This window comes from Colias croceus, chromosome 15 (assembly GCF_905220415.1).
Source record: "Colias croceus chromosome 15, ilColCroc2.1".
Lineage (NCBI taxonomy): Eukaryota > Metazoa > Arthropoda > Insecta > Lepidoptera > Pieridae > Colias > Colias croceus.
The window spans coordinates 1,384,899-1,619,721 of NC_059551.1; the positions used below are offsets into that span (position 1 = coordinate 1,384,899).

The following is a 234,823-nucleotide window of genomic DNA, read 5'->3' on the forward strand; positions in this document are numbered from 1 at the left end:
GTCGAAATCGAAAGATCGAAATTTTCGATCGATAATAATTTACTATCAAAACCACAGCACCATATACCTATAATTAACTATAATAAAGTGCACAGCACGATCGTTCTGTGTCACAGAGCAAGTAATATAGTGCCTAATGGTGGTTCTGTGTGATCGACCGCTTTCTTAGTTTTCAAGAGTTCTAATAATTTACGAATGGAATCGATTCACAAATTCGATCTAATCGAGTCGAACTCGATTAAGCCCCGAACTGTTTTATTAGCATTATGATTTAATGGCAATTTATAACATATAGAATAACAGGCTTCTTCCTCCGTTTACGTATACTTACAAATTTGCTGACAAACTTTTACAATCAGCTCTTTTTTATCTTTTCTATAGGTATTGGCACAGGGTATCATTGGCATTTCCTGTAGGCATTTCCTTCAGTAAAAAAAATATCGTGAAATGTCACATCACAAATGTCAAATGTCAAAGTTTGTCAATATTTTGGGAAAATCTTCCTGCCTGTCGTCTATTACCAATGAATAAGGAATCACATGGAAGTGACATACCTACAAAAAAAGTGTGGCCGGCGCCATATTGCTTGTAACAAAACATGGCGGTGTTTAGTGCCGAGAATATATCGATAAACATTATTATGTTTATCGATATAAAAATAATATTAATATATTTTTTTTGAAGTTATACTTCTTTTGGCGTGTAACTTCTAACGCGTGTACATAAACACACACTCTTTTTTATTTATTTTAACTTTATTGTACAAAACATAGAAGTAAAATTACAAATGGAAAAAATGACAATGCCAATAATTAATAAAATTAAGTATGACTTCGATATAAGGATTACGGTAGACTTACAATTTGGTAATTTCAGTTTTGAGGAATGTAATATAATGAAACAACATAATATATACTAATATAGGTATATAATTGTATTTTATTACGATGAACAACACAATATACAGTAATTGTATTTATTTATTTATAAATAATAGACAAAAAAAACAATGATATATAATAATAGAGAAAATTATAGAGCTAAACTATTTTGTGCAGCCTGGAATGCACTCGGATACACTCTGTTCATTTTTGAGTTCGGGATTTGAGGCTCAACTGGTACCTGGAAATGAATTGTCACAGTTTACATTAACTAGCATTGTTCACTTTACATTTAAACTAAAATGCAATTACATTTTAATTAAAAGGGCAATGCTGATGGTTTGAAATTAATATCAACATTAGGGCTTACAATAGCGGAACTTGAATTTATATTTTTGGTTTTATGGCATTGAAATGCTTTATAAATATAAATTTATAAAGAATAGAAAAATAACTTAAAACACCCCATGTATTTAAAGTAAATTGCACTTTCCCTCAGTCAATAACATTTCAACAACCAAATATCACCCAAGTTTGTACTCAAAAATCATATAAAACCATTTCAGTTTGTTCACAGGCCTCCTTCAAAATAGGAGAAACGTTAGATTATAAATGACAGCCCTAAATCTAAATAAAAAGACCAAAAGTAAATTGGAAGACATCACGTGTCTACAGATAAAAACCTCACCCTGTGTGAATGCAGCGGCAGACATACTGGTGTAGCATCATCGTGCAGACTAATCACATCCATTGTTCTATTGAAAGCACTTTCTGGGAAATGTACTATGATATATCCTTTACATTTGGCTTGATATTTTCAGTTTCAATTGCTTCTAACCATTCTCCTTTTCTATTTTCACTTCTTGGTAACCTTCAAAAAATGAATATTTAGGTTATTATAATTTTAGTCCTGACCTGACTTATTTATAAATACATTTTTAATTAAAGTAGGTACTATAAAAGCGATTAATTATCTTACTTAAGTTAAAATTCATATTAGGTAAATTTAAGTGTTTTATTTTTCCTTCTGCTGCTCTTGGCAAAATTAATTTGTTATTTTGGAAGTGTATTCACCAAAGCAACTATTCTTAAGATTAATGACACAGCCTTGGGAGACGCACGTCATCATCGAACATTTTGCTGATGTCGATATTATAAGCCATCACTAGCACCCAAATTCATTATTTTACTAGAACGAAAATATACAAAATAAAGCTATATTTGGTAACAATTTTGCACTGAACATAGTCTGTGAATACTCCTTAATTCAATATACATGAAAATAACTAAATCAGCAAAGAAATAACTAATATTTCAGTCAAAACGTATACATACCGGTGCAAAGACAAACTTTTCTGGTTTTCATTCTTTCCGGAGCCACATCTCACAATACTGCGCTTTGGCATTATGCCACTATTTGTCCTTGACCACTCTATATGTTTTAGACACAAATGTTTGTCACAATCACAAAAATATTCAATATTTTTCAATGTTTACTACGGAGCAATGACAGAGCATGTACATCGTATTAACGAGAACATAAAATGGCGACCGGCCACAGTAGGTATTTGAGCTAACTTCAAATGTCAAGCGGTATAGAATTAGCACTGACTGACGTATAGTCATATTTTTTCACATAGCAGAATATTCATTAGTTAGAAAGAGACAGTATTAGTTTTATTATTTCGGTATCGAAATGCATGATATTTGTATAATCAGTTGTTTGTATAGAACAATATGCCCTGTCCATAGGATTCCTTAGTCATTGTCTATTACTCTATTTGTTTATTTTCTGTTCAAAAATATTTAAATAAATGAATTTTTAGGTTTTCTATTCTAACAATGCGTTGGAGTGAAAATGCTACCCTGGATTTCGTTAAAATATACCTTAAACACGAATTCTTATGGAATAACAACCACCCGGATTATAAAATGAGACACAGAAGGATTAACGCGTATCGAGATATTTCGTCAGAATTTAAATCATGCACAAATTTATCACTCACAGTTCCCGAGGTTAAGATGAAGATAAAGAATTTGAGATCGACATATATGCAAGAAGTGTACAAAGTATTAAAAAAGTCTAGTCCTGATTGTATGTACAAACCTTCACTAGTCTGGTTTGAAGATATGGATCGGTGTCTAAAAAACACTGCTGTGCGGCGATATACATCTAGTGTTAGTTCCTTTATGACTTTTATTTTAATTTGATTGCTAACAATTTTGTGTATTGCTTCTTTCATTGATTAATTAAAAAATTTATAAATGCAACAAGCAGTGAGATATCAGTAAATATTTCGATTCCGTGGATACTTAAATGCATTATTCATTTTTAATTATCTTAATTTTCAGTTACCAGAAGCTCAAGAAGTAGATTCATCATGCCAAATCTGGGTAAACCAAATTGAGACGAGTTTAAAGGAAGAAATAGATCCAGACCCTCTTATACCGCAGTCTGATGAAAACTGTGACTCTCCTAAACCAGCCAATTATAATGAAATCAAAGATGAGTCAGAATCATCAACACCTTGTAAAAAATTAAAAAAGAAAAAGTTTAAACACAGTAAATCATATAATTCAGAATCTCATGTTACAAAGGAGAAGGAAGACGAGTTTGATATATTTGGAAAATACATAGCTTCCCAACTTAGAAGTATGCACTTACAGAAAGCCCTAAGGTTACAGTTGGAGATACATGGGCTAGTCAATGAAGCAAGGGTGTCAGAAATAAATGACGATTGTTAATTTTTAATTGTGAGAGTAATTTTGAATAACAAAGTGGGAAGCTAACTTGAAATGAAACATAGTACATTTTATTTGTATTTTTCACGTCACTTGTAATAGCTGTCTGCTATGAACTTGTAATAGCCCTCTCTGAACTGGTTGCAGTTTCAATTTTATATGCTTTATCATGATTCATAATAATTGTTATACAAATCAGTACCAATAGTTCCTGAGACTATAACATTCAATGAAACAAACTGCAGCTTTTTATTATAGACTAGCGGTCCGCCCTGGCTTCACCCGTGGTACATATTTCGCAATTAAGGTAGCCTATGTTCTTTCTCAGGGCCTAAAGATTGTCAGTTCCAAATCTCATCAAAATCGGTCTAGTAGTTTATGCGTGAAAACCATTACATACATACATACCAACCTTTCCTCTTTATAATATTAGTGTAGAAGAATTGCCAAATTTATTTTATAAGTATTGTTATAATTATGAATGTAGAAATATTCTCTATAATTATTGTATGACATTAATTTATTGTGGCATTTGAAAATGCTAGAAATTAAGTTTTAATTTTGAAAAAGGTGAATATTAGTAAGATAAAATCTTCTAAAATGTGTGTATTTTATTTGCATTAACCTTACTAATTATAATTTTTAACCACCTCGGACCTCTGGTATATTAATTATGAGTAGAGAACTGAAGAATTACTCCATTTAGTTCCATATTGGCGCCAACATAAACAAAAATCGGTCCAACAGGCTGATCTATTTCTATCCAAAGAAAATCGATCAATGAAACACAGTGCCCATCAATGAAACACAGTGCCCCTCATCGCCACATCCCACAAGTGGACCCGGGAATTTTTATAATAATTATTTTCTCATTTAAAAATAAAAGTTGTAAAATCCATATTAAAGGGGGTACAAAGAAAAAACAAAATGCAAGTCTGATTTTTTATTGCTGTTACAGCATCCGTTTATAATACAAACAATCATTACCGCTTATGTTTCACTAGTGAAGATCCAAATCAATCACTTGTACGATTTTTAATCCCTTTTCGCGCTCAGGTCATTTTAATATTGTTCATGAAAAAATATATCCGTGTCTATGCTGCTGACGTCTATGATCCACGTTCGAAATCTTAAAAAAATAAACTTAAACCTATTTAAGTACTTAAACACAAACCAATCCGATGTTTTTCAAAAAAAAAAAAATATCAACAACGGAAGATCAACTTGGTATTTGGAGGGCAGTGCGCATTTGATGTTAAAAAATTCTAAACCTAGCGTATAAATAGGCCAATTCACACTTCTTCCGACGTACGATATTTGTGACCGACACGACATGTCGTGAGGTGTAAATTGGCAGTAGTCAAGACTAGATTGGAGAACAAAAAATGTCACAATCTCGTATGTAATACGTGTTATTTTAGATTTTCCGTCGAATGTGCGTTAAATCTACAGTTCAATAGTCATTACTTGTAAAATTAAACATCAAATCATCATTTTTGTATCAAAAACTTAAATTAAAAATATTTTAGAAGTTATCCTTGATCGGACATTACAATTATCATAGTCTACGAAACAATAGAGTTAAATTGTTTAAGTAATTAGTAAATGCGAAAAAAGAATGGAAGAAATTATGGAAGCGTAATCTCAAAGTAGGCGGTACTTATTAGCGAATCTCTAACATGAAAATATTTAGTCCATTAGAATAGTACAAGAACATAGAAGTAGCAAATAGAAAAGATTAAAGTTAGTTGTATTTTTGGAAAGAAGAAAAGGGAATTTAAATTTTATGTGAGATTCGCCCATGTGTACTACGCCTTAAAACAACCACGGCCACACTAACATGCAATATCTATTAAAAATTATCTTAAAAATTAATTTGCACATTTAGGATTTAGAATTAAAGCTCAATTCAGTACTTTGGAAAATAAACCTACGAACATGACCTCCCAACTCAGAGAAAAAAATCATTTCCCTATAAATTATTAATTAATGCCACAGGTATTGCATGTTAGTTTCAAACAGCCACATATTTTTCAAATGCACATCTTTTTTTAAAGAATTTTAGCGTTTGTGTGGAAAAAGTATTGCCAACATTCCAAAAATAAAATGTATCTATGCATTTAACTTTTCGAGGAACCATGTGCTGTATTCCAATGTATGTAAGTATGGATAAAAATGTGTACGAGTAATTATGTTCTCTCCTTCGACTGAGAGAAATTTTGCGTCAGATTGAGAGAAAAAAATAATATTTAAGCCTCGTCCACATTTTTTCATAAACAACCATATTTCGGTCTGGCAACGATGGCATAACTTTAACTGACAGGTGTCAAAACTAAAAACGTCACTGTCATGGTTTCCCCCGTTTTTTATCAACAATATTATCAGCGTAGCGTCCCAACAAAGCATCGTCGTAATAAAATTTAAAACAACGAATGTATAATTTCCTAAGTATACCCGCTAACACATTGAAACATTTCGCTCCAGTATGAAATTTTGTCTTACTTTTGATTTTCATGATGACGTCATATTACTTAACGAAACGCTTCAATGTATTACGAATCGCTTACACATTACAAAAGTAGTATCAAAAAGTTATATTCTCATTATTCAATGAAGCTCTTAAATTTGTAAGGACCTTTTTAATCACTAGTACTAACGTTACAACAACGAAACAATTGAGACGCCATTTCGGCTAGAGATAAAAAAGTATATCTCTAAAGAGTATTTACTTGTCATGGGACAAAACGATTTTGTACTTCATTGACTTATCTAGAACCAACGCTCGAGCGACGCTACGCCGTAACAAAAAAGAATCCAAGTAATTATTAGAACTAGAAAAAACACGAATCAGATCATTTTGTACAATTTATCACATGAATAAAATAAAAACTCAGCAGCGAGCGAATGGAAGGACTGAACGAACGGTAAAATTATTCGTTCAAATATCTCCAAAAAAATACTATGACTAGCGCAGTTTAATACGTATTTGTACCTAACTTATTCCGAGGGTATTTATGTATTATGCGTACAAAGGATATCGGACGAATAATCTTATCATCAATGAAAAAATAAACGCTCTTTAACACGGTATCGTTGTCTCACCGATGCCTGTATGGGGGTCCAAGTGAGAAACTATAGAGAAACAAATATTGAGATCAGTGAATCTCCCATACAGATGTCGGTGAGGCGTTTTCAGGCGGTCCAAGCTCGGTCTTTACTTTAGGGCTGATATTGGAGCGGTGACGGATTTGCTGGCCTTTGATATTTTAAGAAATAAAAAATGTTATTTTGCCATAATGCCAGTTTAGTTTCTTACGACACACAATTGCATGTTTCAAATATTTAAATGAAGAATTTAAATGCATGTTTGTCTATAATCTCATAAATAATACTGATAGTATAGGAAAATCGTCCTTAAATCCGACATATTGCATCTGCAAATTTTTAAGAAACCCAAAAAATACTGATGACATTTTAATCTAGTAGAAAAAATAAAAACCTGCCAGTCAAAAAGGTCTCCGCTCAAACATCCACTAATTCCGAGTCGTTAAAAAATACAACCGTCAACAGTGTGACGTCACATTGAAATATTTTCAAGAGCAATGCGACACTTGTACATTAGATATCTTGAACGGTCACTTCAACAGAACCAAAGGTTAACCTTGTAACAACACTGAACACCATTCACGATTCTATTATTTATCAACATTTCACTATTGCAATTCATTCACTTTCAAGACGGGTTATAACGTCCAATTTTCAACATTTTGCACTTTTTCCAGATGTTTCTTCATGGTAATGACTTGCAATGCCCCTCTGTAGATCTTAGAAGCACTATAGTCCATGTGTTGTTTAGGCATCCGAACATAGTTGTTTTGGTGTGTAAACGGACGCGTTGGGATCGAGCGGCGAACCATCGCTTAGCCGCAACTTTGACACTGTTCCGGAGACTGGCGTAACGAACTCCGTCGGCATGACTGCTAGCATTTGAGCTTTCAGTTCTTCTATTTCTTTTTCTTGTCTTGATATTAAACCTGGAATGAGGCGTGATGAATAATTCATGGTGACGCTTATTTGCTTTTATCGATTTTTAATACAATTTTAAATCGTTAATATACTATGAACAACCAGATGTACAAATGTCTGAACACTGTTGATTAAAACATCAATTATTGAAATTAACATCTTATTTTGTGGCACTAAGGTTCAAAGTATTTATTAAAACTCTCATTAAAACCTAAAACACAGATAGGCAGAGATTTGTTTTGGACAATTTTTAGCACGATTGTCAGTTTAGTTAGAAAATGACTTGTGTGCTGGATACAGAAAGATTATCACCTACTTGTTCATAGAGAAAATATCCCATACTCCCACACTAATGAATATTTTGATATACTTTTAATAACAGCAAATGGACTTTTTAAACAAACCTACAAACATAACCAATACAAAGGTACAATACATGAGGCGGTGATATATAAATATAAAAAATCATATATACATCAAATAGTATCATTATTAGCAGTATTTACCTTCCTGTATATGCATATGCCGCTTAGCGTCCCCTAGCGCAGACAACAGATCCAACTTGACCCTCGTCTCTGCAGATAACGAGCGCTCTAAATGCGCGGCTCGTTCCTGCAACGCGTTCCACGCGTGCGCCTGCGCAGCCGCCGCTGCTGCTGCTGCGCCTGCGCCTGCTGCGTCCGATTCTTCCTGCCGCGCTTCTAGCGTTCGCACCTGTATACATAAGAGAAATGAGTGTGTGGCTTTGTGTAGTGTATCTATGAAATAGATATATACATTGTCTCACGTACACCAGTGGTGGGGATAGCTTATAGCTCATCAAACCCTAGAAAATACTAGCTTATAGCTGTCATTAGTCAGTCGACGGCCAATACCGGACCGGAATGGACGTGTTCCCGCACTATTGAGTGTAGTAGTGAGCCAGTGCAATTCTACATCTATACGTACTGTAAGTACAGTACACTTTGTATGCACATTTACACGGGTAAGTAAACACTTGGCTTCCGCACGCGTACACGCACGTACGCACAAGTATGAACGTATACGCACGCAATATTATACGTTCATGTACGTACACTTTTGTAAGACTTGAAAAAATTAATTTTACATACACATAAAAATAAGATTTCTTTATGTGTATGTAGCTACTTTATTAGTAACAAGATCACTTTTCTCATTTTTTAAAGCTATTGCATAGCTTCTATCGCGGGCCTTGAGCGCGGGGACCGAATCGAGAAATTCCGTAACGAAAAAACCTCACGCTCCCCACTCCGACGAGCGGAGGTGTGGCTTGAAGGCATAGCATGCAATAGCTTTACCGCGGCAGTCCCCGAGTGCCACAGGTCGTTTTTTTTTTAATTATTTTTTTCTTCTGAATCTTCTCTTTTCCCTTCTCACCTGGTCGGCGGCATGCGAAAGGTCTCGCTGCAGGCGGTCAGCTCGTTCCCGCGCACGCTGCAGCTCGCGGCGCAGTGCCGCAGCTTCCGCTTCCTGCGCGCTCAGCCGCGACCTGCACCGTACGCTCTCGCACTCGCCACTATAGAAAAAAAAAAACCATTAATTAACAAAAACAAAAAAATGTGTGCGTGTACCAGTGTACACACGTAAGAAGTGAAACTACTTTATCCCATTGAGCCCCAAGCGGCCCGATCGGTCCACGTCAAAATAGATCTTCTATTGTGTCTGTGATTCCGGGGCCTGAGTTATTAATTACTAAAAACAAAAAAATTAGTGTGTGTACTAGTGTACACTGTACACACGTTAGAAGTGAAACTTCTTTATGACCTTATTTTTTAAAAAATAATTTACTATATGCAACTTTACAGAATCACGCGTGGTAGGGATAAGAAAAAGATGGCGCGTAACGGAAAAATGTCACGCGTAACGAAAAAATGTTACACTCAATTTTTTTCCAACCCCGATAAAGAAGTTTCACTTCAAAAAAATTACTAAAAACTACAAAAAAATAATGTCCGTGAACTTAGCAGAGCATTTTTAGCAGATCAAAAAAATAATGTGAGTTCTTATCGCGTGCAGTTGAGTTCTATAGTTCCTGATACTTTTTAGAAATAGTTCTGGCGTTTTTACCTGAAAAAACGACATTTGAAAAAATGATCTGCCAACTTCCCGTAGCAGAGCATTTTTAGCAGATCAAAAAAATAATGTGAGTTCTTATCGCGTGCAGTTGAGTTCTAGAGTTCCTGATACTTTTTAGAAATAGTTCTGGCGTTTTTACCTGAAAAAACGACATTTGAAAAAATATCTTAGCAGAGCATTTTTAGCAGATCAAAAAAATAATGTGAGTTCTTATCGCGTGCAGTTGAGTTCTAGAGTTCCTGATACTTTTTAGAAATAGTTCTGGCGTTTTTACCTGAAAAAACGACATTTGAAAAAATAACGTAGCAGAGCATTTTTAGCGGATCAAAAAAATAATGTGAGTTCTTATCGCGTGCAGTTGAGTTCTAGAGTTCCTGATACTTTTTAGAAATAGTTCTGGCGTTTTTACCTGAAAAAACGACATTTAAAAAAATGATCTGCCAACTTCCCGTACTAGATAATTTTTAGCGGATCAAAAAAATAATGTGAGTTCTTATCGCGTGCAGTTGAATTCTAGAGTTCCTGATACTTTTTAGAAATAGTTCTGGCGTTTTTACCTGAAAAAACGACATTTGAAAAAATAACTTAGCAGAGCATTTTTAGCGGATCAAAAAAATAATGTGAGTTCTTATCGCGTGCAGTTGAGTTCTAGAGTTCCTGATACTTTTTAGAAATAGTTCTGGCGTTTTTACCTGAAAAAACGACATTTGAAAAAATAACTTAGCAGAGCATTTTTAGCGGATCAAAAAAATAATGTGAGTTCTTATCGCGTGCAGTTGAGTTCTAGAGTTCCTGATACTTTTTAGAAATAGTTCTGGCGTTTTTACCTGAAAAAACGACATTTGAAAAAATGATCTGCCAACTTCCCGTAGCAGAGCATTTTTAGCGGATCAAAAAAATAATGTGAGTTCTTATCGCGTGCAGTTGAGTTCTAGAGTTCCTGATACTTTTTAGAAATAGTTCTGGCGTTTTTACCTGAAAAAACGACATTTAAAAAAATGATCTGCCAACTTCCCGTACTAGATAATTTTTAGCGGATCAAAAAAATAATGTGAGTTCTTATCGCGTGCAGTTGAGTTCTAGAGTTCCTGATACTTTTTAGAAATAGTTCTGGCGTTTTTACCTGAAAAAACGACATTTGAAAAAATAACTTAGCAGAGCATTTTTAGCGGATCAAAAAAATAATGTGAGTTCTTATCGCGTGCAGTTGAGTTCTAGAGTTCCTGATACTTTTTTAGAAATAGTTCTGGCGTTTTTACCTGAAAAAACGTCATTTGAAAAAATAACTTAGCAGAGCATTTTTAGCGGATCAAAAAAATAATGTGAGTTCTTATCGCGTGCAGTTGAGTTCTAGAGTTCCTGATACTTTTTAGAAATAGTTCTGGCATTTTTACCTGAAAAAACGACATTTGAAAAAATATCTTAGCAGAGCATTTTTAGCAGATCAAAAAAATAATGTGAGTTCTTATCGCGTGCAGTTGAGTTCTAGAGTTCCTGATACTTTTTAGAAATAGTTCTGGCATTTTTACCTGAAAAAACGACATTTGAAAAAATGATCTGCCAACTTCCCGTACTAGATAATTTTTAGCGGATCAAAAAAATAATGTGAGTTCTTATCGCGTGCAGTTGAGTTCTAGAGTTCCTGCTACTTTTTAGAAATAGTTCTGGTGTTTTTACCTGAAAAAACGACATTTGAAAAAATGATCTGCCAACTTCCCGTAGCAGATCATTTTTAGCAGATCAAAAAAATAATGTGAGTACTTATCGCGTGCAGTTGAGTTCTATAGTTCCTGATACTTTTTAGAAATAGTTCTGGCGTTTTTACCTGAAAAAACGACATTTGAAAAAATTATCTGCCAACTTCCCGTACTAGATAATTTTTAGCGGATCAAAAAAAATAATGTGAGTTATTATCGCGTGCAGTTGAGTTCTAGAGTTCCTGATACTTTTTAGAAATAGTTCTGGCGTTTTTACCTGAAAAAACGACATTTAAAAAAATGATCTGCCAACTTCCCGTACTACATAATTTTTAGCGGATCAAAAAAATAATGTGAGTTCTTATCGCGTGCAGTTGAATTCTAGAGTTCCTGATACTTTTTAGAAATAGTTCTGGCGTTTTTACCTGAAAAAACGACATTTGAAAAAATAACTTAGCAGAGCATTTTTAGCGGATCAAAAAAATAATGTGAGTTCTTATCGCGTGCAGTTGAGTTCTAGAGTTTCTGATACTTTTTAGAAATAGTTCTGGCGTTTTTACCTGAAAAAACGACATTTGAAAAAATATCTTAGCAGAGCATTTTTAGCAGATCAAAAAAATAATGTGAGTTCTTATCGCGTGCAGTTGAGTTCGAGAGTTCCTGATACTTTTTAGAAATAGTTCTGGCATTTTTACCTGAAAAAACGACATTTGAAAAAATGATCTGCCAACTTCCCGTACTAGATAATTTTTAGCGGATCAAAAAAATAATGTGAGTTCTTATCGCGTGCAGTTGAGTTCTAGAGTTCCGATACTTTTTAGAAATAGTTCTGGTGTTTTTACCTGAAAAAACGACATTTGAAAAAATGATCTGCCAACTTCCCGTAGCAGATCATTTTTAGCAGATCAAAAAAATAATGTGAGTACTTATCGCGTGCAGTTGAGTACTCACATTATTTTTTTGATCTGCTAAAAATGATCTGCTACGGGAAGTTGGCAGATCATTTTTTCAAATGTCGTTTTTTCACGTAAAAACACCAGAACTATTTCTAAAAAGTATCAGGAACTCTAGAACTCAACTGCACGCGATAAGAAATCACATTATTTATTTGATCCGCTAAAAATGCTCTGCTAAGTTATTTTTTCAAATGTCGTTTTTTCAGGTAAAAACGCCACAACTATTTCTAAAAAGTATCAGGAACTCTAGAACTCAACTGCACGCGATAAGAACTCACATTATTTTTTTGATCCGCTAAAAATGCTCTGCTAAGTTATTTTTTCAAATGTCGTTTTTTCAGATAAAAACGCCAGAACTATTTCTAAAAAGTATCAGGAACTCTAGAACTCAACTGCACGCGATAAGAACTCACATTATTTTTTTGATCCGCTAAAAATGCTCTTTTAAGTTATTTTTTCAAATGACGTTTTTTCAGGTAAAAACGCCAGAACTATTTCTAAAAAGTATCAGGAACTCTAGAACTCAACTGCACGCGATAAGAACTCACATTATTTTTTTGATCCGCTAAAAATGCTCTGCTACGTTATTTTTTCAAATGTCGTTTTTTCAGGTAAAAACGCCAGAACTATTTCTAAAAAGTATCAGGAACTCTAGAACTCAACTGCACGCGATAAGAACTCACATTATTTTTTTGATCTGCTAAAAATGCTCTGCTAAGATATTTTTTCAAATGTCGTTTTTTCAGGTAAAAACGCCAGAACTATTTCTAAAAAGTATCAGGAACTCTAGAACTCAACTGCACGCGATAAGAACTCACATTATTTTTTTGATCCGCTAAAAATGCTCTGCTAAGTTATTTTTTCAAATGTCGTTTTTTCAGGTAAAAACGCCAGAACTATTTCTAAAAAGTATCAGGAACTCTAGAACTCAACTGCACGCGATAAGAACTCACATTATTTTTTTGATCCGCTAAAAATTATCTAGTACGGGAAGTTGGCAGATCATTTTTTCAAATGTCGTTTTTTCAGGTAAAAACGCCAGAACTATTTCTAAAAAGTATCAGGAACTCTAGAACTCAACTGCACGCGATAAGAACTCACATTATTTTTTTGATCTGCTAAAAATGCTCTGCTACGAAGTTGGCAGATCATTTTTTCAAATGTCGTTTTTTGAGGTAAAAACGTCAGAACTATTTCTAAAAAGTATCAGGAACTCTAGAACTCAACTGCACGCGATAAGAACTCACATTATTTTTTTGATCCGCTAAAAATGCTCTGCTAAGTTATTTTTTCAAATGTCGTTTTTTCAGGTAAAAACGCCAGAACTATTTCTAAAAAGTATCAGGAACTCTAGAACTCAACTGCACGCGATAAGAACTCACATTATTTTTTTGATCTGCTAAAAATGCTCTGCTAAGATATTTTTTCAAATGTCGTTTTTTCAGGTAAAAACGCCAGAACTATTTCTAAAAAGTATCAGGAACTCTAGAACTCAACTGCACGCGATAAGAACTCACATTATTTTTTTGATCTGCTAAAAATGCTCTGCTACGGGAAGTTGGCAGATCATTTTTGCAAATGTCGTTTTTTCAGGTAAAAACGCCAGAACTATTTCTAAAAAGTATCAGGAACTCTAGAACTCAACTGCACGCGATAAGAACTCACATTATTTTTTTGATCTGCTAAAAATGCTCTGCTAAGTTCACGGACATAAAAATACCATTAACTACTAAAAACTACTACATAAAGCACACATAATAAATAATTTCAAAATTTAATAATCGTAATTTTCTTCAAAAATAAACTGAATTATTAATGCACGCAAGAGACTAGCAACCCGCTGCGATAAAAAACCGCCGGCACAAGCCGGGCTGTCGACGGCCTGTGTATAGGCTTATTTAACACATCTTGCACACGTTAACGTTAAGTAAGAATCGTACAAAAAAAGGTCTTTCAAATCGTATAAAAAGTTTATATTTTTGATGTGTAATTTTATTATGTTGTATCCCGCAAAAGAAAATTTGAAATTATTTAATTTTAAAAACTTAGCATATAAACTGTACTCACTTGGCGTGTTTACATTGCGCCTGCGCACGCCGCTCCTCACTGAGCCGCCGCTCCTGCGCCGCTCGCTCTGTACTCCGCCACGTTGACATTCTGCAATCAATGCTTGCGTTTTAATTTCTATTCAAATTATCTATACTAGATAATATTATAAAGAGGAAAGGTTTGTATGTATGTATGTATAGTTTTCACGCATAAACTACTGGACTGATTTTGATGAAATTTGGCACAGACAATCTTTGGACCCTGAGAAAGAACATAGGCTACATTTTATTGCGAAATATGTACCACGGGCGAAGCCGGGGCGGACCGCTAGTTATGAAATAAAATCGATTTTTATTAATTCAAATTTTATTAGCTTATATTATTTTTTAATCATTACATTACGGAGATTCACAATTTTTTTTTATATCAAAAGCATTTTAGGTGATTTAACTACATAAATAACATAAAAAAGGAAAAATTAAAGTCGCAATGTGATTTGCTAGCTAGCCTCGGTGGGAAAAAAATTCTTACTGATCGTACTTACTAACTACATACTTGTAAAGTTAAGTCTATACAAACCAGACAAGCTAGTAATAAAAGGGTATACTAACTTGTGCTGCAGCTGCGCGTGCGCATGTTTCAACTGCGCGTGCTCAGTGCGACGTTGCCGCTCCGCCGCAGCAGCCGCGGCGAGTGCCCGCCTCGCCTCGGCCTCGCTGCTTTTCGCCGCGGACAGTTCCGCGCGAACACGCTTGAGTTCCTCGCTGCATTCGCGCGCTAACTTCTGTGAGGATGTTAGTGTTTTATTCATTGACTGTTTTCGATATTTGTTGTGTGTATCTATACTAATATCATAAAGCTGAAGAGTTTGTTTGTTTGAACGCGCTAATCTCGGAAACTACTGGTCCGATTTGAAAAATTCTTTCGGTGTTAGATAGCCCATTTATCGAGGACGTTTATAGGCATCATCACGCTATGACCAACAGGGGTCTGTTAACATTAAACATTTATTACAAATGTAATAAATGTTTCGTTATTTAATTGCAATTAGTCATCGGTAACTTTGAAGAGAGAATACAGAAATAAAAAAAAAATTCAAATTTTATTTGATCTCATTGAGAGACAAATTATGAAGCGATGCAATGTTAATTTTGCACATACAGACACTTACAAAATTAAAGTTTTAACATATGACTTGAAGGAGGTTTTTTACTAATACAAAGTTAAAAATAATAAAAATCTCCCACGTTAACATACCTCTTCGCGATCCCGCCTTTCCTTTTCCTTCTCTCTTTCTTTGTTCTCCCTCTCCTTTTCTCTTTCTCTCTCCTTTTCACGTTCCTTCTCTCTTTCCCTTTCTCTGTTCTCTTTTTCTCTGTCTTTGTTTTCTTTCTCCTTCTCTTTATTACTACTACTATCTCTATTACTCTTTTGACATTCTTTTGTATTTATTTCTAATTCTTTATCTTTAAGTATATGTTCTTTTGCTGTAATAAAAAACAAGGATTATCTAATATATAAAAATCAATGCCACTTTTCGTTGTAATTCCATAACTCGAGAACGGCTGAACCGATTTCGATAATTCTTTTTTTATTATATTCCTTGAAGTACGAGGATGGTTCTTATGTAGAGAAAACGTTAATATGTACCACGGGCGAAGCCGGGGCGGACCGCTAGTATATTATAATATGCTGGCTTCGTGTGTTTTATCACATTTTAGAATGCTTTGAAACCATAAAACAAAAATATTTTTTTTCAATTATGTCACAAGAGGTCACTTAAAATTAGTTTTAATATAATAATAATCCATACTATTATTATAAATGCGAAAGTGACTCTGTGAATCTGTCGGTTACTCAATCACGCCTAAACTACTGAACCAATTTTCATGAAATTTGGTATGGAGATATTTTGATACCCGAGAAAGGCCATGGGCTACTTTTTATCCCGGGAAAAGGACGCAATCCCGGAAATCCCACGGGAACGGGACCTATGCGGGATTTTCTTCGACTGCACGGGCGAAGCCGCAGGCGGAAACCTAGTTGCCGATAAAGAATATTATACAAATTCTTCTTCTTTTTTTATTATGGACCAATCTCAATAAAGACGGATTCTACTAGTTATCAGTATTATACAAATCATTAATTATGGTCTAATTATTTTTATACATATTAGTGTAAAAAAAAATTATAAGCCAATACTTACACTGTTCTGTGCTCTTATGACTATCAACACTCTCCTTATCCTTATCTCTATTTCTATTTTTTCTCTTTTCTTCTCTTACTGTACTAGCCTCTTTCTTTTCACATTTTGTTTTTGTACTACCTGAAAATACAATTAAAAAATTACATTTTGTAACGATTTACCTTTTTTCTTTTCATTATTTCATAGCTAAATATTTTTGCCATAGCTTTAAAATATTTAGTCATAATGGAGATTCGATTCATGTTAATTTAGACCTTGATTTTTAAAACATTTATGCTTTATTGGCGTACGGCGAAAGACACAAGTTCGACTCCGTCTCCTTTACACTTATATATACTTCCTAGGTACTACACGATCCGCCTCGTGATCGATTTTTTCTATTCTTTAAAAATTTATCATATTGTTATAGACCCCTAAGAGAAGAAAATGATTACAGACACATGTATAAGCTACAATAAGTGTGCTTTTGCACCAATAATGTGCGAGAATATCTTTGTAAATAACCAATGCTATCACTTCAAACGGCAAACTAAACGAAGCGATAGTATTGATAACCAAACACATTCCTCGCTACACATCCTGGTGGTGAATTTACGCACATTACTGGTGGGAAAGCACCCTTAGACCGTACCTTTATCATGTCGTTCGTCATCCGGCGCGCCAGCACCCTTAGCGCATCCATTTGTATGCGCGTGCGCATGTTGCGGTGTGTTTGTTGTGTGTGAATGCGCAGTGCCATTTTGAGATGCCTTCTCGCGATCCCGGCTCGCGAGGTGCTTCTCTAGCTTCTCTAGCTGTAAGGGAGATAAGTGAATTATTTGTAATAAGCCTAGTAAATACGAACATTTGTACGGATGGAAGTATAGTCAGTTTATAAAGTAAAGAATCTTCGACGGAGTAATATGATTCAAAAGCATGGCAATTCTGAATGAGTATTGTTAGTTACTGTTTTATACGTCATCCCTTGTTTTATAGACGCTTTAGTTGTTTTACAAAATAACAGACCACCTCTGTCCAAACTATTTTTAAGCCAAACTTCTTTTAGACACGTTAAAACTAAAATTTCATCGCGTCATGGCACTACCGTCACGTCATGGAGTAAAGCGACGATTTTCGTATCTTGAATGTCACCAAAGAAGTTTCACTTCTGACACGTGTGCCTGACACGCCCTTTTTCAAAGTGCCAACCTTAACATGCAGCTGCGCGTGCTCATGCCAGCCATTATGCTCCTTACAGCGGCGTCGTACAGAGCCGTTGAGCCGCCCCTCGTTCGGGAACTCGCCCCCCGCCCCCCCACCTCCCCCCGCGACACCCACGTTTGTATTGCCGCCGTTCGGCACGCGCTCTTCTTTACTGCTTTGCTGATTCTGTGTAATTATCGTTTGTATAAGACGTTATTGCCAATATGGTTAAGGGCCGATTTTTCAATGCTTGGATAAAAACTTATCCGTCCAATAAAGTATTACACGATAATATTAAAATGTCACGTAAACTGTCAAATACGGGCAATTATGAATACGTATTTAAAATTGTAGTTTTATACATTATTCGACGAATAAGTTTTATCCAAGCATTGAAAAATCGGCCCTAAGACAAGTTAAAATAACAACAGTATAGACGTGTCTTTACTAATTTATTACTGTCTAGCGGTCCGCCCCGGCTTCGCCCGTGGTTCATATTTCGTAATAAAAGGTAGCCTATGTCCTTTCTCGGGTATCAAAATATATTCATACCAAATTTCATGCAAATTGGTTCAGTAGTTTAGGCGTGATTGAGTAACAGACAGACAGACAGAGTTACTTTCGCATTTATAATATTAGAAGGGATTTAGAAAAATCGTTTGCAACAATTAAACACAACACAAAACAAGTATTCTATACACTTAATTATTTGGATTTGATAATGTTAAAATTGGTGACTCTACAACCTAATTGTAATAACGCTCTTCTATTATATCTTGATGGTTCTATAAATTAACATGGCTAAAAGAGATATTGTCAAATAAATAAAAACATCAACGCAAAAGCGGAAAACAGCTCATTTAATTTTAGATACATTCTCACTTTGATTAATCGAACAAACAGAATTTGCCTATAAAATTGCAAATTCAAAATACAATGAAAAAAATAACTCACTTGTTCAAGAGCGCTTTCCGGCAGCGCATCCCTCAACAACTGAAAGTAGAATTCATTTTCTGCTCGCACTTGCCGCTGCCGCCTCTGCCGCAACCGCTGACTGACATACGACTGCAAAACGAATATGAACCTTAACGCTATAGCAATAAGACCCATTTTTCAATCCCGACGGGCAATACTTCAAAGGTGACGCTAACTGACATACGACTGCAAACAAATATCAACCTTAACGCTATAGCAATAAGATCCACTTTTGAATCCCGACGTGCAATACTTCAAAGGTGACGCTAACTGACATACGACTGCAAACAAATATCAACCTTAACGCTATAGCAATAAGATCCACTTTTGAATCCCGACGTGCAATACTTCAAAGGTGACGCTAACTGACATACGACTGCAAACAAATATCAACCTTAACGCTATAGCAATAAGATCCACTTTTGAATCCCGACGTGCAATACTACAAAGGTGACGCTGACTGCCATACGACTGCAAAACGAATATCAACCTTAACTCTATAGCAATAAGTTATAAGACCCATTTTTCAATCCCGTCGTGCAATAATTCAAAGGAATTTCAACTCTATTACCAGCAGCAATAGGATCTCATTTCGTGCGCCGTCACCTCTAGCGTAAAGTATGTTTGAGTACTAACCGACGGGTTGCGGATTTGATTCCCGCCCAAATGGACAAACCTAAACTTTGCCACAATGAGATTCTCGATAGGTGGGTTCGCTAGCATCGTCCAGCTTCTAAATACCTAAGTGCGGAAAAATATTTGAATATGATATACCTTCTTGCTTATAAAATTAAGCACAGGTTGAGTGCGATTTTGACTCCAAAATACAATACAATATACAATAAACATATTATTTAAAATTTCAATTACAATGCTGTGAATGATTTTCTTGACATTGTAAAGTTCTCTTTTAGCACACTGCCTCGAAGGACCACATTGCTTCAGTAATAAAATTGTCAAACCACACATTATAACTAAAAAGCTTTATCTGAAAAGTACTAATTGTACATTTTTTGTTCCTGTCATTTCCGCCGTCTTTAAATTTAAATAAAAAAATACTTATATTTTGAAACAGAAGAAGCAATCAAACATTTCATTTTTCTAATACTTAGTCTTATAGCAAGTGCTTAGTTAAGTGCTGTATAAATGCTTTGAAAATGAAATTTGGTTTAGAAGCAGGATTCGAATTCACGTCTTTTACTTTTCCGGGGCGACACCTAGCATCTCGGTCACTCATGATCCCGCCCGATTGCTTGGGCAAGGCAAATCGAAAATCGAATTTTTCCTAATCTTTAAATTTTTTACAAAATGTGTTCATTTTGAAGTAAAACTTCTTTAGGGCAACACCGGCACGTCATGGAATAAGGCAAATATTTTGGTATCTTTGAAAATTTCCAAAGAATTTTCACTTCTGACAGGTGATCTCGCCCCCCCCCCCCTTTTTTTTCGTTTTGTACAAAAAGTTTTCATTTTTATTTTTGTAAATTTATCACCAAAATAACCACACCTATACGTATACGTTACCTTGACCCCAAAGCCGAACGTCATGGCGGGGTAGCCGATGCAGTGCGCGGCGAGCGGGCGCCACACGTCGGGCGGCGAGCCGCGCCCGCGCAGCGCGCCCTCCGTGTATACGATCAGGCAGCACAGCGCTACCGTCGGCACGCACACACCGCGCTCGCCGACTGACACAAAGTTACTTTTGTAAACTACAGCCGTAAGATTGTATAAATGCAGTTAGACTGTAATATAACACTAAAGATTGCAAACTGTCGAAAAATTGCGAACTCAAACATTTCGAAACCCATCCAGCATCCTAAACTGGTTAGATAATGTATTCTGTGGAATTGTTAGCTAATTAGACCTATTACTAAGTGGACTGCCACTAGTAATAACTAACTAACGTAACTTATAAGAATTAGGTTTAGAACTAATAAGAGAATGATAAATCTGTAGGAATTCTCGACGAACCAGGTATAATAGATTCTTTAGGCCTGGAATATAATTGGACCATTTTATATAATTGGACACAATTGACACAGAAGATTTGTTCTGAGATGCAGTTACCAACGCAAATGTAAATTCTATTGTTTTAAATTGAACTTATAAACATTATCATAACCAATAATATTTAATTTATAAGCTGTTGATAAAATTTACAATTTTATTATCAGCCAGAATTGAACAACAGTCATATCTTGCAGATAGAGTGCTTTCTAAGAATATTGCAAGTGATAATTATCAATATATTACAATAAATCAATAATTTTATCAGACATGTAAATGCACTAAACTGCATTTATTACATTATTGCCATTTATAAAGGCATATTAAGTTAAGATCAATTTTACAATAAAATGAATTTTTCAACATCTTTTTTAAGTCTGACAAAGGAGATGTTACTCACTAATTATGGACTTAGTGATGATATATAACCTATAGGCTTCTTCGATAAACAGGCTATCAAGACAAGCTACTAAGAATTTTTCAAATCCAGTAGTTCCCGAGATTAGCCCATTCAAACAAACAAACTCTTCCGCTTTATAATATAAGTATAGACTATAGATTTATGATTTTTTGAATTAAAAAGATAATAATACTCACATATATTCCACACATATTGTACCCACACATAGGTACCGGCTAAAAAATATATATATTGCAACGGTATCACAAAAAAAAATATCATGTCTGACGTCAGTGCCATGCATAAAAATATTATTGTAAATGCCTGTAACAAATAATAATTATTATTTTACAGAATCTATGAATCAAGTGGTAATAGATATTAATTTAGAAAAAAATGTGCATCTTATGTTTCTAAAGTATTAGATTATTAATATAATTGAATTGTTATATTATTTATTGTAAGCAAACTATGAATAATACAAAATATGTGCATTTTTAACAGCTTTGGTTCATAACAAATTTATGACAATGTAACATGGATAGGTAGATATGTACTGGTAGATATCAAAGCGCTAACATTGTTTGTGGTTTAGTCTATTTTTTTAATGATAAATATTGGTAAACCAAACTAGTTTCCTTGTATTTTAATTAAATGAACAGCCTTTATTATCACGCAAAAAATGTTATTCATTAAATTTATAAAAACTATGGTTTTATATTGACTGACAGTTTTAAAAATAAAATTTTAAGATTAATAGTATTAATTCTATTATAGCATACTACGGAGTCTTTTTTACTTCAAAATCAAACATAATTTTTCCTCTACCTATAATATTAAAAATAATAAAAAATATACTTACAAGACCCTGAAATTTGAAAGAGTCATAAAGTGCTCTGAGCAATATCCAGAATGGGTAGAGAAACTCAAATCTGAACTCCAACATGTAATCAGCTACTACTATTATTGCCCAAGACATTATGAACTTTACATAGGTAATTGAACTGAAAATATTAAATAACATAAATTTTTATATTATAAACCTTGTGCAGATATAAAATTTAAGGATTTTATTCTAGGAATGTAAATTTTCGAATATTTTGAAGAAGTTGTAGCGAAAATATTCAAATTTTAAAGTAATGCATTGTTTTTTTTTAACAATGGTTTGTAGCATTTTATCAATATAATATTTATTTTTTAATAAAAGTTCCATAAATAATTGAAACTATAACAACCTCTAAAATCCATAAGTATTCGCTAATATATTTTGTTAATTTATTAAATACAAAAATGCTGCTATTTGAATAACAACTTAAGTTTGATGCAAAATATTTTATGTAAACATTAATGGTTCTAAGACGATTCATAAATATAGTTGAATACATAAACAGTTCGGTAGAAAGTGCATGTGAATCAGCAGCATATTTCATACGTATTGTTTCAAGCGTGTCTTTTTTTATTTTTTGTCATCACACAAGAATTATCGTGAGTTGCGAGCTCCAGATGGTTTCACCAACCCACACATTCTCATACCCCCTGCATTTTGCGATGCTTTTATCAAAGAACTCTTTAATTTATACACACAAGTCGTTACTTGTCGGATCCTGTATCATTTCATAAACCTGAAAAACCTTTAAACTCACTTTCCATACATTCCTTCGGGTATTTTTGTGCGCTTTATAGGGCGCCGCATTTTGCCAGATTCGGCATTTCGCCTCTTCATATTTTTTCCTCCACCGTGTAAATCACGAATACAGGCTCCTGTTTCACAGCACTTATCTAAAGAAAAACATTTAAATTAAAATGTTTTCAATGGCACTTTTTGTTGTCAATCAGCCTACGTCCTGAATTTACGAGGGAGATGAATAAAATTCGGCAAGCTCTTTTTGCGTTCACTCACAATAATAATGTTACCATGTAAATAAATAAATGTTTGTTAGGTTATAACAGACTATTAAATATAATATTGTAATACTGTGATTAAATCCTTTTATCAAAGGAAATTTTTACACATTAAGCGCTGAAAGGATAAAGTCTATGTTGAAAAAATATACGGGCACGATGTTAAATATAAATGCTCAAATAGTCTCAGATCTGAATGGCACAAGCTCAGTACCACACTCAGTACATATTATACAAGCAATGATAGACGTATTAAATTCAATAACGATAAAATTAAAGATAATTTATATCTTGACACGGGTTACTTTACAATGAAGCATTGTAATATAACAAGAAAGGTGTTAAGTTTTTACGAAAAAAAATAAAATGCCCATTGAGTGCCCATCTTGTGCCTAATCGTAGTCTTTCCCATGAATGATTGTCCAGCGACTAAAAAAAAGTTCCAAGGTGACAGTCACAATGACAATGTCAATTGATTATTTTGACATAATAGAAAGAAGAGGGAAAAGCAAATATTATGAAAATAGTAAAATTAATTATTTTCAAATTTAATTTTGTTCATTTTATAACACAATGCCCACATAAATATGTCTCTTCATGCTACACTTAACTCTGTTAGAGGTTTTTTAGCCTCAAATTATATGTTAGTGGATGATGAGTGGATCTCTGGGTAAGGTTTGTTTCAAGATAAACACCTACTGAATGGATGCTTTTAAATATAAGATTGTAAAATATACAGTAATTTTAATTACAGATGTGTTGAGTATTTGAGCGAAGACAATAACTACAGCGTAGATGAGATAAAAAACCTAGCAAAGGAACAGTGGCTTTTAAACAACCTCAAAGAAATATGTCCCGGTTCTCTTCCCAAAAACTTAAAAGATCAGAAAAAGACCGTGTTAAACGGACGTTTTGTTTTGCAAATAAACGCAGCCGTCGATATTGGTATATATTAAACAGTAACCTACTTATTTTCTTGTATTCCTTTTAAAAATAAAATTAAGAGGTAACTCGTTTTCAGGTGCGCCGGCGTATCAACAGTATTTGAAACTACAAAAAGTGAACACAGAAAATATAGAAGCAACAAGATCATTTGAAGATAAAGTAAAGAATAATAGGTTAGAATTATTTTTATCGATTAATATTGCCGCGGTTTAACCACATGCTTCTATTGGTCATAGTGTGATGATATATAGTTATTATAGCCTCTATACCTTCTCAATAAATTGGCTATCTAACACAGATAGAATTTTTCAAATTGTAATTTTAAAAATTAATCTTACTACATAAATTACAGGATGATAAAGCTATACATGACAGACGGTGTGCAGGATGTGTCTGGTATTGAGTACAAACCAATGAGGAATCTAACCTGTGACATCACACCTGGCTGTAAAGTTCTGATAAAAGGTAACATACTATAAACTAGATTTGTAGTTCTTTGTCATTGCCTAAATAGATTACAAAATATGTAAATTACTAAAGATATATATAATAATTAGTATTTGTTTCATGCAATAGAATTGTTATGTTTTGCCAGGGCTATTCATTTATGTCTGTCTATTCTAATCTAGTAGTTAAGATGGAGTTACTTCCTTATTCAAAATATTAGTATGAATTTACATGGCTCAGTAGTAACATTTTAATAAAAATCACATTTTGTTAATTTTTATCTAACTTCAAACTGTCTCAATCAACTAACAACTACTATAAAATACTTATCTCGTTAACATTCAGGGCCAATAGAATGCCGTCGAGGAGTCATGTTACTTACAGAGAGTTCAATAGAACTACTTGGTGGAGAGGTACAGGAATTAGTGGAGACTAATTCACTGGCTGGCTTATTGTCTTCCAAACTCGGCTTGCCTGCTATTCAAGGTAATTACACACATTTTTAAGCATTGTAGCTTCTTTGGATAGAATTCATTGCTTTATAATCTCTGTAAAATTCCTATGAATTCAATAATTTCGTTTACCGATGAAGGCACTACAGTGTTACAGACAAAAAGACAAAATTAATACATAATACATTATTACTTTAAATTACAGAATCAAATTTAAACACAACAATAAATCGACCAAGAAACACCGACATCCCCACTCCACACACGCAATTACCGCCTCCAATTAATGAACCACCATTTGAACATGTAGATCAAACGTCCCGACCAATAGCCAGGGTTACCAGCATACAAGTCCAGGGCTTTGTTGATGACGACATAGATATTGACCAATTAGCAGCTATCGAAGCAGAATTTAGTGGCAACCCTAGCAAACGACCAAGTTATGAAGACTACCCTCAACCAGAGAAAAAATTTAAAACCAACACAATTGATGATTACCCTCAAGACAATGATTTCTTTGAAGATGAAGACCATTTGCTGGAAATGGAAGCCAAATTTGATGAAACTGAAATTGATGTAAAGTTGCCTGTGAAAGTGTCATCCGAACCTTTTGTGTACATAAAACAGATTAACGACTTAAGTGACGGTGAGAAAGTGGGTAGAGTGTTTTTAATAAAGGGACAAATAATAAAATTGCTATCAAAGTTATCGGTAGGGAAAGACGGGTGGAGTTTAAAGTGTACTTTAGTGGACGGGACGGGGTCGATAGATGCGGAATTTACTAGTGATGTGCTCTCTAAGTTGGTGGGTTTCACGCCGCAAGAAATGAACGATATTAAAAAGCAGATTGCGAAAAGTCCAGAGTTGAAGGAAAAGGCTGTGTCTGTAAGTACTTTTAGTAAATAGATCTGTAATAAAAAATAACAATCTTATGGTTTTTTAATGTGTAGTTAGTTATGTTTATTCTAACCACATGCGTAGGTAATAATAATTATTTGTTATATTACTAAGGTCTCTCTTATGGATGAGACACCGGTAAGTTGAGTAGACAGCATTTTAGGCAACATATTTTTTTACCAAATTACATTGTCTTTTGTCTTGCACTTGCTGTATGAAATTAAAATGTTTAAACGTAAATTTTTAGCTAGCTGTAATTTGTTCTTTACTATAAGAGTCATTTATTGAGTTTTAATTCATCTTTTTATTAATTCCAGGCATTGCAAAAGGCCAAGGATACGCTACAAGTTTTATACTGCATTATCGAAATCACGGTGTTGGATGTGCCGAAAATAACGAAACTCATTCCATTTGAACAGCGACATGCGGATCTCTTGTCCAATAGGTTAAAGAGCAGTGCTTTGTAGTTTAGGAAATAATAAATATATTTTTATATTAAATTTGTCTTTCATTGCCTATAAAATGACCCTAACAAACTATATTTCCTGTTCTTAATAACTAATTATTTTTCTACGCCCCGCGGTTTCACTCCACTCCTGTTGGTCTTAGCGTGACGTAATATATATATATATATATATAAATACCAACTTGGGCACTAAGTTGATCCAGCCCGACTGCCGTGCATTGCCGACTCCACCTTTTCCCCCATATTACTCGACTCCGGTTGCATAGATCTTGCCCGGAGTGGCAACGGCGCAAATTTTTGGGCGACGTTGCCAAACGTATTCATGGAGAAATTGATATACTCAACATTTTTATTGCTAAGATCTTGAACTGAATCGACTCCGTAACGGCCGAAATTCAGAAACCCATAAACACTTGTTGGCTCCGTTTTATATACCAAATCCAAAGTCGTATGTTGATCATTATCATTTATATTATCAAAATTACAGCTTTATTTGATCCGACAAAACGAAACTGTATATTTAGTAACGTAGATTAATTTTTCGTAATCACTACAGTATTTGTTGGCTCCGTACACAAACATATTATAGTTAGGTAATGTTCAATACATTGCTAAATCCGCCTAGACTAGACGGACTCGACTCCGTAACGGTTCAAATTTTGAAATGCTCAAACCACATCTTGACTCCGTTTTATATACCAAATCATAAGTCGTATGTTGATCTGTTCCATTTATATGCACTTGCATGACATTGACATGGAGATATGAAATTAGGGCTAGCAAAAATCTCCTGAGTTTTATGGAAGTTGAAGAAGTCGATCGTAATTCAATTGAAACTTATGGAAAACGTTGTGAAACTAAAAATACGGAACCCTAAAAAGATAGATATTTGGACGAACCTTTCGTCATACAGTGACGGTGATAAATCTCAAGTAGTATGCATCCTACAAATAACAACCTACCTCTTGAATCATCAGTAAATATCAAGATAATTATCATAATATTTATTGACGTAGCTGATGCTCTGATTCTGATATCAATCTGATAAAATAATTAAAATGTTAGATTTAGGTCAAACAAATGACGACTCATATTCCTGCACAAATTATCCATTACGGAGTAAATATGAGTGTACGCAGATCGCCAGCACGTTTAACCAGCAGTGGTGCAGTGGGTACTGCCGGTGGATCGCATCCCGATCTATCGAAGCTAAGTTCGTTTTCTACGAATTCTACGCCAACTGATACTCAAATTACTTACAGAAAACGGAAACAACCGCTAGAACCAGATTGCAGATTTAGTGATGATATGAAGGATATTCGGTCGGAGTTGAGCCGTATTAGTACATTACTTGAAAAATATGTATGCTAAAATGAACAAAAAGTAAACAAAAATCATGAAAACATTTCTGAGGTAAAAACACAAATTACCGAAATTAGATCGTCCAATGAACAATCCTTGAATTTAATTCGCCAAAATACGAATCAAATCAATGAAATTAAGTCATCAGCATGTATGATAATTACTGAACAAAACATATTGAAGAGTACTATTTCTCAATTAGAATCCCAGATAAACTAGGGTGAGAGTAAAATAAAATCACTGGAATTAAATCTTTAATCAATAAATCAGTCAGCCAATCCATCGGGTTTTACGTCTAAAAATCAACTTCATATAATTTAAAACTTAATCAAGGAACTACGGGACAGAAAGAGCCGCGAAAAAAAATGTAATTTTTACTCGTTTCCCAGAATCGACATCTTATAACTCAAAGGAGAGGAAATCTAAAGACAACTACGAAATTTTAAAAAATTACCTCACTAATAAGTTCAGACCTACCGAAGCCAGTAAAAAAATATATAAATATAAATAGGTAACCTTAATTCAAACTGTAGTACAGGTCTTGATGGTATTACTACAAAAACAATTAAATGCATCAAAGATCAAGTAGATAACTGCGTTAAAAACAACCGACTTCAAACTTGCACTTGCAACATTACAAATACAGACAAAAATGCCCATAAAATAAAAACTACTGGGCCTATCCGAATAAAATTTTTATGGGACCAATTCGACACCATCCCGCATCGAACAAAAAAGAATCACGTAAATCGGTTCAGAAACCTCGGAGTAATCGGTGTACATACATAAAAAAAACATACCGGCCGAATTGATAACCTCCTCCTTTTTTTTGAAGTCGGTTAAAAATTAAATCATACCTTAAGCGACTGTTTTAACCAAGCCATAAGTCAAAGACGTTTTCCGGACTCGTTAAAAATAGCGAAGGTAACTCCTATCTATAAGAGTGGCTCAAAATTTAAACCTGGTAACTAGAGGCCAATTTCGGTTTTGCCAGTATTGTCAAAAATATTGGAGAAGATTTTACACACGAGATTAGAAAAATATTTAGACTCATTTAATTTAATTTCAGTGCGTCAATACGGATTTAAGCCAAAAAGTAACTCTGTCAGCGACTATGGACCTAACTATTAAAATAAAACAGAACATTGAAGCAAACAATATAGTTTTGGGAGTGTTTATTGACCTACAAAAGGCCTTTGATACCGTTTCTCACGAACTTTTAATAAAGAAATTAGCATCCATTAACATTAATGGTAAAGCACTAGATATGCTGAAATCATATTTAAAAAATCGATCATGAATAGTTAAAATAGATAACCATGATAGCATTCCCTTACCAATTACATGTGGCATACCACTAGGTTCGATTCTAGGCCCATTGCTTTTTTAATTTATATTAACAATTTCCAAGATTTAAAGCTAAATGGTCACCTAACACTTTGTGCGGATGACACCTGTCTGTTTTATTTTGGTCCCTCTATACATGACATGATAGCGCAAGCACAAAATGATTTAAATAAATTAAATAAATAAATGCAATCTACTAAAAATAAATATATCTAAATTCAAAGCTCATAACAAAATTATTCCACCACACGCTCCACTTAAAATTAACGGTGTTGTATTAGAACATAAAACCCCCGAGAAATACCTAGGTTTGCGAATCGACAGCTCTCTGAAATGGAATTATCACATCGACCACCTAAAAAATAAATTATCAGCACTTCCTAGATCTCTGCATAATATTACTTCTTGCATTCCTCATAAATTACGCCACACCATCTACAACACGTTAATAAAGCCGCACCTAATGTATTTAATAGAAGTATCGGGGAGTGCTTACAAAAATAAATTAGCGCCACCCCAAATTTTACAAAATAAAATCATTAAAACTATCTTTAACTATCCTTTTTTAACTTCTACAAATAAAATCTACGACGACACTAAAATAATGAATTTAAAACAATTATACTTTTATATTACGTGTATGTTCATCCGCAAAGCGCTACATAAAAACATAAATACAAAATACAAATATTATATTTTCAACATCAAATCGCCACTATCCTAATAGACGAGCTAGTTATCTTGCCCTCACGAAGACCCGAACAAATTATGGAAGGCGAACGGCAACATACGTTTCTATAACGGGAATAAGTGCCTTTAAACCTTCAAATGGCTAAGGCCGCAAGCGACCAATGGCTGAGCTCGGTGGGCTCTGATTGGCTCATTTGAATCGGATCAACAAGAGCTAAAACGCAAAAAAGGTGGATTTGTATAAAAAGCACGTAATTATTATTATTACTGATGGTTACACTTGTGGCTCCGTTCGGATCCACATACGGACGGTGGTGTGGCAATGGATCCACAAATACCAACCGGATCAACAAGTGAAAACGGATCAAATAATTACTAACTATATGGCACGTTTGATCAACATAGTGCCCATGGAGATATCTATATCTATATATAGGAGATATCTATATATAGAAACGTATGTTGCCGTTCGCCTTCCATAATTTGTTCGGGTCTTCGTGAGGGCAAGATAACTAGCTCGTCTATTAGGATAGTGGCGATTTGATGTTGAGATTATAATATTTGTATTTATGTTTTTATGTAGCGCTTTGCGGATGAACATACACGTATTATAAAAGTATAATTGTTTTAAATTCATTATTTTAGTGTCGTCGTAGATTTTATTTGTAGAAGTTAAAAAAGGATAGTTAACGATAGTTTTAATGATTTTATTTTGTAAAATTTGGAGTGGCGCTAATTTATTTTTGTAAGCACTCCGACATGCTTCTATTAAATACATTAGGTGCGGCTTTACTAACGTGTTGTAGATGGTGTGGCGTAATTTATGAGGAATGCAAGAAGTAATATTACGCAGAGATCTAAGAAGTGCTGATAATTTATTTCTTAGGTGGTCGATGTGATGATTCCATTTTAGAGAGCTGTCGATTCGCAAACCTAGTAGATCGGGAGATATTGACACAAAATTTCGAGTCATTTGTAACAGGATGGCGGTTCTACAGGGGTCTTAGTACGCAATGACAAAAATAAAAATGATGGTGTGAACGCTGGTACCGGCGGCTTAGTCGCGTGGGCGTTAGTCGAACTCGTCGGAAAAATTGCGAAAGTCAAACGATTTGTAACACAAACATTTTAGAATTTACCGATAGCCCATAAAAAAAGATGTAGACGGTAGTGTCATGCCATACTTTTCCGGTGTGACATAAATCCCGCCATACCGACGCGAATGCGTTGATTTTAAAAAACAATTCAACCATTGGTACCAGGCTATCTTTTGCACAGGCAACCATCGTCGTGCAGCCATTTACGAAAATCGCCATGCCATACTTTTCAGACGATTCTAAATGGTTGCCATACCGCCGAAATGATTTTGTTTAATTGAATGAAATGTTGAAATGAATGTTTAATTGAATGAATTTTGTTTACTATTTGTTCATTTGAGCATACATATTTTTCAAATAATGTACTAATACGGCACAACTCCGACCGAATATCCTTCATATCATCACTACATCTGCAATCTTGTTCTAGCGGTTGTTTCCGTTGTCTATAAGTAATTTGAGTATCAGTTGGCGTAGAACTCGTAGAAAACGAACTTAGCTTCAATAGATCGGGATGCGATCCACCGGCAGTACCCACTGCACCACTGCTGGTTAAACGTGTTGGCGATCTGCGTACACTCATATTTACTCCGCAATGGATAATTTGTGCAGGAATATGAGTCGTCATTTGTTTTTGACCTAAATCTAACATTTTAATTATTTTATCAGATTGATATCAGAATCAGGGCAAAGGCGAACGCTACACGTCAATAAATATTATGATAATTATCTTGATATTTACTGATGTATCTTGGGAGGGATCACAGCACACCCTACACCATAAATACATATCGCGTCAGTACTGAAACGTTCTTTGTACGAGCCAGAAGTGATGACGGCAAGATAAATATTGCGATGTAGGTCCTGGGATCAGATCCCAAGGAGTTCCAGAAATCCAGCGATATACAGGGTTAGTTTTCAATGACCGGCCAAATTTTCAGAAATGGTTCAGAATCGATAACATTTTAGATCTAATGAAAAAAATAACGTTTTTTTTTTTAAATTAGATTTCATTCCTGTCCACCACTAAAAAGCGAACGTGTGGACATTACAAAAGCACAATTCAGTTCAACAACCTAGATAGGTAGAAGTTAGCACACACATAAATTTGGCGATGCGCGCACGCACCCAAGTGCATTGATTCTGGCGGTGTTTACGATTTAGGCAATTTTTAAGACATTTTCAAATGAATGCTTTTATTGCACGCCTCATAAGCGAAGCGTTGAGGTGGGTACTACTGTCACTTCGCGCAAAACATCTGATTTTTCAAACTTAAAATGTCTTTATGTATCATACATTGCACTTGTAAGATAATACATACACACAAATATTAAGAAAAAACACTATTATTAACATTCATGATATTTTTGATGTCATTTTTGTTATTTAAACTAGTTAAAAAACAGTTTAAAAAAGTTCTGTCTTGGACGTCCGTGTGTCTGTATGTGCGGAGGATTTTCTTGTTAACACGATAGCGACCGAAATACTTTACTAATCGAGTCTTTTTTTTTTCTCTTACGCTTGAGTATGCTCAGGAATAGAACCCTTTCATTTTTCAGGGTCTGATTCGATGTGGTTTAATTGTTATTAAATAAACAAAAAAAAATATCGACTGTTCTCCATAATTTTAGTATATCTATACATATTCTTTATTTTTTTTTTTATATTTATAGTGTACTCAAAATTCACCATTATAAACTCGATTCTTTATACTATAAGCCAAGGTTTAAAAAAATAAGTTGGTAGTCAGTCCCTTAAACCTGCGCAGTTTCACATCTAGGTGGGGCCACAAGAAAAATAGCTCAATTATTACGGTACCTCTTTCTTTACTTTTCCAACTGTTTTATTTTATTTCTTTTTTATATTTATAGTGTATAAATAATCAATTTTATTGTAAAGGATGAGATTATGAGGCGTGCACTTTTGGATTTTCCAAACTATTTTTATTTTATTTTATTCGACAATAATGTTTCAAATGTACCTTTGGTTTAATATCTAGATCTTAATTTTAAATTTTGGCTGGTCATTGAAAACTAACCCTGTATTGTGATCCGTCAATACACTACCCTACACGTCAATAAATATCGTAATCCGATAGTAAATATTGACGGATCACAATATGGATCTTACGTGTAGAGTTCGCCAAAGAGTTGCCCTGATTCAAGAGGTAGGTTGTTATTTGTAGGCTGCATACTACTTGAGAATTATCACCGTCACTGTATGACGAAAGGTTCCGTATTTTTAGTTTCACAACGTTTTCTATAAGTTTCAATTGAATTACGGTCGACTTCTTCAACTTCCATAAAACTCAGGAGATTTTTTGCTAGCCCTAATTTCATATCCGCATGTCAATGTCATGTAAGTGCATATAAATGGAAATTGAATGGAACAGATCAACATACGACTTATGATTTGGTATATAAAACGGAGTCAAGAAGTATTTGAGCATTTCAAAATTTGAACCGTTACGAAGTCGAGTTCGTCTAGTCTAGGCGGATTTAGCAATGTATGGAACATTACCTATGTTTGTGTACGGAGCCAACAAATACTGCAGTGTTTACGAAAAATTAATCTACGTTACTTAATATACAGTTTCGTTTTGTCGGATCAAATAAAGCTTTAATTTTGATAGTGTATATGGATCTGATCAACATACGACTTTGGATTTGGTATATAAAACGGAGCCAACAAGTGTTTATGGGTTTCTGAATTTCGGCCGTTACGGAGTCGATTCAGTTCGAGATCTTAGCAATAAAAATGTTGAGTATATCAATTTCTCCATGAATACGTTTGGCAACGTCGCCCAAACATTTGCGCCGTTGCCACTCCGGGCAAGATCTATGCAACCGGAGTCGAGTAATATGGGGGAAAAGGTGGAGTCGGCAATGCACGGCAGTCGGGCTGGATCAACTTAGTGCCCAGGTTGGTATTTATATATATATATATAGCCTTGACTTCCTCGATAAATAAGCTATCTAACACCGAAATAAATTTTCTAATCCGACCAGTAGTTCCTGAGATTATCGCGCTCAAACAAACTCTTCAGCTCTATAATATTAGTGTAGATAAGTAGCATAAGTAAGAAGTAACTTTTACCTGTATAAATATTTACCACCTACAACTTTGCTACACGATTTCGTAGGAAAAAGCAGTTATAGCTTGTGATAACTATTCCGGTAGATTAGCTACATCACTTCCAAGTATCATCACAAACCGTTCAGTGGTTTTCGCATGAGAGTAACAAACATACAACCTGCCTGCAAAACTTACACGTTAATTTAAAAATAATTGGTTCAGTTTCTTTGTATCTATGGACGAGGTTTTTTTTTAATTCTTAACAGAGCAGGCATTTGACCGCGATCTCGCCTGGTGGTAAGTGTAGATGCGGTCGATCGCTTATCATGCCTGAAAGAGCCAATTCGCTCTCTAGTTAGGTATTAAACTAACGTAAGATAAACAATGAAAGCCATGATCAGTTTTTTTAATTATTTAATTCACCTGTTCAACACATAGTATGCTTCAATATACAAAGTTACCAATATGTATATCATAATCAAATCTAACGTCACAACGCACGATATTCCTGAACGCAAACTTAATAAACAACAAGCAACACTAAATATCAAGGTAAAAGTATACAGGGCATGTAAAATAAATTAACAAGCTTTTTAAATTTTGCTCTAACATTTGCAACGATCCTGTGAGATCCGATTGTATAATCGTCGAGAAGCTTTCCATTTAATATGAAAAGATATCAATTTTAGCAGATTGAGTTATCTTTGTGACGTATAAACCTATTTGGTCTTAAAAATTACGACGGTAGATCAAAGCCTTCATTTTGCTACTTAACAAAATCTACTGTGTTCGTATTAGCTAAAGTACGCTATTCTGGCTTGTAAAAATCGTTTAAGCTATTTAAAATACAATTAAAGATCATTGAGCATATTCATACAGCCGTAGATCGTATTAAATTAAAATTCCAATCGGGCAGTGGCTTGGGATAAATTATAAACAAAGATAAATTAATGTAATACTAATTTATTTCAAAGCGATGAAACAGAAGCCATGAAATACATACATAAAATCGAAAATAATACATGCAATAAACATTTCATTATGTATTATAAATAATGTATGATTATACGATACGAGATGCGATAAAATTCTACCTTGACACCCAATGGAAGACCATTCCGTTAAATCGAGTCCTAACAAACAAAAATACAGACAGCTCAAATGTTTCCCGTACAAATAATAACTTAATTTGGTACGTATCTGGAAACAATATAAATAAAATATCAAAATAACAAGGTTATCATTAATAAGTTCGTTTTTTATGTTGGCGTTTTATTAAAACTTACACCGCCTCATTCATTCATAATTAAAACAGCAGCAAATTAGAGGATTTTATCAGAAACTAAATTGGAACGAAAATAGTAGAGGCACCACTAAAATATTTAATATGAATAATATTATACGCATAAGCATAATATAATCGTATAAAACATGAATATATGATAACGTACTATTGTATGACACAACAATAAAATATGTACTTAGGCATGAAAACCTACAGGATGGAAAGAATAGAAAAATAATTACAGCAAATATTGAACTATGTTTTATATTCAGCAGTTAAACCAAAACTGCATTCATACTGTATAAATAATGAGTTACTTTACAAGAAGATCGGCTTTAAAATAACGCAATAAAACGGTACACACCGATGAGAAGCCATAAGAAGCTATATACAGAACGTCGTTAAAACTTAACACATCACGCATCCTACGCGTTCCGACTCTACAAGCGTCAGTCTTCCACTTAAATGCCATTCCTTACGATCCGAAACCGTTAGGCCTTCAGTATTTATAGGATCCTCTCGTAGAAGAGAAGATACGCCTGGGCCCGCAACACTTTCTCCTCAGTCACTTCAGACACCATGCTGTCGGACACGTAGAACCACCTGCCGGGAGGTGCTTCTGCGCACGGAGTCGGTCCTTCCCCTGATTCGTATCCGGATAGATCAGACTCTGAATCGCCATCGCCATCCCCACTGCCAGACGCCGGGATGTTAGCGCTCTTTGGCAGGAACCACCATTTAGGGTCTCCTCGCTTCACCGCTTGACGAACTTTAACGTATGCGACGTAATGTCCGCCGTGCATACCACCAGAATGTTCCACGACTCCGTATAACGAATAAAGCAGTTCGTTCTGTCCGCGAGTAACGTTGGGTAGCTTCTTTAGCTTATCCATAGCGCAGAATGGAGCCAAATCTAGTATAGTCGGGAAATCGACGTGCTTGGACATCTTCCTGAACATACAGCGCGGCCCGATCTGGAATCTCTTCAAGTGCAAGATGAGTATTGCGGGCGGGCTCGATACCAAGAAGCGTTTCGACGCATTCGTGTAAACTGTTTTACCATTTTTGCCATTGGCTCTCTCTGTGCACGTTTCACAGCCGACTTTGTTATTATCAGTGAGTAGCTCCAAAGCCGTAAATTGGCTGAGACAGGACTGAATGCTGCATTCGTCTTCATCACACACATATCTGGGAGATAGAGGACTCTGTCGCGGGAAGGACATGAAATCTCGTGTGATGCTTCTATCTGGTTCATTATAAACTTTTGGTCGAGGCACGGGCGGTGCGTCAATATTATTCTCCGTCGATACCGGGGAGGGGAAGGTCGGTTTCGGTTTAATTTCATCCATATCCAGTTTCAATTTATCCAGTTTATTACTGACTTCTTGGTTATTAATATCGTTTACCGTATCTTGCGGACTGAGCGAGTTGAACTCCCAATTGTGTTCCAAGAGATCTCTGCACGCTTGCGTGCTAATACCGCGCGAGACAACTTCATTCGAATATTCTGGCGCGAAAGATATTCTCGAAACCGGGCGTTCGTATTCATTCTTCACGGGCGACAACTTGTGTTGTGGAGTAGATAGGTCGAGGTTGATTTCGCTGGATAGTGAGCTATGGCTGCCCATTTCCTTGCCGTTTATTGGAGAATCCACATTATCAACTGTTTCAGTCGAGTTATGTTTAGTTGCATCCGGGCTGGCGACCCCTGAGTCTGGGTTGGAGAAATTTTCCAACGGCACGAGTGGTTTATAGTCCAACGGGATGGGCAGGGTAGATGTTGCGACTTCCGCGAATTCTTTATCTTTATCCGTTGATTCTGGAGTATTATCCGTTTTCTCTTTGTCCATATCGACGGGGCTGGTTCGGATGGAGTCTGAACTGATGACTTTTTCTGAATTATATCCAGATTCCATATGGTAGACTGCGAAGTTGGCAGCTGTGTGAGGGAGGGGGGGTGTGGCCGTGGAAGCGTGTGCGTTCGCTTTGGGCAAGTCCTCGAGATTGTCTTCAACGTCTGCGTCTGATTGATCGGAAGATGACTTACCGTCCTCTTTGCCGTTCGCGTCGGTGCCCTTGTCTTTAGTACCTGAAAGAAGAGATTAAATTTTAATTATATTTGGCGTTTGTTATTAGCAGTGTGGTAAAGATATCATTTTCACATGAAACGTACATATTATATGAATTAGCCATTCGTAATTTTTAAGGGACCTATTTAACTGTTGACGTAAACTTACATATTTTTTAATCCTTTGACATATGAGATAAATTTCACTATCAGCTTACAATGTAAAAGATGCGAAGCATTTTATAAAATTTATTATTAAATTAAAAGGCTAGAAAAAAAAGCAAAAGGCACATTTATTAAAAAATGTCATGCGAGAAGCATATGATGTACTAACCACCTTTCTTCCTAGCGGCCTTTCTTGCAGCCAATCTTTCCTTCTTGAGCTGATGTTTAGAGGGTTTGTTCTCCTCTAGGGTGTTATATAAATTGTCCTCTGAAAATGTTTAGAAAACACACATAGATGTTAAAAAGGGACGGGGAAAATGTATTGATAAATTTGTATTATGCACATGGACCCAATAAATATCTAGAGGACTTATCATAGCCATAGTAAACAGCGTAATTCGTTTCTCAGTTCCCAATTTAGTCGATAGATGTCACTCGCAGTATCATTTGGCATTTTTTTATAATTGAATGGTTCTTGTCTCAACTAGATGTCGCTTCTAAAAAAAATCAATGTGCCAAATAGTATCTTATGGCATGGACCCAATAAATATGCTTATGGTATCTTGACGTAAAATATAATACGCAAAAAACGTAAACTATAACGTAAAATATTATAAAGGCAAGAGGCGGCTCGTGACAAAATTGTACGGGTGTTCAATTATTGAACTAAAACAAAGAAAATACAGTAGCGTAGTAAATTCATAACAAAAAAAATGAGCACCACATTATAAATGTCTATTTAAACACTAAAAATTATAAAGTACAGGCTATTTCAAAACGAATTCAATGATTATCAATTAATAATTAGAAAATCCCCGAATTTGCTTTCGCGAGCGTATTTTTATTGTTTGTTTATAATATAGGAGTGGCAACTGGCAACGTCGCGCGCTTGTCGCGCGCAATTGCTGCTGTCATGCGATGCGGCAACATCGCGGTTTCGCGCAGGACCTCCGCAGGACTGTCGCAAAATTTCTCTTTCACTCCTATTGGATTCCGTATTTAGGCATTTGATATTCGTATTGGAGTTTAGGTATACGATAAATTTAATTTTAAATTAAAGATATATTAATTGTTAAATGAATGAGCACAACTTTATTATAATAATTATTTATGAGAGTTCACTGCCCCAGCGCTCCTTAGGATGAACCGCCTATTTTTTCACTTCGATCATCGCTGTTCGAGAGTGACTTCGTGACCACCATCATGGACCACGCTGCTCTGAACTGTTTTTATCTAAGAATTACTCGAACAATTAGACTGTAACTGTAGCTGTGTTGACTCAGTCTCGTACTTATAAACTGATGGACGCTGGTTCAAATCATCGCCGTACATCTAGATTTTTTTTTTCTTTTCCCGTATTTTTTGCTCATATAAATATGTAATACTGTTTACAAGGGAATAATTAAGAAGAAAAAAGATATAGACATTTTTTTTTAACAGAAAATAAAGAATATAATATATACACTACTCTGATCACTATGTCGAATGTTTGTAGTGGGTGTCGAAACCTTATTAAAGGTACTCACTTCCTTAGATGCTCCCTATGTTCTTTAGCGTATGACTTGCAGTGCGCTGGAACCAACGATAAGAGATTTTATGCCATGTTACCTGAAAAGAAGTCTTCTTGGAAATGTCCAGCATGTCTTAGCCAGCGACCCAAACTTGATAACACCAACACAGTCAATCGCTTACGTCAGTGTGAAGGGTACGTGTTTGATCAAACGGGTTACAAATTATTAATTAAATTCAAATCTAATTGAAATAGTATATCTTGTTGGAAGTTTTTATTAGTGGTGCTTAAGTTATCAAAAACAATCTGATTTGTGGACGAATACGCGTACATCACGATTTATTATTAAAATTAACATTGGAAACTTTTTGCGTAAAAGTGATAAAAGTGGTTGACGGTATATTAAAAACAAAAGTTACAAATTAACATTGTCATATTCTATCGTGACGATTTACCAGATACAATAAGAAACATAATTTCGTTGAAAATTACAAGACACTCGTAGCTCTGTACAAAGTGAACTGGACTAAGAACAGTTAGTAGGAAGATCGATCCTGACAGGGGTCATATTATCAGAAATTTATTACTATATTTTTTTTTTCTTAATTACTTAAATTTTCCAATCATTATGAAGTTTGCCTGTTGCAAAGCTACAACAGAAGGCAGCGCTGGGATTTTATCTTCCCCTCATTGTAAACGAAATTATCATATTGCATGTTTGTTCCCAACTGACAAAAAGAAACAATTGACAAGCGAATTTAAAAAAAAATGGTTTTGCCCTGAATGTTCCACTCATCAGTCAAGATCTCTGAATACTGAAAATACCCCAGTACGCTCATGCGCTCAATTGTTACAACGAAGTCCTGATAACATTACAACACGTAGAGATGGCACATCTTTTAAATCCCCTATCGCTGTGAATAATAATGCATTATCAGCTGACTCTATTCGAAAGATTATATCCGAAGAGATGGAAAAGCTGCGGCGCTCACTGGAATCATCAATATTATGAATAGGATTTCGTCAGATTTAAATTGTATAAAGCAAGAAATTATTAGTTTAAAAGACAGTATCACATTTTATAAACAGCAGATATGATGATTTCAGCAAAACTATTTCAACGCTTGAAAAAATTAATAATTCTAATTCGTAATTCTGCACTAAGCCCTGTGAGGAGCATGAACGCTCTTAGCTAAAAACTAAAATAATTCAAAAACACCGGAGTTTTTAAAACAACGCCCTCTAGATGTAATAATTGAAAATCGATAGTTAGCTGTTTCCATAGTTCTAAAATTGGTCACTAGTGGTGCTTTTAAAGCTGCAAATTAAATAATAAGCTCAAATCAGAGCGCCATCTAGTAATAGTCTGAAATTACGGGGTACGATCTCTAGTATGACCATTATCAGTCCTTTTAGATTATATTCGTCCATGATTATGCATTAACTATTAAAATAACATATTATATAGTTTTTTTAAGGATAATTTTTAGAGTTTATAAATACATAATTTCAAAATTCATCAATACTGGAAAAGTAATAAAGGAAAAAAACTAAAACACAGTATCAAAAATAAATTTAAATAGTATGTGATTTTCGACATTTTACTTCGACTAATTTAATAAAAACAGAGATAAAAAGTACACTATGCTTAGAGCATACATTACACAGGTTACAAGTGATCTTTTTTTCAATTGTACATAAAATTTAACATGTCTGTTGAGATTAAATTTGTCTCGTGTCGTGTCGCTCCAAGCTTTATCCAAATAGGAAAAAAAAAACTAATTTTCTACACACAACATTTAAATGTATCAAGCAGAAATTAAAATGGTTACAACATAAAAAATATTTGCATTCCTATACCTTAATCTAATCATAAAAAAATCATTTAAAGTTTAAAACAACAATTAAAGCGTTCTAACAGACAAACGGCAAGTTGCGAACGGCAGAGGCAACTTCAGCCGTCGCCACGTCATGTCGACGTCAGTCGTCGACGCGTCGGCGTCAGCAGTCCAAACGTCGACGTCAGCAGTCCAAACGTCGACGTCAGCAGTCCAAACGTCGACGGCTGCCGTTCACAATTTGCCGTTCGTGTGTTAGAACTCTTAGTGAAATTAAACAAAAATTTAAATATTCCGTGTCTGCACGGTGCACATTATACTTAAAACAGTCACAATCATAAATGTAATTTAAATTTCTCTAAAGTTATTTATTTTATGTACACAAAAACTGTGTCATAACCAAGTGACAATTTAATTTTGCGAAAAAATTATTGACTAACACGGACAATACATTTTTACATTTATGTGATTCATGTAACATACATTCCTTGAAATTTCGAAAAGATAAAACAATTAAATTATTAAATGTGCACAGTACAGCAACAACCACATCGAAAAACACATAGATCCAAGCAAACAAACACACACACGTCCACACTACATATAACACTATGACTAACCATTCGCTCGTCTCCTCGTGAGCGCTGGTGGTTGTGGGCGAGACGCAGCCACAGGTAGGGACAGGTCCAGGAAGTATTCCGCTCTGTCAGACTGCTGGTAGCACTCTTGACATTCTAACGTGGATACCAGGAAGCCACGGAACACCTGTAATTGAATTATTACCCATATTATGGAAAAATATCTTACTGAATATATTGAATAGGATACTCAAGGAAACAAGTAAGTAAATATTCATGGACATGATTTACTATGATATTTTATAAGTCTTAGTTTACAAGCTGACATGTAATACAATACTTAATTTAAAGCACTACCCAAAATTCGTTTTAAATCAATACTTACATAAGTTGTATTTACTTGTGTTTTGTTTAACGTTAGTATATACATTTAAAAATGATCTATTACAAATGCTGATTAAAAGACAGAATAAATCACGTTCAAATTCATTGGTCTATCTACACTAATATTATAAAGAGGAAAACTTTATTTGTTTGATTGTAATGAATAGGCTCATAAACAACTGAACCGATTTTAAAAATTCTTTCACCATTCGAAAGCTACATTATCCACGAGTAATATAGGATAGGTTTTATCCCGGAAATTCCACGGGAACGGGAACTATTCGAGGTTTTTTTTTAAACCGCGGGCGGAGCCGCCGGCGGAAAGCTAGTAATTTATAACTTACCTGTTCTGGTCTAAGCATAGTATCAGAAGCTTGCTGTCCATAAAACTTGACCTTCTGTCGCACCTCTCCATCTACCTTGGCCGGATCCACTTTTGAGTTCATGCCGAGGCTGCTGAGTATCACTGACTGGTAACGACGCAGGTCTTCAGATCTGAAAATTTAAAAATAATTACGTTATTGCATAGCTTCAATCGCGGGCCTTGAGCGCGGGGACCGAATCGAGAAATTCCGTAACGAAAAAACCTCACGCTCCCCACTCCGACGGGTGGAGGTGTGGCTTGAAGGCATAGCATGTAATTTTACCGCGGCAGTCCCCGAGTGCCACACGTCGTTTTTTTTCATTCAGTAATGTTTTTCACAAAACTTTATCCTACAATATTATAACTGAGCAAGCAAGCTCTCTTTTGGCAGCAGTATCGAAGAGGGGAGAAACCGCGCGCTAAAGCTAGTCTTACTTAATCTAACAATCAATACATATATAATTAATGTTGCTTATTGATATTTTAATGCCACATTCATACAACACTAATTCTAGACCTAGGGTGAGGAATACAAATAATCCAAAAATATCAAATAGGCTCTTCTTCTATAAAATCATATTATTATCGAAAAAAAAATTATAAATACACATAAGAGATATATTATGCTGTAAGTATATTGAGTTTTAAATTATGTATTAAAATATGTACACATAACAATTTTGTAATCATATTTAATTTATTATTATAATCTATACAGAATATTATACAATAACTGCAATGTTAGGTAATGCAAGATGCAAGATCTTAAATATACACTGAAGAAAATACATTATTTTAGAGAAGACCATAGCTATATAATTAAAAACGTAAGTCGTAGATAAAAATACCACACACCAATCAATGTAATCTTACATAATAATTGTGTATAATTCAGGGCCGTTGATAAGTACTATCTGTTACATATTGGTTATGACGAACTATAAGATAAAAATTACGATGTCAAGTTTAGTGGGTTTTTTATATTATTAGAAGAATAGTCGGTTGATTTAGATTTTAGATTTATTCATAATATAATACAAAGAATGAATGTGTGCATTATTTATGTTTTCATTGTGTGAAATATGAATTAAAAATAAATATATTTATGTGTGTATTATGCAAAAAGTTATCCTACCTTAGTAGTTAAAGGTTTATTTTTTTTTTTTCAAAAAATCCATTCTATATTAAAACATAATAGAACTAAAAGATATCCAGAAATACCACAAAAAGAAAAAAGTGTCAAAGAATAAAATATATTTATCTCATGAAACATATTTTCAAAAAATCATTTATTTATTGAAAATACATGAATACTATTTCCTATAATATTACCTGACAGCTTCAAGCAAATGCCGTAACAGTTCATGTGAGTCATGTTGGTCGCCTCCACCAAACTGCGGCAGTTTGTTGACTAGAGCTGATAGCAACTTGCGTGGGGTGTACACACCGCCTTCACCTGAAAATTGTAGTAATATATCATTATAAAATCAATAAGAACTAAATTATATGAATGTTTAGTTTCTGGCCATTGCTAAGTGTAATGTGTAAAGAGAGAAAATGAATACATTATAGTAAATGTGTGTATGTAATTTCTTTCAGTATTTTAAGTAGTCCAGGGGCTTAAAAAACAACAAAACAAATAGTTCAACAGACTTATAAATTATAATATTTGATTAATTCGTCTTTATGTCATTACCCTCTGCATAAAAGAAATAAGTAGAAAAAACACTCATTTGCTTTTCATTAAGTATTAACTGACCAAATCCTAATTCAATAAACTATTTTGTTTAGTTGTATTGTAGATGTAGTTATTGATAGCTATCAATAACTACATCACTACATAGTATAAAACAAAGTCGCTTTCTCTGTCCCTAATTCCTTTTGTATACTTAAATCTTTAAAACTACGCAACGGATTTTGATGCATTTTTTTTTAATAGATAGAGTGATTCAAGAGGAAGGTTTTAGTATATAATTTATTAGGTTTAAGACAAAGCGGGCGAAGCCGCGGGCGGTAAGCTAGTATTATTATAAAATTCACATAAATGATAAGTATATCAAATTTTCAAACATAACAGTCTATTTATATCCCCATAGCTGTGACTAACAAAATAATATTTTAACATCTCCATGCAATATCTAATATAGCACATGTTAAATAGGTTAGCTAAAAATAATACCCATTTAGATGACCTAAAAGTCACATTGCAACTTTTACTTTATTTGTAGACTAGCTTTCCGCGCGCGGCGTCGCCTGCTTTGTAGAAAACATAAATCTTAATATATATAAATCTCGTGTCACAATGTTTGTCCTCAATGGACTCCTAAACCACATAACCGATTATAATAAAATTCGCACACCATATTGTGCAGTTCGATCCAACTTGAGAGATAGGATAGTTTAAATCTCAAATCGTTTTAGAGAAAGCGGGCGAAGCCGCGGGCGGTAAGCTAGTTAAATACTAAAAACCTAACTCTCAAACTACTCTCATAAAAAAAAAACTGCATCAAAATCAATGGCGTAGTTTTAAAGATTTAAGCATACATAAGGACGGACAAACAGTGACAGTGACTTAGCTTAATACTATGTAGATGACTACTTTGAACCACACATAATTTCGTATAGATTAGAAAAAAATATTGTATGATGCCCTTTATCTATTTGAGTATTCTGTAACATGATCATCATCATCAGCCCATGTTGATGTATTCTGTATATCTTGCCAAAAATGTATACTTTGGATTCGTCTAAATTATTAACAAGTAATCTGACTGCATGTGCATACTAGCAGCATTTTTTCATTTTATAACTAAAATTGAAAATAAAAGATATGTGGTAGCTAATCCATACTAATATTATAAATGCGAAAGTAACTCTGTCTGTCTGTCTGTCTGTTACTCAATCAAGCTTAAACTACTGAACCAATTTTCATGAAATTTGGTATGGAGATATTTTGATACCCGAGAAAGGACATAGGCTACTTTTTATCCCGGGAAAATGACGCAATCCCGGAAATCCCACGGGAACGGGAACTATGCGGGTTTTACTTTGACTGCGCGGGCGAAGCCACGGGCGGAAACCTAGTAGTTAATATATAAGCACACCCCGGAAACTCCATACAAAATTATCATTTTGACAGTCACACTGTAGAGACTGCAAATGTGTGTGTTAACGCTTTATGGTTGGCACATTTGTGACTAGCGTAAAAAAAAAACAGCACAATATCTAACCATTTTCTACAAAAAACGATAATCACAAATCCAAAATAATAAAATTACTTTAAGTCAATTTGATTAATGTTGTCAATCTTCGTTGCGTATCGTCCTTGCAGAAAAATATGGACCATTTTTAGGCTGATCGTGCGGGGTGAGGTAAGTGTTTAATTTTGGCGGGAGGCGGAGAGTGTCCGTTCTGTAGCGTTTAGCTACTATTATGTATTCTGTGATATAAGTTTAAAGTTATAATACATTATTATTCAAAATTTAGTATTACTCTTGTAATATCAGTTTAATGAATAATTATTGTGGTCATATCTTGTTACAGAATATTTACTTATTTATTAGGTACATCTATGCCAGAATACAATAATTATAAAAAAAACAACATGTAATCCTGTAATATATTTAAAAACAGTTTACATGACAAAGGAAATCCAGTCTAGAGTTTAATAAATTGTTTTTAAGTAAACAATAGCATCTAAAAGCAATTATCTTACTTTATAGGTTTTACCCTTCACTTGGTAAAAACAAAATTAGAATAAATTATTTACACTTTGGTTAAGGTTAATGAGATGCCAATTTATGGCCTATTACCATAATTGGAGTTTCTATTATAGTCTAATTTTGCATCAATCAGAGCTAGCTGTAGTTACTTCATTGCATCAATTTCTCATTCTGTATTAGCCTTAAGGCCGGCATTATGGGGATTTTGTTTTTATACACATTTTAGTAGTACACTCTCTCTCTCTCTCTTCAGCCCTTCTCTGTCCACATAGTAGTACACATTATGTATTATTTAGAATAAAATATATCTTTGGTCTGTGATAAAACATGAACATAAAGATTATCTAACCAATCTAAGAGAGGATTAAAACATACAACAAATATAGAACTGAGATTTTTTTTGATAAAACTAAAGTAAATCCTTCATCATTCACTTAATTACTTTCATTTGCTGTTTGACAAACAAATCAATAGAATTATAATTAACATAACATTATCACTTATAAGAATTAATTTTAATTTGTATTTTGTAATAAGTGCAATGAACCTTAATTTTTACCTAATCAATAAAAAAACAACTTAAATTTCCAAGTCGGGAAATAGAAATAGTAAAACAAATCACCACAATTACCTGTCTGTAATTCCGCCAATGTTTCAGCCAATGTCCTCGTCAATGGGCCCCATTCTCCGAGCTGTCCTGTGATTGGTGGCAAGTCTACATCCTTGCTGTCATCCCCGCTATTATCGCCTTTCAGCTTTAACTTGCCTCCAGGTAGAGTGAACCTCTCACCCGGAACAGCCATTTCTTGCAAAACATCCAATAGATATGGTGTCTGCACAAGACACTGCATCACAGAGTTGAAAAAGCATGTGTTTCCCAAATTTGTCAACCCCCTCACCCTCGGCAAGTTCAAAGCCATTGCTTTATCTTTACCCTTATCAGTTTTAACTATAGTCTCTGTTACTGGTGCATCTGCATTTTTCTGTCCTGGACAGTCAAGGAACAGTTCTATGGGAGGCAACCTAGGATTACCGATAGCTTGTTTCTTAAGGTATTCAATGCACTCATGGAGTTTCTTAGAGCTAGCTGTAGTTACTTCGTTATTACAATTGTAACAATATACTTCCCAAGTGGTAGTGTTAGTAGTGAGAGCATGGCAGTCTGAGTGGGGTGTGTTGAAATGATTAAGGGCGTGCTTATTCCGAGCACGGCCACATAATTGGGACCCGCATCGTAAGCACATCCATAGCGTTAAATCTATTTCGAAGTTCGGATCGTCGACTTCCGTTTTCGGATTCTTTTTGCACTCCGAACATTCCTTCTCAAAACCACCAGTTTTCAGAGCTCTCTTCAACTTTGAAACGTCCACAGCTTTCGCAATGTGAGGGCATGTGGATTTTGCGGATTCATCGCAAGATTCCGTAGATTCATCACCGTTCTCGGTCGGATCACTCTGTCTCTTTTTCTTCACCATTCTCGGAATTTAATTTGGGTTACGCACCGCCTGCAACGTAATCAGATACAGACTTTAAGAATAACCACACGAACACAAAAAGAACAAATTGTCAAATCTGTGTCGATAGCCATCGAACGCATGACGACGCACATTCACTGCAAATTTATGAGAAAACCTAACATTTAAAGCAAAAACCATGGATGTCCCATAATTGAACTTACAATTACATACGAAACGAAAGCAGAGAATATTACAAAGGCACACTTTTCTGGATAAATTAATAAATTTTCTTTTGTCAGAAAGGTAAACCACAGATGTCGGACATCTTGACAGCAATCAGAATTACCACAGAGAATTACCAATAGCAAAAATAATCTATTAAAGGTAGTTGCACATTTGCGATTCAAGTAATCGAGTGATGTGTTAATGGTGGTTAATCGATTTGAAAAAAATTGATCAATTACCAGGTATCTACGTCTGTTTTTGACACTTACTACTCTAGCGGTGAATAGCGTAACTAAAATTCTGAAACGTCAACATGTCAGTGATGAGATTAAAATAAGTTGTAATTTTTGTGATTTTCTATTGATTTCTATGATATATTTGTGTAAATATTCTACAAAATATTATTCATAATTAGTTTTGTGTTGTGTTTATTATCCAAATATGTGACAAGTGCGACATACGTGGCAATTAAATGACTAAAATTGTTGATCAATTTTGGATAGAAGTTGCAACGATTTGAAAATTCATAAAAATGTCTCTACCTGGGAATGGAATTTTCGTCGTACAGGGCGAGATGGCCATGCTGGTCACCGCCATGCGACGGAGCACACGATGGGGCTCACATTCCTTTCCGAATGAAGAGTACGACATGCTCATGAAAACTTTCCAAGACCTTAAAATAATTCTGAATCAAGTGGACGATCTGAGGCTCCTTGATCCCGCTACGTATTTGAGTCCGTTCCTGGAAGTGATTCGAAGCAAGGAAACTACAGGGCCTGTCACTAGTCTTGCTCTTTCTTCAATACACAAGTTCTTATCATATGGACTGATAGGTAATTAAATTATTGTAAATTTAAGCTTCATTCTAATTGGAAACGGCATCCTTTTATTTTCATTGACATATATCACTCTTATATTAGATACAACTTTTAAAAATTAATTGTACAATAATATTCAATTTATTTCTTTGTTCATAAAATTCCAGACCCAACACACCCTAGTGTACCAGCAACTGTGGAAGACATAGCAGATGCAGTGACCCACGCCCGCTTTGTGGGCACCGATCATTCATCAGACGGAGTTGTTCTTATGAAAATTTTACAAGTATGTTGTTTAATATCTTTACATAGTTCTATTACACAACAACAAGAAGCTTATATCTAATATACACTGGAGATTTCAGTATGAACATTAACATGTAACAAGAAATATGACATTGAATGACGCCTGTATGTTTTTTTATCTCTTTCTGTGGGGGTGACCAAGTTAGGTGTGAAAGGGATAAAAAAACATGTAACAGGCGTCATTCAATGTCATATTTTCTTGTTACAAGTTAAATGTTCATACTGAAATCTCCAGTGTATTAGATATATAAGCTTCTTGCACAACAATTATCAATTCAAAATTACAGAACAGTCAGTTGTTAGAATGATTATTTTTAAATATTTATTCTTTGGTAATGTCATCCTCAATAGCTGAAAAAAATAATAACATTCAAAATCATGTTTTCAAACTTGTAAATAGAAGATAGATTAATGTATTTTATTTCATGGTACAATTTCAGGTCCTAAGAACACTGATGCTGAGCCCAGAAGGTGCCATGTTAACTGACGACAGTGTGTGCGAGATTATGCTCAGCTGCTTCCGTATCTGCTTTGAGACAAGACTCACAGGTTATAAATATGTATTTTTTAATTATGTAATTTATAAATAAATAAAGAAAGCTATTGTAAAAAGGACCACCGGAAGTACATTTATAGTACAAAGTATATTTTTGATCAAAAATTAATATGTTTTTACTATTTTCACAAACTATGGCAACTTTGTAAACCTGCAATTTTGTTTTAATATATCTCTATCATAATATTATCAAGAAAATATAAGTTAAAAACTAAAAAACAGGCTTTATTTCTTGCGATTATTTTATTGTCACTGATCCTTGATAGTTTTACAGGTAATGAATTGAATCTCTGTATTTAAATTGGGTTGAATTGAGTTTAAACTTTAAAGGTGTCTGTTACACACATAACAAAACATTGACTTCACTTGGGATCCACTGTCTTCAACATTTGTAAAATTATGTTACAACTTACTGGACAAAAGAAATTTATTTCATTTCATTTTAATCATCACTAGAACTATTACGCCGCAACGCCGAACAGTGCCTACGGGACATGACGCAGCTGATCTTCATGAGATTGCCGCAGTTTCCCATCGAGGACAACCCTCACAGCTTCGCCACACTCGGTTTGTCACTGAAGAGACGTGATAAGGTGAACAAGAGGAAATCGCTTACTAATGCTCACAGTAAGTTATAAATTAGTTACTTATAATAAATGTTATGTTTGAGGCGACAAATCAACAATGGATAGAAATAAAAAAAAACCATAATGCTGAAATTTTAATTATAATTTTTCATGATTATTGAAAATTGGGAAGCTTCCAAGTATTGTTTTAAATTTATTAATTTTGATTAAGTTATCAAAAATGATTAAAAAGATCGCCAAATAAAATGTTGACAAAACACGCATAAGTTTCTATAGATCGCAGAGTATATTTTGTGCAAACAATTCCTAAAAAGAAAATGCATGATTGAAAATCTCCATCATTTTGGTAATTTCAGTCAATTTAGTTTCATAGAATATGGAATTATTACTATAAAGTTGCAGTGAACTCAATTATTGCTGAAATTTCGAATCACAACGAATTATGTTATTAAAACATAAAAATTAGCTGCTAATTACGTTATTTACAATTTAAAGTCGTCATCATAATCGACTTGCGAAAACCGTCACTAGATGTCGTTAAGTTCGTTTTATGATATTTTAAATCGCGCTTATGAAATGTTTACGATAGTTTATAAGATGAGCCCATTAGAAAACTTCGATAAAAAGGGTGTTTACCGCTTTGATGGTACGCATGCCGGCAACGGTGTGCGGGGTATGGCTATCAAGACATACTCAACACGTAATTTTTGTTTTCGCGAGGCTGTTGACTACCCCTATGTATCGGCGCCTCCTTTAAATGATATCAATGAATTACCGATCATATTTAATTATTGTTATAATATCATCAGAATTCGTTTAGTAATTTTGGCGTGACAAAAATAGAATTTTCGGAAAATTCAATGCAAAAAGAACAATATTTCGTAAAACGATTTATGACATTACGAGAGTTAATTGTTTTCGATACTTTGCTATTTAAACAATATTTTTACTTCGTCGAAATTATAATCTAAAAATCGTTTCGACGTCATATTAAAAAAAATTTACGAGAAAACTCAATTATTTTATGGTTTGTCTTTTTCTCAATTTTATTTATAATAGCTAAATAATAATTATTAATACGTAACTATAATTTTTTCCCATTATAATCCCACGATAAATTAATTTTATGTTATCTCGTGCATATGTTAGCATTATTAAGCAGATTTATTGTAGTTTTATACCAATACCTACATAACATTAAATAAATAAATAAATAAACATACATTCTAATTCAGTTGGTTGATCTAAAATAATAGCCTCGCGTCCTATCTTCGCTCTGTTAACTTTAGATGAAAAAGTGTTGACAATATAAATAATATATTGCACAACCAAGTAGTGGGTAGAATGTATTAGCGCCTTAATATTGTAACAACACCTTTTTTGTAACTACATTTTTGAAAATAAATGAAATTTGAATTTGAATTTGAAATTTGAATAAAGACACAAGATCATATTATTTTATTTTCTCAGGTACAAATTCCTTAGATAGAAAATCGCCTGTAGCCGAGCCAGCTGTGGCTGAAAGTCCAACGGAAACAGAAGTTAATAAAACCCTTACTAATATTGGACAGAAGTAAGTAATTTTGAATAAAGAACAATAAATAATTAATGTTATGATATTATGGTCTTGATTAAAATAATATTATATATAAACTTCTGCTCATACAGTGTTAATGTTGCGACATTGAAAACACTTATTTTTTCTTCTTCTATACTAATATTATAAAGAGGAGAGGTTTGTAATTATGTTTGTATGTATGTATGGTTTTCACGCATAAATTACTGGACCGATTTCAATGAAATTTAGCACACATAAAGAGGGCAACTTGAATTAACACATAGGCAAGGTTTTATCCCGGAAATCCCACGGGAACGGGAGATACGCAGGTTTTTCTTTGAAAACGCGGGCGAATCCGTGGGCGGAAAGCTAGTATGATATAAAAAGGCTGCAACAATTACACTTGGTCTCACCTTGAGAGAGAATCTGCGTGTGAATAATTATCTTTCCTTTAAAAACATGTTGATGATAAAGTGAAAATCAGTAATTTTTCTTTTAATAATACTTACTAATATAATAGCTTTTCGCACGCGGCCTCGCCCTCGTACTAAATCACTCCTTTGCGACGTGAAACAAACACACATTCACATTTATAATATTACTAATGATATAATTTATTGACAACTAGAGGTCCGCCCCGGCTTTGTCCGTGGTACATTTTTACATTTTCTCTCCATAAGAACCACCCTCATACTTCAAGGAATATTTAAAAAAAATTAACAAAATCGCTTCAGCCGTTCTCGAGTTATGCGCTTACCAACACATTTTGCGATTCATTTTTATATTATAGATGTTATATTATCCTTCCAGCCAAGACAAGAACCTAATAAACGAAGCAGAGATAACCATAGAACCAGTAGATGGTATCAAAAGTCCAAAACGTCATGGCCGCCATTCTTCCATGGACCTGGCTAATGGAAATACACCTATAAGTCAACTGCTCGAGAAATGCGTTAGTGGATCGCAAGAAGAGAAAGAGAAAGAAGAAGAAGAGAAGAAAGAAGAGAGTGAGCAGATAGAGGCGGTGGAAGTCGGGGAAGTTGTGGAAGGTATGTTGAGTTTTATGAATATGTAAGCTTTTTAACAGACTTCGAAAATGGCACAACTTATTATTTAGACTTTAAATGACTTTATTATAATAATTAATAATTATTCAAATGCCTTATATATATGGGAAAATATTGATTACGAGGCGGGGATTCCTAGGCGAAAGATGCGGGTTCGAATACCGCCGTGATCGAATTTTTCTATTCTTTAAAAATTTTTCATAGATCAATTTATTTACCACAAAATTTTCCATACTACCAACAGCAACAGCAGAAGAGCCGCTTATCACAGAAGAGAACAAAGAAGAGCCAAAAGAAGAGACGCAGAACGAAGATAAGGAAAAAGTAGAAGAATACGTGAACCACAGAGGCATTCGGTTCACGGCACAAGATGACAGCTTGAATCTACAGCCCTATGGACTTACGTGTATTAGAGAGATTTTCAGGTTTGTTTTTGATGGTTTTTTTATAGGTCAAGGTAGGTAGGTAATGTTAGGTGACAATCATAATCAAATTCAAATTATATTTATTTGCAAGAATGTAGTTACAAACAAGTCATAACTGCGTTAAAAACAACCGACTTCAAACTTGTACTTGCAACATTTACAAATACATACAAAAATGCTCATAAAATAAAAACTACTGAGCCTATCCAAATAAAATTTGTATGGGACCAATTCGACACCATCCCGCATCGAACAAAGAAAGAATCACGTAAATCGGTTCAGAAACCTCGGAGTAATCGGTGTACATACATAAAAAAAAACATACCGGCTGTATTGATAACCTCCTCCTTTATTTGAAGTCGGTTAATTATAGATGTTTTAATTACAATATTATGTGGCTAATACATTTTACCCATCGATTCGGTATGCATATATCAATTTGTCGTATCGGAGTAAGAATTAAATAAGTAGAGGTTTTACGTATTATATTTTTCCGAACTTTAATAAAAAGTATCTGTGACTACTACATAATTATATTCATTAAATGTTACAATATCTTAGATGAAGATTAAATTAAATTTAAATGTTGCTATTACAATAAAAATTTAATGTTTCTATTAGAAAAGATATATTTAAAATAAAATTTATTCCTTAAAATTTCATTCCTCTTGCATAACAGAATTTAATCAAAATCATCATCAAATTAATTCTACATTCAAATAATTATACTTTGTTGACATTTTCTAATACCATTAAAAAAATAATTTCATATTTAATATTGAGTTTTCGTTTCTCGGTACGTGTAGGTTCCTCATATCCCTGTGCAATCCCCTCGATACCCAGAACACATCAGCAATGGTGCACCTGGGGCTGCAGCTGGTCCAGGTGGTGCTGGAGGTGGCTGCTGACCACCTGGCTTCGTACACCTCCCTCATGTACCTGATCAAGGATCCATTGTGCAGGAATCTGTTGAGTGTAAGTGGGGATTGCTAAAACAACATGGTTTCATTAAACTCAAACATTTATTTATTTAATTAGACTTCTTCTAGAAGCACGTTTGAAACGTCATTACATATTTTCAACATTTACCACCGATTCGGAAAGCAGTATCTACGGAGAAGAATCGGCAAGAAACTCCATAGTTGCTCTTTTAAATCATGTCAGTTTTACAACATTTTACAAAATAACTATTATAATCATATAAATATAAATTAATTTTGTAAACTGTCTTTGTATTAAAAACAGTAGGTATATTTTTGTCATTTTTGGTCAAAACATCTAATTTTAAATACCCGTCGATCATGTACCCTTTAAAAGTTTTTTTTTAGGCTAATAAACACAAATCTTTTCCCCTTTTTGCCTGTACTGATAAAAATCTGCCGTCAAGCGTCGCAATTAGTAACAATCTTATTTCTGTCAACAGCTGTTGGACACAGAGAGAATTTCAATATTCGCGCTCGACCTACAAATCTGGTTCCTCCTATTCGAAGCACTCCGCGTGCACTTAAAGTTCCAAATGGAGGCGTTCTTCAAGAAAATCATAGAAATACTATCCATAGACACGAGCAAAGCGATATACGAGTTAAAAGAAATACACCATATTTCTCTAGAAAACTTGGCCCAAATGTTCAGAATTCCTGGACTATGTACGGAACTCTATCTTAACTTCGACTGTGATGTGTACTGTATAAATGTGTTCGAAGAATTGACGAAGCTACTCTCCAAAAACGTAGTGTCTTCCACCGCTTATAATATACACAGTTTGTCACTAGAAGTGCTAATGACTATAATAGAAGCTATAGAAATTGGAACTAGTCAGAAGGAGAAAGAAGAAGTGACAGATGATAGGGAAGTAGAGAGGATAGGAGTGGAATATGGTCGTGGTGGTCATGTGTCCTTGGAATTAGGGGGAATGGATGATGCGTCTGTGGTCAGTGACCATGTGACACATGATATAAGTCAGTACTTTGGTGGAGGAAGGTCTGCGAGGCATAAGCCCTCGGTGGAAATACCAAGTGATGCGGAATTGGACAATATTAAGAATATGAAGAAGGTAGGTTTGGGAAGTAATGTATTTTTTTTTTGTCTTATTATGATGATTAAAATTTAAAACTTCATTGTTTATAGGAATGAATTTATTTTTTCTCCACATATTAACTCAAATCTGGGGCAGTCAAAATAATGGCCGTTCATAAAAAAATTTAAAATTTTGTGACATGTCAAAAAATTCTTCAAAATGCTATGTACATTTAAAGAAATATATATATATTTTTTTTTCAAGTGGGTAACCCAAGGTACAGAGCTGTTCAACCAAAAACCAGAGCGGGGTATAGAATTCCTTCAAGAGCACGGCGTTCTGGCCACGCCTTTAGATCCTGATGAAGTGGCCAACTTCCTTAGGGAAAATCCAGATTTGGATAAGAAAATGATTGGTAAGTAGAAGGAGGACGAGGCTATTAGAAACATAATAAATAGTGAATGTTTTTGATTGAGTTAATCTGATGAAAAACCGGGAAGGCCATATTTTTCAAGATAATTCCATACTTGATACAATGCACGTAATGAATGATATGTTTATAACAATTATAACTCATTACAACCCGACTCACAAGCAAATGTTGTCCGATAGAAAACTCTGCCTACGCATCTAGAGTTTTTCAATAAACGTATACACTAGAGTTTGAACATTAATCGTTCATGTTCGAAATTGTAATTTGTTATTGTTCGCAGCTGTTATCCGTGGCTTCACTCGTGTGGTAAAAAAGCAATAGTCAAATTTTGAATATTTCTTTTATTAAAATAAAAAATTATTTTCTAGCCGTCGTATTTAGACCTAATATCCTTCTCCCAGGCGAATACATATGCAAGCGCTCATCCCGCGGCGAGGACGACGGGCCGAGCGTGCTGACAGCATTCGCGAACAGCTTCGACTACTCGCGGCTTCGCATCGAGCAGGCGCTGCGGCTCTACCTGGAGACGTTCCGCCTGCCCGGCGAAGCGCCGCTCATCTTCCTCGTCATGGAGAAGTTCGCCGAGCGCTGGCACGTGAGTGGCAGCAGCGACAGTAGCAGCAGCAGCAGCAGTAGCAGCAGCAACAGCAGCAGTAGCAGCAGCAGCAGCAAAAACAACAGATGTATCGGCAGTTATAGCAGTAACAGCACTACTAGCTATAGCAGCTAATGCAGCAGCAGCGGTGAAAACAAAAGCTGCATTAGCAGCACCGACGGAAGCAACGACAGTAGCATTTGTAGCAACAGCAGTTACAGCAATAATTCAACAACAATAATTCAAACTCAAACTCAAACTCAAACATTCATTTATTCAATTAGACTACTATTTAGTAGCACTTTCGAATCGTCATTACATAGGTTAGTATTTTTAACATTTACCTCCGATTCGGAAAGCAGTATCTATGGAGAAGAATCGGCAAGAAACTCCATAGTTGCAGTAACAACACTAGTAACTACAGCAGCTGCTTTAGCAGCAGTGGTAAGAATAGCAGCTCCATTAGCAGCAGCGTGAGTAACAGTAGCAACAGCAGCAGATGTAGCAGCAGTAACAGCAGTAACAACAGGAGCAACAGCAAGAGCAGCAATAACCAAATCCTTACTTAATATGAATGATTATAAACGATAGTAATTACTTACCATCAAGCCAAGGTAAGCAACCATCTCGAAAATAATACAATCGTTTAATTAATTAATTTCCCATCCACAGACAACAAACGGCTGTCCATTCGCGAATACAGATGCAGCGTTCCGACTAGCATACGCCGTGATAATGCTGAACATGGACCAGCACAACCACAACGCTAAGAAACTCAACGTGCCCATGACAGTGGACGATTTTGTGCGCAACTTGCGTGGCTGTAACGGCTCTGGGGACTTCCCGACGGATATGCTGAAGGAGGTCTTCTATTCTATCAAGTAAGTAATAAATGTTTTTTACATAGAACATGGGAATCACAAATTATACACAATTATTTTGATTCTTAAAGTATAACATTGTAAAAATACAAATACAAACTGAGAAATATGTTGAAAATTGTGTTGTTACAGATGATATTTTAATAATGACTTCTATTTTTTCGTTCAATCATTGTTATTGCGGATAAAAATATTCAATATCACACAAAAACTTATATTTTAGTCTCACAGCCCATTAACATATATGAGAAATATCGTAGGCCCCAGAGTAGTTCCTTGTGGTACTCCAAAAAATACTTTGGCTTCATTATAACTAGATAGCCGTCGCGCACAGATTGTATTATATTTAAAATTATGTCACATCTCTTTAAATGACGCATGAAACAGCGTTTTGCTTCAACACTAACGGCTTTATGTTTAGCAAGAATAATTGAAAACGACAGTGTCAAACGCTCGGAGAAAATCTTAATGTTGAATTTGATATTTTTGGTTTTATGGCATATAAATGGTTTATAAATATTCGAGCCCGCAACCTTTTGTAGTGTATTTATATTATGCATTATCTGTGGATCATAATATTTGCTATGTGGGTATTTGTAAAATAAATGTCAGTCTTGATTCTATTCGGTGTGCGTTATTTATTCCCGTACTGATTCCCCCATTTATATTATAAACTAGCTTCCGCCCACGACTTTGTACGTGCATCCCCGTTTTTCCCCGTTCCCGCAAGAATTTCGGGAAATCCTTTCTTAGGGGACGCCTACTATTTGACATCTACCTGCATGCCAAATTTCAGCCCGATACGTCCAGTGGTTTGGGCTGTGCGTTGATAGATCACTATATCAGTCACCTTTGAGTTTTTTATATATATAGATATAACACCTTTAACCTCTTGTTAACGTTTGTCAGGAACGAGGAGATGGTAATGCCGGCAGAACGCGTGGGTCCCGTGCGCGACGCGTACCTGTGGCGCGTGCTGCAGCGGCGCGGGCGCACGGCGGCCGCCGCCTACCGCCTCGCGCCCAAAGCCTGCTCGCTGCACGCCCGCCTGCTGCCCGCTGCCTGCCCGCCCGCGGTGCGTACACACTAGATAATAAGGAAAAAAGAATGTGTAAGACGAGCACATGTATCAGAAGTGAAACTTCTTTACCAAGATTTAAAGGTACCAAAATCGTCGCCTTACACCATGACGCAACCTTTAAATTTTACTCTCGAAAGAAGTTTTACTTCAAAAGAATATGCATATAGAGCGGAAGGGGAAAGCCACTCAGCATGTGCCACTTCAGGCCTACGCTAGATGTGGTGCCAAATAACTAAATAGAAGACTAATTTATACCCTGTTTAAGCGCTATTATTAGCTTTACCTGTATTTTTGCATGTAACCAATTATGTATTGAACTTAATTTTAAACAACTTTAAATGGACAGATTTTTATTCAAACTTTTTACACTTATCAAACATCGGTTACAATGTTATAATTTCTTAACTTTTTTTTAAATTTCTCTAACCATATTCTTCGATGCAATGTCTAGTTTTTTCCCTTTTATTCTAACCGATTAATTTCTCACAGGTGACAGCCCTATCCGCAGCGTTCGAACGCTCGACCCCACCCACACCTGAAGAGATCGAGTCCAACTCCCGCGACTGCCTCGCGCTAGTCGCTCTGAGCGGACTCGAGCGGTGCGCTGCGCTGGTGGCTCGCTTGCGGCCCGCGCAGGACACGCTCACGCTCGACACGCTGCTGCTCACGCTCAGCAAGTTTACGGGGCTGTTGGCGCCCCACCACGCCTCGTATATTGCTGTTGGTGAGTGTTAGAAGGGGGGTAGAAGTGTTTGTAAATGGTAGAATAAAGTTATGATGGAATGAAGGTTAAAGTGTGAATATTTTTCGTTTTGCTATTTGTCTGTACGTATTAAGTGGGTAGTATGCTTTGTAATAATAAACGTAAAAATGCTGACAGCGACGTAGAAGTGTATTCAGCAACGTAGAAGTGCTGACAGCAACGTAGAAAGTGTATTCAGCAACATAGAACAGAGGTGACTTATAATGATAAATAATGAAAAAAATATCAGGAATTGTTTTTTTTACGATGTATAAGAAATTTGAGGGCATTTTGATGACTTATAAGGGTATATTCATGTAATTGTGATAAAATGTTATATAATTGATATGATTGTCGTACAGGAGTGTCGCTGGGACAGGCGAGCAAGGCGCAGGTGGCGCTGCGGCGCGCGTGCGCGGTGTGCGCGCGGCACGCGGACTGCGTGCGCGCGGGCTGGCGGCACCTGCTCGACATCACGTGCGAGCTGTACGCGGGCCGCCTGCTGCCCAAGGTGGGTAGCCCCTGTTGGTCAAACCAGTTTACATTGCCACAAACTTATCTGACCCGGTGGCAAAAACTGGAACTACGTGCCGCCATTTTGAAATGTCACATTTTCACATACTTTTCATACGGAATATTTTGTTTATATAAAAAGAAATCGACATCAGTGACACCGTCACCGGGTCAGATAAGTTTGTGGCACTATAATATATTAACGAATGTGTCTATGTCAAATACCTATCTGTCATCGTAATATTTTTTCTCTTCCGCCTTTACCCTTTGTGCTACGCATATAAGCTAATAAAAAATCTCAAGTTTATTTAACAATCTTTACTTTTTCCTGCCTAAAACCCATCACCCCCCCCCCTGACAATGACTGCCAACTGCTCGTGAGAAGTGGAAAAGAATTAGACGTAAAAGTCCGGTATACATTAGCACCCATCAAAAGCAGGCAAATGGAACGCATTCGCCTCGATTTTTAGCAATGCAGAAGTGTTTGCAGCGATGTAGGAGTGTTGTCAGCGACGTATGATTGTTGTCAGCCACGTATGAGTGTTGTGAGCAACGTAGAAGTGTATTCAGCAACGTTAAGTGCTCACAGCAACGTAGAAACGCTGACAGCGACGTAAAAGTGCTCACAGCAAGTTAGAAGTGCTGACAGCAACGTAGAAGTGTATTCAGCAACGTAGAAGTGTATTTAGCAACGTAGAAGTGCTCACAGCGACGTAGAAGTCTATTCAGCAACGTAGAAGTGTATTCAGCAACGTTAAAGTGCTGACAGCATCGTAGAAGTGTATTCAGCAACGTAGAAGTGTATTCAGCTTCGTAGAAGTGCTCACAGCAACGGAGAAGTGTATTCAGCAACGTATAAGTGTATTCAGCAACGTAGAAGTGCTGACAGCATCGTAGAAGTGTATTCAGCAAAGTAGAAGTGCTGACAGCAACGTAGAAATGTTTGCAGTAACACACCAATTTAGTAGTTAATAAAATCGCCAATTATTTTACCTTACTCTTGAGCGAAATTAGAGTATTTATAAAATATTAATTTTTTTTACGTGTTTGATTTACACTATGTTTTCTCTACAGTGTCTAGTAGAAGCAGAGGACTATCTATCGCCAACGGGCACAGTGTCGCTCATTCGTGAAGCGAGTCGCGGCACAGATAGTGGTCTACTGTCCAGCATATATTCGTATATTGCACTGGGAGAGACTGGTAAGTTTTAATATGGCTACTGTACTATTTTAACCATGCTTTGCTCGGATTTATTAAAGAAAAAAAAACGCCTACGTTTCTAGCAAAAGATGCCATTCAAATGGCAAATGTTTATTTGTTACGCAAACACATACAAATTTTACTTCTGAATGAATGAATGAATTCCATTAAAAATCTTTCATTGATCATTGATTGCTGTATAACTTGTATATACTACATTGCACTGATGAATCATATAAACAGGTCAAAAGGATTAGGTACATTCAGAAAACGTGACAGATAGTCAGATGTTTTTAAAATTTTAAGTTATAAAGTTGGTAACTCAAGTTTTAAGAAGAATTCTATTGTTCCTTGTACATATGAGTAACTACAACTCAAACTTATAAAATATTCCTCCTAAGGTATACGTGCGCCAACACCACACGAGAAAGCGCTCATAGACGCGGCCACGGAATGCGTAGCGGCTTGCAACTTGCCCGGCCTACTCGTGTCTGAGACTAAATTCCTGCCTGTTGAAAGTCTGCAAGTAAGTTGTAGTATAAAAGTCGATTATTCCATTGAAGTACTAAAAACGACTAGATTCGTAAATTAAAAGTTCGTCATGAATGTCCGAGTGACAGTTAAAACGTTAATTAAAAATTAATAACTTATATCGTAGACTATGTGAGACTTTGCCGAATGTACGCATAGGCAGAGTTTTGGTTCGGACAATTTTTGAGGCTTATTTTATTTATGTTATTTGTTAAAGCCAGTTAGATTAAGGGCCGATTTTTCAATCCTTGGATAAAACTTACTCGTCCAATAAAGTATTACACGATAATATTAAAATGTCACCCGTAAAATGTCAAATACGGGCAATACCTTTCCTATATGGTAGTTTAATACGTTATTCGACATATAAGTTTTAACCAAGGATTGAAAAATCAGCCCTAAGAGATAAAACGCTATTTAAAAGGATTGATTGTTTCAATTTGAATGGTTTTCTGTATTTGAATAACTATTTATCAAATTATAACATTTCCTACAGGAACTCATTCAAGCTATGCTAGCGGTAGGCACTCCGCCGGATTCAGACAGCCTACAGCTCAATCCACAATTAGAAGACATAACCATATTCTTCTTCGAACTTCTGGGACAAACGTTAATTCAAAATCGGTAAGTAAAGCTATTTCTTATAATATTCATGTAAACAAATTTGACACACACAGACAGGACATTTGATGCAAAGGGTGGCTTTATTGCTTCAAGCAATTTTTTCCAAGCAACCTGAGCAACCAATGTATTGAAAAAAAAAGAATATCTTATATTTTACTATTTCTTATTTAAATATTCCTTCCTTCATTGGTCCTTCGAGCCGGATTTAACTATTATTCTTTCTAGGAACCGCCTTCTAAACTGTATGTATCTGTATGCCTATATTTATTTTTTATTTGGTTGGTTGGACTGACCGGTTGCCTTCAAAGCCAGAGGTCGTGGGTTCGATTCCCACCCGGGGCAAATATTTGTGTGATGAACATAGATGTTTGCTCTGTGTCTGGGTGTTAATTATCTATATATAAGTATTTATTTAAAATTATATATGTATGTTTATCAGCCATCTGGTTTCCATAACACAAGCGAAAGCTTAGTATGGGATCAGATCGTGCCGTGTGTGAAAATTGTCCTGAAATATTTATTTATTTTTTTTTTTTTTTGCTCAGGGACCGCCTCCTAACCGTATGGGAGGATTGTGGGCCGCACATAGAGCGCATAGTGCTATGGGCAGCAAGTCGCGGTAACTACGCGCTAACTCGAGTGCTAACAGCACTGTTGAGGACTTCAGCCCGTCTCATGAGATGTGAATTGTGTGCTCCAACGGTATTATTGCACCTGCAACTGCTGTTCCGTTTGCCGTATAAGCTGTTCTACCAGCAGGCTGATGTGGTAAGTGTAAATTTTTGGAGTTTTGTAGAAATAATAAGGGTGGGAAACTAGGTAAAATGGGGATCTTGATACTAAAACTCCGCTGTCTGTTTGACAGTCTGTTACCGGACTCTATGATCATTAAACGTGAGCTTTTTTTACCAATTTTTGTAATATTCTTAGAAAAAGTACTTATTTATATTAACGCTTACAACAAATAAAAAAATGAATTTAAGCAACGGTTGGCAAGGTCATAAAATGGATGGGTGAACTTGATTTTGTAGATTAATTTTTTATTGAGCCTATTTGGTTGGCAAGGTCATAAAATGGATGGGTGAACTTGATTTCGTAGATGTTTTTTGAGCCTATTTGTCTTAATTTATTATCATGATTCTGACTCGCGCTTGACCGGTCTTCTTTTTGGCAGATATCGTGCGGCATCTACGAAATAGTGAAGACGTCAGCGCAGAATATTCATAGCGGTGCAGAGTGGGCTGCTTTGCTGGCACTGCTTGCGGCAGCTGGTGCTGGTGCATGGCCGAGGGATGCTGCTCCGCCAGGTAAATATGGAATAACCAAGTTTCTGAAAATTGTGTTTTGTTGCTTAAGAGAGCAGAACCACAGACTGATAATGCTCCGCCTGGAAAATGTACAATCAGGTCACCCTAAAAAAAAGACGGAATAAATATTAAGAGGAAATATTAACTACTATTATTATTGGTATTTTACGCTGTATAAGAAATAGAAATAAAATGCAAAAGAAACTTAAAATGGATCCTCATAACGAAATACTGAATATTACATATAAAAGATACCGCAACCATTGTAACAAACTTATAAAAAAACTGAAACGCAATTACGAAAGACAAAATTTAGAAAAATCAACTAAAAATACAAAAAATCTTTGGAAAAACATAAACAAAATTACAAATTTAAAACAGGGAAAGTCGGACAATACAACATTATTAAAAATTAAGAACACACCCCTAGAATCAGTAAATTATGTAAACGCTTACCTAGCTAATATCGGGAATAAACTTGCGGACGAGATAGGAATATCTAACATAGGTGTAAAGACGCTTGAGGAAGAAGATACAAATTTAACTTCACTTTGTTTACTGGATACAGATGTTGATGAGGTTCATAAAGTTATATCCAATCTGAAAGAGGACAGTGCTCCCGGATGGGATGGTATCCCATCGAAATTTCTAAAATTAGCTGTAGTAGAACTGGCTCCTATCATTTGTCATTTAGCAAACCTATGCTTTCAGCAAGGCGTTTTCCCTAATCCTCTAAAACGATCGATCATTACACCAATATATAAAAGCGGCAGCAAAAGTGATCTCAATAACTACAGACCGATTTCTGTCTTATCCTGTATTTCAAAGGTCCTAGAAAAACTATTAAACATCAGATTACTTAACTATCTTAATAAATTCAACATACTAGCAAACAACCAATACGGTTTCAGATCTGGAAGATGCACAGAGGATGCCATTACTGCCTTAAGCACACACATAGTTGACAAATTAGACGTAAAAGACAAATGCCTTACTGTCTTCCTTGATCTTAAGAAGGCATTTGACACAGTTTCGGTTCATTTACTTATAAATAAATTAGAAAAGATAGGTATTAGAGGAACTCCACTAAAATTATTTAAAGACTACCTACAAAATCGTTCACAAAAGACTAAAATTGGACAATACTACAGCGATGACACAGATATAACAACTGGAGTTCCCCAGGGAAGTGTTTTGGGCCCTACTCTCTTTTTAGTATACATAAACAGCCTAGTCTGTAAACTAAAATTAGATGATGCAAAAATTTACTCATACGCTGATGACACCGCAGTAGTATTTTCGGAGAAATCATGGGATGCCGTTCGACAGAAAGCTGAAGTAGGTCTATCAAAAATTGCTACGTGGTTACAATCTAATCTTCTCACATTAAACGCAACCAAATCAAACTACATTTGCTTTTCAATAACTAAAAAAACTCAACCTTCTAACAACTTTAGTATTCAAATCCACAACCAATGTAATCTTACTACATGCCATTGTCCTTACATAAATAGAGTCACCTCAGTGAAATATCTGGGAATACAAATTGACGAAAGATTGTCCTGGCATCCGCAAATAGATTTAATAACATCCAGAATTAGGAAGATAACATGGACTTTTAAAACACTTCGCCATGTTGCTGATAAGGATTTGCTAAACAAAATATATGTGACACTAGCGCAATCAATTTTAACCTATTGTATACCGGTCTGGGGCGGAGCCACAAAAACAAAACTTTTGGAAGTAGAACGTGCACAACGTGCTTTAATAAAGGTTATGCATTTTAAACCATACAAATATTCTACTGAACTCCTTTACTCCACAACGGGCCTACTATCTGTACGCAAATTATATATTCTTGCAACTATCCTAAAAAAACATAAGGCTACTACATATGACCCTAACATAACGAATCGTAGAAGAAGAGACATTATTCCACTATTTCATAAAACGAACACATCATTTAGTAAGCGTCAGTACAATAGACAGTCAGAAATTTTATACAAAAATGTAAATAAAATTTTAAATATATATGGAAATCGATATAACGAATGTAAAAAACATACCTTAAAATGGCTTAAAGAAATTAGTTATACAGAAGCAGAAGACATTTTAAAAACATGTAAATAGTAGGGAGTAAAATGAAGATGTTAAATAAAATAAAAAAAAAACACATTTCTTTAATTCTTACGTACATTACACAAACAATAACATGCGAACACACATACACCCACACACACTCACACACGCACTCACACACACACTCACACACACACACACACGCATCCATTCTACCAATTTTTAGAGTATTTTTATTTTTATGTATTAAGTACCTTATTTTTTAAGCTTTCTTTTAATTGTTAATGCCTAGTAATTGTTATGGAAGAGAAGCGCCTTCTAACACAAGTGAAATTTGTCACTTAAATGAAGGCACTTACCTCCAACCCGAGATGAAAACTTGTTTAAAAGAAATAAACAATTTTTTTTTTTTTTTTTTTTTTTTTTTTATTTATTAACTACTAGTATTTGATATTTTAGTTTAATAGCATTCAAATTCTTTACATATTATACACTAGGTTTCTGCCCGCGGCTTCGCCCGCGCAGTTAAAGGAAAACCCGCATTGTTCCCGTTCCCGTGGGATTTCCGGGATTGCGTCATTTTCCCGGTATAAAAAGTAACCTATGTCCTTTCTCGGGTATCAAAATATATCCATACCAAATTTCATGAAAGTTGGTTCAGTAGTTTAGGCGTGATTGAGTAACAGACAGACAGACAGAGTTACTTTCGCATTTATTATATTAGTATGGATTAAACATTAATAGAAGAAAGACTTTTTTTTTCTATTATTAAAAAAAATACGAGTTCATACTCGTATACACAGGGAATGGGAACGGCTCGTTACGTCGCCAGTAACTAGGGTGAACACACGTCCGCTCACGCCCGAGGCTGCTGCGTGACTGAGCTCCACACTACCCGCGAATCCGACACATCCGGGGATATAGTACTTATACTTTACACAAACACTACTGTTTCCAAGATAACGTTTAGGTATATAAACCACGCCCTGCTATCAAAAATATAGCACAAAGAACGGATCGGCGGCCGTTGATACACACTTTCCAAAATAACAATAGTTAAGTATTACCGAAATCAAACCCTAGGTACATACCTGATACTACGTTGTGTAGAACATAAGTACATATGTGGTGTGTCGGTCGGTCAAATAGTATAAAGACAATAGGGCACCCTTGGGGATGAAAACTATATTTACGGGAATAATATATTACAAAAGATTATAATATAAAAGGATACAATTTACGATGTAAGTAGGTCACCACTGTTGTACAGCCAGGCACACTACGTCGCCATTAAAACACTTATATTATAACAAATCGCGTTCCGCGCGTGATTACTACCAATATCTCGAGTCCACAACGACTGAGTACCGAAAAAGGAATATAATTAAAAATGCAACGCGATCCGCGCGTGAATTGACAGACATACAGATGTTTGCCGATGACACTGTTTTGTTATTTCGCGGTCACAATTGGGAAGAAGCCCACAGAAACACTGAGACAGGCTTGCAAAATGTCACAGCCTGGCTTGAAGATAATTTGCTTACACTTAATATCTCTAAAACGAAATACCTATGTTTCACAAAGACAAAGACCTACGGCCCATCCACAAGTTTATCTATAAAACTTCACACATTTCCATGTAATAGGAGGTATTTGAGCAAATGTAATTGTAAAATACTCACAAGAGCTTCATGTATACGATACTTGGGTGTTCTTCTGGATGATACATTGAGTTGGAAAGACCAGATCACCAATGTTTGCAATAGAGTTAGAAAGCTAATTTACATTTTCAAGCAACTGAGATCAGTAGCTAATAAGAAACTGCTTATTCAAACATACAAAGCACTGTGTGAGAGCTTAATAAATTACTGTGTGACGTCATGGGGCGGGGCCCCTAAAACAATAATGCTTGAACTTGAACGTGCACAGCGGGCAGTGTTAAAAGTTCTAATGCACCTACCATACAGGCACTCTACAGCGGATGTTTATACACAAACTGGTGTTCTCTCAGTTCGTAAGATTTATGTTCTGAAGGCTCTGCTAAGATATCACCGTCTAATAGCTCACAAACTGCCCCGAATGAGAAAACGAAAACTAAGGTGCCCTAGCTGTACCTCTAACTAAAACTAGTTTTGCAAGACGACAGCTAAATTGTATTGCTCCAAGAATATATAATAAAATCCCGACTAATAACATAAACGCAATAATAAATATGACTACTAATCGGTTTAAAAAATTCATTATCAACTGGCTCAAAAATCTGGATTATCTCCAAACTGAAAGTCTCTTCACTTTCATTAAATAGGTGTCAAAATCAAAATCACATATTCATAATATTCCACTCACTGACACTTACACACACACGCGCACACTCACACACACACACACACACACACACACACACACACACACACACACACACACACACACACACACATATACTCACGCTTGTCCACCTATCCAATTCATGTATCGTCATATATATTATATAAATTATAATTAACTAGTAATTTTTATTCTTTAATTGCTTTAATTGTTATTAATCTGTAACTATAATATTCTGTTTACGTATTTAATAATACTTGTATGAACTCTTAAGGGAAGGCACTGTTTTCTGAGACACAGGTAATAACCTAGTTCAGAAGGCAGAGCACAATTGTGAACTGAATATGTAAAATTTGCTAATAAATATTATTTTATTTTATTTATTTATTTTTTATTGATGCCACTCCGTCGGCCGATTTACCGAATGCAGAAAACAAATTAAATACGCGTTCCGCGCGTGGAACAAAAAATGCGACTGTAATGCGACTCCCGTCCGCGTTGGCCGATTCGATCGCGTCACTCGCTAGTCGCTACCCTCATCCAAAATTATTATTTTATTTCTACCTATTCCGAACAACTACACAAATATATAGGTATAAACCACTTACCATATGTGGAAACTCCAAGTTCTGCCAATGACCCTCCGTAAATCCTGGAATCAGAATATCCATTTTCTTCTGCTTGTTTAATCCGGGCCGCTAATGGAATCCCAACACTTTCATGATAATCATTATTTATTGTTTCCCTGGCAAATACAGTCACTATGAAATTCAAAACCTAAATCTTCATGTTTATGACACATGCTCTTAAATAAATCTATTCATTCAGTATGTTTTTTAACATTGACCCTTATTTGATATATTATCATATCTAATCCCACTTTGCTAATCTTCTTATGCGTTATCATGTGTTTAATTGGGATTATCGTTTGTTTAAATTTTAATCAGTCCTTAATAAATAGATAGAGCCAATACTTCTCTTAAATCTTCTCTTTCATAATGTTGATAAAACAATTTTAAATCCATACTAATATTATAAATGCGAAAGTAACTCTGTCTGTCTGTCTGTCTGTTACTCAATCACGCCTAAACTACTGAACCAATTTGCATGAAATTTGGTATGGAGATATTTTGATACCCGAGAAAGGACATAGGCTACTTTTTATTGCGAAATATGTACCACAGGCGAAGCCGGGGCGGACCGCTAGTACTTAATAATTCAATGCTTTCATGCCGTCTATATAGTTGCAATTTAAACGATAATTCTTAATCAGAATCAAGCACAATTCACCATAATAGCTATTTTGTAAATGTCATTTACAGGTACATAAATGTCAATGTCTAGCTCAGAATAGTAATTTTTACATCATGTACTGCCTTTTGTACTGCAGAGAGGAGATGTAAAATCCGAAAAAATAAAAGAGTATATTGATAGAAAACAATTTATTCGAACTTGAGTGCAATATGTCGGTAGTCGGTTTACATGCGTGCTTGGATCCAGCTTGCAAAAGATGTAACTCTTGCAAAACCAGCTGGGAAGCCACGTTGACAGCCGCGCGCTGATCCAAACGATGTAATACCAATCTGTTAGAAAAGAGAAAAATTTAAAGTGTATTGTAAATGTTATTAATCAACTTGTAGGAGTTACTGGTCTGGGTAGAACAGTTCAATTTTTAATAATAGATACTGAAGCTTTAACAGCTCAAGCAGTGAGGACCTGAGACATATTTTCGAAATATCATGATATTATGAAAACTAATGACATGTATCAAAGCTTTGTTACTCACGCCAATCTTAGACTTATAATTATTAATAATCCACAAATCTCATTATAGAAGTGAATTATTTCACCCCTTTCATGCAATAGAATTATAACAGAGGTCACTGAAATAAAATCCACAACTTGCAACTTAAACAGTTGTAGAAAAGAACCTTCTTATTTTGGAGGTCTTTTCAAAATGACATAATTACTAAGAAGTTACAAAGTTATTCTTACCAATTGCCGTGTGCCACCATTGTTAACAACCAATGGGCCTCCGGAATCACCACCGCACGTGCTGGTACCACTCGCGCCGCTCACGCACAGTGTAGAGGATATGATGATGCTACCGAACGATTGCGCGCACACTTGGTTGGTGATCACTTGGAGATTCACTTGGTTTTGCGTCTGGCTCACACCACCCCCTAAAGTGTACGGTTATAATGTAATAAATAAATTGTAAAATAATCGGAAAATAATGTTTTCTGAAGTTTATTTTTTTTGTTTCGCATCTCATAGACCAGTGTTAGATGTTGGATAGTATGTCTAATCTTTTTGTTATTGAAAAAGAAAGAAATAGTTGACAGAACTTACAATCACTAGTTTTTCCAAAGCCAGCAGCTGTCGCCCAAGCTCCAACGAAGTCGTTATTTCCGGTAGCTAAAGCTATCGGACTGATTACGTCTGAAACAAAATTTTATTATAAACTTTAAAACACTAGATGACTAGAGCGCTATCAGACACATGTTTCCCTATATTGTTAAATTTTTAACACTTTAGGGTTGTTATAGACAGCTAATTTATTCGTAGGATGTTAAAGAAAGTAATTGTCATCCATTGTTTTGATTTTTCATGCAGATTAAAAATTATAATATATCGAATACGTATAAGTTAAGTACTATAAAGTCTTATTCGTTCACAATGGAAGATGATCGAGAAAACAGAACATTCCTTATTCATTTCAACTTACTGGTATACTGGATGGGGTTGATAGCCACAACCGCGACATCATTGCTCAATGTCTGCGTGTTGTATGAAGCGTGTGTCTGCACATTATTAGTGTTGATTCTCAAACCGCCGGAGAACAACCTAACAGAGCCCAACACTACAGTGAAGTAGGAGGCCTGATTGCGGCCATCTGTCCAGCAGTGAGCTGCGGTAACCAGGCGAGAGTTGCTAATGAGAGAGGAGCCGCAGACTGATTGCTGGTTGCTCGTGAGTGTTATGACTAGACCACCCTGGAAAATTAAATAGGGCATTTGTAAAAGAGAAATTATGTGCAGTGTTAAACGCAATTGATACAGAATTAGAAATATGGAAGAGGACTGCCAATGGTTTAAATTTTTTAAAATTACGCATGCTATAACTAGTGACTTTGTTAAATTCGTTTGTAAAAAAAGACATGAATTGAAAACGAAAAAGGCAGTGTTACACATAATGTACACTAAAGTATCGATCGCGATTTAATTTCATCGATGAATGCAGATCAACATTTAAAACTTAGGTGGCCAATTGAAACTTAAATTAAAAAAATAGTATTTTCTAGTGTTTGATTTTACGCGAGTATTATACATTTATAAATTAAAGACTTTTTAACGGATTTTAAACGCGATTTATTCATTATATTGGTCACGGAGAAACAAAATAATATAATGAATAAATCGCGTTTTAAATCCGTTAAAAAGTCTTTCATTTCTAAAAAAAAAATATTTACCAAGTGTGGATGAGCACCTAGCGCTGCAGGCGTACCTCCCACTATTCTGGAGCCGTCGAAGTCTTGTCCAAGTTCCGCTTGTCTTATAAGACTTGCTTTAGGAATGCCAATGGCCTCATGATAGTTGATACCTATCGGTTCTTCAGGCCTCGCATAGCACACGGCAAAGCTGACGGCTACCAGTAGTAACTTCATGATGATGTAGTAATTGTTGTAATTAACGCAGATTTAACTAGTTTATATACTCAAATATCTTATCTGAAACTATGATTGACCTCTAATTTGGTGTATAGATTAGTAATTGGGTCAATTCCTTAAACGGCGGCATGCATTAGGTTTATCTGTCAGACATGGCTTAGGATATGTCTGGTCTGTTAAGGTTAACAACATTTGGAAGATATGTTTGATTTATTCTGTACAGCATTCACAGATGAAAGATAAGTTTTAAGAATATGTATATTATCAATTTATACCATTGAGGGAAATTTTTTTTTCAAACTGGAACCTTCCTGTGGTATTTGAAGCTTCTCAAATTATGCACGTATTAATTAAGGCTGAAAACTTTAATCAGATCTGTTATTGCTTCTCACAGAAATAGTCGCATTTCTTATGAGCAAGTATGTGTTATATTTGAATTACTGAAGATGGCAACCCTATTACAAAAATTCACGGTCAATTATAATCCATTGGCAATGAATATATCAATAATGACATGAATTTCGTAATCATAGAACTTTATCTACGATAATAATTAATTAGTTGCTTATCTTTTCGTCATATCGCTTCAGACTTGAAGAACCAGACAGGTTTGTTTTATAGTTCTAGGAATCAGAAATTGTTTACAGTAGCCCTTTAAGAATTGCAATAAATGTAATCTATTTAGGGGATTTATTATTAATTCAATGTAAGAGCTATCTCTAAATATATTTTGAGAATGTATTCTACAATGTACAAAGAAATATTCATTATTGTTTGTTGTTTCAGCATCTGCGAGTCGATCAGAAGGTTCGGAAGAAGAAAATGACAGAAGACCAACGAGCGTTTCATCCGAGAGTGAACTGTCGCATTCGCCGCAAACGCAGGGATGGATATTGGTAAGGGTTTTATATAATTCAAGAATTTAGTTACACACTATGAAAAATGCTCTATTCAATTGTAATGTACTGTAAAATCTTTGAATTATTATAATTTTTACAGAACTTCCACAGCGATACGTGGTGCTCTTAGGAATTCATTGTAATTGTCGTTCTTAAATTAAAGGTTATAACGAATTAAAGGATTGAAAACGCGATTTATTCATTGCATAAAGTGTGTGTTGCATACTTATGCTGTATACTGTGCATTCTGTATTATGAAATGAAACGCCAAAGAATATCTTACTCCCCTTCACAGGTGAAAAATGAGTCGGGCAAAACGACAGAAGCGGTGGAAGTGGAACTCGAACAGGTCACGCTGCGTGCCCACCGCAGTTCGGCTCTCAGCCGCTGCGTGGAAGCGTTAGCGCTGGTCATACGTGACGTAGCGCACGTGACGCCGCACAACTGCCGCGCCGCAGTGCGAGCGGTGCGCTTGTTGGCTAGAGCCACACTACACTCTGGTAAGTGCATTGAGATAGACATATGGAGACGACACCGCCTACATCACTTATGTTCCGCTCAACATACGCCATATGGCGTAACTGCAAAAAAATGCGTAAAGTGAAACGAATCAAATATGCCTTCGTGTGTGTTACGATATTGCACAAATAATACAACATATAGGAAAAATGCAAAGAAATTACTTTCATCGGTAAGTACCTAACTAGATAATAATTTTTAAAACTTAGAGCAAAAAAATGGCGCACAGATTTTGTTCGTGGTGTCTCCTCCATACGAAGTAATATTATCTCAATGGGTAAGTGATACTGCGTGACGCGTAACATTTCCAGATTCTCTCTCTCATGGCGTGACTCTCAAAGATTACATGCTGCACTTTGTTAACCGACTTCAATAAAAAGGAGGAGGTTATCAATTCGGCCGGTATGTTTTTTTTTATGTATGTACACCGATCACTCCGAGGTTTCTGAACCGATTTACGTGATTATTTTTTTGTTCGATGCGGGATGGTGTCGAATTGGTCCTATAAAAGTTTTGTTCGGATAGGCCCAGTAGTTTTTATTTTATGAACATTTTTGTCTGTATTTGTAAATGTTGCAAGTGCAAGTTTTAAGTCGGTTGTTTTTAACGCAGTTATCTGAAGAAGGTACCGCAAGTCTTGTCTACGGTGGAACCTAATACTAATACTATTGTGTACTCGTAGAGAGGGTCACTCGTGGTACTCGTGGAGTATTAGTATTGAAATTAAAGATCCAGTTCGAAGGACCATTTTTTCGTCCTTCAAGTCTGATCAAAAGTTTGCTATTTGATGATAAGATTGGTCGGTTTTATGACAGTTGAAAAGCAAATCGAATTAGTTTTATTTGTTTTACAATTTCCAGGTAAAACAAGTAAACTACGCGACAATCGCAAGTCTAAAGGTCGCGGACGCTCCGATTCGAGCGATGAAGAAGATTCACTGGACAGCTACCACAACGTCAGCATACAGGTGAGATATTTTTATTGATTGCTTTCTTTGTGTATCAAGTGACACTGTTAACAAAATTTAAGGGTATTAAAATTGGCAAAATAAGTCTTTCTGATAATCTTAATATACATATATAAATCTCGTGTCACAATGTTTGTCCTCAATGGACTCCTAAACCACTTAACCGATTATAATAAAATTCGCACACCATGTGCAGTTCGATCCAACTTGATAGATAGGATAGTTTAAATCTCAAATTGTTTTAGAGAAAGCGGGCGAAGCCGCGGGCGATAAGCTAGTATTAAATATTTTGACAAAAAATGTAAAGAAGTTAATAGAAATGACTACTGTTTTATTTATTATACTTATTTAATTAAAACAAATATGAAAAGAAAGTCTTTTATAATATGTTTTTTTCAGCTGTTAGACCTCATGCACACGTTGCACAGTCGAACTGCGCAAATATTCAAGTGGTGGAGAGACGAGGCCGATCAGGAACAAAGTGAGTTAATTCTAGATATCTATACTAATACAAAAGCTGAAGAGTTTTTTTGTTTGTTTGAACGCGCTAATCTCAGGAACTACTGGTCCGATTTGAAAAATTCTTTTGGTGATAGATAGCCCATTTATCGAGGAAGGCTATAGGCCGTATCGTTACGCTAAGACCAACAGGAGTGGAGCCACGCGGGTGAAACCGCGAAGCGCAGCTAGTTATTAATAAAACAAAAAGCTTACAAAATGTTCTTAAAAATTTAAAAATTTTGATGTGTCTAAATATGCCAATAATTATTTTGTTATATTTTAGAAGATGCAGAAGAATACGATCTATGGGAGGTGGCGTGGAAACCTCTCTTGCAAGGGATTGCTGAATTCTGTACGGACACAAGGAAACAGGTAAGTTGTACATAGTTAGTCTCAATGTGGAAAGACAATCAAGTGTAACACAATGGATAGGAAATATGGGGAGAAAGATTTTTTTTTCTTTATTGTTTTAGAAATACATTCTGGGCTTTACTTTACAAAAGTGCCATTCTTGACAATTTGTAAAGTAAACATATTTATGCTTAGATATTTTTTTTCACTATCCTTTGAAAAAAATTTTTTTTTTGACCTACAATTTTGTCATTGAATTTTTTTAGTTTTGTTGGAAATCGAGACAACCCGATGATTAAACCCGGGGAGGGCTTCTACTTAGGTTTAGAGACATTTATTTCAGAGAATTTTACAATTCACTTATTCTAACGTTTTATAATAATATTTAAGCTTACGTACACCTTGACAAAAAAAAATATTGCGGGTGCGTGTTAAAATTTAGTTGAGTTTTAACGAATGTTCCTATATTGTATTGTTCTATATAGTTCCTATAGTGTATTGTTTTTGTATATCAAACAGTATTTGGAAGACATTTTACAAATCCTGAAACTATTTTTTTTTCTGACTTTCTCAATATGCGGTTTCCAGGTCATATGACTATCCAATACTAGACTAAGATATTTTTCTTCATCAACCCATTGAGCCCTCAGCGGCCCGATCGGTCCCAGACACAATAGATTTTCTATTGTGTCTGTGGTTCCGGGCCCTGAGTTATTTTGTTTAATTTGTTGATTATTTATAAAAAGTGGGGCGGGTGTTGGAACTTTTTTAGATTTAGGTGAGAATATTATGTAATTCGTTTTTTCAACGGTAATTGTCAGTAGGTTATTTTGTAGCCAAGTGTTAAGGAGGGTCATGTCATGTTGAGCTTCCGATATCAAAGAGTGTATTGACTGTCCATAATGGAATATGGGTGTCGTCAGCATATAGACTTAAATCACCTTTGAAGGGAAGCTCATATACGTTGTTTATGTATACTATGAACAAGAGTGGGCCTAGAATAGAGCCTTGTGGTACTCCATAACATATCGGCATAGGATCACTTTGACATGATTCAATTTTAACAATTTGACAACGGTTTGCGAGGTAGGATTTAATTTATTCATGAGCTGTTCCCTTGATACCAATGCAATTAAGTTTTGTTAGCAACAAGCCATGGCTCACGGTATCAAACGCTTTTTTTAAGTCCACAAAAATGCTGACCGCAATATTTCTATTGTCTAATTACAAATAAGTTTTGTAGTAAGATCGGACGTGACTACTTGCCGACCTCAGAATCATCGTTAATTATTCTTCTTCTTATTTTTGTTACATTCTCTTCTTTTGCAATTTTTTTTTTGTTAATTTTTATCTGCACCAGGGTAATGTGGACGGACACTGGACGATATAAAGTGGAGTAAATTTACAACTTCTTTTTTTTTGTAAAATCAAAAAATTCCATGTGAGGTAGCGGCGTTTCTTTTTAACCGACTTCAAAAAAAAAAGGAGGAGGTTATCAATTCGGCCGGTATATATATATATATTTTTTTTTATGTATGTACACCGATTACTCCGAGGTTTGTTCGATGCGGGATGGTGTCGAATTGGTCCCATAAAAATTTTATTCGGATAGGCCCAGTAGTTTTTATTTTATGAGCATTTTTGTCTGTAGGTATTTGTAAATTTTGCAAGTGCAAGTTTTTTAACGCAGTTATTGTATTTAATTTATTTGTTATTCTCTTATGCCCGGTTCCTATATTTGAAAAACGATCCGTTTTAGTTACGAATAGTAGTATAATTAACCAAGCGTAAGCGAAAATCGTTCCTATAAAAAACGTCTCGTCAAGCAACTTACCGACGGCTTCCTACTGACGGATGGGAGGGTTACTATTAACGAACGGTAAGCATATTGTATGGAGAAGACAGTTTATCGCGTTCCTATAAATATTTTTAATGTCATTATGCTGTCAAAGTTACTATTCGTATAGCATTTTGTTTACCCGTCGATTTCGGGCGGTTAAATTCTTACTATTTCATTGTTTCCGCTTCAATATCGAAATGTGGAGTTCAGATAGTGATAGAGAAGTGTTTAATATTATATCGAATTTCGGAAGAAGATAGTGGGCGTGAAAGAGTATATATTATAGAGAAGGAGTGGATTTTTTTGCGACCCTGGATTCTCACGAATGTCAATTGAGATTTCGACTTGATAAAGAATCTGTTGAACAATTACTTCTTGAAATTTATCCAGACGTACGAATAAAAGGAGCCAGGTTAGTTTAATGGAGGCATTAATATTATACCAAACACGTCTAACCTTATTACATACCTAATTTATGTTGTCATTTCAGGAATCATGGGGTATCTCCATAACATCAATTACTGTTGACGCTGAGGTTCTATGCTTTAGGCACAATATCGATATCAGTGGCAGACCTATTTCCCTTGGTCACGGCATCACGCGTGAACGGGTGGACCGATTTCGATAATTATTTTTTTATAATGTTCCTTGAAGTACGAGGATGGTTATTATGGAAAGAAAACATAAACATGTACCAAGGGCGAAGCCGGGGTGGACCACTAGTATATATATGTGTCTATGTTTGCAATGTAGAAATCAATTTTTTAAACATTGTATTGTAAATAATAAAAAATAAATAAAAGTACATAATAAAATGGAATAAAAGTTTTATTTCTTTATAACTATGTTTAATTTTACATAGTAATATGTAACTACATAATATATGCCAAAGAACTGTCCTGTGATTCTTACGCGACAACCCTCCATCGATTATCATCTTCTATATTATATTCCTTAACGCTGTAATAGGCTCTCTGAACTAAATACATTTTTTACATAAGATTTACATTTAGCACTAACAAATTCTTTTTCTACCGTGTGTCTAGATATATTGCTTAATAATATACAAAAATTAATTAGTTATTGTGTGTTCAGTATTTCAAGGGCGAAGCCGGGGCGGACCACTAGTATATTTATATGTATGTCTATGTTTGCAATTTAGAAATCAATTTTTTAAACATTGTAGTTATTGTAAATAATAAAAAATAAATAAAAGTACATAATAAAATGGAATAAAAGTTTTATTTCTTTATTACAGTTTAATTTTACATAGTAATATGTAACTACATAATATATGCCAAAGAACTGTCCTGTGATTCTTACACGACAACCCTCCATCGATTATCATCTTCTATATTATATTCCTTAACGCTGTAATAGGCTCTCTGAACTAAATACATTTTTTACATAAGATTTACATTTTGCACTACCTAACAAATTCTTTTTCTACCGTATGTCTAGATATATTGCTTAATAATATACAAAAATTAATTAGTTATTGTGTGTTCAGTATTTCAATTATTTCTTCATAATATTTGTCCATCATCCTTATTATGTTTGAATTTTTTGGCTGAAAATAAAAAGTTTTCCTGGTAGGTATTTGACCAATTTTTGCATTAAATGTGTTGGTCAACGAAGTCCAACATTCATCCTTTAATTTATTCGTAGAAGCATTAGTCTCCTTACTGGTTATAATAATTGAGCAATCTCGTCTTTACTCATAGCCTTCTTCGATTTCTGTAACAGAAATATATGTTTGACTTTAAAAGTGTCCGAAGCAAAAAGTAAGCGGCAGACGATTTTAAAGAAGAAATATAAAGGCGTACTTACCGGCGTAATATCCATTTTTAATAAAATAATATATAAACAGTGGTCGTTGTATTGTTATTCTTTAATTATAAAACTTGACAATGAATCATCAATCAACAATGAATGACAATAATTTGACAACTGACAAGCAATGCACGCGTGCGCGAGAAAAACGTTCCGTTTTTGCTTTCTGTGTAACGCATTAGGTTGTTTAGAAGGAAAATTATCACGCAGATGTCTACAAATATATAGTTCTTTAGTATTAGTTCTTTATTAATAAGAAACTTTATTCTTAAAGTTTATAATTCGGCTGTATATTTAACTTATTTTGTCCTGAATTTTGTGTTATTTTAATTTCAATTTGGCTTATAACGAAACGCACATCTGTGAGTGAAGAGGGCTCGGTATTTTTATGACCAACGGATGTCCGTCGATAGCACGTCAAGAAATAAAATTGTGGAACGGTAATAACGACTCGTAGTTAGTTCTAGAAAAACGGATAGTAGCTTTGATACTATGACGATCCGTTGAATATAGGAACCGGGCATTATTGTGTAGGTGTCGAACAGCGCGATCGCGTACCTGCAGCGGGCGCTGCTGGCGCCGGCGCTGACGTCACTGCGCGGAGCCGGGTGGGAGGCCTGCTTCAGCTGCGTGCTGCTGCCGCTGCTGGCGCACCCGCCGCGCCGCCACGAGACTGCCGCGCGCGCCAACACGCTCATGTGCAAGGTGCGTGTGTGTGCGTGCAGCTGCGTGCTGCTGCGTGCTGCAGCTGCGTGCTGCTGCGTGCTGCAGCTGCGTGCTGCTGCGTGCTGCAGCTGCGTGTCGTCTAACAGATACTCTAGTGTGGACCTCAAGCACGCTTCGGCTAAATTACATCGACCACATCTGCACAGAAGATCGGCGTGAAATGTTCTCATATACATTTCTACACCCTTCCCTGTATTCCCATTTCTTTATTCTTTTTAAACAATTCTTTCCTCTTTCCTTACTCATAAAACCCGAGCTATTGCAACGGCTCCATACCTCTGCAATATTATGCAGAGGACCATTTATGAGCGGAAGTAAACCCACCAGCCCAGCTACCCCTTCTGATACACATATGTCTGTATGTGCAGGTGTTCCTACAGCACCATTTAACCAAGATATGCAGATCTACCAGTCCTGTTACCTCTTCTCACACATATATTCCCATGTTACAGGTGTTCCTACAGCACCTCTCGGCGCTGGTAGCCCGCGCGTCGTTCGCAGCGCTGTGGGCGCGCGTGGTGCGCGTGCAGCGAACACTACTAACGGCCAGTGCGGAGCCCCTGAGGGAGGGCGCGTTGGAGTCGCTGAAGAACATGCTGCTCGTTATGCACTCGGTTAAGGTAGGGCACGGTTATAAACCCCTGCCGTTGAAGGTGAACGGAGGCCACCGTTGGGTTTTAGTCGGTATGGCTTCTCGCGAGTCCCACATACCCCCTGACGTAGAAAAACTGCAGAGGGTGATGCGTAAATACATTTCCCAACGTTAAAAAAAGGACACGGTAACAAAAAAAAAATAACATGGCGGAAGACGCGCTTCCCGCCTCGTGTTCGAATTTTTTGTATCGTTTGAATGTCATAAAACCAAATTCAAGAAAAAAAGGTCGTGTTCCATCGTTACAGTATTGTAATTTGTAGTCATTGAAATAATGTTTCATATCGGTTGAAATAGTTGTTTATTATCCCAATAGATGGCGCGCGGTGTGTCTCTTAAACAAATAAAAGTGAAAGAATAGAATAAATTCGATTGCTTTGGAGGGATCTCGGGTGGCCGAAAATTTAAATATACATTTCAAATTGTAGTTCATTTTTTTAAATTCCTTTCAGATTTTCAGCAACGGTGACGGGTACAATGACCTGTGGTACCTAACGTGGGACATTATTGGCGAATTTCTGCCCAATTTGAAACAAGAACTCTTCCCAGACGGTAGGCTATTAATATTTTAATATAGTTATCATTATCGACTTGTGTTTACTGCGTTTGTGTTATTACATATTATAATTACTTAATTTTATTTTCAGTGAACGACAATACGAAGCCAGGTCAAAACCTGCCGAGCCACATGCAACCATCCATCCCCCACTCGCTTCCTACCCTAATTCCCGTCGCGCCAAACAGTATGCCCAACGTTCCTTCGTATAACACATCGCCAACAAACACCAACATTGGCCAACACCCACAAAACATGACCCAACTTCCACCAAACATGGCCCAATACCCGGCAAACATGGCCCAACCTTACCCATTACCCGCCAACACACTCCAGTCCAGTCCCACTCACATGCAACGACAAACATCGAACATTCTAGTAGGCTCTATGGCCAGTTCACCAGTAAACTTACCAATGACACCACCAGGCGGGCCAACGTTGGTCGCACCTGTACCATTACCTGGGACAATACAACAGATTCTACCGCCAACAAATGTGCAAAACACAACCCAAAATGTGTACACGTTACAACATAATGTACCAACACAACTACAAAATGTACCAATACAACAACCAAATGTACCACAGCAACAAATCGCCTCAAATGTACAAGACAGTGTGCAAACAACACAACAATATGCGCCAGCAGTACAACAGAATATACAGTCCTTACAACAAAATATGCCATCGGTACAACAGAATATGCCACCGGTACAACAGAATATACCGCCGTTACAACAGAATATACCATCGGTACAACAAAATATACCACCGGTACAACAAAGTGGTGTAACTAGAGTGATGTCACCAACACTAGGCCCGCCTGTTAGTGGTATGGTGGCGATTAGAAATCCGTTGTACGATCAATCGGGTTTAACATCATCAGTTTTGCTACAGCCGTTAAATGAGGTAGGTGATTTTTAACTTAAAAAATTGCATGTGGTTTTGATTGCACTTTAAAATATATACTTAACTAAACATTTTATATTTCACTAGTACACAGGTGTAATTCTGATGTATAAACTATATTCCTATAAAGTTTTATCTAAATCCGTCCAGTAGTTTTTACGTGAAAGAATAACAAACATTCTTACATCCATCATGCATCCATCAGCATGATTCCATTCTTCTAGATATGAGACGATTCATTTTTTTGTACTATATTAAAATAATATAACTATAAATAAAACATTTATTTATTTTTCCAGATGGTATCCACCCCGATCGGTATATCACTACAACCGACTCAACAAACGAACGAAAATACACCTGACGAACAGACAGAGAACGTGCAACAGAGCGAAATATTCGCTGAATATCTGACCAATCCCTACAACGATGTACCTAAAGATGAGAAGAAATCCTTCAGCGCGAATGTGACACCTATGCACAGTAACAATAAAGCTCAATTTGGCTCGACAGATAATGTCAATGCGTCTGGAATGTTCAATTTTTCGAGTTACTTCTCGACCGGAATGGGCTCTGGCGTTTTTGATACCCTAATGTCGACACAAGAGGGATAGCGGGATGTCGATGTTGGCACTTGGTTATAGTTTGTTGAATAGGCTCTGGTTCTGTCAATGTTGTCATTTTAAAACATTTATTTAAAAGAAAAAATAAACTGAAAAGTGAAATCTATTGTCTATTGTTGTTTATTCAAGTTTGTTTAGTGATATGTTTTCTAAGAGCTTTCAAAATCTATATTTTAGAGCTAGCGCGCAAGAGCAACTGTCTCCGCAACTATTTTGTCTCTCCCAACAACTCTATGGGCCAGTAAGAAAGTGCACGCACGTAGCGACACAACTTCCTATAGAGTTGATGGGAGAGACAAAATAGTTGCGGAGACAAAAGTTGCTCTTGCGCGCTAGCTCTTAGACGTCTTACACATCCATTTCTTTCAATATATGAGAGTATATGACAGAATCAGGGCTATTTTCGATTTTTATTGTTTACTGGTTAAATATATTCCATTAGCTGAACGTATCTTTATTTTATACTAAGGCCATATTTATGTAATAATAGATGACAAGATTTATATGTATAGATAAAATTCTTTGTTGAGATAAAATATAATATACTATTAGCAGACCTAGCGAAATTAGTTCTTCTTTTTTAAATTTTTCTTGACAAAAAATTATAACAGTACTATAAATATATTTTATGGCCTACCAATTTATTTGTAGAATTGATTAGAATACTTTATAATTATGATAATTATGATCCAGAAAAATTGAAAGAAATGAAATGAACCTAGCACAGTTATTTGGAATAAATAAATTGTAGATGTCTGTGAACTATTATAATGTACAGATTTGTTATACGAGATAAAATAAAATGTCAATCAAAATTATTATTTATTTATGTAAATGCGTATTCTAAAAGTACAACCACGACCCATTAATAAATTGACACGGCGCCAAAACTTCATTGTTACAACTTGAAGTAAAGAAACTATCAAACTACAGAAGAATAAACAGTTCTACGCAATTATGTTATCGTAACACTAAAATCTCAAACAGCACTAGATATAAACAAGAATTGCAATTAAGATGTAACTGACGGACGGTCATTGCTCCACGAATAGTTTTATAGCTACGCGGAATCGTAATTAACGCATTTCGCAGTACAGTAAAATAGAACGAACCATTATTATGGTCCAGTTATGGTCTAATTAATTTAAAAAGATAATTAAAAAGCGCGCGTGCTCTTACTTTTATGTCTTCGTCCACAGATAATGTTTGTGGAATGTCAAATAATGGTAACAATTTTGGTTAATTTAAAAATCGAACATGTTTCTTTTTTTTTGTTTTACGCGTCCTACTATAAAATACAGATTTAGTTACGCGGAAATAATGTGCGAAGGTTTAAAACTGGCCTAATTTATTTCCCTTCTGTGTTTTTAAAGTATAGGATAGGTGTATATTAAAATTAACTATGATTTTTATGTATTCACATTTTACCGCGTCAGTATGTAGATAAATAAATTGTCTCACTGTTTTAGAGCCTAGAGGACGTTAGTCTATAGGTCTATGATGAGTTGACAGTTTTTTTTTATTCAAGCTTAAAAATTGTATTTAATATGTGTACTTACTATTTCGATGCACACAGATTATAGATAGGTATTCATATTGTATATTTTCTGTTCTTTTTATATAATGCCATAATTATTACATTCCAATTAACTTTTTCAAAAAATCTGTGAGATCTTTATCTTTTCTACTAGTGTTGAATTGTTTATGTTTATTCTGTATTTATTAAAAGAGTTCAGGGTTAAAACGAGGAAATAATGTAAATTGTGTAATTATAATATCAATGCTTAGTTTTTGTATAGAGAGCTATATATACTTATCGATGTAATGTTTAGATGTTTATTAATAAAGTGTTTTACTAAATTTGTTTTTTATTTCAATTAATTCCTTTACCTTTTAAAGAGTCATTGAAGTCCTATGTAAGTTATGAGGCAGATGTATTTCACATCTGTTACTAATCGAGTTATTTTACGGACATGTAAGTTTATTAGCCGTCAGTGTCCGATCTAGGGGAACTTTTTGTTTTTATTAATTATATACATCGGGAATCGAACCCAGAATCTCTATGGTCAGCAATATTTGATAGGAGGAATTTCTGTTTCCTTTGTTACACTTTTTTTAACTTATGTAAATGTAACAAAGTACATATTAACTTTTGTATGAATGGATTTCTTATCGTAAAATTTCTTGGTATCAATGATGATAACTTAACATTTTTGGATTTAAGGCATTCAAATGCTTTATAAATATAAATTTTATAATGATTACTTGTTCTAGTTCAGTCAGGCTTTATCAATTTGAAGTTTATATACAGGAATCGAACCTGTTTTCTAGTTACGTCTACATATTCAGTTTGTCTTACGTTCCTATAGTGGGCTGGTATTAAAAGAAAAAGATATGTATAAAATCAACAGTATATTTTTTTATATAAAATTTACATTATTTACAAAATTTGTACAAATATCGAGAGCGCCTTCACAGAAGGCAAATAAAGGCACTTAATTACACTAACAGTTATGAGACATTACACCCTGGACACGTGGAGGGGTCGCTTATAATACGGGTGATGAGTTCTGAGTAAGGGGGGACCACAACATGGCGTCTTACGCGGTGGACACAACGCCTTTTTCCAAACCACGGCGGTTTTTCTGGACCACGCCCATGCGCCCGCCGCGATTCCGCACGATAACCACAAACAGACGGAAACTCCGCTCGCCCCCGCTGTATTCTCCACACTTCCTGCTTCTAAAGCAGCGAATAAAGCTAATTTAGTCTGTATCTCCCTATTTCGAGCTTCAATAACTTTTACTCCGGTTGCAAATCCGGCTAATAGCAAATAAAACAGTCCTCCCGCTGCTGCGCGCATTGCTAGCCTTCCTACGCGCTTTGCGCCTCTCGAATCTAACGCACGTCGCACTCTCATAATACCAGGACAGGCACCAATCGCTAACGCAATCGAAGTAACGAGCAATGCGCCTCGCGGCACGCCAATAAGCGCTGCAGCCGCTGCATCAGATATGCCGCACGTTCCAGTCAATTCTTCAGCGGTTACTCTGCGCAGCGCTAGAGCTGCTGCAGTCCATGCGCCAGCCCAGCCCCATGCTACTGCATGAAGATACGCCGCGGCACGTTCTAATGCTTCCGTAGACCATTCACTGGCCGCAGTCAAGTACCACGCGACGCAGGCGTTGGCAAACCATGCGTCAGCAGCCAACGTGAAATAATATGTTAATGAGAAGAAAGCCACACACGTAGGAGAGGCTAATCCATCGACGGCTAAGGTAGATCCGGAGCAGGACACTAACTTGGCACCTAGCCAGCCTCGTGTTACGTGGGCCAAAGCTACAAGAGCGTGGCAAGCCGCCATCCATACTACGGGCCGCTCTGGGTAGCGATATCTTGATGGTTCCGCGCAGAAAGTCAGCAGCGCGAACGATGTAGATAACAAAGAGAACCATGCTAAAATATTCATGGAGATCTCTGCCGATCGCTTGTCTGTTTGTGTGTATCTGGCATGTTGGCCACAAGCTGGCCAACACTCTCCCGTGGGTGCTCGTGTATGAGCTGGTGGGCAGCCGTGTTCTCTGAGCTCATGATCATGGAACGGCCAGCGAGGAGGCGGCGGAGGTTCTTGTTCCAACTCACTCGCATTTGGCGGTCGCATGCAGAGCCTTCTGTCGGGCCTCAAAGGAAACGCAGTGCAGTCAAACGCGATGTTAGCCGGTAGCAGTTTTATCTGGTCCTTGCAATCTTCAACCACTTTTTCGCATACGGATCTACAGGCGCTTATAGAAGCAGAGACGTCTTCAGAACACAGCGGGGCGAAGGCAGAGCAGAGCAGGAAGCGCGCGTGGACGGAACATTCGCTTGATAAGATGCCCTCAAATAACGCCATCTGTAACAATAGGAAAACAACATTAATGCCACTCGAATAGACGAATTCCTTTCAACTGGTATTTGTTTAGAATAATAGTAAACCTTTTAAGATTCCGTCACCGCTCAAATATCAAATGTTTATCCAAGCAAATAAATAATACAACTAAGTACCGGGAATCGGACGACTCAATGGATTACCCAAAGTAAACAAAAGCCGCGTCGCTCGGGACGTGTAATTCTAAACCTTAAGTTTATTGGAAACAGTCTATTTTCGTTTTAGCTCAATTTCTACGGTATCTGTATCAATAGAAACCCTTACAATGTGATCCAAAGTGATCTTAAACTAGAGCGTATGAGCAAATGTTTGCTTACAGAGATCAAACGGTTTAAGCGGGGAATGTAACGTAATGGCCCTAATAAGTTTATGGAAATATCTTAATTAAATACATCCACTGCCCAATTACTCATTAGAATGTTCCTTGGATATGCATTACTTTATTTTTGCTACACGCATAATAGTTAATATTCTATGCCATTTTATGTGATGTAGGTCGTAAACCACACCCGGATTTACAACATCACGACATGAGCGATCCATCAAATAATAATATAAAAGTAAATCAAACTTCCTCTTAAACATACGTGAAGTAGAGCCGACATCGTAAACCTTTTTCGTAAGCAAACAAGCGTGTTTGCTCACTATTGTGGACTTTAAAACGTTTTTCTAGAAAAAAATTGAGAACGCTTCAATTTGAGTGCAACCTACCGTTCCGTAATAGGATTGCTTGAGTTTGTTGCCGTAGTTAATCCGGAACGGTTTATAAAATGTTTTAAGAGTAAGAATAACGTTTTTTGCCTGGTAATTGTTATTTGTAATCCATACCTTAGCCGTACAATAGGCATTTTTTTTAGTTTTACTTCTTCAGTATTTTACAGGTAGCTTCACGTAAAGGAAACTTATTATAACAAGTGATAAAGAAACAAAAAAATATGTGGATAATTGAAGGGAGAATCTTTTACATTATTCATCAACCAATTCAGGAATTAACAACATGAACCTTTAAGAATCGAGGACCATCTGAAACTCAAAAAAGACATGATGACGACCTTGCCTTTGTTCGACTCTTCAAACATTCGTGTCTGGTTTTTGTACGGAACCACTTCGGTTTGGGACCAAGCACGTTGCCCTTAAGAATTCACCAAATAAAGATCGATAAATAATGGCCCGTATTGTTAAATGACATTGTTTAGTTCAAGTATTCAAATGTTTGTTCCGATTAAAGAAAACAGAATGCAATCTTTATAGCACCACATCGTATAACAAACAAAAAGATAAGTAATTGCGTTGCTGGATAAAAAGGAATGCCTCTCCTTTTCCTGACCAATCTCTACAACAAGGTTCTCCGACTTCAATAAATTCGTAACGTTATTAGTTTTTCTCTAATCATATTTAATATTAACATCAAAAGATGAGATCAATGATTTTAGACAAACAGGCTACAAGTCAAGTTTATTTTATTTTATGCGCTTTCAACTCATTGACGAGAGACGACGCAAAGACGAGCGACGAGGCCGGCACAACAAAAAATTAATTACCAACTCCGAAAATAGCCGAGTGTCGGCGATGTTAGTGCTTTGATGTTACGGGACAGTGCACAGGATGAAAATACTACATGTTTCTTTTCATATGGACCGTGTAGACGTTACATAATTATTGTGATACAGATAATAAAACAATATTTATTTTATGTATTCGCATCCTGTGTGTTGACCATGTGTTGACACATTGTCTTTGAATTTTAACGATTGATTAGGAAATTGTTAACTGTTCCAATTTTTTGATAGAGGAAATTAGAATAGTTATAAAATTGACGTGTTTAACTTAATTGAGTTATAATTTGCGACGCTCTACAATTCTATAAATGGAGACGATAAACACGTTTTTAAATAGGATAACATGCACAATTTAGTTTATCGGCTATGTTTTCACACGTCAATTAATGCCCTGGCCGGCCCTTTGATCGTCAGTCGGAACGCGCCTTTGAAGTCGACTTCAATTCACGCTTTATCTAATCTAGGTATATAACGTACTGAAAGGCCACCAACCCACTATCTATTAATATCTATTATCGGTTTAACATTTATTGATTCCTTACAATATTTATGTCAAAGATACGTCTTAATGTAATATTCGTGTTTGCTTAAAATTCGCAAACACTAGGTATCTTCACTTCTAAAAGGTACAACATTAGTTACTTTACAATATTGATATCAAATACATTATTAAATGGTTTATCGCTTTAAACTAAAATTAATAACAAATGAGATAATGTTTATATTTTATAGTAAGGCATGCGAATACGAAAGAAAAATTAATGCCGGCTTATCGGCTTGCATATCTTTTAGTGACGCATTTGTCTATCCATGACAAACAAAAAGTCTTTATTACTATTTATTTAACAAACGCGTGTGATTCTAAACCTCAGTATCCAATTTCTATACATTGAAAAATATAGTCATCAATAACGTTTGAAATTCGCACCTTCCGTTGCTATCGCTGCGCGCTGCTAAAAACAACAATCAAAGGCGCCCGAACTGATTTACGCTGTAAACGTGTCTATTAGCAGAACTGTATACAGGCACGGCACACTGGCCGCCACTTCAAATATCAATTCTCAAGGAAACGTACCGCTATTTTTGGTTTTTATACCTAATGGCGATTGTTTCGGCCTTTGATGTAGACTGCGTAATTTCACTTTGAAATTATGAATCAATTGTGAACCGCTTTTGAACTAAATATAGTACGGTTATGCGCAAATAAATGAGGCAAAGTGTTTCATTGATGTACTGTTTAAAGTTTCATAAACATTTTGTATTAAATTATTCCTATAGGCACTTAACCATATAAAGAGAACTTCATTTCTTTTGGAGGCTACATCGCAGCTAAAGAAATAAATAAAGACATAAACAAGGCGTACGTACTAGGTATGCATTAAATTACTGCTAGCAAGAAATCGAAATAAACAACTGTCGGATTAACTCGATCCCGAGAGGCAATGAGCTAACATCTTAAGATTACCGAAATCGTGATGGAATTATGTTAAATCTTACAGCTGCTCATTACGCGTTTGATTTATAACGAACACTTGTGCTATAAACGTTTCGATCGAATGAAGACAAGGCACAACGAACGCTGTTTAAAATGTTTGGAAAATTAAGGGTTAATACATTTACAATGTTCTATTGTTTAAACCAGGACCTTTTATTTAACTACGACAATTACCTATTCACCAAAAGTAGTAGTAGCTATAAAAGTGCCAATTAAGATATTTATTTTTAACTTATTTGGAACCATCATAAGTCATAACTCTGTATTTAAATTGAATAATACCGTGTGTAGAAATAATTTTGAATACATTTGAAGGAAAGAAACCATCAAATTTTATAGACACTTTTAACCGCATTCCATGTAAACCATGTTCTTGATAATTAATTTTATGAGCTCACCGGAGATGGATTTACGGCCTTCTGTTTTATAAGCCCTATCTCATCTAATGAACTTTAGATGCCTATATGATGTACATGTAACAAACTACATATATTTTGTTATCCGTTTCGTATACATTTTAAATCTTTAATCACACCAAATTTACCAAATCTATTTCTAATTTTCTAACTTGGTGCTATGCTATTGTTAAAATATTATAAAGACACCTTCACATCTATCTAATTTCAAAATAGATTAACAATCAACCAATGCAATCAATATTACCGAACGAATTTAAATACGGTTGATGTTAGACAGACTTTAATTCTCGGCATAGATATATTTAATTCTCGGAGCTATTATTACGAATTAATATGCATTACCATTATAATCTTCGGTTCATCGTATCCAATCGCTTCCTACAATGATGGCCAAGAAACCGTACAGTCGCACACGCAATACGTGTCCCAAGCGATAGCAATCGCATTGACGCTAAGAAGCTACATACGACTTTGGCTTTTATTACAAATGGATAACGGTGGGTTTAATATCAATGCATTTTATGATCAGATTGTTCATGAGTGAGTCTGTGATTATCAATTTGTTGCGGTCCGTCGAGGCTTTCTTTGTGACCGGCTGCCGAAGCGAATCTGCTGCTTGCTTATTTTACGTTACACTGTATTAGCGTTGATACTTCAGAAAATGAATAAAGTATACTTATATTCATTCCTACGTATTGTATAAAATAAAAACGTTTGTGGCAAGGATAATTTATTGCTCTGTGGTTAACTGTCAGAACTCAGACGACCAATCCAAAAAAGTAAAGGAATAGATCAAATCAGTAACTTCGGAAGTTACCTGTTATAAACATAGCTATTGTTTTGGCAATAAATATTTTAGCATATTTTAATTTACGTAGTAGATGAAATTAGATTATAAAAGACTGGATTTTTTAAACTTAGTAACCTCAATTTAAATTTGTATTACAATACGATAAAACTGATAAGAAAGCAGTCGGTCATATTTTAAAAACATTGTTGATATAGTTCACTCTATTTCAAGCAATTAAGATGTCTCGATAACATTTATAATAAATCTTAATGGCGTCTGGAAATAAAGTAGCTTGATATACAGTATTTTATGTTTTAAAATAGCTTATTTTTGAAACTATGTTTACGAAATACTTAACTTTAAAATACTTATAGAAATATGTCTCTTTTAAAATGTGTATCTAAGCTACAGTTACCATAAAATGTAATTCAGTAGTAAAGATAATGCATCTCTTACGGGATGACAACTACGCAGTCGTGTGTCCCTAAATATTATCAGCTGATAAGATGGCGCCGTTCCTGATTTAATTAAGCATGTTTACAAAGTTGTGTAGCTCTTCGTACATGATGATAGAGTACAACTACATTTTAATTTAAACAAGTTTACGTCAAAGTTGTAGCTTTTGTGGTTTATGATTGTTAAATACATTTAAATGTCTGGTATAGTGTTTATTCCAAGTCCTTTTACTACTGATAAAGTATAAATTGAACTTATCCGTAGCTACCATAGAGACCAGAGTTACCATAGAGGGAATACGGAAATGTAGACAAGGTTCGTGTACATATAGCTATCTATATTCTATTCAATGCTTTGTGTCCTCTTTTTTTGTACTTTTTGGTAGATGATTAGTATTTTCTGTGGACGTATTTACAAATTGACGCGCATCAATTTTAGGTATTGAGTCTTACTACTACACGTGCACGGCTCACACACACATCGAAATGCGCGAAGCGGCGAAATTATGAGTAAACTGACACGACTTGATAATTGAGCTTATTTTTATTGCTATGTTTTTTTTAACTTTACTTTGATTTGTAAAGTTTGTAACGTTGAATGGTCACAAAAGTAGATACCATTTATCTAATTTCATTGGACAGTGATTGTTTGGTAAACAAGTACTTGCCGAAGTGTACTTCGAAGACTGCTACTGGAACTAATAGACGAGTAGAGCTAGGTGTGCCGAGTTTGGGCTCGTTTTGTTAGTTATGTTGAGACCTTACCTCCGGACTTGATGGAGTGACCTGCAGGTGTACTTCGAAGACTGCTACTGGAACTAAAAGATGGTTAGAGCTAGGTGTGCCGAGTTTGGGCTCATTTTGTTAGTTATGTTGAGACCTTACCTCCGGACTTGATGGAGTGACCTGCAGGTGCATTTACAAAATATGTTTTATTAATTAATGTAATAATATAGTGTCGACTTATAAAAATACTACAGGTTTGCCGGCAGCTTCGCCTGCATCATTTTTAAATTTAACCCAAATTCGGCGCCATTTTGAAATTCTTTGTTAATTGACCGATTTCGTTCAAAATCGATATCTGAGGATCCTTAGGATCACAAAACAGGAAACTGTTACAAAAATTTGAAAAAGTCAACGCCATTTTGAAATTTTCTGTTATTGTACCGATTTCGTTCAAAATCGATATCTGAGGCTCCCTGGGATCGCAAAACAGGAAACTGGTACCAAAATTGAAAAAAAGTCAACGCCATTTTGAAATTTTCTGTTATTGTACCGATTTCGTTCAAAATCGATATCTGAGGCTCCCTGGGATCGCAAAACAGGAAACTGGTACCAAAATTTTAAAAAGTCAGCGCCATTTTGAAATTCTTTGTTATTGTACCGATTTCGTTCAAAATCGATATCTGAGGCTCCCTGGGATCGCAAAACAGGAAACTGGTACCAAAATTTTTAAAAGTCAGCGCCATTTTGAAATTCTTTGTTATTGTACCGATTTCGTTCAAAATCGATATCTGAGGCTCCCTGGGATCGCAAAACAGGAAACTGGTACCAAAATTTTTAAAAGTCAGCGCCATTTTGAAATTCTTTGTTATTGTACCGATTTCGTTCAAAATCGATATCTGAGGCTCCCTGGGATCGCAAAACAGGAAACTGGTACCAAAATTTTTAAAAGTCAGTGCCATTTTGAAATTCTTTGTTATTGTACCGATTTCGTTCAAAATCGATATCTGAGGATCCTTAGGATCACAAAACAGGAAACTGTTACCAAAATTGAAAAAAAGACAACGTCATTTTGAAATTTTCTGTTATTGTACCGATTTCGTTCAAAATCGATATCTGAGACTCCCTGGGATCACAAAATAGGAAAATGGTACCGAAATTTAAAAAATTCGGCGCCATTATGAAATTCTTTGTTAATTGACATATTTCGTTCAAAATCGATACCTGAGGATCCTTAGGATCAAACTCAGCTCTGCTGGTTACGCTGGCAGAAAGATTCGACAGTTAACTGACATAGAAACTGCAAGAATTGTATATTTTGCTTCTTTACCAGCTGAATTTATTAAATTTTGGTACCAGTTTCCTATTTTGCGATCGTAGATCCTCAGATATCGATTTTGAAGGAAATCGGTACAACAAAGAATTTCAAAATGGCGCTGATTTTTTAAAATTTTGGTACCAGTTTCCGGTTTTGTGATCCTAGAGATCTTTAGATATCGATTTTGAACGAAATCAGTACAATAACAAAAATTTCAAAATGGCGTTGACTTTTTTTATTTTAGTAACAGTTTCCTGTTTTGTGATCCTAAGGATCCTCAGATATCGATTTTGAACGAAATCGGTACAATAACAAAAAAATCAAAATGGCGTTGACTTTTTTAAATTTCGGTACCATTTTCCTGTTTTGTGATCCCAGGGAGCCTCAGATATCGATTTTGAACGAAATCGGTACAATAACAAAGAATTTCAAAATGGCGCTGACTTTTTAAAATTTTGGTACCAGTTTCCTGTTTTGCGATCCCAGGGAGCCTCAGATATCGATTTTGAACGAAACCGGTACAATAACAAAGAATTTCAAAATGGCGCTGACTTTTAAAAGTTTTGGTACTTACCAGTTTCCTGTTTTGCGATCCCAGGGAGCCTCAGATATCGATTTTGAACGAAATCGGTACAATAACAAAGAATTTCAAAATGGCGCTGACTTTTTAAAATTTTGGTACCAGTTTCCTGTTTTGCGATCCCAGGGAGCCTCAGATATCGATTTTGAACGAAATCGGTACAATAACAGAAAATTTCAAAATGGCGTTGACTTTTTTTCAATTTTGGTACCAGTTTCCTGTTTTGCGATCCCAGGGAGCCTCAGATATCGATTTTGAACGAAATCGGTACAATAACAAAGAATATCAAAATGGCGCTGACTTTTAAAAATTTTGGTACCAGTTTTCTGTTTTGCGATCCCAGGGAGCCTCAGATATCGATTTTGAACGAAATCGGTACAATAACAAAGAATTTCAAAATGGCGCTGACTTTTAAAATTTTGGTACCAGTTTCCTGTTTTGCGATCCCAGGGAGCCTCAGATATCGATTTTGAACGAAATCGGTACAATAACAGAAAATTTCAAAATGGCGTTGACTTTTTTTCAATTTTGGTAACAGTTTCCTGTTTTGTGATCCTAAGGATCCTCAGATATCGATTTTGAACGAAATCGGTCAATTAACAAAGAATTTCAAAATGGCGCCGAATTTGGGTTAAATTTAAAAATGATGCAGGCGAAGCTGCCGGCAAACCTGTGGTATTTTTATAAGTCGACACTATATTATTACATTAATTAATAAAACATATTTTGTAAATGAACCTGCAGGTCACTCCATCAAGTCCGGAGGTAAGGTCTCAACATAACTAACAAAATGAGCCCAAACTCGGCACACCTAGCTCTAACCATCTTTTAGTTCCAGTAGCAGTCTTCGAAGTACACCTGCAGGTCACTCCATCAAGTCCGGAGGTAAGGTCTCAACATAACTAACAAAACGAGCCCAAACTCGGCACACCTAGCTCTACTCGTCTATTAGTTCCAGTAGCAGTCTTCGAAGTACACATGCAGGTCACTCCATCAAGTCAGAAACTAAATATGAAATTTATAATCCCATAAGTATGAAAAACTATAAATAAAATCTTTCCTTGGTGTGCCTTGGTTGTCGGTGCAGAATGCGTCAATGATCAAGTTTATTAGGTCAAATATTTTGTATACGTACAGCGATCTTTTCGTAAACGATGAGCTGCCTACAAGGGTCACAGCGTCTACTCACAAAGGCGTCCGAGCGCCGACTAAATTACTAAAATATTTCATTACAAATTTTTGTACAATAAATCAAGATAGTGTCAAATAAAATAACCCTTATTTCCATGCAATAAGTATCACGCGTTACAGTTAAATATGTGAAAAAATAAGATTTGATTTTAATTTTTTTCTCAGCTTATTTGTAACATTTTGATAGTTTTAGTTCCTACCTTTTTGAGTTGGACATGTCTGCTTACTTAAAATATTTTTAAATAAGTAAATTTATTTTATTAAATAATAGAAAAATGCTTCTATATTCATCACGATATTGTCAATTTTGTGTGAAGAGGCAACGGAAATTATTTTTTACAATATTATAAACCAAAATTTTCGATTAAATAATTCCTACCATTTAAAGATTAAGGAGTAATCTATCTATGGTAATTATTAGTCAAATTTGGTTTTGTATTATTTTGCCGCAAAATGCATCGAAAAACTGCTTATTTTGTCAGATTCGTAAACGCGTCCTTAAATGTATAAATATATCGTAGCTGTGAAGATAAATTAATTTGATAAAAGTTGTAAAGCTTGGTAGAGCGAATTGAAAAATGTGAATTCGGATTATCTACTATTTATTTCTATGCAATAGGTACTTGTTTATATTCAGTTTAAATAGTACATGTTACAATTAACGAACTTACTGCTGTAATTTACCAATAAAAAGCTGTATTAGCGCGACTCTAGTTTCCATAATTTAACATTTAAAAGGACATATAGTAAACCACACCATACTCCATAGCAGGCATTTTAGATAGTCATTATTGCCTCAGCATTGTGTGTTTTCTGCGAAGCAAAAAGGTACTAAAAATTTTAATCGACACCTGACAAGAACGTAGCGCTCTTTGATGTTTTTTGCAGATATGCTTTTAACCGAACCGACCAATGAATATTGATATCCCATTAATAGGTAGTTTTTGTACAAAAAATTGCAGCCTTGTCATTAATTAAATTAAACAGAACTATTCGAATAGAATTTAAAGTAGTTTTTGCTTAAGATATTTTTTTCATCGCAATATCGGAGTTGTTCGTTTCGCAATGTGTTTTCCCTGCAAATATTTAATCCATAGATAAATAAACAATTAAATAAGATATGTCCGCAAGCCGCCATGTTTGCGCAATGGGCCGCTCATGCATGCATCGTTGGTCCGTTCGTCATGAGCGATCGACGCAGCCAAGCAGAAATTCTTAATGGTCACTGGCTTAGTATATTATGTTTAAAAAGCGATTATATAAATGATTAATTTGATACTTTAGTATCTATGTGCCGCTTGAACTAAGAGATGTTTTATCCTAGAATCCTATTTTTGGAACTCCCTCACGTACCTATACGGTATACCTATGTATATTTTACTTTAAATCAATATTACTTTCCATCGTTACTATTGTTTAACATAAACCATTAACTAAATTACCTACATAATATTTAAAACAAGTAATTTGTTATTACTGTTTAAAAAAATTATCGTTTGATCCAGGATTCTAGAACCCGTACCTAATAAAAATATTGACAATAAATAGATGGAATTTTGAAATCTTTTCTGATTCATTTACAATCTTTGATGTTCATTTACACCCGCCCAACTATTTCAAAATGTGTTAGTTCTCAACACTAAAGCGCGAAATTTTGCAAATATATTCATTTACTTATTCTTATATACTTAGCCTTTATTTTGTAATATGTAGACACTTCGTAAATATTGTGTAAAACCTAGGTAACAATCTTGCAAGTTACAATACAAATATTACTCATTACCAAGTAATTATACAAGTGCTAAATGTTTCGACAGCGTAATATAAAACATTGTGTGTAAAATGTACATAGGTATTTATTTTATATTAAGTATGTAAGTTTCGTTTTAATACGGTAGGTTGTTTTTCCATCGAGATAGGTACATGCAATTTCAATTTTCCTATGCTCATATTTTTGGGTTGAAATTTGAATGCACTCCACCTCCACCTATATTCGAGGCCAAATTTCATCAATAATCTATACATATAATAAATCTGTAGAAGGGTCAATTCTGTACATTGAAAATATTGAAAAAATAAATAGCAGGGGGTGTTACTGGATCGATACCAAGCCCAAATATGTGATTAAAAAAATTTTTGTCTGTCTGTCTGTCTGTCTGTCTGTCTGTATGTTCAGGCATCACGTGAAAACTAACGGTTCGATTTCGATGAAACTTGGTATAATTATACCTTATTATCCTGGGCATAAAATAGGATACTTTTTATCCCGGAAAAATACGTAGAAAAAAAATAAATCGTAATTTTTCTTAATTTTTCCGCGCGGACGGAGTCGCGGGCGGAAGCTAGTTAATTATAATGGGATAAGCTATAGTTGTTTTTATTTTTCCTTAGTACATGTAATATGTTACTATTATGTTTATAGATATATAATAAGTATATAATACTTACTTATATATACATAGTTACTTTCCTTTCGCATTCTTAGAAATATGATATTTTGACTTGCATTTACAATATAGATTATATCGGCTACAAACAATGAATTGGTACAGTTTTTTAATAGTTGGGATACTTACTTTCTCTTCGCAATTTAATATAGATTAGATCAAAAATGAAAGTTTCTTAGTTGAAACTCACTTTGATCTTAGTAGATAACATCAGTGCCGACATTGTTTTTATTCCAATCGTGATTCATTACTTTCATTCTTTATTAAGTCTAATTTAACTACATCCATACTATAATATTATAAATGCGAAAGTAACTCTGTCTGTCTGTCTGTTACTCAATCACGCCTAAACTACCCACTGAACCAATTTTCATGAAATTAGGTATGGAGATATTTTGATACCCGAGAAAGGACATCGGCTACTTTTTATCCCGGGAAAATGACGCAATCCCGGAAATCCCACGGGAACGGGAACTATGTGGGTTTTTCTTTGACTGCGCGGGCGAAGCCGCGGGCGGAAACCTAGTATGTATATATTTTATGCAATCTTAATACATTTTTAATTCCAAATTCAATTGCAAATGTGAAAGAACAATAGTATGCGATCACGCCGCTAACTTACAACGTATAATTTGGATGTTTTCTTTATAGATTTTGTTTAATTCAATTAAGAGTTTTTATCCGTATATTTGGTAATAAATTTTGGATAAAATTTAAAAGGAAGTCACAAAACACGGCGTTTAATTTAATGTCGTTAAGAAACCGTTGCTGGCTGAATGGCTGGCCTGTCAAATTGTAAGCCCCGGTAAGGATGAAATGCAATTTATTTAGCGGACAAACCAACGGGCCATTCATGCATCGACTGTGGCTGGGTAATGTAATTGACAAGTGTGGATGGCAGATAAGTCAGGATTTATAAGGGAGTTTATTTGCTAATTATTAACTGTAGGTATGTATAATTTACATGGAATGCCAGGATGGAGAGGGATTATTTTGGTAAACTGTATTCAAATCACAAGTACCTACCCTTAAATGTGCTGGGAATGGAAATTGTTCACAAAATCTATCTCTTGTGGTCAAAAATGGAAGTTACACGATGCTTTAGCATTTTGTTCTATCGATTCAATTACGGAATGCGTAATTTGAACATATTTTCTATACTGGTATGTATTTTACACTATGTACACCATAGACTATAGACATAGAGTATAGAGCAATGTTCTCAGGTATAAAGGCCAGTCTACAATAGATTCGGGACGCATCTCAATTCTCAATACATTGATTAAACTATGCGAGCGTGTCGGATCGGAGAATCGAGCTTCGTATCTATATAATTGGGCTGCATTCCTTCACCTCCCACCGACGACTGACATAAAGGTGAGGCCACACAGGAACATGGTGGTGTGTGAATTCTTGAAAACAGAATGACAGGACTATTCTTTGCAAAACTAGGAAAAAAAATGACTAATGTATTTTTTTTTTGTAAAGTGTGCAGAAATAGGTGATTAACTAATAATTATTGTTGTACTCTGTCTGCAAACAGATTGCACTATACTTAACTATGTAATGATTTATCAGGGAAAATCTAGGTACAATGTTCTATTTGTTAAAGTCCATTATTTATAATTTCTCATTGAAACTTCTATTAGGTTTTCACTGTTACCTACACCTACCTTATTTATTATATATGTACATATTACTTAGCAGACATACAAGGTGCCTAAAAATATAAGCACCGGGTATGTAAAGCATATCGCTATGTAAAAATTTACATTGCATTATGCTTTCAAATTATATAATGTATTTACATACAACACACACACAATGCTGCTAGAAAATGTCTTTTTTTCATGAATATATAACCTAAAGGATATTAAACTTAATGCGCAATAGTAATGCATACAAAACCCATTCCATGCTATTCTAAGAACATAATTGGTTCGGCCAATAAATGAAAAAACACACGATAGCGTTATGTTCTCTAATTACACGTAACCTGCCGCTAAGTTTAATATTTCTTTCATTATCGTCAGCGTTAATTGCAAAAAGTATATATTGCAAATTGTTATTATACGCTAATTGCTATTACGACAAAATAAGTTTTGATAAAAAACGCCAGGTGTGTCCTCAACTTCACGGACAGAGAATTTAACGACCATTTACGTAAAGCTGTTGAAGTGGGCAATGTTATAAACTTAATACGGGAACAAAACCTCCAATATATTATATTTTAGTTCTTTTGCGATACTCTTATATAATTCCTGATGTAGGTATGTAAAATACATTGAGAATGTGTAGGCGTTTAAAATTCATATTATGAATTAATCTATACCTTAACTTTTTATTAGTTAAAGGTTAGCAATTGTAAATATCCAGGTTATTTATTTTCTTTCTAACAAGACATGAGCATTTCGGAATATCAAGTTAAAACTGAAATATTGTAACTACCTAAGTATGTCTTTTAAACAATATATAAGCCAATTTTTGAAACTTGCAAAAAATATTAATAACTATGTATTTATTGTGTAGGTATTATCAGGTTTTTTCTTTGATTCAAAGACTATTTCTAAAAGTTTCCTTATTTATCAAAAGTCAAAACGGGTTGATTACTGTATAACAAATAACTCTCCCCAGATAAGGTTCCAGTTTGTAACTCACGATCGGACATTATTTTTAATCAGCGATATGAAGATCGATTTAATCCTCGAGATGCAAAAAAAAAACGTTCTTAGTGGTCGACGCACGCGCATTACCACAAGCTTTGATCGCGCCGAAGCATTTATAACCTATTGCCATATATCGTATTGTACAATTTACATCTTTATTTTGTCTGTGGTCATTTAGGGTATTTAGTTTTTTTGGCGAACGCGTTTGATTTTTGTTTTTCCTTGGGCGACGTAGTAATGCGAATAAATTTAAAATATGTATATTTTATACTCAAATCATTTGTTTTATAGTTCAGGGTTGAACTTCTGTTTAAAAAAAAAAAAAAAAATGCAGTTATCGATGAGGCAAATGAAGTCGATGTATATTTGATGAACAAAATGAAGTTTTGGCGATGAATAAAATAGGTATATCGCCAAAAACGTGACATTTTGTATGGGCAAAGTATTATATTTCCCTGAACTCGTGAAGCTATTAGATGCCATTAAACGTTGAATTACCTATATTCATTAATTACACAGAATGCGTATAATTATCTAACGTACCAACATGTTTCGAAGAAATTACGAACCATAAATGTGTTTATAGCAGTGAAATCGTTGGACTTAATTCATGGCAATACAGATGCGATTCTATATTTATGGTTTTAAACCAGTTTCTGAGTAACTTAACACTTTTTTTGAAAAACGTCGGCTTTGTGCGGCCGCCTACCTGCTGTAATTAGGAAGGGCAATTTGTTGTTCCCTGTTTCGTTTTTGTGGCGCCGCGAGCTTAGCCCGAGGTGAATGTAGAATTGGATTTTGATTGTAGATTATAATAGTTTCCGTTTGCATTTGAAGATTGTGCACAGATAACGTTTTACGCAACACACGTTTGTACGAAATTTCTGTGATTTCGTCCTGCTCATTGGATACAAAGTGATGGTCTCAATATGAATTAGATTTTTTAAAACTAAAGTACTACTTTTTTTTAACTGAAATATAAATAAAATAACTTTATTACACTTTTTGAACTTATTAAAAGAAATTTATAATAAGGCATTACTAGGAGAAGATACAATACAACTTTGTTTCTCTACACATAAAAAAGACCAAGATATAAGTAAGTATCACATGTAATAATATAACGCAATAAAATTCATAGACAAGACATGGGTGTTAAAAACTTTCTTTTGTGATGGTAACACCGGGCTTTGTAAAATTATCCTCGCATACCTGCGCTAATGATAGGGTGGATTTTCACCGAAATAACACCTCGGCTGGCCGACAAAAAACTTGGGTAATTTCGGCCAAAGACGCCGACTATGGAAATGGGTTATCAAATATGAGTTATCCGAATGCATTGTTTTATTACTGAATGGTTCTTGCGCAACCAAAGGGTTCGCTCCGTTGTTTTTAAATTCTACATTATCTATGATTCTATGACGGGGCTTTACTTATCTGTACTGTTTCTGCGTTAGATGGTATTTTGGGGATATTGTTGTCAATAATGGAAGACATGGCTCGAAATTTATTATTGGCTTAAGCTAGGCTCGATAAGAGTTTTCCTTATGATATGTGCGATATAATTTTATATTTTATTTTTATCTAATAAGAAGAAATATCAGAATGCATAAATCAACCGCGTTCAAATAACTTAAAAAGGGAATAGGTACTTCCTTTTAAAAAGGGTATATTATTTACAGTCCTTGCGATAAGTGGGTCAGTTAGTCGAATTAAAATTAGAACATACATATTATTTCCATTTAAGTAATGAGCAATTAGAAAATTAATTGGACGTAAAGCATTTGAAGGTAGTAAAAAATACTCTTTCACTTAATACAAATTTTGAAATAGGTGAATAACCTTAAATGTTTAAGGTTATGAGATGAAATTCGTGAATGGACCGTCCCACTGACAGATCTTAGATACGTGTTAGATATAAAACAACTCTATATTTTTTCAAGCCAATTTCAACCTAATACCATTACGTTTAAGCTTTGTTATAATGTAAAATGTGAGATCTATGCGGTACTTCTAGCAGCTTTGATAAAAATGGGGTTAAGAAAGAAAACGTGGTCTGACAGATCGGAGATATGCGTAAATTCGCAAAAAAATAAAAATTTCTTCAACATAGCGATGTTTGATATCAAAAATATGTATAAACGGTGCTTTCATGTGAAAAATGTTTTGAAAATATTTTGTGTAACATGTGGGCAACATCGCTTGTCAAAAGTACATTGACCTCGACGTTGACGTAAAACAATTTGGCGCTCTAATTAAAACAACTTTCTGTTTGATGGGCCGAAGTAAAAGCAATGTTATGCAAGCAATTACCTCGTATGGGCAATAATAAGAACATTATTACACTGTATATTATGTGCTATAAACTAGTATTCATAAATTTAATAGCACGTATATTTTACACTCATGTCTATCTTTTAATAACAGCTCGGTGCTATCTATTCTAACGCAAAGAATATAAAACACATATAGCGATCATAAAACACCTCAAATAAAATGTCCGCGAATTGAACCTAACGCGTGTACTTGTTTACAATGCGAGGCACTTTGAAGCCGCCGATTACGATACACATCGCCACTTACGGCAAGATAAGACGTATAAATAAAAATAAATTGCTGATCTTGGCGCAAAGAGGCCGCTATCGCGTTGATATGCCGTCCCTGATCGGCAGGCTAATATTTATTAAAACTATAACTAACTAAGTAATCGACTGTAACCAATCGACATAAAAATTAATAAATCATTAAAAATGTCAAGTGCCTTTTTTGAAATATATAGATTGTACCTTTGATTGTACACTCAGTTTATCACAACCAAAATACCTAATATAATATTACCGAAAACTGAACTTTTGGAATCTTATTAAAATTCCCTTTGGAAGAGGCAAAGGATTTTTCTCATTCAGCCTAATGTCAAAGTGACAGTAATTTCATTCAAATAGTAGGTAATTCTGTTATTTATGGGCCCGTAAAGTTCGACCACAGAGTACTTTTATATATATAGGAGTTCGACCTTTGAGCCATATTATCTACTTTCTATCTGGTATCGCCATGTAATTATAAATTAACCGTCGCGTCGCGTCGTAATGGCTAGTACTCAAAGCGCATAGCCATAAAGATTCGCTTGCTCTCTGAAACTAGTTTATTAATACTTGCAATCCCGCGATCACGAAGCGGCTGTATCTTTTTGATCTGCGCCGCGATTCCAAGATAAACGGCTTAGTTTTTTAATATCATTACGATAACGAAATATCCAACTGTTATAATATCTAAACGTTTAATTGCTTCGAGATTCGATCGGTCGAGCTAAAAGCTGGCTTTGATTTGATGTAATTAACTTTGTTGCGAGATGTTTGGGAAAATATAGCAATGATTCCGATAGAATTTTTTTAAAATATATCTACATTTTATTAAGGATAATTGTGTGTTTATTGCGCAAAGCTTTGTAGTACTAAAAGTAACATTAGGGTCTTCGTGAATCGTGGGAACGGTTTCACATGAATAAACGTCAAAATTAGCAAAGGGGATAACAAAATTCGGTAGCCAAAGTCAATATTCACCCTCAGCTTGTAATGTATCTGATATCAGTTTTACAAGCCTAAAAACCCATTCAAGTAACCCTAACCCTGCAACCCTAGTGTTGAGTGAACTTATTTTAGGGGAAAAACGTAAACCCAATATGACAGACTACAAATTTTTAATACACTGTACCAATTATTTAGACTAGTTTATTCAAAGTATACAGATACTCAAGTAAATGAATAAAGATAACTTTTGTAAAACAATCTTTATAAAAGCTTTCTGCTATCTTTGAAAGCTTATACCCAAAATAAAGAAACTTCACTTGCTCTGGAATAAATTCCACTAAGAAATAATAAAAAAATCACAAACAAGCTAGATTCTTACCGCTTCCTCTGCTTCCTTCTGGTCCCTGTGACCCATCAGGTTGGGCATTGCTGTCCAATTGTACCGTAAATCCTGGCATTGTGATAACTTGATCCTCTCACACTTGCCACCTTCAGAGTCTTCCTGGTCGGCAGCCACCAACCAGGAGAGCAGCAAAACACAGAAAATCCGAGCCATCATATTCCCACAGTATAAAAACAATAGATACAAATGTTATTTTGAGTCATATTCATTCAACTCAGTCACGAAAACACTTATCACAATATCGTAAAAAGTTTCGGCGCTTTAGATAAAATGAACGCACGTCGTCCCTCAAACGCTGTTCAAAGCGGACTGATTCAAATTTCGAACGCCGCGCGGCGTCAAAGGAAAAGGCCGAAACCAGTCAACCGACAAGCTAGCCGGTGCGTTAAGTTCCCAACATGCATATAGTTTCGATAAAAGGTTTCATGAACAGGGGCCGGGCATTATGGCTGAGAAAAAATGAAAGGTGCCTAATTCATACACGGCCCAGTGCAATCGGGAGATAATTTCATAGGACGTCACTTTCATCGCCGTGGGTGAGAAGAGATGAGAGACACGTATTAATTTAAATGTATGTCCGTGAAGATGCATTTACTTTACGAAATTGGTATGATTGAGTTTTCAATTAAAGTGACTTTGTAAAAATGTTTTTTATAATGTAAGAAGAGGCATAAAGAAAATTTTCAAATTCATACTGAATAATAAACTCACTAAACTAATATTCTAATAATACAAATTCATTTTTTTTATTACTATAAACCCCTAATCATGGCATGAATAATTGTCAACAACAATAATTGCATAAACCACCCCAAACCCACCCCTTTACCAAAGATGTGCAAGCGAGATACGCACTTATCATATTATTCTTTTATCTTTCAGCCATCCCAAGTAGAATACACAATTAGGCCCCTTCATTACATCACTTCAATAACACCTTTAAAATATAAATAAATGCAAACCAAACTGAACCTTATACCATTACAAAACAGTTCAAATTGTGAAAAGTTTGTTTATATCAGAGGCAGCTATCACGACCAGTTTACGTTGAGCTGTGTGAGGAAGGAATATTGTTTTATGTTGAAAGGGTCAGAAGGGTCTTATTGTAATGGGCCAAGGAATGAATAGTTGCATTGTTAGAGCGGGACGGCATTCAAAGGCGCCGCCTGCGCGTACGCAGCCCGGACGAGAGCGGAATGCCTAATTAAGGACGCATGCGTGGACTGTGGGGTATGGTACAAACTATTGTTTTTATACAAATTATTTGCGGTATAAAAACGCTTCCTTTTAATTTTTATTACAAAAAAAAAATCTTGACATATTAAGTAAGCTTTACCTAAGACTTATTTTTTGGCATCAATTAATTAGTAAAAAAGCTTGAAAATATTCAGTGATGTCTCTTTGCGCGGTAGAGTATACAGTAGTTAAAGCACTTATAGAAATAAAGTTTATTTTTATAATTTTTTTTTTTCTATTTTATAGTAAAGACTATGGATATAAAAATGTTATCGAGAGATAAGATACTCATTACATCAATGAAGATTGATATAATAATTCTACGTTATAACGATATTCTGGTATCTGATAATATGAAAAATACGGGAAGCGTTTATGGCATGTTCGTAAAAGCAGTAAAAGTACTAAAAATAGTACGTAGTTTCTAATCTAAAGAAACCTACTTTCAGAACCTTGGTGCTACAAAAATTTACTATTTTTGATTAAATTGATACATCAGATGGTCCGGCTGATCTTTTTCTTTAACTGTTATAAAACAGTAAGCCATAAGGACTGCCGATAGAAACACAGACAACTTAGCATTAAAATTTTAAATTTATTTTTTTAAGCACATCGGTGACACAAACTCATGACATTTTACACTATCAAAAAATGCTTAACGCTACTATGTAAGTCTTGATTCAAAAAAACTCAACTTGCCGTCACTTACGCCACACACCAAGTACACAGGGCAGAGAATCGTAATTAAAACGTCAGATATGGGTTGGTCGGCGCTCGATTGATGGACATGCAAATGTTGGCAGGAAGTGTCTACTGAATTACAATACGCCACGATAGCTGACTACATCGATCACTGCAAGTCATCAAAATACCGTTTAACTATTGTCATTGTGTTATAATGTGAATTCAAATATAATGTATACTATTGGAGTTATTTAAAGAGTCTATGTAGACAAGACAATATAAATGGTATCAAGATCTTGGTTTTGTCAAAAATATGATTATCTTTTCGAGTACATAATATTGTATGTCTGTAAACTGAGCTTGTGGGTCGCGTTGTAGGCTGTAACGTAGAGACTAGAGATATAGACCTTCACTTGAGAGAAGTCGTTAGATTCGTTTTAATCGTCCCACACAACAATGCTTACGTAATTGCGTAGGAAATATAATTTATTATAGATCTAGGTCTATGACAAATTGGTCTAGGTTTTAATCATAAATTTTTTTTGACCCCACTTCATGAGAAAGTCATTAATTAATATAGTAAACAATATTATTTATTAACTATTTAATTCATATAAAACGTTGGAAAATCAGGAATTTTGTCTAATACCTTAATTGTACGTATTGACTGCAACACATGTTTCCTACGTGTGTTAATCGCTCTGCTATAATGACCCCTGTTTACATTTAAGCTTTTAAAATCAATGGTTGAAAGTCATCACTACTTTGTCTATTATTATGTCCAAAGAACTTTAGCTGAAAGAGACAACATTGATAAAATTAACGTTCAACAATTATGAAAAAAAAAAATCTAATCGACGATCAGTAAAGATGACAACGACAAAGCAAAACATAACAGACTCGTCCCGCGAATCACGATAATATTGGTCACTTATCTTCAATAAAAGATTTGTCCCACGAATCGCGATAATATTGGTCACATATCTTAAGTAAAAACGCACCGACCTTGGAGGATGGCCATCATCATACTGCCGCTTATTAGCGGTTCTACGGTCACCAAAAAGTGGGCAGTTGGAAGGACGTAATAATTGTTACGGGCGAGCCGAGGGTCGTAGACACAATTAAACGAATTCGCCGTTGGATCACAAAAACGCACTTATTTGCGGGACTTCGGGTGGCCATTGTTACAGATTTTGTGGGATATTTCCCATATTTTTTTTATAGATTTTAGTAAAGAAGCTTAATTATAATGGCTTTTATTGTTGCTCTGTTTGGAATACTTTTAAAAGAATCTCAAAATATATTGAAATATTTTTTTAGAACCTGTATATAGCTTAGCTGTTTACAAATTGTATACATGTTTAATTAGTTTTTATTTTTAATTATACTCACACCTATTTAATCAAATCTGATTAGATAGTAGATATGATAAGCCACTGAATTACGCTCGCTATAAGGTGTGAGATCGATTCCAACAATTACTTACTCGTATGACGAAAATGATTGTTGTCTCACGTGTAGCGGTTATCATTTATTTTATTTATAATCCGTTTAAAAATATTGTTTTATTTATCTTTAATTATCTGTGAACATATTATTTATTTCATTAAATTCTTTATAACATGAAACACGTACGATATCACAGCGAATTGCGTCTTACGATTACAATTTACGACTTATTTTGCTTTTAAATAAAGAAAGAGATTTATTTTCATTTAAAATAAACGAAAACCAGACATAATAGGTAATAAAAAAGTATAATAAGGTATCGCTCATTCAAAATCTAAAGCTTTGAAGTTTTATGTTTCATAAATTATTAATTTACAAATAGCTCTACTATCTATGTACTTTTCTCTATAATTGTATGTATCAATCTTTTTATGAAACACTAGCTTTTCGACCGCGTTTTCAAAGGAAAACTCGTATAGTTCCCGTGGGATTTCCGGGATAAAACCTATCCTATGTGTTAATCCAAGTTACCCTCTATATGTGTGCTAAATTTCATTATAATCGGTTCAGTAGTTTATGCGTGAAAACCATACATACATACAAACCTTTCCTCTTTATAATATTAGTATAGATATCCTTCATTACCACATCCCGCGTGGTCACTTATCTTGAGTATAATTTAAGTGGAATGCAGTCGGCAACGAAACTTCGTCACGCAAAAACTATGAGGGCCGAGTCCAGTTGCTTTTTGTTTGCAAAATTCGGCGGAACTCTTATGGTTAGCTAACGCTAAGATCGGCTGGGATGCTTGGGAAATTGGTGCTATTAGACGTAATTCGTTCTATGCTGTGGATTCGTACGGTCTTTGAAGTTTTTGGTGCGCGGAAAAATTTGGTCTATATTTTTGTTAGCTTGGTTGAGATTTGTTTTGAAATAAAAAATGTGGTTTACTCTTAAACCTGGTCATTTATAAATCTATTTTAGTGATGCAACGAATACGAATACGAATATTCGTATTCGCCGAATAGTAGACATTTACCGAATATTCGTATTCGGCGAATATACCAATTTTTAAAAACGAATATTTTCTTACGCAACTATTTACTACAAATTTAAAAATCACGCGAAAAAATATGACGTGTGCAGAGACTGCTGATCCACTGGCCTTTTGGCGAGAAGATGTCCAATTTCCAAGTCAGAAAAAACTCGCCCAACAATATTTTTCACTGAAGCCATGTACAGTCGCTTCGGAAAGACTTTTTTCAACGCCTGGAAACATCCAGACTGAAAAAAAAATCGCCTAAAACCAGAAAAACTACGAATTTTATGTTTATTAAATAAAAATTTGCCTATTGTAAATTTTAATTATTAGAAGAGTAAACATTCATTAAATAAATAAGTCTTTTATTACCAAGGCTAGATATTCGTATTCGTATTCGCCGAATAGTAGGTTTGATATTCGTATTCGTATTCGTATTCGTAAAAGTAGTATTCGTTGCATCACTAATCTATTTGCATAATGCAAATAAAATCAATTTTAAGATCATGAAAATATTCATCAATATTAAATGACTTGCACTTTAATTATTATCAACATTTTAATGAAATCACTTTTTACTTCTGTAGTCTGTAATAGGTACCTACAACTGGTTGTGTTGTAGGTACCTACCTATATTGAAAAAAAATCGTGTTTACTGTTTACTATGTTTCCACATAGACAATGCTTAAAACCTTTTTTCTCTTATTATAATATAGTTCAGAAACATAAAATTAAATATTACAAAAAGATTACAAAGGTATCTTCTCAGTCTAAATACCTACTGCAGGTACAATTGTAAAATCAGATTCTCAATGTCTTAACATGACATTTTATATTACCAAACAGCGATAAATCCCAAACATAACTACTAAAATACTCGATGATGTGTAGAAATAAAAAAAACAACGTCATGCAGTGCGACGAGGTGTAAATGCAGTCCCCCGCAGCCTCCCGCAGCGTTGTGACGACCCCAAAACAACGCAGCAAACCACAAATAAATGAATAATTAAGAGACCATGGTCAAGAGGTTAAAATTGTTTTGTTTGTTGCGGTTTGGAATTAGCTAATCAGGTTTTAAACCTCTTATATTTTGCCGAGTAGCCTTAAAAAAAATAGAAAACATGGCCTTTTAACCTTTGTGTCTTGAAAAACTTTTATTTATATGAGCAGCTGTAATTGTCGTTTTACTGAATATACCAAGCACTTATTTTTAAAGCCAATCTAGTGTAGTATGTAAATTTGAACGTCATACATCTTATTTAATTCATCATTAGAACGCTGGGCGTACCATCTCTTTACCATAAGAATTTATATTGTCGTTGACAGCTTCCGAAGCATGAATTATTTAGAGGCTGTGGAGTACTGTGGTATCATTTATTCATTAATTCATATAATTATGTCATTATGGTGCAACAAAAAGTGTGAAAAGGAGAGTAAGGTGTGTAATGAATAATATAAGGCATTTATAGTGCACAATGAAAGTGTTATTAAATTGTAATGCAGGGTTTTTAGGTGCAAGTTTGGTACTTAGATGTATATTGTACTATAATGGATATCACAGAAAAATTTACATTTTATATTCATTTGTGTAATAATGTCCTTGAGAAGCTTGTACGAACACGCCACCATGTCAGTCCGAGTACAAGATCAGTGTACAAAGGCAATCCCATTGCAGCGCGGTGTAAGACAAGGCGATGTGATCTCGCCCAAACTTTTTACCGCTGCTTTGGAAGATGCCTTCAAACTGTTGGAATGGAAAGGACTTGGCATCAATATTAATGGCGAGTACATCTCTCATCTTCGATTTGCCGATGATATCGTAGTCATGGCAGAATCCATGGAAGACCTTAATGCAATGCTCGATGACCTCTACAGAATTTCACAACAAGTGGGCCTTAGCATGAACATGGACAAGACGAAAATCATGTCGAATGTCCATGTTGTGCCCACTCCAGTCTCTGTTGGAAACTCTACTCTCGAAGTTGTTGACGAATATGTCTATCTAGGACAAACCGTCCAATTAGGCAGGTCCAACTTCGGGAAGGAGGTCAATCGTCGAATCCGACTCGGATGGGCAGCGTTCGGGAAGTTAAAGAACATCTTTTCGTCCAAAATCCCTCAGTGCCTGAAGACTAAAGTCTTCGAGCAGTGTGTGTTACCAGTGATGACCTACGGAACACAGACGTGGCCTCTAACCCTGGGCCTTGTGCACAAGCTCAGCGTCGCCCAACGTGCTATGGAAAGGGCTATGCTCGGAGTTTCCCTACGAGATCGAATCAGAAATGAGGAAATCCGTAGGAGAACCGGAGTCACCGACATAGCTCGCCGGATTAGTACGTTGAAGTGGCAATGGGCGGGGCACATAGCCCGTAGAACCGATGGCCGTTGGGGCAGAAAGGTTCTGGAATGGAGGCCACGAACTGGACGACGAAGCGTGGGACGACCTCCCACAAGATGGACGGACGACCTGGTCCGAGTGGCAGGGAGCCGCTGGATGCAGGCCGCCGGTGACCGGTCGTACTGGAAATCCTTGAGGGAGGCCTTTGTCCAGCAGTGGACGTCCCACGGCTGAAACGAACGAACGAACGAACGAATAATGTCCTATAATATTTATTTATTTATTCACAACGTAAGTTTTTTTTTTGTGATAGGTCTATTACAGACATAATTAAGCCAATAAACACGCGGCGGCATGTTAAAAGCGAAGACATGTAAATAAGAAATTTTACAACCCTTTACAAAATTGTAAGTTTTATATTCATTAGCGGTGTTCACGAGTGTATAGGATTTCACACCGGCACGGAGGTGCTGTTTTTTACATGACAATAGTAAGAAAACACAAAAGAATGCCTTTTGTTACGCAACATTGCCATAAAGTTTTAGTGATAAAGGGTTCTCTGATTTTTAAAACAATAACGGTAAGTTCAGAAGTTTCAAGAAAGAGTTATAGTTAACTAAAAACTTTCTATTATGTTATTACGCAAAGATTTTAGCATCTGTTGACTGTAAATGTTTATTTTGTAGCCTGCGCTGAAAAAAAAATAACACACTAAATCAAATTTTCGTTTTTCACAATACTTCCCTAAATAATCCTTTTTGTTTCTTAGTAACAGGCAATATAAGTAGTTGAGATATTTTTTTCGTCTCTACGAACTATGAACCAAAACACGAAACAATAAAATTGCCTAAGTACCTACCTAAGTATAAGTACCTATATAAAAATTAAATTTTAAGATTTGAATAATATCAATAATACACAATTTTTGATAGCTAATAATATCCAGTAGGAATACAAGATTCAGTAGTGACACAGAACAATAATTAGTCCTACTCCTAGTAGTGATGGAAATTATAGAGCCAAGCGAGATTGATAGAAAATTGTCAGTATAATATTATAATCTGTGGTTCAATTCTTGATTAATAGCGATGGCAATTTGCCGAAAAATATTCAGTACAGATTTTCATACGAAAACATTTCTGAATAGGTACCTACTGCTTACCTACTGAAATTATTTTGTGAAAATAACTTAATTAGTATTTTATAAAGGCGTAAGTTCTATGCTGAACATGTTTTATGTAATTTTAGAAGCCCTCCTTGAAACACTAAAACAATTTTATGTAAAACAAATGTATTTTTAGTTTAATTGACACTAAAAGAGTCCATTCAGAACTACGAGGATCATTGCCTACAACGTCGCTACCGCACTTAAAAAATAGATCAAAGAAGTGACATTCGAGATTTAGTCGCCTTTCAATAATCCTTCCACGCATCCGCCATTAAAACTATAAAAAGACCTTTTTATTCTCTCGCTTTACATATTATATTTTATTGTTTGAAATAACCGACGAATATGCTCCTGCTTAGTTTTTATAGTTTACATCGTCTAGTTCAAATAAAATCTTAATATATATAAATCTCGTGTCACAATGTTTGTCCTCAATGGACTCCTAAACCACTTAACCGATTGTAATAAAATTCGCACACCATGTGCAGTTCGATCCAACTTGAGAGATAGGATAGTTTAAATCTCAAATCGTTTAAGAGAAAGCGGGCGAAGCCGCGGGCGATAAGCTAGTCTATTCAAAATATAGTTAAATCTATTCAGAATAAAGTTTAAAATGCAAAAACTAAATGCATGAACGGGGGGGTTGGCTCGAAGGACCCTTCATGCCTCTAACCACAGTATTACCATATTTCCTACAGTATGGCGACGAATGTACTTGTGCAGAGAAACGGAGGGGAAATGGCGGGGGGTCGAGCGACGCGGGCCGCTTAATGCAATCACGCTGAGTTTGCATTAACTATCGCGAAAGGACGACGCAGTCGTATTTTTTGTGTAATAATTTTATTTTATTATTATACATAGGTACTTACATATTCTATTATGGCGCGCAAAAACTGTTCCATTTTCGGATGTAAATCTACATTGAAATCCCAGAAGGAAACAATATTTCAGAAAGATTGTATTAATTGTATCTGTTGAATTAAAATCAAAGCTATGTATATGTTGACCTCATTATTTTCTAATCAGATTGTACATCCCAATGCGCATGCATTACTTAGTTAAATGGTATAATATACAAGTAAGAACATCCAAAAATAAAGTGTCCACGTAAATAATATTTAGCAGTGCAATATCTGTAATTATATATTTATGAACAAATAATTACATCAGATTTAATAATCGCAATTATTTTAAATGTACATATGAATAAATTATTTCATCATAATATTAATAATCACAATTGTTTTATTTCCCATTTGTTGCAACCCTAGCGTATTTTCGTGTGGCAGCGTAAGTACCTACGCTGGCGGCGGTATCGCGCGACATCAAAGGCGTTTCCTTACTGTAGGAAATAATATTGTAATACTGTGCTCTAACTCTGCCAATGTAAAATTATTGAAATTAGCAAAACATCCTTGTTATGCTGGATGCTAACATTATTTTTCTATTTGCTGACACAGGCCACTCAATGATCTTGTTTTGGCTATTTATACTTTTATGAAGATTTTGTTATTAATAAACTTATGTGACTGTGAGTGGCCTGCTGCCTTTGCGAGTAATTTTTGCTATATTTTCAAAACACTACCGACACAGACATTTGTAAAAATAGGTATAGTAATTCAGTCATAACTCAAAACCACTGTACCTTGATAGATATGTTAAATATTTTTTAATAACCAACTTGTTGTTTTATAGCGTGTAGGTACCAGCGGAAACTCTTTCATGCTTCGCTGACTGCACACGTAATGACGAATCAATTTGAAAATAAAGAGACAATTATCGTCCTAAAAATTAACAAATTACCTTTTAGAACTGTGTGTGTGTGATAAAGTTGAAAGATAGGGTTGTCGATTTTGAAAAGTGGTTTAATTTTTTATTTTCTGAACATTTTTAGATGAGGGTCTAAATAACTGTATATTTAGTATTAGTTAGGTTACATTTTGTGTTATTGTTGTATAAGTATTAACATAGATAATATAATACTATACGTGTACATATTAATTAACTTCCGACTTATTAGATTTGCATAACTTATAAATTTGTTTTATTAGGTATAGAATTAATATTACATTCGGCAACAGTGTCATAATTGAAATGAAAGTATAACATATTAAACTGATTGTACAATCAAATGTTGCATAGGTACATTTCTTGTTTCTACAATTAGAAAGGTTAAATTGTATAGACCAATTTAATTATTTAACAATTGATTTGTAAGAGCCTCCTTGAGTGTTGAGATATTATAATTAATTTTATTGTATAGATCTAATTTCGTTATCAACTGACTTCAAATCTTGAATTATATTTTTTTCAATGTCCTTATACTCTCCCTATAAATGTTTTAGATTGTAAAGCACTAACGGTCCGCCCCGGCTTTGCCCGTGGTACATATTTTGTAATAAAAAGTAGTTTCTTTCTCAGGGTCTAAAGGTTGTCTGTGCCAAATTTCATCAAAATCGGTCCAGTAGTTTATGAGCCTATTCATTACAATCAAACAAACAAAGTTTTTCTCTTTATAATATAGAGAAGCACAAAGGTGGCAACCCTAGCACACAACGGAATTAAAACATGTGTGAGATAATGGCGGCTTGCTCAAAGGGTGAGACCGCGGCGCCTTTGATCTCCGCCGGTTAATTTTACACTGGCCGTCTGCCCACACCCGACGAATGAGCCCTTTGACAAATATAGGTGAGAAGTTTCACAGTAATAAAGTCTTTTAAAAGAAAAATAAATTGTCATTAAAATGATACATAATATCAAAATGTTACTCTAGAATTTTTTGATACGCATAGTGTGAAAGGAGACATCTTCAGTGACACTTTCTTATGTAAAGCTAAGGCAGTAGTTAAATAAAATTTTGTGTAATAACTCGAATCTGCTCATCAAGCGAATCTAACAAAAACATTTCTAGGTGATGACTAAAATTTAGAAACTAAGATAATTAATTAATTACGATTTTGGCGAATAAATTAGGTATAAAAAAATATTTTTATGAATTAATTGTCGATTAGCAAAATAATGATTCCTTAAAAACATGATCACAAAACTATGAATCCATTAAGGTCAGTGAGGTTAGATATTATAGCTCGCACCAAAATTGAGCGCATGTTCATCGCTTGAGCGCTATCGTTTCCTGTCGCTCCAGCGCATCGCGACTCCATAAACACTTGACATGGCTTTATCATTTCATCATTCAACTGTTTTATGACCAGTTTTGTTCGTGTCTGTACAACAGTATGATAAGTATTGTTATTTTAAATAGAGTGAATATGACAAGATTTATATTAAGTTCGGTAAATGTACTATGTAGAGAAAATTCAACTCTTCAATTTTCTTTGTAACTAACTAACTACCTAAGTAATATTTTTAAAGTAGTATTTTTTTAATTAAGTAGATATATTGTAATAGTAAATATTAAATAATTAATTTTGTTATTTCCGTGCTGGTCATAGATTTACAATTTATCCAAATGTCAAATAGGTACACCCTATATGTATAATTAGGCGGTAGGCGAATATACCTATGCGTTCTCGTAAACATATCACATAAAAACTTTTATTTACTTATAAACACACAACCCAGAAAGATTGGAGTACCTAACCTTAGGGAGTAACACTCCCTAGGAGTAACGTAACACACACATAACACAAGACAGGTAGCTGGTAGATAAAGTTAAATGTGGAAAAATCGTAGAAGCAATTCGAGATTTTTTACCGTTATACATCAGGCGACATTGCGGACAAACTAGCACTTATTAAAACCATTATATCACAATTTTTCACACGCCTCATATTTATAGATATTTTATCAGCAGTTTTTAATCAATATGGACTTCCGTATTAAATTGAACGTGTGAATACACGTAACAGTCTTGTGTGAAAGTTGTGAAACAGCGCAAATCGATGTATTTTGTCGCAGTTAAATAAATAACTTTAAATTATTACCCATTTCATAATATGAAACTAAGACGAATATATCGTAAGTTTAATGCATGCGAAGATAGATGTGCACTGCTCTGCGGAAGATCTCACGGCATAAATTGTCTAAATTAGGTATGCCGTGCTATATCTATGATGATGATGTCTCCCTAGTCGATTTCGGACTGTTATTAGCGAGCATACTTGATTTTTTCGCACATTTGTGTTTACAATGTTCCTGTTTACTTTATTGTCACCCTTTTTTAACCTCATAATTTTACAAGAAGGGAATGGAAGTTCTTAAGCCACAGCTTTTTTATGTTCTTATCGGCAACAAGCGAAGCTAGGTCACATAGCTAGTAAGTGAACGGATACAGGTGCACACAATGCACATAAAATTAAATGGTTTTGACTAGAATATCTCAAATAGCACAGCGGCATATCAAAGAACCCATCTGCCTATCTAAAGATTCACTTAATTATCCCCCCTCCCGCCATCGCGTGCAGAGCCGTAGCAAATTGCAGCCTTCGAGAATACTCATAATGATAGCTTAATTGCGTTTAATAAACCGCTGTTACTAAACGACCAGCTAATGAGACCTCCCATGCAACCGAAACGTCCAAAAGATGAGCTCATCATATCTGGACGCCGCGAACGTAAGAGAATGCCGTTCAGTAGACGCGATGTTATTTCTTTTTTGTCTTTTTAATTATTTTTAAGTCCACCTAATGACGCTTTAATGGACGTCACACGAAAATGCGCCGGTTAGAGACATACCGACACAGGAGTAGGGCAATTATGAGCGTTTTTATCCCAAGGGTTGATATATTCGTGAATCGTTGGGTTCATAAAGAGTTATTTGCAAGATGGCCGACTCCTATTTTGGAGGTAATAACAATTTGCACAGACATTTTTATAGATACTTAGGTAATAAGCGAACGTTCGCACCTTGGTCAATTCTTAGATCTTACGCAAACTGTAGTGAATATAACTGTGTAGGTATTCATAATTATATTGACCCGTAAAACGGTTGCAAAAGAGACCGTGGGCTAGAATATGTCCATTGTCAGAGTTTGTTAGTATTTAAAGACAACAAAATGTTATGGTTCAAAAAGTGTCTGCGTAAAAGTTACATTTATTTTGATCAAAGTATTCATTTATCTTGATAAAAAGACCTAGCCTATTCACTATTTTCTTTTTATGAAGGGCAATAAAAATAACCTTAATTGTCTTTACTTACTTTTAAACATAACTGTTATTCTTCCTAAACCATTGCCTGTAATCAAAATGCAACAGTTGTTATTTGCTAACCAACGAAATTTTATGATGACATATTTCCTTCGTTTACAGTTTTTTAAAATATTAGATAAAAATTAACAATACCTTCGTCAAATCTATCACAAACAAATGAATTGATGAACTCCGTATTGAAGCTCGATCTAACATCGAGACCCGTTTTCGGAATCAACTGAATGGCAATTAAACCGCGTGGGAGGAACGCAGCCGCTAATGGTGGCTTCAGATAAAAGCTGTAATTAACTAATCAATTCGATTAAGACTGGTCGCTTTGTGTAGCCGGCTAGCCGCAGAGACGGCTGTTCTAAAGATTGTGAACGGGTATGGATTTCTGATTTATGTATTGATTTTTATGGCGCATCAGAAGGTTTTTTTGTACCTACGATATTATATTGTTACGTTAAGTTTTATTAAAAACTATGCTCATAATATGGTTTTTGTTAACTCTATCTAAAAGTCTCTAGACTCTATAGTAGATATGGATAAGTACTCTACAAAGTTGTATTGTTATAATAGGCACAGAATAATCAACGTCTTGTCAATAGTTTTCGCAGTCAAATCATTTTTGATTGCAATTTTTTTAAAGGGTATAAATAATTCGTCAAACACAGAATGATTGGTAAAAGGTTTTAATCGGTCGAATATTTCTTATTTCATGAATAACAATATCCTTAAAAACTTCATAAAGCTTAGGAAAACTATTTTGTTTTTGATTACAGATACAAGTAATTCAAGAAGCAGTTTTTCGTAAGAGGTTGTGGGTTAAAAACAATGAATTGAGGTCAATGTTTTACATTATGTATATTGGCTTCTACCTACCTACTGAATAAAGTGTTTTATGATTAGCGCTCGAGTAACAGCTGTTTATTATTTAGAAAAGTGGAAGTGTACTTCAATACAGATATATACCTATCTAGATTTTATTTGTTTTAATTTGATTATTGTTTCTACTTTTAAGTTACTTTTTTTAAGTATTTTGAAATACAATAACAGTATAAGGCTTGGTGACAAATAAGTATATGACACAATATTTTTATATATATATATGTAGATATTTAATAATGATGATATTTCTAGAACTTTTCGATTACTGTTTTTATTATTTTATCTGTGAGCACAACAGATTTATAACGTTATTAGCGTTGCATGTCATTAATTAAAAATACAAAGTAATTCACCGCTTATCTTGCGATGTTTCTAAAACTTAAAGCTTACTACTAAATTATTTAAATTGTTTATACTCATGAATAAAATTTTAATTTAGATAAATGTGTAATCAGCTCTCAGCCCGCGGTCGGACAAATCTAAGTTAATGGTCGACTAAATTTATTTGAGTCTCGCCTTATCGCAAGCTTATTGACATTTTCGTTTTTAAGCTTTATGTTTAATTTAATTTTGTTTTGCAATTTATCGTTGAATGGATGTAAATAATAGTAAATCGTAATGTGTGGGATAGATAATACCATCCTTCAAATATGAAAAACCCACGGATATAAAAATAATGTTCTTCATCAACAATTTTTAAGTGCATGTATGATTTAAGAGCCCACGCGCACTAACGATTTTAAGTTACCCGATAGTTTGATCGATCAGAGGATACCTAGTACCTATAGCACACCCCGGACACTCCATACAAAATTATAGTTTTGACAGTCACACTGTAGAGACTGCAAATGTGTGTGTAAACTCTTTATGGTTGGCACATTTGTGACTAGCGTAAAAAAATATTTTTCTGATGAAATACATCCGTAAACAGCACAATATCTAACCATTTTCTACGAAAAACGATAATCACAAATCCAAAATAATAAAATTGCTTTAAGTCAATTTGATTAATGTTGTCAATCTTCGTTGCGTTTCGTCTAAAGACGTCGTTGGTATCGTCCTTGCGGGGAAATGGGTACCATGAGATAACATGTCTGATCGTGCGGGGTGAGGTAAGTGTTTAATTTTGGCGGGAGGCGGAGAGTGTCCGTTCTGTAGCGTTTAGCTACTATTATGTATTCTGTGCCTATAGAGTGATATAGCGCAGTGTGCGTTTAGATCTATGTCTGTGAGTGTGCGCAATTTCAGATTCAGAGTTTAGAGCGTTTTCACATTGTCCGGTCCGATATCGGATATCGGACGCCGATAGCCGATATCCGATATCGGAGGCTAAGTAAAATGTATGATTTACGTACCTGTCTTTCACATTGTCCGGTCCGATATCGGATATCGGAGCCAACACCGATATTCCCGTGAACTATCGGACGATAATGTTCAGTGTTACCAGCTCAATTTTCGAAAAGGTAGTATACCAACAGCAAAAAAAGCACTAGTTTGTGTATTTTCAGTCATTTCTAGGCGCTAAATGTAAAAAAAAAATCCTTTCATTTACTTTAAACCTTTTTATTAAGAAAACATTCATCATTTAAGTATTTAAAGGCATTAAAAATACGATTTATACGGGAGCTATTTTAATATCGTCCTATAATATACGGCAATTGGCTGAACTGAAGTAAACAAAAATATATTGTGTTCTTAAATTCAACCGTATCTTCGAAATATTAGTATCTTTTATCTTTATTTACTCATTCTGCCTCGCTCCTCCTCCTACTCGGACTACTGTTGTGCTGTAAGCTGTTTATTGTATTGTTGTCATTGAGTCACAGATTTAGTGCTTTGTTTTAGCGCCGATATCAAACCTGTATAATAAATAGCACATCTAAATAATATTAAGTAATTAATAATATCAAATCTTTTTTATATTTTACTTTTCCAGCTGTTTTTGAAGTCGGTTTCTTTATTGTAGTTATTTTTACTGTATGTACAACTACGATCTATCAGTTGATTTTTTTTTAAATCAAACCCTTTTTATTGAAAAGAAAATTTACAATACGGCAATTTTGTTTAGTTTTCTCTAAAATTTCAGAATTAGAATGCGGCAACCCTTAGACTAAGGATTGGTCTCCGCGCGCGCGCTACGACTAGATACCGCTCCACCTAAAAACAATAGCTCCGTGAGTGCGGCAACTCAGTTCTGTAGTGTGTGTAAGGCAATTTGTAAGGACGCTAGTGTGTGTGAAGAATTGTACTGCCAGCTACATAAATTTTACCCCATAAATGGGAAATGGGCTATCTTGGAAAGAAGTTTGAAAAATATTTTCATTTCATTTTGGCCTTGCCGGGAATCGAACCCATGAACATGTGACTCAAATCCACTTGCGATGCCACTATACTATCACAAAGGTTTTTTAAAAGTAAAAAAGCAGTAATAAAAAAATAACATATGAGTCAGTTAAACAAGGTTAAACAGAAATAAATTATTGTTAGGGTAAACGCAGCTATCAACGACCCATCGAAAATCTGAAGGTATTACCGACCTATAAAAGTAATTCGAAATTTAAACGTTTCCAGAACTATTCTAGCTATAGGTAGGCAAAGTTATACACGAATGTATTACTTGAGCATCGTATACTTTAACGTTAGAGTGAGTAACTGAGCAAAAAAGAGTTAAAATGCGTAAGTTGCTGCGGGGTAGCGTGGAAGCAGGACGTGTCGTACTGTTCCGTTGTTCCTTCGGGTAAGTACTGTGAGTATCTTTTTAAGACATTTACAAACAAATGACATCTATACTTTAATTTATATTACTAAATGTCAATGCATTTAAGTGTCAACTTTTCATTTCTTACAACATTTTATTAATAAAAAGTAATTTGAAACGATAAAACTTAAAATTAAAATGGGACGGTGTTAGCTTCACCAGTTTAAGCCGCGGCAGGTATCAACGACCCGTAAGTCGGCAATGGCAGCAACGTAACTTTTTGTTTTATTTTCTTTTATGTTATTATATCACACTAACACAAGTGGTTTTATGGACCAGTTTAAATCTAAGCTATGAGTCTTCATAAAAATCTATTAGCGACTAAACTTTTTTGTCTAGTGTTGTGTCTTTTAGCGTTGTCAATTTATACAAAGTTATGATATTTTCGAGGATCCCTATCGAATAGTTACAGAAGTAAATCATTGTTTTTTTTTGTTTAAACAATATGCATTTGTTCATATTTTGTATGACATTAATCAATTATAATCTATTTTATAGTCTGATGATCAAATGAATTAAAATAACCATTTTTTTATGGGTCGGTAATACAATTTAGGTTTATACTTACATACTTTAATACCGACCCATGTGGGTCGGCAATAGCAACTATAGGAAGCTATTACCGATCGAATATAGATTGTTTAGTTTCTCATCTACAAATTCAAATTCAAATTGCTTTATTTGCAGAATGTAGAATAAAGATGTTTGTATATACAGATAATATTGATCCTTAAACATTCTGCTCGTAATTGAGCGTGCAAATATATTTTTATTACTTTTATGACATAATAGGTGCCTATTAAAAATTATATTTTTAGGTTAAATTTAAAAAATTTAAAAAAATTATATTTTTAGGTTTTTAACTTTTTAGGTTAAATTAACATAAAACATATAATTAGGTATATTTTTTCCAGAAATATGGAGCCTCGAAAGCGGCGAAAAGTATTCAGTAAAACACAACTCACCGAAGCAATCAATCAAATAGCATAACGAAATATCCTAGAGTTTGAAATCCTTAATTTAATATATGTACATATATTAATAGTATTATGTTGATTAATTTAAAAGTTTATAATTATTTAGTTCATTACTAAAAAGTACTCATTTGTTTTATTAAAAATAACTACAATTAAAAAATACGAATATATTTGCATTTTTATTTCATTTTATTAAGATCGGTAATCATCATCATCACTAGCTTCTATACATTCCATTGCTGGAAAAGGCTTCCTCTCACATACGATCGGGAATAGCTGCATAAAAATCGTTAATAGCTTCACAGCCGTTTTTATGGGTCGGTAATAGCAACAATCGACTAAGTCACATTGTAAATTATTTTTTACAAGATAATCCTTTATTAGAATGTATTTGCTTCAATAAATACATTTTTTATACATAACACTAGCATATAAAATGAAATTATAAATCTTTAGAAGAACCAGTATACTTAAAAAATATGGTTGATTTTGAAATTGCCTTAGAGGGGTCGTTAATACCTGCGTTTACCTTATTATCATTTTTTTTATAATATGCGTTAGTACCTAATACTCCTAATAGTATTGAAAAAAAAAACATTATGAATAAAATAAGTTCAAATTAAAAGTGTGTTTTTGGGATATGCAGTACGGCAACACTAAATGGCGTCGTATTTTCGTAAACAACATTTTCAAAGTACAGGTGAAATATCGAATAATACGATTATTCCTGATGTTACGTGATCCCAGTGTCTTTCTTATTATTTGTTGTATTTTTTTTAAACAGTTTTATGGCACAAACAGGCATTTTACTTCAGGTTTTGTCCAAAATCTTTAGAAACTATCGGTACACCCTCTCCACACAATGCTCGTGACACGACTGGCTCGGGTACGCCGATTTCGGCGTACTTTTAGTTGCCGCATTTTTCGAGTACGCCGGCGGTATCTAGTCGTAGCGTGCGCGGAGACCAATCCATAATCTAAGGCGGCGACCCTAAATTTTGTCAAGAACGCGCGGCGACTTTTGAGCTTGTTTACTATTTTGGTTGTCATGGCTATATTATTATTAGTCTGTGGTACTATGTACATTGCGGAATCTGTGACTGTGAATTAGTTTAGTTTAATTTATTTCTGTTTAAATATTTGCACCCCCAGATATTAGGTAGAATGTACATATTAGCACTATAAAATTGTAATAACAGCACCTACATTTGTAAATGTAATTTGAATTTGTATTTGCTAGTTTCGTCGCTTTAATACTGAGTTGAATTTTTTTTTTATTTTATTTGTATAAGAACATAACAGTCATACATGATTTAATATAAAAAAGTTCTAAAATTCACTACGACCACACAACATGTTCTAATAATAAAAAAAGAAAAACAGCATATAAAAAAACAAGCCTCACAATGAAGTTGAATATTGAAACTAGATTCTGACTCTGCAGAGGGTACAAATCCATACTCCGCAGTCAGCAGATTAAACCGGTTTGAAAAACATCAGTTTATTTATTACTATTTATTTCATTTAAAATAAAGTTTATTTTTTGTAACACAAATGCATCCACTGTTTATTTTAATTCCCAATATATCTACTTTTCCAGTTTCTGGCAACACTCATGTTATCGGGACGATATTATCGGATAATGTGAAAGGGCAAATTGTGTCCGATATCGGATATCGGCTATCGGCTTCCGATATCCGATATCGGATCGGATAATGTGAAAACGCTCTTAAAGTTGTACATAATCCGGCGGCAGCCCGATCCCTATTAGATCAAACTATAATCGACCAACTTAATTTGCTAGTGCGCGCTGGCCGTCACAACAATATTATAATAGTGTGATAATATTCTATATAGTTTGTGTAAGTTATTATACACGGTGTTTACTATTTCATCCACTTTTTATACAGGTACAAGCTACCTATGTTTTACGCGAAGCTACAAAAACATGCACCAGCTGTCATGATAGCATTTTCAATGTTATTTGTAAATAAGACCCAAACGGTATCTTTTATTGCAAAAAATATCTATTTACCCATAAAATATACTTTGACCTTTATAGCTATTAGTATTGTGTGATATGTCTGTAATTATTTACCATGCTATGTTTTTTCTACACCTTCCTTGCTTTCATCTTTATGAGACGTGTTCATAAACTCCTATATTATCCCGAAATGGAGGTTGGAACAAAAAGTATAAGAATAATGTACTACAGCAGAACTAAGTACAACATAGGTAGGTACATGATACAATTTAACTAAGTATATTTTCATGTGTCATGTGTGGAAAATACAGAAACGTTTAAGTGCGTCGTCAAGAACTCTATCATATTAACAGTATTACAATATTATTTCCAATTAGCTTTCCACCCGCGGCTTCGCCCGCGTTTTCAAAGAAAAACCCGCTCCCGTAGGATTTCCGGGATAAAATCTATCCTATGTCCTTTCTCGGGTATCAAAATATCTCTATACCAAATTTCATGCAAATTGGTTCTGTAGTTAAGGCGTGATTGTCGAGTAACAGACAGACAGACAGAGTTACTTTCGCATTTATAATATTAGTAGATATGGATTGTAATACTGTGATATAAGTATGAGTATTAGGTACAAATCCAGATCTTATTGGTACTAACTCTCCCGTTCGAAGACTACAATTCAATTCCTCCAAGTTAAAACTTAAAAAGTTTCAAAACTCAAAAGTATTTTAACCTAGAACTTATGCCTCCTCCACACTACTCGCGAAGTTCCTCGGCGAAGTACTCGGCCGAAGTTGACTGAAGTCCGCGGTGCTACACTACACACTCGTTCAACTTCGCGAGGAACGCATACGTTCATATTCAGAACGAACTTCAGGTAACTTCGTGCCCTTTGACTCGGGCGCAAAAACCGACAACAAACGGAAGTCGGCCGAGGCGAGGTAAAGTTGGACGAAGTAAGCCGAAGTGCCTCTCTACATTATTCTATTCGTCTAACCTCGTTCAACTTCGCGAGTAGTGTGGAGGAGGCATTAGACTTTAAATAACTTTTTCCTAATTATTATGTAGGTATTAATTTCGAACATAAACATTTGTCTCACACGAACTTCAAGCCGCACCCCGTCATCAGAGGCTGTACTCGGCCACGCCTTCTGGCGCCAACGATACCTCATACCTATTGTGTTTATTTCCTGTAGCTTTGCGACAAACCTATAATTTAATTTATCTGTACGTCTGGTAGGTTTATAGCTGGAAATTTTATTTGGGCACCCGAAGCACAGATACAATAAAATATCTAATAATTACCCAAAGTAAATCAATAATAGAAAATTGCATTTAGATTTTTATATGTGGGTTTATCTATGCACAAATTTTTATATTTTCTGCACTTGAAAATAAATAGTTCAAAATTCTAATAACCTTTTACTTTTTTAATTTAACCCTAAAAGTAGTACCTACTCGGTGGAGTTTTTATTGAATGACTGCCGTCAGCCTGTCTTTGCGGGAAAAGAAAATCATCAGATGCAAAATGCATCTGCTCTATGGGGCACCCTAAAAGGGGAGACGGGGCACTCACTTTATTTAGTACTAGCTATGCCTTTTTTTTTTATAGTGGGGAAATCTTCCAAAGATACCCACTGCCCCCGGGGAAGGAGCCGTGGGTTATGTCGGATTCCTACCGACTAAAACCCCACTGTGTTCCGTCGAGCCGCTTTAATGATGGGGCCGCGGGTATTGGTTGGAATTCTTCCGCGACCCACTAGCTATGCCCTGCGGTTTTACCCGCAGTGCTCCACTCCTGTTGGATAGCCTATAGCCTTCCTCGATAAATGGGCTACCTAACACCGAAAGAATTTTTCATTCAAACAAACAAACTCTTCAGCTTTATATTAGTATAGATTATTTTTACCTGCAGCTTCAGGCTAAAAGAAACTATCTACGTAATATTGCAAGAATTGAAGCGCAGTCGCGTTTTAAAACTAGTTCTTTATAAACAACAATTAAAAAAAAAACTCAAAATATATGTTTTGTATAAGAATAAAAATAAATGTTTATTTCTGTAATAAAATCAGGCATTAGTGAGAATTGAGATTCACCGCGAAGTTGAAAGAGAATCGATTTGTTACACCCACACAGTGACCAGATATTTGATGTTTTGTAGATATTTTTATATTGAAAAATATAAATAAAATTGCATTCCGACAGATTTGTTAGTTATTTGAATAAGTTATGAACTTAAACCTATTTTAATTTTAGTACATGCACCTAGGATCAGATTATTCTTCGTAAATAGGTAAAACTTTTATGTAATTATACAAGATTTTATTGTTCAATATAGAATAACTTCTCAAATATGTTCTCATTTTATCAAGCTAAAATGACACATAATTTAAGAAGTTAACATTACACTCTGTTAACTTATGTAGGTAGTTAAGTCTGTAGGTATTTATATATTTTAATTTTTAATGATCCAAAAATACTGGTCACCCCACAAACATGCTGTCCAGACCGAAAGCAAATTACCTTTCACGATGTCAATAAAAAACTTTAGAACACATTAAAACCGCTGAATCACATTCACATATAACATTATGGAGGTTTAATTCGAGCGATGCTATTATTTATTACTTTCGAATTAATAACTCTTCTACATTCACTTATATGTTACTTATTACTTACTGCCACGCCCCGACTTCGCTTAGATTGAAGAGTTTAATACTTTAATCCATTCACCACTCGTCAGCTCAATACTAAAAACTACAAAGATTAAACACATGAATAAATACGTAACGATTTTTTTATAAATATCTAGATTCTAGGTATACACTATACACATTCGTTATTCTTATATTAAGCTAATTATTACTGCCATAAAACATATGTATAAAAAACGCAGCACATTAAAAATCGCGTCTTTTAAATATTTAACATATCTAATATATAAAAATCAATGCCACTTTTCGTTGTAATTCCATAACTCGAGAACGGCTGAACCGATTTCGATAATTCTTTTTTTATTATATTCCTTGAAGTACGAGGATGGTTCTTATGTAGAGAAAACGTTAATATGTACCACGGGCGAAGCCGGGGCGGACCGCTAGTAAAGGATATATTATATCTGTCGAGGTCTGGCAACATTACGATAAGAGGACGAAATAAAGTCCAGTCAGGTAATGAAATATTCATTTAATTGGTGTTTAAGAGATTTAATGTGAATTTAAGATACCTTTTTTGTTTTGGACGCGATAAGACAAAACTTTAAGTATCGGTATCCTTTGATTCCCTAATATTATTGTTTATGGCTATTGCTGGTCGAATACCTTTATAGATGCGGTGTTTCCAAACGGTTACGACTTAGGGACCTTCAAGAAAAGAGCGTACTCCTACCTTAAAGGCCGGCAACGCACTAATAATGTCCCTGGCATTGCTGGTGCCTATGGGCGACGCAGTGCACTTAACATCAGGTGACACGTCTGCTCTGTTGCCTCCTCTTGTATAAAAAAAAAAAAAAAAAAATAGATAATAATTATTAATTAAAATTATACCGTGTAATGCTACAAATAAATAAAAAATTGCACTCGTTTCACTAGTTTCACTTTTTCATTAGTTCACGGCTTTATTATAAAACTCGCTGCGCCCCGCGGTTTCACCCGCGTGGCTCCGCAACGCCCGCTCCTCGTCTACCCTTTAAAGCTTTCCTTGATAAATAGGCACTAGGCAGTACATATCTACTAACACAATATCATAATTACAAATCGGATCAGGTAGTTCCTGAGATTAGCGCGTTCAAACAAACAAACAAACATCAGCTTTATATTATTAAGTATTAGTAACGATAGTTACTAGTTATTATTCTGTGGTAGGGTATAAGACATATTATTAAGTATAGATTAACATTAAAATTACGACGGGATTCGAAACACCTCAAAGTTGGTTCCACTTCAGGTGCTCGTGAAGAGACTAGAGAGTGCATTTCATTTTTTCTTGCTGTTCAATTAAAAAGTAGATAACAATACAAAGATTAATTTGATAATTATTTTATTAATAGCAAAACAATAACCAAATGCCAAAACTATGGAAGTAAAAGTGTCAAAAAAATGTGGAACGCTTCACGATTTTGCGTGTCATCCTTGCGCAGGGGCCATGCTAATCTTCTCTGTATCGTTCCAATTTTAGTATATGTACTGCCGAAGCGAGTACGATTGTCAAGGAATTCAATTTGTATTTGAATTAACTTTCAAAAAAATATCGTACTCGCGATTGAGATTTCCATACAAAATTCGAACATATGTATGCAATTGTTTTCAACGCCATCTAGCGCTGTAAAAGTGAACGATCCCGACAATAACTCCGCTCCGCTACGACACCGCGTCTGTTAAAGGCTTCTAGACAGACACTTTATATAGAAGCTTTTGCATTAAAAAATAAGACCGATTACCATAATATGGCAGTTATGAGTTATGATAGCATTTTATGAAATGTAGGTAATATATGTAGTAGGACATTGTGCAAGAAAAAAATTGATGATGGCACAAGTTAAATATTATTCAAGCAAATAATAGTTTCCTCGATAAAATATTGGTTCTTAAAAAGTTCTCGGTTCAACGAAGAACCTTTAACTAAGATAAAAATAATTAAAAGACTATGCCAATAAAAATAAAAAGAATCATTGGGTTTGAAAGAGACGCGTCCTCAATGCCGGCTAATGAATGTTCAACTTTTTTATTTGGCTTTATTTCATAAATTTACTAGAAGCGCTTGCTTTGATTTTCATTTGTACAAATCAATTGGTTGAGAGGACTTTTCAGATCGTAATTTATAGCTATAGCCTATATATGGCTATGCCATTTTTTGTAACAAGTATATTTTTAAATTTAACTTAGTTAGGTATTTGTTCACATGTAATTTTTATCTATAACTTTCTTCATGTTCACAAACGCGAAATTTTTCATAATTATCTGACATTGTATGGTTTTATTTATTCCTATTGGATTATAAATGTATGTTTTTTATATAATGTACAAGTGTCGCTTCCAGTAGGATAAAATCGAGAGGGTCCGAAATAATGACGTCAGCGCATTTTTTATCTGATCGATCCAAGCTCGCCCATATCTGTATCATCTATTAATTTGAGCTTATGAAATAACTCTCATAATGACAAGCTTAGTTCCTATATCTTAACTTTGAATTATCTATATAAGTTCATGTATGTACCTATCTACCTTTTTACTTCTTTCATCTGTACATGTGAAGTTATTTTTTCATTTCTTGCATGTTTAAAGCAACAAGTAGTTGCTGAAATGAATATACTTAAAGAACATTTCTTCAGAAGAAAGTATTTTACTTCTCACGTCGTATACCTAATTTAAGAAAATTGCGAAGTGCTGTGGTATATAAGTACTCGTATCGTATCTTGTCATAAATTATTAGAAAGTACCTACATACTTCAAACTATATGCCGTTCTTTTTCTCCTTATTTTCTTCTTTTTGCCATGAATATGTGGCGAAGATACAAACAATTTTTAAGAATCAACATTCGTAGAATTTTTTCAGTCAGTCCTTCGATCCTAAGTTATAACTTCTAGATTGGAATGTTTTTTCTTCACAGATAATGCGATAAAATGTACCTAGGAGTGTTTCTCGGGAAGACGGTAATCAACCGCACACCGTAATCAAATTGAAACCACAAAAAATATCAAAATCACGATGTGATGGCGCGCTCGTCGGCGGGAAATGACTCGGCCTCTCCATTTGTTTGATATTTCTTGTCTTTGGTTTTTTATGACTTTTGATTATTGCCAGTTTTTTTATGAGGATAATTAAGTTATTATTTCACACCTTTTTTATTTTCAATCAGTTGCGTTAAGTTAGATGAGAATTTAGATTGCCAATTTTATTTTGTAAGCATTGCCTACAATAAAAACTTTAAATTTTACAATCTTGAGTGTACCTACAGCAAAAATATTAAGAAATTAAAATTAAAAACATTTCTTCCAAATGGAGCACTGACCGAGGCTGGCAGTCGGCAGAGCGCATGCCAGTAAAAAAAGAAAAAACAAAACAAAATGGAGGTGCTTTGTGGCCGACCGCCATTACTCCGATCGTAATTACGAGTCATTAGAGAGGCTCCCGTGAGGAAATTAATGCTTTAAGACATATTGCCTTTTAATATCAAGAACTTTGGCATATGGACATTATTTGAATCTACTTTTTATGTGTAATGAACGCAATGTTATTTTTAGTGCTAAGTAGCTCTGTATGTACGGTGAACATACAATCGTAGGAAAAATGCTTTGAATTTGCAAATGGAAATGCCATGTGGCTTTTATCCACATAATAAATAAATAAATAAACCGTTCTTTCAAAAGAGTGTGTGCCGGGCACACGTATCAGAACTGAAACTTCTTTGGCAAGTTTCAAAGATAATTTGAATTTGAATTTGACGTGAGTCGTGACGGTATTGCGACCTTGAAATCAAATCTCAACGCGCCTAATTAAATTTCACTTCAAAAATTTTATGTAAACTTTTCGGTCCGAGTGATTGAATTCACAAAATATGACTACATTATGTGGGTACCTACCGACATATTTTGCGAAAAATGCGGAAACAATAAAACTTCTCACATGTAACCTGAAGAAAAAGGTATAAATATAAAGGCGGTATATTAATGAAGTCAGACAGGATCTCCGGTGCTGGATCAAAGGGTGAATGGCGAACCATCCAAGCGATGTCACGCACGGCCTGACGGGACAATGGACACTGCGCAGCTGTAGGGTTGAACATTATTTATTTATTTAACCTTTATTAAATGATTAATTTATTCCATGGTTTGATATTAAATTTATTACATTACTTTTTTATTGTTATGTCTTTGTTTACGTATGAAACGATAATTTATGAATGTAAAGAAAGTCATTACAAGTTTTTACTTTAGATCAATATCCAGGTAAAATGACCTGAGTGTTTTATAATTTATTTTATTATGCTGGTTACTAGGGAACGTATTTAACTACCTATTATTCAGTACCTAACTATATAAGAATACCTAAATTGATTTTAATTTGAAGTGAAAATAAACGATGCTGTAGTAAGTACATATTGATTATTGGTAAAAGTTAAATTAAATGAAAAGAGAATCAGAGAAACTCATAATTTACTTTTTATTTTACACTATGTACTTACTTCATTTTAATCCTAACTCCTAAGTTATGTAAATTTTAATGTTTGATAGAAATTGGCTATATAAGAAATAATTTCTTAACAAGTGGCAGCCCTAAATCTCCTTTATAAAGTAGCGGAGGCTGTTCATCACGTGGTACATTTGTGTTCAGCACCCTTGACGATTGTCACGGAAATAAAAATAGTCCCAAACCAAAACCATGAACCGATATAGCGCCGATCACAATTAAGTTCTATTCATACTTAAAATCAAGATTACAAAAAATACGAAGATTCATTTTTTATATTGTACCAGAACATGCGTATACGAAAATAACAAGTTTTTTTTAATATATAAAACCATGGATAATCTTTTTATGTAATCTTCAAGAATACTTGTATTCTTCTATTTTATTTTTAGTTCGTTTTAACTACCTATATAGGAAGGTATTCTTCAGAAAAAGTGGTCAATGTTTACAATGTTGCAAAAAATATTGTTTGTAGTCTTAGTACACGCAACAATATATGTATATAGTTGAATAGAAATGAAAAATACATTTCATCGCAATCTCATTCAATCGCGAGTGCATTTCTCTTGTTTTATTAACGGAGGAATTAATTTTATTTATTAGCATTGCAATAAAATAAATCACTTTAAAGTCATGTTCCCAACTTCAATTAAATACACAAATATAGCATTCAGTTAAACTGACAATAAATAATCAATTTTATACCGGGTCTAACGAAAGTCTGCAATAAAAAACATTATACATGAATACCGAGCTTGCATTTTATTAATTGTTCAATTAAAAATCTCTTTACGAATGCCGACATGATATGTGGGACAGTGGGAGTCATGTAAATTGTTTAACATACCTACGGTATTGAATGTTATACATAATCAAGTGGTATCAGGTAGTTAAATGTCATATTTTAAGCTACAGAGTTGAGGATGTAGGTACCTAGTATATGTATTATATTATGTACCTACTTACTTACATCTAAAAGTTAGTTCCATAATTTCCAATTTTCTTTAATAAAATGTTTATTAATTTAATCGTTTAGCAATTACACTAAGATAGATAAGAAATTCAGTGAAAGTAATAACTGTAAATAAAAAAAAACTTTGTAACTCGTGATGTGCCATCCTTTTTCATTGTGTATTGCTGTGGTATTGCCACTTGCCAGTACCAAATTTGAAACATTACAGTTGACGAACACCAAATTAAATCTACAATCGGATTATCGTTTTGAATCCTTTTTAAACAGGAAGTCTATAAAGACTATAATGATTATTGTAGGTAGGGGAGAGTTGGATAATACCGAGCCCCTAAGGACTTGGGCCTATAGTTAGGAAACTGATTGTTGTTAAAAAAAATAAAATTGCGTAATTAGTAGGACATTTATTCAGGTACGCATACCATATAACACAAACTTACAAAATTTAAACAAAAAGTAATTATTGCCATTTACCAAAAAAATATAAAGTCGCGATATTGTCAAACTGGTCTGATAATATCGTGCCCTGGGTTGACAAAATCGTGCCCACTTTAATCCCACACAAATAGGTGAGTAATAGAAGTAAAAAAGTCCAAAAAACCCAAATCTTTTTCTAGAAATTAAATTAACAAAAACTTAAATTCTTTGTGACAACTTAAACGTAAATATTTTTTTATAACAAGAAGTTTTTGTAAATCTTTAAATTATATATGGACTAGTCAGTCTCAAAAATACCTAATATCAATTAAATATCAGATATCAAGTTATATTAATCACAGCAAAAATCACACAAAAAATTATCAGCAGAATCTTTTCCGCTACATTCCTTGTGTATCCAATTCGAGCATCTACAGCAACGGAACCACAGCTCTCCATTACGACCAAACTCTTCACATACGGCGCAAATATCCCTATTCTCTATGTCAGTTAGGGGCACATCATCCATACTTACATACATACGTTTCTTAGACTTCCCTTTGATCCCATGACTTCTTCTTTTTCTTTGGCACAGATTGGTCCATCTAAAACAGATATCACACACAACTATTTATCTTAAATTACTCAAATTCAATCAAAATCGGTTTTATCGGTTAGGATATAAAATACCACAAACAGATTTACATACAGACATGTCATACATAACTCTTTTGTTGAGGTAAAAACAAGTTAATGTAAATAAAACATAATTTTCATAGTTTACAATTTCGCGCCCTCGACTGATAATACCGCGCCCTCGGCGCGGAATTATCAAACTTGATCATTTTATTTTTTAACCTCAAAATTATATGGAAGATATTGTAGTACGTAGAAACGTATTCTGATATGAATTCTACAGAATACAAGCATTAAAAATGTATAGTATCAAAGCATTACAATATAAATACAGTATTACTTACTTCTTTCCGAAGGTACACGAAAAATTACAAGCAGTAACGAAAAAAACAACTACGGCGCGTACTATCTCCGTCGTTGCGTGAACCGTAATGGCGGTGCGCGGGGAGGGGTGTAGGCATGTCCGGCTTCGATGTGTACCCACTGATTCGCAGATCTAGTGGATAGTTTTGGAATTACGCATACGCGCGGAATTATCAACCGCGCGGTATTATCCAACTCTCCCCTACCGTTTATGGGTCATGAATGCATAAAATACAGATGACTTTATTGAAGAGAGAGATTTGGTATTGGTAGTTTTTTTAACGATTTGATACGGATATTTAAAAAATTGAAAAGAACCATTTATAGTTACATACAAAATAGTAATAAAATAATATAATAAGCGTCTTCGTTTTTTAAAATAGGTATGTTATATGTATATCGAAAAGATCGAGAAAAAAATATAATCTAAATACTTACTTAATATAAAATATTCCATTGTCTTCAGACCGCTAATAACCACACAGATAACACCTCTCAATAAAAAAAAGATAAAATAATAAGATAAGATAAAATAATATGAGTTAGACAAAATCATCTAAAAATATACCCTTCTGCTATTTATTTTCCTTTTTTTACCATGAACTAAACTCCGTTCCCTGTAATTGTGACTTTAAAGTAAAGGTAAGTTTTTAAAAACACAGACAATGTGGCTGTAAAATTATTCGGAGCAGTTGGTGTATTTTATGCCCTGGCGAAGCTCCATGTTCGTGGAACAATAATAATAATCGACAGAAGTATGTTCAATGGGAAATAAATTATACCCGTCGTAGGGATGGGGTCTTGTCGATAGTTACGAAGTATCGACGTTTAGATATATTTTAATTCGAGTTATGTATTTTTGTTTTCGGTTATGGGAAGCATTTTGCTAATGAAAATTTTAAAATCTTCATCATTCATCACATCGATACAGGAAATGAAATTTATTTGTAATCATAAATTTCATACTAGGGTGTCTAAAGTCTTAACAACGTTTTATTTACAAAGTACTTAACCTTATAATTAAAATGTTGTTGTTATACCTAACCAATGTTGTAACTTTTTTCATTCATAAATGTGTATAGTACACATAAAATGAATTAAAAAGGTCAACTAAACACGCCTCATCAAGCCATCATTCCTATAGCTTATTTCTTTTTTTTTACCCTAATCGAAAACAATTACGCTATGCAATTGTTATCCAATTCTAATTTAGCATATTCAGCCTCTAGCGAACTAATTCTCACTATTAGCAATTCATGAGCAGCAATATGCAACTAAATAGTAATAGACATGCTCGTATTCACGGGCTCATCTATTAACCTTAAATTAAACGACACAAATAGCTAACGCAATAGTCTCAAGTGCGTAATAATGCTAATAGCATCGAACACCTTTCGTTAATTGCTACATAAAAGCTGCGAATTATCGATATGTACACATCCCTACCGCCCGCGGCGCGTACGCAGCGCATCGCAATTTTATCGTGCCGCTCGATTATTAAATCCTTCCGCCCCGCCCTAATGGCCGGCATTAGCGACCATATAATACAATACGACTGTAGACGAATGCCTCTTTGCCGTAAGGATATTAACGTCTTATACATATAGGTACCGCTCAAATGTTTAATAAAAATTACCGGTCGTTATATTTACCTGTCTTTATTCGTTGAATGCCCTTTTAATGCAATGTCACTTGATGCATTTATAATGATAGGGATAGGGAAATAAGATTAGGAGGAAGGAAGAAGGTAAAGTAGAAAAGGGTGAGGGGCGAGGGCAGTGGCGGTGCAAGACCGAAATTTAATGTTGGCGGGAGTAGGTAGCTACATTTCGCGAGGCAGGAGTGGCCACTTGTTAGTGTAAGAAAAATGGCTTTTCGTAAAGCCCGTCAACTGCTTTTGGAATTTCTATACTCTTGCACACCTCAGAGTGGTGTCTCAACTGTCTTGTAGTGGTGATTGTGAAGCGCGAGGCCCTTAGTACCGCGAAGCCATAAGCCGCCTCTGCCTGTAAAACGATTCACGAATTCTATAAATAATAGCCAAAAAAAAAAATTGGATGCTTGAATTAGCTTGCACTATTGCCATAATTTAAAGAAAAGAGCGCTTCTAAATACAATACAAAGGTACCTAATTTAATACTACCAAACAACGAGTATAACAACTGCAACGTTTCGGAATGCAGTTTCTAAATAAGAGAGCTTGCAAGAAATTTTGTTTAATAATAAATACATAATAATTTATAATAAAGTAAAATAACATAGTAAAACCTGTGGTAAAACACTCACATCATCGCCGTATGACAAGTTATCGTATATTATTCATAGCAGCGTTTGTTTATGAATTATTCGTGTCCCGCGTGTGTCCCGCGCTATTTTGCAGTTTATGCTCTATGAAGCCGTAAGTACTAAGTTATGGCGAATAATATGACGCTTTTACGGTTGCCGGCGTTTCTTTGATGTTAGGTGCTGGTTATATTGGATATAGCGAGTGTAAACTGTGACCAATGTGATCTATGATTGAATTAATTAATTAGTAGAAGCAGTTGGACTACGGGTCTCTAAGAGTTTGCGTTTAAAACTCTTCCCTGCTTCCGCTATGTCTATTTCTCTTTTTTCCTTCACCGAAGTGTTTTAAAAATGACCAAAGTAATTTTCAGAGTCGGAGCGTCAATTTTTCTTAGATGTTGAAGCTGCTGAGTCAACAATAGTATACCTACTACTCATATTTTACTCTACGCACTTGATGTTTTGTGAATGAATGACGATAGAGCCGTGATTTAATCACAATAATAATTATTATTTATGTAAAATTTTAAGATATTTCTCGTTTCATTTTTAAAAACTTAAGTATTGTTATAATTTACTCATTAGAGCTAGCGCGCAAGATCAACTTTTGTCTCCGCAACTATTTTGTCTCTCCCATCAACTCTATGGGCTAGTAAGAATGTGCGCGCACGTAGCGACGCAGAGTTGATGGGAGAAACGAAATATTTGCGGAGACGAAAATTGCTCTTGCGCGCTAGCTCTTAGGTAAAGGGCTTTCGATATCAGTTTAGAGTTTTTTGATATCTGCAATAGTTACGGAATAATCACCTGTGCACAATCAACGATTACACCCTGTATAGCCATAGGCACGTGTATACAGTGTATTGTGTATGCGCTACAAAAACCTAGACCTAGTTGGTATCTACCTACATAATTTTGTGAACACTTTTATGATTTATCTGATGAATGTTTTTATTAATATGTAGATTTTAATATCAGCTAAGTATGTCGCTCCGCTAGCCAATAAAGCCACAGTTCGCAACAACAAAGATGAGTTATTGCGATTCGGAACACGTAGCTCTATTCATAACCATTTCGATGACCTTTCATTCGCCGCATGAATATTGTTTTGCCATGGTATATATTTTACAACTTATAACCTGCGAAATGCGAATATAATAACCACGTTTAAATGTAGATATTTCATACTCATATTAAAAATGCTGTTGGTTACAAAAGCCAAAAAATGAAAGTACTGAAATCCAGTTCATTTTCACCTTGTTTCATATTTCACAAATTCATAGTATAAACTATAAAGACTTGTTGGAATCTTTCACTGCGTTTTCGGTCGCTGTCTTTAATTCGACTTTCTTGCTAAACAAATCTTTTCCTAGATATCAGTCTTCAGTTACTTGTATGTGATGGTCACTATACGATTAGCTCGCTGTAAAGTTTCCGAATATAAATATCACTACATAGTTACTATAAAACAAAGTCGCTTTCTCTGTCCCTTTGTATGCTTAAATCTTTAAAACTACGCAACGGATTTTGATGCGGTTTTTTTAATAGATAGAGTGATTCAAGAGGAAGGTTTTAGTATATAGGTACCTATGTATTAGGTTTTAGACAAAGCGGGCGAAGCCGCGGGGGGTAAGCTAATAATTAATAATAAAAATAGCTAATTCAAATATTATTTTATGTTTATAGGTTGTATTTGTGAGTTGGTTAGGGTGCTGTTTAGTTTATCGAAATTGGAAATGTTTTTCGACATTCTGAAAAGAATAAAGTGATTTTTCATAACGTAAGTATACACTTTTATTCAAACGCAAACCACGCCGGAGTTATAAATAGAACAGAAAAGGAGCGGATTATTTGTAAGTAGTTAATGATTTTGGGCCTGAAAATAAAAACAAAAGTATAATAAATAAGTACTTTATTTCGTTCAACGAAATGTACATATGTGATTATAGGTATTTACATTACGTTTGGCTAGGGATTGAAAATGTAAACAAAAGGCAATACAATATACATTTTGTACAATACTGACAATACGACATGGGTATTTATTACAATCCATTCAACTACTCTTTAATTTAGAAGCATAATATAAAAGAAAATAAAAGGGAAGCTCATTTTGTCGTTGTTTATTTAGAACAAAGATTATTGCACAGTGCACACAAAAACAGAAAAAAAATACATGTTATTTTTATATCAATCCTTAACTTCAGAAAAGTAAACAATTTAAAAATATTACATTGACAAATGTCTATTTTAACGTAAAAAAAATAAGTTTATTGTAAAAAAATTATCTACAATTTAAGCCCAACATATTTTGCTTACATATCCCAGCCAAATTTATTTGAGTCTAAAAAAGGATTTACACCAAATCAATGAAGAAATCATTATAAATATTGATGAATACCCGTGAAAAATGTATTGTATAGATTGCTCAGTAAAAGAAGAAAACCAATTGGTTATAAGGAAGTTTGATGACAACCTAAATTTTTTAGGTCTAATGTTTCTAAAGTTGTAGCGTTTTGTATAATGATCATATAAATTAACCTGTTATACAGGATGTCCCACTATTGGTATACTAAGCGCGAAGGGACTTGTAGTTTTGCATACACTGATCACGTAAAAAATACTTAAAAAACAAAATTAAGTATATCAAAAACTGTTTGCTAAATTTTTCCTGAAAATCCATGTTTTCTTCTCTAGCTTCACGCAGCCGGCATATACCGCTTCGCTAATGTGAGCATTTTGTCTATGAAAACATAATCTTAAACGATAGCTCACGTGCTGGTGGCAAAGTTGGGCGGGCTGCTTGTTATGGGTGTACACATAGAGTTTTAAGAATTCATCTTTTGAAAAAAAAAAATGCGTCTAGAATTTTTAAAGTATTTTTTACGTTCTCAGCGTATTCAAAACTATCCTCCTTTCAGCTTAGTATACCAACAGTGGGACACCCTGTAAATTACGTCACATATAATATAAAGTAAAGAATAAAATTATTTTAACATTCGCTATGATATCTCATAGGAGGCCTGTGTCCCTGTAGGGAACATCAAGTATGATAATGATGATGGTGATAATTATAATGATGATTATTATGGTGATGATAGTGATGATAATAATGATTGTGGGGTTACAGTAGTGTTGCTCTCTGCAACGAGACTTATATTGCAGCTCCTTTTCTTGTACCACATTAGCATAAGTTTAATAAATAAAAGTTTATTTTTATTATTCGTTGTGTGCGCGATGACAGCGCCCCTAGTGGCCGCAACTATTCAGGACTTGTCATCTGTCAAATCATGTCAACTAGATGATAAGATATTTTTGTGATGTTGATTTTCGACTAGTTTTTCAACGAAATTGAAAAAAATAGTGTAAAAATTGAGTGTGTATATTATACCTAGCGATTTTCTTCCTCGTGAAAAATATTGTTTCTCTTCACAGCAGTTATCCATTTTTGTCTTTGCTGTAATGTCCACTTTGATGTTGGAAACGAATTAAACTTGCAGGAACTGTTTTTCCCATTGTTTTTACAATTTACGACACAGCATGAACTATGACCCATATCGCTAATTTTTACGTTTTTACTTAAAATTATAAAGGAAGTTATGAAAATAAAGCAATTTGTCACATGACAGCCCAGAATTAATTCACATTTCTGCCATGTCGTGCGCTACGGTCGATTTGGCGTTCCCCACCACCCACTTCACACATAGCCAATAATAAAAAATAAACAGTCATCATTAAAAACTTTTTGATATGATATGATATTCTTGATCATGTATGTGATAAGGATGAATGAGGATGAGGATGATGAAGTTGGTGGCGGTGAAGTTGATGATGATTATGACTATGTTCGTATTGATGGTAATGACTAATGATAATAATGATCTCGATGATGAATAATGGTAATGATGGTTATTATGATAACAGTGATGATGATAATAATAATGCGATTGATAATGGCTATTATTGGGACTATGATAATAATGTTGGTGATATGACAATGATGATGATGTTTTAGATGATTATGATGGTTATGACATATCTTACGATGCCAATTTTTAATTTATTAGTAATGATGATGATTATTATCATAATAACATCCCCTATGAAGGCATCATCCCCTGGCTCCTCTTCCACTGCGCCCCCTGGCGGCGGTTGTGGTTCGCGCGGGACGACTTGTGCTGTTCCTTCCTGTTCCTGTTGTGCAGTACATCCTTGTTCTGGCCCTGGCCTTTTGGCGCGCCGATGACGTCAGTGGTCCTGGATAAATTCGTGTGTTTTAGTAATATTGAGACTAAAATATTTAGACTTGAGATTATTTTGTATGAAAAAAAAGAGCGTGTGCCGAGCACACGTGTCAGAAGTGAAACTTCTTTGGAAAGATACCATTGCCATTGCATCCTTGAAATTTTACTCTCAACGCGCCTAAAGAAATTTCACTTCAAAATCAAAATTAATTATAAAAAATGAAATATCCTGTCTTTAATTATTGTATTTGTAAATTGTTGAAATTATTATTTTTTTTTCTACTAAAGCTGTGTAAAGATTCAGTTGATTTTATTAATTTAATTGCATATATCATGCTAAAAATTTTCATAAAAGATAAATTATAAGGTCTACCTAGGTGGCGCTGTCGGTTTATGTTTCCGTCCCCTAGCCGCCATATTGGCTTCCCGTCTCGCTCGCACCTCCTCCGGATTGACGCAGAAGTTCCTTCTATCTCTTTCGCTCTTCTCTTGGCTTGAAATTGTTGCGTCTTCTTCACTCTCCGATTCTTCAGATGCCTTTTGCAACCATTAATAATGATTAAGTAATAAACTAGCAAATCATTAAATTTAACAAATAATAGGTATTTTAAAATATGTAACAAATGTCGCATAGTTTCTTTTTTTTAAACAAAAATTCCTTTCCTAACTAAAAGAATCGCCTTTTGTTTACTAAATTTGATCAAAATCGGTACAGTGGTTTGTTTGAAAGCGTTTCGAATTTGATAAAACTAGGCTATTCCTGCTGTAGCATATAAAATAAAATCATCACAGCAGACAAACACACAGACTTTTCATATTCATAGCACAAATAAAAAAAAATCAATATTAGGTACCTCATCATTTTTCCTACTATTAAGCAACGCTCGTGGGGTAACAAACGGTCGTCTGGGATCCTCCGCCATATCCGTGGCTGGAGCGACTCCATCCGAATCGTATGTGTCGTCGTATTCATCTGAATATAACGCTTCTTCATCGCACACCAGACTGGGAAAAAGGCAGATTATACATAAAGAGTGAGTTTTGTACCAGACTAAGAGAAAACTCACACTAAGAGCGGCCGTACACGGGCGGGTCGAGCAGTTAACGGCTGAGCGACGTACACGGACTGCTCGAACGGTCGGTCGTTGACTGCTCGAGCTGTCGCTACAAACCGCGCAGTTGACGGCTTGAAGCGGTCGCGACTGCTCGAGCAGTCCGTCTACGGCAGTGAATGAATGTCCATAGTTCACCGCGACCTTCAAGCCGTCGGTCTCAACTGCTTGAAGCGGTCCGTGTACGGCCGCCCTTAAATGCTCAAAAAACCAGGAATTTACACAAACACAAAGGTATTAAGGAAACAGATGCCAGAAAATAAAATATTATTAGCTGAAGATGGTTTGCTAATTTTTTAATTCTATAAATACTGTATGTATTTAATTGAAATCCTAAATTATTTAATATCATGTACTTGTAAATGACATATTATATAGAATTAAAATTAAGATCGCCAAGTTCCGATTTCCTTATTTTTAGGTTAGGATTGCTGCATGTTTAAAACATGGGTCCTCAACTAAAATCTAAAAAAAAAGTATACTCACTTATATTTACTATAAATATCAATTCTATTCTTTATCTCCGTCTTATCATTAAGCATATCCTTCAGATCCTTATATTTCGACTTCTTCTTGCCGACATGAATCTTGGTCAAGTCCACATCGTCTCTCGTCATGATGTCGAACTGGTCTCCATCAAAGACGTTCAGCCTTTCCACTCCGGTCTCCAGGAATTTCCGGTCTACTGGGTCTTCTGGTATGATGGGCAGGTCTCTGTCTAGTTCTGGAAATAATTGTTATATTTGAAGTATAGAACTGGGAATACCAATGGGGGTGCGAATATAATAAATAATAATCACAAGAAATTCTGAGAAACTAAGGTATATTGAAAGATGATTTGCAAGACCATTTTTTATATTTGAATGACTCTGAAGAAATAAATGTTAAATTATTTATTTTAACTATTCAAAAGCGCAGTCTAATTGAGTAAATAAAGGTTTCAGTTTGAAAAATTATTTAGAACAGGAGAAGATGAGAATTCTTTTAACATTTGTGTTAACAGTACAAAAATAATTATATGTATTAATCAAATATTCGATTATTATAATTAACAGAATATACTATCAAATATCACTTACTCCTTAAAGAATCCGCCAACGTATCTTCCAATATGCTATTAACAACCCTGTCCACTTGGAAATCATAATATTCCAAACACTTTAATACAAAACCATCTCCTAAATGCGGCAATATATCCTTAACTTCACTAATTAACGACTGTTCTCGAATATTCTTCGGTAATTCATTATCTGTGGACGGCCCCGCTCTATTGTCTATGCTTTCAACATGGCCGTTCATGTTTGTGTGATTCGTTTGTCTATGGTCTGATTGTTCTGGTATCGGTTCGTCCAAATTAGAATAAATTGCTTGTAGAATGAAGTCTGTTTTTACTGAGTCACTGATATTTATATTTAAGGTAAATTACTCAAACATAGAAGATGAAATTCATAAGGTTGTTATAAATATTATTATAAGCACAACTTTAAAGGGTGCCAAAAATACTACCTGAAGGGCGATAGATAAAATAACTACCTACATATCATCTAACAATGGGAAATAAAGTTAATATTGAATAGTAATTGTGTTGTAAAAAAAAATATTTGTGTTGTTTACACGAAATTACAAGCCACCAAAATGCAATAACAACAAAATGTCTCATACTGATTTAGTTTTATCAAAAAGAACTGCTTTCATACTAATTCAAATTCCTCAAAAAAAGATTTATCTTCTTGTAAAAAGGATACATCTCCGGGTATGCCTGTCTCAACATATCTATATCGTCGTTAACAGGATGGCACAAGTGGTAATCTTTTATAAGTAATTTTTCTGTTAGTGCGTCCATCATCACTGAAAGGTACGCTTCCACATGGTTTAAAATGTTGCCTCTGCGAAAAATATGTGGTAATCTATAAAGCTGAAGAATTTGTTTGTTTGAACGCGCTAATCTCGGGAACTACTGGTCCGATTGGAAAAATTCATTCCGTGTTGGATAGCCCATTTATAGAGGAAGGCTATAGGCTATATATCATCTCGATAAAACCAACAGGAGCGGAGCACTGCGGGTAAAACCGCAGAGTACAGCTAGTAACTAATAATAACTGTACTTAAAGTTAATATTTTTGTTGATTACTATTTTATAAAATATATCAGCTTTAAATATTATATTCCAATCAATTCTTTAAAATCCCTCTAATCTATACATATAATAAATCTGTAGAAGGGTCAATTCTGTACATTGAAAATATTGAAAAAATAAATAGCAGGGGGTGTTACTGGATCGATACCAAGCCCAAATATGTGATTAAAAAATTTTTTGTCTGTCTGTCTGTATGTTCAGGCATCACGTGAAAACTAACGGTTCGATTTCGATGAAACTTGGTATAATTATACCTTATTATCCTGGGCATAAAATAGGATACTTTTTATCCCGGAAAAATACGTAGAAAAAAAATAAATCTTAATTTTTCTTAATTTTTCCGCGCGGACGGAGTCGCGGGTGGAAGCTAGTAATTCTATAATTCTTTCAGAAGAGATGTTAAACATATTGAAATAATTTTTATTTTGCTTCTAAAGTGATCTTTTAAAAAGTACTGCGTTGCCATAATTTTGCAAGTGTCCTGTGTGAAAGTGAAATTCTACAGGGCAAAATTATGGGTTCGTTCACGTCCAAAAAGTTTATATTAGCTCAAACAGAAGTTCTTATTGTGTACATTAGTAGTTTGTAGAACATTACAGAACAACACTTACTAATTAATTAAATTCCAATTGAGACTAAAAGCAGATAAATTCTAAACAAAAAAAAAAAGACGTGTGTCACTCGGGGACTGCCGCGGTAAAGCTATTGCATGTTTTTCGTTACTAAATTTCTGGATTCGGTCCCCGACTTAAAAAAGCCCGTGATAGAAGCTATGCAATAGCTTAAAAAAATCACAAAAACTTACTCGCCACTAAATATAGCGTTTTTATACACAGCTAATATTTCTCGGAACACATCTATAAGTTCCGACCGGATAAGGTCTATCCAGCCCTCCACTTCTGTATATTTAACACTAGTTGGATCCCCGACTTCCTCCAACTTCTCGTAAAGTTGCGGAATACCGTGCTCGTAGACTTGGACTATACTGAAAACATATTATTCTTAGGAGAAAAACACTCAAGGGATTTTATTGAAAAAGATATGTTACTGACAATACAAAATATTATTTTTGTTATGAAATTTATTAAGAAATCATACTTTCTTAATTCAAGTCTACTTAGATTTTGAGTTAAAAATTGGAAGTATAATTTATTAGGTTTGAGACGAAGCGGGCGAAGCCGCGGGCGGTAAGCTAGTTGTATAATAATTATCAAATATATAACATCACTCACCTTAAAACAAAATTAGTAGTGCGGACAATATGTGCGCTTTTCGGATAAACTTCCACGAATATCCTTAACGTCATGGCTGTATCAAGCAGGTGGACCACCAGATCCTGGAGCATGGAGAATGTCAGCTTCTCCACACCCTTGGAACTGGGAGGTCTCTTGATATCACTAATTTGAAATGTTTCTGGTAGGTTCGGCGGATCTTCGTTCTCATAATCTTTGTTTACTTGTAGGATTATGTATTTAAATGCCTGAAAACAGATTAAACTTTTAAATGAGTAAAAATAAATGTGTGGGATGTTGGCACAAGTTAAGGGTAGTTCGAAAATTACTGTCTAATTTTTACCTGTTAGTTCAATAAATTCTTTATGAATATTTAAGTATTTTGTTTAGTGTACTTATGTGATGTGTATAATTTATCTATGTGTATTTATTATCTATGTTTACAAAACCGAGCAATAAAATTGTATATTTAACTGCATCTAATACTTTTGTAGAGTTTCAACAAATATTGACTCCAATACCTTGATAGATATATGTATTGCATATACAGTATACACATTTCTTAATACAAAAATTTTCTATTAAATCTAGAATGAAATAAGAAAAGAGCGTGTGCGCCGAGCACACGAGTCGGAAGTGAAACTTCTTTGGCAAGATTCAAAGTTACCAAAATCATCGCCATGACGTGACGGTCTTACCATGACGCGACCTTGAAATTTTACTAAAGATTCACTTCAAAATTATTATAGTGTGAATGTCACATTTACCTCATGTACAAATACTAAAGCTTGTGCAGTATCAGCCTCATATCTCGGCTGTAGCATATACACTGATTCTATTAATCTCGCTACATGTCTATTATTATCTGAACCGTACGTTAGACAGATATCCCATAGCACCGGTATTGTGAATACAAAGTTGTCGTATATTAAACTAGCCATGTGCTCCTTTGTCATCCAATGTGTCTGAAAAACAAGTTATTACGCTATTTAAGGAACAAATAAAATCAAGTGTGAAGTGATCTAAAGAGGTCCTAAATAAAGAAAAATAAGTTTTTACAGTTATAGTAGTGGACTAGCAATAAAAAACTAGAGCCTCTTTCACTTGCAAGGAAGCCTGAGCAAGTATTTCCTCATTGTTTTTTATAAACACAAAAAATACATAAATACTTATAAATACGAAAAATTGTATAAATGCACAGATATATGTTACTCTTTCACATAAAAACTACTGAATGGACTAATGTTTGAACTAATCTCGGGAACTACTGGTCCGATTTGAAAAAATCCTTCGGTGTTGGATAGTCAATTTATCGAGGAAGGTTAATATAGGCTATTATCATCACGCTACGACCAACGGGAGTGGAGCCACGGGGGTGAAACCGCGCGGAGCAGCTAGTTTGGAATAAATGTAACTTCAACGCTATAACAAATTTTACATACCTTACTTTCCTTATTAGTAACCAGTCTGCTAAACACCACAAACACAAGCCTCCGTATATCTTCATACAAGCTCTGTACCTCTTTACACTCATGTGGAGGTATGTACGGAGGGCTAGCCTCTTGTAGGAACGATATTAACGAGTCCATACACTGAGGGTGGTAGAGCACTGTACTCCAGAATCTGTGGACGACTACTGATAAGATTTTTCTTTATATTTTATCTATTTACAAGGGTTTCTATTATCAAAATATGTTTATTCTCTATGTCTTGAAACCTACTTATTACATAAAATACATTCCTTTTGAAGAAGCAAAAATATTGGTTAAATTACTCAATATTATACATAATACAAAACCACATAGTGCCTACATTCTTCTGTATCTGTATGTTATATCATAGGTATATATTTTTTAAGATCAACTGCATTTTAATTGTAACAACTTACTTATGATGTTCTAAGCTCAGGAGCCATTTTAAATTTTCTAAATATATTGCCATTTTTGACCTCCATGCATCAACTGCTCCTATAACTAGACCACTGCCAGTGGGAGGTTTTTCATACAATATTAAATCTCTTTTTTGTAACCAATATGGATCCTGTATGAAGAAAAATAATGTTAAGTATGTCTTACCATACATTACATACATTATAAGTAGTTAGTTTAAATTAACTGTAAAAATTATATTACTATTTGTAGATAGTATTACAAAATTAAACAAATAGTACCTACTTATAAATTTATAAAGAATAGAAAAAATTCGATCACGAGGCGGGACTCGAACCCGCATCCTTCGTGCCATTCCGGGGTGGATCGAATTTTTTCTATTCTTTATAAATTTATAAAGCATTTGAATGCCATAAAAACCAAAAATATATAAATTAAACAAATAGTTTTTGATGAAATTATTTAAGTAGTTGGGATTACATATTATAATAGTTTGGTACATGGGATTTTTATCTAAATAAAACATAAAATTATCTGTTTAATATATCTATGTTTGAACAAAACCTTTTACCGATAACGAAAGTTCCTCATTCTTAAAAATTCCATGGTCGGGGATTTCTAGAAAAATATTTTGCATTATGTTGTAATACTAGTAACTTACCAACGCTTTGATTTTTTGAACTACGCCAGAATCCGATACAGATATTGTTACTTTATCCACCGGTAAGTTTTCAGGGTTCTAGGAAATTAGAAAATAATTTAAAACGTTATTATGTGGCACATTGTACAATACGTTTTTACAATCGTGAAATACTTACGGAAAATACGGAACTCGCAGTATTCATACTTGTAAAATGTTATGATACCCTGTAGCAAATGAAGAAGAAATACAATACGTTTAAAATGTTTAAAAAAATAAATACAATTCTCGTTTTTCTACGTTTATTAGACGGCAGTCGTACTACACTTTCCACCTGTGCTTTCCACTTTTATCATTTATGTAGCGTTTTGACTTTTCAATTTTGACAATTATTGACATTGAAATTTGAAACAGATGTGAGCTCTGAGCTGTCAACTGTCATGCGTGCTGCCTATTTTTATTTATTTATATCTTTTCTTTTCTTACAGGGTTACAGGAAAAGTCGATGTAGATCCGTTAAGGGCATGTAGTACACATCATTTCTGAATGATTTCACTATGTAACCCCCTATCCTAAACTTAACCGTTTTCGAGATATTCGAGTTTTAATTTTTTTTATGAAAATGCCCAATTTTTCGGCTATTCAATTGAATATTTTGAATTTTTTTGACTCTTATGATTATTTTTTTGGTTTTTTACATGAAGAATGAGATGCTTAATTACCTCAATGACTAAAATTGCACGTAAGTTAACTAAATAGGTCATTGTAGACGATCGAAAATTAAGAAAATAAGTACAAATTATAAAAATATATTTTTCTTTTCTGGATATCTCAAAAAATTATTATGGCACTTGCTCTGCAGATGTGCTTAAAAACATCTACATTTTATCAGCTATCCAACGAGGTATAACACTCTAGGGTATTTATTAACCTCACAGGTGAAACTTAGTTTCTAAGGCTACATGGCAGTCAGAATAAATAGCCCTTATTTAATCTAATTAATTTGACTTAAGTTCAGCATCATCATTTCAGCCTACTGGCTTCCACTATTGAACATAGGCCTCCCTCAGCTAGGTACAACCTTCATGCATCCATCGATATCCCGCTATCCTGACCTAGGAGATCATTCAGTTTTATAGCATTTTTTTTGTTCACATCGTCGATCGTACAAATAATGACCGTACGCCAACTATTACTTGAGCTTAAGTGACTAGTTACTGGCTATTGTTTGGAAAATAACGTAATCGATGCGTTGTTAACGCTAGTTGGCATACAAAGTCACTCACGCTCAACTCATAGTTGGCGTACAGATCGTCGGTGATTGTAGTAAGCTAAATGAAACAATAAATCAGTTCAAAATAACATTTATTCACCTAATGTTTTTGAATAAAATTTTATAGTTCATGTTCTATGTGTCCACCTCTATTTCGCACACATTTTCTCATTCTTTCACGTAGTCCACTTTTCACTACACCATGTGGTTAATGTTCTTCTTATGTCGTTAGCAGCATTAATTATTATCCTTTCTTTGAGAACTTCTACTGACGATATGGGGTTGAGCTCACTGTAAACGAGGCTCTTCATGTGCCCCCATACATAAAAATCAATGGGGGTCAGGTTGGGTCATCTGGGTCATGGGTGGCTAGGGTAAAGGCCCACCTCGTCCAATCCATTTGTTAGGATAGTTAGTGTCCAACCATTCCCTAACGCTTCTTCTGAAATGAGCAGGGCAGCCATCATGTTGAAACCACATGTCCCGCAGTAATTGTAATGGGAGATCATTAGTAGGTCACCTAAGTCACACATATAAGTCGTGTGGGAATCCGAAAGCACAATAATTCGCATCTACCATGGACGAATCGCATGAGCAGACTAAAATGGATGGCAAGCAAACAAACGACCAAATACAAAACAATGGGCATGTTGTATCCCCAAACTTGTTTTTGCACATTATTTTTCTCAATCTCATCTGCATAAATCGTAAGTTGTCTCGCTCACACGCACCGGATTAACTTGAAGGACAATAGCCGAGGGATCCGTTAGACCTACTACCTGAACGTTTTCAACTATGTTTTTTCTATGAGTTTAAATACAACCCTAGGTTGTTATACCTCGTTGGATAGCTGATAAAATGTAGATGTTTTTAAGCACATCTGCAGAGCAAGTGCCATAATAATTTTTTGAGATATCCAGAAAAGAAAAATATATTTTTATAATTTGTACTTATTTTCTTAAGTTTCGATCGTCTACAATGACCTATTTAGTTAACTTACGTGCAATTTTAGTCATTGAGGTAATTAAGCATCTCATTCTTCATGTAAAAAACCAAAAAAATAATCATAAGAGTCAAAAAAATTCAAAAAATTCAATTGAATAGCCGAGAAATTGGGCATTTTCATAAAAAAAATTAAAACTCGAATATCTCGAAAACGGTTAAGTTTAGGATGGGGGGTTACATAGTGAAATCATTCAGAAATGATGTGTACTACATGCCCTTAACGGATCTACATCGACTTTTCCTGTAATAACCCTGTATATAAATCTCGTGTCACAATGTTTGTCCTCAATGGACTCCTAAACCACTTAACCGATTATAATAAAATTCGCACATCATGTGCAGTTCGATCCAACTTGAGAGATAGGATAGTTTAAATCTCAAATCGTTTTAGAGAAAGCGGGCTAAGCCGCGGGAGGTAAGCTAGTTTATTTACATATTAACACTTTATTGTGCTGGCATACAAATAAATTCTTAAAATTAAAACTAAAAACTAGTCCAGCACAGAAGGCGGTAATTAGTCATTTTAGTGATTTTTATTTAAGCAGGGTTGGTAAAATGGGAATTCTTGGGGAATTCATAGCTTGTCACATATTCAATAATATAATTTATTAATTATTTTAAAGGTTACAAATCCCAGATTATGTTTCGATCTATTGAATAACACAGAGTTGAATAACTCTCGGGGACTGCCGCGGTAAAGCTATTGCATAGCATGCCTTCAAGCCACACCTCCGTGCCCGTCGGAGTGGGGAGCATGAAGTTTTTTTTTGTGGTCAGGTCATGGGTCAGCATGGGCCATTGTGTACTGGGGCCTTTACGGAAATTTCTGGATTCGGTCCCCGCGCTCAAGACCCGCGATAGAAGCTATGCAATAGCTTAAAAATAATATGACATCCTTCTTTAACCGACTTCAAAAAAAAGGAGGAGGTTATCAATTCGGCCGGTATTTTTTTTATGTATGTACACCAATTACTTCGAGGTTTCTGAACCGATTTACGTGATTCTTTTTTTTGTTCGGTGCGGGATGGTGTCGAATTGGTCCCATAAAAATTTTATTCGTATAGGCCCAGTTGTTTTTATTTTATGAGCATTTTTGTCTGTGTTTAAGAAAATGTTGAAAGTAACTTTGATTCACTTCCCGGTAACCGATTGAGCTGAAACTTCGTAAAAGTATGTAAATTGGATAGCGATGAAACATTGTCATGACATAGAGCTATTCGATGATGGAATCGGAAGGTGGCCATAGGAACTCAGTAATATATTGACTCAACTTTATCGAGTTTGGGCTCGTTTGATTCGTGTTGAAAAATACACTAAAAAGTATTAAATAAAAATAACTGCGTTAAAAACAACCGACTTCAAAAACGCAAAAGTAAAAAATAAAATAGATTTGACATTATTAATTACTACATATTATTTGACAGTGGACAGACGACCTGATCAAAGTGGCGGGGAGCCGCTGGATTCAGGCCGCTGGTGATCGGTCGTTTTGGAAATCTTTGGGGGAGGCCTATGTCCTGCAGTGGACGTCTTGAAAGGCTGGAATGATGATGATGATGATGACATATTATTTAGATGTGCTATTTACTATAAAGGTTTGAAGTCGGTGCCAAACACTAAGCACTCAGTATTAAGCCCGTGCACCGACATCAAACCTTTATAGTAAATAGCACATCTAAATAATATTATGTAGTAATTAATAATATCAAATCTATTTTATTTTTTTACTTTTGCGTTTTTGTATAATCTGTTATCTCCTATAACATCTGTGCCTTCTTTGACATTGACATGACCTTGTTCCTATATTACTTGCTCTGTGGACATGACGTGCCCGTGGACATGACATTTTTGTTTTGATTTGCTGAGCACATCACCCAGCGGTTAATTTAAATTTAAATTTATATTAATTAATAAAAAAATGATTAAAACCCATAGTTTTGTATTATGAAAACGATAATATTTTTTCATGGTTTAAATTGCAGCATTGGTTTTATTGTACATGGTAATGAAGAAAGCCGGCGCGGATCCAAAAGTTAGGAAAACTTTTGTACGAAACTGTGAGCAAAAAGTAAAAAACAACCACAAAGTTGTTCATGATGTTGCGGGATCATCCAAATCTAGTGCAGTGCATTTAATTAAACCTATAGATCAAGAACTTGATAAACCCACGTTGTGTTCGAGTGAAGTTTTGGCAAATTACTTAACTGACGCCAAGAACGCATTACCGAGGGCTAATAAACTTGATGACTTGAATCTAGATAAAGCCCAACTTAGTAGTAAAGTAAAGTATTCATTAATATTAATTATTTGGTCTATGTTCCTATCTATGCTATTTTCTGTATACTGTTAGTTCAAAAAAACTTACTTGAAACATTTTTGTATTCTACCTCTATGAAGGTTACCAATATCCAATCCAATATCAGGTTACTATTGCTATAAGAACGTAGTCCTTACAAAAATACATATTATAAGCTTCCTTCCTTCCTAATACTTTCTACCTATGAAGAAAGAAATGAACTAATTCTTTCTTATGTGGTTTCACAATTTCTATACAATATGTTCAGTTTAGTTTATCAGTTTGAGAAACTGACAATATTACACAAGTCTTATAGTGGTAAAATAAATTATCTATCAGCTACTTTATGAGCAAGTTTGGAAAATTGATCATTAGAGTCTTAAAACCTCATCATAGTCAATTATTAATATATTTATTTTTTCAGGTGACAAAAAAATTAAACTTCCACTTTAATGACAGGATATACAAAAACTTAGTGGAACTCAACGCTGATGTTGCCTTGTCGAAAAATAAGAAAGAAAAGAAAGTAAAAACTAATTTGGTGAAGAAGGATCTAGAACCGAATATAGAGGATTTCTGTCAGGAAGAGAAACGAGAGGATGAGTTGCCGCACATACCAGTAATAAAGCCTAAAGTTAAACCTGTGAAGCGAATTGAATCTAGCAACTTACATAAACTTGTTTCGTCTTTTGAAGTTTTATGACAAAGAATAAACATTAGCATATTATGTTTTTAAATTTAAAACGTAAATTTCTCAAAAAATATTACATAAAGATATTATGTCTATTACCTTGAAGACAATATAATTTTGTATCAAATTGAGTTCTTGTAGTTATTACAAAAATTGTGATTAAATGTACAAATTGATGTAAATAAATAGATATTGATTTCTTGAAAAAATATTATCTACATTTAACATGATAACCTTCCTTCTCCTTGATTAAACTTTGTAAAAATTGTTAGATATTTTGACTAATAAATGGGGTCAAATTAAAAAAAAAAAATAAAACACATTTAAATTCAGCATAAATCTGTAAAAAAAAATTTGTACATATTTTATTTTTTAGTATCACTTTGAATATTGTAGTTTCTTCTATGATGTAAAATTTTTTTAATACTATCTTAATTACATAATATGTAAAATGTTTGTGAAAGATATTGTGAAGTTATCGTTTCATTCTTGCATACATATTTGATGTTGATTCTTTTTACAGTTTACTCAATAAATTATGTGATATCTGTGTGAAATTGCTGCTTAAAAAGTGTCCAAACTCGAGTCGAACTTAATTGATACAACATTGATGACATTTAATTCATAAGTAGTAGAATAATGAATAAATTATACAATACATATAGGGTTAACTAAACAGTTTTACTTGATAACGCGGCGGTATAAAACCATTGAGCGCTCGAATGTTGGACCATTCGCCAAATGTCGGTTTGAAATACGCGCCGTCGCCGACAATTTGCTCGCTCTGAAGGAAAGAGAGGTCAACCTTTCTCTCTCTACCATCATCTCGCCAATACTTTTGTTTCATTTTCTTCAGTCGACTTGCGACGCTTTACCGTAGTGGTTGTGATATTGTTTCCTGTGGAAGATTTTTCTGTACAATTTATTAAATAAAACCTCCTCACATTACAAAACCTCGCCATGGCTGAAACTGAAATAATATCTAATAGTGATAATAATGAGCAGTTCTTCGAGGGTGTCGAAAAGTTAATTGAAATATGGTTTACACCGGTTAAGCATGCGGACTTAAGAAAAATTACACGGTAAATATACAATTTTATATTATTAAGATATAAGAACTAAAACGTCTTTTAATTTATTTCCAATTAGAATATTGCAACGGAGAGGTTACCGGCGTTTTATTGAAATAACCTAAACTTTATTAAGTTACGTAAATTAAATAATTGTAGGTAGGTACAAAGAAATAAGCTGGCGATCAACAACAGTTCGCTTTAAAAGAAGCTTTTTGCCTCGTGCTACGGAAATTTGGAATCTGCTCCCGCCGGCAGTGTTTCCAATGAGTTACGATTTGGGGACCTTTAAGAAAAGAGCGTACACCCACCTTAAAGGCCGGCAACACACTCGCCATACCCCTGGTATTGTGGGTGCAAGTGGGCGACGATGTTCACTTAACATCAGGTGACCCGTCTGCTCGTTTGCCTGCTATTAACATAAAAAAAAAAAAAAAAAAAAAAAAAAGCAATTTTCTTATTAGATTTATCACATATCAATATTTTAAGTATTAATTGAATTTTTTAGTTAGGTATTTATAGTAGAAACTTGAGCTACTCAAACACTTGATGTAAAGATTACTATTTTAGTACCTACCTATTTTATATTTTAACTTGAGAAATATTGTAAGTACTTAATTGTATAAATTTTCAAAGATGACAGGTCATAACTTTAAAATACTTTTCAAGAAATAAAACAGGACCTGTAGTCTGTACAAATTAGTCGGTAATTACCGATAACTTATTTATAGACCCGTCTTCAGCAATGAAAATGATGTCGCTTAATACCTCTCCCCAATTTGATGGAAGCATACAATGGATACATATTTGTTTATAATTTTTATTCTTCACAAAACTTTCCTTTATGCGTCAAAATATTTATATAATAATAGCCTTGTAGCAATGCATTTTTATCTAAATTAATAACATCATTATTTCAATTCCGTAGATATATGAAAAATAAATAAAATATGGATTTCATGGATTTGGAAAATCATCTCTTTGCAACACATTCGAATATTGTCAAAACAAATTATTCTTTGACATTGTCAATCGTTATGATACTGACGTTTGATCTCGACAAGATCTCGAAGGCCCTTCTCCCATTACGCTACCGGTATCCTACACGTCCGCGACTAGTATAGGTGGTCGTTTTTGCGTCGCGTTTCGCGCGTATCTCTTCGGAAGAAAGATAAAAAATTCTTATCATCATGTTGTAGTTCTCGTGCGGCTATAAAAACTCTACAATTTACTTATGTTTCTTTCAATATATGGATGAATCCAGTACTTCCTACTTTTACATCGTCACTGGAATCGCTCGACATATCGTCCGTCTACAAAAACGAGGCACAATAATGATGAATTTAGTTATTTTTCAGTCGCTTAATATGCGAGCATCGGGCAGTGAGCAAATATCTAACTAGTATTCTACTCGAGTATCGTATTCTAGAAGTATCGAAATGGGAGAAGGGCCTTACGGTTTGTATGGGTTTGTAGATACGGTTGATAATATCGGAAACATTATATATTATTATAATTTTATAATAAATAGAAGATATTTCACACTTCCGATGCTACATTATGATTTAACGCAATATTTTTTTCTCTTATTTAATGTTATTGCAATTAAAATAAAATAAACAAATAATGTTTTATTTTTAAGATGGTTTCAAAATCTTATTGAAAATGTTAAGAAGCCTCTTATATTATATTAAATAAATATTAAAATAGGTAGTGTACTGCTGTCTGCATTTATTCAGCCTAAATTATTGCATTCGAATATTCGATTAATTTCTTTTTGAACTTCTAGGATAATAAAATTATACAGATGAATACAAATAAAATAAAACGATCCAATTACGAAAAAAATTTATTAGAAAATTTTAATTTAACAGTTTATAATAGCGTAGTTGAAAATTTGGCTCAAAACCATCATCCCTCACCAACATAATAATTCTAGTAACTTGTTCATCTGTAAAATATAAAATTTATAGATAAATATTTATATTTAACACATAAATAATATTAACCGTGAACCGCTAAATCAATTGCATTGCATCCTTTGCTTATTAACTGTAATAAAATATACAATGATGCACATAATATAATATAATAATACAAGCTAAAAATACAAGTGATACAAATTATCCGTTCCGTCCTTAGTTTTAGTTCCGTCAGTTTCTATGATGTCTTAGAGATTTCTCAAAAGGCTTCGAATTGAGCAGAATTATCTTGTAGAGCTTTTGGAGTCTTTTGATTAGAATTTTATTGCACTTCACAAATAACAAAATATTACTAAACTAAAACTAATAGCTTTAATTATATAAAAACATAACGCAGATTGATATTTTTTTAGGATATTTGTTATCCAATAGATTTATAGGACTTTTAAGAACATAATAAAAAATTATCCTCTTGAAAACACACAATTTATATTTATTTTGATAGAAATATTATTTTCATGATTGATGATTGATGTCAAATGTCAAAAAAGTAAATAAAGAGATTGCCATACATGGAATTTTGGATTCCATGAATATGTAATTAATAGAACATTAATTAAACGATTGATATAAAAAATATCGAATTTGATTAAAATTAAATTAACTGCCATGTTTTTTTGTGCATAAAATTTGCTTTTTTTATATGCAATTGCAATTGTAATAATGCGAAAATTAATATAACTAATTTTAATTTACTATCTATTCCCTAAAACTAAGCTAAATTTCTTGGAAAAAGAACACTAAATTTTTTAGGTCTATACTATAGTTACTGATTGGTTACTGATAATCGTTAGTTACCGACCGATTTCGGTCGATATCGATGTCGATTAGTGTCGAGACTACACCTACAGGTTTATAATGACAGGGTAGAAAAACTTTCCAATCCTGTTTCCCAAAGTTATGTAAGTATATAACGGGTTTCAGGTTTTGAAGAACTTGCATTGTCTTGAGTTTTTGTACAAAACTTACTAAGATGTAAGTGAATGTTCCATAATTAATATTTAGAAACAAATCATTTTAGATTTTTGGAAAAGTTACAAGAGGTATTGACGTTTTAAAATATTTATGTATAATGCTTATTATTTAAGACAATGCGGGTTCCTCAAAACCTGAAACCCGTTACATACATAATTTTGGGAAACAGGATTGGAAAGTTTTTCTACCCTGTCATTATGAACCAGTTTTATTTCTTGGAAATTATTAAAGTTAGGACCTGTAATCTTTGAAAATTTATACAATTAAATACTTACAATAATTCTCAAGTTAAGATATTGAATAGGTAGGTAAGTACTTAGCTTAGCTATATTAATAATAAGACGTTGTATGTTTGTTTCTCACTTATGTCTAAGTTTATTTCGCTTGAGATTTTTTGGACTTTCAAACTCAAACTCAAACATTTATTTATTCAATTAGACTTCTTCGAGAAGCACTTTTGAAACGTCAATACATATTTTTAACATTTACCACCGTTTCGGCAAGCAGTATCTATGGAGAAGAATCGGCAAGAAACTCGATAGTTGCTCTTATCATTTCAGTATTACAATTTAATTTTACAAAATATGTAAGTATCTGTACGTATATATTATCATAATATGCCAAAGAACTGTCCTGTGGTTTACTTTCTATTGGAATGTTTTGGCAGTTGCTACCCTATCTTCTAATATATAAAAATCAATGCCACTTCGTTGTAATTCCATAACTCGAGAACGGCTGAACCGATTTCGATAATTCTTTTTTTATTATATTCCTTGAAGTACGAGGATGGTTCTTATGTAGAGAAAACGTTAATATGTACCACGGGCGAAGCCGGGGCGGACCGCTAGTAAAATATACAATTCTAATTGGACACTCAATAATTTAATGTTTTATTTTAATTTTAATTTAGTGATCAAATTAGATTCCCATTAAAAATTATTAAGGAAATTTTGTATATATTAAGTCCATAGCTTAATAATTTTAAATATTCTAAAACTGTTATTTTGTCCGCAGCCAACAATGGGAGAATGTATTGAAGATAGTGCGGTGTGAGATCATCTCTTTCACCCAGAGCGAGCAAGTTGACGCTTATGTACTTAGGTAAGTTCATTAGTACATAATTACATTTTACTTATATACAGAGTGTTCCGTAATTCTCATATTTACAATAGCACACTTTACTTATACATAGTGTGTTCACAATTCTATTTATAAAAAAGATTTAAAACATTCTTAAAAACATTTTGATAAGAACAATTAACAATTGAGGAAGACAATAAAGGTTTTATATTACAACTAGATTTCCGCCCGCGGCTTCGCACGCGTTTTCGAAGGAAAACCCGCATAGTTAGTTCCCTTTCTCGTGGGATTTCTGGGATAGAAGTACCTATAGACTTATTACGAAAATTTATAAAAAAAAAATTTAGGACTAAAGACCGATTGTATTTTAAGTACATACAAGTAAAGCCAGAGTTCATCGCTTAAACCGTAAAGAATTAGACGTCATTGTCTACATTAAAATCCGTGCAACATTGATAATTTTACGAGTGTGTGTCTCAATTACTCATGAACGTAGCGCGTGATATATTCGCTGATAACCGCTGCCCTGAGGTCTATGAATTATTATCGAAATTCGTACAATTTATCAGTCATGTGGGTACATATTTAAATTTGTTTCTAAAATTAACTTAATTGATAAACTTAGTGTAAACATTGACTTGAATGCAGCGAATACATTAACGATTTTAATTAGGCGATGCGATGGTACAACTGTTCATAGTAAACCGCTCATTATTCAGATGTTTGACGAATTTTTCGTACTCAAATGGGTAATTCTATGGATGATATTTTTGGTTATGCTCTGTACCTAAGTAATAATTAATTACCCAGTTTTAATTACCCAGATGTACTTTTATGTTGCTAACTAGCTGTTCCCCCCGCGGTACACCCGCATTGATCCGCTCCTGTTGGTCTTAGCGTGATGATATATAGCCTATAGTTTTCCTCGTTAAATGGGCTATCGAACACCGAAAGAATTTTTCAAATCTGACCATTAGTTCCTGAGATAAGCGCGTTCAAACAAACTCTTCAGCTTTATAATATTAGTATAGATATACCTTTAAATATTTATTGATAACTAGTGGTCCGCCCGCGACTCCGTCCGCGCGGATGTCGGTCTTCGCGTGGATGGTTTATTTCTCCATTTTGAGACCTCTGACAATAACATCTTATAAATATCTATTGGACCCAATTCCCAAATACGGTTAGGCCTATAATAATACGCAACGTGTGTTCGCGGTTCTACGGAACAACGTCTATGGATAAAACTGAAAAATTAAGATTAATTTTTTTCTACGTATTTTTCCAGGATAAAAAGTATCCTATTTTACGCCCAGGATAATAAGGTATAATTATACCAAGTTTCATCGAAATCGAACCGCTAGTTTTCACGTGATGCCTTCACATACAGACAGACAGACAGACAGACAGACAGACAGACAAAAATTTTTTTAATCACATATTTGGGTTTGGTATCGATCCAGTAACACCCCCTGGTATTTATTTTTTCAATATTTTCAATGTACAGAATTGACCCTTCTACAGATTTATTATATGTATAGATATTGACAAATGTTGTGTTGTTGTTTAACTCTTGCGATATTTAACTTTTCTATCCGTAAGATAGTCGACTTGTAGCAGGTCACAGGTGAAACACGTTTATGAATTTTCAATAACGAGTGTACAAAATCAATAAGAGCACCTTTTACAGTGAAGTGCATAGCCAGTTCGGAGTGCCCAGGATTATTTTCCGCTGAAAATAGTGAAAACCGAGCAATAAGGTCTATATTTGAATGGTGTGTTACGGAAAATCAATGAATGTAACAAGACTCTGAGATACGCACGCCTGCTTTTGCAATGGAGACTGGAGATTTATATGTAACTCCTTTATATACAAAATGTCGGACCTTTTACGAGTATATATTCCTTTTTTGACTACGGGCTTGCCCCGGCTTCGCTCGGGTTGACCTGGGATAAAAGAATAGCCTTTGTCGCTTCTGTTATATGAAAGTCTAGTCAACAGGGTAGCTTTCTTAGTTAGGGAAATAATTTTCATGATCGGAACCGTACTTCCGAACACAAAAATCACAAAAAAACTTAACTACTACCTCTACCTTTATTTAAGAAACTTTATTTTATTATTTAAGTAATTCATTTATTTAATTTTATTTATGAAATTTTAGAACTTCTCCTTCTTCAATTATTATTAGGCTGTGAGATAGATAAAAGTACCTTACTGACCAATACTGTACCTACGCAGCATTAATTTTGCGCCTTCCTAAATACTGGGAATTTGGAAATAGCTAGACTGAAAATAACGAATTTTTTCTTTGGTAATTTTTTCGATTAACATTTAAAAGAATTTATAGGTCTAGACCAAGGTTTTATACATTGTATATCCTACCTGTTACATAACGCATCCGGTATTATATTACAAATATATGCAGGTACAGGCAAATAAACGAAACGTGTTTTTTACTAATCAGCTTTATTTGTGTTTACATAATGTCAGGAAGAGTACATGTGTACAGATTTTTTTATGATTGTAGTTATGCTTATTGTATGTATCTATTGACCATTATTTATTTTTTTGTTATATTAGTTCATCATTTTGTAATCTTTTAAAAATAATACGTATACTTTGGAATTTACTAGCTGTTGCCCGCAGCTTCGCCCATGTGGGATAAATTTTCGTGATACAAACTTTCATCCCCTTAGGGTAGAATTTATCAAAATCATTTTTAGCGGATGCCTACATAATCTCAATTGATCCAGTAGTTTGGGATGTGCGTTGATATAGTCAGTCAGTCAGTCACCTTTACTTTGTCTATGAGGAAGGTTAATGAGTAAGTTACCTACAAGAAAATTTATTAATTGATATAATTTTGATTAATTATATCTTGCATTTTATTTTTACTCATTTAAAAATAACTTATCTTTTCTGTTGCGTGATAATACCTATATACCTATCTAGTGCTTCTTTGTTTATTAAAGAGATAATGATAAAACAAATACCACATAACTGAAAATCTTATTGTCTTCTGGTAAAATGTTTTTTAGGAAGATTAAATTTTTCTTTTCAGTCCAACGTTCTATTCATTTGTTAATGGTTACATTGTAACATATTCACATATTACAATACATATATACATTATTACGAAATTGTATTTCGCCTTGAAAACCTGTATTATTCGGGTGACCGTGAATCAGACCACACTATATGTGCCAATCTCAAATCCAAATCAAATTGAACCAGTCATTTAAAATATAGGTTCTATTAATAACTTGATAATAAGTGCTCTCCAAATAAAGAAATATATTTTTGATATTTTTAGAGTTAAAATAAATAAACATACATATGTATTCTAAGAATTTAAACTTCCTTCGAAGAGCTCGCGTACATTGTACAAGATAAGAACATTCTGAAAGACAAGATTTTCGGGTTATCATTCATCATTTACTACGGTCTTATTTTATCCGTAGTTTAAAATAATGTAAAATTGATATAAAGAGGCCGATAGCAAGGGGTAATCCAGAAGTCAAGTGATATATTTTGAGATAACCCTCATCAGATACTGTTTGAATTCTATAACACGGTCTTTGAGACCCACGATCTTAATTTAACCTTCATAATATATAGATATGACTAACCATTCATTTACGTCTAATTATTATGTAATAACTAGTTATTGGGCTTAGTAACGTGTGTCGATTTTTGCCGTTTAATTATGATGTGTTTTCCTTGTCCAAGTGTTACCGTATTTTTTCATGTCTGAAATGCTTTTAATGTGTAGAGATTCTCCTCAAATTTGTCCATGAAAAGGAAATTTTTAGGACAAAAATACATTTTTTGTAGCCAATTTAGTCGACTGTAAAATTGTATGATGTTTGATTCTCGATGTTTTCCCCTTCATCGATTGCATTGTTCAAACATTGAAATATTGTATGTAATATGAAACTCTTTTGTGAATGTTATTGATCGGAAGTTACTCATTGATATAATTATTATGAACTAGCTTACCGCCCGCGGCTTCGCCCGCTTTGTCTAAAACCTAATAAATTATATACTAAAACCTTCCTCTAGAATCACTCTATCTAATAAAGAAACCGCATCAAAATTCAAAATCCGTTGCGTAGTTTTAAAGATGACAAATGGACATAGGGACAGAGAAAGCGACTTTGTTTTATACTATACGTAGTGATTAGTAATTACTCATACCTTCATTTAAATATGTGTTGTTTACAAACAAATCTCATATTCTCAACCAATTATGAGAAATTATCTAGTATAAGGAAAATGTCTTGTAAAACATATTTAAAATTGGCCAAACATCTACCCTCCTGGTCTTTTTCATATTCCTATTATGTAATTGTATCAAAAGTCTCTAATATATTTTCATTGGTAACTTTTTCACTTGATCTTGCAGTCAATTAGTAACAAAACGACCCTTGAGCTTGACTAATTGTTTTAATACTTTTAATTTAAGGATACGCATGGATATTCTTCATGCGCGTTTTCCAGTTTTATCTTTACAGCTTAAGGGGGGTTAGGCGGTCAGCGAAAATTCAGCTATTCGGGCCTGAGGTAAGCGGTGAGGGGGTCCGCGTTTAGTATGGAATCAACGTGCTCGAAACTAAAAATCGTAAGCGCCATTCACATTTTTATCAAATAGTGAATGAGAATATTTAGTATTTTCTAAATCTAAAACAGTCAAGACATCGAGAAGGTACATACCTATGTATTTGTGATTTTATACGAATCATTATCGTTAAATACGTTTGTAATGAGCATTTATATGATATTTTAGAGGTAACTTCAGGATTTTTTTTTATCGAACAAAATTTTTCCAATCGTGTTTTGGAAACAGTCATCCCATCACACATACGTTCTGTAATACATATTAGAAATTTCAGTGTGAAAAAACTTCAATATTTTCAATTATAGCCCATAGAAAACAGTCCATTTTGCCGTTTTCACCTACTAAGGGCCCTTAACTATAGTTTCATCATTACTTCGATAAATAGTAGATAGTAAACTTTGTGCGTCCACGCGCCGAATGGTCATCGGTACTGATTGATAGGTTATTAGGTTATCAATTATCACTTACTACTACGAGCTGTTGCTATGTCACGAAATAAGGGTCAATGATAAGTGGCACCTTGATACGCCAATTTTGCAGATAACTTGGGTATCCTATTTAATTGGAATCAAGGGCGAGATTATCTGATTTGGCAATGACGAGCAATTTAATTTTGTAGTTCCTAGTTACATATAGTCTGTATTCATATCGTGAGCTTCACTACATAGTATATAAAATAAAGTCGCTTTCTCTGTCCCTATGTCCCTATGTCCTTATGTCCCTTTGTATGCTTAAATCTTTAAAACTACGCAACGGATTTTGATGCGGTTTTTTTTAATAGATAGAGTGATTCAAGAGGAAGGTTTAAGTATATAATTTATTAGGTTTTAGACAAAGCGGGCGAAGCCGCGGGCGGTAAACTAGTTACAGATATTATCTATATCAAGCCAAAATGGTTGGTGGCATTCGTAAAATAAATGAAAACAAAGCTTCCTCATTTATTGCATGAGAATGCGACTCATTCAAAGAATTACCTACATTAAATAGCGTAAGATGTAAGAATCGCGATAAAAATTGGCAAAAATAAAGTGCCGTAAGCAGGTCAATAACCAGACAATTCCTCTGTCTAGATTGAACAATTGGGACTTAATTTTATCAGAACAATTGGCTGCTGACTTTTTTCTATTGCTTGTATAGGTTCTTAATTATTGATTTGGAATATACTACCTATAGATATTTATTGTCCACTCGTTACGCTTATTTACTTCGATTTGATTTTTACCATTTAAATTTTAAGGAATATAAAAGAATTATTTGTATCATTAATATCACAAGATGGAACCCTCAAAATCTACATACAAGATATTTTTCCCATTTTAGAGCAACAATTTGCACAGCCATAAATGATTCTTATTCATTCTTCTAATGATTCATAAATGATTCTTTCTTCAAAATTGTTCTTAAGCGGTGCGTCGCGAATTTAAATAAGATAAATAGAATCTAATTCCAGTAACAAGGTCGCTGCAGTGTTTACCAACGTGACGGGTCCGTGACGTGACACGGCTACGGCATCTTGCCAGTTGCCAGTTATTGGAAAGTTAGGTTTCCACGATTGGGGGCTAAAAGTTCCGTGTTTAAGTGAGGAAGGTGATGGTTTTGATTGTTAAGGAAATTATTTTCCGGAAGTGTATCAGTTTATTTTAAAAATGCTTATGATGATGCACGTGATTATTGATAGATTTCTTGTATCCCGATTGTGCATTGACTATCAGAATTAAGTAGACCCTGTCCAGAATTAAGTAGACCAGAAAATGTTCTATAAAGTTCGTACTTTCTATAAAGCACCGGAAATCGATAAGATTCTTTCCACTATCTGATAACCATCGTATTTAAAATGCATTCAACAAACTTAGTACGTATGACCTAAATATTGCTCGATAACATAATTATCCATAGTTTCCTTACGATACCTATTAATTGTAAACCTAAACCGTATTTAGCTGAATGACTTTCATTTTGAATAGGAGGTAAACATAGTCGATATGAAATGACCACAATAACTGTTAGGGAAACGAAAAGATATCGTCAAGTACAAGAACTTGATGCATTTATAAACAGTGAGATCAATGCGCCAGTTCTAGTAAACAACGGTCAAGTTAACACGAGCTAGACGCTCAAGCCGGCACGTGGTCGCTATTTTGTATCGATAAGACGGCAGTGGCGCAGACACGTGTGCTAGTGCATGTGTAGGATGGGATATAGTTGATAGACCATGAAGGTAAGGAGATTTGAAATATGGTAAGGAATAATAACGATCAGGAGTCCAAGGTATTGTATGGAGATACCTTACTTAAATACCTTAGTATAAGGTCAGGATTCGAGGAAAATGTCAAGCAGGTGTCCCCGTCATCTAAGGATTTGTACAAAATAGATGTAGAAATGCAACGGTGATATGAAAATTAGGTGTGTAAGGGAAGTGAGGAGAAATGCGAATTGTGTCCTTAGAATTTAAAATAATGATAGCATTACGAACCATTAAAGAATTCGGAGAAGATATTCATGTATCCTGGGACTTTCACCAATTATGTTTAAAGACAAGCCAATAATTAACAAATGAATAATTGTTATCACCCCGATGAGACTTGAACAGCTTATCTAAGGCGGCAAGAGAGTTCTCAAGTACTAGTTCAAGAGTATGAATGAATAGATGCTTGATTGATGAAAAAGTATTAAAGTTAAAAATACTGAATGAAGCCACATTTAGCGTCTGCTCGTCTACGTCACCGTTCGTCGCAGCACCTATAACTTCGGCTTCAACGCAAAGTCAATATTATTGTTTGGCTTTGCGAGCTCGATATTTAATTATAACAACTTTTATCACTACTCACTACATAGTATAAAACAAAGTCGCTTTCTCTGTCCTATGTTCCCATGGCCCTTTGTATGCTATCTTTAAAACTACGCAACGGATTTTGATGCGGTTTTTTTTGATAGAAAGAGTGATTCAAGAGGAAGGTTTTAGTATATAATTTATAAGGTTTTAGACAAAGCGGGCGAAGCCGCTTGCGGTAAGCTAGTTCAAGATATAATGATAAGTGTTTGGATAATTTTTTAATGTTTATTGTTTGGTTTCGTAGTATCGATTGTTGTTATAGTACAATCAAAGTTCTTACTTGATGTTTTAATTTTATTGAACTCTGAAATCTTATCTGAAATAGATAAAATTCAATGTAAAAATTACATAATAATTTGGATAAAGACAGTTACGTCATCAACATCATTATCTTTTTCTAGAATTTGTTCTCAAAGTCGCCTTATCGCGTTTTTCAACAATTTTAATTTTTTTTATCTTCAAATGGGAGATCGTTCAACTTAACCCACATTTTATCATAATGTTCTAGAACAAAGTTTGTAACGAATGTGACGTAATAGTTTGAAGATGATTAAAGTTTGGAAGGCACAAAAAGGAGTAAAGAACCACGTTATTAAGAAAACCCATCAGAGTATTCGATTTTCATTGCTTCATTACACGGATATAGTAGAACACATAAATGATGATGTAAAATAATTTATTACACGTTACATAAGCATATTCATATTATAATATGTAATCGTAAGTACTCAGTACTATGACGTCACAGTACTCAATTTATCCCACGAATTACACACAGCTACAACCAAAACATAACAATTTACGTAGAATACAGAAAAACGCTTGGCACAGATTACATTTATTTTTGGAGCTGCTTTTTTTATGCATTTATACTTATAGTTTTTGTGCTTTTAATAAATTCGTGATGCAGTGCAGTGACTTTCATCTTACCTCATATTCTGTTCAAATATTTTATGTAAAAAAAAAATAATTATAGGAGTAGGTTCTCAATCCTAACCTATGTGTTTCTTTTCACCAATTCTTCGGTAACGAGTTAACTATTTCTCTGGTCTTTATATAGGTTTGATACTTTTAAATCAAACTTAGTCCTTTAAACTAAAAAGCCACTGTTAAGAAACATCTCCAAGTTTATTTGCTTGATCTGAGTACAGTAGTACTAGACCTCATCCTCAACGACGTATTCTGTAAAAACAATTGACGCAAACGTTTTGCAAAGAACACATGGACCATAAAGTACACTCAACGTCATTTATCATTACACTAAATTGGACGTAATAAATGTACAGTCGCGCAGTACCGCAGCTGCTGTACAAACGATGATGTAGCAGGTACCACGCTATTTATGTTCCCTGGAAGATGTTCAAGCGCGTAATGCATTATATAATTATGACGAGGAACACGTCAGCCGATCGGTCAATGATAAAGGGTCGTTGATCTTGTTTACGCGACTGTACGAAATGATGAATGATGGACTGAAATCGCCTTCAGCTCTGAGGTATCTAGGGGTCAGGTGTAGTTATCATGTAAAAAGTACTGAGATGTGAAATTGTTTCGTCTGAGTGCAGTAGCCACTCAGATAGTGGAGAGCACGTGTATGACACAACTGCGTCCAAGATTTACGTCTCTTAGGCTCTGAGGCGACAATGTATTGACTTTACTTTCACACTTATTACAAAGTTGTATAATAAACTAAAATTTTGTCTCGTGAAGTTAAATTGCCCCAATATAAAAAAAGCTATTAATTACCTATTCAGTTTGTCAGCTGCTAAGCCTCACTATGAAATACAATGTAAATTTTGGGCTAAAAAATAAACCCTAATCGAAGTTTGTGGTGGGTCGCCATGATACACCGCAAACCCAGTTTAGTAAAATTTATTAACCATTATGTTAAATGCCAATACCACACATACATTGTTAAATCACAACATTAGCATTTACATTGTAATGATAACAATTTGTAACATTCCATGAACCGGCAACCCTCACAAATTGCGTAGTCCCAAACTTCGCGTCTAAAAATAAACCTCTCCAGGCCCGTCAGCGAAATTCTGTATTCGAGAATGGGCACCATCGTCTCGACGATTTCAACCCTGCGGCTAAGTAGCTAGGGTAAGGTCAAGGTGGAGTGCGCGCATGCGCGGAGGACGACCACAATGGTCTGGTTTTATGTGGTATATGACTTAGTAGATATACGAAACTGCGAAATAGACATGTCTCACTCACGTGCCTCGTGTTCACGAAAATAAAGTTGTATGTAGATGCGAAGATAGGTTGGTTGGAACAAAATAGGTGCGAAATTGCGCCATGTGTGTTCCATATTTATCTAGCTTTTGTTAATTTTAAAGCACATCCTAAAAGGTTATTGCGAAATCGTTATTGGCTAAGACTATTGTCGTCCTTAGCATCGTGTTCTTAAATACATAATCTAGTAGGGACAGCCATATAACCAAATTTTCAAAATTAAACCCTTATACGCCTTGCCACTAAGACATTGCCCATACTCTAATAACTCCAATACGAAATTCAATTGGAATTCTTACAATAACCTCAATTAACATAATTTCTATTGAAGAAAAACTGACTAGACACATCGGCTACGAAACAATCGTGTGACTCGTGCCTTGAAATTCACACCTTGCCCGTAGCTCAGCTCTGCCAAGGTGAATGAGTTCGCGTCGAGAATTTCGCTTCAGCCACTTCGTTAGAGGATTTGTTGAAAGTTAGGTCCGGTATGCTAAAAAATATCGCCCACCGCTTGTTCCGTCTTCGCCCGAATTGATCCAGGATTAAAAAAAAAATATAGCCTGTACCACTCAGTTTTATGCTAGTGTAATTTTTTAAATGGGTTCAATAGATATTGAGCAAAATGATCAAACCTTTACTTTTTATAATACAGGTTGGAAATAGATGGTAGAAATTCGACTTCATTATAGGATTTCTCTCCGTCGTATCGCACACCGCACGTTTTGCCATGGAAACATTTATTCGACCAATCTATAAAACCAATGTGTAAATTATTGTAATACGAAGCAATTTTATCATCGCGATAGAAGCAACGCTCGTAAATAAAGACGACCCATACATATGAATCTGTAGTTTTTTTGGTAATAACCGAGATCCATAACAAAAAAGAAAAACATGAAACGCTTGCATTACCAAGGCTTCGTCAATTTATGGACAGTAGGTACGAGATTAGGTAATCAATGATGTAACATCATTATTGCGTATATAATAGAATTGCCAATACAGTGTAATGGGTACAAGCCTTAAAACTACTCATACATCAGAATACTTTATCCCAAAATAGATTAAAGGAGACAAGAGATTGAAATTGGTCACTCTGTCTTTTAAAGTTCCAACAATATACCTATTTCTATGAGTCAAAGTTAATTTATGTACTTATTAAATTTATTTCTGGAACTAATTAACTTTAAAGCGGTATATATTTTTGTATGCTAAAAGATGTGCTAACGCTAAGTAGAATGTATTAAACTGAACATACTTGCAAACTAGACACGAACCGACACAGCCAAAAGAAACCGAATCAATTTCAATAGAAGCATTCGAATAGCCAACCTTGAAGCGTTTAACAGCCGAGGTCATTGATGTTTGTAATCTATTATCTGGGTGATTTTTTCGCCGCACGTTTTTGTTTTTGTTGATGGGCCAGACATGTTTGGTCAAGCGATTGATGGGTTGTGAAAATAAAATTTCCATTGGTATCCTAAAATCTCCATGATACGGGTCTTCTTTTATCTGCTGTTGCATTATGTAATGAAACTACGTATCTAGCAATTATCTGATAGGTACATCTTCATGGTGTGATCTATTGATATAGTGGATTGAAATCATATCTTCTTTTCCATTAAATTATTTATTTTATGACCGTTGCACAGTAGAAGAAATATACAGCAGAATACATTATAGCTTCCAATACCCAATAGGCACCAGTCTGTGACCTGTCTGTATTAGTCACAATCAGCCGTTGCAATAATTATAAATAAACATTCTGGCTTGCCAATTTCTTCCTAAGATCCCCACATGGTAGGAAACGTGACTTCCGTGGGTAGAGATTAGAGAATATTATGAATCAGTAACAGTTGATATCATACAGCAAATTTTAAAGATAAGATTCAAGACGCTTGGGAAGTTACCACAAGCTTATGTAATTGATTGATAGATTATAATAAATTTGAATGACAATCATACTTTTCGTCTCATTTAGGAAGAATCTTAGCCGTATTTTGTTGTACATAAGAAAATTATTTATTATCAAGTTTTTGTAAGCTTGCGTTCATGTTTGAACTAAGGCTCATAAAATATTATTAACCCGGTTACAGTTTGAACTTAGATCCTGTCCCTACAAAATAACCATGCTAAATTGTAACCATTACTGTTCTCAATTTAGGAAATTTAATTTAATTACGAAGTTATAAGCAACACCTTAACATTTAGAATTCTGAATTCTAAATAAATTATTTATAAATATAAGCTAAAATTTAAACAGCGTTCAGTAATCAGCGTCCATCACAATCGTACATAAACGGATCGTTGATTGTTATATAACACCACTTGTGCAAACAATCAATGTCAATAAAGCCTGATGGGTTCAAGCTCTGACGGTATCGGGACCTTCTAGAAGCGACAATGTAACTGTTTCTGGGTCAATAGTGTCAATTGACAAAGCTGAATCTCTATAGTTTGTATAAGACCGAAGGGGTGATCGCTTGGCATTTATAGATTCCTGACTTTGAAACTGTTTTCAATCTAAATTTCATTCATCTTTTATCTTTGAGGTATTATCACAGAATACATAATAGTAGCTAAACGCTACAGAACGGACACTCTCCGCCTCCCGCCAAAATTAAACACTTACCTCACCCCGCACGATCAGACATAAAATGGTCCATATTTTTCTACAGGGACGATACGCAACGAAGATTGACAACATTAATCAAATTGACTTAAAGTAATTTTATTATTTTGGATTTGTGATTATCGTTTTCGTAGAAAATGGTTAGATATTGTGCTGTTTACGGATGTATTTCATCAGAAAAACGCGAATTTTTTTTACGCTAGTCAAAAATGTGCCAACCATAAAGCGTTAACACACACATTTGCAGTCTCTACAGTGTGACTAATCTACTTAGCTCTGTATTCTTCTAAATAATCAGTTGTGGTTTTAAATGTTTATTATTTGCATTTAAGTAACATTGTTCACGTTTGAACATAAGTGGCGCCGATAGTATTGCTCAGTTAATTTAAGAGATAATTTGATGCGTTCCAGCTTGTTAGTTTTAATGTATTTTTCGAGTCATTAGTCCTCTTGAGACTCCTAACCAATCCAAACCGATTTTGGCTAACTGTACTAGATACCAAGTGCCAATATTTTTTTGTCTTTTCATTTACCTAGGATATCCTGATAATACACTAATCCAATATAATAACATGAGTTTCTTCAGTTTCCACGCTTCCTTACACTCGCGTGGTAGAAATAGGGAAATATTTAGCAATTACACGCACATTTTATATTTTATTAATTCTTGTTTCATTATTTTTCTTTATTGCCTTATTTTAAATCTGCTAACACCCTAATGATGATTAAATCAACAAGTACTTAGAAATTATTATTCTAATAGGTACATATAGTCTTTCTTCTATAAGGATGATGCTATAGAAGAGGTTCCAGTTCATCATATAATTTAATCCTTCTGATCCAACTATGAATGAAGTCTGAAATCTGAACGTGACGATAGATCAAACGTAATTTACAACTTCACACATATTACTGAACAAACTACTCTAATGGAAACATTTCTAATTATACACCAGCCATCATAATAGAACGAACGTGCATGATTTATAAATACATGCGAACACGAGTCGCGTATTCATTGCATTATTAACTTCTGTATAAGAACTAATGTTTCAAAATCAGTTCGGAATATTCAATACGGGAAATTGTTGGGTTCGCTTTCTGTACAGGCAAATTGGCCTAATGCGATTACACGCTCGATTGGTAGAGCTATAGACCGAGTTTCTGGAGCTGGAAAGGGATGTACGGGATGCACCTTATATAGAAGTTTCTAGGGACAATGTAGCGTTAAATTTGTTAGTAATTTATCCAAGAATTTCTATTAATGATGATAATTCTCTAAATAGTACGGATTCTGGTATGTATGGGCATGTTTCGAATACATGCACCTGCTGATATCTCATAGTACAAGTTTGGCACGTAACTCTTTTGGTTATTATTAATCATAACGCAAAAATAGACAGACGAGCTATTCGGTAGTCATTGTATCTTTCAAATTATTACATGGTACCAGTTGCTCTGGGCTTATGAGATTTTAACGTGTGACCAGATTTTGAGGGTTTTGGACGGATAATATAAAATAGAAATTTTGTAAATAAAGTTTGAGTTACATAAGTAGTAAGACGTTAAGTAGTAGAATAATCCCACTTCAGAATTTTAAAATTTCGACCGTGGTATAATCAGATTTTTCTGTACACAAGCGAAATTCTTGACCGATACCGAAATATATCCCAGCTAATGTAAAACGAGTACCTAAATCACAGGTCTGATAGACAGGTGTAAGCGTAAGTTACAATGATATCGATCAGCGCCTGCGCGGTGCCGTGTTGTGACGCAGTACGTTCGTTGTTTACAACTGGGGGTGACTGTGGGGTTTCGATATGATTTCAGCTTGCAGAGGTTACTTTGGTGACCACTGAAAAGTATGAGGAAGTCCTTGACTACATAGTATAAAACCAAGTCGTCTGTCCCTATGTATGCTTAAATCTTTAAAACTAAGTAACGGATTTTGTTGCGGTTTTTTTAATAGATCGAGCGATTCAAGAGAAAGGTTTTAGTATACAATTTATTGGGTTTAAGACAAAGCGGGCGAAGCCGCGGGCGAAAAGCTAGTTGCTTTATATGAAGATGTTATTACGTTAGTTGAATAGGCATTGGCTGTCTGACTGCTTCTCAGGATATATATTATAAAAAAATATAAAATGTAGTGTTTTGTTATCGTATCCTCCTCTTATATTGAACAGTTCTTATTACGGTCAGATAGAACTTCCCGCAATACGCAATCATAACTGTTTAAATGAAACAGTTAATACGTTATACTAACGTGGTTTCATCTCATTTGTAGATGTTTTTCATCAATGAGTCTGCCATGTAAGGTAAACAGTTTTATCTAAATCCATGAGCAAACATAAGAGTGTTTGTATAGTTTAGATAGCTGGTATGAATTCCCAGAACTTTATTGAGATCTTAAGTTAAATTCATGGTTTTAGTGGTTTTTGGAATGTTTGATGATGAATTGTAGAAAATTTAATTATTTGGTTCAATAATTTAGTTCTTTTATTGATATATTCGCACACACATTACAAGTTTGTGTAATAGGACGTTGAACTATATTAAATTTTACAAGACTCGATAATATTTTTTAAGAAATTGTAAAAAAGTACATATATTTTATGGAAACAGTAACTTCATCCTCTATAAAATCAATTTCATTAAAACATCATGTTTATAGTAAATATTACTACCTACTAATATACCTACTAGTTATAATTCTGTGCTAATATGATAAAATCAATGTTTGTCACTCTTTCACGCCAAAACAGCTGATCGGATCCGCATGAAATTTACTATAGAGATAGATACCTAATGCTCTAGATTAGCATTTAGGCTACTTTCTATGCGGCTACCACGCCAGTGAAGGCACGCTCTAGCTAGTATAATATATTTATTTTTGAAAAATTCGTTGTAAGTTTTTAAGTTGCACAATATAGCTCATGTATCCCTAAACGCTGTTCTAATAATATTATCAGAAGTGGGTCACTGGATATAGGTGCTTTGTCCAGTAACCTCATAATCCCACTTCCCTAATGATATTGCAAATATGGACATGACAAATAGATTATAATTAGCTATAGATATTCGTGTCGCAGACATTGATAAAATAAGTACATTGAACGTGTGTTTAATGTTTACTAAAAGATTATTCTATTGTCTCTTCATTGAATACTATATTTTGATAGTTGACGGTAGACATATAAATAAAAATAAACACTTGCAGATATAAATTAAAATTGAAATCTACATATTCAATTTGGAAGGGCACAATAGATTAAGATCACAACCCAAATATCGATTTATCGAAATGGAAGGATAGCAACAGACGATAGGTTGATAAATAAAAGTTACAAAAATATGTGTAGGTACATTTTTCGCTCGTGATATATGTTTTTTTACAAAAAATAAAATTATATGAAAATTATAGACCGAGCAACCGTAAAAAATCGTAAATATGTCAAAAAAAAAAGTTGTTCTACAATATTTGTTTCTACATTGTTCCAGTGAGAGCAGCATGTTCGTATCGAACAGGCGCTGGATATTGAAGACGTGCGGCAAGACCACGCCTCTCCGCTGCGTGCGCGCAGTGCTCGCGCTCGCGTACGAGACCGCAGGGCATACGCGCGTGCAGAATGTGTTCTACTCGCGGCGGGAGTTCGCACGGCCAGAGGCGCAGTTGAAGCCGCACGATAACTTTGATTCTGAGGTGAGATATTCTATAGGTGATAACGTGTGGCTAGACCACGCCCCTCAAATGCATGCTAGCGCTGGCGTTCGAGAGTTCTGACCGTTACTCGATAAAAGTTAAAACATAATTATAAGAGCTAACTTTTATCTCCGCAACTATTTTGTCTCTCCCATCAACTCTGTGGGCTAGTAAGAAAGTGCGCGCACGTAGCGACGCAACTTCCCATAGAGTTGATGGGAGAGACAAAATAGTTGCGGAGACAAAAGTTGCTCTTGTGCGCTAGCTGTCGTCGCGAACCACATTACACCTTTTCAAAACAAAAACCTCTTTGACGCGAATACGCGAATCTCAAGGCGAATAGCGAGTACACTGTTTACATATTAACTACTAGCTGCTGCGCGCGGTTTCACCCCCGTGGCTCCACCTCTGTTGGTCGTAGCGTGATGACACATAGCCTATAACCTTCCTCGATAAATGGGCTATATAACAGCGAAAGAATTTTTCAAATCGGACCAGTAGTTCCCGAGATTAGCGCGTTCAAACAAACAAACAAACAAACTCTTCAGCTTTATAATATTAGTATAGATTATGCGTGTTCGTTATTCGCTTCGCTGTTAAGTTTTCGCACACATGTGTTAATGCAACATAATAATTAGAAATAAATAATGAGCGGGTCAAATTTTAGGGTTTGTTTACATTTGTAAATAAAAATTTTACTAGACAGGCATGCTCCATTGTAGAACTGGCCTTTGGCCATCAGGCGTTGGTGGTCTAATATTATTCGAATATTGAAGACAAAACACATAAAAAATATGTGTATCTTTATGTCTGTTTATCACTTGTTGATTCCTATTATGGAACATGGTAATTACAAACCCAGGGGATGTTTATTAAAACGCAAGCTGCTGTGTTATTGCTATATCAAGCTTACTGATGAGAACAATGCTTACATTGTTTAATCATAGAATAGTACTGAATAGCAATCGATTGTTAACGGTTCATTTTTAAACGTATAATTTAATAGATCATGCTACTTGATTAAGCTTTTATTAATCTGAAGCCGCACGATGACTTTGATTCTGAGGTGAGATATTCTATAGGTGCTAGCCACGCCCCTCAAATGAAGAACTATGACTTTTAGAAAACAGTATACTGATAGATTTTGCCAAAATAAATGCAATAATTACACACATGTAAATTGTAAAGCATCATGATAAATAGTAAGTCCAAGTACATAAATGGATGTTTACTGAAATAAATAAACATATCTTTTCAATATAATAATATATTAAAGGTAATCTATACTAATATTATAAAGCTGAAGAGTTTGTTTGTTTGTTTGATCGCGGTAATCTCAGGAAATACTGGTCCGATTTGAAAAATTCTTTCGGTGTTGGATAGCCCATTTTTCGAGGAAGGTTATAGGCTATATATCATTACGCTAAGACCAATTGGAGCAAAGCAGGTGAAACCGTGGGGCACAGATAGTAAGTAATAAAATACTAAGAACATAATGAAGAAGCAAGTAACAAAATAAAACATACAATTATTATAAAACTAATTGCCAATTATTGTCACAAAGCAATTTGTAAAGGATATCAAGTTTCCACGTAATAATTAATCTTGAATATAGTTTTTCCCCACTTTATATGTCGGAAAGATTTTATTTATTAAAATCAAATACATTTTCCTTATTATTATCTAATAATTTCTCTTCAGCTATTTAATAATGAATGTGTGCTTGTGTTAAAAATGGTACTTAACATTTACATTTTTATTAAAACTAAAATCAATAAGTTTTATATAAAATAATTAAAAATCAATTTAACACTATAAAATAACTATAAGTTAAATAAATAAAAACTGTTTATAAGACAACAACAGAACTACATTTTTTTGTATGAAGAATTTCACAAATTGATTTGATGAAACATTTATCCAACATGTTTATTTTCAAAAATGTAGAGGCAATTTCATAGTTAATGCTACTTTATGAAGGATAATTAGAGAATTATTATCATAAAAAGGTTACAATGTAGTTGTCATTCGATATCATATTGAAACAATAGCTCAATCTATACATATAATAAATCTGTAGAATGGTCAATTCTGTACATTGAAAATGTTGAAAAAATAAATACCAGGTGGTGTTACTGGATCGATACCAAACCCAAATATGTGATTAAATAAATTTTTGTCTGTCTGTCTGTCTTTCTGTCTGTCTGTCTGTCTGTATGTGAAGGTATCACGTAAAAACTAACGGTTCGATTTAGATGAAACTTGGTATAATTATACCTTATTATCCTGGGCATAAAATAGGATACTTTTTATCCCGGAAAAATACGTAGAAAAAAATAAATCTTAATTTTTCCGCGCGGACGGAGTCGCGGGCGGAAGCTAGTTAATAATATGTATGTTTTACACATTCAACACCCATATCAAATAAATGTTATACATTGATGACATTTGCTACCAAGAAATCTTGAATGAGACATATTGTTCATATCATTGTGATGACTTTCCGGAACGAGTGTGATAAACAAAACATTTGGCATTTGTATCTCGATTCTTATTCGCAAGAGATAAAAGTTCAAATTCGCTTGGCGAGTTGATTCAAAGCTAAATTTCTTCAACATTTTTCCGGGTAGATAGTATCTATTGAATGTTCTTTATTGTTTGTGGGTTAGAGTTTGCTGTATGTTGTATTAAAGAAAGACATAAGTCCAGTAGGGGAGGAAGTGTAATATTTTTTAGGAAAGATTAATGCGGGGCAATTATAGTTAATACTGATCATCATCATCATCATCATCATCAGCCCATATACGTTCCCACTGCTGGGACACGGGCCTCCTATGAGGGTACAGGCCATAATCCACCGCGCTGGCCAAGTGCGTGTTGGCGGATGACACATGTCGTCGAACTTTTTTTTTTTAATTCTTCGACATGTCGGTTTCCTCACGATGTTTTCCTTCACCGTTCGAGCAGTGGTGATGTTACAACATGCGCAGATAAATTGAAAAATCAATTTAATTCCTGCGCGCTCGCCTGGTCTCGAACCCCAGACTTATCGATTCGAAGTCCGAGGTCTCACCACTGAGCCACCACTGCTCTAAAGTTAATACTGATAAACCTATTTAAATCAGAGCATTAGTATTTTTATAGGTGTATTGACAACCTTTAAAGATATAATAAAAAGTTGTTAACGCTACTAATTGCTTTTAGAGCAATAAATAAACAATAGTTTTCTTTAGATACTCGTGTTTAAAAGAGTTACCTATGTAAAATTTATACTAATACTAGATTTCCGCCCGCGGCTTCGCCCGCGTTTGCAAAGGAAAACCCGCATAGTTCCCGTTCCCGTGGGATTTCTGGGATAAAAACTATCCTATGTGTTAATCCAAGTTACCCTCTATATGCATTGTAATCGTTTCAGTAGTTTTTACGTGAAAGAGTACCAAACATCCATACATCCATACAAACTTTCGCATTTATAATATTAGATAGTAGGATTATAAAGCTGAAGAGTTTGTTTGTTTGAACGCGCTAATCTCAAGAACTACTGGTCCGATTTGAAAAATTATTTCGGTGTTTGATAGCGATTAGTGTGTTCAAACAAACAAACTCTTCAACTTTACAATATTAGTAATTTAGTATAGATAGTATAGATAAAAAACCATATTAGTCTTTACTGTTTATAATATAATTTTAAAAGTGTAAATTGTGTTCTTATTGCAGGTAGAACTGCTGGACTCATTCTTCGGCGACGGCCGCGCCTACATCATGGGTCCAGAAAAGGACTGCTGGTATCTTTACACATTGCTGCCGCTGGAAGGTGAGATATTTCATACAATTATTATGTTTTATATGTCACAAAAAATTACTGTCATGATTTTCTTGACTTGTATAGGTAACTTACATAACTTAAGGATTTTTTAATTTTTGCGCATTCATCGAACCTCCGAATTTAACACAGGCATGGGAGAAACAACAAAAAGTCTTAATTTTTTTTGGTGAAAGCAAAATAAAATTTAGTATATATGGGTTTTGTTTTTTTTTAAGGGTTACAACCTTTAAAAAAGCAAAACCCTTTTAAAAGCAAAATAAAATTTAGTAGGTATATGTGTAACCCTTACACATAGTGATACCGATGATTGATGATTTTGTGGTACCCTTTACCGCAATATAACTTCGCTCTAATAATTATAATGCGTATTTAATTCACTAATAGTTCGGTAGATGGCGCTATACTGTAAATTATTTTTAACCACCATTTAGGTAGTTCAAAAAATTAACAACATCTTTTGGCTCCTGAGTCACAGTAACTAGTTCAGAGGCCAAAGGGTTCATTATTTATACCTGTACATTATTATGTCAATAAAGATATTATTAATTTATTTAAATACTTTATTGTTGTGCCCACAAAAACAATACATAGGTATTTTTTGGAACGAAGTTCCTTATCGCGCGTTGTGAAAGGGGGCTAAGGGGGCTAGACGGAAAAAATTCTTACGAAAAGTTGTCACGACACTTTTTGCTCGAATTGTGCGGCATGCAGCGTGCGCGTGGTTCTCTGTCTGTTTCTCTCTAACTTAACACTTCGTTCCATTCGGATGTCCCTTGACATCGCTCAAGTTCTTTGACGTGACAACGTCTTATAATTCGATAGAGCCGGCTGCACGCACGAAAAACACGATTCATGCGGCGTTACCTTGCTCTGAGGCGTTCCATGTAAGTTCGTTCCTTAAGACGTTGTCACGTTCAGCTATCGTCAGTAAACCGACTTTACAGACAACCAATTTTTTTATTTAATCTAAAATATCCCTTTTTCCATAGGCACGGTGGCAGCCCTAGAGCAGGAGGGCGAAGTGCGCGAGGTGGCCCCGCGTGCGGGGGCGGAGCCCGACCAGACCATCGAGCTGCTCATGTCCGACCTCGACCCGCGCGTCATGGACATCTTCACGCGCAAGTGCTCCCCCACCGCGCACCATGCCACTAGAGTGAGTATTCACACTTACCATTCATCATCATCACCATCTTAATCATCATCATTATCATCACCATCTTAATCATCATCATCACTATCATCTTAATCATCATCATCATCAGTCATCACCATCGTCATTTGAATCATTATCATCATTATCCGAATCATCACCATCATCATCATCGTCTGAATCATCATCATAATCATTATCATCTGAATCATCATCATCATCATCTGAATAATCATCATCATCATCATCAGCCCATATATGTTCCCACTGCTGGGACACGGGCCTCCTATATGAGTATTGAGTACATCTGATTCTTCGACATGTCATTTTCCTCATAATGTTTTCCTTCACCGTTCGAGCAGTCGTGATGTTATAACATGCGCAGTAAAATTGAAAAATCTATTTATTTCCTGTACCCTCGCCTGGCATCGAACCCAAGACTTATCGATTTGAAGTCCTAGGTTAACCACTGAGCCACCACTGCTTTTGCACTTAGCATTAGCAAGGAAAATTAGATTTGTGTTTTTGTAAAGGTGAACGCACACTTATCCGAGACGAATAAAATTAATGAAATATTTAATAATGTATGTTTAATGTAAAATTCCAGGCGTCAGGCATAGACCAGATAATCCCGGGGATGGTGATCGACGACTACCTGTTTGATCCCTGCGGTTATTCCATGAATGGAGTGGCTGAAGATGTAAGTTAAGGGGAGGCTCCCTAAATTTTATGTGAATTTGCAATAATATTCTGAAACAGTCACACATACAATCAAAATGGAACTTTAGTACATATATGATTTATTGGGTCTTTTTCTTTCCATGTACAAGACAGTTACGTAATTGTAATATTTTTGCTCGATTCAATTTTTATTCAAAAAGTATGCCTTTTTAAAGGATTATTACATTTTTTTAAAGATTTACCGCGGGGCACAGTTAGTTATAAATATTTATATTGTGAAACAAGTGCTCTCAAAGTCAAACTCAAACATTTATATTGAATTAGACTTGTTTTAGAAGCACGTTCGAATTGTCATTACTTATTTTTAACAAGTACCGCTTTGTTGAAATTGATATTTTTGGTTTTATGGCATTCAAATGCTTTATAAATATAAATTTATAAAGAATAGAAAAAATTTGGGTCACTAGTGGCCGAGTTGGTCAGGCATCCGCCCTGGAATGGCGCAAAAAGATGCGGGTTCGAGTCCCGCCTTGTGATCGAATTTTTGACTTGACAACGTCTTATAATTCGATAGAGCCGGCTGCACGCCCGAAAAAACATGACTCATGCGGCGTTACCTCGCTCTGAGGCGTTCCATGTAAGGCTTGAAGTGCGAGCGAGAGCGTGGAACGAGCGACAAAGAAGCACAATTTCGGACGTTGTCACGTTCAACTATCGTCAGTAAACCGACTTTACAACCATTTTTTTTCTATTCTTTATGAATTTATAATTACAATTTTCAATTGGAACCATATTTCACCGAATACCATGTATATTTATCCCCAGGGCAGCTACATGACGATCCACATAACGCCGGAGCGCGCGTGCTCGTACGTGTCGTTCGAGTCGAACGTGCCCGCCGCAAGATACCCGCACCTCATCGCCAACGTGCTGGCCGCCTTCCGACCCGCCAAGTTCGTGCTCACCGTCTTCCATACGCCGGTATGTGTGGGTTCATTTGATTGAATTGTTTTTAGCCCCAAAATATAGCTCACTATATTTTAATGGTCTATTCTACAGGGTGTCCCACTGTTGGTATACTAAGCTCAAAGGAGGTTATAGTTTTGCATATGCTGAGTATATAAAAAATACTTATAAAATTCCAGACACATTTTTTTTTCACATAGATGAATTCTTAAAACTCTATGTGAACACCCATAACAAGCAACCCGTCCAACTTTACCCCAGCACGTGGGTTATCGTTTAAGATTATGTTTTCATAAACAAAATGCTCACATAAGAGAAGCGGTATATGGCAGCAGCGCGAAGCTAGAGAAGAAAACATGGATTTTCAGGAAAAATTAAGCAAAAAATTTTTCACGTAATTTTGTTGTTTGAGTATTCTTTACGTGATCAGTGTATGTAAAACTACAAGTCCCTTCGCGCTAAGTATACCGATAGTGGGACACCTTGTATAGTATTAATAATGGATATGGAAATAAAAAAATAAAAAACAAGCTTAACTCATGAAATTATTTTGTTGTCATTGATCCTTGATAAATATACAAAATTTAAATTAAACCTGTCTGTTCAAAAATCGTGTTTAAAGGAGTCAGTTACATTAGCGTGTCAAAATCCTTATTCGCATCATATCCACAATAAAATGTAAATGAATGTGTATGTTCCCAGGACGCGCCAGCCACGGAGGCGCTGCGCGAGCTGAAGTCGTTCCGCGCGCTGAACGCGTACGAGCAGAAGGACGCGCAGTACTGCCGCTTCTCCGGCTACGAGCTGCACTACGCGCTCTACGCCAAGTTCCCGAGCTGAGAGCCGCCCCGCCCCGCGCGCCGCGCCCCGCCCCGCGCCCCGCCCCGCGCGCCCCGCCCCCAGCGCCCCCGCGCCCCGCGCCGCGCCCTGCGCGCCATCCTCGCCGCCGCGCCCGACGCGTACGGCCCCGAGGGCGCCGCGCCCCCGCGCCCCCCGCGCCCCCCGCGCCCTCCGCCCGACGAGCTGTTCGCGCTGCACCAGCCCACGCTGCTGCGGCGCATCGTGAGCGCCATCCTCGCCTGCAAGTGTCGCGCGAGCGGCGCCTGACCACGGGCATAGAGCGTCCAGTGCGATCAGACTGTACTAGCGACCCCCGACTTCCCCGCTCTCTATACACTTCAATAGCCGTGTTAGATGTTTAGGGAACTCTATTGTGATCGCAAAAATCAAACATAGTTTCCGAGCGAAGTTCGGATCCGGATAGACTTGTGACCCACGTGGGCGGAGCGCAGCGGGCTGCGACTGCGACTGCGACTGCGACTGCGACCGGTCGCCCGGCAGTCGCGCGACCGGTCGGCGGGCGATCGTTCCGCGCGAGGTGATATTGTGTTCGCGACGAATTGACGGACAAAATTGTCGACTAAATGTTTATTAGATGTTGAAATAGCATAGATTAGACGGATGAATTTATATGATAATAAGATGTAGCTGTGAAAATTGTTGATTAGCGTAGATTTAGCTCATGTTTAGGCACAAATATCGAATGTACAATGTTTATATATTGTAAATATAGAGACAAAGGTTTAATAAATGTAAGTAGGTTAAGTCGATTTGTTGCGGAGCGAGGGACGAGTGGCGCCGACGCGTGGGCTGTTTATTATATCAGAAATTTTAAATAAATGATTTCTTCTCAATTTATTGTTTTATTTCAAACCTATCTAATGCTCTGTTGATTATCTAGAACAATTCTTCAGGATATCTATTTTTTAAGAATCTTTTACTACATAAATTTCTTGAAAAAAAGCAAATATAGTTTGGAAAATCCAAAAGTGCACGACTCATAATGCTCATTTAATTATGAAATATAAAAAAGAAAAAAAAAATATATATATATAGATATACAGTCTTGTAGTTTTCGTTTTTTATTAATTGCAATTAAACGACACTAAATTAATTAATCATTCGCATTCCGTGACCTACAATCGTCGATTAGAATATTTAAAAAAAAATTAACTCAAATGATGGTGTTTTCAGGTTTCACACATGACGGACAGGAAATTTTTTTGACCTATTTCGGTGTTTTTTTCCAATTCTATTGAAGTAAATCAATTTTTAAAAAGTATGGGATTAATCTCCATTAAATTATCTCTACAATAGTACCTATGCAAAATATCTTGATTCTGTGAACTAACAAGGCTATAATAATAAGAATAGCTGCAAAAAATATGGGCCTTAGAAAAAAAAAACTTTCAGAAAATATTACACAGAATAAAGTGAGTGTAATAAAAAAGTTTTCAAGGTAGCGAAGATGCCATCGCAAATGCGTTCCCAAGTGTGTTCGCAAATGCGTTCGCAAGTGCGTTCGCAAGTGCGTTCGCAAGCGCGTTCGCAAGCGCGTTCGCAAGCGCGTTTGCAAGCGCGTCGCGTTCGCAAGCGCGTCGCGTTCGCAAGCGCGTCGCGTTCGCAAGCGCGTCGCGTTCGCAAGCGAGTCGCGTTCGCAAGCGCGTTCGCAAGCGCGTCGCGTTCGCAAGCACGTTCGCAAGCGCGTCGGGTTCGCAAGCGCGTTCGCAAGCGCGTTCGCAAGCGCGTTTGCAAGCGCGTCGCGTTCGCAAGCGCGTCGCGTTCGCAAGCGCGTCGCGTTCGCAAGCGCGTCGCGTTCGCAAGCGCGTCGCGTTCGCAAGCGAGTCGCGTTCGCAAGCGCGTTCGCAAGCGCGTCGCGTTCGCAAGCACGTTCGCAAGCGCGTCGGGTTCGCAAGCGCGTTCGCAAGCGCGTTCGCAAGCGCGTTTGCAAGCGCGTCGCGTTCGCAAGCGCGTCGCGTTCGCAAGCGCGTCGCGTTCGCAAGCGCGTCGCGTTCGCAAGCGAGTCGCGTTCGCAAGCGCGTTCGCAAGCGCGTCGCGTTCGCAAGCACGTTCGCAAGCGCGTCGGGTTCGCAAGCGCGTTCGCAAGCGCGTTCGCAAGCGCGTTCGCAAGCGCGTTCGCAAGCGCATTCGCAAGCGCGTTCGCAAGCGCGTTGCGTTCGCAAGCGCGTCGCGTTCGCAAGCGCGTTCGCAAGCGCGTCGCGTTCGCAAGCGCGTTCGCAAGCGCGTCGCGTTCGCAAGCGCGTTCGCAAGCGCGTCGCGTTCGCAAGCGCGTCGCGTTCGCAAGCGCGTCGCGTTCGCAAGCGCGTCGCGTTCGCAAGCGCGTTCGCAAGCGCGTTCGCAAGCGCGTCGCGTTCGCAAGCGCGTTCGCAAGCGCGTTCGCATGCGCGTCGCGTTCGCAAGCGCGTTTGCAAGCGCGTCGCGTTCGCAAGCGCGTTCACAAGCGCGTTCGCATGCGCGTCGCGTTCGCAAGCGCGTTCGCAAGCGCGTTCGCAAGCGCGTCGCGTTCGCAAGCGCGTTCGCAAGCGCGTCGCGTTCGCAAACGGTCGCGTTCGCAAGCGCATTCGCAAGCGCGTTCGCAAGCGCGTCGCGTTCGCAAGCGCGTCGCGTTCGCAAGCGCGTTCGCAAGCGCGTCGCGTTCGCAAGCGCGTTCGCAAGCGCGTCGCGTTCGCAAGCGCGTCGCGTTCGCAAGCGCGTCGCGTTCGCAAGCGCGTCGCGTTCGCAAGCGCGTCGCGTTCGCAAGCGCGTTCGCAAGCGCGTCGCGTTCGCAAGCGCGTTCGCAAGCGCGTCGCGTTCGCAAGCGCGTTCGCAAGCGCGATCGCAAGCGCGTCGCGTTCGCAAGCGCGATCGCAAGCGCGTCGCGTTCGCAAGCGCGTTCGCAAGCGCGTTCGTAAGCGCGTTCGCAATCGCGTTCGCAAGCGCGTTCGCAAGCGCGTCGCGTTCGCAAGCGCGTCGCGTTCGCAAGCGCGTCGCGTTCGCAGGCGCGTCGCGTTCGCAAGCGCGTTCGCAAATGCGTTCACAAATGCCTTCGCAAATGCCTTCGCAAATGCCTTCGCAAATGCCTTCGCAAATGCTTTCGCAAATGCCTTCGCAAATGCCTTCGCAAATGCCTTCGCAAATGCCTTCGAAAATGCCTTCGCAAATGCCTTCGCAAATTCCTTCGCAAATGCCTTCGCAAATGCCTTCGCAAATGCCTTCGCAAATGCCTTCGCAAATGCCTTCGCAAATGCTTTCGCAAATGCCTTCGCAAATGCCTTCGAAAATGCCTTCGCAAATGCCTTCGCAAATGCCGGCGGTACATCCGCCGGCCGTGCCACCGGCATTTGAGGTTCGAAGACCTGGATATGGTACTTTGGGTACATACAGTTGCTTGTTACATATTATTTTTTTATTGTTGCCCCACCTTGAGCCCATGGCTAGCTACGCCCATGGGTGCAAACCAGCCTTAAAGTTGCAAGTCTAATCTTATTTTCTATTTTACGCTTGAGACAGTCATTAACTACACATATTTTACATAACCGTTACTATAACATGTTTGTTATTGATAAAGTAACATGATGCAATCCAGCGTAATAATATGATTTTTATGTTTTGAGATTAATTATGAGGTTATAGGGATAAAAGTTACTTAATTTACTGCTGTAAAACATGTAATGAGGAGGGAACATCGATTTTGATACGCATCTGAATCACTCTGAAATTTATAAATTCCGATAGATGGCGCTATATTAAAAATGTGACATGGATCACAACTAAAGTTTGGCTAACGAAAGATTAGACTGGGTTTTTATTTCGAAAATTTATATGGCAACACTTATAATTACGTAATTGTCATTAAAACCTGAGTTGTTGATGTGTCAAAGTGAAAATGATTTCCGCGATTTTAGTGATTTCTAATTGAAAACGAGACGAAAACATTGAAATGCGACTTAAAAAAGGTTCTTTTTATTATGATTAGTAAATTTGAAAAGAAACAAGTTGAAAGAGATGTAGTTTTCAAAGAAAAATAAGAGTGTTTACGTGAAATATCTCAATGCATTGTTAAGTGTGACTTTGATATTTTGATACTATTCATTTTGATTGCATTGTTTAATATTTATTATTTTGCAGGTAACATGGATGATACCAATAGTCCAGTTATAAACTATTCAAGCAACAATAAAAAAAAATGAATGATCTGTTTCGTTCAAAATGTTTACAGACACAAAATCAGTATCTTGACGAGATTTCTTCTATGACCGGATCATGTTATTCGTGTTGAAGATAGTATAAAAAACGAAATGTAATAACTGCAGAAATGGGTTCATAATAAGAGTCAGAGATAATGATAGTGATTCTTACTATTCACTCGCGGTTGAATTTTTACATTTAATGTGATTATATTGATTAAACAAACTTCAATTGTATTTTTATTGTGTTTTTTCTTGCTTTCATTCGGTGTTCTTTTTTGTCTATCTGAATCAGTTAACTGTACTAAGTACATTACATAAAACAATATTATAAAGATGAAGAGTTTGTTGTTTTTTTTTTTGCTCGTAAGAGAAAATAATAAATAAAAGTATTAAAATTAGATTTCCAACTATAACCTAAGTTGCCATATGTTGATTTTTTGAATTTGCCGCCTTTTTCCAGTCTCATCTTTCGATAGCCAGACAATATATTCTCTGAAAATTCTAATCTTTGTCAAACTTTCTGGTGCTGTGACTCCGAATGAAGGGATATTTTCAATCTGTTTTTTTACACAGTATTGCTGAATAAAATATACAATAAATATCGAATATTGGCAATTATATAGGTAGATCGTTTTCGTCATTTATACTGTGTCCATTTGTCTTCCAAAGATCGAAAGCGGATGTGAACTATGTTTTCGCTGAAGCGTTTTCGGTCTTTGGCCGTTTACTTAATACTTATCGCTTTTTATTAAAGCTGCATATTGTTTTTACTTTTGAATCTCGAGTTGCATTACTTTTTGTTATTTATAAATGAAATAGTAAATCTGTATTGTCAGTTACTATTGAAATTGACGACTAACAACGCAGGACGAAAAATAAAACCACAAATATTCGAATATATAATTTATTTCACCTTACCACCACCAATATAATATTACAATGCAACAATTTTAGTCTTTGAAATCACAGTATCAACATAGATTCGTAGATATAAAAGGCACAAGATAAACTTTGTGACATACAAATGCTTGTTCTTACAGAATAAATACTGAAATTACATACAAAAAAACCATAAATTAATTAAATGCATAACTAGCACTCTACTATAAAATTCTAAAAACTAACCACAACAATTATTATATAATATGAGATATTACAATTTGTTATTAGAAATACAAGATATTATTCGAGAATCTTGACAACAAATAATTTAATTTTCGTTTTTAATAAAAATATTAATATAAAGAATTCTAATTATTGTCTAAATTGGCTCGGAAGAATACCATGTAATTTGACGGGGTATTGCACGAATCATCATTAGGGGCTGTCCATTAATCACGTGAGGCTCGAAAGAGGGGGGAGGGGTTCCATCAAAACATCACAAAATATCACAAGGGGGAGGGGGGGGGGGGGGTAAAGTAATATATCACGTGTATTTATTTTTCGACAAGCGCGCGATACTCAACCGAAAAGCGGCGTTACATGTATTTATTTTTCGTCGAACGCGTACAACTTTTTCGCAACAAAAATACCAAAAAAAACATCACGTGATTAATGGATTAGCCTTACCCTTAGATAATCCTAAAAATACATGAGTAAATTTTTTTTTCTTATTACGTATACATAGAAGGCACTGCACAGGAATAATAGACAATGATCAGCTTGTTAGCTATAAGTGACAGAAGTTTACAATTTTGAGAGGATATTGAATTACTATGTTTTTGACCACACTTGTAAAATGACCAAATTAACTAATGTAGATATAACTAGATACACATTATTTTCGCTCAATAAAATTTATTTTCGATGTATTTCGAAGTGCCATTTCACAGACTATTCTTCCATTTTTAGACAATAAAATGATATTTTCTGTATTTCCCTCGTGTTTAGTGTATTCCTTCCTTCCCCACAGCCAGACAAACGAATCAATTCACAGTGCAGGGCGGTACATATCCCCCGAACATGTCAGTGAGTTGCTGAGCGACCGCTACACACAGTGCGTCCTGTTGTGGACCTGCTACCACTTGTATACCGAGGGGGATGCCTTCCGCGTTCAGGCCTAGGGGTACCTGGAAATTATAATAATGAAAAAAAAATATGTGTAATAATGTTTTAATAACTCAGGCCCCGGAACCACAGACACAATAGAAAATCTATTGTCTTGGACCGATCGGGCCGCTTGGGGCTCGGGTTAAATGCTAGTTTGGTATTATGGAATAAATAAAGAATTTCTAATATAGTGTTTTCGTGTTTTATTTGGAGGCCAGGCTTGACTTTTGGATTATTACAATTGTGTATTTAGCGCCGATTTTTCAATCCTTGGTTAAAACTTATTCATCGAATAACGTGTTAAAACTACCATTCCAAAAATGTATTCTAATTGTCCGTTTATGACAGTTTACAGGTGACATTTTAAAATGTTCGTGTAATACTTTATTGGACAGATAAATTTTAACCAAGGATTGAAAAATTGGCCCTTACGCTATAAATTAAATCAAAATAAATGAAATATTGATGACATTCACTGTATTACTTTTTATGTGAAAATAGGAAATTTAACAAAATATTTTTTTGGGACATAACACTCACATTATTATCTACACTAATATTATAAAGAGGAAAACTTTATTTGTTTGTTTGATTGTAATGAATAGGCTCATAAACTACTGGACCGATTTTGAAAATTCTTTCACCATTCGAAAGCTACATTATCCACGAGTAATATAGGCTATATATTATCACGCTAAGACCAACAGAAGCGGAGCCACGCGGGTGAAACCGCGCGGCACAGCTAGTATCGTATAGTATCGTATAGTATACCGAATTAGTTTCGGAAAATTTGCACATTTGCATTAAAACGAACTTCAAGGGAATATTGTCCCAATATTTATTTATCAAGACTTGCTTGTCTCGTATAAAGAGAGCAAACTTGCTTATTAATATTTTTCCATCAAAACCATTCGAACTTCAAAAAGTTCTCACCTGTATAGACGGCATTCGCAGCACATTGAAAATGCCCCAGTAGGCAAAGTTGAACGGTCTCAAGTACAGACTGTAGTGGTAGGGCGCCGGGCTTGGGGCACTGGGGAACAATAGCACCCCGTCCGTGCCTAGAGTGTTCTGGAAATATATATTTTTGATATTTTAGTTTACAGTTTAACAAATACATGGATTTTTAGCTATTGCAGAGCTTCTATCGCGGGCCTTGAGCGCAGGGACCGAATCGAGAAATTCCGTAACGAAAAAACCTCACGCTCCCCACTCCGACGAGCGGAGGTGTGGCTTGAAGGCATAGCATGCAATAGCTTTTTTTTTCTATTCTTAAAAAAGAGCGTGTGTCCAGAGTACACGTGTCAGAAGTGAAACTTCTTTGCCAATATACAGAGATACCAATAACGTCTTACTCCATGACGTGACAGTATTGCCATGACGCGACTTTGAAATTAAATCTCAACGCACCTAAAGAAATTTCACTTCACAAATGTAACAACACTAAGTAAAAAAAAACAACAAATTTTTCTAGTATAAAGTAAAATTTTTTTTAAAGAAAGTAATAACTTACCAGTAAATCAGTCTTCAGTTCGCCAGTAAGTTTCTCAGCCCACTCTTTGTTCACAGCGGGCAACACTTGGTCGTCTATCAGTTTCAATATAGCCGCTAATGTGTATGACGATTGGCCGATTATCTGTAATTAATTAATATAGTAATAACTAGCTCCGCCCCGCGGTTTCACCCGCATTGCTCCGCACCTGTTGGTCTTAGCGTGACGATATATAGCCTATAGCTTTCCTTGATAAATGGGCTAGCTAACACGGACAGAATTTTTCAAATCGGACCAGTAGTTCCCGAGATTAGCGCGTTCTAACAAACAAACTGTTCAGCTTTATAATATTAGTTTTAATGGTGTTAGCAAAAATTGGTATTGCGTTTATATGTTTAAGTATCTCATTATATCCGATATTTTTCCACATCGTTGATATACGTCGTGTTGAAAAACTAAACATATTTTTTCTACTATGAAAAAACAGACTTGTGAAAAAAGAAAATGAATTATAAGGAAGCGGTTTTGATAAATTTTTACAAAACAAGTTTTTTTTTTTATAATTTTTTCCTTTCTTACATGAGCATCTTAGCGAAATATTACATTGAATATTTTTTATGAAAAAATGTTGTTTTTTTTACCTTTTTCCCCAGCTCACAGACGCCATTAACTTCCCCGGTGTTATTAGTCAACATCTTCGCGAAAACCTCAGTTTCTTTCGTCATGGCGTGTTTCCATAACGCGAACATGTAGTTGAAGCCGTTGTGGTAGTAACGGCGGGGAGACCGGTCGCCCGTGGTCTCGTCCGAAATACGGGAAATTACCCTGAAAATGTGGGGAAAATGGATAAAAAACTAAATAATATTTTGTTCTATAAATCAAATAAAAAAATTGATAATTTAAGGTGTCTCTTATGTAAAATTTGAAAATTGAAAAAGTTTTAAAACTAATACAGTTTATATATTAAACTAGCGTACCGCTCGCCCGCGGCTTCGCCCGCTTTCTCTAAAACGATTAGAGATTTAAACTATCCTATCTCTCAAGTTGGATCGAGCTGCACATTGTGTGCGAATTTTATTATAATCGGTAGTGGTTTAGGAGTCCATTGAGGACAAACATTGTGACACGAGATTTATATATATTAAGATGAAAGAGTAGAAGAAATTCGAATCCTCGACTCGACTATTGCATATTACTGTCAAAAATATTGTGTTAATATCGATTAGGTACTGTTTTATACAAAACCAATCGAACATTTTTTTGACGACCCACTTACCTAATATACCGATCTAGTTCGTCAATGGAAAAAAATCTGCAATCATAAAAAAATACCGCTCAGATCTCACTCACCTTTTCATAGCCTTCCTTAGGTCAGAGCAGATAGGACTTATTCTTATGTCTTTAGAGCTCTCGACGTAGAAATATTTTATTTTCTGAAAACATTAATTTCTTATTTAACATCATTATTCGTGGCCTTAAAGACCGGCCAGTCGATAGACTGGTCGAGGATCCTCCTTTTTTGACACAGAGGAATTGACAACATATAAAAATTTACTTGTTTTTTTTTATTTCATTTTTTTGCTTTTAGAAAATATTGAGGTTTTCATTCATCTTTTTGAGTTTTAAAATCAGTGAGTGCCAAATGACGTCATTCATACGGTAGACTACATTTTATCCTGTGCTATTTTATTCTACCGTCTGTATGACGTCATCACATAATTTTTTCCTTTTTATTTAGGTAATTTTTATTAAAATATGCGATAAAAAAATTTTGTTGTTACAAAAGCAAAATGAAAAAAAATATCTTTCATAAAAATATAAAAAATATATAAAAAAATAATTTCATAAAATAAAATTAAATATTTTTATGGTCACAATAGCAATATATTTTTTTTCTTTCATGGTATTACAAAAAACGCAATTCCACCTTCCCCTGCTCACCTTGAGATCCACCTGTCGGTCCAGCTGCAGCAGCCCCGCCTTATCCGCAGCCACGATCTTGGTGAGAGGCACCAGGTCCACCAGGTGCTTGCTGGCGAAACCGATGGATGCTATTGTTGGATCTGTGCCGTTGCGTAGAACCGATCCTAGAAATGAAAATAATGGCATTGTATTAAAAAATGCGCTTTAGACTGAAAACGGTGCCCAAATCAGCTATATTTAGCACTTTATTGCTGTAACAAAATCAATGTGCGACAATCAACAACTGTAATAATATTATCTATACATATAATAAATCTGTAGAAGGGTCAATTCTGTACATTGAAAATATTAAAAAAATAAATAGCAGGGGGTGTTACTGGATCGATACCAAACCCAAATATGTGATTAAAAAAATTTTTGTCTGTCTGTCTGTCTGTATGTGAAGACATCTCGTGAAAACTTACGGTTCGATTTCGATGAAACTTAGTATAATTATACCTTATTATCCTGGGTGTAAAATAGGATACTTTTTAATCCGGGAAAAATACGTAGAAAAAAAATTAATCTTAATTTTTCAGTTTTATCCATAGACGTTGTTCTATAGAACCGCGAACACACGTTGCGTATTATTTAGGCCTAGCCGTATTTGGATCCAATACATATTTATAAGATGTCATTGTCAGAGTTACTCAAAATGGAGAAATAAACCATCCACACGAAGACCGACATCCGCGCATATGAAAGCTAGTTATTACAATAAAAACAGTGTCTTGAAAAACTATTATACCCTTAAATAATAATAATATACTTTAATTATTTTTTGAATAAAGTTACATACAAAATTTTATTCAAAAAATAATTTAAATAATTACCTTTTAGGCTTGTGTGTCCCGCTGTAGGGTTGATTCCATACAGGCCACAGAAGAAAGCCGGCATTCTTGTTGATCCACCGATATCAGAACCTGTTGAAATACACGGGAAGATGAACAAAATTACATAAAAAATTGTGACAATAAAATCTGTCCTGACTTCAGCGACGCATTTGACAAGGTAAATCAATCCGATTTTTCGCAATAAATTACATAAATATGGTGATAATGGGCCCTATTTTACAATGGGTTGCATCTTACTTAAATAAAAGACAACAGGAAATTGTTGTTAAAGTTTTCCAGTTTTCATATTTCACAGTCACATCTAGTGTTCCCCAGGGATCGCATCTAAGTCCACTTCTTTGCTTATATTTATTATGTCAGTGATATTATAGAGCGCTACAAATACGCACTTTTTTTCGCAATTAAAACCCATTGACCACCGAGCGGACCGATCGGGAATAGACACAATAGATTTTCTATTGTGTCTGTGATTCCGGGGGCTGAGGCATTGGCTTACGAAATTACAAAAAATATTATAAGCTTGGAGGATATAGACGTCATCAATAATTATCTATACTAATATTATAAAGCTGAAGAGTTTGTTTGTTTGAACGCGCTAATCTCAAGAACTACTGGTCCGATTTGAAATATTCTTTCAACGTTGGATAGCCCATTTATCGAGGAAGGCTATCATCACGCTACGACCAACAGAAGCGGAGCCACGCGGGTGAAATTGCGGTGCGCAACTAAGTTTAAGTAATATAGCTCACAAGACGTATAAAACCTATTACACAATGATTAATCCATACTAATATTATAAATGCAAAAGTAACTCTGTCTGTCTGTCTGTTACTCAATCACGCCTTAACTACTGAAGCAATTTGCATGAAATTTGATATAGAGAATTTTTTTATACCCGAGAAAGGACATAGGCTACTTTTTACCCCGGGACATAGGATAGGTTTTATCCCGGAAATCCCACGGGAACGGGACATGTGCGGGTTTTTCTTTGACTGCGCGGGCGAAGCCGCGGGTGGAAAGCTAGTTTTCCATATTTTTAAGCTATTGCATAGTTTCTATCGCGGGCCTTGAGCGCGGGGACCGAATCCAGCAATTCCGTAACGAAAAAACCTCACGCTCCCCACTCCGACGGGCGGAGGTGTGGCTTGAATGTTATAGCATACAATAGCTTTACTGGGGCAGTCCCCGAGTGCCACACGTCTTTTTTTATCATAAATTTTTCCAAAAAGCTTTTAATAACACCATCTCTACACTCTCGCACTAAACCATAAATGAATTTATATTTTTGGTTTTTATGGCATTCAAATGCTTTATAAATATAAATTTATAAAGAATAGAAAAAATTCGATCACGAGGCGGGACTCGAACCCGCATCCTTCGCGCCATTCCGGGGCGGATGCCTAACCAACTCAGCCACACGTGACCCGCCAGAGCAATCGCATTTATTCTATTCTTTCAGTTTTATGTGTTTTAAGGGACACACCGCGCGCCATCTATTGAGATGATTTAACAACCATCAAATATATAAATCTTTATCATAAAGCCGGATGCACAGTACTCACAGAGCGCGATGGGGCTGGCGAGCGCCGCGCACAGCGCAGCCTCGCCGCCGCTGGAGCCGCCCACCGTGCGCCCGCAGTGGTACGGGTTGTTGGTCTGACCGAACACCATGTTGCGGGTCTCTTGCCTGAGGGGGAGTTATTACTGTCATCTCGAAGTTGTAACTCTCAAAGCTAAGCATATAGTCGAGCCAATTTAATAGGCAACATTTGACGTCTATCATTTTTATCTTCGAAGAGAGGTAACCTGCTTAAAAACATCGATTAAAGTGAATTAATCGATACGGACTTGAAACATTTGTCAATCGAACTTGAAACACATGTCAATTTTAAAATTCATCAGGCAACTAGGTTACGTTGTTGAATTTTGTTGACCTGTCAAATGTTGCCTATTAAAATGGCTCTACTATAATACCATTATAGTCGAGATACTTTAATCTGAAACTTATAACTCTTAAACTTATACATATGGCAATACTGTTTTACTCTGATGTTAAAAATAAAATTTTATTAGGCCATTAATGCTGTTTCTCTTATAAGTAACAAGTTACAAAACAAAAAAAAAATTAACAATCACAATTTTTTTATAAAAATCTGAGAAAATAAATAATAATGTTCAGATTACAGTTTACACCTATTCACTTTCAAAAAACTTTGTAACTCAAAAAATTCAATATGTTTTTTATTACAATGAAAACTCATTATCTTAAAAAGCACAAATACTTACCACTTATTAATCTCCGGCACGTTAGTAACAGCAACTGGTATCGCTCCAGCCTCTCTCAACAAGCGCACACACTCGGCGTCATAATCCACGCGCACGCCGCGGCGAGCTTCTATACCGAGAGTGTGCAACATGCCTAATACCGCGTGACTCTCTTTAGCCGTGAATGGTACGCCTTAAAAAAAAAAGTGAAATGATTAAAAAAAAGTAAAAAATGGTGTTTAAAAAAATATATTGCAAAGTTTTTATAGATTTTCTAATTATATGTGTAAGAAGAGTGTAAATGTGAAATAATCCATTTTTATTTCAAAGATAAAGGAGAATGACCACGGGTGGTATCGGTAAAATTTTAGTTGTGCCACGTATTCGTGATATTGTTAATTCCTATTTGTATTTATAATGGTCATATGTATCAATATTAAGTCTTAATTATACCGGATAAATTGAAATAATAGTAAAAGTTATTCTTTTGAAACATGTATGACCACGTATGGAATCGGTAAAATACTAGTTGTGTCACGTGTTCGTGATATTGTTAATTCCTATTTGTATTTATAATGATCATATTTATCACTATTAAGTCGTAATTATACCGAATAAATAGAAATAAAAGTAAAAGTTTTTGTTTTGACACATATATCTATCTCTCTTGCAAGCGTCCTGCGTCATATGTCATAGTTGAATGAATGTGTTCGACGCATTGTTCGGCGTTATTTATTTTGAAATAATGTTTATTACGATTTACTTTTCACATTTATCTTGTAAATTAAAATATTACCTATGTAATAAATGTAAAACTTAACGTTCATCGTTAGTTTAAACTCGATAAAGTATTTTTTTGAAGCGTTGAATAAAACTTTTGTTTTATTTTTATTGTCGTGAACTGCGGCTTATTTACATAAAAACTTTAATCGTTTCTAAAAGTACTAACATCAAGCTTCAAATTGAGCTATATTTCATCTTGACACAATAAGTTTGATTGCGATACCAAGTGCCATAGTCACTTGGGCAATCTCCTTTGCTCATAAGTCATATAGATTAAATTTCTTAAGTATAAATAACTATTTTGTGTGATATCTATGTAAACAAATGATGAGGATCCAGATTAAATTTTAAAATAAATAAACATGTTTACCCAAAAATGGTTTCTTTTTAAATTCTTCCTCTGATAAGCCCTTTTCAATCATTCTGTCAACTTCTTCCGCATCTTTTAAGGCATCCTCAAACCTTTCATCAGTCACAGCATTTAAATATGGATTCACCTGTGAAAGTCATACACACAAGTTAATTATTAAAAACTAGGTTTCCGCCCGCGGCTTCACCCGCGCAGGTAAAGAAAAACCCGCATAGTTCCCGTTTCCGTGGGATTTCCGGGATTGCGTCATTTCCCCGGGATAAAAAGTAGCCTATGTCCTTTCTCGGGTATCAAAATATCTCCATACCAAATTTTATGAAAATTGATTCAGTAGTTTAGGCGTGATTGAGTAACAGACAGACAGACAGAGTTACTTTCGCATTTATAATATTAATAAATAATAGTATGGATTCATACATAACGCCACAGACTAATAATAATATACTACGTATATAACGCTAACAAATCTTTATTTTAACAGAATGTAACAATTCATTAAATGCAAGATATAAAATTTGAATGCCTTGGTGTTTTTTAAAATACAAATAACATCTTCATATATCAAAACAAAATCGCTTTCCGCTAAGTGTCCTTATGTACTTTGATATAGATTTTTAACAGACATTGATATAGGTATTTTTAGTGATTTATGCAGAAAGTGTAATGTAAGCTTAATATAACAGACATGCTAACATGCAAAGACAGAGCAAGTCGATAGTAATTTTAGGTTTGTCATTGATATGTCATACTTACTTAAAAAAACATGAAGATGACTTTGATAAAAAATATATCATTTTATAATATTAGGTAATACTCAATTAATTAATTACCTTTATCACTGATTATAATCTATCAAAGATAAAGAGAAAGGAGGAAAATAAACCTTATACATATATTTTACTAGCGGTCCGCCCCGGCTTCGCCCGTGGTACACATTTCGCAATAAAAAGCCTATGTTCTTTTTCAGGGTCTAAAGATTGTCTGTGCCAAATTTCATCAAAATCGGTCCAGTATAAACTACTGGACCGATTTTGATGAAATTGAGCCTATTCATTACAATGAAACAAACAAACAAAGTTTTCCTCTTTATAATATTAGTGTAGATTAAAATTGAACTCACCAATTTGATTCTTTCAATGCATATTGCAACCAGATCCCTAGATTTCAATTCCTTATACCTGATTTTCGCCGCTAAAGACACAGCACTCTCTTTGAGTAAAGTATGTTTCTTGTCCAATGCTGGAATGGTCCTTCTATGTCCATCCCAGTAAAGAGAGAAGAGGAAGTCTATAAACATCTCCAGATAATACCGGAACAAGAAAAACATCTGCTTCAACATGTTTATGGCTATTCCCTTAAATATCTTACTGGCTTTATTCTTGCAACGCTGAAAGGTTTTAAATATTTATAGATACTCAAATTATATGTAACTAGCTTTCCACCCGCAGCTTCGCCCGCGCAGTAAAAAAAACCCACATAGTTCCCGTTCCCGTGGGATTTCCGGGATAAAACCTATCCTATTTCCCGGGGTAAAAAGTAGCCTATGTCCTTTCACGGGTATCAAAATATATCTATACCAAATTTCATGCAAATTGGTTCAGTAGTTAAGTTGTGATTGAGTAACAGACAGACAGAGTTACTTTCGCATTTATAATATTAAGTATGGATTATATGCATAAGTTGAGTATCATGCTGGACCTGTTATTCACTTGAAGCAATGTTAGCAAATTAGCACTTTGAATAGAAAAGGCCAAAGTTAAAGTGAAAAATAACAATAAATGTACTAATACAGTAGGTATTTACACATAATTAAACATACAAAAGAATGTAGGTCATGAAACTCACAAATTAATGCATGTATAAATTAAAAATGAAATTATTTTTTACAAGCAATAGAGTTGACTGAACTACCTCAGTGCCCGGCTTATGTCGGTTTATCGTCTTATCCGTCGCCATTTTACATAGAAAACAAATTGTAAATAAATGAAAATACTTCAGCGGCAAGCAGTAGCTATAAACACGCAAAGGAAACAAAGTTCAACTGTTACTCATACGCGCATATTAATTTTATAATTTAAAACTATTTCTGTGGAAAAGTTCTACACTGATATTAAACTGAAACTAACTTATTTTCTAATGTTTCATAACACTTGTGCAGGTATGAAGCAAGTTGTTTAAAAAATATTCAACTTTAAATTAAGTAAAATAATGACGAATAGAACTTTTGGAACTTTTGATGTATGTTTTGACTTTTGAAGTTTTATGTCATTTTATGTTGACCGATCACGGGTACAGATTATATAAAGATAAGATATTAAAGATTTTAATAGATACATGTTACGTCAGCAAAACAAATGTCTATGGTTGAACCTGTGGTTGAACCAGTGTTTCTAATGTTTAAAATGGTGTTTAGTTCGTTATATCTGCATTAACATGCATTAAGCATTTTTTTTGTAATGACTACCTAAGATAAATTATAATATTATATCAATCGTGAAGCATCAGATTTGCTGTTTCCAGTTACTTGTTACAGAAACCTTAATTAGTAAACAATAATTTAAAGACAAATAACTGAGGATTGAGGCCACCAGGATCCCCCAGCCCGATCCCCCAGGGGATCCTAGTGAACTCATCGGTTCATCAGAATCCCCTCATAATAAAATGAAGTAATTAAAGATGTTATCACACTGCTTAAAAATATTTTATTTAACAATATCTAAAAAATGACCTACGCATAAGTCGCTGCTTATTAATTCCATTTGTGTTTCTTGTATAAACTTATCAGTGGCTATTTACGTATTTTTTTTGGTTGCCTTCGCTTTTGTTTAGAATCTCTTTTTAATGCATTCAATAACTGTAGAATGTTAGGGCGTTTTCGACCAATCATTTTTAATAAACCCGAGTTCCAACTTTCGCAACAATTTACTTAAAAACAAATTTACTAGTAGAGTGGTTATGTTGTGCGGTGCTATGCCATTGTTACCTACGGAATATATGACTGAAGGGTGGAACTATATTTTAAAAAACATATTAAGTATGAGTAAAGATTATCCAAACATGCTGAAGTTAGTAAATTATATGAAATACTGGCTCAAAAATGACGATACCAGAAAAATGATGTCAGTTTTCAGCGAAAGACATCGCACCAATAATAATTGTTGCGAAAGTTGGAACTCGGGTTTATTAAAAATGATTGGTCGAAAACGCCCTAACATTCTACAGTTATTGAATGCATTAAAAAGAGATTCTGAACAAAAGCGAAGGCAACCAAAAAAAATACGTAAATAGCCACTGATAAGTTTATACAAGAAACACAAATGGAATTAATAAGCAGCGACATAAGCGTAGGTCATTTTTTAGATATTGTTAAATAAAATATTTTTAAGCAGTGTGATAACATCTTTACTTCATTTTATTATGAGGGGATTCTGGTGAACCGATGAGTTCACTAGGATCCCCTGGGGGATCGGGCTGGGGGATCCTGGTGGCCTCAACCTAACTGAGTCTAATTTTTTTAAATAGGTACTTAAATACAAAAAGTAAGTTATGATAGAAATAAGAGAAACGAAAAGTAAGTATGAGTCGCTGACGAGTGACGAGTAATCTTCGCTAAATTTATATTATTAAAAGTCCCCAGAATTGAATACTTTCCTGAACCTGAGTACCTACCTACCATAAGTTTGTTAACTGGATTTTTATTGATTCTAGTTTGAATGCAGGTCTAAAAATGTATTGGTCTGAATCTAGTAAATTGTTTTCCATTGTCTCGATAGGACTACCGACTAGTATAGATAATATAACAAGTAACAATAAAATAAAGGAACTATACTTTAAAAAAAGTGCATCCATTTAGTATTGTACAAAAAAAGACGTGGTACTTTTTTCACCACCATTCTGCTGCAGATTTTGTGAAGATTTTTAATTTCATTAAAACTTATGAGCTAAAAATAAACAAACATCACTTTCAGTATTTTTATTAAAACTTATTCTTAATATAAAAATAAGATAAAAATGGATAAAAAACAATTAATAACAAACTTTTCTATTTACACTATTTAACATTACAAGGCATAATAGCACCGCCGAATTCTTTCTCTAAATATTTAGCAACCGCAATGCAGAGAGCGTCGTTGTATCGCGTGGAAAGCACTTGGAGACCAAGTGGAAGACCACTGCTGTTCGTGCCTATTGGTACCTGAAATAAAAAAAACAGGTTATGTACCTTCACTAATATTTGTCATTTTTACTTTTTGCAAAAAACTATAAATTTGGATTTTTTTTACTTCCAGCAGTTTTTTCCAGCATTTTTTTAAGAAATTTCGACTAATTCCTAGTTACTAGTTAAACACGAAAATAACTCTGTCTGTTTGTCTCTCCTGGATGACAAAACCACTGAACCGAATTGGATCAAATTTGGTAAAAATATAGTTGGAGATGTTTTATCCTGGATATTCCACGAGGACCCACGCGCATGCAACTATGCAAGTTTCCTTTAACTACACGGGCAAATCCGTATATGGACAGCTAGCTTGTTTATAAGAAATGACTTATAAGAAAAAGGTACTTTGCGTTATTAGTTACGTGAACAACACAGTATTTTTTTGGAGAAATTAACTACTTTAAAATATATCACAATCAACGTATGCATTCATTGTGAACTCAGAGTTCAAGATCACGCGACCGTGTAAAAAATTGCTATTCATTGTTATCATTCATTTGCATAATATTATTCATGAGATAAGATTAGTTTAATACCTATACGAAAATAAAAGTTTATTTAGTACACTGCTTTTTGATTGCAAGAGTAAAAAGTTTTAAATTTTTATAAGTAAGGATAACATTAATAATGTTAAATAATGACTTCATTATTTTATTGAAGTGAAACTTCTCTTGACGCGTTGAGAGCAAAATTTCAAGATCTCGTCATAACCTTTATGCGTCGTACCGTCACGTCATGGAGTAAGGCGATGATTTTGGTATCATTGAATCTTGCCAAAGAAGTTTCACTTCTGACACGTGTGCTCGACACACTCGCTCTTTTTTTTTAATCGGGCCAGTAGTTTCGGAGCCTATCCAATTCAAACAATCAAATCTTTCCTCTTTATAATATTAGTATAGATTAATAATTATTAAATTCCTAAATTTCCGCCTGCGGTCTCTCCCGCGTTTCTAAAGAAAAACCCGCATAGTTCCCGTTCCCGTGGGATTTACGGGATGAAACCTATCCTATGTGTAAATCCAAGTTACCGTCTATATATGTGCTAAATTTCATTGATATCGGTTGAGTAGTATTTGCGTGAAAGAGTAACAAACATAATACACACACATACATCCATCCCCACAAACTTTCACATTTATAATACTTATTATGTAGTAGGATTTACCTGAGTAGCAGGACACTTCAGTACATTAACAATGCCAAAGAAGCCGAAGTTAAAAGGTCTCAAGAAACACGAGTAGTGATAGGGAGTCGCTTGTGGTGCACTTGGTAATAGTAGGACTCCATTGTCGCCTAATTTTTTCTAGAAAATAAATAAAAGTATTATTAAAAATGGTATAGTAAGTAAAAGATCTAAGTACTGTAGTTAACTTGTTGATGTTATAAATTTAGGTTGTAAAGAAATTGGTAAGTACTGTATCTTAATCATGGTAAGTTTGAAATCGTTACATTAAACAAGCTTGTCAAATAAAAAATTGGTTGCCTGTAAAGTCGGTATACGGGCGAAAGTTTTACGTGACAACGACTTTTTATGTCTGTCTCTCTCGTTCTTAGGCGGGCTAACCATGCCCGAGTGGAAGGGACGCGTGCCTCTCACTCGCTCTCATTGTGAGCGCATAACGTGAGCGGAGCGTAACGCAGTTTCTTAAAGTGTCACCCGGCAAACCAATTTATTGACGTTGTCACGTCAAAAGCTTGTCTTGTTGTCTCTTAGCCATTCAATTAAATGTCATCATTCAATGAACACGCTATAGTCATTCAATCAAATAGCAGATTGAACCAGATGACGCATTTGATATGAAAAAAGAATATCACTCATCATTTTAGAAAGAACATTTCAAAAATCGTTATAAATCGTAACGTAATCGTAATCGTTAACCGAAAAAATTAAATTTAACTAAGTAGCTATTAGTAAAATAAAAAATAACTAGCCCCTGGCCTGTATATTTGTGGTTTTACATATTTTTTTCCACTTATAAAACTATACTTACAGCTAAGTCATCTTTCATGTTTTGCGTGATCTCTTCCGCCCATTTGCTATTCGGTAGAGGTAAGTATCTTAATTCTATGAAACGAAGTATTAAGAATAGACAGTGTTTGCTCATCCCTATCATCTGAAAAGGAGAATAATATTAGTTATTAAATAATTAGCTGTATAAATAGCAAAAATTAATCGTCGAAATGTTTGAGCACGCATAACTTTCAAACGACGACACCAATTTGCGTCTAGGTAATTTAATAAAAAGTAAAAAAAAAAATTGATTCATAGAAAAATTATCTAAATTTTGAGCTATTGCATAGCTTCTATCGCGGGCCTTGAGCGCGGGGACCGAATCGAGAAATACCGTAACGAAAAAACCTCACGCTCCCCACTCCGACGGGCGGAGGTGTGGCTTGAAGGCATAGCGTGCAATAGCGCAACACACCGTGTCCCCGAGTGACACACGTCTTTTTTTTATTATAACTGATTTTCCTAGATCGGTTTGGAAAAAGCAATCCGATTCTAATAAAAGCAATATGTACATTTAAAAATACTAATTATTGAGATCCAACTTATGAGTACCTATGTACCTAACTACTGTGTACATTATTTTTTATTTCAGTTTAAGACTTTTTGTACCTTTTTCGCTAATTCAATAAAACCGCTAGGCTCTTTATCGCTATTACTTGCTAATGTGAAATAATTCTCCGGCTCCTTGTCCATCCAATAACTCCACAATCTGTACATGTGGTTGAAACCCTCATGGCGGTATGGAAGTACTTCTATATTTAGTTTCTCTTTTATGTTTTTGGTTACTCTGTAAATATACAATTTATGGTAAAAAATTAATTTACAAAAAGATCTTTTTAACTTTGACAGTTCGAGAAAGGCTAACAATAATAAAAAAAATTGTAAAAATAACATTTTAGAATTTTTAGTAGTTTGAGAAACGCTGCAGCTGCTTACGAATATAGACCATAGATTAAAGAGTAGAGCGATTTTTGTATCGAATGGAGCGAAAATAAAGAAAAAAATATCTAGTTTTTTTAATCGAGTTTAATCAATAATGCTTATGTTAGTTGTATTAAAATCATTATTAATTATCGAGTTTAATTAATATTGCTTTTAATATAACTTTAATTTAATAAAATTTCTTATTACTAAATACCTGTTCATAACGTCCTTCATTTCAGGCCTCATTGGGCTCATTAGGCCATCATTACTAGACTCCAAGTAGTAAAACTTTAATTTCTGTGAAAAATAACAAAAACATGTGAGAAAAAAAGACACTGGACTGTTTAAAATTATTATCTTTTTTTTATTTCCAAGCAATTAATTATCTTTTTATACGACGAAAAACGCTTGTTTAAACCATAGTTTAAGTTACGACAATTTTTGTCAAATTTTGGCGCGTTTTCGTTTATGTTTTTATAACTTCATATTTCTACTGTCTGTAAGTATGTTTGTATGCTTACCTGAACATCCACATCGGCATCCAGCTTCAGCTCATGTGCCCTATTCCCCGCTATAACCTTAGTAAGTGGAGCCAAATCTTCTGCATGCTTTGTGACAAAGCCGAGACAGAACATTGTGTCGTCTGAATGCGTTTCGCGGAAGAGGATTCCTGTTTATGAAGCAGTTTAATAATTAAATAAATTTTCAGAGATGCTCAATCACGCTCTTTTTTATTTCTAAAATAAAAAGAGCGTGATTTTCAAGCACATACGTGTCACGTTGATACCAAAATCGTCGCCTTAGGTATCTATGCGCCTAAAGAAGTTTCACTTCCGACGCGTCAGTGCTCGACACACACGCTCTTTTTTTAACAGATAGATTTATTCAAGAGGAAGGTTTTAGTATATAATTTAGTAGGCTTTAGACAAAGCAGGCGAAGGCCAAAGCCGCGGGCGGAAAGCTAGTAAAATATAATGTGTATAACTACTACAAACATGAAATAATAACAATAAGTAACAGAATCGTCGTCGTCAATAATTATGTCTTAAAAATTTGCACTTGACGTACACTTATTGTTATTGAATATGAAACAAAAACTTACAGCAGTTTTTTGTATTTTATTTTGTTAGACAATCTCCAAATTAATTTAATTTATTGTTTAAAGTAATTTGCTTCTAGTTATTATTCTGTGCCTATAGTACGGTCTACATAATATGGGCTTCATTATGAGCTCATTGTATTTTCTATAGAAAAAATAAAACACACTTCGCAATCAGTTAATATTCGCAATGAAGGTAGTCATAAATACACGAAGCACAGAGTAGTTCCACATAGAGCTTTTTTTTTATAAAAAATTTAATCCCTAAAAATATTTGTCCAGAAAAAGATGTAACAAATTATTATGAGGATTATGACGAAAATTATTACGAAAATGACAACATTGATTTGAAAAAAAATATTTACGATATCATCACTACATACTACTACCACACTACTAATACCTACATAGTAAAAAACAAAGTCGCTTTCCCTGTCCCTATGTCCCTATGTATGCTTAAATCTTTAAAACTACGCAATGGATTTTTATGCGGTTTTTTTTTAATAGATAGAGTGATTCAAGAGGAAGATTTTAGTACACATATATTAGGTTTTAGTCAAAGCGGGCGACGCCGCGGGCGGTAAGCTAGTATTTAATAAAATATCTTACCTTTAGAGCTAGTAACACCAGCGGTAGGGTGGTGTCCAAATATACCACAATACATGGCTGGCATACGAGTAGACCCGCCTATGTCAGAACCTGAACAAATAAAAATACGGTAAGTACGTATAATTTAATTGGTAACATCCTCTCCTTCCCTATCCTCATTCCCTCCCATCCTCATTCCCTCCCATCCTCGTCCCTTCTACCTAACTCCTTCAAAATCCCTTTGAGGATAGCAACACATCCACTTCCCAGTGGAGTGGATGCTTATGGGCGGCGTGTATCGCTTAACACCAGGCGACGCGTCTGCCCGTTTGCTGTCCTATACCATAAAAAAAAAACAAAAACAAATATCTTTAGACGCAGGTATGGACTCATAAGCCAGAGGCCCAGATTTAAGGCAGGATTGTAAAAAAATAAAAAAGTAAAACCAAAACATAATACTATACTCTACATTGAAAATTGAAATCATACACGTAATTTTTTAAACTGCATTTTTTAAATAATATATTATGTGACGTGTGGCACTCGGGAATTGCCGCGGTAAAGTTCCCCTTATATTACTTTACTCTTTGCGGTAAAGCTTCAAGTGCCTTCAAGCCACACCTCCGCCCGTCGGAGTGGGGGAGCGTGAGGTTTTTTCGTTACGGAATTTAAGTTAAGTAGTTAAATAAACAAATATTTTTATTTATAAACAACTTACAAAGACTAATCGGTGTAGCGTAAGACGCAGTGAGAGAGGCCTCCGCGCCACTGGAGCCCCCGGGGCTTCGCCCTGTGTGCTGCGGGTTTTTGGTCATACCGTACACTGGGTTACGGGTTTCTTGCCTGGAGAGGAATTATGTATGTTAATGAACGCTAAATGGCGCTGTTTAGTTAAAGGTTTAAGGAAGAGGTAAGGCTTTTTATTTAAGTCCTTACTAAGCATGAAAAATAAATATATGGAAAACAGGATGTCTCAACTTAAACATGACATAAAATTATTTTCTCAAGAAAAATTTAGCATTCGATAAATGACGGAATTTTCAATTCCACACTACAAACTCAAACTCAAACTATTTATTCAATTAGACTTCTTATAAATCACTTTCGAATCGTCATAACAATTTTTAACATTTACCACTGATTTGGAAAGCAGTATCTATGGAGAAGAACCGGCAAGAAACTCCATAGCTGCTATTTTAAAATCATGTCAATATTACCTACAAGTTGTAAAACATGTCAATACAAGTAAAAGTTATTCTACCAATTTCCTTTAGACTAACCATATAAGTAGTTCAGGTAGATTGCTAGTAGCCACAGGTATGGCCCCAGCCTCCTTCAATACCAGGATCCCATCACTATCTTCTGTGGCAATATCATTCCGCCGTGACCACAGACCCAGCGTGATAGGCATGCCTTTCATGGCTTGACTCTCTTTTGTTGTGAATGGTACACCTTTTGTAAATAATAATAAAAGTGTTTTTGTTACTGATGAAAGATATAAAATTGGATTAGGCCGACTTTAATAAGGCCATATGAATAAAAAAAAACATTGATCACGGCCCACGGGGGAATCGAACCCGCGTCTTTGCCTTTCTGGGGCGACGCATGACCCGTGATCCCGCCAGAGCAATCGAATTATTTATACTCTTTTGGTTTTATTTCTATCCAAATCATCCAAAATTCTCATTTATAAAGCATTTGAATGCTATAAAATTAGATTTCAAAATTCAAAGGTAAAGCAAAAACTCGGGTTACTAAATAGTTACTACGTATAAAGTTCATATAACGTAGTAACTATTAAGTTATGTGTAGTTCATGGCAAAATAATGGTGCCCTATTAGGATCAAAAACGATTATTTTACGATTAAAATTTACGAATACGATTAATTTTCTAATCTTAATAATTCTCAAAAGCATAATAGGAAAATAATAATCTTACCAAGGAAAGGTTTCTTGGCCATCTCCTCCGAGAGGCCAGCGGCGATCTGCCGGTCTACCTCTCTTGCTTCCTCTAGCGCAGCTTCATACCTTTCTGCTGTTATCGCATTTATTATAGGATTTACCTGCGTAACCAATATTTAAATAGTATTAGTACCCTCTTTAATTGTTATTCTTTGCCGGCTACTCACGTACCTGCCGCAGGGGCAATATTAGAACAATCTCGGTTGCACGGCGGACGGAGCAATTTCAGTTGTCCTTAAATTGCCCCTGCTTACTTATACACGTCACATTGATTGAGCCAATTCCAATATTGCTCCTGCTGCAGGTAGGTGAATAGCCGGTTTTACTTTTTGATATAAATTCATCTTAATGGGCCCTCTTCACAATGGGCAGTGTTGGGCGAGCAGAGGCAATCACGATAGTGTAGAGGGCCTAAATGTCTATGATCGGCCGTCCTTGTAGATGTTTATTCATAATCACCGTAATGGCGGAAAACATTGACGAGCATTTGCTGGGCCAACGCTGCCATGACTAGGACCCATTATGTTGTAATGCAATTGATTATTAAAACAACATCAACATAGTGACTGATTGCGCCTACAATAACTATTACTGCTATTAATATTACAGTAACTAGTACTAGTAGATAGAAATCATTGTAGAGTATACATTTATGATTATAGAACGTTTGCTAATGAGTATATAGTAATAATCTAATTTGTTTACGATAGGGCCCTGAGGTTTCTAGTAGGGCCCTAACATTTAGATTACTCGTAACTAATTTATTTTTACTTTTGATTTTATGATCAAACTCTGTTTACTAACTTGTAGTTTTAGAACGGCTAACTAGTGATAGTAAAAAATATTGAATTACAAAATACATTTTAAGTCTATTCCAAAGAAATTTAATATCCGTGAGTGAAAGCCGCACAGTGGTTGTTGTAAACGCTCTATGGTCTACTTGATAGAGATTGTTTGAGTTTTTTGGTCTTGTTTTGACGTTTTTTAAGAAACGATAACTTACGCACACGGCACAGTAATAGAAATTGTAAGAACTGAGATTATTGAGGTTTTACTTTCATAAAATTAAAGCATAAGTAACAGCTATCTTCTGTTCTATATAACGGATCTGTATTTATTTATTATAATTGAGTAGGTACATACCAATTGAATTCGTTCTATAACTGCTTTCACCAAATCTTCAGATTTCAATTCTTTATTTTTTATCTTCCTCGCTAGCGTTACTGCACTGTTCGCTAATATAGCATGTTCTTCACTCAAATCTGGTATTGTTTTCTTTTTACATTCCCAATATAATGAAAATATAAAGTCTATCACACTATCCAGGAACAGTCGGAAGTAATAACATATGTTACTGCAGACTGACATGATGAAACGCTCTTATCTATATCTGAAACAATATTTTATAATTAATAAACTAATTTACCAAACGATAGGTAACAATAGTATAAAAATGCATATATAGGTAGGTAGTATAATAAAATTTTATAATAGAAATTTATATCTAATAGTCACGAAATCATATTGTAGGTATGTACCTTGGTCCTACCATATAGGTCGTTTTATAAGGTAGGTAGGTATAAAACACAGTTGACAGATATAAACTACGTACATATATAAAACTACTTTATTTTTCGTGAATTTTAGTTATCTTTTCGTTGAGTGGAAGAAATCGTATAAATTCTATCCAAACAAATATAATGATGAACTAAAAAAATCTAATCGCCCGCCTCATTGACCGCTTTGAAAAATCCATACTAATATTATAAATGCGAAAGTAACTCTGTCTGTCTGTCACTCAATCACGCCTAAACTACTGAACCAATTTTCATGAAATTTGGTATGGAGATATTTTGATACCCGAGAAAGGACATAGGCTACTTTTTATCCCGGGAAAATGACGCAATCCTGGAAATCACACGGGAACGGGAACTATGCGGGTTTTTCATTCAAAACGCGGGTGAAACCGCGGGCGGAAAGCTAGTTGTTTATAAATATCATGAAGGCAAACTAAAATTATTAAAAAAAAATGAGATATACTTATTTCGCGTGCGCTACGAAAACTAAATGATACATAATTATAATAACCTCCTGAGACCCAGGATTTTTTTCTCTTTCTTTTGTAATAAAAATTAGCTGTATCTGTTCTAATGCAATTATAAATATTCAAAAAAATTGTAAAAAAAATCTTTCGTGGAAAACTTGGATTTTCTTTATGTCATGTATATATTACAGGGGGTCCCAGTTCCAAGTGTAATAAGTTTATGAAAATGAAGAAAAACTACATGTTTTTTTAGTTATTATATATTTTTAAACTTGAATCTAAATAGTTATTATTCTATCCATTGTTCTGTGTCTATTTTTTGTACCTTGGTTCATAGATAGGTATTTTTAAGGGTGAGAAACGACCAGTTCATGTATTTTGCACCGGCGTAGTGGTGTATTTATATTGTCACGTCCACCCCTAGGTCTTATTTCTAATCCATCCTCTCGGTCAGCCTCCCCATAAGCTTGGTCCACGTCATGTGCGTCCCCGAGATGGTCTGCCAACAACTGAAGATGACATACATAGTGACGATTCTGTTCTGAAATGACTCATACTCATTGGACGAATGGAAGAAGAATCATGTTCTGGTATTTGGGCGGCTTCATCGGTATCATTTGGGGTATTATCTTCATCTCAAACATTTATTTATTCAATTAGACTTCTTCTAAAAGCAATTTTGAATCGTCACAACAGTATTAACATTTACCACCGATTCGGAAAGCAGTATCTATGGAGAAGAACCGGCAAGAAACTCCATAGGTCCATCATATAGGTCAATATTTGACTCATCCAGGTGTTGGTAGATCTCAGTATCTTATAATCCTTGGAAATTATAATAAAATCTGTAACATAAACTAAAGAATGTCATATAGGTAATACATGGGACTCTAGTAACCAATACCAATTTGGCAAGAATTGAGACCAAATGTCTTACCAGTATGACATAAAAGAAAACATTAATATTTTTCACAAGTTTTAGATTTATCTTACAAAATAACTATTGCAGTTGCAGAAATAATATCTATTATCATTAGATATACAAAGATATACTGCAATATACGAATGGTTCCACTAGAAATATAAGATTACTGACCACGTGTTTGCCGTCGCACAGCCACCGTCAACTTCGAAATGAGAATACTTCAAATCACTGTCACTTATAAAACCAAAATCCGTTTAATATAGTGGATGACATACCACTACATAGATTTGAGGTATTATTCGCGCATATACGCAAAAGATGGCGTTGAAATATTTTTTTATTGTTTATGTAATATATATATGACCGCAGGCCCCAGGAGGATAATCTATAAATTAATTTTTTACTCACAAATATTGAGATAACTCCGCGATGGCGTATAGGTATTATTATTAGTCTGTGGCGATGGTATATATAAACCACTCTACCAAAAATTATAACAGATTTCGTTTAAAATTTTAAGTTAGGTACAAATATGGATGGAATCTGAAAGCTGTGAAATGGGTACAGGGTATCAGAATAATTTATCCTTATCATAATTTAATTGTTTGATAAATAAGATTGATTATTATAAGATAAACCATCAATCGTATAAATGTAAATTAAGGTTAAAAATTAAAATGTGAAAATGTGAATAAATGTGAAGAAAATACGAGCTTATAAAACCAGTCAAATTAATTCTGATCATGATCTTAGTCAATCTTGGTCCAAGTCCAAGGCAATCTAGTTCTATTTGTATCATGAGAATAATAATAATGTTTATTTTAAAATTTTTCTGAATATTATAATTACTGTCTATCCATAGTTACTAATATTATAAATGCGAAAGTAACTCTGTCTGTCTGTCTGTTACTAATCACGCCGAAACTACTGAACCAATTATCATGGGTATGGAGATATTGTGATAGCCGAGAAAGGACAATGGACATAGGCTACTTATTATCCCGGGAAAATGACGCAATACAGAAAATCCCACGGGAACGGGAACTACGCGGGTTTTCCTTTGACTGCGCGGGCGAAGCCGCGGGCGGAAACCTAGTTTTACATATATACTTAAATTACGTATTTCAACATTTTTTTGAGCATTTTCCCACGTATCAAATACGAAGTAACTTTGTAAGTACGTCATCGCAATGTAATTTATATCTCATTTTAAAATAAAAAAAAGGTAAGTATATAAATTAAATACAGTATTATTGACGATTTATTTACGTAAGTACATAATATTATTGTAATCCTAGCAGGAATCTATACATATAATAAATCTGTAGAAGGGTCAATTCTGTACATTGAAAATATTGAAAAAATAAATAGCAGGGAGTGTTACTGGATCGATTCCAAGCCCAAATATGTGATTAAAAAAATTTTTGTCTGTCTGTCTGTCTGTCTACAATGTTCAGGCATCACGTGAAAACTAACGGTTCGATTTCGATGAAACTTGGTATAATTATACCTTATTATCCTGGGCATAAAATAGGATACCTAATTTTTATCCCGGAAAAATACGTAGAAAAAAAATAAATCGTAATTTTTCTTAATTTTTCCGCGCCGACGGAGTCGCGGGTGGAAGCTAGTATGTACTAAGTATAAGAATATGTACCCATTTCAAGTCATCAAAATCTTTCCAGGGCTGATAAAATCTTGTTATTACTGGTCGTTCTCACGACTTGTTTTTATTACTAAACCTAGTTAAATAATGTGTTAGGCCGGTTTTTCTTAATTAATTATAATAATTATACATATATTACTACATATTAGGTACATATTTACGTTATGTAGAGCTCTGTGTAGTCGGTAGGTTTTCGTATAATATTTTGTAAAGTACACATATGATCGTATTGTATAATCTTATATTATATAAAAATGAATCCCAAAATGTGTTGGTAAGCGCATAACTCGAGAACGGCTGAACCGATTTCGATAATTCTTTTTTTATTATATTTCTTGAAGTACGAGGATGGATCTTATGTGGAGAAAACGTAAACATGTACCACGGGCGAAGCCGGGGCGGACCGCTAGTCTTCTTATATATAAAAATGAATCGCAAAATGTGTTGGTAAGCGCATAACTCGAGAACGGCTGAACCGATTTCGATAATTCTTTTTTTATTATATTCCTTGAAGTACGAGGATGGTTCTTATGTAGAAAAAACGTAAATATGTACCACGGGCGAAGCCGGGTCGGACCGCTAGTCTTATATATAAAAATGAATCGCAAAATGTGTTGGTAAGCGCATAACTCGAGAACGGCTGAACCGATTTCGATAATTCTTTTTTTATTATATTCCTTGAAGTACGAGGATGTATCTTATGTAGAGAAAACGTAAACATGTTCCTCGGGCGAAGCCGGGGTGCACCGCTAGTATAATATAAAAATTAGGGATGCGCCGAATACCGAATACATATTCGGTATTCGGCATATTCGGCATCTTTTTCACTATTCGTATTCGGCCGAATTATTCGGTTTTGGTGCCGAATATATTCGGTATCAGTATTTCTACTTTCTTGGCTATAGAACTAAATAAATAACTTCATATTATGAATGATTTATGTCATACTATACACAAGTCAAAGAAATCCTATGAAGAATGTGTTGAACCTAAGGTATATAAAATAAAACAATCATTACATTTCAAATCAACGTTTATTTTGTAAATTTACATCAACATAATTTAATCATGTTTATTATTAGCACTTAGTCATTATTTAATATTTATTATATGTACTTTAAATCCTGAAGTCTGAAGACAATGCTTTTAGTCCCAATAGAATGACATTATTTTTTTAAACTATAGTCAACATTCACTGGCACTGCGCCCTACTCGAGAAATAACACAATCACACAAATTACACTTAGGTAATAGTCCGGTCTATTTAAGCCTAAAATCAGGAGGAAGGTTACATAAATTCCCATAAAGCTGAATATTGGCATAGTTGTTCAAAACATCATTATAAAGAAAATCTCAAAAGTCCTCATCGTTCCGAGGTGTGCTAAAAATTTGGCACGGGGTCAAAGGTCAAAAAAATGAGTTTTTTGCGATTTTTAGCGAAACGGTGAGTTTTTTCGCAAAATTACCCCAGTACAAAATTGTAGATCACAAAATTCTCTACAAAAAATATATCAATAATTTTTTTCCTAAAAGCCACCATTTTGGAGATATAACGTTCCGAAAAGTTGGATCAGTCGTAATCCCTCTATTTTGCACACGTACGCCACATATATATATGGTAATTCAACTCAACAACATGTTATCACCAACGGAGTTCAATTTCTTCTTGCTATGTACGGAGCCCCCAAAAAAACCACTTGCTTAGATAAGTTGCGATACACATCTTTCGTGAAAAATACGCGTAATAAAAAACAAGTCAACTTAGCTTCTCTTCCTCCAACCTCAGTAGCTGCTCATCAACATCTGTTTCGGGTATATTACCAAGTTCAAGTGTGGCTTGGCAATCAGCTGGACCCTAAAGACTGGGGTTGGAAGTTGATCGACAATACACTAGAGCCAGTTCAAACTTTACTTCCACCAGCACCTGAGAAACTTCTCAACACAATATTTTGCAACTGCAAGAAAGGGTGTAGTGCAAAATGTGGTTGCAGAAAAGTTGGACTGTTTTGTTCCCTGGCATGCACACACTGTCAAGGCCGATCATGCTCGAATGTTGAGTCACCAACTCTTGAAGATTCGTTTGATACCGATCAGGAATCGCTATTGGGGCAGTTTACGTGTGAAATAGAACAAGAAGAAGAAGAAGAACAAGAGGATGAACAGGAAGAAGAAGGAGAAGAAGATCAAGAAGAAGAAGAAACAGAAATCTTGGACAGTTATGAATCAGACGACTAACTTTTTATTTTAAGTACTTTATTTAATTACACCGCCGTTGTTTTTGCCCACTATAATATATAATATTATTTTGCAATAGTTTTAAAACATATAAAATCTCAGCAGACCCGTGGAATAGGCCTACTGGGGAAACCACGTTAAAAAAAACGCGCTTTGTACACTACCTCATAGGTGGCGTGGAAACGTGTGCAAAATAGAGGGATTACGACTGATCCAACTTTTCGGAACGTTATATCTCCAAAATGGTGGCTTTTAGGAAAAAAATTATTGATATATTTTTTGTAGAGAATTTTGTGATCTACAATTTTGTACTGGGGTAATTTTGCGAAAAAACTCACCGTTTCGCTAAAAATCGCAAAAAACTCATTTTTTTGACCTTTGACCCCGTGCCAAATTTTTAGCACACCTCGGAACGATGAGGACTTTTGAGATTTTCTTTATAATGATGTTTTGAACAACTATGCCAATATTCAGCTTTATGGGAATTTATGTAAACTTGAATGTGTAAATAGACCGGACTATAACTTTTGTTTTGTCATCTTGCATTTCATAAAAAAAGTCCCAAGCTCGCGATCTTTTACGTCCGCTCATATTGTAAACACTAACTTAAAGTAAAAATATAAAACTTTTAAACAATATAAAAATTTTAATATTCTTTTGTTTTAATTTGTAACGTATTCGTGCGATGTTTCAACACAACTGAGATGGCACGGAGTGCGCGGGCGATATACGCGGGTGCAGTGACGGATTAAGACTACTAGATGCCCTAAGCAATTCATGCCTGTGGGCCCCCCTATCCGTATGTCGACTAGAATCGGTCTTTAAACCTTTACCGCCTAAAAACATTAGTTTTTTGTAAAATAAGATGATGAGATGTAACGTATTTTATAAGTGGAGTAGGTGCGACAATAATAAAAACCAAAGCATAATTTATTTATTTATTGAAATGCGCCTTGCGGCTTTTCCGAGCATTGAATTCACGCAAGATAGTATTAACGTCTAACGTTTTTAACATATCGGACTCTATGTACAATATCGATAAATTATCGAGCCGAAATTATTAATATTATTGTATCATCTTTGTTCTTTTTTCATTTTTTAATATTTTTAATTTTGAAAAAGAACGTTCCGCTGAGCAATTTGTAATCATATGCGATAAAAATATACGCAGGGCTGTTTCCACATTAGGGAAAGCTGATTCAATCTTATCATCATGTAGGTATTATTTTATACAATTGTCCGTGAGTTTGATGTAAACTTGTGCGAGCCGAATCACTGGGTCTGGAACTTATTTTATATGACATATGAATGAAACTGTTGAATTTCTGTTATTAATTCGGTTTTAAGAGGAGGCTCCCTAACATAATTTCTGGCACTGAGAGACCGGTTACGGTACTGTCTAGACGCTAACACAGCCGTAATAAAGCTGAATATCGCATGCGCTCTTTGATCGCGTTCGAGCTCGAAAAGTAAGTCTCAATTCTTATTTCGTTTATAACTTAAGTAATAATTGATCTAGAGAAAAAATATCTTGGGATTCCATAGTAAACTCTATTTTCTTACTGTTAACATTTATTTTAGACATAAAGTCCAAGTAAATCTTTAAAAAAATGTAATAATCCTTAAAAAAGGCATGATTTTTGAATAATAAATGAATCGAGCGAAAATGTTACAATTACGTAACTGTCTTGTACATCGAAAGAAAAAGACCCAATCCATACTAATACATATTATAAATGGGAAAGTAACTCTGTCTGTCTGTCTGTTACTCAATCACGCCTAAACTACTGAACCAATTTTCATGAAATTTGGTATGGAGATATTTTGATACCTAAGAAAGGACATAGGCTACTTTTTATCCCGGGAAAATGACGCAATCCAGGAAATCCCACGGGAACGGGAACTATGCGGGTTTTTCTTTGACTGCGCGGGCGAAGCCGCGGGCGGAAACCTAGTAAATCTTAAACTAAAGTTCCATTTTGATTGTATGTGTGCCTGTTTCAGAATATTAATGCAAATTCACATAAAATTTAGGGAGCCTACCCTTAAGGTCTTCTGGATATGTGTTTACTAGATTTGTACTGTGCTGACTGTATTCTGCAGTTTGATCGGGACACATAATTTTATCGGCATCGGGTATTTTATTCAAGAATGAGAATTTGTCTGATGTTTCTTTGTATATTTTTCCACGACGTGATGCCCTGAGGACGGATTTTTTTTTGTGCTTTTTCTGGTGCCCCCTCAGGCCTGATGCCCTAAGCAATTGCTTAATTTGATTAAGGGTTAATCCGTCACTGCGCGGGTGGCGGGCGGTGAGGTAGGCTCGCTCGCCACCGAGCCAGCAGCTACTTGCGACCCGTTAGAACCGGTTTACGCATCACAAAACATTGAACCGAATAATTCGGCCGAATATTCGGTTCGGTAAGGTTTTAACCGAATAGTATTCGGTATTCGGTTATTCGGTGAAACCACTATTCGGCGCATCTCTAATAAAAATGAATCCCAAAATGTGTTGGTAAGCGCATAACTTGAGAACGGCTGAACCGATTTCGATAATCATTTTTTTATTATATTCCTTGAAGTACGAGGATGGTTCTTATGTAGAGAAAACGTAAACATGTACCACGGTCGAATCCGGGGCGGACCGCTAGTACCTACTTACATATTAATATTATAATGTTATACCTACCATTTATATATAAGATGACATTATTTACAAATCAATATGCCAATATTGTTCTTGACTTGTAAATACACTATTTTAAATAAACATACTTAATGTTACGTAACCAGTAAGTAAATGAGGTTTTCTCAGACAATTTCTCTACTGTTTTGTCATTATAATATGTAAGTCATTTAAGGCCGATTTTAAACACGCAAGATTTTGTAAGTCGGGCTTCGTAATGCAGGTCAATGAACTCCCTTACATTGCCTAACTGCTAACATAAAGTAGACTGTAGAATAGCATTAGGTAAATTTAAAGCAATTATTGTTTTCATATATTTTTGTTTAGTATTGTCTTTTTTGGAGCAGTGGTGGCTCAGTGGTGAGACCTCGGACCGGGGTTCGAGACCAGGCGAGCGCGCAGGAATTAAATTGATTTTTCAATTTATCTGCGCATGTTGTAACATCACCACTGCTCGAACGGTGAAGGAAAACATCGTGAGGAAACCGACATGTCGAAGAATTAAAAAGTTTGACGACATGTGTCATCCGCCAACACGCACTTGGCCAGCGTGGTGGATTATGGCCTGTACCCTCATAGGAGGCCCGTGTCCCAGCAGTGGGAACGTATCTGGGCTGATGATGATTGATTGATGATTGATTGTCTTTTTAATACGCTCAGAATACCTATTAGCTTCACCAAATCACCAGTATGTTTGCATGTAAGTAACTGACTTCTTTAGCGGACACATATTTATTACCTAGGTTTTTTATATTATCCAGGATCGGTGACAATGCAGTAGTTTACTGTTTAATAAGTTTATTTTAGTAGGACTAGCTGTTCCGCTCGGTTTCACCCACATTGCTCCGTTCCTGTTGGTCTTAGCGTGATGATATTATACGTATAGCCTACTAGATTTCCACCCGCGGCATCGCCCGCGCAGTCAAAGAAAAACCCGCATAGTTCCCGTTCCCGTGGGATTTCCGGGATAAAACTTATCCTATGTCCTTTCTGGGGTATCAAAATATCTCTATACCAAATTTCATGCAAATTGGGTCAGTAGTTAAGGCGTGATTGAGTAACAGACAGACAGACAGATTTACTTTCGCATTTATAATATTAGTATGGATAGCCTTCCTCGATAAATGGGCTATCTAACACCGAAATAATTTTCAAATCGGACCAGTAGTTCCTGAGATTAGCGCGTTCAAACGAACAAACTCTTCAGCTTTATAATATTAGTATAGATTTATACCGACGTATTCTTTTACATAACACCAGTCACCACATAGGTATTTTAGAACCTACCTAATTGGCTTTCTCGTTTAAAATTACCTAATTTAAACTAGTTTTGTATTAATAGACGTAGGAGTCAAGAGTAAGATCAATATCAACAATAATAATTTATGTAGGTATGACCGGATATAATCTTGCAGAGGGCCGCGTTGTGATTCGAGATGCAACAAAGTTGTTGAACTACATTTTTGTGTAAACCTACTATGTTATTTATACAATATACATATAATAAAATCGTAGGAAAGTCAAAACGGTAGGTACATTGAATATTTTTTTTGAATAATACTGGGCGTGATCTTCAATAGATATCGTAGCCAAAAATATAGGCTTTAGAATTTTTGTCTGCGTGTCTGTATGTATAAACTGTCCGCCTAAACTCAAAAGACATAAGATAGGCTTTATCTCGGAAATCCCACGGGAACGGAAACTGCAGGTTTTTCTTTGACTACGCGCGTGAAGCTGCTGGCGGAAAGGCGAAAGCTAGTTTTATAATATTATATATAAACCACTTATTTTTTTTGTCTTATCTTCGTTTTATCTATTAAATAATATACCTACCTACTAATCCTCTCAGAATTTTTAAATACATTTTTACCAATTTTTTTTTTATAATTAATCATAGTTAGAAAAACAACATTTCATTTAGATAAACACATAACTTAATCAAGTTTGAATTTCCGGTTATACACTTAACATAATCAGATGGTAATTATAAAACCTATCATTGTTTATCACAAAATAATTGCTTAATTAAGATCATTTGCTCAGAACACACGCGAACAACTGCAATAGCTTTTTAACTTTAAAAGAAAATCTTCAATTTCGTTTTATTATAAAGATATTTACTTACTTAGAGGTCAACATAAAACACTAAAATATTATAATTTTAAACACATGTAACACTAACGCAAGGCGCATAGAGACTGGTACCGAAATATTGCCTACTCCGAGCCGGCACTATGAATACATTTACATCATGAATATATTTTATTTAATGGTCCAAGCATGATAACGTCAATGTAGATTGTAAACAACTAAAACTTAATAGGCTCTTTTTTACCCCTGGTCACTCCCGCCTCTGGGCCTTTTTAGGGCTCCGTAACAAAATTTACTAAACTTTCGTCATGTCCGTCTATACTAGGCTTAGATATTATGTCCATATCACCATCTATATTAATAAGATATATCAAGCTATATTTGCCACACAGTTGATAAGACGTGTGGCCCACACTTATCAATCTTTAATAAATAAATAAAAAAATAAAATTTATTAGCAACTTGAAATATAACATTATAATAATGCTCTGCCTTCTGAACTAGGTCTCAGAAGGCAGTGCCTTCCCTTACAAATTCCATATTACAATATATTTGACAAGTTAACAAAATAAAATAATAATAAATACGAAGAAACCATCGAGAATATATATTTTAGGCACCTCCCATACCTACATGATAAGTGAAAAGTGAAACATAATAATTTTCCCCTCGACAATCGACATGCGAAGTCATTGTATAAATTGTTCGCCTACTGAAATAATAGGATCAAAAGTGGCCCTTTTTTGAGACGGAACCCTTCACTGCATGTATTGCAACACGTACTTACTTAACCAGTTTAATATTATTTTTGTGTTCACCCTGAAATACTCATGAAAATTAAATTATATCGACTCGCGACTCAACGAATAAACCTGCGTATACGCATAGAATATAATTATTGCGCAACGTATAAGGCAAATACGGCACATCCTGCACATCCTAAATGAATGAAATAATAACGTAAAATAAAAACGCGTAAATATTAATTGCCGTTCATAATAATTTTTAATAATAATATCTAGGAATTATAATATTAGGGTAAACGCAGCTATCAACGACCCATCGAAAATCTGAAGGTATTACCGACTTATAAAAGTAATTCGAAATTTAAACGTTTCCAGAACTATTCTAGCTATAGGTAGGCAAAGTTATACACGAATGTATTAATTGAGCATCGTATACTTTAACGTTAGAGTGAGTAACTGAGCAAAAAAGAGTTAAAATGCGTAAGTTGCTGCGGGGTAGCGTGGAAGCAGGACGTATCGTACTGTTCCGTTGTTCCTTCGGGTAAGTACTGTGAGTATCTTTTTAAGACATTTACAAATAAATGACATCTATACTTTAATTTATATTACTAAATGTCAATGCATTTAAGTGTCAACTTTTCATTTCTTACAACATTTTATTAATAAAAAATAATTTGAAACGATAAAACTTAAAATTAAAATGGGACGGTGTTAGCTTCACCAGTTTAAGTCGTGGCAGGTATCAACGACCCGTAAGTCGGCAATGGCAGCAACGTAACTTTTTGTTTTATTTTCTTTTATGTTATTATATCACACTAACACAAGTGGTTTTATGGACCAGTTTAAATCTAAGCTATGAGTCTTCATAAAAATCTATTAGCGACTAAACTTTTTTGTCTAGTGTTGTGTCTTTTAGCGTTGTCAATTTATACAAAGTTATGATATTTTCGAGGATCCCTATCGAATAGTGACAGTAGTAAATCATTGTTTTTTTTTTGTTTAAACAATATGCATTTGTTCATATTTTGTATGACATTAATCAATTATAATCTATTTTATAGTCTGATGGTCAAATGAATTAAAATAACCATTTTTTTATGGGTCGGTAATACAATTTAGGTTTATACTTACATACTTTAATACCGACCCATGTGGGTCGGCAATAGCAACTATAGGAAGCTATTACCGATCGAATATAGATTGTTTAGTTTCTCATCTACAAATTCAAATTCAAATTGCTTTATTTGCAGAATGTAGAATAAAGATGTTTGTATATACAGATAATATTGATCCTTAAACATTCCGCTCCTAATTGAGCGTGCAAATATATTTTTATTACTTTTATGACATAATAGGTGCCTATTAAAAATTATATTTTTTTTAGGTTAAATTAACATAAAACATATAATTAGATATATTTTTTCCAGAAATATGGAGCCACGAAAGCGGCGAAAAGTATTCAGTGAAACACAACTCGCCGAAGCAATCAATCAAATAGCATAACGAAATATCCTAGAGTTTGAAATCCTTAATTTAATATATGTACATATATTAATAGTATTATGTTGATTAATTAAAAAATTATTAAGATTAAATTTTAAATTTTAAATTTTATTAAGATCGGTAATCATCATCATCACTAGCTTCTATACATTCCATTGCTGGAAAAAGGCTTCCTCTCACATACGATCGGGAATAGCTGCATAAAAATCGTTAATAGCTTCACAGCCGTTTTTATGGGTCGGTAATAGCAACAATCGACTAAGTCACATTGTAAATTATTTTTTACAAGATAATCCTTTATTAGAATGTATTTGCTTCAATTAATACATTTTTTATACATAACACTAGCATATAAAATGAAATTATAAATCTTTAGAAGAACCAGTATACTTAAAAAATATGGTTGATTTTGAAATTGCCTTAGAGGGGTCGTTAATACCTGCGTTTACCTTAATAATTACAATGTAATAAATAACTTGAACCTCGCCTTGGTGCAATCACTAAACCATGCGATTAATATTTATTTATACATTTGCTATCATTATAATTAAACATACCTAAGCTGAAGTGCTTTATTGGACATCCCAACTAATTATTGGCCTTCCAGATTCCAAATTATTATTTCAGGACATTATTATTATTATTTCTGTGAATTGAGTGAATTATATCGACCGGCCCGCGAAGGCGCAAAAAAAACCGAAATTTACTTTAAATTATTTATTGTAAAAAAAATTACATAATAAATTACTCCTAACTTAACCTACGTCCCTCCCGTTCGATGTTAGAACTAAGAGTGCTCGTCCTCCTCGGCGGGGTAGCTGCAGCGTCGCGGTGGCGATGATTGCCGCAACACTCTCTGGAAGCGCAGGTGTGCGCGATGTCGCAATTCCTAACAGGTGCAGCTTCTTGGGTGGCCCCATGCATCCTCTAATCTTATATGTAGGTACATAACACCTCCCTCCTGAAGTTCAGCGATTATTGGCGGGCAAGGCTCGTTAATATCGCTGAAATTTCACCCTCCGCCGATTGATGTTCTATTTCTTCTTTTTGATTACCATGAACACTCGTAGTAATAGGCTTTGATGTACGCAGTCTCCGTACGACGTACCATGTCACTAGGGCAACTGCACTCGTTATTAATATAACATATATCGGTATTATGGAAGGCTGCATATAGAGAATCTCGTATCCGTTGTTAGTACTGATAGGCATTTCCATTGATATAGCTCTGTTACTAGCGTGTAATTTATCCAAATTTATCGAATTTAACTTCAGAACTTCTTCATCTGTATTATATTGGCTGGAATCTGGCAGGTTTGCAATTTTCATTATCTGTCCTTTGATATGGTCTTCTCGATTGACTATCTTGAAAGCCTCCGTTTGAAGAATGCAGTTTTTGGGTATTGTGGCTAAGTAGCTTCCTTTAATGACGTCATATTGATCTTGCGAGCATGATAAGTGGATTTTTGATGGCTTGGGGAAACTGATGACGTAGTGGGCGTCGTCTAATTTTTCTAGTGCGGGCGCTCCGAGCTCCACAGGCGTGAAGAGACAAGATGCGACGACTCGTTGCGTGGTAATAAGGTGATACACGCAGTCATTTTTGGATCGATGATGGTTCAGCTTGTCCTCACATAGATACCCTAGGCCAGACTTCGGGCATTCTGCCTCCATGTACATAAAATCCTCGTTGTGAATTGCCACAAAAGGATAGGGTGGAATTAGGACTTTACTATCTTTATTAGGAACTATGGATAATTTAAATAATTCAAAGGTAGCAGGAAGGACAACCGGGAACATAAAAACTATAACTATATTCCTATTACTATAATAATAGCCTAGTTTAACTAAATCAAAATATTCTCTATAATTAACTTGAGGGATTTGCTCTTTGCCATAAAATTTGTGTAATTTATTTAGCATTTCTTTTAGAGAATTTGAATTGAACATAAGATGATGCGTACTTTTCGCACGAATAAAACCTAATAAATTTTCTAATCTATGTAATTCTTCAGATATATCATCTATATTATCTGATAAAATCGCTACACGTTGAATTAAATCTATGTATAGAGTAACGTTTAAATTATTGGCCTTTAAATCATTTATAGCTATTTCAATTTTTTCCTGATTTTTAATTAAGTTGTTTAAAATATCAGATTGTTGTTCTATCCAATCTTTACTGAGGCTTATATGATTATTCATTTCTGTGACCAATTTATTCTCATTATTTTGTAATAATTTAATTGCGGTATCATATTTAATTGCATCTGTATAGTCTAGATTACCAGAAATACTTTTTATAACAGAACCTAAACCATCTATGAGACCTCTCTTTATGCGATTGGGTTCAAAAGTTTCCAACTGATTTGACAATTTAATAATCTTATAATGCAAGTGTTCAATATGTGAATTATAAAGCGAAAATAATTTATCGTGCAAATTAGGCGTTAATGAATTTAATTGATCCTTTACTATGGTTATACTATCACGAATATCCTTTAAATTAATAATTTGCAAAAATGAATGATAATGAGTGACAATTCTAGCAGTTCCAATATTAAATGGTAATATACCAGGTCCGTCATCCAAGCTAGTCAGGGTGGGATCTTCTGCTTGAATCTGGCACAGGATCAGAGGAAGGATTCTGTAACAATTTAGGTACCCTCTTAAGCCTAGATTTAGCAACAGCGCCATATTTCTTCTTAGTATAGATATGAATAGGTAAATCAGCCAGTACAGTATCGTGCGTAAAACGCGGTGCGGTCTTTTGTCGACTAGCCCTAGGATTTCTTACAAAAATTTGTTGATCTGGATAATACTGTATTTCGGGTTCGCGGTTCCTATTAATGTTTTCTGTAATTTGAGTACGGCGTTCCAAAGACGATTCATTAATAATTTTGAATACTTTGTGCATACTATCGCGATGTTCTTGCATATATTGCTGTAAGACATTTTCTGATAGATCGATATCTACAGGATCGCGGGGATCTAAATGACCGGTTATAATGTCAAGAGGCCTGCACTTCGTAAAACTGTGGATCGAACTATTATAGGCAAGAACAGCATACGGCATTAAGTTAATGATTAATTCACCACGTCGTTCAAGTTTTAGTAAACGTATGTGTTCTAATAAAGTTGAGTGAAGCCGTTCTACCATACCATTTTCGTTAGGTGCATGAGCTAATAACTTATGGTGATTTATTCTATGAAGCCTTACAAATTCACTGAATATTTGGTTCGTGAACTCAGGACCTCGATCCGTTACGACAGTCATAGGTAAGCCATGATGTGTACCAAACGTCAAAAGAGCCTGAACTACGCTTATTGCGGTTGCGTCCTTTAAACAATATGCTTGAGCATACTTAGAGAATGCATCTATTATAGTGAGATATTTCTGAGAATCAATACTAAGTAAATCGAGATGTACTATTTCAAAAGGTTTTGTAGGAGGAACTACGATTCGAAATTTTGGATTTACTGGAATTCTATCATATTTCCCTTGACCACATATGCTACACTCATTAATATATTTAGTTACTGCTTCCTTCATTTTAGGCCAAAAGTATTTCCTAGATAAAGATAAATGAGTTTCGTTAATTCCGCGATGGTTAGTTTTGCCTTCATGATAATTTCGTATTATTTCCTGTTGCTTAAAGTAATCTTTGACATTTTGCAATTCTAATTTTGTAAGAACTAAATCCATACATGAACTTTTAAAATTACTCTGTATTATTGGAACTATAGTACACATAGCATCAGGGGGATGAACTAGAATTGCAGTTTTTATCTTAGGATCTACATATTTTTTAATTAGTGAAACTATTTCGCTATCAATATTCGCTTTGTTAACATTAATATCTATCTTAGTATGATTTTCAAAAGGTTTTGAAATTATAGGCTTACTCGGTACTCTATCTATTAAAGTAATAACTATCTGTCTCTTAAATTTATTCAACGGGTGATCTGTTATAGGTATATCTAGAATTGGGTTCTCCGCGTCAGTATGAACTGTGACGGTGTCGGAATTTGCTGTAAGAGTACTTGATTTCGAATGTGCAGTAATTGTACTTGAATTTGAATTAACAGTAATTGTATCTGAACTTCTTCTTATTAACGAAGGTGTTGTTTCTGTTGGATTAACCGCTAAAGAATCTGTTTCCTCATTGTTAATTTGAATACGCGATAAAGCATCGGCGTTACAATTTTGCTTTCCCTGCTTATAAATTACGGTGTAATCGTATTCGCTAAGTTTGAGCCTCCAACGTGTGAGACGGGAATTAGGTTCCTTTAAATTCATGACCCATTGAAGGGGCCTATGATCAGTTATAATTTTAAACTTGCGGCCAAAAAGGTAAGGACGGAAATATTTCGTTGCCCAGACAATTGCTAATAATTCCTTCTCAATCGTACTATAATTAATTTCGCTACTATTAAGTGTACGTGAAGCGTACGCAATTGGTTTATCGGAACCAACGGGGCCTTGCGAGAGTACAGCACCGATGGCTAAATTCGACGCATCAGTCGTAAGAATAAATTCTTTATTGAAATCAGGATACTGGAGAATTGGATCGTTCATTAATAATGTTTTACACCTATCGAAACATTCAATGTAATCTTTAGAAAATGTTATCTTTGAACCCTTTTTTAAGCATTGTGTCATGGGCTTCGTGATTTTAGCGAAATCTGGTATGAATTTCCGATAATAACCTAATAGACCTAGAAATCGTTTAATATCGGTTGGAGTTTTCGGAAGGGGATACTTTTGGATGGCAGATATCTTATCTGGGTTAGGTTTTATCCCATCTTTGCTAATAATGTGACCTAGATACGCGGTTTCGAGTTTAAGAAATTCCGATTTATCCATTTGTATTTTAAAGTTGGATTCACGCAATTTCTGAAACACTTTCCCAAGATTAACGATATGCTCCTGTAAAGAAGTGCTAAATACTATTATATCATCTAGGTAGACTAGACAAATAGAATTTTGCAATTCTCTCAGTACATTATCCATTACTCTTTGAAAAGTAGACGGACTATTCTTTAGACCCATGGGCATTCTTAAGAATTCAAAATGACCATGTTCTACACTAAAAGCGGTTTTTGGAATGTCAGCTGGGTTCATTTCTACTTGATAAAACCCACTTGCTAAATCTAACGTTGTGAAGTATTGACAGTTACCCAATTTATGTAAGACATCTGTAATATTAGGAATCCGATATTTGTCATCCAAAGTTTTCTCATTTAACTTTCTAAAATCAACAACTAAACGCCATTTAACTTTGCCGGATGCATCTGCCTTTTTAGGTACCACCCAAATAGGAGAGCTCCATGCTGAATCTGATGGTCTAATAATACCCTGTTCTAACATCTTACTTATCTGATTCTGTACTTCCTGTCTATGAATAAATGGATAGCGATAACTTTTCGTATAAACCGGTATTTCATCCTTAGTTCTAATAGAATGCTTAATTTTATTCGTAAATGTTAAGGTTTCTCCTTCTATATAAAATACATCCGCATACTGTGAACATAATGACTCTAAATTTAAACGTTCCTCATTATTTAAGTGATCAGTACGCAAGCGAGATATTACCTGTTTCACACGGTCGGACGAACGTTTGGTGCGCGTGCACTCGTTATTATAAACCTCGGCACATACTGGTCGATCCATTGAAAAAATTACGTCATTACGGGTTGGATTAGAAATTTCCACGATAGCGCGATTGCTTTTCGCCTTCGTTAAACATTCAGAAATATGACAATTACATATAATTTGTTCCGGTATAATAGCGTCTCCATTCTCAACATCTATAGGTAATCTAACTAATTTACTACTTCCTGCGGGTATGACGTCCTCATAAAGATTAGCGTTCCGTGAGTCATATACTAATAACCGATTCGTAGCATTGCAAGTATTTAAAGTTTTAGTTTTATAATTAATTGATGCTTCCCATTTATCTAACAAATCTGAACCTATTAAGCCGTCGAAATAATTGTGAAATTTATAAACGAAAAATGTAATATCGTCAGGGTCATTAAATTCAGGAAAACTAGGTAATGTTATAGAATAATTACTACGAGTTACAGCATGAACATTACTTACTTCAAAGGGGTCATAATTAAGAGTAACGTCAGGAAAATATCTCTGTACTGCATCAGGGCTAAGAAAAGATTGGTTAGCTCCAGTATCAATTAACAATTTAAGTGGAGGATTATGAATTTGAATATAAGGAAGCTGACGTTGCGTGTGTAGATTTAATTCTATTTTGGTTTTTCTAATTTTGGTGGATTCTGAAAATCCTGATCGTGTTCTGAACGTACGTCACACGTTTCATCAGAATTTTCAGGTGCGTCTGTCTGTTCGCAATGTACATAAGGTTCATATTCCGTACAGTAATATTCATTATTATAATAGTTATCCTCATAAGGATATAAATCGGTACAGTAATATTCTTCGTTATCTATATATTCATTATGATTCATCTCCCTAGTCTTAAAGTAATTACTCGGGGGTGGATTACCAAATTTTGACCAATCATGAGCGCGTGCAAAAGGTGTCGGTGGTAAAGTCTTTGTAACGTAATGGCTAACGCCACTCATAGGATGCGGTTTCGGTTGCGCGGGATGTTTAGGCTGTAATCTGAACGTATTGCTCTGCGGGTTATAGTTAGGGGGTGCAGCGCGGAAAATTTGCATAGTACGAGTAGGACGTGCTGGTCCCTGTGGTTGATTAAAATTTCGATTAAAATTTGGTGGCTTAAATTGCGGTCTGAACGAATGTAAAGGCTGTAGTTTAGAAGAGATAGGTTCACTAAAATCATTATGTCTATAAAACGGTTCATTCGAGTACGGCATTCTAAAGGGTACGTGGGGTTTCCTATCAAAAGTTTCATTACGTTGTTGAAGGTATAAAGTGCTTTGTTCTTCATTCACGTATTCTAATGCTTTTTCAATGGTTGCGGGGCGCATGCAACGTATACGTGAGCCTAACGGATCTCGTAGGCCACGTAGGAAAGCCTGTAGTGTTAATTTTTGATACAGGTCCCTTTTTGCCTCACGAGTAGTAACGACTGTTTCATGTAATGCTATATACGTCATTATAGTACTAAAAAGATGTTGACATTTTTCGTAAAACTCTTGAGGAGAGCTACGACCTTGCGTTAATAAGGCTAAATCGTTATAAAGGGCGGTCTCATCTCTATGGTCAGAAAAGTTATTAACTAATACGCTTTTGATACCGTGCCAAGTAGTAGGTATACCGTTTGCATTAATAACTCGGGCTGCAGGCCCAGTGATTTTATTTAAAATACCATTACATAACGCGGCAGTTTTTAAAGTATTTCCGGGATCTTTTTCTATAAATTCCTCAGCCAATTGGTCACTTAAATGTATAAATCTTGTTAAAACGTTAACATTACCATCGAATTCTGGCAAAAGCCTAAGTGCATTAAAAATTTTATCCAAATCTGACATTTTAGATTAATTTCCTATACTTATAATATAAAATATATTAAATTTAATTTAATTTATTAACTTCGTTAAACTAATATAAAAAAATAATAATCTTTACCTAATTAATATATCTGAATTATGAAATGAATTAATTCGCAAAATTTGAAAATTAATTAATTCGTAATTAATTAATATTTAAACTTATTAATCTTTTATCAACCTAATATCTATATTTGAATTTTACAATTTGATTTTGTAAAATTCGAAAATCGACGTCCCCCGCGAATAATCCGGTAATGACCTATTACGGGGTTCTTCATGTTATGCGTTTTTCGGCATCTAGAAGTTAAAATACACCATGTAATTTTTTTTCAGAATTTTTCTATCTTTATTTACGAAGATATGAAAAACTACGCGTATATTCCATAAAATAACATTAAAATGTATTTTAAACGAATAACATGGTTTTAGATCTTTACGAAAAATAATATCAATATGATTTGACAGTAAACATTGTTACGATATTATTCAGGTAAATAGTTTTCTACATTATTTAAGTAAGTGCTAGTACAGGCTTATTCGGGGTTTTATTAAGAAATCGATTTCCAGCTACATTCATTATGGAGTGCAAGTGTGCAAGGTATTTTTTTTAAACACTCTTTCTATTACTGAGCAAATGATTTACACGGCCTTAGAAAAAAATAAAAGAGATGAAAGTTTGATAGATAAACGAGGCAGGCATCAGAATAGACCACATCGAAACCTTCATCTTCATCTTCATTAGATGCTGGTCGTCCGACTCAGGTTCTACCTGCTGCCCAAAATAAGCCACCATCAGTATGACTTCATGCTACAGAGGAGCACCGAGGACCCTCTATAGACTAGTGAGCCACATCAGAAATAAGAGCGAGGAGAAGAAGATTTCTGTTGTGGTATCTCTGGACATAGAAGGAGCCTTCGACAGCGCCTGGTGGCCAGCCAGGTGCCAGCCAGGTGCGGTTAAAGTTGGGTGTCCGGGGAACGTAAGGCGGGTGATCAGCAGCTACCTGAGTGGAAGAGGTGTGAAAGTTAGGTATGCGGGTGTGGAAGTGAGTAGAGAGACCAACAAGGGGTGCGTGCAGGGTTCCATAGGTGGGCCGCTCCTGTGGGACCTCTTGTTGAATCCTCTGCTATGAATGTTAGAGGAGATGGATGTGTTTTGACAGGCTTTTGCCGACGACATTGTGCTAGTGTTTGATGGAGATACTGCTTTAGAAGTAGAGACGAAGGCAAACTGCACATTGAGGAAAATTGACGAATAGGGTGTCAGAAATAAACTAAAATTCGCGCCACACAAGACATGTGCCCTGTTCTCGACACGAAAATTAAAATTTGACAGGCCACGGCTTGTAATGGGGACATCCAATATTTCGAAAGTATTAAGATACTGGGCCTTACTAATGATGGCGGCCTGACATTCAACACCCAAGTCAGAAGCGTTTGCAAAAAGGCAATCGCCCGTTATAAGATAAAGCTATTAGCAAGAGCAGCTAGAGTAAGTTGGGAGCTTAACCCCCAAGTAGTTAAGACTCTATATATCGCAGTTATAGAACCGACTATCTAGTATGCATCAGCAGCGTGGGCACCCACAGCGGAAAAGATGGGGGTACAAAAGAGACTTAACACCGTTCAACGGGGTTTTGCCCAGAAGATCTGCAGAGCATATCGGACTGTCTTCTCCCTCTTGATCTCAGGATACTCGAAGCTTCGAGGCTTTATGAGATCAAGAGGGGTGTGTCGCACCCGGCGGTTTTGACACGGGACGGGACAGGGCGGTGGAACGAATGGCACCCGCGATTGACGACCCACATCCGGCAGAGCAGGTAGAGCTGGGGTTCGGCTTGATAGATGAGGACACCTATGCCAACATGGTTAACAGCCACGTCCACAGGGTCTATACGGACGGCAGCAAGATTTAGGGTCGAGTCGGAGCCGCCCTTTCCGTATGGAAAGGTGAGGCCGAGACAAAGGCCATTTAGCTTGCGTTGCCATCGTATTGTACCGTCTATCAGGCTGAGCTCCTAGCGCTCAGAAGAGCAGTAGACATAGCCTGCAAGAGTAGAGCGGCAAAGGTCAGTGTCCTCAGCGACTCCAGATTGGCGCTCCAGGCGGTTACCCTGAGTTCCCCTCATCCCCTGGCTATGCAAACACGGGCGGCCCTCCGAAAAGCTGCATTGCGGAGGCGGGAGGTCTCCCTGTTTTGGATTAAGGCGCATGCAGGGCTTAAGGGGAACGAACGGGCAGACGAGTTAGCCAAGGAGGCCGCTCTGGGGTTGAGGAGGAAACCGGATTACGATCTGTGTCCTGTTTCATTCGTCAAGCGTATTTTGAGACAGGCTACGATCAGCGAATGGGATAGGAGATACGATGTAGGAGAAACGGCTGGAGTCACGAAGCTCTTTTTCCCAAGCGCTGCTGCTGCATACAAGGTAGTTGGGAAAATAGACATCACACACCACACCACACAAGTACTGACTGGTCACAGTGGATTCGCCTTCTGTGAGATTCTCATGAGGATTCTGATTAAATTTTTAACTGTATGTACTGTGGACCATAGTATAATTTTCATGATTGTGTAATCATGTGTAATAGTCGTGTCTTCAGTGCAGTGTCTATTTTTTATGATAATAATAACTATCGTGTTTTGTGAAACAATCCAAAGTTGTTTCATTTACTAAAATGTCCTGTATTTCATAAAATATACTATAATAATCATCAAAAAATACTTAAGTAAACTATTCGAATAAACAGTAATAGTTATAACAATAAAATGTATGTTACTGTGAAATAATCGAATAACCTAATATAACGGTTTTACATTACAATAAAACCGATATTATGTGCCGAAAAGGAAAACATACAGCATTGTTATGAAGAAGCAATGTATACTCAACCATAGATACGGAATGATTTCTATAGACTACATACAAACTCTAGTTCCAATTTATTCCGCTAGAGGTCGTCGCTGTCACCAGCAAGGTGATGGGGGAACCAAATTCATTTTTCGAATCATAGTCTTCACCAGGAAGGACTTCCTGCAATGCTGTATGTTTTCCTTTTCGGCACATAATATCGGTTTTATTGTAATGTAAAACCGTTATATTAATGTGCCTCTGGAAAACATACAGCATTGTTATGAAGACGTGTTTGTTATCTGCTGGTGAAATAAAAAGACACAACGCTATGATGAATATAAAATATACAAAATAAAAGTCATATATAATATTCAAACAATATATTATAGCATTCTTAATATTTCCTTACAATATGTAATCATTAAATCATTTCACATAATTAATATGCACAATATTTTATGTTTAGATCAAATTAAAATAATATACTATTTTAAGTAGCCTTTAACTTTTAATCAATATTCAATCAATATAAAAATATTAACGTTAAAATACAAAAATACACATTTTAATTTTAATGGAATCTATATTCTATGATAATGTAAAAGTATTAAAAATCAAATTTCGATTATTTTCATTAGATAGCTCAATTTCACGACAATAATGTTTAAAAAATGTATCGGAGGATTTCCAATTTCCTCGTGATAATATTTCATCTATAGGCTGATTCTCCAGCCATCCTAATGATGCTACCGCCGATCTACAGCTGCCTGGAGAAGCATTTATTCCGCTGTCTCTGAGTACAGAGCGTACCCAATTCCCAATCACTGTACGGGAAGCAGCTTTAGTTTTGTTACCGAATGTTATGAATAGGTTTTTTAAATTATTAGCTTCACTACGTTTTGAATAACTCTTTTGTATTAAAAGCCGTACAAAAGTGACTGGACAGATGTTTTTATCCGGATGTTTCGTAAGTTTCCAAGCTGATTGACGAGAACTATGAGTATCTGTTTTTGAACCAAAGGCTGGTATTAGGTAGATGTTTTCACCATTATCAAAGAAACTATTATCAGATATATTTAACAAAGTAAGATCATGAACCCGTCGTCCTGAAGCTAGTAATAATATCGTAGCTGCTCTACGAGAAATATCAAATAGGGTATCCTTTAGCGGGTTAGACGAGAGCCACTCAAGAACAGTTCTCGGATCCCATATAATCAACGGTCTAACAGCCTTAGGGTTACAGGCGCCAATTGCTTTAAGGGTATGTTTAATAATAAAATTTGAAAATGACTCTTTTTCTATATGAGGACCGCAGAATGTTAAAATAGCTGATTTATGGACCAGTATCGTGCTGTATGATAATTTTTCATTTACGTTAAGATGTATTAAAAAACGGGCGATATCCTCTGGCTTTGGACACTTTGGATTTACTGAACAATTGACACACCAGGATAGCCATCTTCTGAGGGCTGGCGTATACGTTGATAATGTGGAAACTCGCCAGCTTCTCTTTAACAGGTTCTTTTCCTGCTCTGACCAATCTTTTATTAGTTCGCCCCACCCCCAATCCTCCAAACTTTCAGGGTTAATGTCTGCACTTGTGGTGGGGGTAACAGTGTCGTTACATCTATCAGCACTTCTGGCAGGTTCATGATCTGGTACGGGTGTTCCAGGGCTCTGACCTTCAGGTCCTGGAGCCAAAACGCCTTCGGCCATTCTGGGACTACTACAAGATACGTTCCCGTTGCACTGTTTAGATGTGCTAGCACCCGTGGTATGAGGCTTGGCGGTGGGAATACCCATGCTAGCTGATACTTCCATGGCCTGCTGAAGGCGTCTATATAACTTGCTGATAGATCTCTGCAGTCTATCGACACGTATTCCTGTACTACTGCAGACTTTCTTGTAGCAAACAGGTCGATCTGGGGTTGTCCCCACTTCTGGAACACTTTCGCTGTTGCTCTTGGTAATAGATGCCACTCTGCTGGACGTTTTCCTCGTGATAGCCTGTCCGCTATTATATTGTACCGTCCCGGTAGGTAATATGCGCTCACCGTTATCTTGTAGCGGTCCACTATCTGTAACAACCTGGAAGTTAGTGTTAACAAGGCTATCGATTTCGTCCCCCCTTCTTTTCGAATATAAGCAATCAGTGTCCTGTTGTCTGACTGAATTAGAACGTGTGCATTGCGCAACAGTTCTACATTGTTCTCTATAGCCGTTACTACGGCGTATAGCTCTTTTTTGTTGCAATGCCACCTTCTCTGACGGACTGACCAGACTCCTGACATAGTCTTCCCATTCAATTGGGCTCCCCAACCAAAGTCCGAAGCATCCGTCGCCAGGAAATGGGTGGCAGGTTTTTTGTGTATTGGCATGCTGTGCCGGGTAGCTCCGCGCCACCACGTCATCTCTTGTGCCACAATGGCTGGGACTGGCAGTTTCTGTCGCGATCTCTTCTTGTTGAAGCGACGCAGAAAGATCTGCATTCTGCGACAATGTAATCGGCCCCGCGGGATAACGAAATTCGCAAAATTCAGTTGACCCAAAAGGCATTGTAGTTCTCGAAGGTTTACCTGTTGTTTCTTCAGAACCTGAGCTATGGCATAGTCCAGCTTGTCCCTCCTTTTCTCTGGTAGTGACATAACATTTTTTGCAGTCTGCCATCGTATGCCTAAATATTCCAAGTCTTGAGTGGGGGTCAAAACCGATTTTTGGTAGTTTATCTGCCATCCCAGATATTCCAAGTGCCGCACGGCTTCCGCAGCCTGACGACATAACTTGGACTGGTCCTGATTGACCAGAAGGTAGTCGTCTAGATACACTAGAACTCGACAACCTTTTGCACGCAGGGTCTCCGCGACCCAACATGTTACTGAAGAGAAAAGGTACGGCGCTGACGCTAGGCCAAAGGGTAGGCACGTCATTTCGTAAAGTTGGAGCTGGTAACTTATTCTCATAAAAGGCCGGTGAGACTTGGCGCAGGCCAGGTGAAAATAGGCTGACGAGATGTCTAGCTTTACCATCCAGTCCCCTGGCTGGAGAAACTCGGGAACCGTGGAGTGCGAAATCAGGCGAAAATGCTTTGCATTTATAAATTTGTTCAGTTCCCGCAGGTCGAATATCGGACGCATAGTGCCGTCGCTTTTCTTCCTCAGAAAAAGCTTTGAAATAAAACTGGGAGTTCTTTTGGTGACGATCTTCAGTACACCTTGATCCAGAAGCTCCTGTATTGATTGAGACATTGCAGGGGACGGGGTTGTTGAATATTGTTTCATAATTTCCTTTGTTGGCATTATTAATGGTGGTTTTTTTACCAGGGGTAATCGAAAGTGTGTTATTGCCGAAATTATAAACTTGTTCGCGCCCAATGCTTGCCAACGGCTCTTGAAAGCTTTTAAACAACCCCCCCTGAAGTGTGTCGGATAGTCACTTCCTATCTTCTTTGTTTCGAAAGGAATTATTTTTCGTTTGTTTAAAATTATTTGTCTTTTTAAAATTACCTTGCGAATTTTTAAATGTATCTCGAGTAACGTTTTTATTCGAACGGTATTGAGCCTTGGAAGTAGAAGGTATCGAATCCTTGTACTTCTTTTTAAGTGGTTCCGTTTTTTTATAAATTTGTGATTGTGAGGGCAGTAACCAAAAGTGAGGGCCGCCTAGCGATTGTATAAACGTTAAGAGTTTAGTCTTATTAAATAAATGTTCTTCGCTCCGAGGGATATTCCTAAGCGCGCTTTGAATATTTTTATCCATAATTCCGTCTAATAATCTTTTTCTCCTAATTTCGATACACTCTGCTCTTTTACCGCACACAATTTGTAATGTTTGTTCCGATAGCTTATATGACGGAGATGAAGTACCAAACGCGTCAGAAATTTTTTTAAAAAGTTTATCTGGATTAAGTTCTGATTGACAATTGTGGGCCCAATTAATGAGCTCCTGTAAGCCCGATTGTAATAATTCCCTTTGTTGTAATAATGCATTTGTAACCGCGGCCATAATTTCTTCGGTTGATGCTAAGAAATCTTTACCTTTGTTTAAAGAACACATTTCGTCGTTAATTTTTAAACTACAAAAACCTGGCGCGGCTAGCATGTCCGTTAATGCTTTGGAATAGCGAATATGAGGCCACGTTGGCGAATTAAATTGTTGAAGCTCGATTAATTGACGTAATAATTTTTCATTCGCGGGTTTAAGAACTTTTTTCTCGTCAAAAACCGTTTTACAAACTCCTAAATCTATTGATTTGCTTGTACTCGTTGATGGATTCGACAAAAATTCGATATTTTCGGTTGCGGGTACTTCAACATTATTATTAGACTCTTTTATATTTTGAGCACTTTGTTGCTGCATTAAATAATTTGTAAGAAAACTGACCTGGGCATATAGTACGTCGATCCGAGGATCGGCGGTTACCTCAGTACTCGATTTTTGTTTCTTGGTCGTCGGCACGTCGACCTCCGGGTCCGAGTCGCTGTCACTCGAACTTGAAGTACATTTCTTCCGTTTGTTGTCGCTCCGGCTCGCTGACGAGGGCGAAGCAGCAGAACAATGACCTTCTGAGTCCCTCGGGGCCCCAGAAGGCTCCTCGAAGTCGTCGTTAGGTGGCGAATTCATTACGAACAGTAACGGTTGACTTTGAAAAATTATTAAATTATTCACACACTAGCACTATAAACTTTTGAACACTTGTACACTAGTAATGCTTATTGAAACGACCGCCTATGGCGAGAGTACACAACGCTATGATTCGAAAAATGAATTTGGTTCCCCCATCACCTTGCTGGTGACAGCGACGACCTCTAGCGGAATAAATTGGAACTAGAGTTTGTATGTAGTCTATAGAAATCATTCCGTATCTATGGTTGAGTATACATTGCTTCTTCATAACAATGCTGTATGTTTTCCAGAGGCACATTAATAATAGATTTTTACAAATGTTCGTATACAAAAAAAATAACACGAATATTAGCGCAACAAGATTTTACTGTTGCCGTCGAAAATATAAATTTACACGAACAATATCGTAAGTGACATTACTGACCATAGCTTGACCTACACTAGTATAGTAAAATGCATCCAGCTTAATTATAATGAAGCCCTTGGGACTACTTAAATTTTGCTGAAATAACCAGATAGCTGAAAAAATTAGCTTCCATATGCGATATTAAAAGTCTCTGATACTTGTTGTTTAATGGAGTTATTAAGGAAAAATGGTTTTTTATTTTTCCTGAACATTTACACTTTTACGATTACCGGATTATTCGCGGGGGGCATCGAAATTAATTCGCGATGAAGTAATATTTTAAACCTACGCGCTACAGTTCCTCGGTTCCCGTGAATGGGTAATCTAGGAAAACTTACAAATCTAGGAATGGCAAGTCACTAAGAGAATTAGTGTACTTACAGGATTTTCATTTCGGCCTTTCTTGCAGTATCAATGTTCGGATACCCTTCGCGTTGCGGCGGCCAATAGATGTAGGTTCTTGGTCCCCGTCGTCGTCCCTCCGATGGAATGGCAATTCTCGATGCTTGTAGTTTCGCGTTCCGAGAGACGGCTCTCGAGGATCATCCTACCGACTGCGCCAATTATATCGACCGGCCCGCGAAGGCGCAAAAAAAACCGAAATTTACTTTAAATTATTTATTGTAAAAAAAATTACATAATAAATTACTCCTAACTTAACCTACGTCCCTCCCGTTCGATGTTAGAACTAAGAGTGCTCGTCCTCCTCGGCGGGGTAGCTGCAGCGTCGCGGTGGCGATGATTGCCGCAACACTCTCTGGAAGCGCAGGTGTGCGCGATGTCGCAATTCCTAACAGGTGCAGCTTCTTGGGTGGCCCCATGCATCCTCTAATCTTATATGTAGGTACATAACAAGTGTCTATGGGGACACAGAGCAAACATTAAACATTCATCACACAAATATTTGCCCCGGGTGGGAATCAAACCCACAACCTCTGGATTGGAAGGCAGGGCCACTACCAAGCAAGCCAACCGGTAAGTCAAAAATTGGGATAGGTTATAATATTACTTAGGTAAAAAGAAGATGAATAGTATAGGTTTAGGTAGTAGCATTACCCCATTTAGACAAGGTCAGGAGGGATGTAATGGGACTAAAAGATTAATAAATATGAATAATATTTCTTCATGAATCGTTTTCTATTATAATTCGGTATAAAGTACATTTTTGTTAAGGTGCCTACCAACGAGCAGACGATTTCTTACAATTTACCGTCACGCCTTTCTGCTCACATGTTTTAATCAGGCACTGGCAAATTCAACGCTTTCTAATTACAATTTTATTGTTTAAACCCGAAATAAAAAGTATTAATATTATCCCAAAAACTAGTAACAAAGTAAAAATAATTATCGGCTTCAAAAGAAGAAATACAAAATCTACATTTTTGTTGAAATTATCTTAGAAATTATACACCACCTATCGTGGAAAGTCTAAAGCACCAAAAATTATAATTATA

The 234,823-nt window shown here is 35.1% G+C and overlaps 11 protein-coding genes, 1 long non-coding RNA gene and 2 other non-coding genes across 17 annotated transcripts; 6 read left to right on the forward strand and 8 right to left on the reverse strand.

The window, feature by feature from the left end:
- Nucleotides 1-962: 962 nt before the first annotated feature.
- Nucleotides 963-2,498, reverse strand: LOC123697851. Its single transcript, XR_006752291.1, has 3 exons — nucleotides 2,217-2,498; nucleotides 1,570-1,752; nucleotides 963-1,122 (listed from the first exon to the last, which is right to left on the reverse strand). It is a non-coding gene; the product is annotated as an uncharacterized LOC123697851 (long non-coding RNA).
- A 156-nt stretch (nucleotides 2,499-2,654) lies between these two features.
- Nucleotides 2,655-3,626, forward strand: LOC123698191. The gene is made up of 2 exons (XM_045644782.1): nucleotides 2,655-3,059; nucleotides 3,234-3,626. Exons 1-2 carry the CDS (start codon nucleotides 2,724-2,726, stop codon nucleotides 3,624-3,626), a joined length of 729 nt encoding a protein of 242 aa, XP_045500738.1. The 5' UTR covers nucleotides 2,655-2,723.
- Nucleotides 3,627-4,551: 925 nt separating this feature from the next.
- On the reverse strand, nucleotides 4,552-23,108 carry LOC123697850 (macoilin). The gene is made up of 14 exons (XM_045644412.1): nucleotides 22,862-23,108; nucleotides 22,081-22,222; nucleotides 21,416-21,542; nucleotides 20,336-20,496; nucleotides 18,791-18,901; nucleotides 17,843-18,022; nucleotides 17,286-17,448; nucleotides 16,655-16,774; nucleotides 15,706-15,935; nucleotides 15,060-15,232; nucleotides 14,467-14,556; nucleotides 9,048-9,186; nucleotides 8,156-8,363; nucleotides 4,552-7,657 (listed from the first exon to the last, which is right to left on the reverse strand). The coding sequence occupies exons 1-14, from the start codon at nucleotides 22,939-22,941 to the stop codon at nucleotides 7,476-7,478; spliced, it is 2,106 nt and encodes a 701-aa protein (XP_045500368.1). The 5' UTR covers nucleotides 22,942-23,108; the 3' UTR covers nucleotides 4,552-7,475.
- Nucleotides 23,109-23,593: 485 nt separating this feature from the next.
- LOC123697834 (recQ-mediated genome instability protein 1-like) lies at nucleotides 23,594-26,361 on the forward strand. Its single transcript, XM_045644398.1, has 7 exons — nucleotides 23,594-23,790; nucleotides 23,875-24,065; nucleotides 24,142-24,238; nucleotides 24,418-24,530; nucleotides 24,858-24,998; nucleotides 25,170-25,849; nucleotides 26,179-26,361. Exons 1-7 carry the CDS (start codon nucleotides 23,708-23,710, stop codon nucleotides 26,326-26,328), a joined length of 1,455 nt encoding a protein of 484 aa, XP_045500354.1. The 5' UTR covers nucleotides 23,594-23,707; the 3' UTR covers nucleotides 26,329-26,361.
- A 7,934-nt stretch (nucleotides 26,362-34,295) lies between these two features.
- On the reverse strand, nucleotides 34,296-47,605 carry LOC123697822 (ubiquitin carboxyl-terminal hydrolase 16). 3 transcript variants are annotated; one of them, XM_045644381.1, is made up of 7 exons: nucleotides 47,491-47,605; nucleotides 46,444-47,317; nucleotides 43,423-43,546; nucleotides 42,071-42,221; nucleotides 41,385-41,529; nucleotides 37,589-37,684; nucleotides 34,296-37,272 (listed from the first exon to the last, which is right to left on the reverse strand). In XM_045644381.1, the coding sequence occupies exons 2-7, from the start codon at nucleotides 47,285-47,287 to the stop codon at nucleotides 35,690-35,692; spliced, it is 2,943 nt and encodes a 980-aa protein (XP_045500337.1). In that variant the 5' UTR covers nucleotides 47,288-47,317; nucleotides 47,491-47,605; the 3' UTR covers nucleotides 34,296-35,689. The 3 variants fall into 3 exon arrangements, with proteins under 3 accessions (XP_045500337.1, XP_045500336.1, XP_045500338.1); XM_045644380.1 differs by having other exon boundaries at nucleotides 37,586-37,684; XM_045644382.1 differs by lacking the exon at nucleotides 37,589-37,684.
- Nucleotides 47,606-47,800: 195 nt separating this feature from the next.
- Nucleotides 47,801-83,046, forward strand: LOC123697847 (Golgi-specific brefeldin A-resistance guanine nucleotide exchange factor 1). Its single transcript, XM_045644409.1, has 30 exons — nucleotides 47,801-48,327; nucleotides 48,480-48,598; nucleotides 49,059-49,167; nucleotides 49,631-49,801; nucleotides 51,232-51,334; nucleotides 52,130-52,368; nucleotides 52,631-52,811; nucleotides 53,618-53,786; nucleotides 54,235-54,864; nucleotides 55,093-55,243; nucleotides 55,663-55,856; nucleotides 56,529-56,737; nucleotides 57,647-57,812; nucleotides 58,308-58,542; nucleotides 58,923-59,071; nucleotides 60,148-60,274; nucleotides 60,676-60,800; nucleotides 61,302-61,429; nucleotides 61,975-62,197; nucleotides 62,604-62,736; nucleotides 71,597-71,706; nucleotides 72,005-72,209; nucleotides 73,089-73,195; nucleotides 73,595-73,676; nucleotides 73,980-74,068; nucleotides 78,255-78,425; nucleotides 78,899-79,066; nucleotides 79,551-79,650; nucleotides 79,746-80,563; nucleotides 80,863-83,046. Exons 1-30 carry the CDS (start codon nucleotides 48,027-48,029, stop codon nucleotides 81,175-81,177), a joined length of 6,027 nt encoding a protein of 2,008 aa, XP_045500365.1. The 5' UTR covers nucleotides 47,801-48,026; the 3' UTR covers nucleotides 81,178-83,046.
- LOC123698291 lies at nucleotides 50,383-50,513 on the forward strand. The gene has a single exon (XR_006752397.1). It is a non-coding gene; the product is annotated as a U11 spliceosomal RNA (small nuclear RNA).
- A 539-nt stretch (nucleotides 83,047-83,585) lies between the features above and the next one.
- Nucleotides 83,586-103,012, reverse strand: LOC123697830 (frizzled-10-like). The gene is made up of 2 exons (XM_045644391.1): nucleotides 102,664-103,012; nucleotides 83,586-85,078 (listed from the first exon to the last, which is right to left on the reverse strand). Exons 1-2 carry the CDS (start codon nucleotides 102,841-102,843, stop codon nucleotides 83,708-83,710), a joined length of 1,551 nt encoding a protein of 516 aa, XP_045500347.1. The 5' UTR covers nucleotides 102,844-103,012; the 3' UTR covers nucleotides 83,586-83,707.
- A 23,431-nt stretch (nucleotides 103,013-126,443) lies between these two features.
- On the reverse strand, nucleotides 126,444-126,550 carry LOC123698290. Its single transcript, XR_006752396.1, has one exon. It is a non-coding gene; the product is annotated as a U6 spliceosomal RNA (small nuclear RNA).
- Nucleotides 126,551-137,971: 11,421 nt separating this feature from the next.
- LOC123697823 (activating signal cointegrator 1 complex subunit 2) lies at nucleotides 137,972-145,809 on the reverse strand. Its single transcript, XM_045644383.1, has 13 exons — nucleotides 145,643-145,809; nucleotides 145,486-145,563; nucleotides 144,824-144,975; nucleotides 144,378-144,558; nucleotides 143,703-143,900; nucleotides 142,936-143,183; nucleotides 142,509-142,688; nucleotides 141,312-141,452; nucleotides 140,646-140,965; nucleotides 140,053-140,290; nucleotides 139,309-139,459; nucleotides 138,828-138,991; nucleotides 137,972-138,467 (listed from the first exon to the last, which is right to left on the reverse strand). Exons 1-13 carry the CDS (start codon nucleotides 145,667-145,669, stop codon nucleotides 138,311-138,313), a joined length of 2,235 nt encoding a protein of 744 aa, XP_045500339.1. The 5' UTR covers nucleotides 145,670-145,809; the 3' UTR covers nucleotides 137,972-138,310.
- Nucleotides 145,810-149,560: 3,751 nt separating this feature from the next.
- On the forward strand, nucleotides 149,561-150,934 carry LOC123697843. Its single transcript, XM_045644406.1, has 3 exons — nucleotides 149,561-149,622; nucleotides 149,725-150,023; nucleotides 150,463-150,934. The coding sequence occupies exons 2-3, from the start codon at nucleotides 149,742-149,744 to the stop codon at nucleotides 150,739-150,741; spliced, it is 561 nt and encodes a 186-aa protein (XP_045500362.1). The 5' UTR covers nucleotides 149,561-149,622; nucleotides 149,725-149,741; the 3' UTR covers nucleotides 150,742-150,934.
- A 512-nt stretch (nucleotides 150,935-151,446) lies between these two features.
- LOC123697836 (S-adenosylmethionine decarboxylase proenzyme) lies at nucleotides 151,447-179,391 on the forward strand. Its single transcript, XM_045644400.1, has 8 exons — nucleotides 151,447-151,811; nucleotides 155,771-155,857; nucleotides 171,663-171,864; nucleotides 175,582-175,678; nucleotides 176,680-176,843; nucleotides 177,448-177,540; nucleotides 178,347-178,502; nucleotides 179,190-179,391. Exons 1-8 carry the CDS (start codon nucleotides 151,690-151,692, stop codon nucleotides 179,325-179,327), a joined length of 1,059 nt encoding a protein of 352 aa, XP_045500356.1. The 5' UTR covers nucleotides 151,447-151,689; the 3' UTR covers nucleotides 179,328-179,391.
- A 5,961-nt stretch (nucleotides 179,392-185,352) lies between these two features.
- LOC123697827 (fatty-acid amide hydrolase 2-like) lies at nucleotides 185,353-195,548 on the reverse strand. Of its 2 annotated transcripts, none has more exons than XM_045644386.1 (12): nucleotides 195,204-195,548; nucleotides 194,413-194,679; nucleotides 193,293-193,419; nucleotides 192,161-192,332; nucleotides 191,437-191,561; nucleotides 189,854-189,943; nucleotides 189,000-189,145; nucleotides 188,409-188,491; nucleotides 187,700-187,883; nucleotides 187,080-187,202; nucleotides 186,500-186,637; nucleotides 185,353-185,586 (listed from the first exon to the last, which is right to left on the reverse strand). In XM_045644386.1, exons 1-12 carry the CDS (start codon nucleotides 195,246-195,248, stop codon nucleotides 185,443-185,445), a joined length of 1,644 nt encoding a protein of 547 aa, XP_045500342.1. In that variant the 5' UTR covers nucleotides 195,249-195,548; the 3' UTR covers nucleotides 185,353-185,442. The 2 variants fall into 2 exon arrangements, with proteins under 2 accessions (XP_045500342.1, XP_045500343.1); XM_045644387.1 differs by having other exon boundaries at nucleotides 185,354-185,586; nucleotides 195,419-195,548.
- A 1,702-nt stretch (nucleotides 195,549-197,250) lies between these two features.
- On the reverse strand, nucleotides 197,251-215,821 carry LOC123697829 (fatty-acid amide hydrolase 2-like). Its single transcript, XM_045644390.1, has 12 exons — nucleotides 215,777-215,821; nucleotides 205,239-205,485; nucleotides 204,073-204,196; nucleotides 203,414-203,585; nucleotides 202,852-202,976; nucleotides 202,155-202,244; nucleotides 200,968-201,116; nucleotides 200,661-200,743; nucleotides 200,132-200,309; nucleotides 199,503-199,625; nucleotides 198,677-198,814; nucleotides 197,251-197,487 (listed from the first exon to the last, which is right to left on the reverse strand). The coding sequence occupies exons 2-12, from the start codon at nucleotides 205,461-205,463 to the stop codon at nucleotides 197,344-197,346; spliced, it is 1,551 nt and encodes a 516-aa protein (XP_045500346.1). The 5' UTR covers nucleotides 205,464-205,485; nucleotides 215,777-215,821; the 3' UTR covers nucleotides 197,251-197,343.
- Between the last annotated feature and the right edge of the window lie 19,002 nt (nucleotides 215,822-234,823).

What these genes read in the sequence shown, in the direction of transcription:
- LOC123697829 (XM_045644390.1), bottom strand. Translation starts at nt 205,463, where the DNA reads ATGTCAGTCTGCAGTAACATATGTTATTACTTCCGACTGTTCCTGGAT. An exon ending in CTACCTGAACTACTTATATG is followed by an intron (nt 202,977 to 203,413) that starts GTTAGTCTAAAG and finishes ATTCCTCTCCAG; the next exon opens with GCAAGAAACCCGTAACCCAG. An exon ending in ACATGAAAGATGACTTAGCT is followed by an intron (nt 198,815 to 199,502) that starts GTAAGTATAGTT and finishes TTTATTTTCTAG; the next exon opens with AAAAAATTAGGCGACAATGG.
- LOC123697827 (XM_045644386.1), bottom strand. Translation starts at nt 195,248, where the DNA reads ATGGCGACGGATAAGACGATAAACCGACATAAGCCGGGCACTGAG. An exon ending in TCTGTGAGCTGGGGAAAAAG is followed by an intron (nt 187,203 to 187,699) that starts GTAAAAAAAACA and finishes AATTAATTACAG; the next exon opens with ATAATCGGCCAATCGTCATA. An exon ending in TGCGAATGCCGTCTATACAG is followed by an intron (nt 185,587 to 186,499) that starts GTGAGAACTTTT and finishes TATAATTTCCAG; the next exon opens with GTACCCCTAGGCCTGAACGC.
- LOC123697823 (XM_045644383.1), bottom strand. Translation starts at nt 145,669, where the DNA reads ATGAATACTGCGAGTTCCGTATTTTCC. An exon ending in ATAGTAGGAAAAATGATGAG is followed by an intron (nt 138,992 to 139,308) that starts GTACCTAATATT and finishes TGGTTGCAAAAG; the next exon opens with GCATCTGAAGAATCGGAGAG. An exon ending in AAACCGACAGCGCCACCTAG is followed by an intron (nt 138,468 to 138,827) that starts GTAGACCTTATA and finishes GAATTTATCCAG; the next exon opens with GACCACTGACGTCATCGGCG.
- LOC123697836 (XM_045644400.1), top strand. Translation starts at nt 151,690, where the DNA reads ATGGCTGAAACTGAAATAATATCTAATAGTGATAATAATGAGCAGTTC. An exon ending in ACGATAACTTTGATTCTGAG is followed by an intron (nt 171,865 to 175,581) that starts GTGAGATATTCT and finishes TTCTTATTGCAG; the next exon opens with GTAGAACTGCTGGACTCATT. An exon ending in TGAATGGAGTGGCTGAAGAT is followed by an intron (nt 177,541 to 178,346) that starts GTAAGTTAAGGG and finishes ATTTATCCCCAG; the next exon opens with GGCAGCTACATGACGATCCA.
- LOC123697843 (XM_045644406.1), top strand. Translation starts at nt 149,742, where the DNA reads ATGGTAATGAAGAAAGCCGGCGCGGATCCAAAAGTTAGGAAAACTTTT. An exon ending in AAGCCCAACTTAGTAGTAAA is followed by an intron (nt 150,024 to 150,462) that starts GTAAAGTATTCA and finishes TTATTTTTTCAG; the next exon opens with GTGACAAAAAAATTAAACTT.
- LOC123697822 (XM_045644380.1), bottom strand. Translation starts at nt 47,287, where the DNA reads ATGGTGAAGAAAAAGAGACAGAGTGATCCGACCGAGAACGGTGATGAA. An exon ending in CATTTGCTTGAAGCTGTCAG is followed by an intron (nt 42,222 to 43,422) that starts GTAATATTATAG and finishes TTAAATTTTCAG; the next exon opens with ATCTGAAGACCTGCGTCGTT. An exon ending in GGCCGCTAGGAAGAAAGGTG is followed by an intron (nt 37,273 to 37,585) that starts GTTAGTACATCA and finishes CTCTTCTTTCAG; the next exon opens with GTACTAAAGACAAGGGCACC.
- LOC123697830 (XM_045644391.1), bottom strand. Translation starts at nt 102,843, where the DNA reads ATGATGGCTCGGATTTTCTGTGTTTTGCTGCTCTCCTGGTTGGTGGCT. An exon ending in AGAAGGAAGCAGAGGAAGCG is followed by an intron (nt 85,079 to 102,663) that starts GTAAGAATCTAG and finishes CTATTGTTACAG; the next exon opens with ATGGCGTTATTTGAGGGCAT.
- LOC123697847 (XM_045644409.1), top strand. Translation starts at nt 48,027, where the DNA reads ATGTCTCTACCTGGGAATGGAATTTTCGTCGTACAGGGCGAGATGGCC. An exon ending in CGGGCCGCCTGCTGCCCAAG is followed by an intron (nt 59,072 to 60,147) that starts GTGGGTAGCCCC and finishes TTTTCTCTACAG; the next exon opens with TGTCTAGTAGAAGCAGAGGA. An exon ending in CCAACACGCTCATGTGCAAG is followed by an intron (nt 78,426 to 78,898) that starts GTGCGTGTGTGT and finishes CCCATGTTACAG; the next exon opens with GTGTTCCTACAGCACCTCTC.
- LOC123697834 (XM_045644398.1), top strand. Translation starts at nt 23,708, where the DNA reads ATGTCTCTTCATGCTACACTTAACTCTGTTAGAGGTTTTTTAGCCTCA. An exon ending in CTGTAAAGTTCTGATAAAAG is followed by an intron (nt 24,531 to 24,857) that starts GTAACATACTAT and finishes GTTAACATTCAG; the next exon opens with GGCCAATAGAATGCCGTCGA. An exon ending in CGGCTTGCCTGCTATTCAAG is followed by an intron (nt 24,999 to 25,169) that starts GTAATTACACAC and finishes TTTAAATTACAG; the next exon opens with AATCAAATTTAAACACAACA.
- LOC123698191 (XM_045644782.1), top strand. Translation starts at nt 2,724, where the DNA reads ATGCGTTGGAGTGAAAATGCTACCCTGGATTTCGTTAAAATATACCTT. An exon ending in TGCGGCGATATACATCTAGT is followed by an intron (nt 3,060 to 3,233) that starts GTTAGTTCCTTT and finishes CTTAATTTTCAG; the next exon opens with TTACCAGAAGCTCAAGAAGT.
- LOC123697850 (XM_045644412.1), bottom strand. Translation starts at nt 22,941, where the DNA reads ATGAAGAGGCGAAATGCCGAATCTGGCAAAATGCGGCGCCCTATAAAG. An exon ending in CGTTCGGCTTTGGGGTCAAG is followed by an intron (nt 18,902 to 20,335) that starts GTAACGTATACG and finishes TTCGTTTTGCAG; the next exon opens with TCGTATGTCAGTCAGCGGTT. An exon ending in AAAGGCGGGATCGCGAAGAG is followed by an intron (nt 15,233 to 15,705) that starts GTATGTTAACGT and finishes ACATCCTCACAG; the next exon opens with AAGTTAGCGCGCGAATGCAG.